This window comes from Bufo gargarizans, chromosome 1, assembly GCF_014858855.1.
Source record: "Bufo gargarizans isolate SCDJY-AF-19 chromosome 1, ASM1485885v1, whole genome shotgun sequence".
NCBI lineage: Eukaryota > Metazoa > Chordata > Amphibia > Anura > Bufonidae > Bufo > Bufo gargarizans.
In genome coordinates, this window is record NC_058080.1 from 378,759,381 (window position 1) to 379,006,713 (window position 247,333).

At 44.5% G+C, this 247,333-nt stretch overlaps 2 protein-coding genes across 3 annotated transcripts in view; one reads left to right on the forward strand and one right to left on the reverse strand.

The window, feature by feature from the left end:
• The first annotated feature begins 75,872 nt into the window (after positions 1–75,872).
• INSR (insulin receptor) lies at positions 75,873–216,461 on the forward strand. Its single transcript, XM_044270099.1, has 21 exons — positions 75,873–76,675; positions 120,059–120,610; positions 145,213–145,534; positions 146,696–146,844; positions 147,995–148,139; positions 149,479–149,693; positions 162,794–162,920; positions 174,588–174,841; positions 176,232–176,399; positions 178,526–178,727; positions 179,594–179,871; positions 183,171–183,310; positions 183,395–183,554; positions 186,514–186,610; positions 198,223–198,290; positions 201,341–201,570; positions 201,987–202,097; positions 213,044–213,203; positions 213,991–214,120; positions 214,380–214,514; positions 214,962–216,461. The coding sequence occupies exons 1-21, from the start codon at positions 76,549–76,551 to the stop codon at positions 215,287–215,289; spliced, it is 4,098 nt and encodes a 1,365-aa protein (XP_044126034.1). The 5' UTR covers positions 75,873–76,548; the 3' UTR covers positions 215,290–216,461.
• A 28,918-nt stretch (positions 216,462–245,379) lies between these two features.
• BABAM1 (BRISC and BRCA1 A complex member 1) overlaps positions 245,380–247,333 on the reverse strand; it is a 19,095-nt gene continuing 17,141 nt past the window's right edge. For both annotated transcript variants that reach the window (XM_044270113.1, XM_044270122.1), the window contains exons 7-9: positions 247,193–247,322; positions 247,019–247,099; positions 245,380–245,667 (exon numbers count right to left, since the gene is read on the reverse strand). In XM_044270113.1, the coding sequence (XP_044126048.1) occupies positions 245,464–245,667; positions 247,019–247,099; positions 247,193–247,322 (415 nt within the window). In that variant the 3' untranslated portion in view covers positions 245,380–245,463. The remainder of the gene's footprint in view (positions 245,668–247,018; positions 247,100–247,192; positions 247,323–247,333) is intronic.

Sequence of the window (247,333 nt, forward strand, 5' to 3'; positions counted from 1 at the left end):
CCGCGACTGAAAATGCCTATACTATTAAAATAGTTTTTAAAAATCCAATACGGCAAATGGCGTAACGGAAAAAAGGGTCAAAATGGCTGATTTGCCACTTTTTTTCATTGCTTCTCTTACCCAAAAAAATGTAATAAAATAATCATAATAAATAAAAGTCACGCATAGACAAAAATGGTATCAATTAAAAGTACAGATTGTTCCGTAAAAAATTAGCCCCTAAGCAGCTCAGTAGACATAAGTATAAAAAAAAGTTATGGGGGTCAGAATATGGTGATATAAAAATAAAATAAAAAATTCTTAATGTTTAAATTAATTTTTACACTATTTAGACATAAATAACCTATACACATGGGGTATCGTTGTAATTGTACTGACCCAGAGAATGAAGGGCATGGGTAATTTTTTCCGTAAACAAAACGCTGTGGGAACAAAACCCATAAAATAGTGGAGGGATTGCGTTTTTTTTCCAATTCCACCCCATTTGGAATTGTTTTACCGCTTCCCACAACATTTTATGCCATTTAATGGTGGCATTAGAAAGTACAACTTGTCCCACAAAAAATAAGCCCCTCATATAGCTATGTGACCGGAAAAAAAAAAAAGTTATGGCTCACGGAAAATAGGGAAGAAAAATGAAAACGAAAAAACCTCCGATAGCCAAAGGGGTTAAAGGGAACCTGTCAGCTGCACTGTTAATGTAATTTTAGATTTTCATGCCGCAATGCTAATAAATTCTATGAAATACATGTGGGGCCAAAAGGCTCATTACACCCCTATATTAATTCCTTGAGAAGCGTAGTTTTAAAAATGGGGCCTTTTGGGGGGTGTTTCTGGAGGACCTCAACCTGAAATGGTATCTGAAAAACTTACAAAAAAATTCGGTACCGAAAATCCACAAGGTGATCCTTCAATTCTGAGGCTGATATTTTAGTCCAGTATCTACTCTAGGGTAACATATGGAATTTTTATAAAAAGTGTGGAATCAGAGTAATATATTTGGAGTATTAGTTCTATCTTAACACCTGCTGTGTTAAAAAAAAAAAAAGATTAAAGGGGTTCTCCAGGCTTTTTCTATTGATGACCTATCCTTCGGATAGGTCATCAATATCAGATCGGCAGGGGTCCGACATCTGGCACCCCCACTGATCAGCTGTATGAAGAGTCAGCGCACTCAGTGTGCACGTGCTGTCTTCCATCTCTCTTCCTGTCCGCCGCTGTATATCTTTGGAACAGCAGCAGGAAGAGAGATTAGAGATGGCACTGCATCTCCTTATACAGCTGATCGGCGGGCATGCCGGGTGTTGGCCCCCCACCATCTGATATTGATGATCCATCCTGAGGATGGGTCATCAATAGAAAAAGTCTGGACAACTCCTTTAAAATCAAAATCCTGAAGAAGAATAAAAAATGTAATTTCACCTTCATTTTGCTTGAAAGGGGTTGTCTCACTTAAGCAGATGATATTTATCATGTAGTTAAAGTTAATACAAGCCACTTACTAACGTATTGTTTTTGTCCATATTGTTTCCTTTGCTGGCTGGATTCATTTTTCCATCATATTATACATTGCTCATTTCCAGAGGTTACCACCACCCTCTTATCCTGCAGCTGTGGCTTGGCATACTATAGGAAAAAGCGCCCTCTGGTGGCAGGGACAGTGGGAGCGTACATAGTTACTCATGCCTAACAGGTCCCATCCTGGCCACCTTGTATATGCTCTACAGCAGTGCATGTAACCCCTAGATACGAGCAGTGTAATGTGATGCAAAAAGAATGAAGCCAGCAAAGGAGGCAATATGGACAATCACAATACATTAGTAAGTGCCTTGTATTAACGTTCTCTACATGATAACTATACCATTTGCTGAAGTGAGACAACCACTTTAATCCCTGAGAAACACAAAGGGTTAACAAGCTTCCTAAATGCTATTTTGAAACTTTGAGGGGGGCAGTTTTTAAAATGGGGTGATTTATGGAGGTTGTCGATGATGCTGAACCTGGTTACTTAACCCCTCAGATGCAACTGTCTGTAGCCACCATGGCATCTGTGGTGTCAGGCAAAGTCAACCCCTGTAGTGAAATCGGACTCCAATCGTTGCCTTGATAGCCTAGGGCCTGGTGGAGTTACCCAGGCCTGGCATGAACTTCCCGGAAAGCTGTGCGCAAGGCACAGCTTCTCGGACAGTCTCTTAGGATTCCAAAGACTGCAATAGTATTCTATTGCAGTCTGTGGGACTAGCAATCAGAATATCACATGTTCAAGTCACCTAAGGGTTTTTAAAAAATATGAAAAATTCTAATCACCCCCTTTTACCCAATTTTTTTAAACTCGTTTTATTGAAAAATAACAAGAAATGGTACATAATCACGTATCAAGACATCACAATGTACATATAGTCAGTTGTGAAAAGGTTGATAGCTGAGAAATCAACAATTGCACAAGGTCAAGTCATCATTTAAATGCAATTGTCCTGGCATGATATTAGTTATAACGACATAGCTTAAGCAATAAACTGATCTATGCTTACACTTTGTCTTCATCAATATACAGACAGGATCATGTAGTAGTATGCATGTGAGATGACATCACTGTTAAAGGAGATAAACACCATGAACACCACATTTTTTAGGGCATTTCTTGTGACTAAACATTTTTTCCAAAGGTATGATTTGATTCACCAAGGCTTTCCATTGGCCCAACGTGGGTGGTCTATCAGCCATCCACAATAGAGCGCATGCTTTCCTGTCTAGGAATAAAGTTTTGTTTAAAAAGGTACATAAGTAATGTGTACGGGTATCATCTTCAACGATACCTAAGAGGCAGACCTTGGGGCATAATGACAGGGTATCAGGAATCAGGTTAGACAGAGTATCCACTACTGCCCTCAAGAAGGATTGGATATATCTACAATCCCACATCAGATGCCAAAAACCCACGTTTAATTGAGCGCATCTGTGGCATCTGGTGGGACTAATCCTACCCATTTTATACAATCTGGTCGGGGTCAAGTAACTCCTGTGAAGTATAAATAGTTGTATTAGTCTGTTATTAAGAGAAGGTGAAACACTCACAGGACCACTTAATGTCTCGGTCCACTCTATAGTGGTGAGAAGAGGTACACATTCTTTCCATCTATTCTCCGCTAGCAGAGGTTTGGAAAGCATTTTAATGTCTAACAGGTGAGTGTATAAAGTTGAGATCATACCTTTCGGACCTTGTGTCTTAAGTATGCCAATCAACGGGTAATTGGAAATAGCGCTTTTATTGTTTTGAAATTGCATGTGAAGAGCATGTCGTAACTGTAAATATCTGAAAAAGTGATGTATGACACCTATCTTTTCTTGTAAATGAATGAGAATAAGATTCCATTATCATATAGGTCTCGTAAAGTAAATATACCATATTCTTTCCAAATACTCTTCCCTTCACATTGTATCAAATGTGGGAACATCGGATTATCCCATAGTGTGATGGCATCAGGTAGGTTGTGATATTGTTGAAGCTTTGCAGCCTTCTAGACCTGGTGTGCCAGTCTATGAACTGGTAAGGCTTGTCCTGAAACTAATGGAAAGTTTTCTAAAACAGGCCATAGAGTGGAAAGCTGCAAGTAATGTTGTAAATAATATTCAGAGTTCGGAAGGGTGGAGCTTGAGACCCATGAAATCAAGAACTTCAATTGACCTACTAGGAAATATAGATATGTCAGGCAAGGCCCCCCCTCCTTTTTGCCAGCTTCTCTGCAAAGTAGTCAATGCTAACTTCCTCCTTTCTTTACCCCACACAAAGGTGGTCATGATAGCATGTAAACTATTTAAAAAAAAACTTGATATTGGGGTACAGGCATGTTCTAGTAGGTATAATGCTTTGGGTGATAGGATCAATTTAATCAGGTTTAATCTTCCCATAATGGATAAAGGGAGGGTTCTCCAGGACCTGAATTTGTCCAAGACATATGCTTCTATGGAAGCTATATTCAACCTGTAGGATAGAGGAGGATCCTTTTTAATAATGATTCCTAAGTACTTAAATTGATCTACAACCGTTAGATTGTGGTATATGGAAGGCCAGTCTGGGGACCATAAGGGCATGAGGGCAGACTTAGTCCAATTGATACGTAGACCAGAATAATATCCAAATAGATCTATAATATCCATCGCTCTCAGTAATTATATCTCTACCTCAATCATATATAATATTTAGTCATCCGCATACAGTCCCAGCCTGTCTTCTCTATTACCCATGGAGATTCCCATAAATATTGAGTCTTGACAGATTCTAATGGTGCGGTGTTCTATAGCCACCGCAAATAAAAGGGGTGATAGAGGGCATCCCTGTCTAGTTCCCCGGTGTAATTGGAAGGTGAGTAACAAGGAGCCATTAATTAGTATGTTAGCCGTAGGCTTTTGGTACAATATTTGGATCCAGTTAATGAAAACTGGGCCAAAACCGAAACTTTTTAAAAGTTGCAGAAAAAAGGGCCATTCTACGGAATCAAACGCCTTGGCTGTATCTAACGCAGCCAAGGCCCACTGTTTAATTGCTGCACAGCCTAATTGCGAGATGAGTTGAGCTCTTCTTATATTACTGGAGGTGGACCTACCCGGAATGAAACCTGTCTGCTCCTCATGTATTATGGAGGTTATTGCTTTAACTAATCTGTTTGCCAATATCTTAGTTAATATTTTGTAGTCTAAGTTTAACAAAGATATTGGCCGATAAGATCCACAATCTAGAGTTTTTTTTGTCAGGTTTCAACAGAATTGCTATGGAAGCTTCATATAGTGATTCAGGAAGGGATCCCTGTTCTAGGGATGCAGACTACACATTGTGCAATTGTGGTCCCAAAATCTCTAAGTACTTAGAATAAACCTCCAGCAGTATACCGTCAGGGCCTGGGGATTTCCCTACATTAAGTCCCTTAATTGCGACCTTTATCTCTTCAAGTGTGATTTCCTCATCAATAAGCCCCCTGTCTAGGGAAGACAGCTGTGGGTGAGACACTTCATGAAGGTATTCCGCCAGGTCAGATGCAGTATATTGGATCCTGGGGTCATAAAAGTCTCGGTAAAACTCTCCGAATCTATCTAATATTCCACTTGGCTCCTCCACAATAACACCATTTGCATCTTTAATGCATAATATCGGAGGACCTTTTTACCCAATTTTACATATAAAAATAGACAAAAAAATTAAACATAATAGGTATCGCTGCATCCCAAAATGCCCAATTAAAATATTTTTCCTGCACAGTGAATGCCGTAAATGGAAATAATAAAAATACACAATTTGCCATTTATTTGGTCACCTTGCCCCCCCCCCCTCCCCAAAACAAGTTGAATATAAAGTTATCAAAAAAAAGTTGCATGTACCCAAAAAAAGGTGTCAATAAAACTACAGTTTGCCCTGCAAAGAACAAGCATTCAAACAGCTCTGTAGATGAAATATAAAATAAGTTATGGGTGTCAGAAAATGGTGATGCAAAGAAAATGTATATATTTTCAAAGGTTTTACAATACATCCTAGGTGTGATACAACTCCTAATTTCCCCATTGCCCCAGCTTCAACCGGCCTAACTGACAGTGCTCAAGACAAAAAAAAAAAATACCTAGTAGCCATTGGCTCCTGAACTGAAAAATTTAGGAGCCAAATAAAATTTCTAGTCGCCAGATTTAAACCGAATCAAAATTTTGGTATTGTGACAATGCTACGCCAATCAGATCGGCGTAGGGTTGTTTCGATACCAAAATTTTGATTCGCTTTAGTCACCATAAAAAAGTATTGCGATACTCAATACCACGCAAAAAAAAAAAGCAGCGTGCATTTCGCATTTTATGAAATGTTCGGTCCATAATAGAACAGTCCTATCCTATATTTTGGGGTGATAAGGTGACAAAAAAATGGCTAATCGCATGGTTTTTATTTATTTATTTCTGTTACGGCGCTCACCACATAGGACAGGGCTGGCCAACCTGCAGCTCTCCAGCTGTTGTAAAACTACAACTCCCACCATTCCCTGCTGATAGCTGTAGGCAGACTGGGAATGCTGGGAGTTGTAGTTTTGCAACAGCTGGAGAGCCGCAGGTTGGCCAGCCCTGACATAGGAGATATTTTTTTAATAATTTTATAGTTTGGACTTTTCGGACGCAGCGCTATGTAATATGTTTATTTATTTATTGTTTATATATTTTATATTTAAAATTGGGAAAGGGGGGATTTAAACTTAATATTTTAGGGTACTTTCACACTAGCGTTTTTCATTTCCGGCATAGAGTTCTGCCACAGGGGCTCTATACCAGAAAAGAACTGATCAGTTTTATTCCCATGCATTCTGAATGGAGAGTAATCCGTTCAGGATGCATCAGGATGTCTTCAGTTCAGTCGATTTCACTGATCAGGCAAAAGATAAAACCATAGCATGCTATGGTTCTATCTCCGGCGAAAAAAATCTGAAGACTTGCCTGAATGCCGGATCTGGCATTTTTCCCCATAGGAATGTACTGGAGCCAGATCCGGCATTCAAAATACTGGAATGCCGGGTCCGTCCTTCTGGTCTGAGCATGCGCAGACTGGTAAAAATGTGGGCGAGATTTCTGCGCGGGTGCAATGCGTGAGGTGGACGCATTGCACCCGCACTGAATCTGGACCCATTCACTTCTATGGGGCTGTGCACATGAGCGGTGATTTTCACGCAACGCGGACCCCATAGAAGTTAATGGGGCTGCGTGAAAATCGCAAGCAGCCGCAAGCAAGTGCAGATGCGGTGTGATTTTCACGCATGGTTGCTAGGATGAAAGTCTATTCACTGTGTTATAACATGGTTATAAGGGAAAATAATAGCATTCTTTAATACAGAATGGTTAGTAGAAGGTCAATTGAGGGTTAAAAAATAAATAAAAAATGAACTCACCTCCTCCAATTGATCACGTAGCTGCCGGTCTCCTGTTCTTTCTTCAGGACCTGTGGTGACATTACTGTGCTCATCACATGGTACATCACATGATCCATCACCATGGTAATGGACCATGTGATGAGCTCAGTCACGTCACCATAGGTCCTTTGACAGGTCCTGAAGAAAGAACAGGAGACCGGCAGCTATGCGATCAATTGGAGGAGGTGAGTTAATTTTTATTTTATTTTTTAACCCTCATTGGCACTGCGCCACCAATGTTTATTATACTAGAGTGTTGTGGGGGGGCGCACTGCACCACCAATGTTTGTTATGCTGGTGTGTTGGGGGGGCGCACTGCTGTATTTGTATTAACAGGTCAGTTAACTTCATTGGTGGCGCAGTGGCCACAGCTCCTCCCCTCCTCCTCCTGTCTCTCTTCTTATTGGCGGCAGCAGCACAGGGGGGAGGAAGAGACTCCTTCTCCACTGCACTGCTGAGAAGAACATTGGCGGTGGGGAAGAGAATTATCAGCTCCTGTGCCCCACCGCTGTATTCAACTGCAGAGCTGCGGCGGCGGGTCTAGTCGCAAATGGCGACAAGACTAAAAAGTCTTGTCGCCATTTGTAAAATCTAAGTCGCATTGGCGAACATTTTGGTCGCCATCTGGATCTCTGACTGACCCTTAAGGTCTTCTTGTAAATACCATGCAGTCAGCTGGAAAGGTTCCATTATGGTAGCATACTCTGATTCCTGTATGTATTTTAGAATGAATTTTTTCCACGTCCTGTATAATTTTTTCCCCTAAAGTTTTATTTTTTAGTTAGTGTCAAGCCATTCTAAATGGAAAGTATGACGCAGTTGTCTCAGTAATACTTCTACAGTCAGAACGTCTGACTCTAACCACTTTGATAACAAACACTGTATAGTTCCCAGCACCACTTTGTGCCCTATGGCTGTGAGGCCCATCTCCTTCCCATTTCCTACGGTATCCCCTGTGTCTGCGTGGAAAATAACTATCGATGTTGACAGCTTTTTCTGGTAATTGCTGGCCCCTCAAGATTTGGTCTACCTGACGCCAATATTTCTCTAATCTTGGGCAATTCCACAGACCATGAAGAAGGTCAGTTTTTAGCATAGAACACTTAGGGCAGGCAGTAATTCTATCAGGTTTTGTCGCTGTTACAGGCAGATCGAATCCATATACCGCGTGATGGATGATCTTAAAATGTGCTCAGACAACAGGCTGAATGCCCTGAACGTTCAATTGAACGCCCCATCTCTTGAAAAGCCCTCTGAAAGTGGAGTAATCCCATATGTTCCTCAAAGTGCTATATAAGAGCGAAATGGAAGTTCTACTTTTAATAATCTTTATTTATATTGCACCAATATATTCAGCGACGCTTTACAGTTCAGGGGTTCATAGATAACATGGCAACAGACAAGTCAATAATTACAAGAGGAATGAGGACTCTGCTCGCAAGAGCTTACAATCTATGAGGAGATAGATGACCCAAAAGGAAACGGTGCTTGTTTTGTACAATGGTCCAGCCATCTTGGGAGAATAGGGGGAGCAGATATAAAGCCACATGAGCCGGTCACCAGCCAATATATGAAGTGCTTATGGGTGCAGTGGAGAATCAGGTTCAGGAAATGATAAATGGGCTATATGGAGAGGAGTTAGATCAGGGGATGTGACAGGCCACCCACCCTAAAAAGATGTGTTTTTAGGGAGCACTTAAAACTGTGTATGTTGAGATTTAACCTGATTTCTTGGGGTAGGGCATTGCAGAGAACTGGTGCAGCTCGGGAGAAGTCTTGGAGACAGGAGTGAGAGGTTCAGATTATGGTGGAAGTCAGTTGTAAGTCATTGGCTGAACGGAGAGCACGGGTAGGGTGGTAGGCAGAGATGAGGGAACAGATGTAAGAGAGGTGCAGCACTGTGGTGAGGTTTGTGGGTGAGGACAAGCAGTTTAACCCCTTCCCGACATATGACGTAATAGCACGTCATGGCGGCAAGTCACTTGCCGCATTTTGGCGTACTATTACGTCATGGTAATCGGGCGGGCACTGGAGCAGTGCGCACCCGATGACTGCAGGGGCCCGGAACTCCCTGTTAGCTGGACCCCTGCTGTATCTGCCGGCATCGCTGTAAAAGCCGATGCCGGTGGAATAACCCCTTCTATGCCGTGGTCAGCTCCGACTGCAGCATAGAAGGTGCATGCAGTGGGTGAGGGAGCCCATCGGGACACTGCGCTGCTGTGGCGGGGACCTGATGGGTGATAAGGCAGCCCGATGCCGTGCAGAGGCTGCCCAATGCCTTGCACGGCATCAGGATCTGCCTTCTACGGGGGCCGAGGAGATCCAGCCCCAGGCTGGGTCTCCTAGGCAACCTGTTAGTGTATTACTCAGTGTAATAAAATAACAGGCAATGCATTGCAGAGGGGATCAGACCCTCAAAAGTTGAAGTCCCAGAGTAGGACAGAAATAAAGTATATAAAAGAAAAATGCTCCTTTTCCCTGATTTTATAATGAAAAAGAAAAAGGAAAAAAAAACACACACATTAGCTATCACCGCATCTGTAACGACTGGCTCTATAAAAATATCACATGATCCAATAAACACCCCGTCCAATAAACATCATAAAAAAAAACTGCCAACATTTTTTTTCCCTCACCTTACATCACAAAAAGTGTAACACCAAGTGATCAAAAAGGCATCACACAAAATAGTACCAATAAGTCACCTCATCTCGCAAAAAATGAGCCCATACATAAGAAAATCGCTCAAAAAATAAAAAGAACTATAGCTCTCAGAACATGGAGACATTTTTGCTTCAAAACTGCTATTATTGTGTTAAAGTGAAATAAATAAGGTATCGCTACGCCTGTAACAACCTGCTCTATAAAAATCACATGACCTGACACCGTAAAAAATTTAAATAAAACCAGTGCCAAAAAAGCTATTTTTTTTGTCACCTAACATCACAAAGTGCAACACCAAGCGATCAAAAAGGCATATGCCCCCCAAAATAGTACCAATCAAACAGTCACCTCATCCTGCAAAAAATGAGACCCTATCTAAGATAATCGGTCAAAAAATAAGAAAGCTATGGCTCTCAGACTATGGAGACACTAAAACATTTTTCTTGTTTCAAAAATGCTATTACCGGTATTGTGTAAAATTTTAATAAATAAGAAAAAGTATACATATTAGGTATTGCCACGTCCGTAACCATCTACTCTATAAAAATGTCATATGACCTAACCCCTCAGGTGAATGCTGTAAAAATAAATTTAATAAAAACTGTGTCAAAACAACCAATTGTTTGGTCACCTTGCCCCATAAAGTGTAATAATGAATGATCAAAAAATCATATGTACCCAAAAATGGTACCAATAAAAACATCAACTCTTCCTGCAAAAAACTAGCCCCTGCACAAGATGATCGGCATAAAAAATTAATATGGTGTTGGAGACACAAAAACATATTTTTTTTTCTCAAAAATGCTTTATTATGTAAAACTGAAACAAAGTAGTAGACATATTTGATATCCTTGCATATCCATGCGTAACAACCTGCTCTATAAAAATAGCACATGATCTACCCGGTCAGATGAATGTTGTAAAAAATTAAAACTGTGCCAAACAAAAAAAACTTAATATAGAGCAATTAAAAATCATATGTACCCCGAAATAGTACCAATAAAACTGGCACCTTATCCCCTAGTTTCCAAAACGGGGTCACTTTTTGGGAGTTTGTACTGTAAGGATGCATCAGGGGGGCTTCTAATGGGACATGGCATCTAAGAACTAGTTCAGCAAAAACCATATGGCGTTCCTTTTCTTCTGCACCCTGCCGTGTGCCCTTACATCAGTTTTATTTGGCTGTTCAATGTGTTAAAAAAAAATTGGATCAAAATGGAAAATCGGCCAAAAAAGTGAAATTTAGAAATGTCATCTCCATTTTCCTTTAATTCTTGTTTAACGCCTAAAGGGTTAAACAAAGTTTGTAAAATCAGTTTTGAGTAACTTGAGGGGTGTATTTTCTACAATGGGGTCATTTATGGGGGGTTTCCACTGTGTAAGCCCTACAAAGTGACTTCAGACCTGAACTGGTCCTTAAAAAGTGGGTTTTGGATATTTTTGCTTCTAAAATTCTAAGCCTACTAACCTCCTAAAAAAAAAAAAAATGACATTTACAAAATGATGCCAACATAAAGTAGACATATGGGGAATGTTAAGTAATAAATATTTTTTGAGGTATCACTTTCTGTTTTAAAAGCAGAGAACTCTTTTTTTGTCAATTTGGGATTTTTTCATAAATAAAGGTGAAATATATTGACTCAAATTTATGAATCTCATGAAGTATAATGTGTCACGAGAAAATTATCTCAGAATGGCTTGGATAAGTAAAAGTGTTCCAAAGTTATTGCCACATAAAGCGACAGGTCAGATTTGCCAAAAAATGGCCTGGGCAAAAGGGCGAAAACTGGCCCGGGGTAGAAGGGGTTAAATTGGATTCTATACTGTATGGGCAACCAGTGCAACGACTGGCACAGATAAGCCTTCATATGACTATGTGAACAGAAAATGAAAAAGTTATAGCTCTTGGAATGTGGGGAATTAAAATTTTAAGTACAAAAAACGTAAATCTGTCCAGTCCTTAACCCCTTAAAGACTGGGCCTCTTTTCATTTTTCTGCTCACATAGCCATATGAGGGCTTATTTTTTACGGGTCAAGATGCATTTTTTATGCTGCCATTTAATTTACCATGTCTTGTATTGGAAAACAGGAAATAAATATCTTTGTGGGGTAAAATTGAAAACAAAACACAAATCCACCAAGGTTTTTGGGTTGTATGAAATCACTGCACTCTTTGTGTGCTAAACATGAGATGATTTCCTTAGGCCTCTTGCACACGGCTCGGAGGCGGAACTATTCACTTCAATGGGGGCCGCAAAAGATGCGGACAGCACTCTGTGTGCTGACCGCATCCGTTGCTCCGTTCCGTGGGCCGCAAAAAAATATAACCTGTCCTATTCTTGTCCACGTTTTGCGGACAAGAATAGGCAGTTATATTAATGGTTGTCCATGCCGCTCCGCAAATTGCAGAATGCATACGGACGCCATCAGTGTTTTGCGGATCCGCAATTTGCGGACTGCAAAACACACAACAGTCGTGTTATTCTGTGGCTCAATACGATGGCCGTGATACCAAACTTGTATAGTTTTTATTTTGTTTAATAACTTTAAAAAAATATATAATTTGAAAAAAAATATACAAATCTTTGCATCACCATATTTTGACAGACATAACTTACATTTTTAATATTTCAGTCTACAGAGCTGTATGAGGGCTTGTTTTTTGCGTAACAAACTGTAGTATATATTGGTACCATTTATGTGGTACAACTTTTACAACTTTTTGATCACTGTCAGGGCTCTTTCACATGATCTTATCCCGTGCGGGTAATTTGCTGCGTGAAAGAGAGCCAAGCTCCGCTCCAGACAGCAGAGACACGGAGCAGTAACATGACTGATAATGCTCTGTGCCTCTCTGTGATCTTTTTACTACAAAATCACAGTGAGATAAAGTTGTCACCGTGATCACAGAAAGTGCATTATCAATCATGTTACTGCTCCGTGCCTCTGCTGTCCAGAGCGGGGCTAGGCTCTCTTTCTTTCACGCAGTTAATTCCACGCACTGCATACGCTCGTGTGATAGAGCCCTTATTCAGTTTATTTTTTTGAAAGGGGGGGCACAAGATGGCAAAAAAATTGCGAATTGCGTGTTTTTCATTTTTATTCTGTTAGGTTGATCACCACACAGGAAGGAAATTTTTTTAAATATTTTAATAGTTCAGACATTTTTGGACTCGACAATACATAATGTTTTATTATTGTTTATATATTTTATATGTAAAATTGGAAAGGAGGGTGATTAAAACATGACTATTACTTGGGTGGGTTTTTACATTTATTTTAGAATTTTTTTTATTAACTATTAGCCCCATTAGGGGCTAGAACCTGGTATCTTTTGATCCCTTGTCCTATTCACCCTAATAGAGATCTATAAGGGTAAAACAGATTTTTACACTACCTCGTGCACAGAGCAGCAGGGAAGGCGTTCCATTGCAATAATAAGCCAGAGCCTGTGCTAGGCTTCTAGACTGATTACTTGTATATTACAGTTTAGGCCTGCAGGTGGCAGCAATGTAATATACTGATCTTTTGTATATGGCAATGGATAAAATTCCATTACTTTATACAAATTGCAATCTCATGATTGCATGTTGGGGTCCACTTGGGGGGCCTAAAAAGTGAAAAAAAATTTTTTTCAAATAACCCCCCCCCCTTTTCCCAAACCAAAACTATGTTTAATCATATTTTATTAATTTTCGGAAGATTAAGGTATACAATACAGCAAAGGAACACCTTTAAATTAGGCGCTCCATATTAAGTTATGATAATTCTGAACCATGAAAGTACAACATAAAGTACACGACGTGTATGACAAGATCTGTTTTAACATATGGTACAATCCATCAACCAGTTTGCCATCAAGTCATTGGTGTAAGTAAAAAAAAAAAAAAAATAGAAGAAAAAGTAGAGCGTGAGACAAGATAAAGAAGAAGAGCAAAGAAGAGAAAAAAGAGAGGGGGGAGGAAAGAGGAAGAGGAAGAGGGAGGGGGAACGAGAACACGTATATCTCCATTACAAGGGGAGGTTCACGCTATGGTGTTTTCAGCACAACTTGAAACATACTATACTGCTAGCAGAGAGAGGAAGTCAGGGGACTCCAATGCATTTATCCAGCATGCCCACATCTTGCAGTATTTAGTGGACAAATTAGATGCTTCTGCCGAAATCTCCTCCATCCTAGCTATCTGTTGCATTTCTTGTTCCCACTATGAGGGATTGATTCCATGTGTCGAACGCCAGTATCTAGGAATCACTGTTCTAGCGGCCGTAATAAAGAATCTTAGCAGGGACCCTTTTTGGGATGATACAGAGACCGGTAGGATGGAGGGGAGTGCTATTTGAGGAGAATTATCAACTTGTTTTAGTGAGATTTTATTAAAGGCTTTAAATACTGAGTCCCAAAGGGTTTATTTAAGTTGCAACCCCACCAAACATGAAGCATCGTACTTCTTTCCCTACAACAGCGCCAGCAAAGCTCCGACACTGAAGGGAAAATTCTATGAAGTCTCACTGGGTATCTGGAAATTTAGTGGAGATGGAAGAAAAAGATGGGAATGTATTCCCTAACGTCAAGTGGTGAAAGCGAGGGTCATCTGTGATCTTCATGCCGAGGAATGAGTCCCTTCCCATTCCAGCAGGAAATGCTGGATTTCGGAAAATAGGGATAAGCGGGCTAAGTCTTCTGATACCCACCCCCCTAAGAGTTAATGAATCCCATGTTTTGAGTGTATGCTGTGATAATGGGTGATTGCTAAGCATCCGAGGACGATCTACAGGTGAGAGCCATGGGATATGTTGAGAGGGAGGGAGCACAAAGTTTTCTCCAAACCTACCCATTGTTTTGTGCGTTCATTGTGTTGCCAGTCTAGTACTCTGGTGAGTATTGCGGCCGTATGGTATAACTTTAGATCCGGTAAGCCTACGCCCCCATGAGATTTAGATCTAACCAAAATGGAATGACCTATTCGCGGGCTACCCTGTCCCCATATGAAACGGGAAAATGCTGTTTTAGCTTTCTGAAAAAAGGAGGATGGTGGTGAAAGGGGAACTGCCTGAAATATATATAAAAATTTGGGCAGAGTGTCCATTTTCAAGGCATTAATTCACCCAAACCACGATAGCTCCTTTTTTATTAAAAGCCTCAAGGTCTTTCAACAACCTATCCAACAAGGGAAAATAGTTTAGCTTCAGCAGGTGTTTACTATCAGCTGGTATATAGACGCCTAAATATTTAATGGCAGAAGGTTGATATTTGAAAGATGACAAAAGACTAGCGAAATCGTTGTGGGAACGGTTACGTTGAGAATTTCAGATTTTGTGTAGTTGACTTTAAAGTTACTCAAGTGACCGAACTGTTCGAATTCTTTTAGTATCGAAGGGATGGAGATATGTGGCTGAGTGATATAAAGTAGAAGATCATCAGCATATAATGCCATCTTGTACTGTTTACTTTCGACTGTAAGGCCATGAATGGATGGATTCTTACGAAGGGCTGTGGCCAGATGTTCCATCACCAACATATAAAAGTGGAGAAAGGGGACAACCCTGTCTTATCTCCATCCATACCAATACGGAATGGGACTAAAGTCCAATTATTCTTACCTTGGCAGTGGGGTCTGAGTATAAGGCACGTATACCATTTAGAAATTTGGGACCAATCCCAATTTGTTGTAGCGTATGGTCAAGGAAAGACCAATGGATGCTATCAAAGGCCTTCTCCGCGTTAATTGAGAGCAGACAGAGGGGGGAGGCGCTATACCATGCTATATCTGTGAGGAGTAAAGTTTTGATTGTGTTGTCTCTCGCTTCTCTCACGCGGACAAACTTAACCTGGTCTGTATGCACGATGTTTGGGATAATAGGGGCTAGTCTATCTGCAAGTATTTTAGAGTACAATTTGATATCTATATTGATCAATGATATCGGACGGAAATTAGAGGAAAGGGAGTGATCTTTCCCCGGTTTGGGTAGTACGCTAATATGAGCTTCTAATGATTGTCTAGTGAATAGAGTTTCTGGACCAATGCTATTAAAAACCCTCGCGAGGAAAGGGGCCAAGAGGTCCTTGAATTGTTTATAAAAAAACGTTGTGAAGCCGTCAGGGCCTAGGCATTTCCCGGCAGGAGAATTTTCAATAACGTTCTTAACATCTCCTTCGGTGATGTCAGAATCCAGTCGTTCTTTATATGTCACGGATATTGTGGGCAAAGCTGTTTCAGAGATGTATTTTTCGATCCGCTTCTCTAATGAGGTTGGCGACATGTCAGAGAATTGGCCTTTAAGATTATATAACTTGAAATAATCTCTAAAAACCTCTAAAATGTCTGTTAGATTATGTGTATTAATGCCATTTTCATTTTTAATGTATGGTATGAAAGTTTGCGGGCCCCTGGGATGTAACAAGCGTGCTAGGGGCCTACCACATTTGTTTGAGAACTCATAAAAGTATTTTCCCACATTCACGATATTTCCTAAATTGCTGGTCTATTAGGGTTTTAATGGAGTTCCTAACCTTAAGCAATTCAACATGCGTAATTTTGGAAAGTGTCAGTTTATGCAAAGTTTCAAGATCATGAGCTTGGGCCAGTAACTTCGTAAGTGACAACGCTTTTTCTTTTTTATTAATCTGGAGCCATGCTTTATAAATGTGCCTCTAAGAACGCATTTCAATGCCTCCCATTGGATTGGAACAGGAGTGGGGTCGGAGGAGTGAATTTGTAGGAATTAATTGATGACATTTCGTACGTCCGCCATGCAAGCCACATCTCTCAGAAGATTATTATTCAATCTCCAGTTCCAAGGTTTAGCCAACGTATTGGGCAACTCAACCAAAAAATATAAGGTGCATGGTCTGATAATAAAATGTCCCCAATGGAGGCCTTAGGATCCCAAGCTAATATATGATGGCTAACAAGAAAGAGGTCAATACGGCTGTATGACTGATGGGAGGGTGAAAAGAAAGTGTAATCCCTACCTTGTGGATGTAAGATCCTCCAAACATCAGTGAGTTGGAGGGAGTGAAAGCGGGTGAGTAATGATCGTAATTGTCGACAGGGGGCAGTGTTCTGTCTTGCCGAAGAGTCCAATGCTGGATTCAGAGTGAAATTAAAATCTCCACCAATAATCACCTGACCCTCCATAAAGTCTTCTAGTTTGCTCAGGAAACATCTGCAAGTAGAAAGCTGTTTTACATTAGGTAAATACCAGTTGACTAACGTGAACAGTGATGAGTTGATCTTCAGTTTGATAAAGATATAACACCCCTCTCCATCCATACTGACATCAACAATGGTGCCCTGAAATGATCTATGTAGAGCCACAGAAACCCCTCTAGATCGTGAATCAGAACTAGGGCTATGATACCACTGAGAGAAATATCTATTCCTAAGCGCCAGCACATGTCCCGCTCCAAAGTGAGTCTCCTGCAATAGCAAAACGGTGACCTTTTGTTTGTGCATATGATAGAGGACCTGGCATCGTTTTTGTGGGGTACTGAACCCCCGGACATTCAAGGATGCAACCTTAAAAGTACTAATTCTTCAAGGGGAGTGGGTAGGTACAGGGAAATTAAATATGGAAGGGAAGACTAGAAAGGGAAAAAATAAAATAAAATAGAAGTGAGGGGAAATATATAATATCACCTATTGGAAAGACAATAGGTAATAGGAGCACCAAAACACTTTTGTGAGATGGTGTTCCGACTGAGGAGAGAATAGGAAAATTATTCTACACAATCAACAATTGTGTGAGTCCCTGTGGGAGACGAGTTTTCGACAGAAGAGCCGCTCCCGAATCCAACTCCACAGGAGACCTATGGAAGACTGATCATGTTTTGAACTAATCAATACAGAGATTAAAAATGAAGAACCAGGGGGGGCGTGGCTAACGGCCGACATGAGCGGTCGCACTTGATCTGAGCTCCGGCTCCCGTTTCCATCCTGAGCCATCCTGAGTGCTAAAGCAGCAACTTTCAGACTTACCCGAAGCAGCATACAGCTTGGATCCGACATACGGTCAAGGATGAGCCCCAGCAAAGCTCAGGCCGCGGCGGACCGGCTGAAAGAATTCGCGCGCCAGGAAACTCAACATGGCGCAGCTGCGAGTGGAACGCCCCGATCTCAGCACACCCGATTGCAGGCGGCTGCGGACGTGCCAGAGACGGTGGAACTTACCCCTAAAGAGGCACATGATCAGCTGATGGCCGCGATATTGGTGTGCCAGACCTCCCTCACGACTAAGATTGAGGAGGTACAGGTGGATGTGGGCCTCCTCAGGCATGATGTCCAGCAACTAAGGGACAGAGTGCGGGGGACGGAGGATAGAATCTCTGAGCTGGAGGACCTCACGCGCCCACTGCCCGCCAAGATACAAGCTCTGGAGGGTTCAGTTTCCTTATGGCAGCAAAAATGTGATGACCTGGAGAACAGGGCCAGGAGGAACAACGTGCGCATATTGGGCCTGCCTGAGAGGACAGAGGGGCAGGATCCGGCGGCATTCCTGGAGGCCTGGTTTAAATCAACCTTTCCTGAGGCGGCATTCTCTATGGCGTATGCAGTTGAGAGGGCCCACAGAGTATCGGCGCGTCCGCCGCCTCCGGGAGCTCCACCTAGACCGCTCCTAGCCCGCATGCTGAATTGGAAAGACCGGGATTTGATCCTTACCCACGCTAGGAAGAAGCAGACCATCATGCACGAGAATGCCAAGGTGTCTCTGTTCCCCGATTTTTCCGCTGACCTGCAGAAGAGGAGGGCGACCTTCGTTGCTGTGAAGAGGAGACTACGGGACATGAACTTGCCGTATTCTATGGCGTACCCCGCCAGGTTGCGGGTGGTGGATGGCGACAGATCAATCTTTTTTACGGATCCTAAAGAGGCGGACGACTGGGTCGCAAGGAAGAGGCGAAGATCACCACCACCACCATGATGCATGGCGACACATCAACAACCCGCCTTTGTTATACCCAAGGGACCTTGGGGGTCAGCCGGGACGTATTCTGCACTTACGGGTGGTGCTTAGCTGCCCGCACAAGACACCGGGCTGACATTATGATCTCGGCGTGAGTTATGCTGTTTCACTGTTTATGCGCATATAATAGCTGCAAGCACGACCTATATCGTGCTGAGGGAGTTGGTCAGATACCGGCATGTTCAGTTTTCCATCTCGTGACATGCTGGTCCCTGAATCTGTAGCCGCACAGGAGATATTACCTGTCTTTTGGCATTATACAATGTTTTTCATTGCTAGTTTATGGCATGGTTGGTTTACATTTATGTTGTTTTATTGTGTATGGGCACTTTATGGTATGACACTGTTTGTAGGCGGCAAAATCTATGTCTGTGGCATGGTGGGGAGGATTCTGCACAGGGGTCCCTGGGGGATAGGCAGCCTTGTATGTAGCTGGATGACACAGGAGAAATGGCTGCCATCTTGTTAATGTCGTGGAATGTGAGGGGTCTGGGAGCTCCGGGTAAGAGAATATCCGTGTTTGCGCATGTCCGTAGATATAACCCACATTTGCTCTGCTTACAAGAGACCCATCTCACGGCCGACACGGCATCTAGATTACAGAAACCCTGGGTCCAATGGTCTAGTCACTCTTTCGGTACGTCCCACTCAAGAGGAGTATCCCTACTTGTTAACCGTTCTATTAGGTGGGAGCCGCATACGGTTGAGTCTGATACAGAGAGCAGGTATATTTTTGTCCATGCGCATGTGAATAATATGCCGTTTGTGATTTTAAACATTTATTGCCCCCCACCTGCTAACATGTCACTTCTGCAGACCGCGGCTACTTTTTGCCGCTCAGTACCCGCATGCTGGGTTGCTGTGTGTGGGGGATTTGAACATGGTTATGGATATGCGGTTAGACCGATTCCATGCTAATCCGGCTTCCCCGCCGTCTGGTGCGCCGAGTTTATTGGCGTCCTGGATTGCGGAGATGGGATGGTTGGACCTGTGGAGGGAGAAACATCCGGACTCCATAGAGTATTCCTGTTTCACTCCCTCCTCCGGTGCAATGTCTAGGATTGACTACGTGTTTGGATCCCCTGGGGTATGCCTGGGATTGTCAGATATCTCTCATGGTCCCAGGAGTGTGTCAGATCATGCACCATTATTAGTAAGGCTGAATGATTCACGGGAGGGAGGGTCTGGGACTAAGTTGAGAATTCACCCCTTCTGGCTCACCCTCCTGAAAGATCAGGACAGGATTCCTGATCAGTTGCGAGTGTTTCTGGAAGTACAGGATGTGGATACGGATCCCTTATTATTATGGGACACCCTTAAAGCCTATCTTAGGGGGTGTCTTAAATCTTCTATATCTTATATCAAGAGGGAAACCAGGGAGAAGGAGGACTCCTTTAACACGTGCGTTAGGGAGGCTGAAGCGAGGTTTGCAGCGGATCCCTCTGAGGGGAATAGGCAGGACTGGTTGCAGAAGGGCAGGATGTATCTGGTACACTTGCATGAAAAGAGTAACCGGAAGATTTTTTTTATAAACAACAGGCTTTTGAGGTGGGAGATAGGGCTGGGAGAGTACTGGCGCAGATTGTCCATAGGAATTCGGCTGCTCCGCCGGTTCTGCGTATACAGGCCCCAGATGGCGAGGTGAGGGACTCTGTACCAGGCATCCTATCGAGTTTTGCCGACTTTTACCGCGATCTATACCGCTCACGAGCGGAGCACTCGGAGGTAGAACTGGAGAATTATATAGCTGAGATAGACCATCCCACTTTATCAGTGGAGGACAGTAATGTGTTGGAGGAGGACATAACTGTTGAGGAGATACAGGAGGCTATAGGAGACCTGGCAAATGGGAAGGCCCCTGGACCTGATGGTCTGCCGTTAGAGATATATTCTAAATATGCAGATATCCTTGGGCCTCAACTTAGGGCGATGTTCCAGGAGGCGTGGAGATTGGGTAGGTTGCCTGATTCGTTGTATGAAGCGACTATAGTAGTGCTTTTGAAGCCGGATAAGGATCCAGTGGACTGTGCCTCCTATCGGCCGATATCTTTGCTGAACCTTGACTATAAGATTCTGACAAAGATCTTCGCCAATAGGCTGAACAGGATGATAGTCAGTGTAATACATAGCGATCAGACTGGGTTTATACCTGGACGCTCGACCTCTAGCAATATCCGTAGGACTCAAGTCATAGCCCAAATTGGTACTCAGGATGACAGGCAGTGGGCCTTGGCTTCACTCGATACCGCGAAGGCATTCGATTCGCTAGAATGGGCCTATCTGCTGAAGGTAATGGGGAAGTTTGGCTTCGGTCCTAGGTTCCTGCAATGGATTCGGATATTGTATAAAAGTCCCAGAGCCAATGTCTTGGTGAATGGTACCACCTCAGCTTATTTTGATTTACAAAGAGGTACGAGGCAGGGTTGCCCTCTTTCCCCTCTCCTGTTTGCGATTGCCATTGAGCATCTGGCTCTTCGCATTCGACAGGATCCTCTTTATGCGGGTGTCGAGCTCGGGGGGGAGGGAGGATAGAGTGGGCCTGTACGCAGATGATCTCATATTGTTCATCAGTAGGTTGGAGATGTCTTTGCCACGAGCGATCAGTATTATAGAGACATTTGGTCAGTACTCAGGTTTACATATCAATTGGACCAAGTCGGCTCTCATGGCTTTATGGGACGCTGACTGGCCCAGTGAGTATCATAATCTGAAGATTGTGGATCATTTTAAATATTTGGGGATTTTCATTACCAGGGAGCCGAGAGAGGCGTACGCCAAAAATGTTGCCCCTTTGGAATCAGTTTTTTCTAGCAAGTTTGCTATCTGGAAAACACTGCCTATATCTATTATGGGACGGATTAACTTGATAAAGATGATCCTACTACCCAAGGGGCTATATTTGTTGGAACATGCCTGCACTCCAGTATCTAGGAATTTTTTTGGTCGGCTTCATTCCTTAATGGTGCAGTTTATCTGGGGCAAGGCCAGACATAAATTAGCCTTGCACACGTTACAGCGGTCCAGGATGTTGGGGGGCGCGGCTCTCCCGGATTTTCATTTGTACTTCCTAGCGGGTCAATTGAGATTTTTAGCTGGTTGGGTTAATGGGCAGCCTCTTGTGAATATGGAATATTACCTGCAGCAGTATTTGGGGTTGTCCAGTTTATGGCCAGTGTTAGAAGGGGCGGGATCGCTGTCAGGGAAATTATTGCAGATTCACAGGCTGGCACATCAAGTTTGGAGAGACTCCAAATTGAGGCGCTATCAGGATTGGGCGGATGATATACCCCTGTGGGATAATCCATTACTTCCACATTTGCAGTCTATAGAGGGAACTCAGGTTTGGGCATCTTTAGGGATACATGCGCTGCGTGACTTGTATCAGAATGGTATTCTTTGTTCCTTTTCTCAAGTTCAGGAGAAATTTGGCCTGGAGCGTACCCAATTTTTTAGATACTTGCAGATCAGACATGCGCTGCAGGAACAGTTTAGGGATCCAAGCAGGGCCATCTCTTCATATCCCTTAATCGGTGTGGTGAAATCACAAGGACCTAGGGGTCTAATTTCAGCCCTTTACACTTACCTGTTGGGGTTACGAATGTCTTCACAACCCATTCTAGCCGAAGCCAGGTGGAAGGGTAATATTCCCCATCTTACTGCAGAGGAATGGGCGGATGCGTTGGAGGCTGTCACCTCTGTGTCACCGTCGGTTAACAACAGACTGATACAGTTATATATGTTGCACCGTAGTTATTTGACTCCTACCAGGCTGCATAAGATGGGGAGGATGCCTCAGCCTGATTGCCTTAGATGCTTACAGACTGGTGCGGACTTCTGGCACATGATGTGGGAATGCTCCTATATTAGATCATACTGGCAGGATATCCTTAGAGTTTTGTCGTCATTGGGTATGAGCCCGATTCCGTTATGTCCCAAGGTATGTCTGTTGGGTGTATTAAACAATGACGGGTGGTCACATTACAATAAGATATTCCTCAGTGAATCCCTGTTTATGGCCCGCAAGGTGATAGCCCTAAAATGGATGGCGGAGGATCTTCCTACTGTGGGAATCTGGAAGAGGCTAGTGAACCAGATCATCCCATACGAAAAAGTATTATATGTGAATAGGAAGTGTCCTGACAAATTTCAGAAGGTTTGGGGTTTATGGTGCGACTCTACTCTAACCACATCGTCCAATTCTATAAGGTCAGACAACCCCTGAGAGGGGCAAAGAGCCTCTAAGTTTTCTCTATTTTGCTTCGATGCTTTGAATGTCCACACTGTGCTTGGGAGGGAGGGAAGTGATGACTTCTGTGCAACGGTGTACTCTTTCTTTATTGTGCTGTATTGTATGACATTTCGGTATGTTTTCATTGTACTTGCTGTAGCCTACTGTATGTGATTCTACGATATGCATATGTCTATGCCATGTATGTGCCTTGTTACTCTTTTTCAATAAAACGAGTTAAAAAAAAAAAATGAAGAACCAAAAGAACATACTGAACCATTATTAGATTCCTACAAACATATGGCCCAATCAAACTTCAAAGAGCCGCCTTCCCTTAACAGATCCCCCCTGAGTATCCCCACGCTGGGGGAGAACCATGCGAAAAGCACCATTGTAAATTGCTATGAACAAGCTCATGGCTCGCACAAATCCCCTCAAACCCCAACCAGGACACCCCCTCAGAGAGACAGAATCATGAGAGTTGTCGTGATTAGAGATGATGACCTGAAAGGCAAGGGGAGCTCCCCCAAGCGACATGTCATTATTACGAACAATACTGATTCTGCGATGACCCACCATCTCCAGAACGTGCCCAGAGGCCCATCCACAGAAGAAGGGCCAGCGCGGGATCTACGAATGTAGGAGCTGAAACAATTGCTACCTGTATACACAAACATTATATAGGTAAACACCATTTATGGCATAACGGCCATGAGTTGGAGAGCAATGCGTCAGCCTCCAATTTGAGCATGAAGGGCATACCAAAGGAATTACCCTATAGAGATCTTAATGGGCATCAAGCTCTGAACTTAATGGGCATCAAGCTCTGAACTGTTAAAGGGATTCTGTCACCTCCCCTAACCTAAAAAACGATTTTAAAGCAGCCATGAAGCACAGCTTACCTTGATTAGGCTGTGCTCTTTGATCTTGTAATCCGTCCAGCAGTTTCTGCAAAAAACGACTTTTATTGATATGTAAATGAGTCCTGAATGTGCCCAGAGGGGCGTTTTGTTCCTCTTAGAGAGCCCAGTACCGCCCCTCTTACAGTGCCCAGCCCGCCTTCCTTGCACTGTCTATCCGCCCCCAGCCTGCCACAGCCTCTCCTCCCTCTCCTCCCCCTCCCTCACGCCGAACGAACTTTCGCACAGGCGCAGTACCCACTGAGGGCTGCGCCTGTGCGATCAGCAGGAGACTGAGGGCAGGAGCTTCATCCTCGTCACTGGGCATGCGCCGAGCCCAGTGACGTCCGATGCTCGCTCTTCCCTCAGTCAGCAGGGAAGAGCGAGCATCGGACGTCACTGGGCTCGGCGCATGCCCAGTGACGAGGATGAAGCTCCTGCCCTCAGTCTCCTGCAGATCGCACAGGCGCAGCCCTCAGTGGGTACTGCGCCTGTGCGAAAGTTCGTTCGGCGTGAGGGAGGGGGAGGAGAGGGAGGAGAGGCTGTGGCAGGCTGGGGGCGGATAGACAGTGCAAGGAAGGCGGGCTGGGCACTGTAAGAGGGGAGGTACTGGGCTCTCTAAGAGGAACAAAACGACCCTCTGGGCACATTCAGGACTCATTTGCATATCAATAAAAGTCGTTTTTTGCAGAAACTGCTGGACGGATTACAAGATCAAAGAGCACAGCCTAATCAAGGTAAGCTGTGCTTCATGGCTGCTTTAAAATCGTTTTTTGGGTTAGGGGAGGTGACAGAATCCCTTTAAGCAATGTCCGCTCCATCTTGAGAGTCCCTTGGACCTTGGCTTCTGATGTTGCGATGGGGATTACGACGAGGAGTTTTGGGCTCCCACTGCGGTCTAGGTGGTAAGTCCATCCTGGCGTTGTCTGGCAAGGAAGGCCAGTCGGTGATCTTCACAGGTGGAATACCTACTGTAGCAGACAAAGACGGAACATCTCTAGGGTGGGAGAGAGATATCATTCGTCCATTAATTCGGACCTGAAGGCGGAAGGGGAATCCCCAGGTGTAAGCAATATTATGCTGTTGCAATATAGATAGCAAAGGACGCAATACCTTTCTTTTCAGCAAGATGCGGCGTGAGAGGTCCGATAAAATCTGTATCGGGGTACCTTTATATAGTACTTGACCTGCCTCTCTTGCCTTCTGCTTGATGTCCGCCTTTTGTTTGTAGTGATGTACGCGGCAGATAACATCCCTGATCCTCTCAGTCGGTAGGCCTAGGGCACGATGAGCTCTATCTAGCTCCAGTGGGGTGTCAGGAGAGGATCCTAGAATATCATTAAAGATGCATTGAAGCGTGGTGTCTAGGTGTCACTGCCTCAGGTAGGCCCCTTATTCTGATGTTATTTCGCCTACCCCTATTTTCTGCATCATCCACCACATCTGCCAGATATTGTAGTTGAAAGGAGTGGGATTCTAAGATGGCCTCCTGAGAGTCCTGCTTGGCACTGACAGTTACCACTGATTGCTCCACCTCTGTGACCCTCTCGCCTATTGAAAGCAGTTCGTGCTTAATGGTGTTCATTTCTGCCCTATAGACCCTTTCCAGCCTGACAATATAGAACTCCATGTCAGATTTAGTGGGCATCGATGAAATTTGTTTGCGGAGGTCTCTTATTTCAGAGGTAGATGCTGCCTCAGGTTGGGAAGAAATGTTACGTGGTGTCGCCGCAGAATGGCCTCTAACTGAGGTAGACGGAACGACGAGGGGTGAGGCAGAGGGTACTAGCGGTACATCTAGAAGGCCCAGTGGAGGTAACTCCCGCTCCCACTCACTCCATCCTCCGGAGATGGCATTTTCCCGCCCTTCTGTATTAGGGGGACTCGGAGGTGGTGAGTATGTCTCAGCCTGTGACTGTGACTCCCTCCCCGGTACCTCATTCACGGGTTTCCATCCCAACTGCTCCCGCCGTTTCAACTGGAGTGTCCATTCCAGACTGCTGAAGAGGCTCGTCGTATTCTTACATCTCCGGCGCTTGTGTCGGCCATTTTGGAGCCGCATGTGAGGAGCACTGATCTCCCGTGGAGAAGAACTTCTCTATGTTCTGGGAGGAGGGAACGTATTCCGGTTGGCTGAGGGTAGCCTGAGCTGGCTTCTTCTTCTTAATGACCATTTTGTGAGCGTTTTCGATCTCTGTATGATTGAATATGGTCTCCTAATAGAACGGAGTGCAGGAGCTGAAGCTAAGTGCGTCTCACTCCTCCATCGCCAAGCCACGCCCCCCCTCCCAAACCAAAATTAATATAATCACCAAAATAAACTTCATAGACAGTGCTGCTTCCAAAAACACCCCTACTATTAAAATATAAAAACTTTTATCCCATGCAGTGAATGGAACGGGAAAAAAAATTCAAAATGCACAATTCGCTGTTTTTTCATGACCATCTCGCAAAAGGTTGTCCCACAAAAAATGAGCCCTCACACAGCTCGGTAGACGTAACTACAAAAAACGATAAGGGGTTCAGAATATGGTGATTAAAAGAAAACTTTTTTTTACCAAAGTTTTAATTTTCTTCAATATTAAACCACAAGAAAAATTATACAAGTATGGCATCACCATAATCGCAATGAAGGGAACAGGTCAGTGAACGCCATAAAAACAAAACCCATAAAACGGTGGCAGAATTTTTATTTTTTTTCTAATTCCACCACATTTGGAACTTTTTTTTAGCTTCCCACTACATTTTATGCAATATTAAATAGTGAATTTTTTTTTATTCCTTCAGAAATGTCCTATTCTTGTCCCAAAAAAGGACAATAGGACATGTTCTATTTTTTTATTTCATTTTTTATTTTTTGCGGGGCTGCGGAACGGACTTACGAATGTGGTCCATTGAGATTAATAGGTGCACATATGATTTGCAAAAATCCATGGGCATGAGCCCGTACTGCAGTGGTGGCGAACCTATAGCATGGGTGCCAGAGGCAGCACTTAGATCCCTCTGTGTGGGCACCCACGCCTTGGAAAAAGTCTATGGTGTACCAATATGCCTGAACGGCACAGGCAGTGCACTGAATGTAGGCAGGCTACTATAGCTAAATGATAAAGTACATAGAAGTATTAAGGGTAAAGTAACGTTTTGGGTTGCAGTTTGTGCACTCTGCCTCTAAAAGGTTCACCATCATTGCCTTACTGCTATAAATCTGGGGGCAGAAGCCCTTTAAATATTTTACTGGGTTTAGCAGGTGACGTTTAATGGTTAATAAAAAATTTCCTGTGTAAATACACATTGGCTTTTTTTTTCATCATCCATTAAACCCAGATTATCTCTAAGGGGGCCTAAACTGTCAGATTAAATTTATTATTATTTATGTAATTGAATAATATTTTGGATTATTTGTACTTTCACTTAAAGTGCGTCTATCTCAATTTTTGCTGCCTTTGTCTTTTACACAAATTTATTTTTCTCAATAATTCTTCTAATGCCCTATCACTGCTTTCTTATTTTAGTAAACACTTTTTGGGTCATTTATCAAACTGGCATAAAGTAGAATTGACTTAGTTGCCCATAGCAACCAATCAGATTCCACCTTTCATTTTTGACAGCTCTTTTGGAAAATGAAAGGTGCAATCTGATTGGTTGCAGTGGGCACTAAGCCAGTTCTACTTGACACCAGTTTGATAAATGACCCCATACATCTTTATCATTTATTGCACCCCTTAGGGTCAGTAATGGGAAGCGGAAAAAATGCACCACTTGAAATGTGCACATACGCATGTTTTTTGGCACGTAAATGCAGGGGGAAAAAAGCGCTTGTGGAAAAAGTACTATAGAATTTAAAGGGGTTGTCTCATAATAGGCAATGGGGGCATATCGTTAGGATATGCCCCCATTGTCTTATAGGTGCGTGTCCCACCACTGGGACACGCACCTATATTGAGAACGGAGCCCCGCAAGGTGGTGGCTGGAGGACTCCGGTCCGGCCACTACCAAGCTAGCTCCTCATAGAAGTGAATAGGAGCGTACTGCGCATGCGCGGCCCCCCCGCTCCCATTCATTTCTATGGGGCTGGTACTGTATTATGCTGCTAAGCATTTTAGAAGCAATTTTTCAAATTTTCAAGAAAATTTCCAAAACTGACTTTTTGGAGGCCAATTCAGTTTTGAAGTGCCTTTGGAGGGCTTACATAATAAATAAAAAAAACACCCATAAACAACCCCATTTTATAAACTAGACCCCTCAAATTATTCTAAACTAATTTTAGAAACTTTGTTAACCTTTTAGGTGTTCCACGGGAATTAAAGCAAATTGAAGATGAAATTTAAATTATTTTTTTTTCAGATTTTAAAATTTTAGTCCATTTTTTTCCCTGTAACACAGCAAGGGTTAACACCAAAATTATTTATTACCCTGATTCTGCTGTCTACAATATGTTTTGCCCATCCTGTACCAGTGCAAAAAGCAAAATGAGAAAGAGAAAAAATCTGGCTCTCTTCAGATGAAGTATAATAACTTTATTCCAGCGAAGTAAAATCCGTACAGGTGTACATAAAAACAATCTACGCGTTTCAGACCTCTGAGGTATATGGGTCCTTCCTCGTGACAAACATGTATATGAAATGGGAGCTCCCTCTTAAGTATCCCAGACTAACCCCTGGTTAATGAGTATCACCTGGGAGGTTGGAGACCCAAGAGAGCGTTCCCATGCAAATGACAGAAACGGAAAAACCTTTTTAACCAAAAGCAAAACCAGCATGAGGAAAAGGGGACTTAAATCTAAATCATGTCACTAAAACAGCGATCATCAAAATGAATAAAAATACAAATACAAAGAGAACAAAAGTCATGATGGCAATGAGTATATATAGAAAGGAAACGCCATGGTCCCATATCAATATTGTAAAATGAGATCATGACGTTTATTCAGTCCAACGGCCTGGCGAGATTCTAATTGGAAAAAGCAAGCCCTCTTATTATTATGTTGTGTTTCCTGGTTTTATTGATACCCTACATGTGGCCCTAATATTTTGCCTACACAGATTTAAGCATCTTTTGCTGACAACTATAGAGACTCTAAATTTAAATAAGAAATGGAACTCCTGAGAAGTGATCCTATTTCGGAAACTCCACCACTGAAGTTATTAAGGCGTTCAGTGAGCATTTTAATGCCATAGGTATTTTGCAAAAATTAATGCAAGTTTTTCACATATATGGTATTTTAATGCCCAATATATTGTGGCCAGCTTGTGCCATCTGGGACTTTCACCATACTATTTGATAGGGGGGTTCTGCTGGGTGTGGAAATGTCATAAAGTGAGCTGCTGTATGCACACATGGCAGGGCTCAGAAGGGAAGGAGAGCCATTTGGCTTTTGGAGCACAGATTTTGCTGGAATGTTTATTTGGGTGCAACATCACATTTGCAGAGACCCTTTTCCAGTGGAAACCCCAATAAGTGACCCTATTTTGGAAACTACACCCCACAAATTATTTATAAGGGGCAGAGTGAGCATTTTCAAACCACAGGTATATTGTAGAAATTAATAAGCATAGTGATTTGCTAATTGCAAATTTTCCATAGATATGGCATTTCAGTGCCCAATATGCTATGCCCAGCTTGTGCCATCTAAGACACATTACACCCTTTGTTGTTAGGCATTTCCACTGAAATGCCATAAATGTGGACGTAAACTGCTGCTTGGGTATGCTGCAGGGTTCAAAAAGGAACGACCACTTTTTGTCTTTTGCAGTGCAGACTTTGATGGATTGGTGTATGGGCACCATGTTGCTTTTGAACAACCTCTGGGGGACCAATTCATCAATTTTAAAAAACTTAAAAAAAAGATTCTCTTGATGGAGCTGTGTGAGGGCTTATTTTTTGCAGGATTAAGTGTCACAGATGGTGTAACAGAAAACAAGAAGTTACAAATAAGGATCCGACTGGCTTGATCCAAAACTAAGGAACAAAAGGGTGACCCCTATTAAAGTCCTGAAGCTCTCCCTGTCTTCTCAGCCCATGCAAAGATCTCAGTGATAGAAGGTTGCATGTCCACGTACCTAGACTGAATGACCCCTGCAAACCCTATAATAGTGAGGGGACACGACCACCAGCTCCCTGCACTTAATACGGAGGGAGTCAGGGTCACCTAGAACCAAGCCAACAGGAAAACAACAAATACAGAAATAGACTTATCTGAAAAACCAGCTGTAGCAACTTCTAGCAGAGAACACAATCCAGAATGTAATATAAACCGCAAGGTGAGGCAGTATGGGGAGGAGATATATAGGGAGGCAATAATTGCTAATAGATGACAGCTGGGAGAGGGAGGAGAGAGGTCAAAACGAAAGCAAAACAAAAGAAGATCATGCAGGAGGTACTGAAGAATGTCTATCAGAACTTCTCAAAGATCTGGTGGTGACAGTACCCGTCCCTCTACGAGTGGACCCCGGACACTCAGAGCCCACCTTCTCAGGATGGGACCTATGGAATGCCCTGAGAAGACGAGTGGCCTTAATGTCCACCACTGGAACCCACATCCTCTCCTCAGGACCATAACCCTCCCAATGAACGAGGTACTGAAGAGAACCGCGGACAATAAGAGAGTCCACAATCCTAGAGACCTGAAATTCAAGATTACCATCAACCACAATCTGAGGAGGAGGCAAAGAGGAGGGTACAGTGGGTTGGACATAAGGTTTTAATAGGGACTTGTGAAAAACATTATGGATCTTCCAAGTCTGAGGAAGATCAAGACGGTAGGCAATGGGATTGATGACTGACAAGATTTTGTAAGGCCCAATAAACTTAGGACCCTACTTCCAGGAGGGAACGTTCAATTTGATATTCTTAGAAGACAACCATACCAGATCACCCACATTCAGGTCCGGACCAGGCACACGTCTCTTATCCGCCACATGCTTATACAAACCGGATTCCAAAAAAGTTGGGACACTAAACAAATTGTGAATAAAAACTGAATGCAATGATGTGGAGATGGCAAATGTCAATATTTTATTTGTAATAGAACGTAGATGACAGATCAAACGTTTAATCCGAGTAAATGTATCATTTTAAAGGAAAAATACGTTGATTCAAATTTTCACGGTGTCAACAAATCCCAAAAAAGTTGGGACAAGTACAAACCGGATTCCAAAAAAGTTGGGACACTGAACAAATTGTGACTAAAAACTGAATGCAATGATGTGGAGATGGCAAATGTCAATATTTTATTTGTAATAGAACGTAGATGACAGATCAAACGTTTAATCCGAGTAAATGTATCATTTTAAAGGAAAAATACATTGATTCAAATTTTCACGGTGTCAACAAATCCCCAAAAAGTTGGGACAAGTAGCAATAAGAGGCTGGAAAAAGTTAATTTGAGCATAACGAAGAGCTGGAAGACCAATTAACACTAATTAGGTCAATTGGCAACATGATTGGGTATAAAAAGAGCTTCTCAGAGTGGCAGTGTCTCTCAGAAGCCAAGATGGGTAGAGGATCACCAATTCCCATAATGTTGCGCAGAAAGATAGTGGAGCAATATCAGAAAGGTGTTACCCAGCGAAAAATTGCAAAGACTTTGCATCTATCATCATCAACTGTGCATAACATCATCCGAAGATTCAGAGAATCTGGAACAATCTCTGTGCGTAAGGGTCAAGGCCGTAAAACCATACTGGATGCCCGTGATCTCCGGGCCCTTAAACGACATTGCACCACAAACAGGAATGCTACTGTAAAGGAAATCACAGAATGGGCTCAGGAATACTTCCAGAAACCATTGTCAGTGAACACAATCCACTGTGCCATCCGCCGTTGCCAGCTGAAACTCTACAGTGCAAAGAAGAAGCCATTTCTAAGCAAGATCCACAAGCTCAGGCGTTTTCACTGGGTCAGGGATCATTTAAAATGGAGTGTGGCAAAATGGAAGACTGTTCTGTGGTCAGACGAGTCACGATTCAAAGTTCTTTTTGGAAATCTGGGACGCCATGTCATCCGGACCAAAGAGGACAAGGACAACCCAAGTTGTTATTAACGCTCAGTTCAGAAGCCTGCATCTCTGATGGTATGGGGTTGCATGAGTGCGTGTGGCATGGGCAGCTTGCATGTCTGGAAAGGCACCATCAATGCAGAAAAATATATTCAGCTTCTAGAACAACATATACTCCCATCCAGACGTCATCTCTTTCAGGGAAGATCCTGCATTTTCAACAAGATAATGCCAGACCACATTCTGCATCAATCACAACATCATGGCTGCGTAGGAGAAGGATCCGGGTACTGAAATGGCCAGTCTGCAGTCCAGATCTTTCACCTATAGAGAACATTTGGCGCATCATAAAGAGGAAGGTGCAACAAAGAAGGCCCAAGACTATTGAACAGTTAGAGGCCTGTATTAGACAAGAATGAGAGAGCATTCCTATTTCTAAACTTGAGAAACTGGTCTCCTCGGTCCCCAGACGTCTGTTGAGTGTTGTAAGAAGAAGGGGAGATGCCACACAGTGGTGAAAATGGCCTTGTCCCAACTTTTTGGGGATTTGTTGACACCATGAAATTCTGATTCAACATATTTTTCCCTTAAAATTGTACATTTTCTCAGTTTAAACTTTTGTTTCGTGATTTATGTTCTATTCTGAATAAAATATTAGAAGTTGGCACCTCCACATCATTGCATTCAGTTTATATTCACGATTTGTATAGTGTCCCAACTTTTCTGGAATCTGGTTTGTAGCAATAAGAGGCTGGAAAAAGTAAATTTGAGCATAACAAAGAGCTGGAAGACCAATTAACACTAATTAGGTCAATTGGCAACATGATTGGGTATAAAAAGAGCTTCTCAGAGTGGCAGTGTCTCTCAGAAGCCAAGATGGGTAGAGGATCACCAATTCCCACAATGTTGCGCAGAAAGATAGTGGAGCAATATCAGAAAGGTGTTACCCAGCGAAAAACTGCAAAGACTTTGCATATATCATCATCAACTGTGCATAACATCATCCGAAGATTCAAAGAATCTGGAACAATCTCTGTGCGTAAGGGTCAAGGCCGTAAAACCATACTGGATGCCCGTGATCTCCGGGCCCTTAAACGACACTGCACCACAAACAGGAATGCTACCGTAAAGGAAATCACAGAATGGGCTCAGGAATACTTCCAGAAACCATGGTCAGTGAACACAATCCACTGTGCCATCCGCCGTTGCCAGCTGAAACTCTACAGTGCAAAGAAGAAGCCATTTCTAAACAAGATCCACAAGCTCAGGCGTTTTCACTGGGCCAGGGATCATTTAAAATGGAGTGTGGCAAAATGGAAGACTGTTCTGTGGTCAGACGAGTCACGATTCAAAGTTCTTTTTGGAAATCTGGGACGCCATGTCATCCGGACCAAAGGGGACAAGGACAACCCAAGTTGTTATCAACGCTCAGTTCAGAAGCCTGCATCTCTGATGGTATGGGGTTGCATGAGTGCGTGTGGCATGGTCAGCTTGTATGCCTGGAAAGGCACCATCAATGCAGAAAAATATATTCAGCTTCTAGAACAACATATACTCCCATCCAGACGTCATCTCTTTCAGGGAAGACCCTACATTTTTCAACAAGATAATGCCAGACCACATTCTGCATCAATCACAACATCATGGCTGCGTAGGAGAAGGATCCGGGTACTGAAATGGCCAGTCTGCAGTCCAGATCTTTCACCTATAGAGAACATTTGGCGCATTATAAAGAGGAAGGTGCAACAAAGAAGGCCCAAGACGATTGAACAATTAGAGGCCTGTATTAGACAAGAATGGGAGAGCATTCCTATTTCTAAACTTGAGAAACTGGTCTCCTCGGTCCCCAGACGTCTGTTGAGTGTTGTAAGAAGAAGGGGAGATGCCACACAGTGGTGAAAATGGCCTTGTCCCAACTTTTTGGGGATTTGTTGACAGCATGAAATTCTGATTCAACATATTTTTCCCTTAAAATGGTAAATTTTTTCTGTCTAAATTTTTGTTCCGTGATTTATGTTCTATTCTGAATAAAATATTAGAAGTTGGCACCTCCACATCATTGCATTGAGTTTTTATTCACGATTTGTATAGTGTCCCAACTTTTTTGGAATCCGGTTTGTATCTCTCACTGATGCTCTTTAGATTATCCTGAATCTTTTGCCAAATAGATGACAAAGATGAGGAGAATCTCTCCTCATCAGGTAAACCAGAAGCCCCCTCTCCAGAGAATGTCCCAAACTGCGGATGAAACCCATATGCACCAAAAAATGGTGACTTATCAGAGGACTCCTGACGACGGTTATTTAAAGCAAACTCAGCAAGGGAGAGAAAAGAACACCAATCCTCCTGATTCTCCGTCACAAAACAACGCAGATATGTCTCCAGATTCTGATTGACACGCTCTGTTTGGCCATTCGACTGCGGGTGGAAAGCAGAAGAGAATGACAACCGAACCCCCAAGCGAGAACAGAAGGCCCTCCAGAATCTGGAAACAAACTGCGTGCCCCTATCAGAGACTATGTCTGAAGGGATACCATGCAGTTTGACAATGTGATCAATAAATGCCTGCGCCAGCGTTTTAGAATTGGGCAAGCCAGGAAAAGGAACAAAATGCGCCATTTTGCTAAAACGGTCCACAACCACCAGAATCACAGTCTCCCCCGAGGAACAAGGCAGGTCCGTAATGAAATCCATGGACAGATGTGTCCAAGGACAGGAAGGAATGGGTAACGGAAGGAGAGGACCCGATGGCCATGAATGAGGGACTTTGGCACGAGCGCAGGTCTCGCAGGCTTCCACAAAACCCTCAACCGACTTACGAAGAGCCGGCCACCAGAATCTCCGAGCAATGAGATCCACTGTGGCTCTACCCCCCGGGTGCCCAGCAAGGACAGTATCGTGGTGCTCCTTAAAAACCTTGTATCGTAAAGCGAGAGGCACAAACAACCTCCCAGGAGGACAAAGATCAGTAGCCTCTGCCTGGGCTGCCTGAACCTCTGCCTCCAATTCAGGATAAAGAGCAGACACAACCACCCCATCAGCCAAAATGGGACCCGGGTCTTCAAAGTTCCCCCCTCCCAGAAAACAACGTGACAGGGCATCCGCCTTCACATTCTTAACCCCAGGGCGGAACGTGACAACAAAATTATACCTTGAAAAGAACAAAGACCATCTGGCCTGTCTCGGGTTCAGATGCTTGGCTGACTCCAAGTAGGCCAGATTCTTATGGTCGGTAAACTCGGTAATAGGGTGTCTGGCTCCCTCTCGCCATTCCTCAAAAGCTAACTTGATGGCCAACAACTCCCTATCTCCCACATCGTAATTTCTCTCTGCGGAGGAGAGTTTCTTCGAGAAAAAGGGACACAGTTGCCATTTGGCAGGAGAGGGACCCTGAGACAAGACCGCACCCACACCCACCTCAGAAGCGTCCACCTCAACTATGAAGGGCAGAGAGATATCAGGTTGTACCAAGATGGGAGCGGAAGCAAAACTCTCCTTGATACTAGAAAAGGCCTTACCCACTTCTACCGACCAGGAGGAAAAATCTACCCCCTTTCTAGTAATATCAGTGAGTGGTTTAACAACAGAGGAATAATTCAAAATAAACTTCCTGTAATCATTGGCAAAACCCAAAAAACGCATCAGCGCCTTCTGATTCTCAGGAAGCTCCCACTCAAGCACAGCGCTGACCTTCTCGGGGTCCATGTGAAAACCAGAAGCGGAGAGTAGAAACCCCAGAAATTGAATTTCTGGAACCGCAAACACACATTTTTCCAGTTTAGCATACAATTTATTCTCCCGCAGAATGAGCAAGACCTGACGTAGGTGGTCCTTATGAGTTTTGAAATCAGGAGAAAAAAATCAAAATGTCATCTAGATACACTAGTACAAATTTCCCCATTAAATGATAAAAAATGCTGTTCACAAAATGCTGAAAGACGGCTGGAGCATTCATTAAATCAAAAGGCATAACCAAATTCTCAAAATGGCCCTCAGGGGTATTGAAGGCCGTCTTCCATTCGTCTCCTTCTCTGACCCTTTTAACGATTTTTGAGAAAGTTGAGCGGAATCAATAGCAAAAACAGGTATGTCCTTTCCCAAAGTGCATACCTGGAAACCATGTGTAATAGCAAATTGATTATCAATGAGATTGACAGCTGCTCCACTATCTACAAAAATCTCACAAAGAATGTTCTTGCTCTCTAGCGCCACCCTGGCAGGTAGGACAAAACAGGAACTACAAGCAAACGGAAAACCTTCAATCTCCGCATCAACCTTGCCAATAGTAACAGATGGAACGTTTTTAGAGGAATTTTTTCTTTTTGTTTCTTTATTACTCTCAAAAAACTGCCTGAATCTCCTAGAGGGACAAACATTTGCCAAATGATTTATACCTCCACAACAGAATGGACAATATTGGAAATAGTGGATTATAAAATGAGGGCAAACAGCTGAACAGCTCTACAAAAGGGGGCAAATGTGTATCAACCTTTAAGTCAGATCAGATATTGAGCTAGCAAATTTGCTTCCAGTCCACATAGCCCAATGAGCACATATTTTTGCCCTGGATTGCAAGTAATCAGCATAAATAACCTCATGTTGCATGTAATCATTTACCAAGGCCACAGGCTCCGAGAGTGTTGATGTACGGGCTAGCTTCCAGTGCCTTGCTATCAAAGTCCTAGCTGCAGTGAAAACATGGGCATGTACCCATCTATGAGACCCCGGGAGATCACTTGTCCCTAAACCCAAAAGCACCAGGAGACGGTTGAGTCCTCGAATCCTAAAGCTGGGATAGTAGTCTAAATACAATGTCCAAAAAAGGAAGAACTATTCGGCAATAATACCCGATGTGAGAGGCGGTACCTCTGAACACGCTGTTTCTCCAACATAGGTTACTATAGCCAGGGCTCATATGCGCAATCCTATGAGGTGTTAAATACCATCTAAGGCTCCTTTCACACTAGCGTTCGCTGGTCCGCTCGTGAGCTCCGTTTGAAGGAGCTCACGAGCGGACCCGAACGCAGCCGTCCAGCCCTGATGCAGTCTGAATGGAGCGGATCCGCTCAGACTGCATCAGTCTGGCGGCGTTCAGCCTCCGCTCCGCTTGCCTCCGCACGGACAGGCGGACAGCTGAACGCTGTTTGCAGCGTTCGGGTGTCCGCCTGGCCGTGCGGAGGCGTGCGGATCCGTCCAGACTTACAATGTAAGTCAATGGGGACGGATCCGTTTGAAGATGCCACAATGTGGCTCAATCTTTAAGCGGATCCGTCCCCCATTGACTTTACATTGAAAGTCTGGACGGATCCGTCCGAGGCTATTTTCACACTTAGCTTTTTTTTTGCAATTTTAATGCAGACGGATCCGTTCTGAACGGAGCCTCCGTCTGCATTATTATGGGCGGATCCGTTCAGAACGGATCCGCCCGAACGCTAGTGTGAAAGTAGCCTTAGTTGTACTTTCCTACACCATTCAGTGTGGTAAATACAGTGAGAAATTATAACTGTCCAATATAAAGCAAACTGCCATTCTTCTAACAAAAAAGTAGCATTCAACTCCTTTTCCCACTTAACCATAAAGTCAGATTTTACGAGGGCAAAGGCGTGAGTAAAGTCCTATACGCGATAGATAGTCCTTTTCTACAACACACTAGAAGACGAAAAATCTGGTAAGGGGAAACTGAGATGTTGCATTCTGAGGAACTTGTAAACTAGGGAGGAAATGTGTCATTTGTAAGCAAAGGTAAAATAAGGAGTTTGGTAGGGAGAATCTAGATCTTAAATCTTCAGGGCAGTAGGTCATAGTTTGAATAAAGATGTCCTATAGATTCAGCCCCTCCATCTATCCAAACATTAAAGGGTTTGTCTCATCTCAGACAATAGGGGCATATCGCGAGGATATGCCCCCACTGTCTTATAGGTATGGGTCCCACACCTATATCGGGAATGGAGCCCTGCTAAGTGGTGGCTGGAGGACTCTGGTCCAGCCACCACCAAGTGCTCTACCCATAAAAGTGAATGGGAGCGCTCCACGCATGACCGCCCACCTCTCCCATTTATTTCTATGGGCCAGATGGAAATAGCTGAGCCAGCGCCTGGCTATTTTCGGCACCCCCATAGAGGCTCCGATCTCGATACAGGTGAGGGTTCCGCCCCTATCATACAATGCGAGATGAGATAAACCCTTTAAGCCTGGAGTTAGAGATATGAGATAGTAATGCCAAAAGAGGAATATCCTGAAGGGACAAGTCTAGCAACATTTTGCGCAATACAATTCTTTTCCAAATATCTATCGCTATCTGCATGGAATCCAGTTGAACCTATGGTTTGAGAAACTGTGCTGCTAAGACCTTGCACAAAAAAACTTTCAATATGGAGCCATTACTTGGTATGCAGTTCCCTCCAACAATCTCCAAGTTGGTCTATAAGGCTAGCATGAAAATAATGAGTCAAATTAGTCACTCCCAAACCTCCCTCTTGAAGAGAAGGAAACAGAGCAGTGCTAGATATACAGGTGAAACTCGAAAAATTCGAATATCGTGCAATAGTCCATTTATTTCAGTAATGCAACTTAAAAGGAGTTGCATTAATGCAGCTTAACATTTGAATTTTGTGAAACGGTTCAATATTCTAGGCTCAAAGTGTCACACTCTAGTCAGCTAATTAATCCATACCCACTGAGCAAAGGGTACCTCAAAATTGTGACTTTGGGGTTTCATAAGCTATAAGCCATAATCATCCAAATTATAACAAATAAAGGATTAAAATATCTTGCTTTACATGTAATGAGTATCTCAGATATTAGTTTCATCTTTTAAGTTTCATTACTGAAATAAATTAACTTTTGCACGATATTAAAAATTTTTGAGTTTCATCTGTACTCTGGAATTCCCCCATATAAATGCAGAGAGATCAGACTGCAGTTGACTTAGATAGAGAGTAGGAACTGTAAGTGGCAGAGATATTATCAGAGATAGGTACAGTAAGTAAAATACCTAAATAGGGGGAATCTGACCAAACAAAATCATACTCTGATTGTAATGTGGTCTTCATGAACTGGAAGCAAATGTGACTTAGGCTACTTTCACACTCGCGTTTTGGTATTATCTGTAACATAGTCAAGATGGATCTGTCATGAACTCCATTGATAGTCAATGGAGAACGGATCCGTTTTCTATTGTGCCAGATTGTGTCAGAGAAAACGGATCCATCCCCATTGGCTTACATTGTGCGCCAGGACGGATCTGTTTGGCTCCGCTTCGTCAGGGGGACAGCAAAGCAAACTGATGCATTCTGAGCGGATCCTTTTCCATTCGGAATGCATTAGGACAAAACTGATCCGTTTTGGATCGCTTGTGAGAGCGGATCTCACAAACAGGAAGCCAAAATATCAGTGTGAAAGTAGCCTTAGATACATTCAGTTTGTAATAAGACACTTCAGGAAAAATCTTGTAAAATGGCTATAGTAGCAGATGAGTCTTCAGTAGATGTGAGGAAGAGGATGACATCATCCGCATATAACCCAATGATTATGTGACCAGCCACCCACCACCACCCACCTAACCGCTTCCGAACATCTACATTTTTCAGCCAAAGGCTCCATCACTAATGCGAAAATAAGGGGGGGATAGTGGGCATCCCATGCCCGTACCATTGGTTATAGAAAACTGTTCAGACATGAAGCCTGAAGGTAAAACCAAGGCGGTAAGTGTATACTATATGAAATAGAAAAGATACAGCGGCTCACCCCCTCTCTATATGGAAAAGGTGCTCACCCCCAGGACCAAATAAGAAAATGCGTCCAAACAACAGGTATGAGGGGGCACACTCCAAGAGGAAACACAAAGCGGTATAGTGATGATACACTTTAATATACTAAACTTTTTAAGAACATACCCCTAAAACATACATAAAATATGATTCATATACGAATATAGGTGAAAACCAGTGTAATCCACACTCAGTCGCAATAAATCACAATAGAACCGCAGTGGAACCGCGTAATGGCTAATAGTTCCAATCCTATGATGTTGTCCACAATCAATGACGCTGTCCACAATCAATTGTATCCAGCAAGTGTCCAGCAGATATTGTAATGCTGAGATCAATTGTATTAAGCAGGTGTTATAGTGCTGCAAAGTTCTCATCCAATAGCCCACCAAACAGTTCAATACACTGATGTAGTATCGGGGCCCAATTGAGTCCAGTGCACTTATAATATATTGCCCGCAATTGTGGGCTCAATCTCGCTTTCAAACACAATACCAATAGTAATCACGCTCCAAACCGAGCCCGGTCTTACCCGTCTTCACTGCTTCTCCTGCAGCGTGAGTCCAGGTGGCCGCACACCCGCGGCGTCCCACGTGGTGTGCTTCTGCCTGTACGTGGCGTCCCACGTGACCTGGTAACCAAGGGGACCGGATGCACGCTCGTATGACGTAGGTATTGTGCGACCGCTTTCCAGTCAGCGCTGCTTTGTTCGCTTTACTTTACTTCCTTGCCGGCTTTCCTTCTTTTCTTTAGGTGGATCAACGCTCACTCTAACAACCACCAGACGCGTTTCGGGGTCTCACGCCCCTTCCTCAGTGGCCTACTGAGTGAACGGATCCTCATTCTTTATAAATGGTTAACTCCACCCACCATCCTCCATATTCCTTATGCACTTTGTATTATATGGAGTGGATTTTCCCTTTATGGAGCGGGTTCCTATTCTTAATAGGATCATCATGTGTACCTTTTATTCATACATTCTAGCAATTCATTATAAAATCCAATAAAACAATAAATATACCCCTACACATCCGAACCTCCCCATTTAAGGGTACCTCTTCAGTTTAAAAATAGGTACCTCTACAGTTTAAAAATAGGTAATGGAGAAGGCTACAAGGTCACACACAAAATTTCAATAACCGCACAAAAAACGCATTGGAACCGCAAATATGTTCCCTGCGTCTTTTGTTGCGTTTTTTCATATTAGAGAAGAGATGTTCATCTCTCTACAAGAGACAAATGATATTATAATTAGGCCAGCCGACAAAGGTGGGGCGGTAGTGATACAGAATATGGCGGATTATTTGAAAGAGTGTCATAGACAACTAGAGTCAAAAAACACGTATCGGAAATTAAGAGGAGATCCAACAGAGGAGTACTATAAAACGCTAAAGGCGTACTGCGAAAAGGGATTGGAGATGGGCTTTCTTTCTGAGCAGGAAGCTAGGTTTATTTTGGACACCGAGAAAAGGATCCCGATGTTCTACTGCGTCAGGTCATACCAAGATCCATAAAAATCTACAATCACCCCCAGGTCGTCCGATAGTGTCAGGGATTGAATCCATATCATGTAATCTATCGAAATATATTGATCAATGGCTTCAACCCTACGTGAAACGGGTGCCGTCGTATATACGCGACACCACTGACATTATCAGAACCCTGGAGACTATCAGGTGGACAGACGGATGGATCTTGGGGACGCTGGACGTAGGATCCCTGTATACAATTATTGATCATACTCAGGGTGTACAGGCGTTACAGGAGCAAATGTCGGGAGATGCCGGTCTCTCTAGTGAACAGTTGGAGTTCCTACTGGGCGGGGTTAGATACATATTGGCCCACAATTATTTTTAATTTGATCAGGAGTTCTATGTACAGCGTACCGGCACCGCCATGGGCACCAGGTTCGCCCCCAGCTACTCCAATCTTTTTTTGGCCCAATGAGAAAAGGAGGTCATCATGCCCAGGCTGGGGACGGATCTGGTGCTATGGCGGCGCTACATAGACGATAGCTTGTTCATATGGCAGGATACGTCCGAATCTCTGGATTTATTCCTTCAGAATATCAATATGAATGATAGGAATTTGGTGTTCAGCCCCAATGTTAGCAAACTAAAAGTTGAATTTTTAGATCTTGAAATATGGGTGAAGGGGGACCAACTACATTGCAATACTTTTTTCAAACCAGTCGCTAAAAACAGCTTTATTAGATACGCTAGCTGTCACTTACCTCGATGGCTGATAATTGTGCCAACCAGTCAGTTCCGGAGACTTAGGCGGAACTGTACTGATGACATCAAATTCGAGGAGGAAGCGACTGAGTTGAAACAACAATTGCTAGAAAGAGATTACCCAGTTCAGGTGATTGATAGGTCACTGGAAAAAGTAAAGAAAATGGAAAGAAACGATTTCTTTTTGGCGAGTGATCCCCAACCACGTGATGAAATATTGAGGATTATCCTACCATTTAATCCTCAATACAAAACAATGAAAAGGTAGTTGGTCCCCTCTTAAGTGAAGTACCCAAAATTACTTACACTAGGGCAAACAACCTGGCCGGTAAAATAGCTCCAACGGTGAAGTTGAGGAAGGAAAGCCAGAAAAAAGAAAATTGGTTAGCAGTAAATGGGTTCTTTAAATGTGGCAGATGTGCCAACTGTAAAATCACAAGTTTCCCAAAAAAGACCACAAAAGTAGTGTCTACAGTGAATTCATTTAGCTTGGAAATACAGGAGTGCCTAACCTATGATTCTACAGATGTTATATATCTGCTACAATGTGGATGCAGGAAGCAATATATAGGCAGGACAAAAAGAACACTGAAAAAGAGAGTAGCGGAGCATGTGGCAAATATTAAGAAAGGCCTAGAGACGCACTCTCTATCCAAACATTTTAAAATAACACATAACTGTGACCCTACGGGTTTTGAAGTTTGTAGCTATTGAAAGAGTAAAAAAAGCATGGAGGGGGGGAACCATATTGCACATATGTCACGTCAAGAATCCCGGAGGATCTTTGAATATGACACTATTATTCCCAGGGGCCTCAATGCCGAGATGGAAGTTTTTGGGTTCCTGTGACGGTTGTCCAGTAGGGATGGGACATCGCAGTCTGGCCGTTTATCGACACTGATCTCCCCCTCCTTGCCGGACGGCTCCTCTTAGCCACAATAGCGAATGAATCTCCCATTTATGTTCGGATAGATGAACATCTCTTCTCTAATATGAAAAAACGCAACAAAAAATGCAGGGAACATATTTGCGGTTCCAATGCGTTTTTTGTGCAGTTATTGAAATTTTGTGTGTGACCTTGTAGCCTTCTCCATTACCTATTTTTAAACTGTAGAGGTACCTATTTTTAAACTGAAGAGGTACCCTTAAATGGGGGAGGTTCGGATGTGTAGGGGTATATTTATTGTTTTATTGGATTTTATAATGAATTGCTAGAATGTATGAATAAAGGTACACATGATGATCCTATTAGGAATAGGAACCCGCTCCATAAAGGGCAAATCCACTCCATATAATACAAAGTGCATAAGGAATATGGAGGATGGTGGGTGGAGTTAACCATTTATAAAGAATGAGGATCCGTTCACTCAGTAGGCCACTGAGGAAGGGGTGTGAGACCCCGAAACGCGTCTGGCGGTTGTTAGAGTGAGCGTTGATCCACCTAAAGCCAAAGAAAAGAAGGAAAGCCGGCAAGGAAGTAAAGTTGTAATGACCGGCGTCACGCACAGGGAGGGAAAAAAGAAAGCCCTGCCCAAGGGAGAGGGAAAGGTGGTGACCCCTGACTCACCTTGCGGCTGGCACCTGACTGCCCTGACGTCCCTAGACGGGTTCCTCACCCGTGCGGTGATCACGTGCCTAAACCCTGGCTTTCCCTAAAATGAACCCTAGATAGTGAACAGGCCGGTGGGATCGCTAGTCCGCACCACTGACACTAAGAGGGAAACACCAGGGAGAGGACAGACAATACAGACAAACACATAGACCCAGGTGGGACGACCACAGCAGACCACAAAGGTCCAACAGGGATCCGGAGGGAAACGTTCTGGACCAACAACCAGAGAACGCAGCAACACAGCTCCAGTGGGTCAGTATAGAAGTCCAGGCAGGAAGCTCTATATCTGGCAACCAGAGAAGTGTGAGAGGGGAATATAAGGAGGTTGGGAGTGCTGGACAAGGAACAGCTGAGGAGAAGGAGCTACGGATCCCTGAGTGAGCCAAAAAGGGTTGCAAAGCAAACCCAGAAAGCTACCATAAGGAAACAGCCCTATCTTACATAGAGCGCGCAGCCAACCGCTGCGACTTCCTGACCCCGGGTATAACGGAGTCAGGCGTGGTTCTTGACACCCTCGTGACAGTACCCCCCTCTCTACGAGGGGCCTCCGGACACTCAGGACCAGGTCTCTCAGGATGAGAGGCATGAAAAGCCCGAACTAGCCTGTCGGCGTTTACCTCAGACGCAGGAACCCACATTCTTTCCTCGGGACCGTAACCTCTCCAATGCACCAGATATTGAAGAGAGCGGCGGACCCGACGAGAATTAACAATTTTGGATATCTGAAACTCTAGATTACCATCCACAACAACAGGAGGGGGTGGCAGCGGTGACGGTTCTAGAGGTGGAACATATTTTTTGAGTAACGACTTATGAAAGACGTTATGGATTTTAAAAGTCTGAGGTAGCTCCAGGCGAAAAGCCACGGGGTTGATGATGGCTACAATTTTGTAAGGGCCAACGAACCTAGGACCCAGTTTCCAAGAGGGAACCTTTAATTTAATATTCCTAGTAGACAACCACACATAGTCATTCACTCCTAGGTCCGGACCTGGCGACCGTCTCTTATCAGCCATGCATTTGTATTTACCTCCAATATTTTTCAAGTTAGCTTGCACCTTCTGCCATACCGATGAAAGAGATGACGAAAACCGTTCCTCTTCGGGAACCCCAGAAGACCCCCCCTCTTTGAAAGTACAGAATTGGGGATGAAAACCATATGCACCAAGAAATGGTGACTTGCCAGTGGATTCCTGACAACGATTATTTATGGCAAACTCAGCTAACGGTAAATATGATGACCACAACTCTTGGTTTTCAGACACAAAACATCTTAGATATGTCTCAAGGTTTTGGTTGGTACGCTCAGTCTGTCCATTCGACTGAGGATGGAAAGCTGAGGAAAACGACAAGTGTACCCCCAAACGGGAACAAAAAGCTTTCCAAAATTTAGAAATAAACTGGGTACCCCGATCCGAAACAACATCGGAAGGGACCCCGTGAAGCTTCACGATTTCACTGATGAATACCTGAGCAAGAGTCTTAGCATTAGGTAGTGCGGGTAACGCAATGAAGTGTACCATTTTGCTAAACCTGTCCACTACTACCAAAATAACTGTTTTACCCGCAGACAAAGGTAAGTCAGTGATAAAATCCATTGACAGATGTGTCCATGGTCTATTGGGAATGACGAGTGGTAATAGAGACCCTGCAGGACGTGTATGCGAAACTTTTGCGCGCGCACAGGTAGAACAAGAAGACACAAAATCCAATACATCCTGACGCAACCTTGGCCACCAAAAACGACGAGACAATAGCTCCAAGGTTGCTTTACTACCCGGGTGCCCAGAAAGTGCCGAATTATGATGTTCCTTTAATAATTCGAAACACAGGTTCTTTGAAGAATGGGTACCGGATCACTCACATTACCCCCTCCAGGGAAACAACGAGAGTTGAACAAAGTTAAACCTGGTAAAAAATAGCGACCACCTGGCTTGTCTAGGAGTGAGACGCTTAGCTGATTCGAGGTACAGAAGATTTTTGTGGTCCGTAATCACAGTGACGGGGTGGACTGCCCCCTCTAAAAAGTGACGCCATTCTTCAAACGCTAGTTTAATAGCTAATAGTTCCCTATTGCCAATATCGTAGTTCTGGGGGGGCGGAGCCAGCAAGTCATGGTGTAGGACGTGTCTGCCGGAGCTCCTCACCGCTATCCCAGCTTCATTAGCTTTTAAATCGAGGGGACACGGATCCAACATGGGGAAAACCTCTAGAGACAAAGAAGGTGCATCAGGGACCACCCTGAAGACAAAAAAGACACAGGGGGACCTGACTAAATACCTCAACACGAGATCTTCCTCGCACCCTGAAGGAGGCAAGATGGCGCGGGAGGCGCGAATCAACTCCGAGAGAGAAGGAGCTGACTCAGAGGCCGACAGCTCAGACGCTGAAACCTACATTGGAGGTGAGGTTGATACCCTTCCTCTCACCCACGGCTTTCTGCAGCAGTCCCTGGCCCAAGCCCTCTCACCGGTCATGAAAGAACTCTCAGATATCAAGGCCGAGTTCCTACAGCTAGGTCACCGGGTTGAACGCCTGGAGGACAGCCACGATCTCCTTCTTCAGCACGAGAGGGACGTTCACTGCCACTTATCGGCCATGTCTAAAATGATAAATACAGCCTTCTTCAACCTGGAGACCAGGAAAACAGAGGCCGGAGGAAAAATGTCCGGCTGCGGGGTATACCCGAATCAATACAGGCTGAAGACCTGATGGACACAGTCCGCCGCCTATTTGCCACCTTAGTAGGCGAGGAACAGGCTGCCGCCATTACCATTGAAAGGGCTCACAGAGCTCTTAGGCCCAAACCTGCTGCGGGAGATCCACCTAGGGACGTGGTATGTGCCCTGATGAACTTTTTGGACACAGCGGCCGTCTTGAGAGCGGCCAGAGAAAAAGGAGACGCCACGCTAGATGGCCATAAGGTTCTTTTATTTCCGGATCTGGCGGCTAATACATTAGCCAAACGAAGGAACCTGCGCCCGCTAACTTCGTTATTGAGGGATAAGAAGCTGCCGGTCAGATGGCTCTTTCCATTCGGCTTATTTACTTCGATCGGAGGGAAGCAATTCACGGTGAGAACACTGGAGGACTTACCGTCTGTGTGGGAGGCCTTGGGAATCAAGGCCCTGGACATTCCGTCTTGGCTCCCCTGCAATCCATCCCCGGACCTTCCTGGCCTTCCGCAGCCGGAGGAATGTCGTCTGGCACAGAGGAAAAAAGAGCCTTTTGAAGTGCCTCTATCCGAAGATAAGTAAACAATCTTCGACATAAATAGAAACTCTGAGATCCAGCGTCATTGAGATCGTACGACCACACCGCCACCTGGCAGGACTCAGGTTCTATACAGCTCATTTAACCCTGCGCCTTATTATGGGGTTACCTTCTTTTAGATTCTCTGTTATTTACACTAGCCGCCCAGCTTGTGGCTTTTATTTTTTCTCTACTGCTTAGACACTCACCCATCTCTCCTTATTTGCTCTCCATTTGCCTTCCACCTCCCTCCCTCCCTCCCCCCTTATTTCCAGCATGCCTTTTTCCATGCCTTTTCCATCTCCTACTGCCCCCCCCCCCCTCCTTTATTCGCTCTACATTTCTTCTTTTTACTCATTTACACACTGGCAGCTGCTCACTAGATTTGCCCCATCCAGATGTGATTGGAGTAAAAGGAAAAAAAAAAAAAAAGGGCGATAATGCTTGATGGAATTGTAGAACACTCTTCTAATTAGGGGCCTCATGTTTAAGCTTCTTATTGCTTCGTACATGTCCACTCTATGCATTTGTCTTTACATGTTGGGTTTAGTGTGTGGGACCGGGTTATTTTGGTACGTTCACACTATTGGGGGCCCCCCCCCCCCCCCCCTACTGAGGTTTCTTTTTAACTTCATAGATAGACACTGCAGGATGACTTTCTACAGTGTACAATTTTTATATTTCTTTTTATGTATTTTTGTTAATATGTGTCACCTCCTGGCTAGTTCTTCAGAACAGTTCCACAAAATGTCACCATGTCTGATCTAAAGATCGTGTCATTTAATGTAAATGGCATGAACACACAGCAAAAGAGGAGTCAAATCTACCATTTGCTTCGCAAAGAAAGGGCTGACTTGGTTCTTTTACAAGAGACCCATTTCAGACATCTGCACGTCCCTAATGTTATCAGCAAAAACTTTCCTGTTTGGTATCATGCTGCATATACCTCGGCAGCTAGAGGAGTTTCAATAGGCATGGGGAAAAATTTCCCATTCACTTTAGTGTCCAAGCTGGTAGACCCGGAGGGCCGCTATTTATTCTTAAAAGGTAAGGTAGCGAACTCTATGTTTACTTTAGTCAACCTCTACGCCCCGAATAGTGGCCAATTCACATGGTTACTCCGCACTCTTAGAGTTCTAAAGACCTTTGGAGAAGGTCACCTTGTTCTAGGTGGAGACCTCAATCTTACTCTTGACCCCTCTAAGGACTCAACCTCTATAGGCCGCCCCCCCCCCCTCTAAAAAGCAAATGAGAAGGCTTCTTCTCGCACTCACGGATCTCAGGATCTCGGACGTTTGGCGCATCCTACATCCAGAAGATAAGGATTACACCTTCCACTCGCGGACGCATGATACATATCAACGCCTTGACTATCTTTTTATAACTAACCAATTATTGCCCTCGGTTTCTGAGGCCAGTATTGGAAACATAGTTGTCTCCGATCATGCGCCGGTGAGTGTGAAGGTGAGATTGCGTGACATCCCTCCGAGATCCTGGGTCTGGAGATTGAATGAGACGCTCCTGGAAGACGAGTCACACAAGAAGGAGATAGAACAATGTCTCAAAACTTACTTTTTGGAGAATGCTGGTGGTTTAACTAATGGGACGACCTTATGGGAAGCTCATAAGGTGGTAATTAGAGGGGAGCTCATTAGCTTGGGTTCTAGAGTTAAGAGAAATAGGCAGAAACAATTAGACTCCCTCCTTCAGCAGATTTCTACACTTGAAATCTTGCACAAGAAGGCGAGATCAGTTGAGGTCTTGGAATCTCTTAAACGATTAAGATACGAGGTCACTGACCTGCTGAATGTGCGAGCGGCTAGAGCACTGAAGACATTGCGCTTCAAGCAATATCTACATGGAAATAAGGGCTCCAAATTGGTTTCTAACCTTTTAAAAGGTCAAAGGAACAGATCCTTTATCTCAGCGATTAAATCAGCTACAGGCTCCCGACTCATCAACACTCCCGCGATAGCTCGAGAGTTTTGCTCCTTTTATTCAACTCTGTATAACCTCCCGGCACCCCTCAGAGGTCAGCAGTTGGCTGGACATATTACAGAATTGCTAAGCTCTATTGCCATCCCAAAAATTTCCGCAAACGACATATGGGGTCTGCTCCAGCCCTTTACGATGGCAGAAGTAGACCAAGTATTATCCTCTATTCCTTCGGGCAAGACTCCTGGCCCCGATGGGTTCCCCATCTATTATTACAAAAGGTTTAAAGAGACTCTCGTACCCCACTTTGTAGATGTTTATAATTCCCATCTGAAGGGTGGCTCTCTGACCCCACAGGCCCAGGAAGCACATATAACAATTATCCATAAAGAAGGAAAGGATAGAGAAGCTTGTGGCAACTATAGGCCAATTTTATTGCTAAACACTGATTTGAAATGGTGGGCCAAACTGCTTAACAACAGAATTTCGAAGTTGCTTCCTGGGCTTGTGGGTGAAGAACAGGTGGGCTTTGTGGCAGGTAGGGAGGGCAGATACAATATAAGTAGAGTAGTACATGTGATTACGCACGCTATCAAAACCAAGTCCCCCCTGGTGCTCCTAGGCACGGATGCTGAGAAGGCGTTCGATAGGGTCAGTTGGAGCTATATGGAAAGAACCTTAAATGCTTTCGGCTTTCCTGAAGATATTATTAGAACCATATTTACTTTATACTCGGCACCCTCTGCAAGAGTGATGGTGAATGGGACCCTATCGGACGCCTTCCAAATTAAAAATGGCACCCGCCAAGGTTGCCCGCTATCTCCCACCCTGTTTATTCTCGTCCTAGAGACATTGCTATTAAAATTCCGCCAATCCCCTGTGATTAAGGGTGTGAACTTGGGGAAGTTTAATCACAAAATGGCGGCCTTTGCGGACGACCTTCTGCTCTTTAAGTCTAACCCTGAGGAGGCTTTGCCGGAGGTTATGCAGATATTTGAATCCTTTGGTCAACTCTCGAACTTTAAGATAAACTTTGATAAGTCGGAAGCCTTGGGTATTTCTTTACCATCTGCCCTGCGTAGCAGAGTTAAGACCCTCACCCCATTTAAGTGGCCTCCACTGGCAATCAAATATCTGGGTGTCATGATCCCAAACTTTTATTTAAACTTAATTTTCCTCCTTTACTCTCAAAAGTGACTTCCATCCTCTCTAAAAGCTCCTCGCAGTTTCTCACTTGGCTAGGCAGAAAAAATGTCCTGACCACCTATATTCTCCCTTTGCTTATGTACACCCTTAGAGCCCTTCCCATATTGATTCCTGGCAACTATATAAATAAAGTTCAATGAATTATGAGTAAATACCTCTGGAATGGAGGTCACCCTAGAATGTCCTTCCGTTTGCTCTCTCGCAGGAAAAAACAAGGTGGCATCTCTCTCCCGGATCTTCCAACCTATATACAAGCCATTAACCTGGAAAGATGGCTTTCACTGGCTAGATGTGAATCTCAACATATGCACATTGACCTGGAGTTGTCCCTCTTAGGCAAAGACTTGTTTCACAGAATATGGCTACCTGGGGGATCCGGGGGAGAGACCAAAATTGATAGTGTACTCACCAGAGGAATGTTGCACACCTGCCATAGATCAAAGGAACTTAATTCAGGGCAAACTAAGATCTCCCCCCTAGCTCCTATCTCAGTTTTACCCACTCTTCTGTGCCCCCAAATTAAATATCCCTCTGATATATGGCTTTCACTGTAAAACCATAGATTGGGAGATTTGAGGAGACTTGAAACTACTGTTGATTACTTCAACACCTTTTCAGGCGATATAGACCTGGGGAAAAACTTTATTCAGAGAAATGATTTTGAGTCCATGTGTAGACAGTTCAAGTCTTCCGAGCTCGTCCCCTTAGTAGACCCAACGTGGCTGGAAAATTTTGTCTTACTCCCACGTTTGCCCTCATAAATGCACCACTCTCATTTACAGACAAATCCTCAATGCCAGAGACTCCAAGCCCCCGCCATGGTTAGCTGACTGGGAGAAGGAACTGCAACTCACCTTAAATGACGCTGATAGGAAATGGATCCAAAAGTGTTCACACAGCTTTTCTAAATGTATAAAAATACAAGAAAACTAAGTTAAGGTAGCATTCAGGTGGTATAGGACACCTGAATTTCTATATAAAATCCAGTTGCTCCCCACAGATTTGTGCTGGCGATGCAATATTGCCACCGGTTCCATTTCTCATTGTCATGGTCTTACCTTCTTGCTGTTCTCCTTCGTTTGACATGTGCTGGCGGCCATCTTGGTTTCTGGGTTTCTTGTAGCCTCCCACCCTGCGGCTTCTCCTTCCCACTGGGAGGAGCTGGATGCCTAGCTCATATATATAGGAGGTCTGTGGCTTCAGTTCCTTGCTTGGTCCTCCTGTGTTCACATGCTTCTAAGACTGCTGCTGCTTCTGGTTCCTGATCCTGGCCTCGTCTGACTACCCCGTTGGTTCCTGATCCTGGCTTCGTCTGACTACCCTGCTGGTTCCTGATCCAGGCTTCGTCTGACTACCCTTCTGGTTCCTGACCTCTGGCTACGCAAGACCCTGCTTCGGTTTAGCCATCCGTTTGGACTTTTGCTTACAGCTTGATTTTCAATAAAGCCTTCTTATTTCCACTTATCTCTTGTTGTACGTCTGGTTCATGGTTCCATGACATTAGGACCAAGCCATGAATTCTGACGGTACAGGGCCATCCTCGCTACCTACGCTGGTTGCCAGACTTGATCAGCAGGATCACCTGTTGGGTCGGTTCGCTGTGGCGTTGCAAACCCTGCTTGAACGCACGGCTCATTTCGCTTCCGTTGCCGATGGGTCGGTTGTCGCTCCTGGGCCCGCTCCTACTGCCGCTCCGGTTGTTGCGCCAGAGTCTACCCCGACACCTGTTGCTGCGCCTGCGGTGTCTCGGGGTATGACCGGTTCTGCCCCCCTTCCACAGCGCTTTGGGGGAGAGCCAACTCAGTGCCGAGGTTTCCTTAACCAGGTGGGCATTTATTTCGAGTTGCTGCCACATGCCTTTCCTACTGAGAGATCAAAGGTGGGCTTCTTGATCTCGCTGCTCTCGGACAAGGCCTTGGCCTGGGCCAGTCCTTTATGGGAGAACAACAATCCGGTGGTTGCCGAGTTTTCCGGTTTTGTTGCTTCTCTTCGGAAGGTATTCGATGTGCCGGCTCGTGCTGCCTCTGCTGCGAAGCTCCTTATGTCCATCAGACAGGGTTCACGATCCGTAGCTGAATACGCCATTGAGTTTCGTACCCTGGCAGCAGAGGTGGGCTGGAATAATGAGGCTCTGGTCGCTGCTTTCTCTCATGGTCTCTCGGATGCCTTGAAGGATGAGGTTGCAGCTAAGGACCTACCAGTGGAGCTCGAGTCTCTTATTTCTTTCCTGATTTTGATTGACACCAGACTCAGGGAGAGACCTTCCTTTAAGGAGAGCCTGCGGAGGTCTTCTAACAGATTGGCGCCTACGTTTGCTGTCCCACCCGTGCCTCCCTCTCCTCCCACGCCTCCTGGGGATGACTTGTCTGGGGGTGAACCCATGCAGCTGGGGTTTGCTCGCCTGTCCAAGGGGGAGAGGGTACTCCGGAGACGCGAGGGCCGATGCATGTACTGTGGTCTCGGTGGGCATTTTCGGTTGGCATGTCCGAACCGTCCGGGAAACGCTCGCACCTGAGATCCTGTCGGGGGCAGATCTTGGGTGGAGTCTCCTCGTCCCCGGTTTCCCGTGTTGACAAACCACTGATCACTGTTGTCCTCTCCTGGGTCGGGGGCTCGGTGACGACCCAGGCGTTGGTGGACTCTGGTGCTGGTGGTTTGTTCATTGATAGTGTGTTCGCTGCCGCCAATTCCATTCCTCTGCAGCCTCGAGGTTCCCCACTGGCTCTTGAGGCGATAGACGGCAGACCCCTTCTGCCGCCACACGTGACTCATGAGACCCTTCCAGTGGGGATAGCCATTGGTGCCGTTCACAGAGAGTCGGTCTGTCTCCAGGTGATTTTGTCTCCACAATACTCGGTGGTCTTGGGGTACCCCTGGCTCCAGAAGCATAATCCGACTTTCGATTGGAGATCGGCCGAGATCCTCTCGTGGTCACCGCAGTGTGGGGCTAGTTGCATCCATGGGCCTGTCAAGTTGCTGTGTACTTCCTCGGACTCTCTGTTGCCTCCTGAATACGAAGAGTACCGGGATGTATTCGATAAGGTGCGCGCGGTTGCCCTACCTCCGCACCGCCCATACGATTGTGCCATAGAGTTACAATCTGGTGCCGTTCCTCCTCGTGGCAAAGTCTATCCACTGTCGGTAGCGGAGAATGAGGCCATGGAGGAGTACGTGAGGGAGGCGCTTTCACGCGGACACATTCGCAAATCCTCGTCCCCGGCAGGGGCTGGATTTTTCTTTGTGAAAAAGAAGGGCGGTGAGTTGAGGCCTTGCATCGATTACAGGGGTCTCAATCGCATCACGATCAAGAACGCTTACCCGATACCCTTGATTTCCGAGCTGTTCGATCGCCTCAAAGGGGCCACGGTCTTTACCAAACTCGACCTGAGGGCGGCATATAACCTGGTAAGGATCAAGGCGGGCGATGAGTGGAAGACCGCGTTTAACACCAGGACCGGTCATTATGAATCCTTGGTTATGCCCTTTGGGTTGTGCAATGCGCCCGCAGTCTTCCAGGAATTCATCAACGATGTTTTCCGTGACCTGTTGCAGCAGTGTGTGGTGGTCTATTTGGATGACATCTTGGTATATTCTGAATCCATGGAGGCCCACATTATGGATGTCAGACGAGTGTTGCAACGGTTACGAGAGAACAGGCTGTTCGGTAAGCTTGAGAAATGCGAATTTCACCGATCCCAGGTAATCTTCTTAGGTTACATCATTTTCGCTGAGGGGTTCTCCATGGATCCTGAGAAGGTTTCGGCTGTCTTACAGTGGCCCCAGCCCAGTGGCCTCCGTGCCCTGCAGCGCTTTTTGGGCTTCGCCAATTATTATCGGAAGTTCATCAGGGACTTTTCTATGCTAGCCAAGCCTCTCACGGATCTGACCAGGAAGGGCAGTAATTTCCAGGTCTGGCCGCTCGAGGCCATCCGAGCTTTTGAGGCTCTAAAGTCCGCCTTTGTGTCGGCTCCGATTCTGTCGCATCCCAACCCTGGGTTGCCCTTTGTCCTCGAGGTGGACGCGTCTGAGACGGGAGTAGGCGCCCTTCTGTCTCAGCGTAGAACACCAGAGGGTCCTCTGCTTCCTTGTGCGTTTTACTCCCGGAAACTGTCTTCCGCGGAGTGCAACTATCAGATTGGTGACAGGGAGTTATTGGCCATCGTGCAGGCCCTTAAAGAATGGAGGCACTTGCTCGAGGGTTCGGTGGTTCCGGTTCTCATCCTGACGGACCACAAGAATCTGACCTACCTTTCTGAGGCCAAGAGATTGACACCACGTCAGGCCAGATGGGCTCTGTTCTTGTCACGTTTTAATTACGTGGTCTCCTACCTACCCGGTTCCAAGAACATCAGAGCGGATGCCTTATCACGGCAGTACTCCGAGCTGTCCGGGGAGGAGTCGATTCCGACTTCGGTCATACCTCCGAATCAGATCCTGGCCGCCATTCGCACCAGCCTGACCTCTCCCCTGGGTGAGCAGATTTTGGCGGCTCAATCTGGTGCTCCCTCTGGGAGACCCAACGGCAGGTGTTTTGTGCCTGAGGAGTTGCGCACTCGGTTGTTGCGAACCTACCATAACTCCAAGGCCGCGGGGCATCCTGGAAAGAATCAGCTGTCCTGGGCTGTTTCACGTCTGTTCTGGTGGCCTTCTCTACGTTCCGACATCGCCGCATATGTAGCGGCATGCTCCGTTTGTGCCCAGAGTAAGTCCCCTCGGCACCTTCCGTTGGGCCTTTTGCAACCCATAGCCACCGGGGAGCGCCCATGGTCACACCTGGGGATGGATTTCATTGTGGACCTCCCTGCATCCCGAGGCCATACGGTCATTCTCATGATTGTGGATCGGTTTTCCAAAATGTGCCACTGTGTTCCTCTCAAGAAGTTACCCTCTGCACAAGAGTTGGCCACGATTTTCGCCAGGGAGGTCTTCCGGTTGCACGGTTTGCCCAAGGAGATTGTGTCGGATCGGGGGAGTCAGTTTGTGTCCAGGTTCTGGCGCGCCTTTTGCTCCCAGTTGGGGATTCATCTCTCTTTCTCCTCGGCCTACCACCCTCAGTCCAATGGGGCCGCAGAACGATCCAATCAGGCCTTGGAGCAATTCCTTCGTTGCTATGTCTCCGATCACCAAGACAATTGGGTTGACCTCCTGCCTTGGGCTGAGTTTGCCAGGAACACGGCGGTGAACTCTTCCTCTGGGACGTCTCCCTTCATGGCCAATTATGGGTTCCAACCTGCCGTGTTACCGGAGGTATTCTCTCCCCAGGATATTCCGGCTGTGGAGGATCACCTTTCCGTCCTACGTGCTTCTTGGGTACAGATCCAGAGGTCCCTTGAGGTCTCTGCGCAGCGCCAGAGACTCCAGGCTGATCGCAGACGAGCGCCCGCTCCTTCCTACCTCAACCTTCGAGTGCCCACTCCCAAGCTGGCGCCTCGCTTTGTTGGTCCCTTCCGAGTGCTTCGCGGGGTAAACCCGGTAGCCTATGCCCTTGCGCTTCCTCCTGGCATGCGGATCTCCAACGTGTTTCATGTCTCCCTGTTGAAGCCATTGGTGTGTAATCGTTTCACTTCCTCGGTTCCTCGGCCCCGTCCGGTCCAAGTGGGCAATCGTGAGGAATATGAGGTGAGCAATATCCTGGACTCACGCCTGGTCCGCGGTCGGTTGCAGTTTTTGGTCCATTGGCGTGGTTATGGTCCAGAGGAGCGTTCCTGGGTTCCCTCCGCAGATGTCCATGCTCCTGCTTTGCTCCGAGCCTTCCACGCACGCTTCCCTCAGAAACCGTTCCTTACTCCGCGGAGGAGGGGCCCTTGAGGGGGAGGTACTGTCATGGTCTTACCTTCTTGCTGTTCTCCTTCGTTTGACATGTGCTGGCGGCCATCTTGGTTTATGGGTTTCTTGTAGCCTCCCACCCTGCGGCTTCTCCTTCCCACTGGGAGGAGCTGGATGCCTAGCTCATATATATAGGAGGTCTGTGGCTTCAGTTCCTTGCTTGGTCCTCCTGTGTTCACATGCTTCTAAGACTGCTGCTGCTTCTGGTTCCTGATCCTGGCCTCGTCTGACTACCCTGTTGGTTCCTGATCCTGGCTTCGTCTGACTACCCTGCTGGTTCCTGATCCAGGCTTCGTCTGACTACCCTTCTGGTTCCTGACCTCTGTCTACGCAAGACCCTGCTTCGGTTTAGCCATCCGTTTGGACTTTTGCTTACAGCTTGATTTTCAATAAAGCCTTCTTATTTCCACTTATCTCTTGTTGTACGTCTGGTTCATGGTTCCATGACACTTATATTTGGTGGTCGTGTACAGGCATCCATAATTTCTGGGCGGAAGTCGAGAGTACTATAAATTTGATTTGTAACTCATCCTTAAAGCTCACAGCCCAATTAATACTACTCTGGTTACCTACCCCAGTTTTTCGCCCTGGGAAACACAACCTGATCACACACTTGCTGATGGCTGCTAAACTCTTGATCCCTATAAAATGGAGGTCAGTAGACCCCCCTACCCTGGATATGTGGAGAGATAGGGTCCACCAGATATGCCAAATGAAGGAACTGATTGGATGGACATACCATAACAGAGACAGCTTTCTACAGATCTGGCAGCCTTGGCTGCACTATAGAGCGGAATACTTGAACTCATTGCAAGCCGGTACTACTTAACCTATGAAAGGCGAGATGTCCATTCTGTCCACTCTTTGAGATCCCCCCCCTCGCCCCCCCCCCCCCCCCTCTCCGGCATACCTGTTTACCTCCCACACTAATAGGATTTGACTAGAAATAATATATTTGAAAATTTAGTTGCTACATTAAGCTATATTTTCATTCTCAAACATTATGCGGACTGTAGCTTAATGCATGAGGTGACACAGTGTTAGAGCCGTTGCTCTGTTTACCTGTTTTGTACAACACTCTTATTTCTGTAAGATCATTTGTCTAATGAGACTGATGGTCTCAGATGAGTCGTCACCTCGTATTTACGTGTATTGTCTGGCTATGCCCTTGATGATGTATATCTGCTTCCATAACGATGTGACTCACTCAACTTTGAATTGATTTATTGAATTATGATCCTTGTTTGTCTAATAAAAAGAGATTTCAAACAATATCGTAGTTCTTTTCTGCTGCAGATAGTTTTTTAGAAAAGAAAGCACAAGGACGCCATTTGCCAGGAGACGGACCCTGAGACAGCACCGCCCCCACTCCTACCTCTGACGCATCGACTTCAACAATAAAAGGCTGAGAGACATCAGGTTGGACTAGTACAGGTGCCGAGGTAAACCTCTCTTTTAGAGAGGAAAAAGCAACTAATCTTTCATGGTTTGTTTCTCTGGACCCGAAAGATTATATAACCTGGTCTTGGGTAATTTTGCGCCGGGAATAAGGTTAACCGGGCAATCATAAGGACGGTGAGGTGGTAACTTCTGACAACCCTTTTCAGAAAAAACGTCCTCAAAATCCGAAATAAATGTAGGTAGGGTAGTTATGGAGGCGACTAAGCAATTGCTATTTAAGCAACTTTCTCTGCAATGCTCACTCCACTCCGATATCTCCCTGGCCTGCCAATCCACCACTGGATTGTGCGCTACCAACCAGGGAAGGCCCAGCACTACCGGAGTGGGAAGCCCCTCCAGAACATAACCTGAAAGCATCTCGTTATGGTGGTCCCCTACCCGAAGGTGTAAATTATGAACAATGTGGGTGAGGTTTCTCTGAGACAGAGGAGCAGAATCGATAGCGAATATGAGAATAGGTCTCTGTAGCGTACAGAGAGACAAACCCATAGTGCGGCATGGGCATCTATCAAATTTACCCCTGCTCCACTGTCTAGAAAGAAAGAAATAGTCTCCGTCTTAACACCAAAAACAATAACCGCTGGCAACACAAATTGCGATGTACGTATGGAGGAAACATATACTCCCGGCTGACATCCTCCACACAGCCTGGGGTTAGTAGTTTTCCGACAGTCTTTTGTTTCTGAGGAAAGAAGGACAGACATTAATGAAATGACCCCTCTCCCCACAAAAAAACAACAAAAAACACGCCTACGGCGAACCTCAGGAGGACAGACCTGACGAGTGGTTCCTCCTAGCTGCATAGGCTCGTTTAAGTCCGTACAGACTAACTGCTGCTTGGGAGGGGTTACCAATTGCTCCGTTTTTTTCAACCTGTCCCTAAGGCGTCTATCTATTAGGATAGAAAGGGACATAACCGCATCAAGGGAAAAGGGGGTCTCATATAATGCAAGCGCATCCTTAACCCTTTTGGATAACCCAGAGCAGAACTGACTCCTGAGAGCCGGGTCGTTCCATTGGGTATCCGTAGCCCACCTACAGAAGTCAGAGCAATACTCCTCTACCGGCCGCTCTCCTTGTAGGAGTCTCCGTAATCTTGATTCAGCCAGTGCGACTCGGTCAGGGTCGTCATATATGAGACCCAAGGCCCCGAAAAACTCATCCACTGACCGAAGAGCCTGGGAATCAGTGGGTAAAGAGAACGCCCAGGATTGCGGGTCCCCCTGCAGCAGGGAAATAACAACCCCCACCCGCTGTTCTTCATTACCAGAGGAGTAAGGGCGCAGTTTAAAATATAATTTACAGGCCTTACGGAATGTCAAAAACTTGTCCCTTCCCCCAGAAAATCTGGGCTTGCGGTCAGTTGTAATTGCTGCTGTTGCTGGAGGACCGACGCCTTCAATCCTGCCACCTCCAAAGACAGGCCATGAAATTGTTTGGACAGAGCAGCAATTGGATCCATACTGGATTCTAAGTAGGTAAAAAAATAAATAAATTTTTACCTACACAAAATAAGGGCCGTCCCTAGACGGGTTCCTCACCCGTGCGGCGATCACGTGCCTAAACTGGGCCCCGATACTACATCAGTGTATTGAACAGTTTGGTGGGCTATTGGATGAGAACTTTGCAGCACTATAACACCTGCTTAATACAATTGATCTCAGCATTACAATATCTGCTGGACACTTGCTGGATACAATTGATTGTGGACAGCATCATTGATTGTGGACAACATCATAGGATTGGAACTATTAGCCATTACGCGGTTCCACTGCGGTTCTATTGTGATTTATTGCGACTGAGTGTGGATTACACTGGTTTTCACCTATATTCGTATATGAATCATATTTTATGTATGTTTTAGGGGTATGTTCTTAAAAATATTAGTATATTAAAGTGTATCATCACTATACCGCTTTGTGTTTCCTCTTGGAGTGTGCCCCCTCATACCTGTTGTTTGGACGCAAGTGTATAATATAGACACTACAACCGTGAAAGCTAAATTTCTGCGGGTACCTGGAGGCTGTCCTGCAGTGGACCCTATCAAATGCTTTTTCAGCATCCATGGATAAAACCACTTTGTAATAGGTCTGTCATAAGACAAGTTCCATCTCTATATTGAAGTGAGAAAGCCACAGTACACAGTACTTTTTCATTTCTCAATATTAAGCCTCATTCACACGTCAGTGTTTCACGGACAGCACGCATCCCCATTCATTTTAATGTGTGTATTCAGATATCAGTGTTTTAGCACGGTCCGTGGATTCGTGTTTTTAGCACGGATGCATGCTCGATTTTGTCCGTGTTCCCGGATCCATCATGCCCATTATAGTCTATGGGTCCGTGACAAACCACAGATGCCATCCGTGTTTCATGGATCATTAAGAAGAAATTCATTGAAAATTATTTTTCAGCTGTTTAGTGTTATAGGATGCAACACGGACAGCAATAAATGAACACACGGATCCTTCACGGACAGCTTAACGGATGCATCACTGACCACCTGCTCAGGGATTTGAGAACAGACAGACGTGTGAATGAGGCTTTATGCTTTTTGTGAGGTGACCAAAAAATAGCCTTTATGGCATTGTTTTTACTTATTTTTATGGTGTTTACCTTACAGGATATCTGTCTATATATGTTTTTACATTCACATATGGCTTGCTGAGGAGAAGGGGGCACTTGAAACTTTAATTTTATAACACTTTTTTTTTAACTATGTATTTTAGTCCCACTATGAGGCTTCACCTTTTAAGGGTCAGATTGTTGTTTTAAAACAGTATAATATATGCTGCATTGTACTGCATTGATACTCTCAGTATTAGGCCTCTTGCACACGACTGTATGGCTTTTTCAGTATTTTGCGGTCCGCAAAAAATACTGATGTACGTGTGCATTCCGTTTTTTGTGGAACGGAACAGCTGGCCCCTGATAGAACAGTACTATCCTTGTCCTTTTTTTGGGGTCGTGTGCAAGAGGCTTTTTACTGATAGTTGCCCATGAGACTCAGTCTGGGTCTGGGCCCCATAGGCTTCTGTACATAGCAGGCCCAGAGGCCTTTGTAAGATCGCAGGGAGCTGATGGAGTTCGAGAGGGAGCTCTATATACCTCTTAGATTCTGTGGTTAGCATTGACCATGGCATATAGGGGGTTAATCTGCTGTCAATGGCGTTTTCAGCGGGGCCTGGCTGTCGGTAACAGCCAGGACCCTGTACTGATAGAGTGAACACAGCTTCTGTGCCCACCTAATTATTGAGTCATGCATGTACGGCAGATTGTACGCTGCATGTCAGGACCGGGTTTAATATGGATGTGCAGACAAAAGTGGGGTCATCCCGAGCAATACTACAACAATAAATACAATTCATTTAGCATAGGGCATCATTTAGTGTATGTGTGTTTGGTTGGTCTTGATCATCTGAGTGATGTCAGCCTACAAAATATGACAAGTTTCACTATTCATACACTTATCAGCCTTGTATGATCCCACACTGGATAAGAAAACTTTTTTAATCACTTCCTTAGGATCAATTCACACGTCCGCAAAATGGGTCTGCATCAATTTTGCGGAACGGATGCAGACCCATTCATTTTCAATGGGGCCGGAATGTGCTGTCCGCATCCGCGGATCCGCACTTCTGCATCCGTGCTTCAATTGTCTGCAATTGCGGACAAGATTAGTAATTTTCTATTATAGTCCGCAAATTGCGGAATGCACATTGCCAGTGTCTGTGTTTTGCGGATCCAAAAAACACTTACGGACGTGTGAATGGACTCTTACTGTGCAATTTTTGCAAAACAGTTTTTTTTACATTCCTGGGGCCAAAAATGTTTTTTGTTTTTTTTTAGTTTTCCAATTACATGGCCATATGAAGGCTTGTTTTTTGTGGGACAAATTGTACTTTCTAATGGCACCATTTAATATGTCATACAATATAGTGGGAATCTGGAAAAAATTCCAACTCGGGTGGAATTGGAAAACGATTCTGCCACAACTTGATGGGTTTTGGTTTTATGGCGTTGTGAGGTAAAACTGACCCATTAAACTATTGCAGGGATTCTCATCACAGGGTGGATCAAGAGAAGGTGAGGGTCCCTTCACATCTCTTAAGAACAAAAGCACTAAAACACCACCTGCATAGAGGTGATCCTCAATCGTGTTAGGGCTCTTTCACAACTGCGTTCTTTTCTTCCGGCATAGAGTTCCGTCGTCGGGGCTCTATGCTGGAAGAATCCTGATTAGTTTTATCCTAATGCATTCTGAATGGAGTGAAATCCGTTCAGGATGCATCAGGATGTCTTCAGTTCCGGAACGGAACGTTTTTTGGCCGGAAAAAATACCGCAGCATGCTGCTCTTTTTGCTCCGGCCAAAAATCCTGAAGACTTGCCACAAGGCCGGATCCGGAATTAATGCCCATTGAAAGGCATTGATCCGGATCCGGCCTTAAGCTAAACGTTGTTTCGGCGCATTGCCGGATACGACGTTTAGCTTTTTCTGAATGGTTACCATGGCTGCCAGGACGCTAAAGTCCTGGCAGCCATGGTAAAGTGTAGTGGGGAGCGGGGGAGCAGTATACTTACCGTCCGTGCGGCTCCCGGGGCGCTCCAGAGTGACGTCAGGGCGCCCCAAGCGCATGGATCACGTGATCGCATGGCACGTCATCCAAGCGCATGGGGCGCTCTGACGTCATTCTGGAGCGCCCCGGGAGCCGCACGAACTGTAAGTATACCGCTCCCCCGTTCCTACTATGGCAACCAGGACTTTAATAGTGTCCTGGCTGCCATAGTAACACTGAAAGCATTTTGAAGACGGATCCGTCTTCAAATGCTTTCAGTACACTTGCGTGTAATTCCGGCAAGTGGAGTACACGCCGGATCCGGACAACGCAAGTGTGAAAGAGGCCTTAGTGAGGAAGCAGCTTTAAGCGTCAGCATTTAAAAAGGAGCATGGAGATAGGGTGAGATTGGACTAGATGAGGACACCTCCTCACCGATCTTAGGTCCCCTATCTCAAAACGGGCAGATGGATGACAATGGTCTTTACCCTAGCACCATTGTCTTCTATGTGCCCTTTTTAAGATAGGTGACTGGAGCTTACAAAACAAGCACCTACTGCTCCATCTTGATAGTAAGGCTATCATTGGCTCATGACTTTTTAGCAATATTTTATTAGTAGTCATCCATAGCTGATAACAAGGGAGACCTAATCATTCTACTGCACTGAGCCAGATCATATCATTTTTGTACTTGTTATATATTTTCAAGGTTTTGTTTTTCCTCACTCATAGAATCCCCTGATGAGTTTGTTCTAAGGCGAAAAAGGTCATGTTGGGACAGTAGTGAGGGATACGTTTAGGGATATGGCCACCTCCAAGGACAGGTTCCTGACGGGGTCGCCCCTATCAAAGCAGGTGCTCCATATTTGATAGGCAGGGACTACTGGCCCCCATCTCCTACTTACTTAGGGTAATTTTTTTAGGGTAATTTCGTTTTTGTCCTGAAGAATACCTGTACATTCAAGGAGTTCCCGCTCCACCATTAAGATGTTATCAAGAAGGACAATGGTCCAGTAGATACATGGCATCTCCTATACAGTAAGAACGTTTCAATTTGCCATCTAGACGTTTGTATCCTTCTGGTATACTTATATTTTTTATGATTATTTTGCTTTATTTTCTCACCTTTTTTTTTTTTAGCACATTTAACCATTATTTACCTTTACTTATTTTAATTTAAGGGTAATAAAAGCTGCGTTTTAATGTAATAATTATTCCAATTCCTCTTGTGATTTAAGAGGATTTTAGTTGTGCCATACTCCTTCCATTTTCGGATGATGGATTGAACAGTTCTCCATGAAATGTTCAGAGCTTGGGATATTTTTTTATAACCTAACCCTGCTTTAGGCCTCTTTCACACAAATTATACGGATTGGCCCCGGATGCGTTCAGTGAAACTCACACCACTTTGGAAGCAAGTTCAGTCAGTTTTGTCTGCGATTGCGTTCAGTTGTTAATTTTTTTCCACGTGGGTGCAATGCGTTTTGATGCGTTTTTCACGCGCGTGATAAAAAACTGAAGGTTTACAAACTACATCTCTTAGCAACCATCAGTGAAAAATGCATTGCATCCAAACTTGCCCCATTCACGTCACGCATTGCACCCAGCGCGGAAAACTCGCTTGTGTGAAAGAGGCCTTAGGCCCCTTTCACACGGGCGAGTTTTCCGTGCGGGTGCGATGCGTGCGGTGAACGCATTGCACCCGCACTGAATCCTGACCCATTCATTTCTATGGGGCTGTGCACACGAGCGGTGATTTTCACGCATCACTTATGCGTTGCGTGAAAATCGCAGCATGCTCCTCTTTGTGCGTTTTTCACGTAACGCAGGCCCTATAGAAATGAATGGGGTTGCGTGAAAATCGCATGCATCCGCAAGCAAGTGCGGATGCGGTGCGATTTTCACGCATGGGTTCTAGGTGACAGTCTATTCACTGTATTATTTTCCCTTATAACATGGTTATAAGGGAAAATAATAGCATTCTGAATACAGAATGCTTAGTATAATAGTGCTGGAAGGGTTAAAAATAATAAAAAAGTTAACTCACCTTCTCCTCTTGTTCGCGTAGAGGCCGGTCTGTTCTTTAGCTGTGGGCTGAATGACCTGTGGTGATGTCAGATCACATGCTCCATCACCATGGTCCATCACAGCTAAAGAACAGACCGGCATCTACGCGAACAAGAGGAGAAGGTGAGTTAACTTTTTTATTATTTTTAACCCTTCCAGCACTATTATACTAAGCATTCTGTATTCAGAATGCTATTATTTTCCCTTATAACCATGTTATAAGGGAAAATAATACAATCTTCAGAACATCAATCCCAGACCCGAACTTCTGTGAAGAAGTTCGGGTCTGGATACCAAACATGCGTGATTTTTCTCACGCGAGTGCAAAACGCATGACAATGTTTTGCACTCGCGCGGAAAAATCGCGCATTTTCCCGCAACGCACCCGCCTCTTATCCGGGCAAAAAACATGACGCCCGTGTGAAAGAGGCCTTACACCTCTCCACAACTTTATCCCTGACTTATCTGGTGTGTTCCTTGGTTTTCATTATGCTATTTGATCACTAATGTTCCTTTAACAAACCTCTGAGGCTTCTTTCACACGAGCGAGTCTGATTCCTGACCCATTCATTTCAATGGGTCTATGTACATGAGCGTTTTGTTTTCACGCATCAGTTCTGCATTGCGTGATCATGTTCTATATTCTGCGTTTTTCACGCAGCTCTGGCCCCATAGAAGTGAATAGGGCTTCAGTGAAAAACATATTGTGTTTTTTTCTGAAGGTTGCTAAGAGACGTTATTTGTAAACCTTCCGTTTTTTATCACACGCGTCAAAAACGCATCAAAATGCAATCCCCCTGTGTGGAAAAAACTGAACGCAAATCGCAAACAAAACTGACTGAACTTGCTTGCAAAATGGTGCGAGTTTCACTGAACGCACCCTGAACGCATTCGGACCTAATCAGTCACTCTCATGTGAAAGAGGCCGAACCGTGCAGCTACTGAGCAGGGTGCCCCATAGGGCAGGGAGGGGTTTTCACCATCCCTGCCTTCCCTACCGCTCTATACACAGCGCATAACTAGTGTAAACAAAAAAGCTTCTTCCCCTCATCATGCCATTTATTATGGTAAAAATAGACATATTTTGTATTGCATCATCTGTAATGACCGGCTGCATAAAAATATCACATGATCTTCCCCGTCAGGTAAACGCCATAAAAAAACTATGCCAACAGCCATTGTTTAGTCACTTTACCTCCCAAAAAACATACATAATATCAAAAAGACGTATGTACACTACCCTAAAATGGTACCAATGGAAACGTGACGCCAAACCTATTTTTTGGTCACCCTGCCACCAAAAAAAACATATCAAGTGAGCAAAAATTTTCATGTATCATAAAGTGGTACCAATGAAAATGTTACCTCATCCTGCAAAAAAATGAGCCCTCACACAAGACCATCACCAGAAAAAAAAATACAGTTTGGACACCGACACACATTTTATTTTTTACCTGTTTACTAAACCATATTCAAGTTACAGTTATATAACGGACATAAAATCCAGACTTTTAGCTTTCATTTGAAGGTATCCACATTAAAATTGGATGAAGGGTTTAGGAGTTTCAGCATCTTTACATGTGGCACCCTGTTTTTAAAGGGACCACAAGTAATTTGACTCAAAGGCTGTTTCATGGGCAGGTGTGGGCAATTCCTTCATTATTTCATTCTCAATTAAGCACATAAAAGGCCTGGAGTTGATTTCAGATGTGGTGCTTGCATTTTGAAGATTTTGCTGAGAAGTAAACATGCGGTCAAAGGAGCTGTCCATGCAGGTGAAACAAGCCACCCTTCATCTGCGAAAACAGAAAAAAAACATCTGAGAAATTGCCACACTATTAGGAGTGGCAAAATCTACAGTTTGGTACATCCTGAGAAAGAAAGCACTGGACACCCACTGAAGACAATAGTGGTGGATGTTTGCAGAATAATTACCATGGTGAAGAGAAACCCCTTCACAACAGCCAACCAAGTGAACAACACTCTCCATGATATAGGAGTATCAATATCCAAATCTCCCGTAAAGAGAGGACTGCATGAAAGTAAATACAGAGGGTTCACTGCACGGTGAAAGCCACTCCTAAGCCTCAAGAATAAGAAGGCTTTGCTAAAAAACCAGCACACTTCTGGAAGAACATTCTTTGGACAGATGAAACCAAGATCAACCTCTACCAGAATGATGGAAAGAAAAAAATATGGCGAAGGCATGGTACAGCTCCTGATGCAAAGCATACCACATCACCTGTAAAACACGGCGGATGCAGTGTGATGGCTTGGGCATGCATGGCTGCCTGGGGCACTGGGTCCCTAGTGTTTATTGATGATGTGACACAGGACAGAAGCAGCCGGATAATTTCTGGGGTTTTCAGAGACATGCTGTGTGCTCAAATCCAGCCAAACTGATTGGTCAGCGTTTCATAATACAGATGGACTGCCGCGGAATGGACTTACAGATGTGGACAGCACACGGGTGTGCAGTCCGCATCTTTTGTGGTCCCAATGAGATTAATGGGTCTGCATTCGATCAGCTAAAACAGTGGAACGGCTGTGGACCGAAGTTATAGCTGTGTGCATGAGGGCTAATAATAAGAGGGCTGGCTTTTCACACTAGCACACGCTGGACACAATACAGTATATTGGGCACTGAAATGGTATAACTGTGTAAAAATTCCAACTTTCACTTTGTACAATCTACTGTGAACTCATTTTTGCTAAATACTGTAAGGGGTGTGGTTTCTAAAATGGGATCACTTCTTGTGGGGGTTCTTTTCTCATTTCATCGCAGAGCCTCTGCAGTTGTGTGCCCAAACAGACATTTATGACCATATATGGGGTGTTGCCATATTTAGGAGAAAATGGGTAACAAATTGTGGGGTGCTTTTTCTTCTGTCACCCCTTGGAAAAATGAAAAATCTGGGGCTAAAGCAACATTTTATTGTAAAAATTTTAAATTTTCTTTTTCATAGCCAAGTGTTACTAAATTCTATGAAACATCTGTGGAAAGCACTCAGTACACCCATCGACACCCAAATTCCTTGACGGGTATAGTTTCCAAAATGCGGTCACTTCTTGGGAGTTTCCACTGTAAGGGGGTGCCTTAAAATCTCTTTAAATGCAACACAGTGGCCAAAAAACATTTCAGAAAAATGTGTCCACCATAAACCATATGACGCTCCTTTCCTTCTGAGCCCTGCTGTGTGCACATATGGGGTGTTTCTGTAAACTGCAGGGTAATTATATACTGAGGTTCAGAAGACCGAATAAAATTGAAAAATATATATATAAGCAGCTCACCAGTACTGGGATGTGGGTGCGCAAGCTGACTGGAAAAGATAGACTAGCACTAAGAGAATGTATATAAAGGTGGCACTCTCACTAACTGGACAAAATTATGCAGGTACAAATGTACTGTAAATAATAATTATTGAGGAATATTAACCTATAAAGGCATATTTCATGAATATTAGCTTATTTATTGATCAAATGAAAAGAATATGAATTCAGAGCCTCCCTCTCCCCCGTCTTGTGTAGATTTGTTAACTTCTACAGTTTCTTTTCAGCATTGCTATACAGGTACAGTATACTTGTGTGTCACGTTATTTTGTCTTCTTAGGCCTTGTTCACACATTTGGTGTTTGGTGAATGTCTGATCAGTGATTTTAAATCAAGACCAGTTGCAGGTCAAAAAACACAGAATAGGTACAAATCTCCCCATTATACCTTATCTGTGTAGCCTCCACTCCTGGTTTTGGACACACTGCTGCTCTGAGACCTTTGCATGAAAAGTCAGGCGTACATAATCTGTCCAAAGCATTTTTTATGCAAAACATATTTGTGAATCCAGCCTAAGGCATCTTTCACACGGGCGTCTCATGTGAGGGCCGGATAAGATGCGCGATTTTCCTGCGCGAATGCAAAGCGTTTTAATGCGTTTTGCACGTGAGAAAAATTCAGCATGTTCGGTACCCAGACCCGAACCCGGACTTCTTCACAGAAGTTCGTGTTTGGGATCGTTGTTTTTTATTTTAACAGACCCTCTCCCCAAAAAAAAAAAACTTGCACTGTGTTAAATATTTCCCATAAGCTTCCATGCAGCCTAACAAAACGCTGTAAAAATCACTAGAAAAAATGCACCAAAAATCGCTAAATCCCTCAAAAATGCAAGAGAAAAAAAGGGAAAGCGACACCAGCTACTTTCACACATGCGTCAAAGAAATCTGATCAGAGAAGACCTGAACAGAGGCCTTCCCGCTGGAACACGTTGACTATAATGGGTTGCGGTGAGGATTCCACCAGACAAAAATCCAGGCTGGTGCGTGTATTGTGGCCTGCAAACAGGGTGTCCGCAGTATACGGGCCGTTTGTGCACGGTCGTGTGCATCAGGCCTAACATATATTTGGGGGGAGGGGAATGCAAAAGCATAGTACAAACCGGATTCCAAAAAAGTTGGGACACTATACAAATCGTGAATAAAAACTGAATGCAATGATGTGGAGGTGCCAACTTCTAATATTTTATTCAGAATAGAACATAAATCACGGAACAAAAGTTTAAACTGAGAAAATGTACCATTTTAAGGGAAAAATATGTTGAATCAGAATTTCATGGTGTCAACAAATCCCCAAAAAGTTGGGACAAGGCCATTTTCACCACTGTGTGGCATCTCCCCTTCTTCTTACAACACTCAACAGACGTCTGGGGACCGAGAAGACCAGTTTCTTAAGTTTAGAAATAGGAATGCTCTCCCATTCTTGTCTAATACAGGCCTCTAACTGTTCAATCGTCTTGGGCCTTCTTTGTTGCACCTTCCTCTTTATGGTGCGCCAAATGTTCTCTATAGGTGAAAGATCTGGACTGCAGACTGGCCATTTCAGTTCCCGGATCCTTCTCCTACGCAGCCATGATGTTGTGATTGATGCAGAATGTGATCTGGCATTATCTTGTTGAAAAATGCAGGGTCTTCCCTGAAAGAGATGACGTCTGGATGGGAGCATATGTTGTTCTAGAACCTGAATATATTTTTCTGCATTGATGGTGCCTTTCCAGACATGCAAGCTGCCCATGCCAAACGCACTCATGCAACCCCATACCATCAGAGATGCAGGCTTCTGAACTGAGCGTTGATAACAACTTGGGTTGTCCTTGTCCTCTTTGGTCCGGATGACATGGCGTCCCAGATTTCCAAAAAGAACTTCGAATTGTGACTCGTCTGACCACAGAACAGTCTTCCATTTTGCCACACTCCATTTTAAATGATCCCTGGCCCAGTGAAAACGGCTGAGCTTGTGGATCTTGCTTAGAAATGGCTTCTTCTTTGCACTGTAGTTTCAGCTGGCAACGGCAGATGGCACGGTGGATTGTGTTCACTGACAATGGTTTCTGGAAGTATTCCTGAGCCCATTCTGTGATTTCCTTTACAGTAGCATTCCTGTTTGTGGTGCAGTGTCGTTTAAGGGCCCGGAGATCACGGGCATCCAGTATGGTTTTACGGCCTTGACCCTTAGGCACAGAGATTGTTCCAGATTCTCTGAATCTTCGGATGATGTTATACACAGTTGATGATAATGATAGATGCAAATTCTTTGCAATTTTTCGCTGGTTAACACCTTTCTGATATTACTCCACTATCTTTCTGCGCAACATTGTGGGAATTGGTGATCATCTACCCATCTTGGCTTCTGAGAGACACTGCCACTCTGAGAAGCTCTTTTTATACCCAATCATGTTGCCAATTGACCTAATTAGTGTTAATTGGTCTTCCAGCTCTTCGTTATGCTCAAATTTACTTTTTCCGCTTCCTCCGGCTGTTTGATCCACTCTGGGAATCAAGTGTGTGCTAGTTTATAGCGTCATATGGGGGAGGGTCAGCTGACCCATCACTCAAACACCCTTGATGCTACACCCCCTGCACACTCCTGAAACACAGGTGCATTGATACATCAGTGCAAGTTTAAGTTTAAAAACAATACTGACACAAATGAAACAAGAGTTACAAAAAGTGACACATAGTCTGCGAATAGTATCTATACACATGGAGGGGTACATAAATATAAATGAAGGGGATGCAAAAGTTAATGCAATAGTCTATGGGGTTATTCACACGGCAGTTTTTTTAACGATCAGTGAAAAACGGACATAAAAAAAACAGAACATGTTCTATCTTGTCTGTTTTTCACTGACAGACAGCTCCCATACAATTGAATGGGCCCATTTTTAACATCCGTTTCTCAGAAAGGCATCAGTGAAAAAATGTCGTATGCATGTAGCCTAAGGGTCTGTTCACATCTCGTTTTTGCCGTATGTCAAGTGTATACATTTGAAAACCATAAAATCATAGTGAAACCTATTGCCTGATGTGCCCATAGACTATAATTGGACAACCCTTCCACACTTTTCAGTCCTGCAAAAAAAAAAAAAAAAAGCTAAAAAGTACAGAAACGTATATATTTCTATTTTTATTGCACTCAATGAGACATGGATGGAAACATGAGACATTACATTTCCATCCATTAAACATGGTTTTTTTTTCTCAGCTGATGCCTTCAAAACATTAAAAAAAAACACGGACCATACGTACCGAAACGTATGCACATCTATCAAATGTATATGTAAAAAAAGAGTGTAGATGACCATAACATTTCACATCTTTCTACGATTTTTCAAGTATGTCTAACCATACATGCTCGATGTAAGGCAAAAATGAGATGTGGGCAGCACCTATCATATACATACCGGGGCAGAGTTATCAAACTGGTATAAAGGATAACTGGCTTAGCTGCCCATAGCAACCAATCAGATTCCACCTTTTATTTTCCGAAGGAGCTGTTAAAAATTAAAGGTGGAATCTGATTGGTTGCTATAGGCAAAAAAAATCCAATTTTGATACATGTCCCCCTATGTGTATAAATTAAGCCCTTAACGACATCTGCCGTACATGTACGGCAGATGTCAGGTCTTTAAAGATGGCGTTTGCTCTGGAGCGGAGTAAGCGCCATAGCTAGCAGGTGCCTATGGTTTTATACAACAGACACCCGGAGGTAATCTCTGCGATCAGTGATAATACCAATCGCAGACATTTAGCACCGCAAATGTGACCATGGCATGTGAGAAGCTGGAAACCCGGACGCATGAGCTTCACGGACAGGAATGCCTCGCCTAAGGGAGATTGGGGACGACATTCATTCAAAGTAATGAGCCTGAGCCTGTATTAGGCTTCCAGCTAATTACTTGTATATTACAATTCAAGCCAGCAGGTGGCAGCACTGACTGAGATAATGGAAAAAATGCCATTACCCTATACAAATTGCAGTCTGATGATTGCATGTTGTGGTCCGCTTGGAGATATAAAAAAAAGTTAAAATAAATAAATAATATAAATATATACAGTACAGACCAAAAGTTTGGACACACCTTCTCATTCAAAGAGTTTTCTTTATTTTCAAGACTATGAAAATTGTAGATTCACACTGAAGGCATCAAAACTATGAATTAACACATGTGGAATTATATACATAACAAAAAAGTGTGAAACAACTGAAAATATGTCATATTCTAGGTTCTTCAAAGTAGCCACCTTTTGCTTTGATTACTGCTTTGCACACTCTTGGAGTGAAAACCATTTCACACCTGTGAAGTGAAAACCATTTCAGGTGATTACCTCTTGAAACTCATCAAGAGAATGCCAAGAGTGTGCAAAGCAGTAATCAAAGCAAAAGGTGGCTACTTTGAAGAACCTAGAATATGACATATTTTCAGTTGTTTCACACTTTTTTATGTATATAATTCCACGTGTTAATTCATAGTTTTGATGCCTTCAGTGTGAATCTACAATTTTCCTAGTCATGAAAATAAAGAAAACTCTTTGAATGAGGTGTGTCCAAACTTTTGGTCTGTACTGCATATACACTGACCAAAAATATAAATGCAACACTTTTGGTTTTGCTCCCATTTTGCATGAGCTGAACTCAAAGATCTGAAACATTTTCTACATACACAAAAGACCCATTACTCTCAAATATTGTTCACAAATCTGTGTTAGTGAGCACTTCTCCTTTGCCGAGATAATCCCTCCCACCTCACAGGTGTGGCATATCAAGGTGCTGATTAGACAGCATGATTATGGCACAGGTGCCTTAGACTCCCCACAATAAAAGGACACTCTGAAATGTGCAGTTTGATCACACAGCACAATGCCACAGATGTCGCAACGTTTGAGGGAGCATTCAATTGACATGCTGATTGCAGAAATGTCTACGAGAGCTGTTGCCTGTGCACTGAATGTTCATTTCTCTACCATAAGCCGTCTCCAAAGGTGTTTCAGAGAATTTGGCAGTACATCCAACCGGCCTCACAACCGCAGACCACGTGTAACCACACCAGCCCAGGACCTCCACATCCAGCATGTTCACCTCCATTATCGTCTGAGACCAGCCACCCGAAAAGCTGCAGCAACAATCCGTTTGCATAACCAAAGAATTTCTGCACAAACTGTCAGAAACCGTCTCAGGGAAGCTCAACTGCATGCTCCTCGTCGTCCTCATCGGGGTCTGGACTGACTTGAGTGGGCAAATGCTCACATTTGATGGCGTCTGGTACATTGGACAGCGGTCCCCAACCGCCGGGCCGCGGCCCAGGACCTGGAGGATGGTTTGCCGGGCCGCGGCGATCAGGGCAGTCTTTAACGCTGTGCTAATGAAGCGCTTCCATTATGGAAGCGCTTCATTAGTACAGAAGGACCAGGAAGTGGTGAAAGATCTGTACTCACCACTTCCTGGTCCTCGGCTATCGGCTGTGCAGGGCTGCGCACAGCGTGAGGTCGCTCTGTGACCTCACACCGTGCGCCGCGATACACAGCCGACAGCAGAATGAATTAAAAGGATCGCGATGGTGACTAGGAGCAGGAGAGGTAAGTGTTTTTTTTATTTCATTTGCACTGGGGGCTGATGGCTGACATTGGGCAGACCTGAGGGGCTAATGGGGGACATTGGGCAGACCTGAGGGGCTAATGGGGGACATTGGGCAGACATGAGGGGCTAATGGGGGACATTGGGCAGACCTGAGGGGCTAATGGGGGACATTGGGCAGACATGAGGGGCTAATGGGGGACATTGGGCAGACCTGAGGGGCTAATGGGGGACATTGGGCAGACCTGAGGGGCTAATGGAGACATTGGGCAGACATGAGGGGCTAATGGGGGACATTGGGCAGACCTGAGGGGCTAATGGGGGACATTGGGCAGCCATGAGGGGCTAATGGGGGACATTGGGCAGCCATGAGGGGCTAATGGGGGACATTGGGCAGCCATGAGGGGCTAATGGGGGACATTGGGCAGCCATGAGGGGCTAATGGGGGGCTTATGGCTGACATGAGGGGCTAATGGGGGGCTTATGGCTGACATGAGGGGCTAATGGGGGGCTTATGGCTGACATGAGGGGCTAATGGGGGCTTATGGCTGACATGAGGGGCTAATGGGGGCTTATGGCTGACATGAGGGGCTAATGGGTTTATGGCTGACATGGGGGGGTTTATGGCTGACATTGGGGGCTAATAGATGGCTAAAGGTTTGGGGGTCTGATCTGAGGTCTGATTAACATTGGGGGTCTGATTGCTGGTCTGACCTGAGGTGTAATGAAAAAAAAGTTTTTTTTATTGTTCTCCTCTAAAACTAGGTGCATCTTGTAGGGCGAAAAATACGGTACAGTGCAGCAGAGACCATAGTCAGTTTATATAGTCGTTATATAGTGTTATATATTTTAATATGCACCTTGTGTTTTGTTATGCGCGTGAATCGGTCAAACCCCCCCCCCCCCCCAACCCGGTCCCTGGGAAAATTGTCTTGCATGAAACCGGTCCTTGGTGCAAAAAAGGTTGGGGACCACTTGGAGATGCGTTCTGTTCACGGATGAGTCCTGGTTTTCACTGTTTAGGACGGATAGCAGACACCGTGTGTGGCGAGCGGTTTGCTGACGTCAACATTGTGGATCAAGTGGCCCATGGTGGCGGTGGGGTTATGGTATGGGCAGGCGTATGTTATAGACAATGAACACAGGTGCATTTTATTGATGGCATTTTGAATGCACAGAAATACCGTGACGAGATCTTGAGGCCCATTGTGTTGTGCCATTCATCCACGACCATCACCTCATGTTGCAGCATGATAATGCACGGCCCCATATTGCAAGGATCTGTACACAATTCTTGCATGGCCAGCATACTCACCGGACATGTCACCCATTGAGCATGTTTGGGATGCTCTGGATCGGCGTATACGACAGCGTGTTCCTGTTCCTGCCAATATTCTGCAACTTTGCACAGCTATTATAGAGGAGTGGACCAACATTCCACAGGCCACAATCAACAACCTGATCAACTCTATGCGACGGAGATGTGTTGCACTGCGTGAGGCAAATGGTGGCCACACCAGATACTGACACAGTAAGGCCTCTTTTGCCATGACGGATTGGCTCTGGATGTGTTCAGTTAAACTCGCACCATTTTGCAAGCAAGTTCAGTCAGTTTTGTCTGCGATGCGTTCAGTTGTTGTTTTTTCCACATGGGTGCAATGCGTTTTGATGTGTTTTTCACGTGCGTGATAAAAAAAACGTAAGTTTTACTAACAACATCTCTTAGCAACCATCAGTGAAAAACGCATTGCATCCGAACTTGCTTCTGGATGCAAATTATTTTTAACTGAAGCCCCATTCACTTCTATGGGGCCATGGCTGCGTCAAAAATGCAGAATATAGAACATACTGCGGTTTTCACGCAACGCAGACACGTTAAAATTAATGGGTCAGGATTCAGTGTGGGTGCTATGCGTTCATGTCACGCATTGCACCCGCACGGAAAACTTGCATGTGTGAAAGGGGCCTAAGGCAAAACTGTGCACATTTCAGAGTGGCCTTTTATTGTGGTCAATCTAAGGCACACCTGTGCAATAATCATGCTGTCTAATCAGCACCTTGATATGCCACACCTGTGAGGTGGGATGGATTATCTCGGCAAAGGAGAAGTGCTCACTAACACAGATTTAGACGGATTTGGGAACACTATCTGAGAGTAATGGGTCTTTTGTGTATGTAGAAAATGTTTCAGATCTTTGAGTTCAAAGAGCAAAACCGAAAGCGTTATGTTTATATTTTTGGTCAATATGTGTGTATATATATATATATATATATATTTTTTTTTTTTTTAAATCACTTCCCTTTCCTCAAAATAATAAAAAAAAAATCAACATCATGGACATCACCATGTGTGAAAACTCCCATACTATTAAAATAGTAAAAAAAAAAAAAACTTCCATACGGTGAATGGCGTAATGGAAAAAAAAAAAATGGACGATTTGACGTAAAAAGTCATACACACTGCAAAATGGTATTGTCAAAAACGACAGATCGTCTTGGGGGGTCAGAATATGGTGATGAAAAGAAAAAAACAATTTTTTTCAACTTTTTATATATTTTTACAGTATTAAAACGCAAGAAAAACTATACATATCGCCATCATTGTACTGACCTGGAGAATGAAGAGCACAAGTGAACACCGTAACCTGAGTAAAACTGAGGTGGAATGGCATTTTTTTTTTTTTTTTAATTGCTCCCTATTTGGAATGTTTTTTTTCTTGATTCCCACTACATCCTAGGCCATATTAAATGGTGGCATTAGAAAGTATAACTTGTACCGCGAAAAACAAACCCTCGTACAGCTATGTGAACGAAAATAAAAATAAAGTTATGGCTCCGGAAAGGCAGGCAGGTAGCGAAAAAACCCGCTAAATCACTGCGTCAGGAAGGGGTTCAACGTGAGACAAAAACATGTTTTAAATCACATTTATCAAACTGGTACAAAGTAGAACTGGCTTAGTTGCCCATAGCAACCAATCAGATTCCACCTTTCATTTTCCAAAGGAGCTATCCAAAATGAAAGGTGGAATCTGATTGGTTGCTATGGGCGACTATGCCAGTTCTACTGTACACCAGTTTGATAAAAGACCCTGTATTTTTATTTATTAAAAACTGAATTGGAGCTAAGGGTACTGAGGGGGCACCATAGCCGTCCTCTGTCATGTTTTGTCCTTCTAGGCGTCTCATGGCATCTCGCCACACAACTGTTGTCTCCACATTATCCGCCCGGGATAATCATTAGCCGCTTTGCTCTTCTGAAGCAATGTCTTCTCGCAGAGCAGCGCTGTGGAGAAGCTGAAGCCATTCCAGTGCTCCACGCCACATGTTCGGCCGGCTCCCCAGCTGACTAACAGCTCTTGTTTACTGGTTGGAAAGGAGGGGGGGCGAGAGACTTCGCAAGAACTAGTAATACATGTCTGGCTTCTGAGACTATTTGCTCGGCTCCAGCGCCTTTTTCTCCGGTTTTTGCCCGGTTCTGGGGCGAGGAGGGCAGTCAGAAGACTATCCACGCTGCCAGCCGCCCGGGAATTGGCATTTGTCGCCTGGAGACGCTTTAGGCCGCAGCTCCCCATTCACACAAGCCTTTTGCAGCGGATTGTTGACGTTCTGGGGAGCCCTGGTGACTTTTCTCACACCCTCAGCTAAGGAAGACGAATACGTCAGAAAACGCTTTATTTGTTTCCTGCTCCAGGAAGTTATTATTTTTCCGACGTATTCTGGATCTGTAGATTTTTTGGGGGGAGAAAAAATCTATTATCCGGGAAGGAAATAAGAAAAAAACAAAGTCACTCAGGAGGAACAGTCCTTTATAAACCGATCGGGGGGCTCCACAGGAACACTATAGAGCGGAAGACGCCTGCGGTACCGCTGTCACCGGAGACGGTATTTCCCTATCACTCGGGCGCCCAGACGGTCCATCATGCTGCCACAACATGTGAGCTGTCACATTATAAAATAGGGCAGATTACGGATCCGTTTCTTCGGGGGTCTATCATCGGACGAGAGGACAAGAATCTGCAGGACGCGGAGAGAAGGCTTGGCATGGGACAGGATGTGATGGGGGGTGTGGGGCACCCCAATAATAACCCCGCACGCAGATCCAGCTGCTCCGCTCTCTTGGCGGTGCTCGCCATCCTTGTGATTCTCTTCGGACAGAGCAATGGAAAAAGTGAGTACGGTGTGGAGGGGAGCGAGGTCATGGCGGAGTGTATGTAATGGCCGCTCGCTTTATCGTCTGCAGTGCGTTTTACGTCCCGGCCTAGCGGGTAACCGCAGACTGCCGCCTCGCATACGACGCTTGGCCGTAGTATAGGCGACAGCAGGCGGCGTGGCCAAACTCGAGGCTGCGTAGTGGCGCCCAGGGCTAGGCCGCGCTGCTGGTAAACAGCGGGGGAGGGGTCGGGGCCTGCTGCGGGGGACGCCGCCTCTTTCTACCCGACAGGCGGTTTACTAGAAGAAACGCAGACGCATCCACATGTTGACTCTGCAGGCCGCGTTAATGATTAGGTGGCAGTAATGTGTAAACCGGAGGCTGCCCAAGCCTTTACGCTTGTACATGAACCTTACACTAATTGTGACCACTGGTCTACGCTTGTACACGAACCTTACACTAATGGCGACCACTGGTCTACGCTTGTACACGAACCTTACACTAATGGCGACCACTGGTCTACGCTTGTACACGAACCTTACACTAATGGCGACCACTGGTCTACGCTTGTACACGAACCTTGCACTAATGGCCGACCACTGGTCTACGCTCGTACACGAACCTTACACTAATGGCCGACCACTGGTCTACGCTCGTACACGAACCTTGCACTAATGGCCGACCACTGGTCTACGCTCGTACACGAACCTTGCACTAATGGCCGACCACTGGTCTACGCTTGTACACGAACCTTGCACTAATGGCCGACCACTGGTCTGCGCTCGTACACGAACCTTGCACTAATGGCCGACCACTGGTCTGCGCTCGTACACGAACCTTGCACTAATGGCCGACCACTGGTCTGCGCTCGTACACGAACCTTGCACTAATGGCCGACCACTGGTCTGCGCTCGTACACGAACCTTGCACTAATGGCCGACCACTGGTCTGCGCTCGTACACGAACCTTGCACTAATGGCCGACCACTGGTCTGCGCTCGTACACGAACCTTGCACTAATGGCCGACCACTGGTCTGCGCTCGTACACGAACCTTGCACTAATGGCCGACCACTGGTCTGCGCTCGTACACGAACCTTGCACTAATGGCCGACCACTGGTCTGCGCTCGTACACGAACCTTGCACTAATGGCCGACCACTGGTCTGCGCTCGTACACGAACCTTGCACTAATGGCCGACCACTGGTCTGCGCTCGTACACGAACCTTGCACTAATGGCCGACCACTGGTCTGCGCTCGTACACGAACCTTGCACTAATGGCCGACCACTGGTCTGCGCTCGTACACGAACCTTGCACTAATGGCCGACCACTGGTCTGCGCTCGTACACGAACCTTGCACTAATGGCCGACCACTGGTCTGCGCTCGTACACGAACCTTGCACTAATGGCCGACCACTGGTCTGCGCTCGTACACGAACCTTGCACTAATGGCCGACCACTGGTCTGCGCTCGTACACGAACCTTGCACTAATGGCCGACCACTGGTCTGCGCTCGTACACGAACCTTGCACTAATGGCCGACCACTGGTCTGCGCTCGTACACGAACCTTGCACTAATGGCCGACCACTGGTCTGCGCTCGTACACGAACCTTGCACTAATGGCCGACCACTGGTCTGCGCTCGTACACGAACCTTGCACTAATGGCCGACCACTGGTCTGCGCTCGTACACGAACCTTGCACTAATGGCCGACCACTGGTCAGCTCTTGTGCCCCATAGGGCATACACTATAGAACTCTGACGGTGTGCGGCTCAGTAATACAGATGTTTGCCACGTGCATGAACCCTATAGGGTATTGTTTACATGGCATTTTTTTCCACACTGAAATCCGCTTTGTCTGGTTCAGTTGTGTTTTTTTTTTTTTTTTTTTTTTTTTTTTTTTTTTCAATGAGAAATCCACATTGTAATTTATATGTGGCAGATTTTTCTGTGCGCAAGGTGGATCATCCGTGTTCTTTCCGCATCAATAAATCAGTTGCTCATAAAGATAGAAATGGTCCGCAAAATGCAGACCATGGATCTGTTGAAGACAATAGGTCCTCAAACCAACTGCATCGGTGTCTTGTGGACCTCAAAATGGAGACTGTTGTGTGCATGAGGCCCGGCGCTGGATTTCTGGCGCAGATTCTGTCTGATTCTAGGTCTTAATGGTAGTCTATGGTGTCGCACTGCGACATTCCAGATGGATTTTTCTGCAACTGTCTCGTCACAGCATATCGCATTTTGCAGTGCGACACCATAGACTGCCATTATAAAAATTGGCGCGCGACAAATTTTATCGTGTTGCTGAGCAAGGAAATCTGTGTATGTGTTTATCATGAAGAAATGTGAGAAAAGGTGCGTTAATCACGTAATTTCACCACAGGAATTACCCCCTCCTTGTGTGTGACAATTTTTAAAACTGATGCCCCCTGGACTTCAGAAAATCCCACTGTGGTGACTGGTATTCCTGCCCAACATAAAGGCGGCAGATATCTGTGCAGATGATTTCCCAACATGGCGATAAGTTATTTCACCACATTGTCATATGAGACCCGTGTTACTGAGGCAATTGTTTCTTCATTGCCTTAAACCGTGGTGTAGCTAGTAAAAACTGAGGCTGCGGTGTGCCGGGGACAGGCTGAAGCCGGCCGTGCACATGACCCCGTCCCAGTACACATGCATGTTTGGCTCAGCTGGGCATGCACGTGCTCGCAGTGGGGAAAGGGGAGTGGGCAGCTGCCAGGCACCTCTGAGGGGGTTTGTGTTAACATCTAACATGCCTGATCCTCTGCCACCTCTCCCAACATCAAAATCTGCCGTCAAGAGTGTCTGGCAATCTTGGTTTAGGCTAGCACTCATCTGAAGGGTGCCTGCGTACGATGCAGTTTTGTGTGCAGAAAATGCACACATAAATCCACACTATTTATTACTATTTACAATTTTTATATTTCAATTTTTTATTTTTCCGTCCGTATCTGATGCAAATCTTCTGCCGATCTCACTTTTTTCCATTGAAAAGGGTGAAATCCGCACAAGGAAAAAAATGCAACAACAATTGACGCTGCGGATTCTAAAATCCTCACAGCAGCTTAATTCCTGCACCTAAGGCCTCATGCACACAAATATATTTTTTTCAGTGTCCGTTCCGTGTCCGAACCATTCACTTCAATAGGTCCACACACAAAAAATGTTCAGTTTCTGCATGTCCATTCTGCAAAATGGACATTGTGGACAAAGATAGGACTGCTCTATTAAAGGGGTGGTCTCATCACAGACAATGGGGGAATATCGCTAGGATATCCCCCCCCATTGTCTTATAGATGCAGGACCCACCGCTGGGACCCGCACCTATATAGAAAACGGAGCACCGAAAGTGAAGGAGGGCGCACTGCGCATTTTCTACGGAGCCATCGAAAATAGGCTCGGCTATTTCGGTCGGGCCCATAGAAGTGAATAGGAGCGGTGTCCAGTCATTCACGGTGCATCCCATTAGCTTCTATAGGGAGCTGGCTTGGTGGTGGCCGGACCGCAGTCCTCCAGCCACCACCGTGTGAGGCTCCGTTCTCGATATAGGTGCGGGTCCCAGCAGTGGGACCCGCTCCAATAAGACAATAGGGGGGATATCCTAGCTATATGCCCCCATTGTCTGTGATGAGACAACCCCTTTAAGGACCAACCGTTCCATTCCGCAAAATACGGAATGCACATGGACGTCATACATAATTTTTTGCAGACCGCAACATACATACGGTCGTGTGCATGAGCCCTAAGGGAAAAAAAGACATTTTAGTAAGCATATTGCAGTAGAATTATGGCATAAAATGTGCCCAAAAGAATGGTGTTTTGATGTGCACCAAATCTATCAACTGTTCTCCACAATTTTCACCATAAAGAATGCATCACGCCAGAAGTGAGTTATAAATGTAAAAGTGGGCGGGGCTATCAAATTGGCGCACATTATGCCTCATTTATTGTCCTCTTATTGGCAGAAATGGCTCCAATTTTTGCGGACAATTAAGCAGCTTATTTGGTATTGGTTTGTGCAAAAGGCAGTTATGGCAGAAAGATGGAACTTTTTTGTCATAAAGTCGTATTTATGAAAAAAATAAATTCCACATGGGAACAAGTGATAGGTAAGGCTACTTTCACACTTGTGGCAGTGTGATCCGGTGGGCAGTTCCGTAGTTGGAACTGGCCGCCGGATCCGCCGATCTGCCGCTGACTGAAAGCATTTTTTAGACGGATCCATCTCACAAATGCATTGCAAGGACGGATCCGTCTCTCCGCTTGTCATGCGGACAGACGGATCCGTCTTGTACATTTTTCACATTATTACCGATCTGCGCATCCCGGAACGACGGATCCGGCATTCCGGTATTCTGAATGCCGGATCCGGCGCTAATACATTCCTATGGGAAAAAATGCCGGATCTGGCGTTCAGGTAAGTCTTCAGTTTTTTTCGCCGGAGAGAAAACCGTAGCATGCTGTAGTATTTCCTCCGTCCAAAACGCTGTACACTGACTGAACTGAAGACATCCTGATGCATCCTGAACGGATTGCTCTCCATTCAGAATGTATGGGGATATGCCTGATCAGTTCTTTTCCGGTATAGAGCCCCTGTGACGGAACTCTATGCCGGAAAAGAAAAACGCAAGTGTGAAAGTACCCTAAGTAATAAAACTTACTAATAAAACAAGATATAAATGAGCTAAACAACTGGGTTTTGTCCGGAAATTTACATTCAACAGAAACAAAAACGTCCCGAGTCTGAGACAAAAGTTGCAATTTACTACAGGAAATGTCGTAAATATGCTTCAAAGGTCGCATCTATCGTTCAAAAGTCACAAGGGTGGTATGGCAGTTTTAAAAAGTCGCATTTTTAGTGCTATTGGTGTTAAAATGTTGCAAATTGAGAGAAATAGGCAGGTAATCAAGTTTATATTTTAAAAAGTCAAATTTTAAAAGTGGCGAGTGCCTTTTGATATGAAGGGAAACAAATCACCACTTTTGATTTGTAATGTTAGTGTTTTTTGGCACTAACCCTGGGTTCAGACCTGAGCGTTTTACAGCGCGTTCCTACGCGCTGTAAAACGCACAACAGGCAAGAACCAATGATTCCCTATGGGAATGGTTCTCACCTGGGCGTTTTACAGCGCGTACGATCGCGCTGTAAAACGCTCAAACAAGTGCTTGAGCTTTTTTTTGGGTGTTTGTTGCGCGTTCCCGCACATAGATATTCGGGAACGCGCGACAATGTGTGCACGGCTGTCTCTGTATGCGCGCTTGTAAACGCCCGTACAAGCGCGCATACAGAGCGCTCCTTTCGGAACGCTCAGGTGTGAAAGCAGGGTAAGGGTACTGTCACACTTGCGTTTTTCTTTTCCGGCATAGAGTTCCGTCCTAGGGGCTCTATACCAGAAAAGAACTGATCAGTTTCATCCCCATGCATTCTGAATAGAGAGAGCAATCCGTTCAGGATGTCTTAAGTTCAGTCACTGAATGGCGTTTTGGACGGAGGAAATACCGCAGCATGCGGATCAGTTGCCGGAATGCCGTATACGGCATTAATTTACATTGCAATGTATTAGTGCCGGCCGGATCCAGCATTAAAAATGCCAGATCCATCCTTCTGGTCTGCGCATAAAAAAATTATATGACGGATCCGTTCTTGCAATGCATTTGTAAGACTGTTCCGCATCAATCTACAAATGCTGTCCATTTGCATGCAGATTGCCGGAAGGAACGGAACTGCTTGCCAGATCACTCTGCCACAAGTGTGAAAGTAGCCTAAGCCATTATTGATAAATGCCCCCCAGAGAAATGTTATTGGGGCTGCCATTTGTGACAATAGGTGTAGTCTGTAGCGCTGCAGACTTTAGGGTAGTGCTACATGAGGACACTGGTCTAGGTCAGGATCGCAGGGGCATCACAGTGCATCGGTTGTTGCATAGAAATGAATGGGGTCACAGCACATCTGCAACCCCTGAATCACAAAAAAACACATCTGCTGGATTTTTAGCAATTCAGGGGGCGCGGGTAGTTGACTCTTGCTGCTACCCCAATTATTTCTATAGGATCACCAGTGTGAGCATGATCCTCCGTTTTGGACATGCTTTTCTTGCAGGATCTAATGATTTATAAGGCTGTGTGTCTCTGCATGACCTTGCTTCTAGGGATCATAGTGTCATAAAGCTGTCAGTTTGACTGTGTAGCAGTAAGGTCAAGCAGAGGCACACAGCCTTCTAGATCATTATATCCTGCAAGACAAGCCGTGTCCAAAATGGAGGATCATGCTCACACATGGAGCATGGTTCCCGCAAAGGACTCGCTCATGTGCAGCAGCTCTTAAAGGGGTTTTCTGGGATTTTAATATTGCTGACCTATCCTCAGGCTGGTTATCAATATCAGATCGGCGGGGACCTGTCAGAGCATGGCCTTCTTTTAAATCACCTGATCGGCAGTGGTGCCAGGTGTCGGACCCCCGCTGATCTGATATTGATGACTATCCTGAGGATAGGTCATCAATCTTAGGCTTTTCTTATCTGTAAATGCATGCGTGATGTTTCTTCTAGATCGACATACCAGGAGAACATTCAGTTGTTACTAGCTCAGTTCCTAATATAAGGGTAGGGCCGCTACATGTGATATTTGAAACATTGCTGTCACCTGACATATTGTCACTGTCAACTGCTGTGGTGACCTATCACTGGGCTACATGACAGCCTTTGCCATAGCACTGAGCAGAACTTTGAATAGGAACCCAGTAAGTAATGGGAGCCGACGACATTGCTGGTGTGATGCCATGTGTAGGGTTAAATGCACCACTAAGAAGAATGATTTATATGTACAGAGTCAATGGAACACAAAGCGGTCTACAGCGAATACGGAATATCTATGGGAACTACATCGTAAGCATATATGCTGTCATGTCATAGATACTGTTATTTCCTGATGGAACCAGACAAGCATTTAATTGAAAATGATACACAACCCATAACCAATTCTGAGGATAACAAAATGCATCTAGTTGAATTATGTGAAAAAAATATAAAGGTTATGTACACCTTGGGGGTAATTTTTAGCTCACAATCATTTTTATTTCAGTTGTTTTTTTTATTAAAATTGTCACCAGTTCTTCTGCAGCTTTCAGTTCCATTGTATTCACAGACTAGCTGGCAGCTCGATCTGTAGCCCTTACATGACATGTAGTAGCACCCTTATCTGTGCTTTCCCAACAGCTTCTAAACACCTGTAGCTAAAGTCTTAGGAGTTTGCTAAGAATTTAGCTTAACCTCTTGCCTATTGCTGCGTGACTTTATATGTCGTGACGGTAGGCTCTTATCTGTAACCCAACCTATAAAAGCGCCGGATTACATTGTGAGCTGCCAGCGCCCCGTGGACCTGCATATCGATGTGATCACGCTGTCATTAGACCAGCAGAAACTGTCTGGCTGCATGGCATCCTTGTAGCACTTTGCTACTAGGATCCATCTCCGTGTACAATGTAAGGCCGAGTTCACACGAACGCGTGTGGCCCGTGCTGCGGTTCATGATAATGCAAACGGATCCGTTTTGACTTACATTGAAAGTCAATGGGAGGCGGATCCATTTTCAATTGCACCATATATTGTGTCAGTAAAAACTGACTGTAAGCAGCGTTTTGGTGTCCGCCTCCAGAGCGGAATGGAGGCAAACTGATGCATTCTGAACAGATCCTTATCTATTCAGAATGCATTGGGGCTGAACTGATCCATTTTGGGCCGCTTGTGAGAGCCTTGAAACGGATCTGGCGGACCCAGAAACGACCGTGTGAAAGTAGCCTTAGGCGTCTTGCACACGACCGTATGTAATATGCGGTCTGCAAAAAATAGTGCATTCTGTATTTTGCGGAAGGGAAGATCTGGCCCCTAATAGACCAGTCCTATCCTTGTCTGTAATGCGGAACGGACATACGGAAACTGAACGCACAAGAGTAACTTCCGTTTTTTTTTTGTGGAACCATTGAAATGAATAGTTCCGCATACGGTCTGCAAAAAAAAAAAAACTGAACGGACACCAAAAGAAAATACATTCGTGTGCAAGAGGCCTATGGGGTCCATTAACACGTCCGCAAGTGTTTTGCGTACCGCACATGGCCGGAACTTTAAATAGAAATGCCTTTTCTTGTCCGTGTCTGCGGACAAGAATAGGACCTGTTCTATTTTTTTTGCAGATCGGAAGTGCGGATGCTGTCCGCATCTTTTGTGGCACCATTTTGCAGACTTGTGAATAGACCCTTAGAATCTATTGGCGCCGATGAGCCGAAGTTATTACTTGGCGTAGTCACGCAAGACTTTGTGTAATAACTTTGGGAATTAATTATTACTGTAAAAAAAAAAAACTTGGAACCGAACTCTGGTTTGGTTCCAAGGTACCACTAGGAACTGAATTCTAGTTCGGTACCAAGGTTTTTTTACAGTAATAATTCACAAAGTTATTACACGAAGTCTCACGCAACTTCACGAAGTAATAACTTCGATTCCTCTGAGTCAATACATTCTAATACTCTCTGGAGCGGGAACTCCATACAGTATAATGACATTTTTTGCTAAACAACTTCAGATGTACCATCCGAAGTTGATTTGCTCATCCCTATTGATGACCTATCAGTTTGGTGGAGGTCTGACAAACAGCACTCCTACTGATTAGCTGTTTCGGGCAGCCACCAGATACTATATGGTTGACAGAGCATTGCCAGGGTACTGCAGCTCAGCTTCCCATTCAAGTAAATGGGAGCGGATCTAGGCTATGCCTGAACGGCTCCCCCGAGCAGCGATCTGGGGAGCTGTTAGTTAAATGTTGTAGCCTCGATTCCTCTGAAGGATCCACGGGTTCCATGACAACAGTTCCAAAAAACATGATGAAACTTCTATAGGCTGCAATGGTAATTTCATGGGATATAAAAAAATAATGTTTTATATACCTTATATTTGCTGCATAGGAAACACTGTACATGGTCCCATTAGAAAGAGCCCTCTTACAGCTATGTGAACAGAAATGTTAAAATGTGATGGCCTCAGGAAGACAAGGAGTGAAAAACGAAAATCCTCTGGTCAGGGAAGGGTTCATTTAACAAGAGGAACATGCCCAAAAACAAGTAAAGTTCAACACCGTTTGAAGTCCAAAGTTCTTCTGCTCCCTGCTGTCAACAAACAGCAGGAAAATGCACATTCACTGTGCTGTTAAGAGGGAGGGGAAAAAAAACTTGGTAAAATATTAAAAAAAGAAAAAAGATTAACTTCTTCATATCTGCATTTGGGGTCATGCTGTTTTTGCATTAACAGATTAAGGCAAAGTATCAATTAATTCCCTTTGATTTATGACCCCATGTGGTTTAATGTTTTAGTTTGAGTTGTCCGAAAATTGGACTCCTGCAAAGGAGTTTGTGTGTGTGTCAACTTCCCCCTGGAGGAACGCAGCAGAAAAGCCTCTGGAGCGACTTGTATAGTGATAAGCTTTCTCACATTTTTGCCGTCAGCTGACTTGAGTCCTAGTGCGGAGTATGCTTTGGTTATAGGATGAATGACTTGCTGATATTTCAGTCCGCGCAGGATTGTCAGCAATAACCAGTCTAAGGGTCCATTCACACGTCCGTAAGCATTTTGCGGATCCGCAATTTGCAGATCCGCAAAACACGGACACCGGCAATGTGCGGTCCGCAAATTGCGGAATGCACATCGCCGGCACTATAATTGAAAATGCCTATAAGAATAGGACGTGTTCTATTTTTTGGCGGAAATGGAAGCACGGATGCTCGGATGTGGACAGCACATTCCGGCCCCATTGAAAATGAATGGCTCTGCACCCGTTCCGCAAAATTGCGGAGCAGACGTGTGAATGGACCCTATAGGTGGCCATAGGCATTAGATAGAAGTGGCATGCTGCTTGAACAATGTTCCTTTCACAGACACGACACATTCACATCTTAGTCCACATTGGCCGTACACATTCGGTGAAACCGGGCGATGGACGGGCAAGAGCTTTCTAGGAATGTTCTTTTAAAGAAAGGTCTTTCCTCCAGATGAAAACATTTAAACATGGCTTATTTTCAATGGTCTGTCATCTGTCGGCTAAAACAACATCTTCTCTTAAACTTCATCAGTTCTGATCAGCTTTGCGCTAATATGTAGGCCACCTTCACTGTAGGTAGAGCATTGCTATTTGATGTTGGACCAGCATGATTAGTAACTTTCAATCAATGATCAGTTAGTAAAAGGAACCAGGCACTGCTCCATACGCTGTAGTGGTCATGCCTGGTTACTCCTGCTCCATCCTATACATGTGAATTGGGTAGAGCTGCAGGATGTCATCCGTGTGCTGTCTGTGACCTTGCTGCAAATGATAAAATATTTCTTATTCTTGTCCTTTTTGCGAAGAATAGGTATTTTTACAGTGGGGCCTGCGAAAAGTGCATGAGGCACACGGACCGCATCCATTTATTATGAATATGCAATTTGTGCAACGGAACAGGCGCCCATAATAAAAAGGGTATTATTGTCCAAGAATTTTTTTTTGCGGGCCAACGTCTGCGGACATCTTTTGTGGCCCCATTGAAGTGAATGCATCCGCATCTGAGCTGCAAAAAATGTGGACCTAAACAACGTTCGTGTGCATGAGGCCTACTTCTGAAATAATGCTGTCTTGACATTCCCTTTTAAGACTTGCTATACATTTTTTGTCTGACTTTACATCACCTTTTGGTTAATTTACTTAGCACCAACATTTTAAGCCATGACCCTTTCTGCTAAACCTTGCTCTTTGTTGAGCAAGGCACAAAAAGTGCTTAAAACTCATTATACATTCGGGGCAAGTATACCAGTTTTTGCTATAAAATTTTGTCAGAATTCTGGCACATTTAGGGCTGTTTCACACAAGCGAGTCCATTGCGGGAATCACGCTCAGCAAGGTGGATTTGATTTAATTTAAATCACTAGTCAGTAAGTTTTGATTTAAATCATAGTTTTCTACATCAAGACTAATTGTTGCTGGTATAACTTATAATCTGCAAGTAGATGAAGAATTTTAGAATAAGGCTACTTTCGCATTGCCGTTTCTGGGTCCGCTTGTGAGATCCGTTCATGACTCTCACAAGCGGCCCAAAACAAATCAGTTTAGCCCCAATGCATTCTGAATGGATAAGGATCCGCTCAGAATGCATCAGTTTGCCTCCGTTCAGCCTCCATTCTGCTCTGAGGCGGACACCAAAACACTGCTTGCAGCGTATTGATGTCCGCCTGTCTATGTGGAGCCAAATGGATCCGTCCTGACTTACAATGTCAGTCAATGGGGACGGATCCGTTTTCACTGACACAATATGGTGCAATTGAAAACTGATCCACCTCCCATTGACTTTCAGTGAAAGTCAAAATGGATCAGTTTGCATTATCCTGAAGAAAAAAAAAAAAACGGATACAAGCGTTTGCATTATCGGTGCGGATCTGTCCGTGCAGATACAAGACGGATTCGCACCTAACGCAGGTGTGAAAGTAGCCCTAACAACTTTTCATATTAGTTTGATTAGGTTGATTCTGTATTCATAGGTTTGTAGAAGTTAGGATTAAGGTCTTTTTTTCTCAACTCTGTTCATGTTATAACATTTTTGCTGTGAAGAAGAGGCATGTTAAGTTTTGAGAACTGCAAAAGTAAACCAAGCATCTGTGATAATATCTTGTAGGCAGAGAAACTGCCCAATAATCTTACGAAAACCTCATGAAGAGCATGACATTGTGACCGGATTAATGGAATTTATTTACCCAAAAAATTAAACCTATACAGCCTTATTCTACATAATTAAAAAAAACTAATCTTTTATTTCATGATGGAATAACCATTGGATAGTAATATATTTTCCTCAAAAAGCATTTTATATAAAAAAAAATAAAAAAAAATCTGATTTAAATAATTAGATTTTTTTTTTTATCCACCCTGGCGCTCCATGTGTGAGTGTGATCCTCTGCTCTGGACTTGCAGGAGCGCACTGGCATTATCATGATTTATAATGCTATGTGTCTCTGCTTGGCCTTTTTTCTACAGAATCATAGTGACATAAAGCTGTCACTATGATTCTGTAGAAAAAAGGCCATGCAGAGACACATAGCATTATAAATCATGATAATGCCGTGCGCTCCTGCAAGTCCAGAGCAGAGGATCACACTCACACACGGAGCGTGATTCCCGCAATGGACTCGCTCGTGTGACACAGCCCTTTGGAGTTATGCACAAGTGATTGGCCCGGGAAACACGTTGTGTATATCGGCCACATCTCCCCAACCGACCATGGCTCACCTGACCTTAACTGACTGTATCATAGTAATTTATGATCTAGCCAGTCTATCTGATGGCAGCTCCACTGTACTGTGCTCACATCATCATGTGAGTACACTGCAATAGCCCTATGATCAGATACAAACTGACTATCATAAGTTACTATGAAACAGTTCACGTCAGGGCAGTGACGGTCGGCCTGGGGGATGTGGCTGATAAATGAAACATGTTTCTCCAGCCAATCACTGCTGTGTGACTCAGCTGTTAGTTCATTAAGGGGATATTCCCATCACAGATAATGGGGGAATATCGCTAGGACCCGCACCTACACCGAGAACAGAGTGGTGGCTAGAGGACGCTGGGTTTTTCGGGGTCCAGCCACCGCCAAATGCTTTCCTCATACAAGTAAATAGGAGCACACCACGCTTGTGCAGCCACAGCTCCAATTCATCTACTATGGGGCCGATGGAAATAGTGCTCAGCTATTTTTGGCAGCCCCATAGAAATGAATGGAGGGGGGCTTCTCATATGCCCCCATTGTCTGTGATGGGAATACCCCTGTAAGCATTCTTCATTGGAGTTTGTGGCCCCTTTTTGTGCGCTTAGCTCCTCTGGTGATTTTATTTTTTATTTTATTTTTTCAGTCGAAATTTGGTGGCATTTTTATTACCCAAAAATTAGGTGACCTGTATTTTAGGTTTTCAGAAGCATTTTTCTAGAATGCGAAAAGCAATAATAATATGTCCCATTCATGTAGGCTTCCTATAGACTAGAGTAGCAATATTGGCTTCTGGGATTTTGTCCAGTGACTAAACTAATGAGAAGATGAATGGCTACATTACAACGCCTGCTCATGCAGTAGATTTTGTTGCAGAAATTTCTGCAACCGAAAGTAATTTGCACAGAAATCCATGTGCTTGCTGCCAAAACCTCATTCAAATGAATGGAGCTGATTTTCAGTCGCAGAGATTTCTGCAGCATGGACCAAACACAGATTCTTCATGGACATCTTCACAGATGAAAAACAAACAGGTTGTCAAATGAACCCGGAAATGGGAACAATGCCTCGAGCAGTCTATTTCAAGACAGCTGACTTGAACTTGATGAGAATCATATGATTTTTGTAACCCACCGGATGACTACAATAACATCCCAGATGAGCCTGGAATTGCTCTGTAATGGCTCACGTGCTGCCTTGATGACCTCCCAACGTCATGAATTGGAGATTTGTATAATCCTTCAGTGATATCAATGTGTATGTAGAGGATTTAAAAAAAGCTCTACAAATATGGCCACACAGTCCTGTTGGAAGCCAAAATCAGGAGTGAATCATAAAAAGTATAAAGGAGAGATGCAAGTTATTTTTTTTATTCACTTCTGGTTTTGGCATCCAAAACTGCATCATAACACCAGAACATGTGGCCGCACACTTAAAGGGGTTGTGTACCCCCCCCCCCCTTCTCTTTGACAAAACTGAGAAGGGGAGCATACTTGCTTGCTTCCTGGCGCCAGCTCCTTTTCTTCCCAGCCTTGGCTTCTCGGCTCCAAGGATGTAAACTTCCATTTTAATGCTGCTGCCAGCGCTTGGCTGCAGCCACGTCAAGACACAGGTTTACATCCTATGGGCCATGCAGAGAAGCTGAAGCCGGGAAGTGGAGGGGCCTAGAGCAAGCACCTGGAAGACCGCAGGTCTGCCAGGTGCTCAACCCTTTTAAGTCTTAATTTCACATGACAGATCACATATTACCAACCTAGATGTCATTTTTTGGGGGGTTTGGTAGAAAACTATCCATATTTGGATTCAAAACGTAAACATTCTCATTTATGTAATGGCTCTTTAAAGTAGTATTCCAGTTTTATGGTATTGATGACCTATCCTCAAGTTTAGAGCTCAGCAAATCAATTTATTCATCAAATAGACTACTTAAGCAGCAAGAGACTGGTCCCGGTGCTGTTGCTCTGGCGGTGCGGTACAAGTGCAGAGGCTCTGCTGCTGCTAGCAGAGCAGTACAGATGCCGACTGTGCATGTGCTCCTACACTACCCGTAACCCATAAGCGCCGAGCCTGTGCGCTTGTACCCCTACTCCGAGTAACGACACAGGCACGAGATGTCCAGCCCTGTCCATCAATGGGAAGCCTCTTGAGCAGCAGGGCCAGCCCCATCTCTGCTCAAGAAGTTAGTTTGTTTGAATGAATCAGTTTGTACAAATCTGCAAATTTGCTCATCTGTACTCTGGATAGGTATATTTATGTGTAGTCTAGAACAGGGATGGCCAACCTGCGAATCTCCAGCTGTTGTGAAACTACAGTTCCCACCATGCCCTGCTGTAGCCGGTTAGCTGTAGTCAGTCTGGGCCTCCTGGGAGTTGTAGTTTTGCAACAACTTGACAGCCGCAGGTTGGCCATCCCAGGTCTAGGATAACAGTGGGTACATTATACCTCTCAAGTATCTGCTCTGTAAACTGTATTTCTCGTGCTTTTTTCCATTGGGGGACACAGACCATGGGTATAGCTTAGAGGTATTAGTAGGAGGGACACTATGCAAATGAAAGAGCTCCTCCTCCTCGGGCTATACCCCCAGACTCCACCAGGAGGAACTCAGTCTTTGCTTAGTGTCTGGTGAAGGAGGTTGACACTCTCTGATTCTACTCCTTTTTGTTATTTTTATTCTAGATGGGGACACAGGTCGGCATGGCGCCTTCCTGGTCCCCCGTGGAGTGCCCGCCGCCGTCTTTGGGACGTTGCCTGGCTGCCTCCATTTCCCCCCAAGAAGATAAGTGGATCCGGGCTCGACCTGTTAGCTCCGGCATCCCACCAGCTGCTGGGACGCCTGCTGCCTACCCTCCTCCAGAGCACTGTTCTCCTGGATTGGAGTCAGAAGTCTGAAGAGGCGCATCCCTGCTGGTCTGGACATCGAGGGAGCATGCTGAGCAGATAAGTGTTGCACAATCCCTCCCCCTCCCTCTGTGTCTATTTGTCTGTGGCTGCCTGGGTGAGCTTGAAGAAGGATCCTGATGGGGCACTTTCTTCATTTTGGCACTGGAGTACTGGCATCTCTTCCCCTTAAACTGTGGGCTTCAGCGCTTCTCTCGTCGGGCCTTGGCTGCTGCGCTCCCTCAGCGCCCGCCGGCAGGCCGCTCCTCCACGTGGTGCGCTTATTTTCGCGCATATTTTCGCGCGCGCCATATTTTCTTATTTTTCGTGCGCGCGCTTATTTTCGCGCGCTTTTTTCGCGCCATAATGACGCGTTAGGGGAGGCGGAGCCTCGGCATGCCGCTCTGACTCTCCTTACACCGGAGACTCTGTTTGCTCATGGCCGTGCAGCTCCTCATCACTCTACTCCGTTTTGTGCCAGGCAAGCTGGTAGCTCAGTGGTACTGCTGCTGTTGCCCCATGTCCAGGCTTTCTGAGTTCAAAGCCCCTTTCAGCCTTCAAAAATTGTTTATATTATTCTAGATGGGGACACAGGTCGGCATGGCGCCTTCCTGGTCCCCCGTGGAATGCCCGCTGCCGTCCTTGGATGCTGCCTGGCTGCCTCCATTGCCCCCCAAAGAAAAGTGGATCCGGGCTCGACCTGCAGCTCCGGTATCCCACCAGCTACTGGGTCTCCTGCTGCCACCCTCCACCAGAACACTGCACTCCTGGACAAGGAGTCAGAAGCCTGATGAGGTGCATCCCTGCTGGTCCTGGAGTCGAGGGAGAAGTTCTGCAGGAGCAGATAAGTATTGCCTGCATCCCTGCCTTACCCCCCTCCTCCACCCCTCCTCCACGTCCCTGGGGGCCTGCGGTCCCCGCTTGGGCATCTGCCATGTCCAGCGCGGCCGCTAAATTGGTCTTAGTCACCAAGGCAACCATGTCCTTTAATCCTGTGGCGCTAACGACTCCATCTCTCTCAGTGGTCCCCACAGTGGGTGACTGACTACGAAGAGGCAGCGTGAGCGGCAGCATCCCACCTCGGATGTCTCTGTCTCTCCACCCCCCTCACCTCGCCGGTGGCGCTTGCGGACTGCTCTTCCCCCTCCCTAGGGAGAGTACTCCGAAGGAGAATTATCCGGCTCGGACGAGCCACGTCCTTTTTGGACTATAGGGCATTTTCAAATCCTGTGACGCCAACCACCTCTCTAAGTGGTTTTCCACAGAAGACGCCCGAATACTAACAGGGAGCGTGAGCAGCAGCATCCCTCCTCGGATGGCTCTGGCTCTCCCCCCCCCCCCCCCCCTCGTCTAGAGGCGCGTTCGGGCGACTCTCCCCTCCCTTAGGGAGCGCAAGTCTGAAGGAGAATTTCCGGCTCTGATTAGGTCATGGAGCGGGACCCCTCGCCTAAGCTCTCCACCAGGGTGGCTGACTTAGTGGTGACTGTCCGAGACACCTTTATTCTCCAAGGGGATTCTCCTCCTTCCACTGGTCAGGAGTTCCCCCTTTTTCCGTCCAGGCAGTCGGAGACTACCATGTTCCCGGTCCATGAGGGATTTTTCCGCGGTCATGTCCAGGGCCTGGGGTGGTCTTAATAAGGTTCTCGACCACCCAGCGCATGAATATACTTTCCTTTCCCTGCTGACGGCGAGGAGAGGTGTCTCCTCCCCCTAAGGTGGATCCTCCGGTGGCCGGATTAGCCAATTATGTGGCCCTTCCTGTCTTAGTCAGTTCCTCTTTCCAGGATGCTGTAGACAGACGCATAGACTCTCTTCCAGGTCCTTTTTTCGCTGGCAGCGCGTCCCTGTGACCTACCTTTCACTCAGCAGGGGTAGCCAGTGCTCTCTCGGTGTGGTTACAACACCACCACCAGGAACTGGCGGTACGAGATGCGGCTACTAACACACTGGAGTTGGTTCTCCAGATGTCTCAGGCTTCTAACATTTTTTGCGAAGCTTCTAGGGACATTGTTTCCCTCTTTGCCCGCAGGTTGGCCATCTCTGTCACTCAGCGCGAAGAGATCTGATTGAGGGTGTGGGACGCTGACGCCTCCACCAAGCGTTCCCTTGCTAATCTCCCCTTTGGGGTTTCCAGGCCTTGTGGGGATCAGCTGGACGAGTTCGTCTCTGCATGCCTTTTGCCGTTTCTCATCTGGTAGGCCGTCGCCTGCTTCCTCCGCCGGGGGTCTCAGGTCGCCCGCAAAGAGGCCTTCCTTTGCACCAGCCTTCCCGGCACTAGAGGGCCCAGTCAGCCCGCCCTGCTGCTCCTAGGCCTGTCACATGTCCCGATTGCGGAATCCCACCATCGATTCCTGCGCTTCGCCATTATGGGTCGACACTGTCAGTTTGTCGCCCTTCCTTCGGGTTGGCGACCACCCCGCGGGTCCTTGCCACGGTCCTGGACCGCTCATGGCGCTTCTTCGTACCAGGGGCATTCCTTTGCTGCCCTGTCGGGACGATATCCGGATAGAGGCCCCCCTCTCTACCGCAGACCACGGACAGCGTCCGGATCACTGTTCAGACCCTGGAACGGTTCGGCTGCCTGGTAACTTTCCCAAACTCCTGCCTCTTCCCGTCCCAGAGGCTCTCCTTCCGGAGGGTGATTTTGGACACCTCGGCTGCCAAAGTATTCTACCAGCCTTCAAGTCCTCCCAGGTCCAGGGGGCAGTGTCGCATCTGCTGCGCTCCCCGTGCCTCTCCATTCGGGAATACTTGCAGGTCCTGGGTCTTATGGTAGCCTCTTTCGAGGCCTTTCCATATGCCCAGTTTCACACTCGCCTGGCGCAACAGGAGATCCTTTACCTTTCAGCGGGTTCGGGCAGTTCTCCCTTGGTGGCTGTTCCCAAAGAACCTGAGGTCGGGGAGTTCCTTTCTCGCATTCTCCTGGACGATCGCCGCCACCGATGCCAGCATCCTGGGTTGGGGGGGCGTTTTCCAGTCTCGCACGGTTCAAGGAATTTGGCCGGCGGCAGAGTCTCGCCTTCCAATCAACTTTCTGGAATTGAGGGCGATTTTTTCCGCTCTCTCTCTCCTATTGGACCTCTCTCCTTGCGGGCCTCCCAGTGCGGGTTCAAACGGGCAATGCCGCGGCCGTGGCCTATATCGACCATCAGGACGGGACCCGCAGCCGGATGGTGATGCAGGAGGTGAAGTGAATTCTGACGTGGGCGGAGACTCACGTTCCGGTGTTGTCAGCAGTTTGCATTCCAGGAATGGACAACTGGACAGCGGACTTTCTAAGCCACAACACGGTGGATCCAAGCGAGTGGTCTCTGCATCCAGAAGGGTTCGAAGAAATCTGCCACAGATGGGACCGTCCGGATGTGGACTTAATGGCGTCCGGGTTCAACAACAAGATCCCAGTGGTCCTGGCTCGCGCCCGTGATCCGGAGGCGTACGGATGGATGCGCAGGTGTCTCCGTGGCAGGACTTCAGCCTCCTCTGTTTTCCTCTCCTGCCAAAGGGTCTACGCCAGTTCGAGGCGGAAGGGACTCCGACCGTTCTCATCACCCCAGAGTGGCCTCGCCGCGCGTGGTTTTTCGGACGTGGCTCGGTTGCTGGCGGACGCCCCATGGCCTCTTCCCGACGGACAGGACTTACTGTCTCAGGGCCCGTTCTTCCGCCGGAATTTGCGGTCTCTTCGTTTACCGGCGTGACTGTTGAAACCGCCATCCTGATAAAGATGGGGTTCTCGGATTCAGTGGTTAGGACCATGATCAGTCCGGGGAAGTCTTCTTCCTCCCGGATTTACTATCGTACCTGGATGGCCTTCCTATCCTTTTTTGAGGGTTCGGGGTTCCCCCCCCTTCGGTTTTCCATCTTGATGGTACTGTCTTTTCTTCAGTCTGGGCTTGTGCAGGGACTGTCGCTTAGTTCCCTGTAAGGTCAGGTTTCGGCGCGGGCCGTCAGAGGTCCCTTGCTCTTAAGGGTCCGGTGGTGACCTTTCTTCGGGGGTGGCGCATTCGGTTCCCCGTATGTTCCCCCTTTGTCTCCTTGGGATCTCAATTTGGTTCTGCGCGCTCTGCAGTCGGCTCCCTTCGAGCCTTTGAGGAGGGTCTCTCTGACTGTTCTCATCTGGACTTCCTTGTGACCATAGCTTCTGATACAGCTACATAGCGTAGTGATTAAAGTTCTGGGCTATTATGCAGTGGCTGTGAGTTCACGTCCCATCACGAGCTTTTAGGTCAGACTGGTGTCGAAGCTGGCCGCTCTTTCCTGTCAGGAGCCTTAATGGTTTTCCTCCAGGATTAAGTTGTGCTCCGTCCAGTCCCCTTCTTTTTGCCCAGGGTGGTCTCTCCCTTCCGCCTTGATGAGGATCTTGTCCTGCCTTCCTTTTGTCCTTCTCCGGCTAACCCCAAGGAACGCACTCTGCATTCCCTGGATGTTGTACGGGTCCTGAAGGTGTGTCTCGCGGCTACTGCTTCCGTCCGCCGTTCTTGGCGCTCTGGATCTGCTTGGCTATTTCCGCGGCTTGTCACGCTTGTGGTGGAGTTCCCCCGGCTAGAATTGCCGCTCACTCCATTGGGGCGGAGGGGGCTTCCTGGGCAAGACGCAGTCGTGCCTCTGCGTCTCAGCTGTGTACGGCGGCCACCTGGTCGTCCTTGCATACCTTTGCAAATTTTTGTCAGTTGCATTCACTGGCTTCGGCTGATGCGGCTTTGGCCGCAGGGTTTTGCAGGCTGTGGTTCCTGTTTGACCGTTGGGGCGTTCCTCCTGGCGGTGCTGATATTTTTTCCCACCCCATGGACTGCTTTTGGACGTCCCATGGTCTGTGTCCCCCAATGGAAAAAAGCACGAGAAAAGGAGATTTTTGTGAAACTCACCTGTAAAATCTTTTTCTCGTCTTTTCCATTGGGGGACACAGCTCCCACCCATTATTCCTGTTGCAGGAGGGGTCTTTAGTTCAGTTTTTCTGTTTCTGGTTGGACCTTATGGCTTGGTCCGATGGTTTCCATGATTTTTTCTTGCTCCTTCTCCTACTGCTTGTGCAACGCCTGAGTTCCTCCTGGTGGAGTCTGGGGGTATAGCCCGAGGAGGAGGAGCTCTTTCATTTGCATAGTGTCCCTCCTACTAATACCTCTAAGCTATACCCATGGTCTGTGTCCCCCAATGGAAAAGACGAGAAAAAGATTTTACAGGTGAGTTTCACAAAAATCTCCTTTTATTGGAGCAGATTAATCAAAACCCGGCATGCTCAACCTGCGGCCCTCCAGCTGTTGCAAAACTACAACTACCATTGTTCCTGTCCAGCCTACAGCTATCAGCTGTCACGGTCTCTCCTGTGACAGGGATAAGAAGATCTAAGAGACTGGCTGCACGTGATGTGATCTGACAGCCTCTCTGGTTTCACTCTTCTGTGTTGTGTGGTCATACCCAGCAACCTCTGGTCTCAGGTGTAGCTTAAGTGGTCATTCCTACTCCTTTGTTTAGTCTGGCCTCACCCATCATGCTATGCGGTTTATAGCTCCTTTTTGTTGTGAAGATCTGGTGTCTGGTTCTCCTATGAGTTCCTGCTAGTCTGCATACTTCAGAGTTAAGTGTCTTTTCCCTATTTCTTGTTCGTGGTTTTCCCCTACCTTTTTGTATTGGACCTGAGGGAGTCTCCTGTTCCTTCACACTGGGAAGGAACAGGTCATCTCTTGTCCTGTCCTGACACTATTTCCAGGGCCCTTAGGGTCAGATAGGGTCCTAAGTTCCAGCGTATGAAAATTCCTACCATCAAGGTCTGTTCATACTTCTAGTAGTTAGGACTCGGGAAAGGGATTTACTAGGTGGTGACCTTTCCCTAGTTTCCAGGCCTAGTACCTTTTCCCTTCCTCCTTGTGGTCGGTGTGGAGTTCTACCCACACCGTGCTGTGACATTATCAACAGCATAGCATAGCAGCAACAGCATAGCATGTTGGGTGAGGCCAGACTAAATAGAGTAGGAATGATTACCTTTCATCGGTCCAAACATTGTGAACTAAGTATCATGATCTGTACAGCGGCAGGGATCTCACTGCACTTACTATTATCCTGGGCGCCGCTCCGTTCCGTTGTCCTGCTATGCCCTCCGGTATCTTCGGTCACTTGGTTATAGTAGGCGGAGACTGCTCTTGTTCTCCTTCTCCTAGGCTGTAGCGCAGAGCTCACAGCCTGGGAGTTTTTTTTTTTTTTTTTCTCCCAGGCTGTGAGCTCTGCGCTGCGATTGAGCCATTGCCCATATATAACACTGATTTGTAAATAATGCATGTTAGTAACAAAAAATACAAAACCATAAAAAAAGTATTCAAATATCAAAAGAAAGGCTCACGTTTTAAAGGCGGCACAACGTTAAATGCTCTTTAACCACGCTGGGATAGTCCACTACTCAATAACCTTCTTCCTCCACTACAGGAAGAAGTTTGAGTAGTGGACTCCAGCAATGTTGCACAGTAGTGGACGGGCCTGGCGTGGGTGAAAAGCGGGTTGCCTTGCACCTCCTTCTTTAAGAACTGAATCACAAGTTGGGAGGGGGCTATTGTTATCTGGAGGTTAGTGTATGGATTAATATATAATAGATATGGGGCAGCAAAAAATAAAATAAATAAAACCATAAAAAAAGTAAAGGCTACGTATAAAGCAGCACACAGAAGGGGCAAAATGTCTCCTGTCCTGAGAAGATTATCGAGTTTTCTGATGCCTATTGTATTTTGTTGCACAATGGTCATACAGATGGCATCCAGGTGGTGACATATTAGGGGCAGAGCTCATCAATTATTATATTTTTTTTTACGCAAGGGGCAGTAATGGCATATAAGAGAGATTGGTGGCAGAATGACTATCAAGCTTTCTAGCGGTCATTTTTTATTTTTTTGCACAAGGGACAGGTATGGGACAGAGTGGTGGCATCCAAGTGGCCTAGTGACAACATATTAAAGGGGCAGAGTTTTCTACTTTTACTTATTGCTACTTTTAGTATAAATGGCAAATCGGATGAAATGCAGAGGTATGTAAAAAAAATGCACTTTAAAGGAAACTGTCACCAGCATAGTATAGTGGATTTCAGTGGGCTGTCATTTCTGGGCTAGCATACAGTATGTTTACAGTACAGACATGGCAAGCCTCACAGCATGCACCAGCACAGAGAGAGAGAGATGAGACTCGTGACTATGCCCTCCCCGCCTCCCGACCTTGAATGTACATAGCATATGTGGCGAGAGAGGCGCTTATGGGGTAATAGTTTCTTGGTGGGTAGTTTAAAAGGAGGTAATGATTATGCTCACCTTTATGTGTTGTGCAAGCATAGGCCGCACAACACTAGTGTAGGCGTGTATTTAAGTGGTGGTCGGTGCTTCCGGTACCATTCGCTCCTCACTTGTGGAGTTGCCAGTCCTCCTGGAGGAGTGATGAGCGAGAATAGAGGGGTGTGGGCTATTGGTGGTCTGCTGGAAACTCTGTATGCATGTGGATTTACAGCCTCAGACTTGAAAAAGGAGTGTTATTCTACTCCGAAACACGTTGTCACATATATGCAAATAAAAATAATTGTCTCTAACCACTTGAGGTCGTGTTATTGCACCAGGAGGTATCGAAAACAGTGGACGACCAATACCCCACACCCATCTAATAGGAAAGAAACCTGCCAGTCATGGGCAGGAGGATGGGGTCACAAGCCTCATCGGACTCCTCTCAGAACGCTGGCCTGCGATGCTAGCTTCTCCATGTTTACGGAGTTCTAGTTATGATATGACAGCCCACTGAAATCAGCAGGTCTGTCACTATACTGCCCTCAGCAAGGGCAGCATAGCAGACATGACAGATTCCCTTTAACCTCTTTGTAATGGGTATATAACAAAGGTCGCTTATGCAACAGCTGAAAAAACTAGTATTCTACAAAAAGTCAGCACCCCGGGGGGATGTATCAAAAATATAGATAATCCTTATTAAAGTCACATACAATTCACAGAAGATTAAAGACATTAAAACGGGCATTAGCCCAGAAGCCTTTCACTGTTTTTAATCTTCTGTGACTTGTGTGCCTTTAATAAATATTTCCTGCTGGTGCACTGACATTTGCTGGAACATAAGTGGGTTAGGGTCTGTTTTTGCAGGTTGCAGAAATGGAAGCCATGACAGATCCTTTTTGTAACGGATCCTCACAGATCACAGCAGCATGAAATCTGCAGGTATCCAAATATAATGTTAGGTGACATGGACTTTATGAGGATGCCATAATTTATTTTTAAGGAGTTGTCCCATATGTTAAATTTATGGCATATTGCTAGGATAGGTGATAAATGTCATAGTTGTGGGACACACACCTATCTCCAGAACAGGGCTCTGTGCTCTCCATTTACTGCTATGGGACTTCCAGAAATAGAGCTCATGTGGATGATCAGGTGCATCTTGCACACCCTTTCTTTAGAGGGGGGTTGCCCCAGGCGCCAAACTGCCAGTGGGCACTCAGCTGCCTGATGTCACTGATTATGCAAACCCTGCATAATAAATGCACTTTGGAGCCCTAGAAAGCTGCCCTATATACAAGTAAAGGAACTACCCTGAGCGTGGTGTAGCTCTAAGGTTCAGAGGGTGCAACTGCAGGACCTTTACCATCATCAAAGGTCCTTCACCCCCTGAGTATGGAAGAAATACTGGGCGAAGACTACATGAAGTGGGTAAAAGGAGATCCTCCCTGTGGAATCAGTAAATAGAGTGGTTAATAGGTCCCTTCCTCTAAGGCCTCATGCACACGACCGTTGTGTGCATCCGTGGCCGTTGTGCCGTTTTCCGTTTTTTTTCACGGACCCATTGACTTTCAATGGGTCCGTGGAAAAATCGGAAAATGCACCGTTTGGCAGCCGCATCCGTGAGCTGTGTTTCCTGGCCGTGAAAAAAATATGACCTGTCCTATTTTTTTCACGGCCAACGGTTCACGGGCCCATTCAAGTCAATGGGTCCGTGAAAGAACACGGATGCACACAAGATTGGCATCCGTGTCCGTGATCCGTGGCCGTAGGTTTTAGTTTCATACAGACGGATCCGAAGATCCGTCTGCATAAAAGCTTTTTCAGAGCTGAGTTTTCACTTCGTGAAAACTCAGATCCGACAGTATATTCTAACACAGAAGCGTTCCCATGGTGATGGGACGCTTCTAGTTAGAATACACTACAAACTGTGTACAAGACTGCCCCCTGCTGCCTGGCAGCACCCGATCTCTTACAGGGGGATATGATAGTGCGGCACCTGAAGGGGTTAATTGTACTATCATATCCCCCTGTAAGAGATCAGGGCTGCCAGGCAGCAGGGGGCAGACCCCCCCCCCCCTCCCCAGTTTGAATATCATTGTGCGGCCCCCCCTCCCCTGTTGTTAACTCGTTGGTGGCCAGTGTGCGCACCCCCCTCCCTCCCTCCCTCTATTGTTTTAATACATTGGGGCCAGTGTGCGCGCGCCCCCCCAACCCCCCCCCTCCCTCTATTGTTTTAATACATTGGGGCCAGTGTGCGCACCCCCCCAACCCCCCCCCCCCCCCCCTCCCTCCCTCCCTCTATTGTAATAATAGCATTGGGGCCAGTGTGCTCACCCCCCCCCCCCCCCCCCCGGATCATCGGTGGCAGCGGAGTAGAAGATTTTCATACTTACCTGGCTGCTGGCTGCTGCGATGTCTGCGTCCGGCCGGGAGCTCCTCCTACTGGTAAGTGACAGCAATGCGCCGCACAGACCTGTCACTTACCAGTAGGAGGAGCTCCCGGCCGGACACAGAGATCGCAGCAGCCAGGTAAGTATGAATCTTCTACTCCGCTGCCACCGATGATCGGGGGGGGGGGGGGGGGGGCACACTGGCCCCAATGCTATTATTACAATAGAGGGAGGGAGGGGGGGGGGGGTTGGGGGGGCGCGCACACTGGCCCCAATGCTATTATTACAATAGAGGGAGGGAGGGGGTTGGGGGGGGCGCGCACACTGGCCCCAATGCTATTATTACAATAGAGGGAGGGAGGGAGGGGGGTGCGCACACTGGCCACCAACGAGTTAACAACAGGGGAGGGGGGGCCCACTGGCCACCAATGAGTTAAAAACAGGGGGGGGGGGGGGTCTGCCCCCTGCTGCCTGGCAGCACCTGCCAGGCAGCAGGGGACAGTCATGTACACAGTTTTTTTGTATATTCTAACCTGAAGCGTCTCCATCACCATGGGAACGCCTCTGTGTTAGAATATACTGTCGGAAATGAGTTTCACGATGTAGCTCATATCCGACAGTATATTCTAACATAGAGGCGTTCCCATGGTGATGGGGACGCTACAAGTTAAAATATACCATCGGATTGGAGAAAAATCCAATCCGATGGTATAACAGAACTCCAGACTTTACATTGAAAGTCAATGGGGACGGATCCGTTTGAAATGGCACCATATTGTGTCAACATCAAACGGATCCGTCCCCATTGACTTGCATTGTAATTCAGGACGGATCCGTTTGGCTCCGCACGGCCAGGCGGACACCAAAATGACTTTTTTTTCATGTCCGTGGATCCTCCAAAAATCAAGGAAGACCCACGGACGGAAAAACGGTCACGGATCACGGACCAACGGAACCCCGTTTTGCGGACCGTGAAAAAAAACGTCCGTGTGCATGAGGCCTAAATGTGCCTAAACGCTAATAGTAATCCTAACCCTAAGTCCTTATTCGCACACCTCCGTCTTAGATAAGTGATTGTAAGTTAAAACCAGGAGATGGTCTAAAACTCAGATACAATCGCTGATCAAACACTGATGTGTGAATAACACCTAACTTTAAGTACACCCCCAATACCTCACATACCTCATAAACTGACCTTAATGTATAACTGGCCACATATATCTGTGCACAGTGCATCTATTACACCTCGTACCTGACATATCGGTGCACTGCTGTATATACTATATATCTGTGCACACTGCGTCTATTACACCTTGTACCATAAATATCAGTACACTGCTGTATATACTATATATCTGTGCACACTGCGTCTATTACACTTCGTACCTGACATGTCAGTGCACTGCTGTGTATATACTGTATACCTGTACACACTGCATGTATTATATCTCGTACCTCACATATCGGTACACTGCTGTATATACTATATATCTTTACACACTGCATTAACTATATTGTATAATAGATGCAGTGTGTAAAGATATAAATTATATTCAGCAGTGTACTGATGTGAGGTATAATAGATACACTGTATATATATATATATATATAATCGGACTGCACTCCAGATGAATCTTCAGTAAAACGGTGTGTATTTATTCACCCATATGGTGGCAAAAGCAACGTTTTGGCTCGTACATGAGCCTTTCTCAAGATAGAGATATATATATATATATTAGTTGCCGTGTGTACAGATATATAGTATACAGCAGTGTACTGATTTGTGAGGTATAATAGATGCAGTGTGTACAGATATATATAGTGTGTGTGTGTGTGTGTATATATAGCAGTGTACTGATATGTGATGTATAATAGATGCAGTGTACACAGCAGTGTACTGATATGTAAGGTACAAGGTTTAAATCATACCTCGGCAATGACATGTCACAGGTTAGGGGGACACAATACTTTGCTTGCCCCAGGCGCTGGCAACCCACGCTGCTCCACTGACTACTGCAATTGTTCTTCCCCAGGAGTTTCATTGGTGGCAGGTACTTAATTACACAGGACAATGGGCTGGCTCAGTGGGTGAATTCAGTCCACACCTAAAATTGTTTCTGTACATCAGATCTGCTGCCTCCGTAATAATGATTATTTGTGGGGAGAAGCGACTAGGGTAAATGCTCATGTTCAGAATTTGTGAGGAAAATCTGCACGGAAATCCGTGGCCCAGCATACGCAACCTCAATGATGACGTTCTGAACATCCAGACACCGATTCTCCGAGAAGGGATGATGTGACAACGGATAGGACTCGGGAGAAGAGGACAGGAACTTTGGCGGTTTCGAAGGACCTGCAGGCAGTACTAGCAGCTTTCAGAAGATCATATCACACTAACTTTTACTATGTAATAAATGGTCATCTCAGAAAACCCCTTTATTGATCACACACTTTTCTTTCTCCAGGGACAAGTAGGAATAGGATAGCTGAACTTTCCTTCTGCTTCCCCCTCTCAAGCATGGGGACCAGTAAGATGATACATGTGCAGTTACGTGTGCAGGCATCTCGTGTTTGATGCTTGTGGGACTTGTGCAATGAGGTCATGACTTACTGCGACGTGGAATCCAGTATTCAGTGGCCAGATTAATATGAGGACCTTTCCTGAGAGCCGTATTAGGCTACAGTGTATGTGTGAAAGGTAGAAAAGGGACTACATGCGGTGCACAGTACTTTGAGTACTTGCGTGCATAGTGTGCACTGCATTGATTTGGCTTTTTCAGTAGCCAGCAACTAGAACTCCCATGAACAGGGGTTGCGGAGTTTATCCAGCTATTTAATAACCTCAGATTATTTTTTAGTCAGGTCTAGCGATCACACAAGAGCTGAAAGTCGCTAATGAGAAGAGATTACAGTCAACACAGTCTTAATATGCACAGTGTTTTAGGGTTATTATGTAAAGGAATGACAGTGCACATTCCCCTGAGCACCACGTGTATCATATATGGCAGCAAAAGCTTCCAGCATTAATGGAGAACATATGCTTAGGCCCCCATAAATGTGATGGAGTTCAGCTGCATTCACGTGCAGAAATCATACATCTCAATGGGGATGAATGATCGCTACCGCAATTGTTCATCCTATAGTGCTTCACGTCTGTGTTCAGGCCTGTTCAAAAGTTGGAACGCCGATTATCCAATGAGCGAAATGCTCGATCGTTTGTGTGCACACAATTTATCGTTTGCTGGAAGCAAGCAGCAGTAAACACAATCTGCTGCCGGCAAACAATGATTCAGTATGAAGATGAGCGATGGCCTACGGATCGTTCCTCCCCATACTGTGGAGGAGATCACTGCATGTATATGCAGTGCTCTCCTCCGCTTTCCTCCCGACTATCTGGAAGATCAGATCTTGAGCCACATGGATAGTCTATGCTGGAGCGGTACAGCAGGAAGACGTGTGAGGAAGAGCTAGTGTAGAGCAGCTGTAGACTTGGGCAGCAGAGCTGGAGAGCAGATGAAGCAGAGTTTATTAAAAGACTAAGGCCTCATGCACACGGCTGTTGTTTTGGTCCACATCCGAGCCGCAGTTTTTGCTGTTCGGATGAAGAGCCATTCACTTCAATGGGGCCAAAAAAGATGCGGCCAGAACTCCGTGTGCTGTCCCCATCCGTTGCTCTGTTCCGTGGTCCGCAAAAAAAATATAACCTGTCCTATTGTCTGTTTTGCAAACAAGATTAGGCAGTTATATCAATGGCTGTCCTGCCGTTCCGCAAATTGCGGAACACACACGGACGCTCTCCGTGTTTTGCGGATCTGCAATTTGCGGACCGCAAAACACACAACGGTCGTGTGCATGTAGCCTAAGGGAGAGATTTAATAAAACTGGTGTAAAGGTGAACTAACTTATTTGCCCATGGCAACCAGTCAGATTGGTTGCTATGGGCAACTTAGTCAGTTTTTCTTACACCAGTTTTAATAATTCTCTCCCTGAGGGCTGTTTCACACGAGCGGATGCCGTGCAGGTAATCTGCTGCGTGAAAGAGTGCCAAGCCCTGTTCCGGACAGCAGAGACACGGAGCAGTAACATGATTGATTATGCTCTGTGACCTTTTTACAGCAAAAACACAGTGACCACTTTATCTCACTGTATTTTTTTTATATATTTTATTTTAGTAAAAAGGTCACAGAGAGGCACAGAGCATTATCAATCATGTTAATGCTCCGTGTCTCTGCTGTCCAGAACGGGGCTTGGCTCTCTTTCATGCAGCAGATTACCCGCACAGGATCTGCTCGTGTGAAAGAGCCCATAAGGGTACGACCACACAGTCGTAGCTGCTTCTAATTACACTAATTAAGACCACGTTGTTCAGGCTTCAGTCACACGTCTGTGGAACACTGTCCATGAGATACCGGACTAGCATCCTGCTTAGTGCAGGAGCCTACAGTGTCATTGGTTGCTGTGACGCCGTGGCCTTTGTGCCGCCGCCGCAGTACAGTAATACACTTGTATAGACGTGTGAATGAAGCCTTAGTCAGTCTGCACTATCAATGGCCAATCGGTACCTGCAATACCATGTGATCATTAAAGATGCAGACCGATTAAACAGTTTAATTACGCTGTGGACGTGTCACAACCACGATATGACCGTGCCTTGTGTTCGTACCCTAATGTGGAAGAGTTGATATTGCATTGTTCAGTGAAGAGCAGAATAATGCAGCAGTGTCCTGATGACTGGAATCGCTGAGTGATGTAGTACAGTTGTGGCTGTGGACTGGTGACCAGAATAGCTAAATGACATAACAGGGTAACTGGATGCTGTAGTGGGCACGTCAGACACTGACATGAATACTTGGGTGGCCCCATGGTGCCTGAGCAAGATTTACTTAGCTCTTCAGAGTGACCTCATAGGTACGTGCCAGTTTGCAGCTTGTAGAAGAGATTGGACTGACTGGAGGAGAGGAGCGATGCAGCGCTCCGCACTGGTTCTGGGGCAGGTGAGCAACATGCACTGGATTATAGAAGCAATCCAAGGATCGAAGAGGCCAGATGAGAAAAAATAGTGTACAGAAAAATAGAAAGTATATGCAAAATTAAAATCTGTTTTTCCGTTAAAATTTTTATTAAAAAATAAATCCTATTAAGAAATTGCTGGTTTTTTCATCCCCTCGGAAAAAGGCATTAAAGGGGTTATCCAAGGCTGGAAATGGGCCCCCCCCCCCAGGCGCCTGGGCCCCTCACTGATTCTACTTACCTGGCTCGCCGCCCTGCTGCTTCTCCCTGTGCGTGGATGAAAACACCTGGTAACAATGACTCATCTGGCAAAAAACAAACCCCCATCTCGGCAGTTTCTGCCCCCTCCCCCTTTATTTATTTTTTTATGTTGCAGATCTGCTCACAGTTTAGTCTGATTGAATGGAGCTAAATTGTAAGTGGACACCACACAAAGGTAGAACATGTCCTTTCTTCACGCGGTCGCAGCTACAAACCACAGGCGCAAGAAGTGCATCATGGACTTCCATTGATGCTATAGGCTTGCCCCTTCAAACAGCTGATCAGCAAGGGTGTCAGGAGTCAGATCTGCACTGATCTGATATTGATGACCTAGCTTGAGAACAGGACATCAGTGCAAACTTTGTTGAATTCTATATAAGACCCCATTCACACGACCGATCTACATTTTTAGCGGATTGGATGCAGGCCTATTCATTTCAGTGGCTTGACAAACCAGAAGTAGGATTCAAGCATTGAAGGGATAAAGGAAAACGGCAAATGGTGTAAATTGGGGTTGTTGCGGGTATCTAAATATTGGTACCCAATCAATACTTTTGTCCTGGTATCAGTTTGGTACCAGGATTTGCCTTTTATCGATAAGCGCAGCCTAGTATCAGAGAACATGGAGGGCTGTTCCCTTAGCAGCACAGGGGAGAAGGAAGCAGTCTCTCCCCCCTGTGCCGCCACTGCCAATGAGGAGAGAGGGGCTGGTGCACTGCGCCACCAATGAAAATTAACGTCTAATACAGATACAGGAGGCGGGTGCGGCAGCAGAATCGCATAGCCTGCCCCTGACCTCTGTGACAGGGAGCTGGGTGCCGCACCAGAGGGGTTAACAGCTGCAGATCACAGCACCCTGTCATAGAGGTCGGGTGCAGGCTATGTGATTCTGCCGCCGCACCTGCCTTCTGTATTAGATGTTAATTATCATTGGTGGTGCAGTGTGCCCTCAACCCCCCCCCCCCCCCCCATATTAGAGTAATTGGTGGCAGTGGCCACAGGGTCCCCTCCCCTCCTTCTCATTAGTGGCAGTTGTGATCAGAGCCCCAGCGGTGTAATCGTGGTGCTCTGTTCGGTTACCATGTCAGCCAGGATGCTACTGAAGCCAGGGCAGCAGGGAGAGTGTGAGGTCCTATTCACCCTAATAGAGATCTATCGGGGTGAATAGAACAAGGGATGAAAAGATCCCAGGTTCTAGCCCTTAAGGGGGGAAATAGTTATTAAATAAAAAGTTAAAAAAAAATGATAAAAATAAATATTAAGTATAAATCACTCCCAATTTTACATATGTATAAACATATCGCCATGTCCGAATAGTCCAAACTACTAAAATATTAAAAAAATCTCCTATGCAGTGAAAACCGTAACAGAAAATAAATAAATAAAAACTGCGTGATTCCCCATTATTTATTTTTTTTAGTCACCTTGTCCCCCCTAAAATAGTATAGGATTGTTCGATTATGGGCCAGACGTTCCATAAAATGCGGGATGCACGTGGCTTTTTGTGGTATTTTATTATTTTCGCATGATATTGAGTATTGCAATACTTTTTTTATGGTATCGAAACCGAATCAAAATTTTGGTATCGCAACAACTCTAGTGGTAAGCCCCACAAAAAATAGAACATGTCCTAACCTTGTCCATTTTGCGGACAAGAATTGGCATTTCTATACTGGTCGCTCCGTTAATTGCGGAATGCACACTGGCGGCATCTGTGTTTTGCGGATCCTCAATTCAGAGTGAAAACTGTGTCGTAGAAAACTGTTAAGGACTCTTCCTGCTATCACAGCTAGCATATGTCATGCTGGGAATATATATATATATATATATATATGTATGTATGTATTCATGGCTATGTCTATGTAAATATTAATTAACCCTACGTATACCAAATTTATTAGAAATGTACAGATTCCTACTATGTCTTTTTCTGTATAGCCTTGATATCAGGATGGCTTCTCACTAGTGAGGCCTCTGAGGCATGCGCTCATCCTGCTGGAAAGTTCCACACACACTGCATATAGTGAGCGTTACATAGGATATATACTGAGGTACAGAGCTTCTCTGTATTCATAGCGTCCCGTTCTGCAAAAGCTGTATTTTTGGAATAGCTCTTTTCCCTCAAACTTCATACTTGCCAGCAGACAGGGTAACCTGGACTGAAGCTTTCCTAACTGGCACTGAAGTGTTATTATTGCATAAAATATGTCGCACTCAGGAGCCAGACAGATTTTTAATATGCAACTGCAGTTACTGAACTAATCTGGAACACTTGTGGGATATTACAGTTAAAGGGAACCTGTCACCCAAAAATCGCCTATTAAGCTGTTTACAGTACCTTTATAGTGCTGTATACTCGGTTCTTGATGCACTTTTTGTTCGTTTTCCCGCATGTCTGCTCATTCAGAAATCGTAGTTATATTCAGCTGCTGCCCCGTGCTGCAAGTCAGGCTTGAAGTCACGGGGGCAGCGGCCTCGGCGTCTTACATGGCCCTCTCCCCGCCCCCTGCCTCTGTGACTGACAGCCGAAATCCGATTCCGGGACCGCGCTCAACGGCCGCATGCGCAGTAAAGGGCGGCAGGAGCGCGGTCCCGGCTGCCGCGCGTACTACGCGCCGTCTTACTTTCGCCGCACTGCGCATGCGCCCGACATCCTGTATCAAACGCGCCCGCGCCCGGCATCTGGGCGCGGGCGCGTTTGATACAGGATGTCGGGCGCATGCGCAGTGCGGCGAAAGTAAGACGGCGCGTAGTACGCGCGGCAGCCGGGACCGCGCTCCTGCCGCCCTTTACTGCGCATGCGGCCGTTGAGCGCGGTCCCGGATTCGGAGTTCGGCTGTCAGTCACAGAGGCAGGGGGCGGGGAGAGGGCCATGTAAGACGCCGAGGCCGCTGCCCCCGTGACTTCAAGCCTGACTTGCAGCACGGGGCAGCAGCTGAATATAACTACGATTTCTGAATGAGCAGACATGCGGGAAAACGAACAAAAAGTGCATCAAGAACCGAGTATACAGCACTATAAGGTACTGTAAACAGCTTAATAGGCGATTTTTGGGTGACAGGTTCCCTTTAAAGGGATACTTCCATTTAAAAAAAAAATTTAAGCGTGTATTAACAACCTATAAGTGATTATTATGTAAAAAAAAAATATTTGGATGGTTTTCCGAATATAATTTTTAAACTTACTCCATATATGCTACTTTTGTATGCAGGGGAGAACCTTATCGGACCATCACTCTGACCAGAGAGTGTGGTGACAATTGGAGCACCCCACATTTCACAAATCAAAGCAGAGCTCTTTTGTGGTCATTTTTATTACGGCCTGTCAAGAGAGTAGAGCTGTCATATGCGTACCTGAAATCTACACTTACTAATATAATGAGGATTACCCTTGAGATAACATCTCCTTGTAGCAGTATTATGTATTTAATTTTCAGTGGCATAGTATTGCCCAAAAAAAAAAAAAAAATGTGTTTAATTTTTATAAATGTTGAGGATATTTTACTAATATAGGATATTAGTAATAGACTTTTTTGTTGCATGTAATGTTAGGGTACTTTCACACTTGCGTTGTTGGATTCCGGCAGGCAGTACCGTTGCCTGAATTGATCCTGATCAGTTTGAAAAATACCTGATCAGTCAGAAAAATGCATTGCAATACTGGATCCGTTTTTTCCAGTGTCATCAGGCAAAACGGATCCGGTATTTTTTTCCCCCTCATTTTTAAAGGTCTGCGCATGCGCAGACCGGAAGGACGGATCCGGCATTCTGGTATTTTGAATGCCAGATTCGGCACTAATACATTCCTATGGAAAAAATGCTGGATCCGGCATTCAGGCAAGTCTTCAGTTTCTTTCGCCGGAGATAAAACCGTAGCATGCTACAGTTTTCTCTGTTGCCTGATTAGTCAAAATGACTGAACTGAAGACATCCTTATGCATCCTGAACAGATTGCTCTCCATTCAGAATGCATGGGGATATGCCTGATCAGTTATTTTCCGGTATAGAGCCCCTGTGACGGAACTCTATGCTGGAAAAGAAAAACGCTAGTGTGAAAGTAGCCTAAACTCGCAACCAGTATTCTAGCAGAGCACTTTTTTTTTATCCCAGCTCGGTTGCATCCATACATTTTGAATCTTTTCGGTATGGGAGTGTGGTTTTAAGTTTTGCTACAAGCCCAGAGCTTATTTTCCAGTGTAGATGGTAGAGATTACTCTCCCAGTAGCCTCTTTCTGTGTGAACTAAAAGATGACATCATCACCTGTCAAATGCCTCCTGGCAGCTCTTGGGCTCCTCCTCCTTGTTCGTCAGTTTATGCCTGTGGGCATAGAATTCTGCTGAAGATATAATGTTTCCCCTAGCTAAAGGGCCAGGAGTGTAGGTATATAGTAGGTCAGTGTATATACAGTGATTTATTAGCTGCAGTTATATAAACCTCCTGACTCGCACTTCCTGCCTGTACTATCTGTGTGTACTGACTCTCCAGTGTATTTCTATAACGTGTAGCTTCACACTGCTCTCCCTGCCTCCTGCATCTCAGACATGGGATACGTTAGTTCTGTCTATCTGCACACATTCACTTAGTAGCGTACAGATACATGGTATGTATGTTATCATCTGTTCATTCACAATGTTCATATGCTCTGCTGTATGGAGATGGCTTTAAGCATACACTCCAGGATTACTGTTATTTTGATACAACGTAGGATTTGGGTTAAGACTAGGGCTATGTATTGTAGTCCCATTTTATATTATAAACAGCAGTGGGTGCTGATCTGATGGAAACGTGGTGATCATATGATACCGAAAACTGCGTCTGAAAGTATTGTTGTAGCCCATTGGCTCCTGCTAGTGAGTGAAGCATGGAACGATTTTCTCCTGCTTCTGGGGTGTGAAAATAAAATAGATGAATAGAAATGACGTATGGATATTATTCTAATTTTCAGGCTTCTTTTCCAAATAAATGACTGCCTAGCTAGGTCAACGGTTAGCCTTGCAGAACTTCACCACCCACCTCTTCCAGAAGGAAATGGGGTTAAATTTTACTTTATCATTCTGTGTAGCAAACCTGTTGTTGTGTGCTTCTCCAGTCCCATCCCCCCAACAACTCCTGCCATCCACCCACACATTCACTCCCTCCCTATTTACGTACAGTTCATGCTCCTTTTTCTTTTTTTCTTCTTTTATCTAGTTGCATCCTCTTTGCTCCCATTATTTATTTATATATATTTATTATTTGACATGTTTACATGCAGGTATTTTTTTTTAATTTGTACTTGGGAAGCCATAACTTTGTTTTTACATCAAGGAAAAATAGTATTTTAATTTTATTTTTATTTTTATAGCACAATGTACAAATAAAATACTGGGCAAGTGGTTAGACAAATCTCATGTACACTTTGTGTTTTGAGGGAATCTACTGGTGGTTATCCACATAGTGAATTCCGTTTTGTTCAACTGGTTGGGACTCTTTTTACAGAATTTCGATCAGCGGGCTCAACACATAATACATCGGCAGCATTCGAATGGTTACTGTTTCTTGCGATTAGCCTCATGTCATATGGAGACAATCTGCAGGGGAGAACGCTGACCGATTTCCAGTTTGGCACCCAGACTGTTGAGGATGCGGTGTGACAGCACAGTTCTGGTGCTGCAGATGTCGCCACCTGCAGTAGGAGAAACCTACATGCCAAGATGATCTGATTCATATTAAAGTTCCTGGATTAGTATTTTTCCAGAATAGACTATCCTAGTCCGCCTCTGGCCCCATTTGCTAGGTTGAAATGCAGGATGCAGTCACACGATTTGGAAATGCGGGGCTTTGTCTGGATTTAGCTGATATGAGAGTTGTAGGTTTTCTACAGTGTGAGGAACACAACAGATTGCTTGATATTAAAAGTGGCCGCCTGTGGATGTGAAATTACTGGCCACTTGACATTCTCTTACAAAGTGGTGAAAAAGGGTGTTAGGCCTTGTCCACTTTTTCCATTTTTCTACAGACCACACACGTACCCACTCATTTGAATGTGTGTTCACACATCAGTATTTACTGACCGTAAAGCAGTCAAAAAAAATAAAAAATCACGGAGACTTGCGCTACTTTGGTCCGGGATGACGACCAAACACACCCATTGAAGTCTATGGGTCCCTGAAAATCACGGACACAACGTGGATGGCATCCATGCTGTGTCCATTTTTCACTGTAGACAGAGGAGATGCTCTGGAAATTATTTTTCAGCAACGTCAGTGAATTCTGGATGACACACAGAGTAAAAACGGACACACGGACTAAACACTGATCCTTCACGGATGAAACAAGGATGCTTTTTTTTTTTTATACAGACTTGAAAATCACATGGAAATCTGGACTGAGGCCGAGTTCATATCACAGTTAGGCTACTTTCACACTGGCGTTTCTGGGTCCACTTGTGAGATCAGTTTCAGGGCTCTCACAAGCGGCCCAAAATGGATCAGCATTCTGAATACATAAGGATGCTTCAATTTGGCTGCGTTTGGTCTCCGTTGCGTATTTATAGACTGTCACTAAAACGCAGCTTGCAGTGTTTTGGTGACAGTCTGACTATGCGGAGCCAAACGGATGCAAGTCAATGGGAACAGATCAGTTTTTCACTGACACAATATGGTGCAATTAAAAACGGATCAGTTCCCCATTGACTTTCAATGTAAGTCACGACTGATCCGTTTTGACTTAGACTTTTTTATTTTTTTTTTAAGAATAATGCAAACAGATCCGTTATTAACGGACACAAGCGTTTGCATAATCGGTGCGGATCGGACCGCACCAAACGCGAGTGTGAAAGTAGCCTTAAGCTTTACATTCATGTAATCGGTCAGAAGAACAGGAAGAAAAACTAAACGGATCCGTTATTTTGAGCATCAGTTTGTGTCAGCTCTGTCAGGGATGAACTAATTTTGACGGCAGAAAGTCCTGCATGCAATACTTTTTGTCCCGTCAAAAATAATTGATCTATGACTGAAGTGACACAAAAGCTGATGCTCAAAATAACAGCCGTTTTTTTTTCTTACATTATTTGGTTCTTGTGACGGATAAGTCTACATTCACAAAAACGTATTTTGTATCCTTGTCCGTTCCGTTTTCTTTTTCTTTTTTCCGGGTTGATGCAGACCCATTCATTTCAAAGGGTCCGCAAAAAATACGGACAGCCCACCGTGTGCTACCCGAATCCGTATGTCTGATCTGTAGTCCTGCAAAAAACTAGAATGTGTCCTGTTCTTGTCCATTTTGTGGACAAGGATAGGCATGGTTACAATGGATGCACAAAAAAAAAAAAGAATGCCATACGGACGTCATCCGTTTTTTTTTTTTTTTTTTGTGGACCGCAAAACACATACGGTCGTGTGAATGAGGCCTAAGGCTTAACTGACCAAATACTGACTGTGTGAATGAGGCATTAGGGCTCATGCACATGAAAATATTTTTCTTCTGTTTCCGTTTCGTTCCTGCAGATGACTGTATGTATTTTGTGGTCTGCAAAACACAGCTCCATAAAAAAAAAAATGGATGACTGTGTGAGGTCTGTGTTGCGTCCCTTGTAACTAGTATTGAGCGAGTCGACTTCGGGTGAAACATCCAAAGTCGATTCGCATAAAACTTACTGTATGGAGTGGGAGCTGTATGGAAGGGCAAGGCTCGCTGGAACCCAATTGCATCTATTAAATGACAGTATGTGTACATTATAGATGGGGCTCCTCCACTCCATACACCTTTGATCCTTTGATAACGGGTGCAGGTCCTCCCAAACCCTCCATAAACATGCACATATAGCATGAGAGGGGAGCAAGCCGGTGTCCGACACCTTTGGTAGTTTGACTCCCAACTAGAGTTGAGCGAACGTGTGTTTTAGGTTCGGCGTCTAAAGTTCGGGTCATCAAAGTATTCCGTTATGGATTCCGCTACCACGGACCATAACTGAATTTAGAATCCATAACGGGATACTTTGATAACCTGAACCCGAACTTTAGACGCCAAACTTCAAACACAAGTTCGCTCAACACTACTCCCAACACAACAAAGGCTCATGTAATCCAACAAGCCCAATCCTTTCTCCCCATGGCAGTTTTCTAGGTGAGGTCCGGACACCTCTATACATTATTCTGGTCCTACTGAAATCATCTGGTTCAACCAACATGAATGCATCTTTAGCCAGAGCAGCCAGCCACTGCAGAGAACCGCTCCTGCTGTAGCAGACTTTCTTGTATATCCATTTGAATAGCGTCCAGCTGCCCTGAGCTTACAGAAGACCTCACAATAAATAAATAAAAAGTTGTCCATTTAGATTTTTAGGCATTCTGATATTGGCACATAAAGACAGAAAATGCACAAAAAAATGTCTAATTTCCTCACTTCATCTCCTACTTTACCTTGGCCCTATTCTGGAGTCTCGGCAACATCCTTCCTCCTCCTTAGTTCTGGCTGTAAGGCTTCATGCACACGACCGTTGTTTTGGTCCGCCTCCGAGCCGCAGTTTTTGCAGCTCGGATGCGGACCCATTCACTTCAATGGGGCTGCAAAAGATGCGGACAGCACCCCGTGTGCTGTCCGCATCCATTGCTCTGTTCCGAGGCCCGCCCAAAATGTCCTATTCGTGTCTGTTTTGCGGACAAGAATAAGCATTTCTACAATGCGCTGCCTGTTCCATTCCGCAAATTGCGGAAGGCACATGGGCGGCTTCTGTCTTTTACGAATCTGTGGTTTGCGGACCGAAAAAAACGGAACGGTCGTGTGCATGAGGCCTAAGGCAAATGGTTAGAACGGTACCCTGTCTACGGCAGGCTGTGCTATTTTGCGGACTGACATACAGACACATTAGTGCTCCTTTCTTTTTACCAGAAGAAGGCCGCTGTGAATCAGCCCTAAACACTCCATCTGTGTCTCCATCTTTCTCCCATCCAGTTCTATCATTCATGTATCATGATAAAGCACGGTTTATTCCGTTTTCACCATTGGTACTAGCATTGTGCTTCTGTGCTGCGGTGTCTGGTTTTGGTGGAACGCTGTGTACTTGTGCATTTTTCCCTTCTTAGAATAAACAAACCAGTAGTAATGTACACAGAAGCTCCGCATGTAGTGCCAGCCACATCTAAAGGACGGCCGTCTAGGCTTCTGAAACGACTTCACTATTCCCTTTACAGCGATTGCTGGGCTCGTGTATTACAGACCTGTAGGGTGCCATGGGGGAGTATGTGGTGGCATAAGGCGTACAGTGGGGTGTGCCACAACTTATTTATTTTTTTTCCCTCCTGGAACTCTTGAAGGGGGGGGGCTGCACCCCTGTATAATACTAGAGAGACACAGGCGTTGTAAGGGGCCTCCCTTATGTTACAGGGGTTCTGCAGAACTAAAGTACTGATGACCTATCTATAGGTCATCAATATCACATTGGTGAGGGTGTGACTTCTGGTACCCCTGCCGAGAAGATGCCTCTGATGGCTGCAAAATCAGTCACCCATAGTCTGCTTTAAAAAAAAAAAAAAAGTGAGAGATATATATACCATTTATTTTTATTTTTTTATAGCAGTGGTACACTGACATATTAGGGGAAGACTTTTACAGCAGTTTTTGGAGTAAAATAGTCACTTTTTTTTATTTTTTTTCCGCCTTTTTAAACTTCCGTTTTTACGCCATCCTCGCCAATGCGGTGGCGGGGGCTGGACACTGAGGTCCAAAGACAAATTTACTGGGGCCGGTGTAGTTTTCACTTCAGGTGCAAAGACTGCCAGAGGTGCACCTAATCTAGGATTAGGCTCACACCTCATTATAAATAAGGCGATTCCTTTGGCAGCACAGAGAAAAAAAAAAGACAGGCAGTGACCCCCCCCACCCCAATTGTACACAGATGGAGATGACAGGAACAGTTTTTTGAACACCCTTTCGTTTATTGATAATTTCATTTATTACTATTGTTATGTTTTAGTAGTGTATACATGGGCATGGTGATATGTGGAGGAATTGGCTTGGATTTGTGGATGGGATTCTGCACACCACAAACTAGTACAATACATTGGATGGCATTTTCCACAAATGCAGTCTACGGTATAGTCCTCCAGTAATGTTACTGTACGGTAAGAAGTTTCTTCTAGTGGAAGGTTAAGGCCGCTCGTGTCCTTGTTGCGGTAGCTGTGTAACCGTGCTCTGCAGGTGTGATGGAAATACAAAACCGTTGGAGGAGATGTGGTTTTGTTCCTTCAGTTTAACTTCTATGATCATGTATGTGCTGGGAACCTAGAGATTTGCTTGTTGCAGGCTTATTTTTGTCAAAGAGGACCTGTCACCACTCCTTTCATGTATGCCACATGAAATGATAAGCGTTTATTCTTAAACGCTGTGTCATTTCTCAATTATTCCTGCTAGAAGTTTGAGTAAAGGTCCAGCTGGGTGTTACAGGTTGGGGGGCGTGTCCCTGCACTGCGTGGCACTGTCCAGTCAGTGTGGCCAGGGACACACCCCAACTGGTAACGCCCAGCTGGACCTTTATTTATAAACTTTTACTAGGAAGCATAGAGGAATGGTACAACATAGAGGCATAAGAAGAGATGCTCCAGAACTGTTGTTACATGGGGGGTACAGGTAGTTATTAAACAGATGTGTCAGGAGAGGGGACAGGTCCTCTGTAATGTCAGCAGGTCTTAAAACGTATTCTCACTGCAGTGGGGAAGATGGGCACATTATACAGCCAGCTCAAAGGGTTTTACTACTACAAAAATACAAGACATTGACTGACTGTGTAATGAAGGTTTGATCTGTGGTGGTCAGTCACTGGGACCCCATTCCATACAGAAAAGACCAGTCTGAAAACCGTGCGCCTGTATCGCCCAGTAACCCTGAAGGAAAATCACAATGGTACTAATAGAGGCATCGAAAACATATCTAAATGATCTCTAATCAGTCAGAAATGGCAGCCATTATGTGGAAGCAGACAGGGGACATTCTCACGACCAGTCTGCAAACCGCGGATACCAGCTGCGTGCACACCTCATAATGGTGCTGGTCCGTAGGTTAACCATGTTGCTTCGACGTATAAGACATGTCCTATTTTCTGTGGAGCGGCTGCATGGATGTGGAAGCCCTTTCTTGTCCTTCTCCATCCACTATGTGCAAAATGTAGTAACCAGAAGTAAAAGCAAGCAGAAGGTCTTCTGAACAATGTCAGAGTTGGGGAGACATATGTATAATAAATGATGGCTGATTTTACCTGTACCCCCTGCAGCCTCCTGAAAAGAACAGAGAGGCTGTTTGCACATGCGAGTGGCTGCTCCATTAATTTCTATGGGAGTCCTGGAGATAGCGGAGTATAGCGCTCCGCTACCTCCGGAGATCCCATAGAAATGGACAGAGCAGCCACACGCATGTCCAACGGGCTGCGCTCCCTGTTCTCAGTGGGGGTCTTATTGCTGGGATAGGGGATAACGACTTGGGCAATTTGCGGTCCCCAATGCACGGGCCCCATCCGTGCGGCAGCCGCGACGGGTGCAGACCCATTCAACTTGAATGGGTCTGTGATCTGTCCGTACAGTAAAAAAAAAATAGAACAAGTTCTATATTTTATAAAAAATTTTTGCGCTGTGGAGGCACAGACAGAAACGCCACAGAAGCACACTGTAGTACTTCTGTGGTGTTCCGTGCCGCCGCTCCACACCGCAGCTCCGGATTACGGACCCATGGGTCCACATTTGTGGTGCGAGGTGCATGCGGCCGGACCCGCTGTATGCGAGATGCAATACGGCCGTGTGCATGAGGCCTTAGATAGTGAACCCCATTGGGGACAGAGTGATGCTAATGTCTGAAAAGCGCTGCACAATATAGTAGCGCTATATAAGTGCATAAAATAAATAATTCAACTTTAAAAATCAGTCTCTTCAACTTTTACATCGTTGACTTTCTGCTCCCTTTTACTTTGAAACGAATCCCATATGACTGCTCTAGTGTCCCCATTTTATTAGTCCCTCCAGAAAGGAATGGGACCCTATGTGCATCCCTGAAGGAGGTTAGGCTTTCCTGCAGATAGAACACATGCAGCAGAATCTGTATAGGTCTGCATCTAGCTAGGGACTTTGTCAAAAGCCCTTGTGAAATTCCATGACAAAAGTGACGACTCCGATAAACGTTAACATGGAGGGCGGTGTTTCTTTGAGAGTGTGACACAGGTTTGTGGACAATGTGGTAAGAAAACAAAAGGCTGATGAGAATACGTGGCAAATCTATGAAAAACAGACACCCTCTGCCCCCCTCATTTGTGGGAACGAAACCCAAGACTCTGTTTGGTTTGTTCCTTTATTCTTGGAACGAGACTCTTGTTCCTGAACTTCTTAGGTTAACCCTGACACTCCCAGTTTTCATATGCTTCACATTAATTGCATGCATTATAGCAGAAAAGTGTAAAAGGCCTCTATGCTTTCTGCCTGAGTAATCTGAATAAGGCTTCTCGCTGTATGTGTTCTGTGCGAGCATGACAGGCAATGGGCAGTGTTCACAGCACGTCAGTGATGTATATTTATATGCTGGGAAAGCTCCCAATGTACACGCAGAACGTGTCCATAGGGTTCCATTAGCCTGACGGAGGCCAAAAGTCTGTCCCTTTAATCGCCATCTGGCCTTTCTACAGCATTATAGCTTAAAAGAGAGATAAAAAACCGTATCGAAAAAGTGTAGGCTATGCTATTTCATACATCGGATTCTGGGGGAAAAAGTGTACGTTTTCATTTTACAGTGGGACCCTATGGGTGACGGTGCCACTCTATGGTATCTGCCGCAGGTTTAATTTATACGTCCTGGCATATACGTTAAATGGAGGCCGTAAATGTGATAAGGAAGTATTATAGTAGGTCATTTGAATTTTTGGGTATGTTTCAGGCCTGATGCTAAAGTAGTCATACCCTGCAGGTACACCAACATAGCTTGTTTAGGTGATATTTATTATAATATTTTTTTTTTCCCCAGTAACATTTCTGCTGGGTATTTCTTCAAGATTACATGCGCTTTGTCTTCGAGACGGCGCAGTGTAATTCCAACTGATCATCTCATTCAAGTGAATGGGGCGAGCAGTTGTAATTTCCATACACTGCCCCGCCGCTGCAAAGGAGGTAGCGCACAGGTAATTTTGAAGCGAAAGCCGCAACCGCCCGAGCACCCTGATTGGCAGGAGGTATATGCAGATGCTTAAATACCTCCAAAACATGTGTTGTATTGTTAGGTATTTCTCTTATTTTTGTATGTTGCGTCATTTGCATGTGTACGTTTTTTAACTTGTTCCCTTGTCTCCTGCTCCCCAGTTTGTCCCAGTATGGATATCCGGAATAACCTGACGAGATTTGATGAGCTGGAGGACTGCACTGTAATTGAAGGCCATCTGCAAATTTTGCTTATGTTCACCAGCCAACGCGAAAACTTTAAAGGGTTGAGTTTTCCCAAACTTACCATGATAACGGACTACCTCCTTCTCTTTCGCGTTTACGGCCTGGAAAGCCTCAAAGATCTTTTTCCAAATCTCACTGTCATCCGTGGAACGCGACTCTTTTTCAACTATGCCCTTGTTATTTTTGAGATGGTTCATCTGAAGGAGATCGGGCTGCCCAGCCTCATGCATATAAGCAGGGGCTCTGTCAGGATTGAAAAGAACAATGAACTCTGTTACCTCTCCACCATTGACTGGTCGAAGATTCTGGACTCTGTTGAGGACAACTACATCCATCTTAATAAAGATAACAAGGAGGAATGTGGGGATTCCTGTCCAGGTGTTTTAAAGGGAAAGAACAGCTGCCCGTCTACAGTCATAAATTCAGTCTTTGGTGCGCGGTGCTGGACGCAGGATCACTGTCAGAAAAGTAAGATCTTACTTCCTTTCTTAGCAGGACTGTTGGTGCGCTGATGTTGCTTTTCTGCTCCTTGTTTAGCTGTGTAGGCCGGTCCTTATGGCTAGTTGGCCCACAGCATGGGGAGCCTTCCAGTTTGCTTAGTAATAGAAATGCTAATCGAGAAACGGATACCTACAAAGATATATTTCTCAATGCATAAAGAATTTTACTAGTTATGGTTAAAGGGGGTATTCCGGTTTTAATGATTACGGTACATATTTTTTTTCTTTAGACAATAGGTTGTCTAACTATTTTCTAACTTGCATCTATTTTAAAATGTTGCTTGCAGACCTTTTATTATATCCATGCTTTTGCCTCTCCCTAAGGGGAAAAAAAAAAATGGTACAGCCCATTTAGTCCTGTAAAATGCATCCGTAGGAGAGCTAGATAGGACTAAACATGGTGTCAGTCATGTGAGTCATCCTGTGCCCTCAGGAGTATCATGTGACCTGGCTTACAGTTAAAGGGGTTGTCTCATTTCGCCTTTACAAAGCCGAGACAAGCCACCGCTCCAACCACCTCCCGGCCAGGAGACAGCAGACTTCTCCGGCACTCCGCTGTTTCAGTAGCTCTCATTGCCGTCCATGAGAGCTACAGAAACTGTGTATCACAGAAAGCTTTGCTGTCTACCTAACTCAGAAACAGCATAGCTTGTTGTGCTACACTGTTTGAGTAGCTCTAATGAAAGGCAATGGGAACTACTGAAACAGCAGAGCGCCGGATCACTCTGCTGTCTCCTGGTCAGGAGGCGGTCGGAACTGTGTCTCATCTCTCCTCAGTAACGGCGAGATGAGACAACCACTTTAACTGCCCAGGTATCTAACAGGTGAACAGTAGTGTATTGAGGAAGCAGAACATATACACTATATACAGTACTACTACCTGAAGCAGCACCTCATATCTGTCAGTGTAGAAGCAGATCTCTGTTTGCTGTTTGGTATACCAAACTTTATTAACAAAGTGATAACATCACTTAGAGACAGGCAGCCAGTTTAGAAATCGCTACATATAGGCACACAATAATGTAGTTAGTGCAATAACTACTATAAAAGTAATGATTCCACCACTAGTCCTATTTACTTATCACATGAGTGTGTCCCGTGTGTTGACCTAGCACATGTATGTCAGGGTGTAAAGTGTCACATGACTAATGTCATTTCAGTTTGACAATGGATGCATTACATAGTACTGATACATGGGCTGTACCATTCTTCTGCATGTAGGGGTCATCTACCTGATTTAAGAAAGGTATGTATGTAGAAATACATGTCTATTGGAAAATTGTATGATTTGAGTGTGCAAATATATCATAACACCCCTAACATGAGCCATAAGTATTCCTACCAGTAGAGCAGATTTGCATCAGCTGAAAATCATCAAATTTTTTTGTAACCAGTGTCTTGTTTAAAGGGAGCCTGTCACGTTGAACATGGTGTCTGAGCTGCAGGCAGTGTGTTATAGAGCAGGAGGAGCTGAGCAGGCTGATATATAGTTTTATGAGGGAAGATTCAGTAAAAAAAAAAATTGTACATTTAAAGGGAACCTGTCATCAACATTATGCCGACCTCACTGAGGGCAGTATAAAGTAGTGACAGAAATGCTTATGTCAGCGGTGTGTCACACATCAGCTAAAAGTAAGTGATCGCTGAGAACCAGCATCATAATCACTGCAGCCCAGGCCGTGAAAAGAGTCAAATCTACCTGAGAAGAGTCCTGGTTATTCATCATCTCCTGCTCTCCTGCCAATCTAGAAAACTAGGTATTAGACTGTCAGTCATCAGCAGGTGGGCAGGAGAGCAGGAGCTCATGGATAACCATGACTCTTCTCAGGTGGCCAGGACTCTTTTCCAGGCCTGGGCTGCAATGATTATGATGCTGGTTCTCAGCAACCACTTACTTTTAGCTGATGAGTGACACACCAATGACATCAGCATTTCTGTCACTACTTTATACTGCCCTCAGTACAATCAGAATAAAGTTGATGACCGATTCCCTTTAAATTCCTTTTCATTCTGGGCTTTGAAGCCATGTTGGTGGTCCTGTCAGTGATTGACAGCCCCATGACTGTGCATACAGAGATAGCTGTCAATCACTGATGGGACCACCTCCTTGACGTCAAAGTTTTAAACTTCTCTAGTTGGGCTCAATAGAGGGATTATTTTGGGCTTATTAGCCCTTTTGAGTCTTGTCATAAATTAGGCGCATCCTATGTCAGTAAGTGCACCTGGAGTAAAAATCTACTCCACTCCCGCCGGCCTATGAGGCCCAGCCCCCAGATGTAATGGTAACAGTCAAAATGCTTTATAGTACTCTATGGAGGACATTTAAACTGGTGTAAAGTTGAACTGGCTTAGTTGCCCATAGCAACCAGATTCCACCTTTCATTTCTCACAGCTCCATTTGAAAATGAAAGGTGGAATCTGAATGCTTTGGGCAACTAAGCCAGTTTTTTTCTTTACATCTCCCCCATGTATTATAATGCATTATAAAAGGGAGCAAATACCCAAAATTTGAAGTCTCCAAGCGGGACAAAAGTAAAGTGTTAAAAAATAAAACAAGTCAGGGGACTGTTCAATAGCATCATGACGCCTGTAAACCAATCCATCAAAATATGCACTGCAAGAGCCAAAGGGTGATCTTTCCCTTCTGAACTCTGCAGTACACCCAAGCAGCAGTTTATGTCCACATTTCTGACATTTCAGTGCCCAGTAGAACCCGCCTAACATTTTCTTAAAGGCATGGTGTGTCTCAGATTGCACAAGCTGGGCACAATATATTAAGGACTGAAATGCCATATCTGTAGAAAAATTGCAATATTCACTTTGCACCGTCTGTTGTGAATATTTGCAAAACATCTGTTGGGTCAAAATGCTACCTACACCCATTGATAAATCCTTTGAGGGGTGTGATTTCTAAAATGGTTCACTTCTTGGGGTCTGTACAGTTGCTAGCCACTGCTGTGTAAATCACCAAATGAGGCCTCAAATGCATATCCTGCTCTTTCTCTTCTGAACCTTGCAGTGTGCCCACATAGCAGTATACAAGCACATATGGGGTGTTGCTGTATTCAGGATAAAATGAGTAACAAATTGTGGGGCACATTTTTCTTGTGTTAGGCTACTTTCACACTTGCGTTCGGAGCGGATCCGTCTGGTATCTGCACAGACGGATCTGCTCCTATAATGCAAACGATGGGATCCGTCCAGACTTTACATTGAAAGTCAATGGGGGACGGATCCGTTTGAAATTGCGCCATATTGTGTCAACGTCAAACGGATCCGTCCCCATTGACTTACATTGTAAGTCTGGACGGATCAGTTTGGCTCCGCACGGCCAGGCGGACACGAAAACGCTGCAAGCAGCGTTCAGGTGTCCGCCTTCTGAGCGGAATGGAGGCCAAACAGAGCCATACTGATGCATTCTGAGCGGATCCGCATCCACTCAGAATGCATTGGGGCTGGACGGATCCGTTCGGGCCGCTTGTGAGAGCCTTCAAACGGAACTCACAAGCGGAACCCTGAATGCAAGTGTGAAAGTAGCTTAACCTCTTGTGAAAATGCTAAATCTAAGGCAACATTTTATTAGAATAAATGTGATTCTTCATTTTCACAGCTAAAATGGAGATCAAAGCACTTGCTACACCCCTCAATAAATTCTTTGAGAAGTGTATTTTCTGAAATGGGGTCACTTTTTGGTGGGTTTAAATCTAGTGAAAACTCAGGGTGTCTTTAAATGCGACATGGCACTCTAAAACCATTCCAGAAAAATCTGCTCTCCAAAAGCCATATGGGCGCTCCTTACCTTCTGAGTCCTGCGGTGTGCCCATAGAACAGTTTATGACCACATATGGGGTGTTGACGTATTCAGAAGAAAATGTGTAACAAATTGAGGTGCTCTTTTTCTCCTGTTACCCTTTTGTGAAAATGGAAAAATCTGGGGCTAAAGCAACATTTTACTGAAAAAATTGTCAATTTTAATTTTCAGTGCCAGTTTCGGTTTCTAAATTCTATGAAACACCTGCTGTGTCAAAATGCTTACTACACCCCTTAAAGTAGGGATCAGCAACCTCCAGCACTCCAGATGTTCTGAAACTACAACACCCAGAATCCTCCTTCCCCCCCCACTTTTTGGGGGTTTCCACTGTAGGGGTACTTTAGGGTCTCTTCAAATGAGACATGGCGCCGAAAAACCATTCCTGCTAAATCTTCCGAACCATTCCTGCTAAACCTTCTGAACCTTGCGGTGTGCCCATACAGCAGTTTACAACCAAATTTGAGGGGTTTCTTGAAAACCTGTAGAGTTAGATGGGTGTAGTTTCTAAAATGGGGTAATTTTTGGGGTGGTTGTTATTATTCAAGCCCCACAAAGTCACTTTAGAACAGAATTTTTTTTTTAAGTTCTTACGTCTTAAATTTTTTTAAATTTAATTAACAAAATTATGCCATCATAAATTAGACATGTGTTAATAACCATTTTGTGAGGTATCACTATTTGTCTTAAAAGCAGAGAAATTCATAATTATTTTATATTTTTTATAAATCATGTTGACCAAGATTTATCACTAAGGCTAGTTTCACACTAGCAGCAGCCTTCTCCGGCAGGCTGTTCCGGCGGAGAGCACATAGTGTGCTCCCCGCATCAATTCCTGCCCCATTGAGAATGAATGGGTCCGCACCCATTCCAGATATTGCGTAACGGATGTGGACCCATTCCACGGATGTGTGAATGGATAGGGTGTGGGATTTAGTTTGTATCCCACAGGAATGATAGCCTGTGGTGGATATTGTTCCTTTAGGACAGATGAACTTCTTCATATCTACGCCACTCTGCAGGAAACCGGAGCCTTTAAATATAGTAAAGTTCAGCTGTGTAGTGGGTGCCGTCTCCGCTTCCTGTTTGGGTTTTGTGATATCCTATTAATGACTTCCTATTTAAGCACTACACCTTTGGGAACAAAATGTTTTAACTAAGCAGGGGATATGCTTTCAATTTTTACTTTTTTTTTTTGTTTGTTAGGTGTTGGGGGGAGATATTACACAAAAAGCCATAATCAAAGTTCAACAGGAACTGCACTGACAATCTGCAATAAAGTATAATTGCCAGTGAATGGGGTTGTAAAAAAAAATAATAATAAAAAAATTGCACACTGCAGAAAAAATTCAGTCTAATTTGAGGGCATGCTGCAGATTTAAACAGACTGCATTGTAAGTCATTGGGGTCTGCTAGACACCGTCGATATTCGGGACATAAGGCATCCAGTACCACTTGCAAACACCCCATGTTATATATATATTTTTTTTCCTGCTTCAGTGAACGTCTGCAGCAGCGTGCATGATCCAAGTTCTATGTTTAAACATTTTTTATTTATTTTTTTTATTTCCCCCATATCGATACACACATATATATTTATTTTTTTTCTCAAAAATCCTGCAGTGTTCGCACTGGCTGCTAAGCCCAAGGTGTCACTTCTTGGTTTGTACATATCACTTTTCAAGAATCATCTCCTCATTACAGGCTGGATTAGAATGACAGATAACACAGGATCCACCATTCACAATAGGCGACAGGTGACAGCTTATCTCCTCCCTCCTGACCTCTGCACAGGTCACCTTGATAACTCTCCTATAGAAGTCAGTGGGGTCCGCTCCTGTCCATTGTGTCTATGGCCCATGTGGCTGCTCTCTAAATGCTGGTGACCAAATCTGCCGCATGTAGATGAGATTTGAAAAATTCTCATAGACTTCGCTCCTGCTGTAAATGCTGCAGTTTTTCCTCATGCAGTTCTGGGGAAAATCCACAGCATTTACGCTATGTCTGGCTGTACCCAAAGGCCTTTTTCACACCGCTAATATGATAAATGCTAAAAAAATAATACACAGCGGCTCTACACTTCTGAAATAAAAATAAAAAAAAGTTTTTTTTGTTGTTTCAGACAGGCAGAGAATTAAAAGTCCCTTTACCATGGGCGAGATTTCCGCGCGGGTGCAATGCGTGAGGTGAACGCATTGCACCCGCACTGAATCCGGACCCATTCATTTCTATGGGGCTGTGCACATGAGCTGTGATTTTCACGCATCACTTGTGTGTTGCGTGAAAATCGCAGCATGCTCTATATTGTACGTTTATCACGCAACGCAGGCCCCATAGATGTGAAAGGGGCTGCGTGAAAATTGCAAGCATCCGCAAGCAAGTGCGGATGTGGTGCAATTTTCACGCATGGTTGCTAAGATGACAGTCTAATCACTGTATTATTTTCCCTCATAACATAGTTATAAGGAAAAATGGTAGCATTCTTTAATACAGAATGCTTAGTTGTAGGTCAATTGAGGGTTAAAAAAAAAAAAAATTAAAATTAACTCCCCTCCTCCTCTTGATCACGTAGTTGCCGATCTGTTCTTATTTCTTTAATCATGAGCTGCCGGCTAAAGGACCTATGGTGATGTCACATCACATGGTCCATCACCGTGGTGATGGACCATGTGATTGGACTATCTGATGAGCTCATTGACGTCACCACAGGTCCTTTGACAGGTCCTGAAGAAAGAACAGGAGACCGGCAGTTACGCGATCAATTGGAGGAGGGGAGTTAATTTATTTATTTATTAACCCTCAATTGACCTTGTACTAATTATTCTGTATTAAAGAATGCTATTATTTTCTGTATTGAAGAATTGCACTCACGCGATAAACTGAACAACGGAATGCAATCACAGTCAAAACTAACTGCAATTGCATACTTACTTGCGCGGGTTTGCCGCAATGCATCCGGACCTAATCCGGACAGGCTCATTTGCAAGGGGCCTTAGTTGTTAAAAACTGGATGAAAGTGACTTGTGATTGACTTTTTAGACAAGGAGACCAGTGAGGACAATCATAGTCCCTTTTTATTTTAATATTGCAGCACATTACACTATTCTGTTGCAGGTGTGAACAGGCACTTCCATTACAGCCTGTTTGCCAGTACCTCTTTTAACAGAAAGAACAACCCCAGTGGCATAAGGGCTCATACCCACGAACGTAAGGGCTCCATGCGCCAGACTGCCAATAGCAGTCCGCAATACACAGGCAGTGGCCATGTGCACTCCATGCTGTAGATGCAGACTTATTGACCTGAAGGGGTCCACAAGATAAGGCCAAAGATAGGACATGTCCTGTCTTTTGCAGTGCGGAGGAACAGACCTGAAAGCCCACAGACGCCCTTCCGAGTGTTTCCGTAGGCTTCTGATCCCTGCCTTCGCTCCGCATATAGGTCTAGTCAGATTTTCCAGGTAATCTCAAAGATCCCCCCCATATGAATCTGCACTGAAAATCACCATTAATCCCACTAGAAATACAGATGGCTTAACTGTCCACTCCATTTTTACCTCCCCAGAAAAATCAGCGGCAACATATACATCAGCCGCTCATCTGTATCTGCGGAGTAGAAACATTCATGAAACACATGTGCACGTGAGTGGGGCACTTTTAGGACCCTTGCAGACATTTCAGATTTGATGAGGATTGTCGGCACAGATTCGGACGTCTGCATCCCATCCACTAACAATCCACATCCAGTGTAGAGTAAATTAAGGCTTTTGTACCTTATTCACTTTCTCTGGAAATCTTTATCTGCTGTAAGGGTAGGCGCACACTGAGTTGTTTTGGAAGAACTCAGAAGTGGATTCAAAAGGAATCGGAGATATAAAGAAGAGAACTTCTACTTGTTCTTGCTGGATCCACAAAAACCTGCCTCAGATCCTCCTCTGTGTGAAGCTACCCTTAAAGAAATCCTACAATCTGCAAGAAGTTGTCACTGTGATTTCGTAGTAAAGAGATCACAGAGGGGCACGGAGCATTATCAATCATGTTAATGCTCCGTGCTCCTGCAGTTCGTATTGAGTCTTGGCTGTCATTCACGGAGCGGATGTCACGCACGGCATCCGCTCGTGTGAAACAGCCCTTAATGCAACAAATCCACTGATTTGCTGCACATCAATGGCAGAAATCCAAATGTCGGGCTCTGATTTCTGCTTCGGATCCTCTTGTAAATACATTCCGGATATGCCATAGACGACAAACATTTGAACATACCCCATATGAAGGTTGCTGGGACTCTCAGAGCTGTGGATGAATTTGCGATCGTTCAGGATAACATTTTTCCTCCTCGTCTATAACGCCTTTAAACCCATAGGGACCCATGACGTACCGGTATGTCATCTATAGTTCCGATCACCGGCGATCGCCGCAAACCGCAGGTCAATTCAGACCTGCGGTTTGCGGATTTTTATTGTGCGGGCAGAGTGCCATCGGGTCCCCATGGGGCTGTGTGGGGGACCCGATGCCATGGAAGGCAGCGCAATGACTTCCTGAGGCATCTGTGCTTCCTTCCAGTGAAGAGCCTGTGAGATCCAGCCTCGGAAGCTGTATGAGTAATACACACAGTATTACTCATACAGCCAATGCGTTCTAATACAGAAGTATTGGAATGCATTGTAAAGGAATATACCCCCAAAAGTTCAAGCCCCAAAGTGAGACAAAAAGTATACATATTAGGTATTTCCATGTCCGTATCGACCGGCTCTATAAACATATCATATGACCTAACCCCTCAGATGAACATCGTAAAAAATAAAAACGGCTAAATAAACCATTTTTTTTGTCACCTTACATCACAAAAAGTACATCAGCAAGCGATCAAAAAGGCATTTGCCCACCAAAATAGTACCAATCTAACCGTCACCTCATCCTGCAAAAAATGAGCCCCTACTTAAGACAATCGCCCAAAAAAAAAAAAAATATGGCTCAAAATATGGAGACACTAAAACATAATTTTTTAATTTATTTTTTTAAACCTGTTATTGTGTAAAACTTTGTCACCTTACATCACAAAAAGTGTAATGGCAAGTGAGCAAAAAGTCATATGCACCCCAAAATAGTGCCAATAAAACCGTCATCTCATCCTGCAAAAAAGGAGACCCTACCTAAGATAATCGCCCAAAAACTGAAAAAACTATGGCTCTCAGAATATGGAGACACTAAAACATGTTTTTTTTTTTTTTGTTTCAAAAATGATATTATTGTGCAAAGCTTACATAAATAAAAAAATTTAAAAAAGTATGCATATTTGGTATCGCCGCGTTCGTATCGACCGGCTCTATAAAAATATCACATGACCTAACCCCTCAGATGAACACGATAAAAAATAAAAACTGTGCTAAATAAACCATTTTTTGTCACCTAAGGGCTCTTTCACACTTGCGTTGTCCGGATCCGTCGTGTACTCCATTTGCCGGAAGTGCCCGCCGGATCTGTAACACCGCGAGTGAACTGAAAGCATTTGAAGACTGATCCGTCTTTAAAATGCGTTCAGTGTTACTATGGCAGCCAGGACGCCATTAAAGTCCTGGTTGCCATAGTAGTAGTGGGGAGTGGGAGAGCAGTATACTTACCGCCCGTGCGGCTCCCGGGGCGCTCCAGAATGACGTCAGAGTGCCCCATGCGCATGGATGATGTGATCCATGCGACCACGTCATCCATGCGCGTGGGGCACCCTGACGTCACTCTGGAGCGCCCCGGGAGCCGCACGGACGGTAAGTATGCTGCTCCCCCGCTCCCCACTACACTTTACCATGGCAAACAGGACTTTTGCGTCCTGGCAGCCATGGTAACCATTCAGAAAAAGCGAAACGTCGGATCCGGTAATGCGCCGAACCGACGTTTAGCTTAAGGCCGGATCCGGATTAATGCTTTTCAATGGGCATTAATTCCGGATCCGGCCTTGCGGCAAGTGTTCGGGATTTTTGGCTGGAGCAAAAAGCGCAGCATGCTGCTGTATTTTCTCCGGCCAAAAAACGTTCCGGTCCTGAACTGAAGACATCCTGATGTATCCGGAACGGATTTCTCTCCATTCAGAATGCATGGGGATAATCCTGATCAGGATTCTTCCGGCATAGAGCCCCGACAACGGAACTCTATGCCGGAAGAAAAGAACGCAAGTGTGAAAGAGCCCTTACATCACAAAAAGTGTAATAGCAAGCGATCAAAAAGTCACGCACCCCAAAAAAGTGCCAATAAAACCGTCATCTCATCCCACAAAAATCATACCCTACCCAAGGTAATCGCCCAAAAACGGAAAATTATGGCTCTCAGACTATGGAAACACTAAAACATGATTTTTTCATAAAAATAAAGAAATCATTGTGCAAAACTTACATAAATAAAAATAAAAAAAGTGTACACATCCGTGAAAACCTGGTCTATAAAAATATCACATGATCTAACCTGTCAGATGAATGTTGTAAATAACAAAAAATAAAAACTGTGCCAAAACAGCTATTTCTTGTTATCTTGCCTCACAAAAAGTGTAATATAGAGCAACCAAAAATCATATGTACCCTAAACTAGTACCAACAATACTGCCACCCTATCCCGTAGTTTCTAAAATGGGGCCTTTTTTTTTTTTTTGGGAGTTTCTACTTTAGGGGTGCGTCAGGGGGGCTTCAAATGGGACATGGTGTCAAAAAAACAGTCCAGCAAAATCTGCCTTCCAAAAATCGAATGGCATTCTTTTCCTTCTGCGCCCTGCCGTGTGCCCGTACAGCAGTTTACGACCACATATGGGGTGTTTCTGTAAACTACAGAATCGGGGCCATAAATAATGAGTTTTGTTTGGCTGTTAACCCTTGCTTTGTAACTGGAAAAGAATTACTAAAATGGAAAAATCTGCCCAAAAAGTGAAATTTTGAAATTGTATCTCTATTTTCCATTAATTCTTGTGGAACACCTAAAGGGTTAACGACGTTTGTAAAATCAGTTTTGAATACTTTGAGGGGTGTAGTTTCTTAGATGGGGTCACTTTTATGGAGTTTCTAATCTATGGGTTCATCAGGGGGGCTTCAAATGGGACATGGTGTAAAAAAAAAAAAACAGTCCAGCAAAATCTGCCTTCCAAAAACCGTATGGCATTCCTTTCCTTCTGCGCCCTGCCATGTGCCCATACAGCAGTTTACGACCACGTATGGGGTGTTTCTGTAAACTACAGAATCGGGGCCATAAATATTGAGTTTTGTTTGGCTGTTAACCCTTCCTTTGTAAAAGTAAAAAAAATATTAAAATTGAAAATCTGCCAAAAAAAGTGAAATTTTGAAATTGGATCTCTATTTTCCATTAATTCTTGTGGAACACCTAAAGGGTTAACACAGTTTGTAAAATCAGCTTTGAATACCTTGAGGGGTGTAGTTTATAGAATAGGGTCATTTTTGGGTGGTTTCAATTATGTAAGCCTCACAAAGTGACTTCAGACCTGAACTGGTCCCTAAAAATAGTGTTTTTGAAAACTTCTAAGCCTTGTAACATCCCCCAAAAATAAAATATCATTCCCAAAATGATCCAAACATGAAGTAGACATATGGGGAATGTAAAGTAAAAAAACTATTTTTTGAGGTATTACTATGTATTATGGAAGTAGAGAAATTGAAACTTGGAAATTTGCAATTTTTTCAAAATTTTTGGTAAATTTGGTATTTTTTTATAAATAAAAATGATTTTTTTTTTTACTTCATTTTACCAGTGTCTTGAAGTACAATATGTGACTAAAAACAATCTCAGAATGGCCTGGATAAGTCAAAGCATTTTAAAGTTGTCAGCACTTAGGCCCCTTTCACACGGGCGAGTTTTCCGTGCGGGTGCGATCCGTGCGGCGAACGTATGGCACCCGCACTAAATCCTGACCCATTCATTTCTATGGGGCTGTGCACATGAGCGATGTTTTTAACGCATCACTTGTGCGTTCAGTTGAAATCGCAGCATGCTCTATATTTTCCGATTTTTGACGTGACGCAGGCCCCATAGAAGTGAATGGGGTGTGTGAAAATCGGATGGCATCCGCAAGCAAGTACGGATGCCGTGCGATTTGCACGCATGGTTGCTAGGAGACCATCGGGATGGAGACCCGATCATTATTATTTTCCCTTATAACATGGTTATAAGGGAAAATAATAGCATTCTGAATACAGAATGCATAGTAAACCAGCGCTAGAGGGGTTAAAAAATAAAAATAAAAATTTAACTCACCTTAGTCCACTTGCTCGCGAAGCCCGGCATCTCCTTGTGTCTCCTCTGCGCTGAAGTTGAACAGGACCTGGGGGTGAGCTGCTCCATTAAATAGAGCTTAAGGACCTTCGATGACGTCACTCCGGTCATCACATGGTCTTTTACCATGGTGAATCACCATGGTAAAAGATCATGTGACGTACCATGTGATGACCGGAGTGACGTCATCAAAGGTCCTTAACCGATATTTAATGGAGCAGCTCACCCCAGGTCCTGTTCAACTTCAGCGCAGAGGAGACACAAGGAGATGCCGGGCTTCGCGAGCAAGTGGACTAAGGTGAGTTAAAATATTATTATTATTTTTTTTAACCCCTCTAGCGCTGGTTTACTATGCATTCTGTATTCAGAATGCTATTATTTTCCCTTATAACCATGTTATAAGGGAAAATAATACAATCTTCAGAACATCAATCCCAAGCCCGAACTTCTATGAAGAAGTTCGGGTTTGGGTACCAAACATGCGCGATTTTTCTCACGCGAGCAACGCATGACAATGTTTTGCACTTGCGCAGAAAAAATCGCGCATTTTCCCGCAACGCACCCGGCTCTTATCCGGGCAAAAAAAATGACGCCCGTGTGAAAGAGGCCTTAAAGCGACACTGGTCAGATTTGCAAAAAATGGCCTGGTCCTTAAGGTGAAATAGGGCCGAGTCCTTAAGGGGTTAAAGAACACCACCTGTACCCTCTCCATAGTTTAACATGGCTGATGGCAGAGAATAGGTTCAGTAGAGCAGCAACAGGATGAACCCTGCAGACAGGGGGTGTAGTAGCATCTTCTGTATGAAAGCCGACCCAATGTGGAGTAGCTTTTTACCGTTGTCTTTGGTATATGTACCAAAGAGACTTGCCCTATATTTGTCCCTGAATAGACATGTGTGATACGAATGTATAAGACTGAGTGGAATTATGGTGACTGACATGAAACCTTAGTTAGCATAGCCGTGTATATAAGTGGAAAAGTACTGAGGGTACTGGAGTTCAGGAAAACAAAGAAGATTCTCGGGCATTGTCACAAGTCAGGAAAACAAGTTATTGTGCATGAACACATGAAGTGTTCATAATAATACTTTTCTCTCTGCGCATGATCAAGTAAATATGATCACGCGCTTACATGCCCAATCCCGAGATTATAAAAATCATATTTGCTTATAAAATTAGGGGGGTTTCCGCAGGGAATTTGGGATCCGTTGAAGACACAGCAGATGTGCCTTGCGCTGCTCCCAGATTCTTCCCTGTGCTGATTGTTGGAATCCCCCAATCTGTAGGCAAGGTGTGATGCTACAATATCTGGTGATGTATTGATGCTTTACTCTTACTTACTCATGATAGTCAAGATAACTGTAGTTTTATCATTTATGATAACTCTTATTGTCAACCATAATTCTATTATCATTAATCGTAAATAAAGTAATTGTTTTGCATTAACTCAAGGTCCTAGTCTGTATGCTACTGAGTGCTCCATCGTAGTGTTAGCAACACTTTTATCAGGCAAAACAACATGCCTCAATGAATACTTCTGTTCAGTTTTTACAAAGGAAAATTATGGAAAGGGACCTCAGTTAGGAAGGAAGACTAATGAATCTTTTGCATGTGTCTTTACAGAGGAAGAGGTTCTTAGTCAGCTGTCTAAAATTAATACAAATAAGTCACAGGGGCCTGATGGGATACACCCAAAGCTATTAAAAGAGCTTAGCGGTGAACTAGCAAAACCATTAACAGATTTATTTAACCAATCACTGGTAACGGGAGTCGTCCCAAAAGAAAAATTCACAAGAAAGGTAGTAGGAAGGAAACGGGCAACTATAAGCCTGTAAGCCTGACATCAATAGTGGGGAAATTAATGGAAACCCTACTTAAGGAGAGTTTTGTGGAACATCTAAAATCCCATGGATTGAAAGATGAAAAACAGCATGGGTTTACTTCAGGAAGATTATGTCAAACTAATATTATAGATTTTTTCGATTGGGTGACTAAAATAGATGGCGGAGGTGCAGTAGACATCGCTTATCTAGACTTTAGTAAGGCTTTTGATACTGTCCCACATAGAAGGCTTATCAATAAATTGCAGTCTTTGGGCTTGGACTCCCATATTGTTGAATGGATTAGGCAGTGGCTGAGGGACAGACAACAGAGGGTTGTAGTCAATAGAGTATATTCAGACCATGGTCTTGTTACCAGTGGGGATCTGTTCTGGGACCCATATTGTTTAATATCTTTATCAGCGAAATTGCAGAAGGCCTCGATGGTAAGGTGTGTCTTTTTGCTGATGACACAAAGATTTGTAACAGGGTTGATGTTCCTGGAGGCATACACCAAATGGAAAAGGATTTAAGAAAACTAGAGGAATGGTCAAATAATCTGGCAACTAATATTTAATGTTAAGTGCAAGATAATGCACCTGGGGTGTAAAAACCCAAGAGCAGAATATAAAATCAGTGATACAGTCCTAACCTCAGTATCTGAGGAAAGGGATTTAGGGGTCATTATTTCAGAAGACTTAAAGGTAGGCAGACAATGTCATAGAGCAGCAGGAAATGCTAGCAGAATGCTTGGATGTATAGCAAGAGGAATTACCAGTAGAAAGAGGGAGGTGCTCATGCCGCTCTACAGAGCACTAGTGAGACCTCATTTGGAGTATTGTGCGCAGTACTGGAGACCATATCTCCAGAAGGATATTGATACTTTGGAGAGAGTTCAGAGAAGAGCTACTAAACTAGTACATGGATTGCAGGATAAAACTTACCAGGAAAGATTAAAGGACCTTAACATGTATAGCTTGGAAGAAAGACGAGACAGAGGGGATATGAAAGAAACTTTTAAATACATAAAGGGAATCAACAAGGTAAAAGAGGAGAGAATATTTAAAAGAAGAAAATACATAGTTTTAAATTAGGCTACTTTTACACTTGCTTTCAGAGCGGATCCGCTCATATAATGCAGACGATGGGATTCGTTCAGAACGGATCCGTCTGCATTATATTTTAGAGAAAATTCTAAGTGTGAAAGTAGCCTCAGACGGATCCGTCCAGAGTTTACATTGAAAGTCAATGGGGGACGGATCCGTTTGAAAATTGAGCCATATTGTGTCAACTTCAAACGGATCCGTCCCCATTGACTTACATTTGCCTCCGCACGGCCAGGCGGACACCCGAACGCTGCAAGCAGCGTTCGGGTGTCCGTCTGCTGAGCGGAGCGGAGGCCAAACGGTGCCAGACTGATGCATTCTGAGCTGATCCGCATCCACTCAGAATGCATTGGGGCCGTACGGATGCATTCGGGGCCGCTTGTGAGAGCCTTCAAACGGAACTCGCAAGCGTAGCCCCGAACGTTAATGTGAAAGTAGCCTAAGGCTAGGTCTACACGACGACAGTTGTCGCGCGACATTTTGTTGCACCAATGTCGCGCGACAATTTTTATAATGGCAGTCTATGGTGTCGCACTGCAACATGCGACATGCTGCGACTGCGACGCGACAGTCGCAGAAAATCCATTCAAGATGGATTTTTCTGCGACTGTCGCGTCGCAGTCGCAAGCATGTCGCATGTTGCAGTGCGACACCATAGACTGCCATTATAAAAATTGTCGCGCGACATTGGTGCAACAAAATGTCGCGCGACAACTGTTGCGCCCTATCTGTCGCGCGACTTTTTGTCGCGCAACAAATGTCGTCGTGTAGACCTAGCCTAAGAGGGGCAAAGGTTTAAAAGTAATATCAGGAAGTATTACTTTACTGAGAGAGTAGTGGATGCATGGAATAGCCTTCCTGCAGAAGTGGTAGCTGCAAATACAGTGGAGGAGTTTAAGCATGCATGGGATAGGCATAAGGCTATCCTTCATATAAGATAGGGCCAGGGGCTATCCATAGTATTTAGTATATTGGGCAGACTAGATGGGCCAAATGGTTCTTATCTGCCGACACATTCTATGTTTCTATGACGTGGATGCATGAATGAGCCCTTAGGCTCCATTCACACGTCCGCAATTTCATTCCGCATTTTGCGGAACAGAATTGCAGACCCATTCATTCCTATGGGGCAGCACGATGTGCTGCCGGGACACGGAATTGCGGGTCCGCACTTCCGTTCTGCAAATAAATAGAACATGTCCTATTCTTGTCCGCAATTGCGGACAAGAACAGGCATATTCTATTAGTGCCGGCAATGTGCGGTCCGCAAAATGCGGAACGCACATTGCCGCTTTCCGTGTTTTGCGGGTCTGTGTATCCGCGAAACACGTTGCGGACGTGTGAATGGATCCTTGGGCTGAGACTGCACCTTTTAACTTTTTGGTCACATGACAAAACAATCGCTGTTCATAGGGAATGTATAGAGGAATTTGAAAACCTCTGCAGAGTTGCTGCGTCTAAGTGAGTATTGCAGGAGCAATTTGGTCGCTGTGAAATCATTGAAGACTTGAGTAGCTAACTTTTTTAATTTCTACATGTTGGGGTTTTAGGTTCACAGTGATTTCCTTTTTCCTCAACAGTTTCGGACAATTAGGCCTCATTCACATTTTCGTTTTTCACTGACTTGTGCACGTACCTATTGATTTAAATGTGCCGGTTCAAATTTCAGTATTTTTTTTACTGACAGTGGGTCAGTAAAAAAATCACGGAGACATGCACTACTTTGATCCGTGATGCGGACCAAGCACGCCCTTTGAAGTCTATAGGTCTGTGAAAATCCCAGATACACCATGGATAACATCTGTAGTGCATCCGTTTTTCACTGAAGACTGATAGGAGATTCTTTGGAAATTAGTTTTCAACTGAGCAACTTCAGTGAATTACGGATGACACACGGATGGTAAAAACAGAGACACGGGCCAACCACGGCTCCTTCATGGACATCTTCACGGATGAAACAGGTACCCTTTTTGTCGGACGTGACACTGATAGCCTTATAGGGAGTGAACCAAATGTTCCCAATAATTGCCTGATCATCAGTGGAGATGAGGACTGCATTTACATGTGCCAATCACCTCCGCTGTATGGGGACAAGCGGGATTGATACAGCAATTGATTGTCCCCATATAGAACCATTGTTCCTGGGCAGCAGACCCCTGTTTATACAGCATGATCTGTTGCACAGAAACCATGGGGGCATAGATTTCTGGCAGTCTTTATATCCCCTGCCCTGCCAGAGGATTCGCTTAATTTATGGTAAGGCGCACCCCTGCCAATCAGATGCTGATGACCTGTCCATAGATGATCATTAAGAAAAAAGTATAGAACCCCTTTAAGTGCTGGAATCTACTCGGTGCATTCCCTGTGGACAGTAATTTCACATTGATATTTTTTTTGTAGTGTGATTTAAAAAATGTCATTTCTGTGCGCAGAAAACTTTCAGGAACAATAGTGTCTAACTACAGAAGTCTACAAAATGGTTTTCTCCGCTTTTCTCTAAGCGCTGATGAACGTGTGAAGCCCGTGCTGTGGACTGCAAATTGCAATGCACGGGCACTGTCCGTAGGGCAGGCGCATTAGGATCGCAGACCCATTCACCTGATTGGGTCCGCGATCCTTCCGTTCCGCATAAAGATAGAGCAAGTTTTATCTTTTTGCTGTGCGGAAGCACGAAACGGAACACCAAAGAGTGCTTCCGTAGTGTTCCGTTCTGTTCTTCCGTTCCACATCTCCGGATTTGCGGACCAAATAAAATAAATGGGTCCGCATCCGTGATGTGGAATGGCCACGGAACGGTGCCCGTGCATTGCGGATCTGCAAATGCGGTCCGCAATACGGCAACGGGGCATCACACGTTTGTGTGAACGAGCCCTAAGGCTTTTGTGCATTGACTAGCATACATATGAGATAAACCTTTGTGTACACAGATTGCAATAAAATCATCAGATTGAATGTCTTCAAGGCATAGTCACACTGGCAGGTTTTATTTCAATGCAAATGGCGAATCTTGTGATATTCCCATATATAGTTTCTCCGTTGTGCTGGTACTTGAAGGGGTTAAGGGAGCAGGAACGCAAACATGACTCATACTTGTAAGGTACACTCTGTCTTGTTCAACCTTTTCCCACAGCTCACCTGCTGCCTGCCTCTTAAGGCGGGTTTACACACTGTGACATACAGCCGATTGTCAGGAAGGAAGCGTTCCTTCCCGTATGTAGACTGTTGTATTTACATGCAACAAGCTCCTCCACAGTATGGGGACGAGGGATCGCTATTGCGATTGCTCGTCTCCATACAGAATCATTGTTTCATGCGGTTTGCTGCCCAGAAACAATGATTGGTGGTGCCTGCACGAATGACAGGAACACTCGATGAATGAGCGTTTCGCTTGTTTATCTGGTGATCGGCACATTTAGAGGGGCAGCTTGTCTGGAGTAAGCATTCGTAGGAACGTTTGTTCCGGATAATCTGCCCGACAATCGGACAGTGTAAATCTGCCTTAAAGCTGGCTCATGCACATGACCGTAGTTTTAGTCCACATCCAATCTGCATTTACTTCAGTGGCATTGCACAAAATCCTGTGTAGCACACCGTGTGCTGTCCGCATCCGCACGTCCATTCCGCGACACCGCACTAAAATAGAAAATGTCAGGCAGCTCTTACAGAGTGCAGGCAGGACATACCATTCCACAAAATGCGGAACGCAGATGACTGGTATCCTTGTTTTGCGGATCCGCAAAAACACCAGTGGCCTTGTGTGTGATGCCTTAAGGTGATTCATGAGGAACCATGTAGAGAGCGGGAAGGGAATGGTCATTGACTAAAAGGAATTTCCTTGCTCCATAGAGCAAATGATTCCAGAGTTTATGGAGTTTCTCTGGACTGGAGAAAAAGTAGTGACAATGGTGGGGGTTAAAGACTTCTGACGCTACTTCCATTTTAAAGAGGACCTGTCGCCTCTCCTTACAATGCCTGTTTGTAGTAATAATTCTGGAGTATGTATTCCTATCATTGTTTTGTGACTCCGCTAGAATTCCTACTGTCTGTAATAAAGATCCACATAGCTGTTACAAGTCGGGGGGAGTTCGTGCTGCTGGTGTCAGACTGCGCAGGGACCCCCCCCCCCCCCCCCCCCCCCCTTCCCCAACTGGTAACACACAAATGGACCTTTATTGCAGACTGCTGGCAATTCATCCAGAACTTCTAGTAGGAATAATAGAGGGATGGCGCCAAATTGGGTCATAAGAATAGATGCTCCAAAATGTGTTTTTAAAAGGGGGATGCAAGTACTTACTAAATTAGAAATATCAGGAGAGGTGACAGATCCTCTACGTCTACTACAGTAAGCCGGCTAATAGAAGCAAATGATGGAATACATTGAAATGTACAGGTGTTATCACCTCTGCTTTACACTATGCTACCGCTACTGTTTAAGGCTCCGTTCACACCTTTGCTAATATTTCCATTGTATCAGAACAACAAAAATAACGAGCGTAAAATCTGTTGACTGATGGATATGAAGGACCCCATTACCTCTGACAAGGGCCTCAGGGAGCCATCCAAAATAGCTCAGCCTTTCTGCCACATGTGGTTGTATCCGGACACTGTCCGTGGCCTGCACGATGGTCACAGGGCAGTGCAGCCTGAGAACTGCAGGGAGTCCTGTGTTGCTCTGTGGGGGTCATTTATTAAGGGACTTGTAACTTTTCTTTACTAAAATAGTCACAAGTCCCTTTTTTAACCATCAATGCAACAGTACTTAGTCACATGGCTGGTTTCATGCCATGTTGTGTGTAGCGGCACCTGGAATCTGACCCTGGCAAATTTAGGGGTTTCTTTTTCGCCAGGCACAAGGACTGCCATCGATGCACCTAATTTATGACTATGCACACACCTTATCATAAATAGACAAATCTTATGGCAGTGCATAAGATTTATTTTATTTTTGCTCAATTTTAGGACATTTTATTTTTATTTTATTTATACTGTGTTACTGTGTTTTTTTTTGTGTTACTATACCTGCTTGCTACGTTGCTGGCTGCTGGTGAACATCAGCTTTCAGATGTACCATATGATCAGCTGATGGTGGCATGTATGAGGCTGGGGACCTGGTGGAAGGGAGGTACATAGGTTGGGGGTGGTATACCAGTAGCCTACAGTTTTTTTGGTGTGTGATGGGTGCCTGGTATCGATGCATGTATTTGGGAATACCCTCAGTGAATAATGCCAACTTGTCTGAAACACAAGACATGGATGGAGCCTAAGTAATTCATATGACAGTGGTGGCCAGGAAAACACGGTCCGTGTCGCCTACGGCTTCCCTGACCTGAACTAACTGCATCATGTCAGTACAGGACAATAGATCTGCAATCGGTATAGTGCAGTCACTTCAGGTCTGTGCTTTTCCACTCTTTCCTTTTTTTTTTGGCGTGTTTTTGCCGCAGATCTCGCCTATGCATTGAAAAGGGCGAAATAGTACGGATTTCAGCATCTGCAAAGCAAAGTGCACATGAGATTTGTCGGATCTCATACACTTTGCTTGTACTGTATTATGCTGTGGTTTTTCCACATGAGAATTGCGTAGAAAAAAAAACGCATTGTGTGCTAGTAGCTTAAGAGATCAGATAAAAATGAAGTACCAGTATATATTATATAATGTCGGCCTGTATACTGCTGTAGGACAAGAGTAGGAAACGGAGCGTCCCTTTATTCTGTGGAAATGTGACTTACGAAACGCCTAAAGCCAAGAAAACGCTAAAACGGCATTTGTATTTATTCGGGCTTGTCGTCTTTGTTTTTCAGCGTGGATTCCATTTTGTAGTTGACTGTCAGACACCCATGTCTTTGGTATGCAGTATGGCTGGAATTACCGGCCTTGTCAGAGGCCCCGGATCAGATTACTGGAGAAAAGAGGGTTTCTCTCTTCTTTTTCCTTTTGTACCAAGGCAGAGCAGATTAAGGCTACATTCACATGACGGTGAAACCGGATTACACTGACTATTTTTCATTGTCGTTTTGCATCAGTGTGTGCATCCATTTTCTGGCTGTTTATCCGTGGGGTTTTTTTGTTTTGTTTTTTAACAGCCATTAAAATCAGCTGGATTTAATCGGCTTTGTATACGTTAATGCACCTCTGTAGTGTCCCCTAGACATATAATGGCCCCCTTAGTGCCCCCAGTATCTATAACCGCTCAATAGTGCCCCCTGTGTGTGTGTATATCCATCCCCCATAGTGCCCCTGTATATATGTTCTCGTAGTTGCCATAATAATGTCCCCCATTAATGTCCAATAATGCCCACTGTCGTGTGAGTGTACCCTACAGCTGTAAGTGGGTGCGGTTACATTTAGGCCTCCTACACATGACTGTTTCCATCTTGAAGTCTGAAAATCACGGATTCTCAAAATACAGATGTGGTCAATTTGCATAATTTGTGGACAGCACACGGATGATAGGATGATATCTTTTTTTTGTTTTTTGTTTTTTTACCCATTAATTGATCGGACATGGACCAAAAATAGTCGTGTGCATAACACCTTATCTTTGTCCTCAGGCAGGACTTGTGCAATATAATGTCACTGTGTTACAGCACTTTGGTGATATGACTGCAGGGTGTGAATAAACCCTAATTTCACCAAACTTATAAATGTGTCCGTTCTGTGCTCCCGTACTGATATTGGCTGGCTTAGATTTCAGTGTTATTTCACGTCAGAAAACGGACATAAAATAGAATCCTCGCCTCGACCTCTCTTTGGAAAAGTGGCAAAATGAGCAGAGCAACAACACTTGCGCAAAATATTTGCGCAAGTGACATTTCAAAAGTCACAAACATGCAGTTTACAACTCTTTGCAATGATACCCAGAGATTGGTTTAGAGACCATGTGGGCAGCACCATGAAGAGGCCTTCACAAGGGAATGTAACATTGGTAAATGGCAGGAATACGGTGAATAACCTTGAGATTTTTTTTTTTTTGTGTTTTTATTTTTTTATTTTTTTAACTTGAAAACCATTTTAAATCTGGTAAACGAGGTACCAGTTGGTACAAAAGCCGACTTCGGATGCCTGTTTTAAAACGGTTTTCAAGTTTAATAATCAACATACAGCATCAAAACTAAGCTCTTTCCTCGTCTCTCAGTGCAGACAGTGTACATAATATACAAAAACAGCCAACATCCCCACAACCCCCCACCCACCTCCGCGCAGTGCCCACGATCTCTTCAATAGTATACCTTCTACTATCCTTCCAGATTCAATAGTATACCTTCTACGATCCTTCCAGATTGCCCCCACTTTGTTGCAATACATTGCTCCCACTCCGAGTAGAGCTAGTTATCCCCATGTTTGTTTTCTCGTCTCTACTAATGATGCCATCCTGCCTATGATATGCCGTCATGGCTGAGGAGCCTGACGGCAAAACTCAGCAATATGTAGTATATGCAAGTGCCAGTGTCACCCCCCTAGGCAGCTCTACAAGTGGATTCAAGCAGCCCTGCTCACATTCTACAGTAGGAAAGATTGCTGGCGCCATTTTAAATCATTCTTGGAGAACCCCTTTAATAACTTAATTGATAACATGCCAAGGCATGTCAGTGCATGTATTTCTACATGTGGAGCTCATACTTGATACTGAATAAATCAAATTTTTTTTTTTTGCATATCATTAACTTGTCTATTTACCCTGTTATTTTCATAATTCCATGACTTTTCCTTCTTGGGGATGGAATTTCAATGTTGACGTATGTGTGTGTATATATGTATATGTGTGTGTATGTGTGTGTGTATGTGTATGTGTATGTGTATGTGTGTGTGTATATATATATATATATATATATATATATATATATATATATATATATAATGTTTCTGTATAGATTGTAGCACTGCTTTGGACTGTAAAGTGAAGCGTGCGGGTGCCATGGATTGGTTGGTGTCGTCCCCCTGCCTCCAGCGTGCAGGCTTGGTAGGACACCTGTATAGATCTGTGTGTTGTGTAATGACACAGATCTCCCCTGTTGTGTAAGCCGAGGCGTCCGTTGCTTTATGTATGATCCAACCACTCATGATGACTGTGCCCCAGTTTTTCCTCCTCTGTACTACACTAATGTGACCCTGTGGCCAGCAGGTCATTGGGTAGCCTGGCTGCCCGTGCCATGTTGGTTTAGCTGTGATAAACATTACACTGAGCTGCAGCTCCTTTTCTTCTCTGCCGCCCTTCCTAATCCACGCTGCGGCTTTGCTGCTTAATCGCCCCGCAGCTACGTGCACAAACATTTGTGCTGTGTACTTCCCCATTCACTTATTAGCCACACCTAGCATTGAAAGGGTTATTCACGTAGTGCAGTTCCTTTTCACCCAAGCACATCAAGGGTTTGGTGGGTAGGGGGAAAGCTTTGGAGGAGAAGGGGGTGTTTCAAAAAACTAGGAGGGCAGATCCCAGGCTGGGCTGTTTCCAGCAGGCTCGTGATTGGTGAAGTGTAAGGGCGGCACTTTGGTAGCTGTGGAGTCCTGGAGTGGAGCGAGGCTGGAGCCGGAGCTGGTGGACTTAGTGCTGTGCTCAGTGTGACCTTATCTGCTTATGTTCTTGTTCAGATGTGCGGTGTCAGCACTGTCCTGTGTGAGGAGGCGTTCTCCAGAGTCGTGTAGTAAAGATCTATACCTTCTCCATGCCTGCTTCTGTAGTCTGATATCCTCTATACGTTTGTAGGTTATTTCACTGTTGGGCTGATGATGGAAGCAGCCTTGCAGCAGTCAGCATGGCAAAGGCACAGGGCACCTCTTTGCATCTGGTTGGCAAACAGTCCTGATTGTGACTCACATGTTAGGACGGTTATTAGGCACAGTACAGAAGTTTGCATTGCAAAAGTCAAAGTACCCCAATAGCGGAAAAAACACATACTGTAAGCAGCGCCAAAAGCGGCTAATATGCGTTCATAACTAACCAGGATGAAAGCTATATGCAAGGTAAACTAAGGGCTTCAGTGTGCGAATTGCGGATCCCAGCCGTGCTTATTCTGCGTTTTACGGATCGTCCTGCCCATCAAAGAACAGTCCTGTCTTTGTTTGTAATGCAGATATGTTCTATTTTTTGTGGATACCATGGAAATCGCAAACGGCTGCGGAGAGCACACAGTGTTCTGTCCGTATCTTTTGAATCCCGATTGAAGTGAATGGGTCCTCAACCGACCTGCAAGAAATGCAGTTCTGATGTGGACAAAAAATCCATACGGGCGCGTGAGCCCTAGGGCCGAAAATATGCAGATGAGCCCTAAATAGGGTGAACGAGCAATAATTATATAACGACCTATAATCGACCTACAGACAGTAACATTTTTAATGGCGCAGAATTTGTCGTACCTCTGCCTTATGAAAAGTTAATGAAGGTACTTCTCGCGGGCATCTTGGGCAGGAGCCAGCAGCTTTGTAAAACTACAGCTGCCAGCATGCACGCTGGATTGACTCTCCCATAGAAGTGAAAGGAGCATGCTTGGAGTTGTAGTGCCGGTGTAAGGTGTTTTGTGTGCTGCTGTATGTGTAGACCGGACTAAAGAACTATTCCTGTTTGTTTCTTATTCACAGTTTGTCCATCTTCATGTAAGTACCATGGCTGCACATCCGATGACCGATGTTGTCACAGTGAGTGCCTGGGGAACTGCCTGGAGCCCAACGACCCAACAAAGTGTGTGGCATGTCGCAATTTCCTCCACGAGGGCAGATGTGTTGAGTCTTGCCCACCGGGCTCGTACAGCCTGCTAGGATGGCGTTGCATCAGCTTCGATGAATGTCGGACGCTTCACAATAAGTGTCAGAACTCCACGGACAGCTCTTGTCCACGATATGTCATTCACAAGGGTGAGTGCATCCGGGAGTGCCCGTCTGGATATACAACTAACAGCACCATGTAAGTATCTACTTTTCTGTATATCTGCATGTATAAATGCTTAGTGCATGAGACAAGTATGCCACCTGAAGGGTGCCGATCAAAGTGCCCCTGCCGATCAAAGTGTTGCAGAACTTGAGTTCAAATTCTAGTCCATATGGCCGTTATTACATTTGAAACCATATGAGCGACACTTCTACAAGCCTTTTCTTATGATTACAGTTAAAGGGGTAGTCTGGTTATATCAACTTATCCCCAATCAACAGGATAGGGGATAACTATTAGATCATTGGGGGTCCGACCAGTGGGGTTTGGGGCCCCCATTCTCATTATTGGTGGATGTCCACTGATCTAATGATTATCCCCTATCCTGTCGAAATAATCGGAATACCCCTTTAAGGCTACTGTCACACTAGTGTATTTACTGGATCCGTCAGGGTTCAACAAAAACACATCCGTTACTGATATGACAACCATCTGCATCCATTATAAACCGGATCCGGTTTTATTATCTTTAACATACCCAAGACAGATCCGTCATGAACTCCATTGCAAATCAATGGGGGACGGATCCGTTTTCTATTGTGGCAGAGAAAACGGATCCGTCCCCATTGACTTGCATTGGGCGTCATGCTGGATCCGTCTTGCTCTGCATCCCTGGACGGAAAGCAAACTACAACAGGTTGCGGTTTGCTCTCCGGTCTGGAAACACAACTAAACGGAATGCATTTTGGAGCATTCCGTTCTGTTCAGTTTTGTCCCCATTGACAATGAATGGGGACAAAACTGAAGCGTTTTTTCCCCGGTATTATTAAGCCCCTATGACGGAACTCAATACCGGAAACTAAAACGCTAGTAGCCTTAGACTACATGCACAGGAACGTTGTTTTTCTTTTGCAGATAGGATGCGGACCCATTCATTTCAATGGGTCCGCAAAAAATTTGGACAGCACACTGTGTGCTGTCTGCATCAGTATGTTCGTTCCGTAGCCCCACAAAAAAAATTAAACATGTCCTATTCTTGTCCATTTTAGGCATTGTTACAATAGACCCGCAAAAAAACAAACAGATGGTATAAGGATGTCGTCCGTTTTTTTTTTGCGGACGGCAAAACACATACAGTCGTGTGCATGTAACCTAGTCAGAGTCTGAATCTGTTTTTCTTTCTTATTCTTCTTGCAGGCTGACTTGTGAACCATGTGAAGGCCTTTGTCCAAAGGTTTGTGTAGTGAAAGAAAAAGAGAAAGTTATAGATTCTGTCACTTCTGCTCAAGATCTGCGAGGATGCACAGTAATCAGTGGGAGTTTAGCCATCAATATCCGGGGAGGCAGTGAGTATTCATGTATTATGTTATACAGTGTAATGGGAATACCGGATCAGATATGGCTGAAGATAGCCGCATGAGTTATGGGAATCGGTGGACTACTGGAGGTGGTTGTCTATAAACTTGCATTTTATTTGTATTTTTTTTTTTCACACCATCTTTGTAGCAGATGAAATATTGTGGAATGGCTTTTTAAGCCATGCTTCGAATTTACCACCTGTTTTATCCACTATCATGGTTTCTTGTTTTGAATAAGTTGGAAAAATTTATTACAGCTGAAGAATTTGAAGACCATGTTCCCATTAGCAATCCCATCTCTACAGTATTTTATATGATAGGGACTTCCAGACAATCTGCACACCTAGCAAGCCTGGCGTGCCTGCTCCTCTAGTTAGTACACCGTAGCTTCTACTGGGCAACACCACGTGTGGTTGTGAATCTTTATCTGCAGGAGGGGAAACAATGGTATCCAGAGACAAAAAGAAATACAAGCTCACTCTGAAGGCTACTTTCACATCAGCGTTTCGGCCTTCTGGTTTTAAGACCCGGCAGAGGATCTCAAAACCGGGCAAATGTTTTATGAATGGGGTATGCTCTGTTCCGGTAGCATTCCGTTTTGTGACATGACACAAAACCGCTGCAAGCTGTGGGGGGGGGGGGGGGGGGGGAGGATCCTAAAAAAAAACGATCTATCACCCATTAACTTACATTGTTTTTACTGACAGGTCTGGTTTGTTCCATCTCAATTTAACACAACCGCATCCTAACAGAATGGATGCATCCTGATGTGTTAAATCAAACTGAACCGTTGTTGCCCGTTTTTTAAGATCCTCTGCCAGATGTTAAAACCGGAAACACAACTGTAAATAGTAGCCCAAAGCGGGTTTACACACTCCGATCTAACTGCCGATTGTCAGGAAGGAAGCATTCCTTCCCGACAGCCGGCTGCTCGTTCAGTGAAGGAGACTGCTGCATTTACATGTAGTGATCTCCTCCGCAGTATACTGCTGTACTGTTTCTGGGCAGCAGCCCCATACCCTAAACATGTCAGGTTCTGCAAGGTTCTTCTGAGCTACTTGATGTTTATGGAGGCATTTACTTTCTACACATGCCCTCTAGTAGTGGGTACCACCTATTGTTTGTTTTCTTCTTACAGATAATATTGCTGCTGAGCTAGAAGCAAACCTTGGTCTCATAGAAGAGATTACCGGATATCTTAAGATCAGGCGATCTTATGCTTTAGTGTCCCTGTCATTTTTCCGGAAGCTACGTTTAATTCGTGGAGAGGCCCTCGAAGGAAGGTGAGAGTGCCCTCAGCAGTGTCAGTAATGGGTAATATAAATTGACTCTCGTGCCAAGCGCTAGTGGTCATTTTCATTGCCACATGTCAATTGCACTATACTTAGCCTTAGAATCATCATTAGCACAAGGAGGTGTTCAGATCATGATTTTGTCCCACATTTACCATACCGTAAACATATAACGTTAAATGAATGCCTTCGACAGGTGCCATACAGGGGCATCCATCGTCATAGGGTCCCAGTGTAATAAAAAAATAAAAATAACCGTGAACGTACCCTCTTTTTTTTTTTTTTTGTTTTGTTGTTGTTGTTGTTGTTGTTGTTGTTGTTGTACTCTGCAGGATGGATAATTATGGTGCACTACACATTTTGCTTCCTATTTCCCCCGAAGTATTTGTTAACCCCTTCCCAACATTCGCTATACATGCTGCCATACAGTGGATGTCAGGACTTTAAAGATGGTGCCCACTCAGAAACTTACCAGGGGCCACAGTCTCCGAGTGCATGCTGTTTTATATAGGACACCTGTGATTGGCGATAATGCAGATTGCAGACTTTTACCCCTCAGATGCTGTGGTCAATTGCAGCCACAGCATCTGAGAGCTATTCTGGCTGCAATGTTAAATTATTGGAGGATATCATGTTCAAGTCCCCTGAACGCTTTAACGGGGAAAAAAATGAAAATGGGTGATTTCAGTTTTTTTTGTCACTTCACCTCTCTAAAAATTGAATAAAAACCGATCAAAAACTCATACGCATTCCAAAAAGGTACCAATAAAAAAAAAAAAAAAATCACAGTTCACCCTGCGAAAAATAAGCAGCCACACAGCTCCTTATGAAAAAGTTTAGGTGATTCGGAATATGTTGATGCAAAGAAAAAAGAATTTTTTTCCAAAGTTGAAGATGCAGGTAACCTGTCGGTTCTACTACATAGGGAACACTGGAAAAAAACAAAACCCATAAAACTCTGGTGGAATTACCTTCTCAAACCCCCCTCCCTTTTTAAAAAAAAACAAGCCCTCATACGGCTACGTGCATGGAAAATAAAATTATGCCTCAAGGAAGACAGGGGTTAAATGTGGGACAAAACCGTGATGTGAACAGACCCTACCTTTTGATTACTGGTGGTGTTGTTGGGACTGTGTATTCCCAGTGTGAATTATTCTATTACAACTACTGTGCCTATGTCAGTGATTCTGGTTTTGTTGCCTTCATTTCTCTCTTAAGACGTCTACGATGGACTCTTACATCTTTGTTTTATTGCCTTTTTGATATGCTTCTTCTTCACTTAGTCAATTGTAATTTGGGAATTTTGGCTAAATAATATTTTTATTTACAGTGACTATTCCTTCTATGCTTTGGATAATGCCAATTTGCGTCAATTGTGGGACTGGCAAAAGCACAACTTAACAATCCCGAAAGGAAGGCTTTTTTTTCATTACAACCCCCGGCTCTGCTTGAAAGAAATTGATGACATGGTGAAGATAGTGGGAGCAAAGAAGCGCCAGGACAAAAATGATGTTGCAACCAAGACTAATGGGGACCAGGCATCTTGTAAGTGTTTGTATATATAATTTTTATGTCAGGTCTTTTAAAGGTTTTTTGTTTTGTTTTTCTCGCCCATATTCATTGGGGGACACAGGAACTGTGGGTAACGCTATGTCCTCTAGGAGGCGTTGACACTAGTTAGAAGCTGTTAGCCCCTCCCCTGGCAGCTATACCCCCTCCAGCCTGGAGAGAGAGCTTCAGTTTTTTCTAATAGCTCCTTGAAGATTTTTAATTTTCCTTCTTTTTCAGGTGGGAAACAGTGGTCGCCTAGCCTCCCTGCTCTCCCGGGGTAGCATGCCAGCGTTGGCACGCCACACTTCCTCCTCCCTCACAAGAAGACAAGGTGGACCAGGGCAGCCTCGCTCCCCTGCATCCCGCCAGCGGAAGGCTCACCCATCCAAGTCCCTCTTCCAGTGTCCTGCCACTACGGTGCCAGTAACTGTAGGGGGTAACCCTGCTGGAGAAGAGGAAGGGTGAAGATGGCGGCAGGACATATAAGTAATGCCTGCTCCCGGCCTTTGCCGCCGCTCTGTCAGGCAAAATTCCCTTGCGGTCAACCAGATTCAGTCTACACTGCTTGTCAGGCCCCCAGGCAGGGGTCCCCCATTCAGCCCGTACTGCTCCCTTCCCGTCTGGCATCAGAGTTGCCGGATTGGGCCAGAACCCTCTCTCAGGTGGTAAAAAACATCTCTAAAATCTCCCAATCCACCCTATCTATAGTGGGTCGCTTGGTCTGCCATCTGTGACACCTTCCAGGTGCAGAATGACTCACTCCCCCCCCTTTCCCCTCACCGACCAACAGGGGGTATCCTTTTTCCATCCTAAACAGGCCTTGAAGGTGTTTCCTCGCCATAATGATTTTTTGGCGATGGTTTCTAAGACTTGGGACCATCCAGACATGCGTTTTTCCACCCCCAAAAAGCTGGATGTTCTATATCCATTCCCAGCGGATTGTGTGTCCACGTGGGCATTCCCTCCTAAGGCCGACCCACCAGTGGTATGACTAGCCAAAAAATCGGCTATTCCTGTAGCCGGTGGATCCTCCCTGAAGACCGTTGGATGGAATCCTTGACGAAGTCCCTCTTTGCAGCTACAGGGTCAACCCTTAGGCCCGTGTTTGCCTCCGCGTGGGTGGCAAAGGCAATCTCTGAGTGGGGCAGCCAGCTGGACCAGGATTTGCTATCTGAGGTCCCTGCTCAGGATCTCCGATCCTTGGCACAGCTGATCACCCAGGCGGGGAAGTTCCTCTGCGAAGAGCGTCCTCGGACGCAGGCGCCCTCATTGCGCGCTCTTCAGCGCTTGCTGTCACCTTACGCTGCGAGCTCTGGCTGAAGGTGTGGGCAGCGGACGCGACTTCCAAGCATTCTCTAACCGGACTTCCCTTCACCGGGGTCCGTCTCTTTAGTACCCGGCTGGCTGAAATTTTTTCTGAGGCCACGGGAGGCAAGAGCACCAATCTCCCACAACCTAGAGCAAAGCTTGCCTCTTACGCTAGGTCAGGTTCCTCACGTGGTAGGCCCTTTCGTCGATTTGCTAGTTCCTGCCCCGCGGCAAAGCTCTTCCGCCGGAGGGGGGCGGGTTTACTTCCTAGGATCGACGCAAAAAAAACGTCCTGGCTGAAGGTGCGCCCCCTCCTTATCCAGGACGTCTGGCGGACCCACGTCTCTGACGCTTGGGCACTCAAGATTGTATCCTCTGGATACGTGATCGAGTTCTCGTCCCTCCCCCCAGACAGGTTTTTTTCTATCTCTGCCTCCACGGGACCCCGAGCAGGCGGCCGCCTTCTCCCAGGCCATTCAGTCCTTCCTGGATCGAAGAGTCATCTCTCCTGTTCCCCCAGCAGAGAGGTTCAAGGGGTTCTACGCAAACCTTTTTGTGGTCCCCAAAAAGGAGGGCTCTGTGCGCCCAATCCTGGGCCTCAAACTGCTGAACAGGTTCCTCCGTCTCCAGCGCTTTCGATGGAATCCCTTCATTCCGTAATTGCTTCTCTAGAACGGGGGGAATTCCTTTCGGCCGTAGATATCCAGGACGCATACCTTCACGTCCCCATCGCACGGAGTCATCAGAGCTTCCTGAGGTTTGCAACTGGAGACTATCATTACCAGTTTGTCGCCCTCACGTTTAGGCTGGCGACTACACCTCGGGTCTTCACAAAAATTCTGGCCCCTCTTCTCGCCCTGCTCTGTTCCAGAGGCATCTTCCTTATGCCTTATCTCGACGACATCCTCATCCTCAGGCGTCGAGCAGCGTAAAGATCACGCTGGAAGCCTTTGCACGTTTCAGGTGGCTGGTCAATCTTCAGAAGTCCTCTCTGACTCCCTCCAGACAACTGGTCCTCCTGGGACAAATAGTCCGAGAGTCTGGACTATCCCATCCGCCTCTCTCCTCAAATGAGGTCGTCCCTCTGTTGGTGGCTGTCGGTTCCAGTTCTAGTAAGGTCCTTCCTTCCAATATCCTGGACGGTTGTTACCACCGACGCCAGTCTGCAAGGTTGGGGAGGAGTGTTCGCTCCCAGGACAGTCCAAGGCACATGGTCTCGGTCGGAGTCCAAGCTTCAGATCAATGTTCTGGAGCTCAGGGCGATTCTTTTATCCCTCCGACACTGGACCCACCTCCTGAGGGGTCGCCCGGTCAGAGTCCAGTCGGACAACGCCACGGCGTTGGCGTACATCAATCACCGGGGGGAACATGCAACTTCGCAGTGATGCAGGAATCTGCCAAAATCTTACGGTGGGCGGAGACCCATGTACCGGAAATTTCAGCAATCTACATACCAAGTGTGGAGAACTGGACTGCGGACTTCCTCAGCAGGACGACAATAGATGCGGGCGAGTGGTCCCTCCACCCGGAGGTGTTTGAGGCGATCTGTCTACGTTGGGGTCACCCGGACATGGACTTGATGGCCTCAAGACTCAATCGGAAACTTTCCACCTTCCTATCCCAAGCAAGAGATCCACAAGCTTGCAGCGTGGACGCCCTGATCTCCCCTTGGCAGGTGTTCTTCCTCCTTTGTGTTTTCCCCCCTTGCCCCTCCTACCCAGGGTTTTACGGAAAATCAGGATGGAGAGCATTCCGACGATCCTAGTCGCGCCAGATTGGCCCTGTCGAGCGTGGTACGCCGACCTCATTCAACTTCTAGGAGACGTCCCTTGGTCACGGTCACTCAGAGATGACCTCCTTTCGCAGGGACCGGACTTCCATCAGCATTGTCTTCGTTTGACGGTGTGGCTATTGAAACCACCATTCTGACGCGAAGAGGGTTTTCGGCGGATGTCATCCGCACTATGATTCAGGCCAGGAAGCCTGCATCGTCCAGGATCTATTACAGGACCTGGAGGTCCTTCCTGGGTTTCTGTGAAAGCCGGAACATTCCCCCACCTCGTTTTTCTCTCCCCACGGTCCTGTCCTTTCTACAATCCAGATTGGACCTTGGTCTGGCCCATAGTTCTTTGAAGGGTCAGGTGTCAGCGCTTTCTATCCTTTTCCAGCGCCCTCTGGCCCCCCTGGGGCCTGTGAGAACCTTCCTTCAGCGAGTGGCACATACGGTCCCATCGTACCGTCCTCCTTTACCGCCTTGGGATCAAAATGTATTCCTCTCAGCGCTCCAGGCTTCCCCCTTTGAGCCCTTGCAGGAGTTTTTCACTCTGACTCCTGTCCTGGAAGGTAGTTTTCCTTGTAGCTATCACATCCATCAAATGGGTGTCCGAGTTGGCGGCGCACTCTTGCAGGTTCTTCATAAGGATAAAGCGGTTCTCCGACCCGTTCCGTTCCTTCCCTTCTCCCGAAGGTGGTCACTGACTTCCATATCAACGAGGAAATTGTCCTTCCCTCACTGTGTCCCTCTCCTGCACACCCTAAGGAAAGGGAGTTACACCGTTTGGATGTTGTCAGTGCTTTGAGGATTTATTTAGCAGCCTCCGGTCCCTTCCGGCGTACAGACTCCCTTTTTGTCATTCCGGAGGGTCCTTGCAAGGGATTGGCGGCATCCAAGGTGGCAATCGCACGTTGGATTCGTGCTGCAATTGTGGAGGCAAACCGCGCCCGGGGCAGAGTTCCGCCCTTAGGTGTCACAGCTCACTCCACCAGAGCGGTGGGCGCATCTTAGGCTTGGAGGAATCGCGCTTCGGCTGCACAGTAGTGTAGGGCGGATATTTGGTCCTCCTTACGTACATTCACCAAATTTTACCAGGCGCATACTTATGCATTGGGGGACGCTGTCTTGGGCCACATGGTCTTGCAGGCGGCAGTTTCTTAGCTGCTTGCAGAGATGCTTGCTTCAATGGGTCTGTGTTTTTTTTCCCTCCCTGTGGACTGCTTTTGGTCCCACGGTTCCTGTGTCTCCCAATGAATATGGGCGAGAAACGAGAAAATTAGATTTTTGTAAAACTTATCAGTAAAATCTATTTTTTTCGCTCTTCATGGGACACAGCACCCACCCAGTATTGTAGTTCGGCCACAGTTGTGGCGGTTGCTGGTTAGAACCCCGTTGGCGCCTTGGCATGGTTGGTGTTCCATGTTTTGTTTTTGTTGGTTGGCTTGCTTCTCCTACTGCTTGTGCACAAACTGAAGCTCTCTCTCCAGGCTGGAGGGGGTATAGCTGCTAGGGGAGGGGATAACGGCTTCTACCTAGTGTCGACGCTTCCTAGAGGACATAGCTATACCCATGGTTCCTGTGTCCCCCAATGAAGAGCGAGAAAGAGATTTTACTGGTAAGTTTTACAAAAATCTCATTTTTTCAGGCTCCTGATATGGATAACCTGTCCTCAGGATAAGGGCTCATGCACACGAATGTAAGGGCTCAGTGGCCGTATTGTGGACCATAACCGGCTGGTCTGTAATTTACGGGCATTGGCTGTGTGACCCATTGACTTGAATAAGTGTGCAATCTGCAAGATACGACCGAAGATAGGACTTCACCTATCTTTTGCGGAGCAGAGGTACGGATCGGAAGCACTACGAATCGCTTCCATGGGCTTTCGGGTCTGTGCCTCCGCACCGCAAAAAGTTAGAACGTGTTCTATCTTTGGCCGTATCTTGTATATCGCTGACCCATTCAAGTCAGTGGGTCAGCACCGCAATACGGAGTGCACATGGTTGGTGCCTGTGCATTGCAGACTGCTATTTGTGGTCTGCAGCACGGTCACTGAGCCACAACGGAAGCGCTGATTTGGTATTCGCCCAATAAGACGCCTTGACATTTTCTCCCCGCTTTGGGGGGGGGGGGGGGAGGTGGGGAGGGCATCTTTATAGGTAGAAAAATAAGTACTTTTCAATACGATTTTACGTTATTTAAACATATACACTTAAGGCTACATGCACACGACCGTATGTGTTTTGCAGTATGCAAATTGCAGATCCGCAAAAAAACTTTCTTTATGGCATCCGTTGTTTTTGCGGATCCGTTGTAATAATGCGTATCCTTGTCCGCAAGCTAGGAAAAAATAGGACATGTGCTATTTTTTTTGCGGGGCTACGGAACGGACATACTGATGTGGATAGCACACAGTGTGCTGTCCGCGTTTTTTGCAGTCCCATTGAAACAAATTGGGTCCGCATCCTATCCGCAAACAAAACGGACACAGAAACAAAATACGTTCGTGTGCATGTAGCCTAACAGACAGCAAAAACTTTATGTGGACCGACCCGTAAGTGTTGTCTGTTTTATTTATATTGATGACCTATGCTCATATGAGTATAGCTCATAAATATCAGATGGGGGGGAGGCCAACTCCTGACAATCCTGCCGATCTGCTCTTTGAAGATAAAGCAGTGCTCGTACAAGCTCTGCCTTTTCCTCGCTGTTTACCTGCTCACCGTCACTACCGCAGCCATCATCCGGTGTAATTACAACTACGCCATCCCATTCACTTATTTGGTACGGCTTTGTAGTATTCTCTTGACTACCAAGGAGCCATCCCATTGAGGTGAATGGGGATGACATTGTGGTAATTACACCGGCTCACCGCTGTAGTTGCGAGCAGGTAAATAATGAAGAGAAGACATTGCTTGTATGAACCTCTGATCAGCTGTCGGACCCCCTGAGGATAGGTCATCAATATAAGTAAAAGTGGACAATCCCTTTGAAGTGGGGTTTCTATTTATCACGTATTCACACAATGAGTAAAATAGTATAATTACTGGGGGTCAAATCGCTCAGACCCTCACTGTTCACTAGAACTGTGTCCCAAGCTCTCCATTCCTCCTCACTGCATAACCACAATGAGGAGGAATATGAATAACTGCTCTATTCATTACTGTACAGTGTGTGTGTGTGTGTGTGTGTGTGTGTATATGTGTGTGTGTATATGTATGTGTTAATAATTGTTATAATATAATTATTTTTTTCCTATTTACTGTATAGTTTTGATTTCTGATACAGTATGTCAAAACTGGGAAAGCAACAAAAATGCAAAATAACTTTAAATACATACAATATTGAAGGTCTTTAGAGTAGTAACCAGCACCTGAATTCCAAGCGCACATAATACTCCAGGTGCAAGCTTATGGTTGTATCAAACTGGGTCAAAGTCAGGAAGTGGCAAGCAACGGATGGGAAAGAATACCTGCCTCCAGCGCAAAAGCCAAAATGTGTTCCACAGTTCTTGCTCTTACCATCACTGTATGTAAATCTGCATGGTCTGCAGGATTATTTTTCATTATCGTTGCAAGGCTGGGTTCACATCATGTTTTTGTCATACTTTTTAATGGATGCCTCAGACAGATGCCATACTATGGCATCCGTCACTATAGAGTTCAATTGTAAAAAAAAAAAAAAAGTATACAGTACATTAACGTACACGTCTCTTGCTGGACTTTGCAGCATGAAAAAGTGTGGCACACCATGCTTTTCTGTTCTGTTTATGTTAACTAGGGATGAGCGAATCGACTACAGATGAAACATCCGAAGTTGATTTGCATAATACTTTGTTTCAATACTGTACGGAGCAGGAGCTCCATACAGTACTAGAATGTATTGGCTCCGATGAGCCGAAGTTATTACTTTGCGGAGTCTCACGGCGCTTCGCATAATAACTTCAGAAATTGATTTATACTGTAAAATACAATTTCTCGCCCATATTCATTGGGGGACACAGAGACCGTGGGTATAGCTACGGTATGTCCTCTAGGAGGCGTTGACACTAGTAAAAGCTGTTAGCTCCTCCCCTGGCAGCTATACCCCCTCCAGCCTGGAGAGAGAGCTTCAGTTTTTTCTAATGTCAATAGGAGGCAATACCTGGGATCTCTTGAAGATTTATTATATTTTTTCCTTTTCTTTTTCAAATGAGACAACAGTGGACGCCTCGCCTCCCTGTTCTCCCGGGGTTGAGTTGCGCCAGTGCCGGTCACCCGCACTGCTGCCTCCCCCACATAAGACAAGGTGGACCAGGGCAGCCTCGCTCCCCTGCATCCCGCCAGCCAAGGGGTCACCTAGGTCCGCCAAAGAGAAGACCCTCCCTCCATACCAGACGCTTGCCACTCCGGTGCCAGCTGCTGAGGAGGTGATTCTGCTGGAGAAGGTGACCTTGAGGGTCCACTTAGGGAGGGTGAAGAGAAGAGGATGAGAGAGGTGAGTACACTGGACTAGGTAAGTATGTTAACCCTCTCCCTCTTTTCCTATTTCAAGGGTTCTACGGAAATAGCTCCCAACTTGGCCAGACACAGGCAAATATTTTTTTTTTTTTTTTACTATACTAAGCCCAGCTCCACAGGCTTCCCTAAGGGGTTAATGACATTAAATCACAGTGGGCTACCATGCGCACCGCTTTGGTGGGTTGTAGAGTAGATGCAGAGTGCCTGCGCATAACGCAGGGTTGGATATCTGTTCTCCCCCTTTTCTCCGCTCCCCAACGATAATCATCCCCTGGAAGTGGGCACCTAAGAGTGCCTCAGAGCTCTGGCCGCTCCGGCCGGCGCAACATGCTGCCTGTGCAGTCCAGCCCCGGCTTCCGGCCTCCCCAGCAGGCGTGCACAGCGGGCGCATTTCTCTGCGGTCCGACGCGACTTCACTTACAGCGACTCGCTATGTCTGGGGAGCGCGCTGCCCTTCGGCCGATCGCAGCATGTGGCGCTGTCTTCACAGCCGTCGGTGCTCCGGCCGTACAGACCCGCACTTCACCCGGGGAGGGGGGCGGTCTGGCGCAAATTCTTCCCGCCTTGCCTTCACCTCCCCTCCCACAGTAGCTCACAGAGCCCCGCCCTCGGTTCAGGCAGTTAACCCTCCTGGTCAGCCATTTATTGAGGCTGGTACAGGATTTCATGGGTTTATATCTGCGGAGCTTTTAATGTATCAGACTGGGCCCAGGTCCTATCACAGTCAGAGGAGGACCCTTGAGTTTTCCATTCACCCTCTGGGGTCAGTTTGTTTGATAAAGCCCTGCCTGCACAATCCTCTGGTACAGCTGGATACTTCCTTTCACCCTCTAGGGCCGCTTGGTTGCCAAGCGCTGCCTGCGCAATCCAATTGTGTACATCTGGATCTTCCCAACCACCCTCCGGGGTCGTTTGGTTGATAAGCACCACCTGCGCAATCCAGTTGTGTACATCCGGACCTTCCCAATCACCCTCCGGGGTCGTTTGGTTGATAAGCACCACCTGCGCAACCCGTTTGGGTACATCTGGATCGTCCCAATCACCCTCCTGGGTCGTTTGGTTGATAAAAACGCTGACTGCGCAATCCAGGTGGACATCCAGACCTTCCCAGTCTTCTGGGTCGTTTTGGTTAATAGAGTGCTGCTTGCGCAATCCCATGGTGGACATCCGGACCTTCCAAAGCACCCTCAGGGGTCGTTTGGTGGATTAGCACCACCTGCGCAAATCCAGTGGTGGACTTCTAGACCTTCCCACTCACCTCCGGGTCGTTTGGTTGATCTTCTCCACTGGCGCAGTCCAATGGTGGACCACTGGACCTTCCCAATCACCCTACGGGGTCGTTTTGGTTGATAAGCACCGCATACGCACTCCAATGGTGGATCGCCGGACTCCCCAAGCTCCCTCCGGGGGCGTTTGGTTAATAAAGCACCGTCTGCGCAATCCGGTGAGTAAACCTTTAGAAGTTCCTATTCCACCCCTGGGTAGTTTGGTTGATAACTCCCACTGGCTAGCCTGCATCTGCCATGGGCAAGATTCTGAGAGGTGAGACTGTACGCAGCAAGCCAGAGCAGGATATATTTCCTCCTCGGTCACCTCCACACCCCCACCTTTCCTCCCTAGGGTCACGCTCAGACGCACCCTCCCTCCCTGGAAAGGTTTGGTCTGGGGGAGGAGGGGGAGGGGAATCAGTATTTCGGTCTCTACCGTGTTTTCGGTGAGATCTTCCGAAGTACACAGCAGTACTTGTCGTATGCATTACCCCCTTCCTTAGGCGGAGTATTTGCACTACTACTGGATGCAGTACTCCCTTGGATATTACCTCCCTCTATTGGTGTCTAACGCACTAGCACTGTCAGTGCCGACAGTAGGTGTTCCTCCTTTTAGTAGGTGGCAGAACTGGATTCCCACTGGGGACAGCACTTACTGTAGGCATTAGCCTTCTTCCATAGGTGGCGCTATGGCATTATCCCTGGTTCACGGGACTCCTTATGCCTTGCCCTATTCTCTATACTTGGATATGACAACCTCTCTTCTCAGAGGGTTGCCCAGCGTCGGTCATGTGTCCTAGCGTCCCCTATCTCCATGGCCCTCCACTGTTCAATGTGTCTCAACAATATGTAGTGCTTACTCCATGGCACATAATATTGTGCTTACGTTCCAGCATGTCAAGTGTTTCACTGACTCTATATTCCCTATCTACCATTCCTGATGTTGGAAGTGATTGTGCTGGCACTCTGGTTTAGCTTTGCAGCACATTCTCCTCCGCGGGTGCAGATTTTACGCTGGTACTAGCGCTCGCAGTCGCTGCAGCGGGGCAATCCCTCAGTTCTACCCTGACGCTGGCTTGGCGGTTGTTCCTGTTCAACGCCCTTCCCAGGTGGAGTGTTTAAGGTTAGCTCTCCTTCCCTGGGCAGTATGAGACCATGGCTTCTACAGACTCTAGTCTGCCCCTCAGTTTATGCTGGCGGGGCACGCTTCGGCTCCTACGGTACGGGGGTCCTGGAGTAGCCATTACGTACTCTGGTTCCCCCCGCATGGCTCCTTCGTCAGGTGACTATTCTTCTAACGCCAAATTCGGTGGCGGACGCTGCATGACCTCCTTAGGCGGAGTATGGCACTGCCACTATCATCCGGTGGCTTATTCTGTGTAGTGTCAGTCTCAAATGGGGAATGTACTTCGCCCTGCCACTTTTTTTTCCTTCTGATTTTTCCTTATCTGGCTCAGGGTTCACGGCCACTCCGCAAACCTTGGTAGCTCCTATGTTACTACTTTCCCTCATCTACGTTGATGCAGAGTATTGGTTCTGTGTTTTTTTTTCTTCCAGTTTTGATCCGGAACAACTGTTTGGCTGTGACGTTTTCCATATTCCCCCTTCTACAGGTGATTCCTACCAGTTGGTTCTGGGTGTACTACCCGTATCCACAACTACCTCTTTGAAGACTTGACTAGTGACTGCCATGTCAGTCCGATGTAGTCATGCCTTTTCACTGCATTTTCCGTGGCTAGACTACGAGACTCGCCACGCCAGACTGAGCGGGGGTGCTGTCACGACTGTTGATGGATCTCCTCGAGGCAGGAATTTTGCTCCCATCTTGGTCTGATCTAAATTTCTGTCGTGCAGTGTTACTACACTGTCAGTACACGGTCGCTGACGGAACCCCTTATCGTCTCTACTTCTACCTATCCGACGTATTGATTCCTTGGATTGCGGTTGGTCATGCCTCATTCAGGCGTCTTTTTCTCGGTTATTTATCAGCCAGCTTCCCAGTCTCCCCACAAGGCTCGGGGGACATTAGTGGACCACTTACCGTTTACGTGGAGCGCTTCCCTTTAGCAGGGGTGGATCCTTCGGTTCCGGGTTTTTAGTTTACCCTCGGTTCCTTCATGGGCCAGGTTCAGCACTTGTACCCTTTCCAGTGTCCTCTGACCCACCCGGAGCCCATAATACCTCCCTTCAGGGAATGGCACATGCGGTTTCTCCATACCGTCCTCCTTTACCGCCTTGGGATCTGTACTTAGTCCTTTCAGCGCTCCGGAATTCTCCCTTTGAACTCTTGCGGGAGATGTCACTCCGACTCCTGTCCTGGACGGTAGTTTTTTCTTGTGACTATCACACCCATCAGACAGGTGTCCGGGTTGGGGTGCTGTCTTGCAGAAAGCCTCCTGGTTCTAACAGGGATAAGCGGTTACCCGGCCTGTTCATTTCTTTCTCCGACGGTGGTTTCTGATTTCCATTTCAATGAAGAAACTGTCCTTCCATCACTGTGTCCTTCCCCTTCACCCCCTAGGGAACGGGAGTTAGATCATTTGGATGTTGTCAGGGCTCTGACGATTCATTGCCAGCCTCCAGTCCCTTCCGGTGTACGGACTCTCCTTTTTGTCATCACTGAGGCATTGGCGGCCTCCAGGGTGGCAATTGCACATCTGCTTTTGCTTAAGCGTACCTTCGGTGTCACACCCACTCCACCAGAGTGGTGGCGCTCTTGGACTCGGAGGATTCAAAGTTCCGTTGTGCAGGGCGGCTACTGTCCTCCTTGCGCACATTCACAAAAGTTTGCCAGATGCATGCTTATGCTTCGGCGGGCGCCGTCTTTGGACCACTTGGTCTTGCAGGCGGCAGTTCCTAGTTACCTACAGGGGCGCTTGTTCCATGGGTCTGTGTTTTTCCCTCCCTGTGGACGCTCTAGGACATCCCACAGTCTCTGTGTCCCCCAATGAATATGGGCGAGGAAACGAGATTTTTGTAAAACTTACCTGTAAAATATCCACCCAGTATTGTTGTTCGGCCACAGTTGTGGCTGTTGCTGGTTAGAACCTGGTTCGGTTCTTGGCATTGCTGCTGTTCCACATTTTTTCGTTGGTTTACTTGCTTCTCCTACTGCCTCTCAAAAACTGAAGCTCTCTCTCCAAGCTGGAGGGGGTATAGCTGCCGGGGGAGGAGCTAACAGCTTTTACTAGTGTCAACGCCTCCTAGAGGACATAGCTATACCCACGGTCTCTGTGTCACCCAATGAAGAGCGACAAAGAGATTTTACAGGTAAGTTTTACAAAAATCTAATTTTTCCGAACTCTGGTTCGGTTCCAAGGTACCACTCATCCCTAATGTTAACGTATATATTTATTTTTACAATGGAACTCTATGGTGACTGATGCCACAGTATATATTAACGTATACTTTATTATTTTTTTGTGTACGTTAAACATATAAAAAAAAGTGATGTGAACCCAGCATCAGAAAGGCAGATTACAATGGAGACATTTGAAGTCATTTATCATAGTGGAAACATTCCACATATTTGCTTCACCTCCTGTCATATGTGTACATGTATTTTGCACTGAAACAGAGCAGGTCAGCAATTAAGTTTGCAGAACAAGATTGGAAAAGTCTCATAAATATGGCGCACATTTCTTAGTGCACGTTATGTCACCCTTCTTGATAAATGTGCCCCACAGATTTGTCAGTGTTAATTCTCCAGCTATTTGACAGCTTGTAACTATGTTCGTGGCGCCACCATGGTGAATGTCAGATATTTTGGAGTCAGGTAAAATAGAGGTTGTGTCAGTCCATATTCAGTTTATATATACACCAGTGCACATTTAAAAAAATATATATATATCCTGGGCAACCATTTTTAAAGGCTGTGTGCATTTTGCATCAGCAGCTTTGTATCCCCCGATTTTGCATGCGAATCACACCTTGGGGATCATTTATCAAACTGGTGTAAAGTAATACTGGCTTAGTTGCCCATAGCAACCAATCAGATTCCACCTTTCATTTTCCAAAGGAGCTGCTGAAAATGAAAGGTGGAATCTGATTGGTTGTTATGGGCAACTAAGCCAGTTCTACTTTACACCAGTTTGATAAATCTCCCCTGTTGTCTTTAGTGTGTATGTGTAAGCCTATGTTCACATTCCATTTTTGATCTCCATTTTACATACAAGTGTCGTAGTGTAAACCCATCTCAAATTTGTCAGATACCACTGATAATGGTTCATCATTGCTTATGCTTTACAGGTGAGACTGATGTTCTGCGCTTCAACTACATAAAATCAAGCTACAATAAGGTGCTGATAAGATGGGACCCCTACTGGCCGCCAGACTACAGAGATTTGTTGGGATTCATTTTTCATTATAAGGAAGCGTAAGTCTTAACTACTAGTCCTTGGCTCTTCTGATATTACCGGAGTACATTGTTATATTTCTGAAATCTTAACCCCTTAAAGGCCACCCACTGTCTTTTATCATCACTGTTGTAGAGGGAGCAAAGGGCTCTCTCTACAGTCTTCTCCTCTCCAATCCCAGCTGTTAACCCTTTGATGGCTGCAGTCTGTGACCACAGCATGATTGAAGGATATTTCCCCCTCTGATTGGGTCCCAGTGATCTGATAAAGGCTGGGTAAGCCATCTGCAGTCAGCCCTGGGGACCTAGAAAGGACCTCAGGACTGTAAGCTCTGTAATTCTGCTGTAAGGGTACTCAAGTGTTGCACTAACTACAGCCTGTATTAGTATACATAAGTTTTCTAATGCTTGATAAGTGTAAAATAATTTTGTTAGACAGTAATTCCTTAAAGGGAACCTGTCACCCCTACTATGCTGCCATCACCGAGGGCAGCATAATATAGTGACAGACGCTCTGAGGGAAATTAGACTTTTGAAACATCTCTTAACCATGACTGGCAGTTCTTATGTGTAACAGGGAAGAAACCTGACAGTCATGGGGGAGGTCAGAGCCCATGAGTCTCCATCAGCAGGTTCGACCGGTCAGTACTGTAAAAGTACTGCATATTAGCCCAGAAAGGACAGCCCACTGAAATCCATGGGTCTGTCACTATAATATGCTGCCCTCAGTGAGAGCAGCATAGTAGAGGTAACACATTAAAAAAAATAGGTGATTATTTAGCATAAAATTTTATTGTGCAGATATTACGTAAAAGCAAAAAAAAAAAACACTACACTAAGGTATCCACGCTAGTAGTATATGGAATAACCTGAACAACTCATTTAACCGGTTATGCAGTGTAATCAAAGTAAAAAAGGCAATGTCAAAAATGCTCTTTCTAGATTTGAAACTCTAAAAAAAAAATTGTATAAAAATGTATATAAAATTTTTATGTACTCTGACAGGAATATAAAAATGCAATTTATCCGACATAAAGCTTGCCGTTATACAGCCATGTCAATGAAAAAATAAAAAGTCCAAACTGCTTAAACATGGAGAGGCAAAAACGGAAAGGAAAGAAAAGTTGGTCATTAAGGAGTTAAATGCATAATCTGCATAAGATTAAAACTGCCTCCAACACCTCTCTGTATGTTTTTAAAACCAGAATAATTTTTATCCATGCACACATCTGGAAGGGTCCATTCAGACGTCCGTAGGGGTTTTCCGGTCCGCAAATTGCGGATCCGCAAAACACTGATACCAGCAATGTGTGTTCCGCATTTCGCGGGCCTATAATAAAGTTGACTTTTCTTGTCCGCAGTTGCAGACAAGAATAGGACATGTTCTATTTTTTTTTTCGGGAACGGAATTGCGGATCCAGACAGCACATAATGTGCTCTCCGCATCCATTCTAGCCCCATTGAAAATGAATGGGTCCGCACCCAAGTTGCGGACGTGTAAGTGGACCCCAAGGCACATTATGATGTGCCTTATCCTGATGGTTTCCTACTAGAAATTCGAATAAAGACAAAAGGAAAGGAATCTGAAAGACATTGCAATGTGCTTGCTCTTTACATAGCTTAAAAGGGAACCTGCCCTCCATAAATTCACCCCCTAACCAAATATATCATCCAACACTGCCTTCCAAATCGTGTCCCTCCAATGCCTGTAAGTTTTGCCACCGACCCCTCTTACCTTGGAGAATAATTCTGCAATGGTTTCCGGAGCCAGGTGCTAATGAGGGGAGATGCTCGCACTTCAGCGGAGATGAGTGCAGCCTATTCATATCCAGCCTGCCAGTCCAATGCCCTCAAATTCAATTGACAGGCTTCCTCATTCCCCAAGGCCAAATAAAATCCTGCACATGAACATTGACATTCTTATGTAGCGCAGGCACAATATAATTTCCTTCACTCTGCCTTGGCCTCCAAGTATTACTGCACATGCGCCAGGCTTTCATCAATGCTTCAGTGCTGTGAGGCAATTTGATGGAAGCCCTGAGAGGCCAGAACTACATGAGAATGGGATTCCATGGATGGGGAGGTGGACCAGCTAATTGGCATCCGGCCCTAAAAACATTACTACCTTATTACACACGTGCGCTGCCATCTTTAAAAACAAAACAAAAAAACAGCAGTTTAAGCCGGCGGTTGCTGAGGTTAATAGCGACTGCGGCAACTGAGCAGTTTGACAGTGATGGTGGCCCTCTGTCCTCCTATTGGCACCCCACGAGCGGTTGTTATGCTGCTGCCCCCATTACTCCTTAGCTCTGACAGCATGTAATAGAGTGCTGGTAAAAAATCCCTATACACTGGCTTGCAATGTATAGTACAAGCAATCATCGCAGGTGGGAGTGTCTATATAACTAGTAGGGTGGGAGGAGCTATAAACTAGCTGGGCGTTATTAGAGGCAGTGATAGGGGAGTGTCTATATAACTAACAGGGTGGGAGGAGCTATAAACTAGCTGGGTGTTGGGGACAGTGATAGGGGAGTGTCTATGTAACTAGCTGGGTGGGAAGAGCTATAAACTAGCTGGGTGTTGGGGACAGTGATAGGGGAGTGTCTATGTAACTAGCAGGGTGGGAGGAGCTATAAACTAGCTGGGCGTTATTAGAGGCAGTGATAGGGGAGTGTCTCTGTAACTAGCTGGGTGGGAAGAGCTATAAACTAGCTAGGTGTTGGGGACAATGATAGGGGAGTGTCTATGTAAGTAGCTGGGTGGGAGGAGCTATAAACTAGCTGGGTGTTATTAGAGGCAGTGATAGGGAGTGTCTATGTAACTAGCTGGGTGGGAACAGCTATAAACTAGCTAGGTGTTGGGGACAGTGATAGGGGAGTGTCTATGTAACTAGCAGGGTGGGAGGAGCTATAAACTAGCTGGGTGTTGGGGACAGTGATAGGGGAGTGTCAATGTAACTAGCTGGGTGGGAAGAGCTATAAACTAGCTGGGTGTTGGGGACAGTGATAGGGAAGTGTCTATATAACTAGCAGGGTGGGAGGAGCTATAAACTAGCTGGGCGTTATTAGAGGCAGTGATAGGGGAGTGTCTATGTAACTAGCCGGGTGGGAGGAGCTATTAACTAGCTGAGTGTTGGGGACAGTGATAGGAGAGTTTCTAGCTGGGTGGGAGGAGCTATAAACTAGCTGTGAGTTTAAGGCAGTGATAGGGGAGTGTCTATGTAACTAGCTGGGTGGGAAGAGCTATAAACTAGCTGGGTGTTGGGGACAGTGATAGGGAAGTGTCTATATAACTAGCAGGGTGGGAGGAGCTATTAACTAGCTGAGTGTTGGGGACAGTGATAGGAGAGTTTCTAGCTGGGTGGGAGGAGCTATAAACTAGCTGTGTGTTTAAGGCAGTGATAGGGGAGTGTCTATGTAGCTGGCTGGGAGGAGCTATAAACTAGCTGGGTGTTGGGGACAGTGATAGGGGAGTGTCTATGTAACTAGCTGGGTGGGAAGAGCTATAAACTAGCTGGGTGTTGGGGACAGTGATAGGAGAGTGTCTAGCTGGGTGGGAGGAGCTATAAACTAGCTGTGTGTTTAAGGCAGTGATAGGGGAGTGTCTATGTAACTAGCCGGGTGGGAGGAGCCATTAACTAGCTGGGCGTTATTAGAGGCAGTGATAGGGGAGTGACTATGTAACTAGCTGGGTGGGAATAGCTATAAACTAGCTGGGTGTTTAAGGCAGTGATAGGGGAGTGTCTATGTAACTAGCCGGGTGGGAGGAGCTATACATTTGCTGGTTGTTGTTGGAGGCGGTGATAGGGGAGTGTCTATATAACTAGCTGGATGGGAGGAGCTATAAACTAGCTGGGTGTTAGAGGCAGTGATAGGGGAGTGTCTATGTAACTAGCTGGGTGGGAGGAGATATATACTAGCTGGGTGTTAGGGGCAGTGATAGGGAGTGTCTATGTAACTAGCTGGGTGTTAGGGGCAGTGATAGGGAGTGTCTATGTAACTAGCTGGGTGGTGGTAGGGGCTTGCCTGGTTCAGTGGCAGAGAAAGGAGAAATGCATCATGGGTTTGGTTGGATACAGAAACAGAAAATACTACATACAGGATGGAAACAAACCAGAGTGAAAAAGGGTCAGGAGTCCAAATTGTAAAGAAAAAGCATAGGAAAGCAGTATATAACGTAAGCAACTACATGAGCATATGTGTGTTTAAAACCATAATAATCCTGGAAAGCCCCTTTAAGTACCAAGCTAGGTTGCGTTCTTGAGGGGTGCAGGTGACAGATTTCCTTTAACCACCTCCCGTCTGCCCATTGACTATAAACGTCCAGGAGGTGGATCTCTATTTCTGACAGCACGTTTTAAAACGTCCTGCAGCTTTCCCCCCTGTGCTCCGCCCCTGTACACAGAAACTCCGTGACTCAGCTGCCTCCTGACAGCCAAGAACATGGAGCTTTACCCTGAGACCTTTTTTCCTGGTCTCTGTTCTTTTGATCGCTCTGACAAGCAGTCAGAGCGATCACAAATGCATCTACCATCTCCCTCTCATTAGTGCTGGCAGGAGAGGGAGATCGGTACATTTACACTGCAGCAGCGATCCCCCCAGCAGCTGCTTTCACCTGGAGACCGATCAGTATGGTCTCCTGGGCATGTGAGCGCTGTAATTGCCAGTTACAGCACTCTGACATGCTTGTACTGTCTCCCTCTCATTAGTGCTGGCAGGAGAGGGAGATCGGTACACTTACACTGCAGCAGCGATCCCCCCAGCAGCTGATTTCACCTGGAGACCAATCAGCATGGTCTCCAGGACATGTGAGCTCGGTAGTATCCAGTTACAGCACTCAGCTGTTTGGGAGGGAGGGCTGAGGGAGATCGCAATAGCCCCATAGTACCTCTGTGACTCCTGCTGCCTCCAGAATCAGCATGGTCTCCAGGGCATGTGATTACTGTGACATCCAGTCACAGTAATTATGCAGAAGTTTGTGAGTAAACAATAACTTACTATCATCTCCCTCTCCTCACAGCCTGCTAGTGAGGGAGACTGGTATGTACAGAACACTTACTGTAAACACCTTCCTTTCTTTCTTTCATTTTTTTTTTTTTCAATAAATGGCAATCTATCTATCCCTTTTTTTCTTCTATGTATATATACATAAAATACAGTTTTAGGGTATGTGACTGAAATGCTGTGGATTTGCTGCCATGTATTTTCATGTGGCAAGTCCACAGTGTTGTACAGTATCCACACACTGCAGAAAAAAAGCTGCAGTATTGTAGATTTGAAATCTGCGGCATTTAAATTTATACAGTGGATTTCGCTTGCAGAATTCATCCTTCTCAATGAAGAGGATGAAATCTGCTGGCTTTTCCACAACCAAAAAGGTTTTTTTTTTTGTTTTTTTTTCGCTTGAACCCAGCCTAATGCCTTATTCACACAGTCTGCTTTCGGTCAGTGATTTTCATTAGTGCCGCCAGGTGCGGCTCTAAACACAGAACAGGCGCAGATATTTCCCTTAGGGCTCATTCACACGACCGTGGTTTTGGTCCCCATCCGAGCCGCATTTTTTGCGGCTCGGGTGTGGACCCATTCACTTCAATGGGGCCGCAAAAGATGCGGATAGCACTCTGTGTGCTGTCCGCATCCGTTGCTCTGTTCCATGGCTCAGCAAAAATTATAGATCATGTCCTATTCTTGTCCATTTTGCGGACAAGAATAAGCATTTCTTTATCCACCTCCCGACCGCCTAACGCGCCGATGCGTCCGGGAGGTGGTTGATTTGTTCCTCCTGGACGCATCAACGCGTCATATCGCACGCAGGCGCGTGCGCTCACAGGAACAGAAGGTAAACGAGTGGATCTCCAGCCTGCCAGCGGCGATTCGTTCGCTGGCAGGCTGGAGATGTGATTTTTTTTTAACCCCTAAAGGTATATTAGACGCTGTTTTGATAACAGCGTCTAATATACCTACTACCTGGTCCTCTGGTGGTCCCTTTTGTTAGGATCGACCACCAGAGGACACAGGTAGGTCAGTAAAGTCGCACCAAACACTACACTACACCCTCCCCCGTCACTTATTAACCCCTTATAAACCCCTGATCACCCCATATAAACTCCCTGATCACCCCCCCTGTCATTGATCACCCCCCTGTCAGGCTCCGTTCAGACGTCCGTATGATTTTTACGGATCCACAGATACATGGATCGGATCCGCAAAACACATACGGACGTCTGAATGGAGCCTTACAGGGGGGTGATCAATGACAGGCGGGTGATCACCCATATAGATTCTCTGATCACCCCCTGTCATTGATCACCCCCCCTGTAAGGCTCCATTCAGACGTCCGCATGTGTTTTGCGGATCCGATCCATTTATCCATGGATCCGTAAAAATCATACGGACGTCTGAATGGAGCCTTACAGGGGGGTGATCAATGATGGAGGTGATCAGGGAGTCTATATGGGTGATCACCCCCCTGTCATTGATCACCCCCCCCCCCCCCCCCCCTGTAAGGCTCCATTCAGACATTTTTTTGGCTCAAGTTAGCGAAAATATATATTTTTTTTGTTTGTTTTTTCTTACAAAGTCTCATAATGCACTAACTTGTGTCAAAAAATAAAATCTCACATGAACTCGCCATACCCCTCACGGAATCCAAATGCGTAAACATTTTTAGACATTTATATTCCAGACTTCTTCTCACGCTTTAGGGCCCCTAAAAAGCCAGGGCAGTATAAATACCCCACATGTGACCCCATTTCGGAAAGAAGACACCCCAAGGTATTCGCTGAGGGGCATATTGAGTCCATGAAAGATTGAAATTTTTGTCCTAAGTTAGCGGAAAGTGAGACTTTGTGAGAAAAAAACAAAAAAAAATCAATTTCCGCTAACTTATGCAAAAAAATAAAAATTCTATGAACTCGCCAGGCCCCTCATTGAATACCTTGGGGTGTCTTCTTTCCAAAGTGGGGTCACATGTGGGGTATTTATACTGCCCTGGCTTTTTAGGGGCCCTAAAGCGTGAGAAGAAGTCTGGGATCCAAATGTCTAAAAATGCCCTCCTAAAAGGAATTTGGGCTGCTTTGCGCATCTAGGCTGCAAAAAAGTGTCACACACCTGGTATCGCCGTACTCAGGAGAAGTTGGGGAATGTGTTTTGGGGTGTCATTTTACATATACCCATACTGAGTGAGAGAAATATCTTGGTCAAATGCCAACTTTGTATAAAAAAAATGGGAAAAGTTGTCTTTTGCCAAGATATTTCTCTCACCCAGCATGGGTATATGTAAAATGACACCCCAAAACACATTCCCCAACTTCTCCTGAGTACGGCGATACCAGATGTGTCACACTTTTTTGCAGCCTAGGTGGGCAAAGGGGCACATATTCCAAAGTGCACCTTTCGGATTTCGCAGGCCATTTTTTACACATTTTGATTGCAAGGTACTTCTCACACATTTGGGCCCCTAAATTGCCAGGGCAGTATAACTACGCCAAAAGTGACCCCATTTTGGAAAGAAGACACCCTAAGGTATTCCGTGAGGGGCATGGCGAGTTCCTAGAATTTTTTATTTTTTGTCGCAAGTTAGTGGAATATGAGACTTTGTAAGGAAAAAAGAGAAAAAAAAAAAATCATCATTTTCCGCTACCTTGTGACAAAAATAAATAAATTCTAGGAACTCGCAGTGCCCCTCACGGAATACCTTGGGGTGTCTTCTTTCCAAAATGGGGTCACTTGTGGGGTAGTTATACTGCCCTGGCAATTTAGGGGCCCAAATGTGTGAGAAGTACTTTGCAATCAAAATGTGTAAAAAATGACCGGCGAAACCCGAAAGGTGCACTTTGGAATATGTGCCCCTTTGCCCACCTTGGCAGCAAAAAAGTGTGACACATCTGGTATCGCCGTACTCAGGAGAAGTTGGGGAATGTGTTTTGGGGTGTCATTTTACATATACCCATGCTGGGTGAGAGAAATATCTTGGTCAAATGCCAACTTTGTATAAAAAAATGGGAAAAGTTGTCTTTTGCCAAGATATTTCTCTCACCCAGCATGGGTATATGTAAAATGACACCCCAAAACACATTCCCCAACTTCTCCTGAGTACGGCGATACCAGATGTGTGACACTTTTTTGATGCCAAGGTGGGCAAAGGGGCACATATTCCAAAGTGCACCTTTCGGGTTTCGCCGGTCATTTTTTTTTTACAGATTTTGATTGCAAAGTTCTTCTCACACATTTGGGCCCCTAAATTGCCAGGGCAGTATAACTACGCCACAAGTGACCCCATTTTGGAAAGAAGACACCCCAAGGTATTCCGTGAGGGGCATGGTGAGTTCCTAGAAGTTTTTTATTTTTTGTCGCAAGTTAGTGGAATATGAGACTTTGTAAGAAAAAAATATATATAATAAATCATCATCATTTTCCGCTAACTTGTGACAAAAAATAAAAAGTTCTATGAACTCACTATGCCCATCAGCGAATACCTTAGGGTGTCTACTTTCCGAAATGGGGTCATTTGTGGGGTTTTTCTACTGTTTGGGCATTGTAGAACCTCAGGAATCATGACAGGTGCTCAGAAAGTCAGAGCTGTTTCAAAAAGCGGAAATTCACATTTTTGTACCATAGTTTGTAAACGCTATAACTTTTACCCAAACCATTTTTTTTTTTTGCCCAAACATTTTTTTTTATCAAAGACATGTAGAACAATAAATTTGGCGAAAAATTTATATATGGATGTCGTTTTTTTTGCAAAATTTTACAGCTGAAAGTGAAAAATTTCTTTTTTTTGCAAAAAAATCGTTACATTTTGATTAATAACAAAAAAAGTAAAAATGTCAGCAGCAATAAAATACCACCAAATGAAAGCTCCATTAGTGAGAAGAAAAGGAGGTAAAATTCATTTGGGTGGTAAGTTGCATGACCGAGCGATAAACGGTGAAAGGAATGTAGTGCCAAAGTGTAAAAAGTGCTCTGGTCATGAAGGGGGTTTCAGCTAGCGGGGCTGAAGTGGTTAAGTAAATGTCAGTAATGATGAGCCAGCATTGCACACACTGGTCCTCTTTCTATCTGCCACCTGTTTGGGGGGGATCCGTTTGTAAACCTCCTTTGATGGTTAAAGGATTTGCATTGGGTAGATCTCACATTTGCATCTAGAGTGGTTTGAGGATTGAAGTACAGTAGATTTAGGATCTTGGATGGTGCTCCAACCATATAGTCCATAACTTGAGGCATTTATCAAGGTCAATGTAGCTATATAAAGCTTTGAAAGGGGAGTGTCATGTTCACTTTAGATGTTTTGTTGGCACTAAGCCATTGTTTCCCCTGAAAATTTTTGTACAAAAGTGTTGTTTTTTTTTTTTCTTTCTGTTGAACAATTTAAAATACCTTGTGGTTGTTTCTTTAACAAGCACAGTGGATTTCTGCAAGCCCTCATTGAATGAGACAATCAGCAATGTCTTCAGCAGATCTGCCGTTGTGCATTTCCAGTAAAGTTTCCTGGATGTAATTAGTTATAGGAGAGAGGGGTGTACTTGTCTGGGGTATCGGTATAGTATATTTTTCTAATGGTGTCCCAGGTTTTGCTTGCTGCTTTTGGTAAATTGCCATTTGTATACTATTAGATATACAGTAAGTTTCATAGCCAAAAGAATAGGTTTTTCTACTCCCCAATCCCTTATAGCGGAAGCAGAAGTTAAGAATTCCTTGTAAATGTGTGAATTTTATTTAGGTTAGTTTTCTTTAGGCCTCATACACTGCCTGGCCATGCCCGTATTGCGGCCCGCACTTGAATGGATCAGCAATCTGGAACGAGCATTGTGGAATGGCGGCACATGGTGTTTGTCTGTGCCTCCGTACTGCAAAAAATAGAACATGTTCTATTTTTTTTTGCGGTGTGGATGGATCACAGACCCATTCAAGTTCAATGGGTCTGGATCCATCTGCTGGTGCCCGTGCATTGGGGATTGCAAATTGCGTTCCCCAATACACGGATCAGCCGGCACACTGTTGTGACTTAGGCCGGGTTTACATGCTGTGGCTGCGGCTTTTAACTGCAGAAATGTTCTGGTAAAGCCAAAGTTTTGCCTACAAAATCATCTGGCCGTTGGGTGCTGTTGGAGGTCAGAGTTTCGTCCACATTCTTTGGCCAGAGCATGTAAACCCAGTCTAAATTGGTACCACCAGATCATCTACTATTGTATATGTTAATCAGCACCTAGGGTTGGGCGATAGAAAAAATATTCAGACGATAACGATATTAAAAAATGTATCGCGATAACGATATATATCGCGATAAATACCCATTTTAAAGAAAAAAACACAAGGAGACGTTGCACTGTATGGGGGCAGCCACAAGGAGAGGTTACACCGTATGGGGGCAGCCACAAGGAGAGGTTACACCGTATGGGGGCAGCCACAAGGAGACGTTACACTGTATGGGGGCAGCCACAAGGAGACGTTACACTGTATGGGGGCAGCCACAAGGAGACGTTGCACTGTATGGGGGCAGCCACAAGGAGACGTTGCACTGTATGGGGGCAGCCACAAGGAGACGTTACACTGTATGGGGGCAGCCACAAGGAGACGTTACACTGTATGGGGGCAGCCACAAGGAGACGTTACACTGTATGGGGGCAGCCACAAGGAGACGTTACACTGTATGGGGGCAGCCACAAGGAGACGTTACACTGTATGGGGGCAGCCACAAGGAGACGTTACACTGTATGGGGGCAGCCACAAGGAGACGTTACACTGTATGGGGGCAGCCACAAGGAGACGTTACACTGTATGGGGGCAGCCACAAGGAGACGTTACACTGTATGGGGGCAGCCACAAGGAGACGTTACACTGTATGGGGGCAGCCACAAGGAGACGTTACACTGTATGGGGGCAGCCACAAGGAGACGTTATACTGTATGGGGGCAGCCACAAGGAGACACAAAAGGAGACATTACTTAGAGTATGGAGCTGGGGGGCAGCAGCTGCCCCCCCATGTCTTATGGCCACCTGTGTGACTGTGACTTGTCACCTGCCTGCCAGGCTGCCACCACCATAATTCCTTCTTGTTGGTCATGCTTATGTCATAGGGGAGCCGGGAGGTACTGCAGGGAGTCGAGGGACGCATGATGAGTCACTGGCAGGCATGAAGAACTGAGTGGGCTGTGGGCCTAGACATATAACTGGGGTAATTGGCAGAGTGGACTGGAGTGACATTGCACCTTTTAATAGCTGCCCGTCCGGCAGCTGTGATATTTAGGGTCGACTCTCTTCTCTCCGCAGGGGGTGGGGGTCGGTCGGAGTCGGACGGAGTGTGGGTTCTTCTCTGACTGACTTTCCCGCCACTTGCTGCTGTAGTATGTATGTACTGCGCTGCTCTAGTGTCAGCCTGGTGGCGTCACCTGATTCCGACGTTAGATGTCGGTCGGTGGGCGGAGACAGTCACAGCACATTCTGATGAAGCAGGAGGAGCCGCTGGTAGATATAGATAATGATGGGGGAGGGCAGTGGCGCCGCGGACTCAGTTTTTAAAGCTATGATGTCACGAAATATACTGCGGTATTAGGAAACGGCGATATCGCCATATCGCCGTTTTTTTAATATCGCGGTATATCGAAAAACCGGTATATCGCCCAACCCTATCAGCACCAGCATTAATTGCTTGCATATCAATGTACTTTTTGCTTCTTCCATTTTCAAGACCCTATCAGAATGTTACAGAGTTTGATGGCCAGGATGCATGTGGATCCAATAGTTGGACAGTGGTTGATGTGGATCCTCCAGCACGTACTTCAGATGGCAAGACACCTAACCCTCCAGGACATCTTTTACTTAATCTAAAGCCTTGGACACAGTATGCAGTGTTTGTCAAGACTCTAGTGTCGTCTTCAGATGATAAAGAAAAACCCTATGGAGCAAAGAGTGAGATCATCTACATAAGGACAAACGAAACTAGTAAGTACCTGTGCATGGGATGTGGATTCTCTTACATTGTCTTGGAGGTGTTTTAAAACCTAGCCGTTATCAGTTTATGGGTCCTTACACACACAGATTTCCGTTGGTGTTTTTTGGGCTGTTTTTTTGCTGTTTTTTGCAGAATCTTTACGGCGATTTTTCAAACGTCTTTGCCCACCTGTGTTTTATTCATGTGTTTTTAAAAGAAGCTATAAAGACAAATCACGCCACCTAATTACAAATAACGAATTACACCCATTTGGAAAAACATAAATCTTAAGGAATTAGAAACGATTAAGAGCTATATAAACTGGGAAAAAAAAGGGATAAAATACCTTAGTCAGATATTGGAACAGGGTAAATTAAAAGATTTTAATACAATGGTTGGTGAGTTTGGGATTCCCCAAAAAGATATGTATAAATATATTCAGCTTAGTAATGCCCTGCGGATAGCCCTTCAGGAGGACAAATATAAAATAGAAAAATCTGATATAATACACAAATTTACTAAAGAGGGGGAAAGGGGTGGTATAACCGCAAGAAGATATAAGATATTGATGGAGATCAAAAAGAAACGGATTCTAATACTCGCTAGAAAAAAATGGGAGGACGAACTTCAATCTCTTACTGAAGATAAATGGGAAGATGCCCTCAGAAGTTACTCAATGGTTTCCAATAGGGGCTCACATAAGATCTCCCAGCTTTTTGTAGTGCATAGATTGCATCGATCCCCACGGTCATTGAAGATAATGGGTGTGAGAGTTTCGGATGCATGTTTAAAATGCGGGGGAGAGAATGCTGATTTAATACATTGTTTCTGGAGATGCCCAAGGTTGATTAGATATTGGAGGGAAATTCTGGAGACTGTACATTTAATTCTGAAGGTTTATATACCTGAAGACCCGGTGATTTGCATTTTAGGGGCAATTAAACATCTGAATCTAAATAGAGATATACGAGTGGTTCTCTGTAAAGTGCTATTTCAAGCTAGACTTCTTATACTTAAGAAATTAAGAAATGGGTGGGGGTAGACCCTCCGACGTTGAGACAGTGGAGGAAAGTGGTGGATAATTTGATTAAGGAAGAACGATTGATGGAGGGCCACAGAAAAAAAAGTATTGAGGATCTTTGGAAAAAATGGTTACTTTAGGGCAGGATTTATAAACTTTTTTATTTTTTTTGTATATACACGTAATTACAAATTACAATCTAAAGAAACCACTTATTTATTTTATGTTTCATATGACCCAAAGGCCTTCAGAGAATATCTGCAGCTGGCATTATTAACACAAAAAACGCTAAAGTGCAGAAATACACCAACAAAAACCCATGTGTGAGAGCACCCCCTCTGTGTGGATATAAGCATATCATGTGCTTTGTTTAATTTCAGCACCCTCTGTTCCACTCGACCCATTCTCAATATCCAACACATCATCTCAGATAATACTGAAATGGAAACCACCATCTGAACGGAATGGGAATGTCACTCACTACTTGGTGTACTGGCAGGAACAACCTGAGGATAGTGAGCTACTTGAACTAGATTACTGTATTAAGGGTAAGTGTTTTCGTTATGCTTACAATGATTCATCATCATTTTGTTTGGGTGAAGGTCCTATTTCAGTTAGTCATTGCAGTGGTTATTATTCTCAAGCTGAGAGGTTCACCAAATGTCTTCAGGACAGGGAATCTCCAGTCTGAAACCACAACCCATTATCCATACAGCTTGTCACCAGACTATGTCAGTCTTGTCACCCATGTTGACATCACTTCTACAGACCACATTTAGCCACTGTGTCATGATAATGTGAAATCAGTATGGATGGCACATCAGCATTGACCCAAAAACCATGAAGACCCAAACATTTCATGAACCTTCTCCTTTAACCCTTTTCTAGACTATGCACTCCATAATATCCCAAACTTGATGCTGGAGTCTAGACTCCAAAATTGTTTGAGTGCCCACAATGATTTTTGACCACCAGAACTCAAAAATTACATACAGACCCCATACTGCAGACATCAATGAGCAAAAATACCAACGCAATTAGAGATGAGCGAATTTCCGCTTAGGAAATTCGTTCACACTTCGTTTGGTGTTTAAAAGGTGAATTGCGTTATGGATTCCGTATCTTTGGACCATAACGCAATTCTATGACTGAATCCCTTTAGAGGCAGTCCATTATTCATTCCGTCATAATTGAAGTCTATGGGCTGCAAAACGTATCTGTCCTGTTTCCGTTATGTAGGGGAGGACTCCCCTGCATAACGGAAACAGGACAGATCCGTTTTGCAGCCCATAGACTTCAATTATGACGGAATGAATAACAGTGCCTCTAAAGGGATTCAGTCATAGAATTGCTTTACCACCAAACGTAATGTGAAATTCGCTCATTTCTAAACACAATGCACAAAGTGCAGTGGTCCCTCAAGTTACAATATTAATTGGTTCCAGTATGACCATTGTATGTTGAAACCATTGTAACCTGATTAATCTATTCCAAAGCAACAAGTCCTCAAATATAACAGTCAGGAATATCTGCTAACTAGCAACTGAGGCTGGATGCATGCAGTTGTATTATCTGAACGGATCCGTCTGTGCAGATCCATGACTGTTCCACACCAAACGCGAGTGTGAAAGTAGCCTAATCCAGCTTTTTTTTTTTACCAGAGAAGTGGCCATGATTGGTTGGATCTGAGTCTGAGACATTGTATGATGAGTTACAATTTACAATGCGTCAGTATGTTTAAAATATTGTAACCTGAGGCCATTGTATCTTGAGGGACCAATGTAATCTTAATGTCAAGTCACATCTCTATTATATAGTCTGAATAAAACCCTGCCAATGAGCTGTTTGAAGGGGTTGTGGCACTTTTGCAAGCCCTGCTTCCTCTTCACTATTTACTTGGCATGCCTTTTCTTTATAGTGGCAGTGCAGTGTAATTGCAACTGCTTGTCCCATTCAAGTGAACCACCGCTAAGAAGGACATGGCGTGCAGGTAAACTTTGAAGAGGAAGCAGTGCTTGCAACCCCTTCAGACTGCTGATTGGCAGAGATGCCAGAAATCTGAACCCCTCCGATCTGATACTGATGACCTGTCTTGAGGATAGGTCACCAACATTATGCCACTGTATTTCATTATATGGCGGTGGCTCAAAATCTGAGACCTCCATGATCCTGAGAATGCTGGGGCCTCAATGCTGATTCAGAGCTGCAACACAACACGTGCAAGTGAATGGAGGTGACTGCAGTGGTCTACTCAACCAGTCGACTGGGGTGGCACTGTGCAGGGTACTATTCCCTGAAAATATATAATGTTATATATACTTTATATGGTCTTTACATACTGAATCAATATCAGATCAGTGGGTGTCTAAGCTTCCGGAAGCCGTATGATCTGTCCACTGCCTTGCCGGCTTACTGTAGCTCACCTCCCATTCAGGTGACTGACTGCTGAGGATTTGACTTCTGGCTCGCCAGTCAGGAGACCAGAGGTCCTATTCCCATATCTGAATGGAATGCCAGGTCAAGCATGCACACTGTCACTCTAGCTGTGACATAGCTGTATGAAGCACGCTGCTATCTGGCAGTCTCGTAGAGAATAAATGGAGTGGCACTTTATGTGCTCGGCCTGCCATTCATTGTTACGTGACTGCTCCTAAACTAGTGCATACATTCACAGGGATAAAGTTGCCCTCCAGGACATGGTCACCTCCTCAAGACACAGAAGATGTTTCTAAACCCAATGGAACAAACACTGAGGATTCTAATGAGGCTTGCTGTTCCTGCCCAAAAAGTGAAGCTCAGATTATGAATGAGCAGATTGAGCAGGCTTTCCGGAATACCTTTGAGAATTATTTGCACAATGTGGTCTTTATTCCAAGGTAAGGTTGACGGTAAGAACTCTGGACCAGTTTATTGTCATTACAGAACAGTGAATGACCAAACATGGACAAATCTTAAGGCGGGTTTACTCAGGCCATGGAACAGCCGATTGTCGGAAAGGAAGCTTTTCTTCTCGACAGTTGTTTGCTCGCTCAGTGAAGGAGACTGCTACATTTACATGCAGTGGTCTCCTTCACAGTACACTATTGCGATCCCGTGTGCCCATACAGAATCCTTGTTTCTGGACAGCAGATCGCGGTTTAGACAGCACGATCTGCCGCCCAGAATCGGTGATTGGTGGTGCCTGCATGAAAGACCGGATCACCCAATGAACGAGCCTTTCACTCATTCATCGAGTGATCAGTGGCACATTTAGATGGCCAGACTGTCGGGAACGAGCGCTCACATGGTTTTTAAGGGTTTATTCACATGGGCAGGTAGTGTGCTATGTGGTCATAAACCATGCTGCAAATCAGCACATTTTACGTTGAAGTTTTTGGGCTCTGTGGTATACCACATGCTATTTTTGCTGCATGTTTTTTGCCCACCTGGCACACTAGCTGACCACGTGAATACACTAAAAAAAAAAAAAAAAAAGGTAGCTAACGCACAGCAACTTTTGGGAGCCTGACGGCCTTTTTTTAAGGTATTCCAGCTAAACTCCTTCTCACTGTGGTAGGAATTGGGGGAACCCGGAAACCAGTTCAAGTGATCAGTGGAGCCCCAACGATTATATATTCATCAGGTACCATGTGGATACATGGTAAATGCAGTTTTGTGGGAAAGACAAATAAAAAGGTCTGAAGGCTGCACGATTGAGAAGTAAAATTAATTTTAAGAACCTCTGTTTTACTTCATTCTACAGACCTTCTAGAAAACGCAGAGACACGTTTGGTGTTGCCAACGGTACAGTGTCAGATCAAGTGACACCCAACCCTTTATTTAATGCAACCTCAACTGGAGCACCTGATGACCTCGAGCCCAAGAAGTATTCTCAGAAGGTCTGGTTCAAGGAGTCTTTTGCCATTTCTGGCCTGAAGCATTTTACTGCATATCGAATTGAAATCCACGCCTGCAACCATGACGTTTCACTTTTTGGCTGTAGTGTAGCTGCTTATGTCAGTGCCAGAACCATGCCAGAAGGTGAGCCACCCATGCAGGATTAAGTTGCTGTTTGTCAGACTGTAATAAATCTGAAATTTTACTATTACTATTTTTATATCATAGATTACGTAGGCCATCTGCATTGTACTATGTACTAGTCTTTCAACCGTGTTAAAGGGAATGTGTCATCAGAAAATGACCTGCTGTCATTTTAAATATTTTTGATGATGTTATTTTTAATTTCCCATGTCACTTTTTATATTTAAACTATAACCAAAAATGCTGCAGTTTTTGCACTGGCCACTAATAATCGGCACCACTTCTTGGTCTGTACAGATCACTTTACTGCAGTTATCTGCTTATCTGTCATTCTGATCCTGCCTGTAATGATATCACCTCTGTGTATAGATAAGACAGGATCCACCATTCACTATAGGTGATATCACAGCTTATCTATTCTTTCCTTGTACAATGACGTCTGCAAAGGTCACAGAACATGCCTAGAAAACTATCCTATAGAAGTCAATGAGGTCCCCTCCTGTCCATTGTGTCTATGGCCCATGGAGCTGTCATAAAGCAATTTTGTTAATGCTTTCTAAATGCTGTTAAGAATAGCTCAGGCAAGATGGCCGCCACGATAATCCTGTTCAGGAAATAGATTTAAAAAAATGTACATAAAAAAAATAAATAAAAAAAAACAGATTAGAAAAATGGATGTTTGCTACTATCTAATTTTAACTGGCAGATACAATTTCTGGTGACACATTACCTTTAAATGGGTTTTCTGAGGAATTATGTTTATGGAATAGCTACTCGACTTGTCTTAACAGTCAGATTTTTGGGGCGGTTTGATTTGGAGAATGTGTTGCCTGGTCTCTGTTCTAGAAAAATAATTGTAGTGGAAAAGAGCTGCATTCAAGAGTGTTGTAGGGGGAAATTATCCACATCCAGTGTAGAACAAAGTACTGGAAGTTCCACTCTAAGCCTGGCGGCATCGGGCCATGGTGTCAGTGCATGACTGACATAGTATGTGCGCCCTGATATATTAAAGGGGTTGACCACTTTACAGTTGGCTACTGTTGATGAATGTGTTTGCAAGATGACTACCGTATATGGCACTTACTAATATAGCCTTTGTTTATATTCTGCACCATTATTCTCTCTTCTTGGCCAAGTCCTTTTGTGCTGTCCACACAGTAGTCCTGTCCATAAAATGGCCACTGATGGAGGGTCATATATGACCAGGCAAATCACTCAGTCTCCTCCATTAAAATACACTACACCTGCACTAAACTGTCCAATTTCAAGTGCAGAGGGCAGATGTGGTGTATTGAAGTGGAGAAGGCTGAGGGATGTGTCTGAAGTTATTTTTGCCTAGTCACATGACCCTTCATCAGCCACCATCTTATGGACAGATCTCCTGTGTGGACAGCACAGAAGATTTGCCCAACAAGGGGACACAACTTATGAAATAAATAATCATCTTACAGACAGATTGGTCAACAGTAGCCAAAAAGTGGCCATCCCCTTTAACCACAGAACTGTTTTGTCCGAATCCAGCTCGGGCAGTGGGCAAAGTAGCTAACTGGAGGGGGAGGGATGTTTTAGATGCTGCTATCACCTAATTGGTAGCAGCTAGAAACATACAATCGTCTTGTTTGAAAGCTGACATTTCAGTCCAAGCAACATAGGAAAAATCACTTTTAGAAATCGAGATGGGAATAATCGCAGGTAAAACCTACTTTTGCTTTCACTTTCAGCTGCATCCACAGCATCCAGATTTCTATCAGTGATATCTTCCCCTGTCCTGAACATATTGCTGTCATTCTGGTATTGTCTTATGTTTCTACCATTCAGGAGATAGCAGCATCTAAAGCAGCCCTCCTCTCTCCAGTTAGCTACTTTTCCCACGGCTGGAGCTGGACTCCGGCGAAACAGTTAGGTGGTTAAGGTGGAATGGGAGTGGATGCAGAGAGCTAGCCACCGAGGAGATGGCGGCACACATGAGGGCGAAGTGTTGTGTTGTCCCGATATGTCATGTAAGCCTGGGGCTATGTGTGAAAGCACTAGGGTTAAATAAGAAAATAAATTATAAATACAAATAAAGGAAAGGAAATAATAAACAGCCTGCTATTGAAAACTGAGGCAGATACTAAAGGCGTGTAAGGATCAACAGAAATTAGAAAGAGGAGGAGAAGGGGGAGAAAAACAAGAAGAATAGGGGAGTAAGGCCTCATGCACACGACCGTAGTTATGGTCCGTATCCGAGCCGCAGTTTTTTCACTTCAATGGGGCCGCAAAAGATGCGGAAAGGCACACGGGCGGCTTCTGTTTTTTGCGGATCAGCGGTTTGCGGACCGCAAAAAACGTCGCGGTCGTGTGCATGAGGCCTAAAAGAGTATTGGGGAGCACTGTTGGGACTGATGTGTGCAAAGAGAGGGGCCATATAAATATAGATAAATAGTGCTGGTGTTAGCATATGAAAAGAAAGGGAGAACTGGGCACACATACATGGTTTCTCTCCGACTCTGTGGCAGGGGTGTAAACAACTGAGCGACTGCCCTTCTTGGGATTGATATGTATCCAACCTAGGGTTGGACGATATCAAAAATATTCCCACGATAACGATATTAAGAAATGTATTGCGATAAGGGGGGAGGGGGGGGAGGGGGGGGCGCGCGCGCGCACTGCCACCAATGCAGAGACTGAAGAACATTTCCGGCACCTAACCTCTGAGAGGACGCTGTGATCCGCCCAATTTACCCCTCAGGTGCCACACCTGAGGGGTTAATTGCGCAGATCACAGCGTCCTCTCAGAGGTCGGGTGCCGGGAATGCGAGTCACAGAATTCCTTCCCCCACGCCGGCCAAACTGCTAAGAGCGCCACCGCAAGCGGCCAGCAGGTATAGGGGACATTTGCATGAGTACAAGTACTCTGCAAATGTCCAGTATCTGTTCATGCTGGGGCGGGCGGCCACGGGCACAGGCACAGATTTAGAAGCGGTCAGCGCACGTGACCGCTTCTATGATGTCACGAAATACTGCGGTATTTAGGAAACAGCGATATCGTCATATCGCCGTTTTTTTTATACCGCGGTATATCGTGAAACCGGTATATCGCCCAACCCTAATCCCACCTGCACAAATCCAACTTTTATTGGACATCTAGCAGATGGATAGTGTAGGAAAAGCTACTAAGGATATCTGCACATTGCTTTCTTCTATGCTGTGTGGTCTTAATATCTTACTGGCCTCTTTTTCCACGTTCTAACACAAAAAGTCTTTAATCCGTATCTGTAGACCCAACTGCTAAATTTACAATAATTGACTTTTCACAGCTAAAGCAGATAACATTGAAGAACCAGTGACTTACGAGTATAACGTCCCGTACCTCCACCTCTTTTGGAAGCAGCCAAAAGCACCCAATGGCTTGACCGTTCTGTACGAGGTACAATACTCCCGGCTTGGAGACACTCAGGTAATTGTTTGTTACATGTTTATATTAATTTCCTGATGTCATATTATATCTTGTATGGATTATATTATTATCATCACTTTGCAGGAAGAAACTGCCTGTGTTTCCCAGAAACAGTATCTCCAGGATAAGGGAGTTAGGCTGCGTTCACTTCATCCAGGAAACTACAGTGTGAGAGTTCGGGCCACGTCTTTGGCTGGAAATGGCTCTTGGACTCAGACTACTTATTTTTATGTACCAGATAATGGTGGGTGCTTTTTTATCTTTAGGTAAAAAGTGACTCTGCAGTAGTTGCACAACAGCATGTTGAACCCCTTCCCATCGCAAATAATGTTTTTTTTTTTCCATTTTCTACTCCCTGCCATCCAAAAGCCAAAACTCCAAATTTATTTTTTTTCCTCTTCACATAGCTGTTTGAGGGCTTGTTTTTTTTTTTTCCCTCCTAATAATTTGTTCCAGGAAATGCATTGGAAAGCTGGAAAAAATTATAAATGGGATGGAATTGCAAAAAAAAAAAGGCATTTGTGGTATTGTTTTATCGATTTCATATTTATGGTGTTAAATGGGTGATAAAAACATGACACATTTAATTTTATTCTGTCACTACAATTTCAGTGATTCCAAATTTAAATAATTATGTTATAATAAGTCTAAAAAATAAGAAGTTAAAAAAATAATTTATTTTTATCACCATCTTTTGACACCCATAACTTTTTATATTTCCATTTATGGAGCTGTGTAAGTTCTTATTTTTTTTTTACTGGACGAGCCGTAGTTTTTATTAGAACTTGATATTTTGGGAGTATGTGATTGCTTTTTATAAAAAAAAATTGTGGAGGCTTAGGCTAAAAAAAACCACAATTTTTATTATATTTTATTTGTTAGGGTACTTTCACACTAGCGTTTTTCTTTTCCGGCATAGAGTTCCGTCCTAGGGGCTCAAATCCGGAAAAGAACTGATCAGTTTTATCCCCATCTATTTTGAATGGAGAGTAATCCGTTCAGGATGCATCAGGATGTCTTCAGTTCAGTCTTTTTGACTGATCAGGCTTTTCAGAAAACCGTAGCATGTTGTATTTTTACCTTCAGCCAAAAATCCGGAACACTTTGACTGAACGCCGGATCCTTCCTTTTTCTCATTGACTTGCATTAACGCCGGATCCGGCGCCATGTGTTCCGTCAAACCGGATCCGGCTTTTGCATGTTAAACCTGAAAAATTTGAAAAAAAAGTTAGTCCATAAATAGCGGATCTGTTTTTTCCAATGCATTTTTTCATTGTGATCAAAATCCTGATCAGGATTCAAATGTAATCAGTTTTTCCAGATCCGGCGGGCAGTTCCGGTGACTGAATTGAACGCCGGATTCAAACAACGCTAGTTTAAAAGTACCCTAAGTGTTCATCATATGGGACAAATACTTTTATATTTTGATAGTTTTCAGACATGGCAATACCAATGATATTTTGTTTCTTCTTTAGTTTATTTTTATTTACACAATGGTGAAAGGGGGTGATCTGATTTTTCTTACAGGGGTATTCTGGTAGGTACAAGTTTTCCCCTATTCACAGGATAGGGGATAACTATCAGATTGATGGGGGTCCTACCACTGGGACCCCCACTGATCACGAGAATGGGTGCCCTGTATACCATGCAGGCCCCTTGCTGCTCCCCTGAAATGACCGGAGTGGTCTATTGCACATGCGCACGGACACTCCGTTAATTTCTGTGGGAGTTCCGGAGATAGCCGAGCGCTTTACTTTTTTAAATGTATATATTTTTTTATTATTATTTTTTAACTTTTAATCACCCTTTTGGAATTTGAACATGCAATCATCAGATGATAAACCATCGCAGTTTATGGGAAAATTGCTAGGTCCTTCCTTATTGAGCCCTTCCTGAGCCAGGGATCAGTAGGAACATTACTATGGCAAATCCTTGAGGCTCACGGCTGCCATACCAACTAAAAGGCCCCCACGTATAGCAGGTGAGCCTTTTGAGGATGAGAATCAGTACGCTTCCTGCAAATGACCCCTTAGATGCTGTGGTTGCAATTGACCACTAGATCTGAGGGGTTAAGTGTCCGTAATCTGAGTTGTCTCCAATCACTAACACTTCAAAGAGAATGTCTGGAGTTAATTCTGTGTAATTCTGTCAGCTATTTGTGTTTTTTAATGCAATATATAATTTCATGTATTGATGTCAACCCTGCTGGCCTAACGAGGAGGCACCTTGCTTCCTTGATGATATGGAGCTTGGCTGCCCAAATGCTGTCCTTTAGCATCTCAGGTCTCTAAACTAGAGGTAATTTAAAAGCAGACTATGAGAGGAAAGACTTCTGGAAGAATAGGTATTGCACAACATGGTACATGGATCTTGTAAAACTCAAATATGTGTTTTAAATGGCTCCAAGTGTAAACTTGGAAATGCCTTCCACACACTGCCGTATGACATACTGTATACATTGTGTAGTTCACACATTATGTTTGCAGTTACAGACTGACCCTAACATTCACACGACTGTATTTATATGAATGGAGCAGCAAAAAATGAGGACACCATGTGCTGTCCTCATCCCTATGTCAGTTTTGCAGACAAGAATAGGCATTGTTACAATGGATCAGCCAAAACCAGAAGTGGAACCTACAGAGAAGAGTATGATGGAAAGATTTTCCCCCTTGGAGTTTGGGACCCTTTCTGGGTTTTGGCTTACAAACACTGATGAACAATACTGACCACATACTGAGGTGTGCTGTCTGCATCAGTATGTCCATTCCACAGCCCCACAAAAGAAGACAACATGTCCTATTCTTGTCTGTTTTATGGACAAGGATAGGGCAGCGAGTTCTATTCTGCAAAATGCAGAACACTCCGCAGCCGGTATCAGTGTGTGCGTTTGGCAGATGAGCAACAGCCATGTGCATGAGCCCTGAGGAATACGGATACCGGCCATGTGTGTTCCGCATTTTTCGGAACTAAACATCCTGCCCTCTATAGATCTGTCCTATTCTTGTCCGTTTTACATGTTCTATCTTTTTTGCCAGGCCGCAGAACAGACATACAGATGCGGTCAGCACAAAATATGTTTGTGTGCATGAGCCCTGACTGTGTTTAGATGTCCACATATTTTTGCCCATATAGTTTACATTTCATGTTGCACTTTTCTGCTTTTTAACCACATGTGGATTTATTTTCATCTCTTTTCTCAGAGTACCCAAATCACGTCTTGAAGATTGTGATCGGTCCAGTCCTCTTACTGTTTTTTTCCCTTATCACTTTGATAGTCTGCATGGTCCAGAAAAAGAAGTGAGTGATTATTTCGCTTTGTATGTCTAAGTACAGCTAATAGTTAAAGCAGCTGAAAGTTATACAAACAATTTAAAAGTTTGCAATGTAAAAAGAGCAAGTCTGATGATAGGCACAAGTGGAATAACAGCAACTGATTTTCACTTTACGCTGACAAAATGGGTTCTGTACTGTTATTAACCACCTCAGCTCCCCTAGCTTAAACATCCTTAATGACCAGACCACTTTTTACACTTCTGCACTACACTAATTTCACTGTTTATTGCTCGGTCATGCAACTTACCACCCAAATGAATTTTACCTCCTTTTCTTCTCACTAATAGAGCTTTCATTTGGTGGTATTTCATTGCTGCTGACATTTTTACTTTTTTTGTTATTAATCGAAATTTACAAAAAAAATTGCAAAAAAATGTAATTTTTCACTTTCAGTTGCAATTTTTTTTTTTTAAAAACGACATCTATATAATACATTTTTCTCTAAATTTATTGTTCTACATGTCATTGATAAAAAAAATAAAAATGGTTTGGGTAAAAGTTATAGCGTTTACAAACTATGGTACAAAAATGTGAATTTCCGCTTTTTGAAGCAGCTCTGACTTTCTGAGCACCTGTCATGTTTCCTGAGGTTCTACAATGCCCAGACAGTAGAAAAACCCCACAAATGACCCCATTTCGGAAAGAAGACACCCTAAGGTATTCGCTGATGGGCATAGTGAGTTCATAGAACTTTTTATTTTTTGTCACAAGTTAGCGGAAAATGATGATGATTTTTTTTCTTACAAAGTCTCATATTCCACTAACTTGTGACAAAAAATAAAAACTTCCATGAACTCACTATGCCCATCACGAAATACCTTGGGGTGTCTTTCCAAAATGGGGTCACTTGTGGGGTAGTTATACTGCCCTGGCATTTTAGGGGCCCTAATCTGTGAGAAGTAGTTTGAAATCAAAATGTGTAAAAAATCCTAAAGGTGCTCTTTGGAATGTGGGCCCCTTTGCCCACCTGGGCTGCAAAAAAGTGTCACACATGTGGTATCACTGTACTCAGGAGAAGTTGGGCAATGTGTTTTGTGGTGTCATTTTACATATACCCATGTTTGGTGAGAGAAATGGCTCGGCAAAAGACAACTTTTCCCATTTTTTTAATACAAAGTTGGCATTTGACCAAGATATTTATCTCACCCAGCATAGGTATATGTAAAATGACACCCCAAAACACATTGCCCAACTTCTCCTGAGTACGGTGATACCACATGTGTGACACTTTTGCAGCCTAGATGCGCAAAGGGGCCCAAATTCCTTTTAGGAGGGCATTTTTAGACCTTTGGATCCCAGACTTCTTCTCACGCTTTAGGGCCCCTAAAATGCCAGGGCAGTATAAATACCCCACATGTGACCCCATTTTGGAAAGAAGACACCCCAAGGTAGTATTCAATGAGGGGCATGGCGAGTTCATAGAAAAAATGTTTTATTTTTTTTTCTCACAAAGTCTTCTCTCAAAGTTTCCGCTAACTTGGGACAAAAATTTCAATCTTTCATGGACTCAATATGCCCCTCAGCGAATACCTTGGGGTGTCTTCTTTCCAAAATGGGGTCATTTGTGGGGTGTTTGTACTGCCCTGGCATTTGAGGGTCTCCGCAATCATTACATGTATGGCCAGCATTAGGAGTTTCTGCTATTCTCCTTATATTGAGCTTACGGGTAATGAGATTTTTTTTTTCCGTTCAGCCTCTGGGCTGAAAGAAAAAATGAACGGCACCGATTTCTTCATTCGCATCGATCAATGTGGATGAAAAAATCTCTGCCTAAAAAAAAAAGGGAGGGGAAAGGCGTCTGACAGGACATAGGAGCTCCGCCCAACATCCAAACCCACTTAGCTCGTATGCCCTGGCAAACCCGATTTCTCCATTCACATCAATCGATGTGGGTGAATAAATCATTGCCGGGATTTTTTATTTTTTTTATATACAAAGTGTTTGCCAAAGCATATGAACACCGCCGCCCCCTCAGCTCATATGCCTCGGCAAACGTATCTTTTACTGCAGAGGAGAAATCTCATCTTGCAGCGCCGCATACACCGACTTTTGTGTAATCTGACAGCAGCGCAATGCTTCTGTCAGAATGCACATCAGTGCTGCAGCTAGTCGATCGGTTGGTCCACCTGGAAGGTAGAAAAAAAAAAGAGAAAAAACCAGGCCGCAACGCAATACATTTATTAACTTTATAATAACATTTGAACGGAAGATATAAACTTTATTTAACTTTTTGAACAGAACGTTAACTTTTTTGCTTACCGGTGATTTTTTTTTTACCTTTTTATAGGACAAACCTCTCCTTCCCCATGGGACAATGTGCAAAGCGCAAATCGCCCAAAGATGTGGCGAAGTACATTATGCACTTTGTCCCAGGTGAAAGGAGAGGTTTGCAGCAGCTGTGAGTGAAAGGGCCCTAAAAGCCCTGTGTGCCTGTCCTGTGAAACGCAATCCCTATGCTAAGTGTACCTGTGTGTGGTACTTCCGGAAACACTCCCCAAAGCATAGGGCAGGGTGGTCAGGACAGAAATAGCGGGTGTCATGCCTTATTCCACTCCTGCTACAGACACAACATCTTTTTCGGGGTGACGGTTGGGTTGAGGTACCAGCAACAACATTGGGGGAAATGTCGCTCACTACACTGGTGGTTGGGGCCACGGAACCTCCTGGATACAGGAGGTTCTCGATGATCTCTTCCTGAAATTTGAGGAAGGATCCTGTTCTCCCAGCCTTACTGTAGAGAACAAAACTATTATATACAGCCAATTGAATCAAATATACAGACACCCTCTTATACCAGCGTCGGGAAACTAAATAAGGAGCCAACAACCTGTCATTGAAGTCCACCCCTCCCATGAGCGAATTATAGTCGTGGACACAGAGTGGCTTTTCAATGACACTGGTTGCTCGTTCTATTTGTATTGTCGTGTCTGCGTGAATGGAGGAGAGCATGTAAACGTCACGCTTGTCTCTCCATTTCACTGCGAGCAGTTCTTCGTTACACAAGGCAGCCCTCCCCCCCTTGCAAGACGGGTGGTAACGAGCCGTTGGGGGAAGCCCCGGCGACTAGGTCGCGCGGTGCCACAGCAGCCAATCTGTTCTAGGAACAAATGCCTGAAGAGGGGCACACTTGTGTAGAAATTGTCCACATAAAGATGTCACCCTTTTTTGGCAAGGGATACCACCAAGTCCCCACTTCCCACTGCTCCCCAGGTAGTCAGGGCAACCGACCGGCTCCAGGGTCTGATCTTTACCCGAAATTTGTGGGTATAGCCTGTGGCCCTTTCACAGAGCTTATACAATTTGACCCCATACCGGTAAAATGTATAAGGGACTCGTCTACGCAGATGTAGGGGTATACAAATCTGCAAATTTGCTGTTGAAGTGGTCTATGAGGGGCCGAATTTTGTAGAGCCGATCAAAAGCTGGGTGGCCTCTGGGACGAGAGGTGCTGTTGTCGCTAAAGTGCAGGAAACGCAGGATGGCCTCAAATCGTGCCCTGGACATGGCAGCAGAGAACATGGGCATGGGATGAATTGGGTTTGTGGACCAATATGACCGCAATTCATGCTTTTTGGTTAGACCCATGTTGAGGAGAAGGCCCAGAAATTTTTTTAATTCGGAAACTTGGACGGGTTTCCACCGGAAAGGCTGGGCATAATAGCTTCCCGGGTTGGCGGCTAAAAATTGAGTGGCATACCGATTTGTTTCTGCCACGACTATGTCCAAGAGCTCCGCAGTCAAGAACAGTTAAAAAAACCCCAGTACCGAACCGATCTGAGCTGTCTCAACCCGAACTCCAGCACCTCAGGGACTCTAGGGGCTCTACGGGCCTGTCTGTGCGGTGGCTGTGACTGGGTAACTACTGCACGTGCCACCGTACCAGCTTCAACTGCCCTTCTGGTGCTCGCCACTTCACCATGTTGCACGGCAGTGCTGGTACTAGGTCCAGGGTGGGCTGCGCTGCTGGTGTATGCCTCACCACGTAATCCGACAGCGCCAGCCCCACTCTGCTGCCCTTGAAGCGGATCCTGCGTAAACTGTGGTGTAGCAACATGGGGCCGGGTACGCCTGGTGGTATCAGGGACCTCAACCTCCTCGGCCGAACTTTGGGACAGACTGCCACTGCTTTCTAAAGGTACATATTCTGACCGCTGGATTCGTCAGATGAGGGTTCCCATTCCTCATCCGACTGGGGTCAGAAGCCTGTAGGCCTCTTCAGAAGAATACCCCTTGTTTGCCCCTTTTGTCAACCAAATTTAGGGGGTATTCCCTGAGACTACCCAGGAAAAAAAGCAAGCCTGTCTTACAAATGGGAGGCTAGCGAAGTACCGGAAGCCGCTGCGATTGATATCAATATCAAAACAGATTTTTTTTTTTATCGCCGCAGCGCTTGTGAAGTGATTGTGCAGTGATAAAAAAATAAAAAAATTCTCACTGGGGCGGGCGTGGGTGAACGCCCGTGTGGGCGACCGATCAGGCCTGATCGAGCAAATACTGCGTTTTGGGTGGAGGGCGAACTAAGGTGACACTAATACTATTATAGATCTGACTGTGATCAGTTTTGATCACTTACAGATACTATAAAAGTACAAATGCTGATTATCGATACGCTAATCAGTGAGTGCGGTGGGCTGGGCGCTAAACAATCGCTAACTACCTAACCAAGGGGCCTAAACTATCCTAAAACCTAACTGTCAATACCAGTGAAAAAAAATAAGTGACAGTTTACACTGATCACTTTTTTCCCTTTCACTAGGTGATTGACAGGGCGATCAAGGGGTTAATTGGGGTGATGGGGGTGATCTGGGGCTGTGTGTGGTGTTTGGTGTGTACTCACTGTGATGTCTGCTCCTCTGCTGGAACCAACCGACGAAAAGGACCAGCAGAGAAGCCATTTAACACCTTATATTTATAAATATAAGGTGTTATATGGCTTCTGATTTGGTTTTTTGAAAATCATTAGCCTGCCAGCAACGATCATTGGCTGGCAGGCTGATGATGAAATACTCCTCTAACTTTTGCCGGCACGCGATGCGCATGCGTGGGCCGGCTGTGAGCGCTGTCTCGCGAGATGACGCATAGATGCTTGACTCTGCCTGAGACAGCCGCCTCCGGGCCGCGATCCTGCGTTTGGCGGTCCGGAGGCGGTTAATGGGGATGTCTCACTTCAGAAAATGGAATTTATTATGTAGATGAAGGTAATACAAGCCACTTACTAATGTATTGTTATTATCCATATTGCTTACTTTTCTGGCTGGATTCAGTTTTCCATCACATTATGCACTTCTGGTTTCCACTGCAATCCATCAGTGGTGGTCATCAGGGCCGCCATCAGGGGGGTACAGCCGATACCCCAGTAAGGGGCCCAGACCCTGGGGGGGGGGCCCGGCCAGTTCCAATGTAAAAAAAAATATATATATATATTTTTTTTGTTTTTGTTTTTTTTCTCCCCTCTCATTTGTCAGTGACTTGAGTTGAACTTTATTGCATCGCTAGAGGGGGGCAATTGATTATTCCTTGCTAGTGATGTCCAGTTCATGAACGAATCATTAATTTGAATCGATTCAGTTCACTGAACCGGAGGAGTCGATTCCTCTGACTGAGCCGATCTGAGTGAAACAGCTCAGTCTGACCTAGCACACAATAGCAGAGCCGCTGGCAGCAGGGAGGGACTCGGGAGGAGTGTAATCTGATCCTAGAGTGGAAGCTGCTTCTGCCAGCCCCTCCCCTCCCCGCCCATCAACCAATCAGAGCTGAGGCAAGGCAAGCACTAGCAGCTCTGAGTCTGAGTCACTGACACAAGTGCAGGGAGTCTAAGAAAGAATCGAATGAGTCACAGGTTAAAGGGTTTCTACCACATAGTTTTGACATAATTAGCTGTCAGACAGTAGCGATCCGCTAGTGTCTGCTCTACCAAACAATGCTATTATAATAGCTTTTTGTGCAGCCGTTTCCATAAAAAACTAACATTTATTGATATGCTAATGAGCCTCTAGGTGCTATGGGGGCGTCTTTTCAGCACCTAGAGGCTCGGTCTACCTTCACAAAATGCCGCCCAGCGCGTCCCTCCAGCCCGCCCATCTCCTCTGGAATGTGATCCTACCTCTGTCTTCGGTGCATCTGTCTTCGGCGCAGGCGCAGTGAATGTCTGACCGCTGCCTGCACAGACATCTCGGTCATCGGCGCAGGCGCAGTGGAGATGTCTGTGCAGGGAGCGGTCAGACATTCACTGCGCCTGCGCCGATGACCGAGATGTCTGTGCAGGCAGCGGTCAGACATTTACTGCGCCGAAGACAGACGCGCACGGTGCAGGCACGAGAATTCGTCCGCTGACTCAGAGGTAGGATCGCATTCCAGAGGAGATGGGCGTGCTGGAGGGACGCGCTGGGCGGCATTTTGTGAAGGTAGACCGAGCCTCTAGGTGCTGAAAAGACGCCCCCATAGCACCTAGAGGCTCATTAGCATATCGATAAAAGTTTGTTTTTTATGGAAACGGCTGCACAAAAAGCTATTATAATAGCATTGTTTGGTAGAGCAGACACTAGCGGATCGCTAGTGTCTGACAGCTAAATTTGTCAAAACGATGTGGTAGAAACCCTTTAAAAGAATCTAAAGATCTGACTTAGTTAGAGACTCATTCGATTCTTTGAGTTAAAAGAGCCGTGAGTCAGACTGGAGAACAGCTTACACTGAGGCTGATGCTTTTGCTGCAGCAGTGATAAGATTAAGGGACAGGAGCAGAGAGATAAGAGAAGTGACAGATGACTGTTGCTCAGAAGCCATGAGATTGTAAGGCTACTTTCACACTAGCGGCAGGACGGATCCGACAGGCTGTTCACCCTGTCAGATCCATCCTGCCGTTATTTCGCCGGACCACCACTCTGTCCCCATTGACTATAATGGGGACGGGGGTGGAGCTCCGGCGCAGCACGGCAGTGCATGGCGAAAGGCCGCCGGACTAAAAGTACTGCATGTCCAACTTGTTGTGTGGTCTTTGCTCGGGGGTAAAATGCAAAGCTGTTTTCTGGATTATCCCACAGGGCCATGATCCTCCATCATTGTTATTAACCCCTCCCTTGCCAGCCCACCCAGCCCTATTTAGCTTTGTGTTCAGCTTTGAAAAAAATGTTTAGGCCATGAAGGGGTTAATTAAGTGTTGGAGGGGGTGGGGGGTGTTATTGTGCATATTGTGTTTGGGATCCATTTAACAAGTTTGACCAGTTGGGTTTGAGAGTGGTTGAGTGTCATCCACAGATCCCTCATAACAGTGCGTCACCCACAGACCCCCCATAACAGTGTGTCACCCACAGATCCCCCATAACAGTGTGTCATTCACAGATCCCCCATAACAGTGTGTCATCCACAGATCCCCCATAACAGTGTGTCATTCACAGATCCCCCCATAACAGTGTGTCATCCACAGATCCCCCCATAACAGTGTGTCATCCACAGATCCCCCCATAACAGTGTGTCATCCACAGATCCCCCCATAACAGTGTGTCATCCACAGATCCCCCCATAACAGTGTGTCATCCACAGATCCCCCATAACAGTGTCATCCACAGATCCCCCATAACAGTGTCATCCACAGATCCCCATAACAGTGTCATCCACAGATCCCCATAACAGTGTCATCCACAGATTCCTCATAACAGTGTGTCATCCACAGATTCCCCCATAACAGTGTGTCACCCACAGATCCCCTATAACAGTGTGTCATCCACAAATCCCCCATAGCAGTGTCATCCACAGATCCTCCATAGCAGTGTCATCCACAGATCCTCCATAGCAGTATCATCCAGAGATTCCTCATAAGTGTGTTATCCACAGATTCCCCCATAACAGTGGTCATCCACAGATTCCCCCATAACAGTGTGTCATCCACAGATTCCCCCATAACAGTGTGTCATCCACAGATTCCCCCATAACAGTGTGTCATCCACAGATTCCCCCATAACAGTGTGTCATCCACAGATTCCCCCATAACAGTGTGTCATCCACAGATTCCCCCATAAGTGTCATCCACAGATCCCCCATAACAGTGTGTCATCCACAGATCCCCCCATAACAGTGTGTCATCCACAGATCCCCCCATAACAGTGTGTCATCCACAGATCCCCCCATAACAGTGTGTCATCCACAGATCCCCCATAACAGTGTGTCATCCACAGATCCCCCATAACAGTGTGTCATCCACAGATTCCTTCATAACAGTGTGTCATCCACAGATTCCCCCATAAGTGTCATCCACAGATCCCCCATAACAGTGTGTCATCCACAGATCCCCCATAACAGTGTGTCATCCACAGATCCCCCCATAACAGTGTGTCATCCACAGATCCCCCCATAACAGTGTGTCATCCACAGATCCCCCCATAACAGTGTGTCATCCACAGATCCCCCCATAACAGTGTGTCATCCACAGATCCCCCATAACAGTGTGTCATCCACAGATTCCTTCATAACAGTGTGTCATCCACAGATTCCTTCATAACAGTGTGTCATCCACAGATCCCCCATAACAGTGTGTCATCCACAGATCCCCCATAACAGTGTGTCATCCACAGATCCCCCATAACAGTGTGTCATCCACAGATCCCCCATAACAGTGTGTCATCCACAGATCCCCCATAACAGTGTGTCATCCACAGATCCCCCATAACAGTGTGTCATCCACAGATCCCCCATAACAGTGTGTCATCCACAGATCCCCCATAACAGTGTGTCATCCACAGATCCCCCATAACAGTGTGTCATCCACAGATCCCCCATAACAGTGTGTCATCCACAGATCCCCCATAACAGTGTGTCATCCACAGATCCCCCATAACAGTGTGTCATCCACAGATCCCCCATAACAGTGTGTCATCCACAGATCCCCCATAACAGTGTGTCATCCACAGATCCCCCATAACAGTGTGTCATCCACAGATCCCCCATAACAGTGTGTCATCCACAGATCCCCCATAACAGTGTGTCATCCACAGATCCCCCATAAGTGTGTCATCCACAGATCCCCCATAAGTGTGTCATCCACAGATCCCCCATAAGTGTGTCATCCACAGATTCCCCCATAACAGTGTGTCATCCACATATTCCCCCCATAAGAGTAAGTCCTCCACAGATTCCCCCCATAACATTACGTCATCCACAGATTCCCCCCATAACATTGTCATCCACAGATTCCCCCATAACACTAACAGTAAACCCTGTGCTTTTTTTTTTTTTTTTTTTTTTTTTTTTAATGTGCCAGGGGAAGATTGCTAGGGCAGATAAGAACAGGTAGTGTAGTTAGTGTTAGTGGAGGGTCCTGCTTAAGAGTCGACCTTGTCGTGGTAGCAGGCTTCATATTATTTGGTCAAAAATGAATTCCTTACTGAAATCACTGATTATCACTTTTTACTGTCTTTGTAGTTGTAAAAAAATTATGAAATTGGGGGTAGTCCTTGGGGGTGGAGGGGAGGTGGAGTCAGGACGGATTCTAAAGGGGCGGGGTAGGAGGGGGGGCCCAGGCCTTGAGCTGTGTAAGGGGCCCCAAAATGTCTGATGGCAGCCCTGGTGGTCATGCTTGTACACTATAGGAAAAAGTGATGGCCTCTCTGGTGGCTGGGACTGTGGGAGCTCACTTAGGCTGATGCTTTTTCTTATAGTGTTCCAGCACGACCACCGCTGATAGATTGCAGGGTGGTTGTAACCATGGAAATGAGCAGTGTATAAAGTGATGGAAAAATGGATAATAACAATACATTAGTAAGTGGCTTGTATTAATTTTCTCTACATGATAAATGCTATATGACGAAGAGACAGCCCCTTCAAGCAGTGCTCATATAGTGTGCCACTAATGGGGTAATTTATCCAACTGATGTAAAGTAGAACTGGCTTAGTTGCCATGGGTAACTAAGCCAGTACTGCTTTACTCCAGTTGGATAAATGACCACATAAATGTTTTGTCAGCTTGTGGGGAATGATTTAATAAATGTTAGGCTGATAAGAGAGAGAGAGTTGTATCTTCCCTGGTGTTTTCTGTGCTGTGCCGCACAGGGCAGCATTATCATTAACCTTCAGTGGGGAAACCAAAGGTGACAGATGATGTCCTATAATTTTAACCAACCTCCTCCTCTGAACAACCTTTTAATACTTTGTTTACAATTTGTGGGTGTAGCATCTGAGAGCCAAAAATCTGATGTGCGGCATTTGATATGAGTGAGATGTTGAGATTGAGTGTGATGTGAGAGTTCAAAACCTGGAACAGCCCTCTCTAGTGGCGATTGGGGGAGCCTTCATTCCCTGCGACAGCCACGGTTCCCCTGAAGGATCCGAAGCTGCTGCAGCTACTTTCCTTTATGATGCTCACTTCCTAAAGAAGGGCTCTCACTTTGGAATTATTAACGCTCTCACAAAAAAAAAACATGTTTTTTTTTTATTTATGGTATATCTCACAATTTTTGTATGGCATATAGTACAAATTTTAGTTTGCCTAATACTTCCCTGTTACTATCCACATCCTAAATACAAAAGGACCACATTCTATGTGCATTACTGACCACTCAGAACCATCCGGAAAAAGTGCTGTCATGCTGTTATTCTCTGACCTGTTAGAAAGGTACATGATGTAATCTGTAGTGAATATAATCTTCTTACCAGTGACTGTATTTGTGAATTATCCCCTCGCTTCTGATCCTCTGCTGTGTCATGTGACCAGCACTCTGATCTCCAACTGACACAGGACCAGAAAGTCAGTTACTTCTCTATTAATTCCTATCAGACTGACATTGAGGCTCCCATAGGAATACATAGAGAAACTGACTTCCTGTCCACACATAAGATACTGTGTTATTTGGAATGTCGAAGTGCTGGTCACATGACATAGCTCAGGAGCAGAAGGGAGGAGATAACTGACAACTTGCAGTCTCTGGTAAGACTACAGATTACATCATGTACCTTTCTAACAGGTCAGAGAATAAATAAATTAAATACATTTTTTGTGGGAGTACTTCTTTAAAGCACGATATCATGTCAATAGGAGGACTCCATCCTGTATAGGTTATTATATATAAAATCTGTATAAAACCATATTCTTATACAGTCTACATGTATATGTACAATATTTAGCGGTAGAGTGTTCTTTAAAAGCTGTTGGTAGTAATGATTGTCTACAAAATGCTTAGCTATTTCGTTCACTGAAAGATACTAACAGTATGGAGATGATTTGCGACTATACCAGGTAATACAGCTAGTAGACTAGCCATGACCCCAATATGGAGAGTTTGATTGCACCAGCCATCCTTACAAAGTGTATGATCTACACCACGCCTAGTGCTAAGCGTACATATTTATAGGGGGGTTGGGAGGAACAGCTGTCAGCTGGAGGAGTGTCCATTACATAGCTAGGAAATGGTGCCCATAAACCTTGAAGAGCTAGGATAGGAGTGAGCTGTGATATTAGGCAGACTATTGTTTTGATATAATTCCTCTTTTATTCCCTTAACCTATCATATCCTGGCAGGGTATAGTAATATTATTAGCAATAACGGTCTAAAATACTATATAATTAATGAATTGTTATTTTTACACAGAGCCGCAGAAGGCCCAACAGGACCATTGTATGCCTCATCAAATCCTGAATATCTAAGTGCTAGTGAAGGTGAGTTGTGCTAATTACATTCTTTTGCCTATAAGGAGCACAGTTTGCATGGTAAGAAAAGTTGCAGGAATTTTCATTAAAGGCGTTATTGTATGATTAAAGGTAATCTGTCAGCAGTTTTATGGTGTCCTAACTAAGGGGAACATAAACTAGTGACAGAACCCCTGGGTCACTTTCTTTAATTGACACAGCCGTTTGGCCAAAATCTTGTATTGAACAGCTACGGTGCATAATGACGAGTCCCGAATATTGATGAGCTCCTGGCTTTCTCTGCCCACGTGCTGCTAATTCAGTTGGGGGAAAAAACTGTCATTCAGAGGCAGGTGGGCGGAGAGAGCCATGAACTCATGAATATGGGGGACTCATTGGCATGTACTGGAGCTGCTAGGATTTAAAATTGAGGGCAGCAGAAAACTGGTGACAGATTCCCTTTAATGTAAAAAATTATGATCCTATAGAACATGACAGTCTCTTTCTAACAAACTTATAACAAGCACTGTACCTCACATGGATGCAGAAATATTTCCATTATTTGCTTCAATTGCTCTGCTAGATTTATTTTTCGCTAGGAAACTGTAGACCACCCCTTTAATTGTTTGAACCGTAGTAAGCAAGCACTTCCCAACAACAGCATTTAATTAACATCATCAGGCCTTCTGCAACACGATTGCAAGGTCCCAGTGGTAGCCATGCAAACTGGAGGTCATGGGTTGTCATGTACAGAAGTAGATTAGACCTTGTCAGAGGCATGATCTACATCAAAAATGATGTAAAAAAAATAATAATATGCTAATACTCATATGTAACCCAAAATGGTACCAATAAAACCAACACTACAGCTTGACCTACAAAAACAAGTCCTCTCACAGCTGCCTCGATGGAGAAAAAAAATATAACACTTAGAATATGGCAATGCAAATTTATTTTAATTAAAGTGATATTATGCAAAAGTAATAAAACATTTTAAAAAAAAAAGCAATATATATTTGGTATTGTAATCTCGTATCAACCACAGAATAAAGCTATCATGTTGTTTACCCACATGATAAATAAATATGCTTGCTTTCCAAAAATGTTTTAAAAAGTGATCAAAATGACATTTGTACCCCAAAATGGTATCAATGGAAACTGCAAATCATCCTGATAGAAACAAGAACCATACAGTTGTTAAAAAAATATTGAAAAAATTATGACTTATAGACTATCGCAGCACCAAATACAGTTTTTTAATGGTGTAAAAGTATTAGAACATACACAAAGTGTATAAAGTTGGTATTGTCATACTCCTAAATTAGCAGAAAGAAGTTTTTATTTACCCACATCGTGCGCCCAATAAAAAACTGACCTAATTGCCATTATTTGGCCACCCAGCATCTCAAAACATGAAGAAAAAAGTCATATGTACTACATAATTTTACCATTAAAAAACTACAAAAAAAACTTCACATAGCTGGTAATGGAAAAAAATGTTGTACTATATAAATTTGGAGTCGCCCTAATCATTTTAACCCACAGAAGAAAGTTATCATGTCATTTGTAACTCAGCAAACCCCATATAAAAAGGCAGTGCAATAACAAAAATGAAATAAAAAGTGCTCAAAAAGCCATATCTACCACAGATTGCTACCAATATAATTTCAAACTTGTTTCTCAATAAATGAGCACCCACACAGCTAAAAATAAATAAAAATTGTTCTTTTATTGCTCTTTTTAGCTAAACCAGTGTTCCAAAGCCCCCCCCCCCCCCCTCTTCCCTTTCTGAGCCCTGCTGTTTGGATGTAAAGCAACATAATATTTGAAAAAATAGAATTTTTTCATTTTCACAGGCCAGTATTTAAAAATTCTATAAAACAGCTGTAGGGCTAAAACCATCACTACTCCCCTAGCTGAATTTCTTGGGGGATTTCCACTGTACTGGTACCTTAAAGTTGTTGCAAATGTGGCATGGTGCCCAAACCCATTCCACCAAAATCTTTGCTTTAAAGGTGAAATGGTGTTCCTTCCCCTCTGAGCTCTGCTACGTGCCCGAACAACAGTTTGGAACCACATGTGGGGTATTGCCATGCTCACAAGAAATTATGTAACAATTTGTAGGGTGCCTTTTCTCCTGTTACATGTGTGAAAATTAAAAATTTGGGTCTAAAACTACATTTTATTGGGAAACGTTTCAGACCCCAGTTCTTATAAATTCCATGAAACTCTTGTGGGGTGAAAATGTTCACTTACCCTCTAGATGAATTTGTTGAGCGGTTTCCAAAATGGCATCTTTTGGGGAGTGTTTATGTTCTGGCACATCAAGGCCTCTAGAAACCTTAAGTGGCCCTGAAAAATACGATAAAAAATGGAGTCCCTAAATGGTATACCTCTATTTCTGCATTCTCACAATGACAGGTACCCTTTAAAGTGTATTTGAGTTTTCAACAAAAGTTTGCATAATGGCTGTACTTCTTTGTAGAGTCATAACTGTGAAGGAACTGGTGTTATTTGGGCTTCCCTAAAGTGTCTTTCAGCCATATAAGTCCCAGTTTGAGCTGCACAGCTAGATGCATTTCTCTCAGAAGCAGGGGGTGTCTCCCTTTGGCGGAATCTGCCAGCACAGTATTGCTGTGCCATCCTTTCCTTTACTTCCCACTATGTTTGTTTGGAGCTCCGGAGCTCACAGAACAGATATGGAGAGGGAAATCACACTTACAGATATGCAGGATGCTCCTGTGATGTTCAGAAGCTGTGTAGAAGCAGTTCTTTTATCGGGCTCAGGATCGAAGCTAGCTCAGACACACCCCCATGTCCTTTCAACCTTCCTCTGAGTCTCTGTTACCAGGGACAGATATTGTGTGATAACAAGCAGTGGACTGCAAGTTAGGTGGAAATGAGACCACTAGGGGGTCAAGACTTTGCAACTTTTTTCAGGTGGATGAAGGCATATTTTTTTTAAATAAACATATTTAGAAATTTGCTAATTACATCATTGTCTATTACATTAACTTGTGTGAAAGTACAGTTACTCTAAGGATTTGATACTCATGCTTTCTTTGTTTTTCATGATATAGTGTACATTCCAGATGAGTGGGAAGTACCAAGAGATAAGATCAACTTACTCCGAGAGCTGGGTCAGGGTTCCTTTGGAATGGTTTATGAAGGAATTGCCAAGGACATCATAAAAGGAGAGCCAGAGGTTCGAGTGGCTGTGAAAACGGTCAACGAGTCAGCAAGTCTGCGAGAAAGGATAGAGTTCCTGAACGAGGCTTCTGTCATGAAGGGATTCAGCTGCCACCATGTGGTAGGAATTTCAATTCAGACACCAAAATGTTACCGATTGCTGGATCTTAATATTCAACAGGATTACAATTTTAAAGAACCACAAAGACAATTTTTAAAGGGATGTCACAAGATTTATGTTAGAGATATAAGCTAGTAATTAGAAAAACTGTAACTTGCCAATATACAATCATTCCTAGTGAAGCCTCTCGTGAGGTAAAGCTAGCACAATTGACACTCACATGGCATACATTTTACATGGTGTTTCACTGTGCAGACATTGATCATTTTCTAATTATCCCCCACTTCATATATTTATTTTGCAAAAATATTTCCTTTTAAGCATTTGTGTGCAGTTTTTGGATCAAATGTATTTTTCCTTTATTTACCCTGTTTTGTTTTTTGATAAATAAAAAAATCTATTGTTGGCTGTTGCAGGTTCGTTTGCTTGGTGTTGTCTCCAAGGGGCAGCCTACATTGGTTGTTATGGAGCTGATGGGACATGGAGACCTTAAGAGCTACTTACGCTCCCTGCGACCTGATGCAGAGGTTAGATTTGTTTTATTTCTCTACTTTGCTCGTGAAATTACTGTAAAGAAGAAAAAAAATAGTTAAATCTCTTCTAGAAAAAGTAAACAGTAGCCCTCTGGGGGTGTGACTAACCACTGACATGAACACACGAGTTTGAGACCTGCTTCAGCTCCAGATTAGAATCCTTCATCATCCTGGCACATAATCAGCTGACATCATAGAGTGGACGGTGTACAAGAGACTGAGGAAGCCGATGAGGCACGACATAAGCTCAAGTAAAGCACAGGAGGCCGCAGAGCGGCTCAAAGAGCGTGCAAAGCAGGAGGCCCAACGTGGTGCCACGGCATCGCCACGAGCTCCTGCTACTCGTGGCCATAAAACACAACTTACTGGGGCTGAGAGCTCAGAAGAGCCTGAATTCACTAAAGGCTGCCCATGATCAGCTAATGTCCGCTATTTCATCATGTCAAACCTCTCTTACCAGTAAGATAAACAAGGTGAAAGTGGACCTGGGCTTGCTGAGGCACGATGTGCAACAATTGAGGGAGCGTGTACGCCATACTGAGGACAGAGTCTCTGCCCTGGAAGACCTCACACGGCCCCTGACAGTAAGGGTACAAGATATGGAGAGCTCCATTTTCTATGGAAACAGAAGTGTGATGATTTGGAGAACAAAGACAGAAGAAATAACGTCAGAATTCTGGGCATGCCTGAGAGGGCAGAAGACTTGGACCCAGCTTCATTTATTGAGCACTGGATTAAATCTACATTCCCTGATGCGACTTTTTCGGCGGCTTATGCTGTGGAGAGAGCACACAGAGTACCTGCCCGACCTGCACCACTGGGTGCTCCACCCAGACCTCCATTGGCGTGAATGCTGAACTGGAGGGACAGAGATCTTATACTTAGCCAGGCAAGAAACAAACAAGTTATCACATATGAAAACGCGAATATATCTCTGTTTCCTAATTTCTCAGCAGAGATTCAAAAGAAACGTGCTACCTTCACATCTGTAAATAGGCGCTTAAGAGAAGTGACTTTGCAATACTTAGTGGCATACACTGCGCGCCTGCGGGTGGTTGATGGCGGGAAATCAATCTTTTTCACAGACCCAAAAGAAGCAGAAGAGTGGGTGTCCAGGAGAACGGGTCATGCACCGCCTAAATGAAGATCTTTGGGACTCTGATGTTTCTTCTGTTTATGACTGATATTCTAGAGGGGTAGCTCTGATGGTATACCGATGCATTAGATGGGAAGAGCAGAAAACAGTGATATATCCAGATGAAAAATACATTCTTATTTATGCATACATTATTTGTATTCCTTATATAGTGATAATTGTATATAATCCTCCTCCCGCTACTACTTCTGTACTGCATGCAATGACTGGATTTGTGGCGCAATATCCCAATGTCAGAATGATCTGTATGGGAGACTTCAATATGGTGATGAATAACAGCCTGGGAAGGTTTCAAACTGAAACACATAGAGCAAACCCTCAATCCAGCACTACAGTACTTTCCAGATTGACTGTTGAGATGGGATGGGTGGATTTGTGGCGGGAAAGATATCCTCTACAAGAGACATACTCATGTTTTACCCCATCTAGAGGTGCATTATCAAGAATAGATTATATATTGGGTAATGCCAATGTATATATTGAGATGCAAGATATATGGTATGGCCCGCAGGGAACCTCAGATCGTGCAACTGTGATAGCTAGATTCCTATTGCCTGATACTACTAAAAAAACATGGAAATAAGATGCGCATACATCCATTCTGACTAACACTCATGTTCTGCTATTCTATCATTATGGATCAACTAAAAATGTTCTTTGAGATACATGATGGGATGATGGATGAGCTACTAATATGGGAAACTTTGAAAGAATATTTGCCAGTTAGCCTTAGGTCTTCCATATCATGTATTAAGAAGGATACACAGCTCAAGGAGGAAGAGTTGAGTCGCATATGTAAAGAGGCAGAGAGTAAATATATATCTAACCCTACTGAGAATAATAGGAAAGAGTGGATGCAAAGAGGACAGTACATGGTACACCTTAGGGAAACAAGCGAGCGCAAACAGTTTTTCCTCAAACCACAAACATTTGAAATGGGTAACCAGGCAGATAAATTACTGGCCCATGTGGTACGTGGTAATACCACGGCTTCACTCGTCCTATGTATAAAAAACCTGGAAGGAACAGTAGTGGAGTCGCTAGAAGAAATAGTCTCAAGATTTAGAGGCTTTTACCAAGACCTATATAACTCTGAGGCACATTATACCGATCATGATCTAGAGCAATACCTTCAGGAAGTGATATGCCCACAGTTAAAGGGGTTATCCCATCTTAGATAATGGGGGCATATCGCTGGACACAGCCAAAGCCTTCGATTCAGTGGAATGGCCATATCTATTAGGGGCACTAAAAAGCTTTGGATTCAGACCGAAGTTCATTAATTGGATTTGGATAATATATAGGAATCCTAAAGAAAATATATTAGTAAACGGAGCCCAGTCAGAACCATTTCATTTGGGTAGAGGCACGAGGTAGGGGTGTCCCCTCTCACCTCTCTTATTCGCAGTGACCATAGAACATCTTGGCCTCAGAGTACGACAGGATTCTGTGTTTAGGGGAATAGCATTGGGAGGAAAAGAGGACAGAATAGGTCTATATGCTGACGACTTGATCCTATTCATAGATAATGCAGATACCACACTCCCAAGAGCAATAGAGCTCATAGAACATTTCGGCTATTTCTCGGGGCTACATGTAAATTGGACTAAATCTGCACTCATGCCTCTCTGGGAAAATGATTGGCCTTTGACATACCATAACCTTCCTTTAGTAGATCACTTCAAATATTTGGGCATAGTCCTCACCAGAGACCCACTGCTGTCATTCACTAAAAATATTGCTCCTCTGGAGTCCATTTTTTGTTGACAAGTTTAAAACGTGGAAAACCATTCCTCTGTCAATCATGGGGCGACTGAATCTAATCAAAATTGATTCTACCACCTAAGGGCTTATACATATTGGAACATGCCAGTACCCCTGTTCCGCGTAGTTTGTTTTGTCCGCCTTCACGCCATGACGACGTCCTTTTGTGTGGGGAAAGGCAAGACGTAAACTTGCTATGAGCACACTACAGAGAACGAGACAGCAGGGAGGCGCGGCTCTGCCTGACTACTTTTTGTATTTTTTATCAGGTCAATTGAGATATATTTAGCAACCTGGATTTCACAGTCAGAACTACCCAATGCAGAGTACTATTTGCAGGATTACTTGCACTTAACTATGTGGCCAGTGTTGGAAAGTATACATTTATTTGCCAGACGCACCCTCCAATTACACAAGCTGGCACACCAGGTTTGGACAGCGACAAAGCTTCAAAATTATAAAGATGTACCGGATAGTATGCCATTATGGGATAACCACATGTTCTCACATCTAATGTCACATGAAGGGGCAGACACATGGAGGGAACACGGAATAATTACTTTGACAGATTTGTATGTTGGAGGTGTTTTCTGCTCATTCACTCAACTGCAAGAGAATTTCGGGATCCCAAGTACCCTGTTTTTCAGGTACCTGTAAGTGAGACATGCCCTCAGTGCACAGTTTTAGAACACTAAACGTGCTATTTCGACATGCCCAATAATAGGAATATTGAACACTCAGGGCTCCAAGGGCATTATCTCTGCTCTATACACGAATCTCCTTTGTAACAGAATGACTCTAAACCTGCTGATCATTGAAAGTAAGTTGAGGAATTCTATACCACAAATGACAGCAGAAGAATGGGAAGAAGCACTGGAGGCTCCCACGAGAGTCTCACCCTCAATAAATAATAGGTTAATGCAACTCTTTATACTACATAGAAGCTACTTCACGCCAACCAGATTATATAAAATGGGTAGAATTCCACATAACAGATGTCACAGGAGCTCACAGGTAACTGCAGATTTCTGGCACATGATATGGGAGTGTAGTTAACTGCACCACTTTTGGAGGGAGGTCCCAACGGTCCTTTCAACTATGGTCCCAACTCATGTACCAATGTGTCCTAAGATATACTGTATGTATTTTGGGGCTAATGGACGAGGAGCTATGGTCCCATCACAATAGAATATTTCTGGGAGAGTCTCTGTTTCTTGCTAGGAAAGCGATGGCAATCATATGGATGGCGGACAGACCACCTACTATGGGACAATGGAATTCCCTAGTGAATCAAAGTGTACCTATGGAAACTATAGTTTTTAAAAATACTGGGTGCCCACAAAAATTTCAGAAGGTGTGGGGGGAATGGTGGTCTTCTTTATTGACGTTGTCAGATAACCATATGCATTCCATTGGGACGATCGTGTAATATGATACAATATACTCATCGAGATACACTCTCACAACTCGAAGCCACGTCTTTCTTGCTAACAGTATATGTATATAAATGTCAGACATAAATATATAAGCCAATATGTGCAACAACTGTACTTTTACTTTGATATTTAACAAGTCACTTGATCATTATATGCTTTTGGATAAATGTCTGTGTGCCATACCTAAATTGTTATACTTCAGTAAAAAAAAACAGTAGCCTTCTACTGAAACTCCAAAAAAGACAGCTACCTTCTACTCCATTGAACTATATATATATATATATATATATATATATATATATATATATACACCGTATATATTTCTTGTACTTTTTTCCATTGGGGGACACAGACAATGGGTAAAGCTTAGAGGTATTAGTAGGAGGGACACTATGCAAACACAAAAGAGCTCCTCCCCCTCGGGCTATACCCCCCGACTCCACCAGGAGGAACTTAGTCGGGAACTCAGTCTTTGCTTAGTGTCTGGTGAAGGAGGATGACACTTAGTTTTTTCTACTCCCTTTTGTTATTTTCTTCTAGATGGGGACACAGGTCGGCATGGTGCCTTCCTGGTCCCCCATGGGGTGCCCGCCGTCACCTTTGGGACGTTGCCTGGCTGCCTCCATTTCCCCCAAAAAAGTCAAGTGGATCCGGGCTCGACTTGTTAGCTCCGGCATCCCACCAGCCCCTGGGTCACCTGCTGCTGCCCTCCTTCCAGAGCACTGAACTCAGGTGAGTCAGATGTCTGAAGAGGTGTGCCCTGCTGGTACAGGACAGAGGGAGAAGACTTCAGGAGCAGATAAGTATACAGCTGCAGCCTCTGTGTCCCCCCCCCCCCCCCCCCCTCCCTCCCTCCCTCCTCTGCACTGTGACCTATAGGCCGTCTGGGTGAATGGGGAATTGGGTGATTCATTCTGTCTGGGGCACTGGGGATCTGGAGGCATTTTATTAGGGCATGCACCATACTGGCTTTCTCTTATGCGACACGTCTGATCAGACCGGTGCCGGCGCCGCTCTCTATAATACTGCGGCACATCTATAATACTGCGGCACACACCAGAGGCGGATCCCCACTTCCGGCCTTCCCAGCTTTCCCCTACATGGAGCGGCCATACCTTTTATTAACCCCCGCCACGCCGTGTTGCCGGGGGCTGTTTTATCAGTAGCCCTGGGAGTGAAGCGCGTGCTTTTTCCGCGCCTCTGACGCGTCCGGGGGGGGGCGGAGCCTAGCGCTTCGCTCTGGCTCCCTCCTCCGGCTACTGTGAGCTCTCCTCGCGCAGAGTGGCTGCTCCCCTGCTCCTCTCTGGTATTATTCCTGTGCTGTTGCCTGGGTGGTAGGATTGATCCAGCTTCTGGCTGCAGCTATATATCTTTTGGGTTGCCATCATGCCAAAACCTAAGTCTGTTAAGACCTCTTCTCAGACCCCAATAGGGTCCTGTATAGAGTGTCTTCTTCCACTTTCGGTCACTGGTACCTGTGCCTCCTGCCCTGCCCCTGGACAGAGTCACCCTTCTCTTGTCCAGACCAGTCCCCCCCGGTCCCTGCGGAGTCTGCGGCTCCGCTTGGGCATCCGCCATGACCAGTGCGGCCGCTGATTTGGCCTTATTTGCCAAGGCAGCCATGTCCTTCATGGAACGTATGGCAGTTTCCATTCCTGCGGCGCCAACCACTCTGTCTCCTCACAGTGGTTCCCGCAGAGGACGCCTGACTACTGAGAGGCAGCGTGAGCGCCAGCATCCCTCCTCGGATGACTCCGCTTCTCCCCCTCGTCTAGAGGCATGTTCAGACGACTCTCTCTCTCTCTCGATCTCTCTCTCGATCTCTCTCGATCTCTCTCTCGATCTCTCTCTCTCTCTCTCTCTCTCTCTCTCGAATTTTCCACGGTCATATCCAGGGCCTGGGACCGTCCTAATCAGAAGTTTTCCGCCACCAAACGCATAGATACCCTTTATCCTTTCCCGACGGACTGCGTGGAGAAGTGGTCTTCTCCCCCTAAGGTGGATCCCCCAGTAGCCAAGTTAGCCAAAAACACAGCCCTCCCTGTCCTGGACGGCTCCTCTCTGCAGAACGCTGTGGACAGGCGCCTAGATTTTCTGGCCAAATCCATTTTCTCACTGGCGGGCACGTCCCTGCGACCTGCCTTTTGCCTCAGCATGGGTGGCTAGAGCTCTCTCGGTGTGGTTGCAGCGCCATCACCAGGACCTGGCGGAACATGATGCGTCTGCTGACACACTGGATTTGGTTCTCCAGATGTCTCAGGCTTCCAAATTCCTCTGCAAAGCTTCCATGGACATTGGTTCCCTCTTTGCCTGCATTTCAACCCTCTCGGTCATTCAACGCAGGGAGGTCTGGTTGAAGGTATGGGACGCCGATGCTTCCTCCATGCGCTCCCTTGCTAACCTCCCCTTTGAGGGTTCCAGACTTTTTGGGGCTCAACTTGATGAGTTCATCTCTGCCGCTACAGGGGGCAAGATCACTCATCTTCCCCAGCCTAGGTCTAAGCGCCCCTTTCGGGCTAGGACTTCCGGTTCTCGATATCAGTCCTTTCGCCGCTTTTCTTCTAACAGGACATCGCCTGCTTCCTCCGCAGGGGGGTCACAGGTCTCCCGAAAGAAGCCCTCCTTCAAGCCCCAGCCTTCCTGGCGCCCGAGGGCACAGTCGGCCCGCCCTGCGGCTCCCAAGCATTCTTCCGCATGATGGGGCGCCGCCTGCTCTTTTATCAGCAGTTTTGGAGGGCTCATGTTCAGGACGCATGGGCCCTAGAGATTGTAACGTCTGGTTACAAGATAGAGTTCGTGTCCAGATCGCCGGACCGTTTTTTCTCTTCTCGCGTTCCGGGGACTCCGGCCCGAGCTTCGGACCTCTTAAAGGCAGTTTCCTCCCTTCTGGACTGGGGGGTTATTACCCCAGTTCCCCCAGAAGAACAGGGCACAGTTTTCTATTCAAACCGGTTTGTGGTCCCAAAGAAGGAGGGGTCGGTGCGTCCGATCCTGGATCTAAAACTGCTCAACAAATTGCACTCAGACTCACAGATAACCCACCAACCAGGCTCAGGGCAAAAGACAGGGGAAGGGTCACCTCCTAGCTAATCCCTGACCTCTTTCCCTGCACTGCTCAGTCCACATGCAGACCTTAAAGGTCGGTGTGATGTGTCCCCGTGCCTGGGCTGAGAAAACCCTAACTTACCTGAGATGGTGAAGAGGGGAAATAGGAGCAGCCTGCTCGCACAGAACCTGGATGGGAGAGATGACACAAAACAACCAAACTTGAATCACACTTATCTTTCTGAGCTGGAACAGACAACCTTCCTTCCTAGCTTTCAAGACCACAATGATTAGTATAATCCACTCTGAACACTGGGCTGGTGTGCTATTTAAACTAATGACCCCACCCAGTGCACCTGATGAGAGGCGGATCCAGCACGGCTCCAAAACAAACACTAAACTTGTGCTGCTATCCTGGCCGACCTCCGCACATCGTCAGAGTGGGGCATGACAGTCGCCCTTCCTTTCGGGTTAGCCACCGCCCCTCGGGTCTTTACCAAGATCCTGGCACCGATCATGGCGCTTCTTCGTACCAGGGGCATTCCTTTGCTGCCCTATCTGGACGATATCCTGATAAAGGCCCCCTCGCTTCCCCAGGCCGAGGACAGCTTCAAAATCACTGTTCAGACTCTGGAACAGTTCGGCAGGATAATCAATTTCCCAAAGTCCTCTCTCCTCACGTCCCATAAGCTCGCCTTTCTGGGGATGATTCTGGACACCTCGACCGCCGGAGTATTCCTGCCAGTCTCCAAGTCCTCCCAGATCCAGGGGGCAGTGTCGCATCTGCTGCGCTCCCCGTGCCTCTCCATACGGGACAAATAAAGATTATCCACGGCACGTGCCGTGGATAATCTTTATTTATTACACGACTGAAGTCCTCTACGAGCACCCTCCATTTTTAAAGGTGTGCGGACTCCGCAATCTCTCTTAATCTCCATACGGGACTGCATGCGGGTCCTGGGTCTTATGGTAGCCCCTTTCGAGGCCGTTCCATATGCCCAGTTTCACACTCGCTTGTTGCAACAGGAGATCCTTTCCCTTTGGGACAAGACCTCTCGGGGGCTGGACGATCGCATCCGCTTGTCTCAGCGGGTTCGGGCAGCTCTCCCTTGGTGGCTGTCCCCAATGAACCTGACATCGGGGAGATCCTTTCTCCCGTTCTCCTGGACGATCGTCACCATCTATGCCAGCCTCCTGGGGTGGGGCGGTGTTCTCCAGTCTCGCACAGTTCAAGGGGTTTGGTCGGCGGTGGAATCTCGCCTTCCGATCAATATTCTGGAACTGAGGGCGATTTTCCGCTCCCTCTCCCATTGGACTCTCCTGGCGGGCCTCTCGGTGAGGATTCAATCGGACAATGCCACGGCTGTGGCCTACATCAACCATCAGGGCGGGACCCGCAGCCGGATGGTGATGCAGGAGGTGGCGAGAATTCTGACGTGGGCGGAGTCGCACGTTCCGGTGTTGTCAGCAGTCTACATTCCAGGAGTAGACAACTGGACAGCGGACTTTGTAAGCCGCACCAAGGTGGATCCAGGCGAGTGGTGTCTGCATCCAGATGTATTCTAAGAAATCTGCCGCAGATGAGGCCGTCCGGATGTGGACTTAATGGCGTCCAGGCTCAACAATAAGCTCCCGGTGTTTCTGGCTCGCGCCCGGGATCCGAAAGCGTACGGGGTGGACGCGCTGGTGTCTCCATGGCAGGACTTCAGTCTCCTCTATGTCTTCCCTCCGCTTCCTCTACTACCAAAGGTTCTACGGAAGATCAAGGCGGAAGGGATTCCGACGGTTCTCATCGCCCCAGAGTGGCCTCGCCGCGCGTGGTTCTCAGACGTGGCTCGGATGCTGGCGGACGCACCATGGCCTCTTCCCGACAGAGAGGATCTACTGTCTCAGGGCCTGCTCTTCCACCGGAATTTACGGTCTCTTCGTTTAACGGCGTGGCTGTTGAAACCGCCATCCTGAAGAAGAGGGGGTTCTCGGACTCGTTGATTAGAACCATGATCAGTGCGAGGAAACCGGCTTCCTCCAGGATTTGCTATCGTACCTGGAAGGCTTTCCTGACTTTTTGTGAGGACTCTGGTTTCCCTCCCCTTCGCTTTTCCATCCCAATGGTGCTGCCTTTTCTTCAGTCCGGGCTTGAGATGGGACTGTCGCTGAGTTCCCTGAAGGGTCAGGTTTCCGCGTTGGCCGTCTTTTTTTCAGAAGTCCCTTGCTCTTATGGGTCCTGTGAAGACTTTTCTTCAGGGGGTGGCACATTCTGTTCCCCCGTATGTTCCCCCTTTGCCTCCTTGGGATCTCAACTTGTTCCTGCGCGCTCTGCAGTCGGCCCACTTCGAGCCTCTGATTTTTCTCACTTGTAAAGTGGTCTTCCTTGTGGCCATAACTTCCATCAGACGGGTGTCGGAGCTGGCCGCTCTTTCCTGCCAAGAGCCTTTTCTGGTTTTTCACCAGGATAAGGTCGTGCTCCGTCCGGTTCCCTCCTTTTTGCCTAAGGTGGTCTCTCCCTTCCACCTTAACTAGGCTCTTGTCCTGCCCCCCTTTTGACCTTCTCCGGCAAACCCCAAGGAACGTGCTCTACATTCCCTGGATGTCGTACGGGCCCTGAAGTTGTATCTCGCGGCTACCGCTCCCGTCCGCCGTTCAGATTCCCTCTTTGTGATTCCTGAGGGACCTCGTAAGGGTCTGGCGGCCTCCAAGGTCACTGTGGCGCGATGGATCCACTCGCCCATTTCCGCGTCTTATTGCGCTCATGGTAGGGTTCCCCCGGCTCGGATTACTGCTCACTCCACTAGAGCGGTGGGGGCTTCCTGGGCAAGGCGCAATCGTGCCTCTGCATCTCGGCTATGTAAGGCGGCCACCTGGTCGTCCTTACATACCTTTACGAAGTTTTATCAGTTGCATTCTCTGGCTTCGGCTGATGCTGTCTTTGGCCGCAGGCTTTTGCAGGCTGTGGTTCCTGTTTGACCGTTGGACATTCCTCCTGGCGGTGCTGATATTTTTTCCCACCCCATGGACTGCTTTAGGACGTCCCATGGTCTGTGTCCCCCAATGGAAGAAAGTACGAGAAAAGGAGATTTTTTGTGAAACTCACCTGTAAAATCTTTTTCTCGTCTTTTCCATTGGGGGACACAGCTCCCACCCATTCTGCCTGTTGCAGGAGGGGTTTTCAATTCAGTTTCTGTTTGTGGTTGGACCTTACGGCTTGGTCCGATGGCTTCCATTATTTTTTCAAGTCTCCTTCTCCTACTGCTTTTGCAAGTGAGTTCTGAGTGAGCCTGAGTTCCTCCTGGTGGAGTCGGGGGGTATAGCCCGAGGAGGAGGAGCTCTTTTGTGTTTGCATAGTGTTCCTCCTACTAATACCTCTAAGCTATACCCATGGTCTGTGTCCCCCAATGGAAAAGACGAGAAAAAGATTTTACAGGTGAGTTTCATAAAAAATCTCCTTTTTTATTTTATTTTATTTTAATCCACAAGCTTTACCGATTCTTATAGATGTCTGTACTATATGACCGAATGTTCCACGTTTTTATTCTTTCTAGAATAATCCTGGTCGACCAGCCCCTACACTTCAGGAAATGATTCAGATGTCAGCTGAGATCTCTGATGGGATGGCTTACCTCAATGCCAAGAAATTTGTACACCGTGATTTAGCTGCTCGCAATTGCATGGTTGCTGAAGATTTCACAGTCAAAATTGGAGGTATATTATCTGTCACATTCTTTTCTATATTGTTTCCTCTCTGTGAGTGAATTGAGAAAGAGAGGATGCATTATTATGATATTATGATCACAGGATTTATGCCACTTGTTGATTTAATTAATATATGCCAAGTAAATGGTACCCCGAAGCCGAGTTCGGTTTCAAGTTTTATATCTATTACTGAAGTTATTCAACGAAGTCAAATGTGACTTCGCGAGTAACTGACTTTGGCTCATCTGAGCCGATTCATTTTAATACTGTAGAGACAGATCTCCGTACAGTATTAATCCAAAGTTTTGAACAAAGCGACTTCGGATGTAACATCCGAAGCTCACTTTGCTCATCTCTACCCCTCAGATGCCATAGTCAGTAGTAACCATGGCATCTGAGCAGTTGGACAAAGGGAGGAAGTTACCTCTGTCCACCTATCGACACCCCAGAAATGCAATTGCAGGGTGCTGAGTGGTTGTCATGGCATCTAGGGGCCTTCTGAAAGCCTCCAGGCCTGCCCTCTTCCTGCCTTTGGCAGAAATATTACAGTGATCAAACACCCAAAAAATTAAGGTTTTTAAAAAATATTAAGTTTTTATTTTTTTCATTTTAATATATTATGCCCAAACTATTAAAATGTCATTCCTTTGACTGTTATACATTTGACACCAACTTATCAATGTATCCTACTCGTTGAATCAATTACATCTTTTTCCCCTGCCTGCATGTTGGTATTGTAATTTTGTTCTCTAATTTTTCTGACTCGCTGTTGCCAATCATTGATTTTTCTTCTCAGATTTTGGGATGACTCGTGATATCTATGAAACTGATTATTACCGTAAAGGAGGAAAGGGGCTGCTACCTGTAAGGTGGATGTCCCCTGAATCTCTCAAAGATGGAGTATTCACTACATTTTCAGACGTCTGGTATGAACTTCTAGTGTTGAAAAAGCATGACAAAATAACATGTTTTTGGAGAAAAAAATGCCATAACATTACAATATTTATTTATTTTAAATCAAAACCTAATTTTTGAGGATAGTGGCAGAATATCTTTAGTGATTATCAAGCTCCTTTAGTATGAGAAGAAGATGGCATTCTCCATCATCCATTAAGTTCTTGTTTTCTTAATACTTAACTGCATATAGACATGATGGTGAATCATGACTGTTTTCCTTTCTTTTAGGTCCTTTGGTGTAGTGCTCTGGGAAATAACAAGTTTGGCTGAACAGCCATACCAGGGGTTATCCAATGAGCAAGTGCTCAAGTTTGTCATGGATGGAGGTTCTCTAGAACAGCCAGACAACTGTCACCCTAGACTGTAAGTTATGAAGACGAGCTGTTAAAGGGAAACTAAAACTAGCAGTGATAAAATTAAAAAGCTGATATTACCCCACACAAAACAATGTCATAGAAATCTCAGAGAGCACAATATTCTGATCTGTTCCAAATATGGTAGACTGTGTGTGTGTGTGTGTGTGTGTGTGTGTGTTGGGGGGTTCTTAACCAGGGGAGTCTGGGGCTAGGCCTGCTTTTGCCCTGCAGTCAATGAGGAGGAGGGTGGGGGTGGGGGGAAGTCTCCTACTGCCAGTTGTCTTACAGCCAGATACAGGACAGCGAGGAGGAGGAGGCTGATCTTCTCGGACAAACAGAGAAGAATTATTTCTCAATTTCTCAGCTATGTCTTTTTTTAAATAATCAGTGTATCTCTTTGGACAAGATTATGATGTGCTAGTTTTTCATTTTACATCTGACTCCTTTCTTTCAGTCACAGTCTAATGCAGATGTGCTGGCAGTATAATCCCAAGATGCGGCCCACGTTCTTGGAGATCATTGATATGCTAAAGGATGACCTCCATGATAGTTACCGAGAGCTGTCCTTCTACTACAGTGAAGAAAACAAACCACCTGAGACCGATGACCTTGAGATTGATTTTGAAAACATGGAAAGCACCCCTCTGGACCCATCTTCTTGTTCACTACGAGATGAGGGACAGCGAGGAAACCTCTATGAGGAACACATACCCTACACTCACATGAACGGGAGTAGGAAAAATGGACGCATTCTCTCCCTCCCTCGTTCCAGCCCATCCTAACACACAGAGCTCTGCCCTCTGAAAGTTAACTACCCTCCGTCAAATCTCAGGACAGAACTCTACCCATGGCTAGAACATCAAAACACCAACGCCCTCTTCAGGTTTTGAATGTTTCATCGTCCCATAGGGTTCTTGACTGAATGGTCTTGTGTGCTTTTTTTTTTTTTTGCTTTTTTTCTTTTTTTTTTTTTAATTCATTTGACAGGCTGACTATTGGGCGAAATCGAAACTGTGAACAGACATAACAGGAGGAAACTCCATTCTTTTCAGCTACACTTTATTGCCTATTTATTTCCAGTGGCTTCTCATACTAGAAAAGTAAATGTGTGCTATGCTTACAAGTGGAAGAGAAATAAATGCACTTGGATGACTTTAAAGCACACACCAGACATAATAAAACTGAAGCTCTAAAAGAAGGCAACATTTAAAGCTCTCTCTTTACTTGTTATGAATTAAGAATAATTTTCACCTCAGTGGAGCTATCTGAAACCAGGTCCAGCAAATTGGGAGTTTCTGATTTAGCTTTCCCATAGCTTCAATGGGAAATAACTTACAGAAAGAAGTGAAGATAGTGTGGCTAAAGTCCAGCCAGTTTTACCTCACATGGAACATCTGACATGGTGAAGTTCACGTACCTTACATGTTACCCCAGCTTCTTTTTCCTGACCTACTGAAATTTTACAACAGAAAACATATCACTTGTTGAGCTTGTACTTGTGGTGCATAAGCTGTGCACCCGTACCCATGTTCTTTCTGCTACAAATCTGTATAGTTTAATGTTGTTCACCTTGTAGTTAAGAATCTGGAAGGTGCTGATGGGGTGATAATTTATTTTTATCCCCCCCTTCCCCCTCGTATACCTTAAAGAAACCTTCAGGTTGGTTGATATTTGTATGTCGGATGTGTTCTTAATCAGACCAAAAAGGGAGGAATCACTTAACATCCCTTTTCCTCTACATCAAAACCATAATTGCTTAAAAACTGTATACAACCAATTGCGTTATCCTGCAAATTACAGTAGAATCTGTTTTATTCTGTAGCCATAAACTTGCAATGGTTTTATCTATACCAGTAAGAAAGGTAACTGGTTGTCAGCTTCTTTGGTTTGTGTAAAGGCCTCTAAAATCAGATTTTGCCTGTTGTGAACTACAAATAATGTATAGCAGTTGCTTCTTTTCATGTTATTTATATATATATATATATATATATATATATATATATATATATATATAAATCCCTAAAGGAAAAAATTCCTTATTAGGAGATCTATGTATTGGTTGAAATTATTTCAGAATCGAAAATTCTGAACAGAACACAGTATATATATATTTTTCTTTTTAAAAAAAAAAATTTTTCATACACAGTTGCTGGTTTTTTTAATTGTTTTTTTTAGGCATATTGGGAATCTGTTATTTACCACACAAAATTGCGCATAATTACAATAAGACACATATAGCAGATTTTTCATTACGCTCAATGTACTACTGCGAGATAAAAGGACAATGGTTTTAAATAACTTTCCATCTAATTTTCAGAACTATCCCGATTCCACTCTACATGAAATAATGGGACTGTAAAATAACCAGTATTAACAATATAGTTCACATTTTGCCTGTCTAGCAAAGCCGATTACAATGGGACTTCTCGTAGCATTTTGTATTGATCTAAAGTAGACGATTTTGTGCCCCTCAAGTCTCCCATCACTGTGTATAGTCTAGTAGTATTAATTGTGTTCCGACTTATGATGTACACCTACATTTCGTGTTGTCCTCTTAGTCATGTATGGCTTTTTGCTAACTTTTACCTTCTCTTCTGATTGAAGAGATTCTGCTCTTAAGTTCTACTACTCCAAAGTTTTTTCCCTTATAATATATATAAATATATATATATATATATATATATATATATATATATATATATTTTTTTTTTTTAGCACATTTGTGATATTCTCTGTATATTTCCATTTTACTACTAATGCTGGCGTTACATTCTATTGATGCTGACTACATAACCATGTTCAGGACTATGTAGGTCTATGAAACCCCCTCACACGTTTATAATGCTATGCTTTGTATAACCTTACCATTTATGTCATGACAGCCTTTTCTTATACTTCAGCCAAATGCTTGTACTTTAGCCTATACACAGTGTAGCTTTTCTTATAGAAATGACATGAGCAATTTGTAAGGTGAGTTAGACAGAACTTGTGGTTAAACTGGGTACCACCAATCATTACAAATGATTTTCTACTTTTAGTGTCCAATTACTACATGTTTGTACTGGTCTAACAATGGGAGAAAAATCTTTCTGTGAGTAGCAGAGGTATTCTGTTTTTTTTTTTTTTTTTTTTTTTTATAATGTGCCACACTTTTCCATTGTCTTGACTTTATATAAGGACTTTTACAATTTTATTAAGTAATAACGGTGTATTTTCCACTTTATAGGTTTTACTACAAAATAAGAAATCCTCAAACTGTTCCTTGTTAACACTGCCACACTTCCACTTGCTGCAGTTATACTTAACAGGTCCCTTACCAGACAATCTTACACCTAATGCTGAAGGAATAGTATTCAATGTTGCCAAAGCTGAGTTTTGGATTGTGGGCACCCTAATGCTAAGCTTCAGCTGTGGGCATCTTAAAGAGAACCTGTTGCCAAGAAATGCAGTACAATATGCAGGCGGCATGTTATAGAGCAGGAGGAGCTGGGCAGATTGATATATAGTTTTGTGGGAAAATATTCAGTAAAACTTGTATGTTATACATTTAATTACTTTCTCTGAGTTCAGTTGTACACAGGGGCCATTTTTAGCAATGACTGATAGCTGTCTCTGTATACACACTTAGGGCCCTATTAGTCCAAATAATTTTAGGGCCAACTATGAGGAACAAGCTAATTCCTGCTAATTGACCTATATAATTATGCTGCTAATCAGATAACTGAGCAAATGCTAGTTTGCTTGATTTGCATTTTTCTGTATAATCGGGGGGGAGGAGGAGGATTACCGCTAATCTGTAGAACTGAATGAGGGAAGAACCACTGTGGAATAGGCCGGTGTAAACAAGCGGCAATGAGGAAGGTGTTCATCCATTGGTACTCGTTCTGCCTGAACATCAGGCAGTCTGAAAAGGCCTTTACATAGAGAATACGATCTGTCACAGATGATAGCCAAATGGGCCATCTCAGTACCTTGTGCTTTATAGCTTGCTGTCTGCAGATTACACTGAACTTTGTGGTGGTAGGTTCATTTTAAATTCTACCTTCCTTTAAATTCATTTGTTTCCAAGTCTGCAAGTCCCAATATTGCTTTACAACATTCAGCCTCATTTACAGTGCCTATCAATTCTACATTAAACTCTAATTTATCTGAAAATTCATTCCCCTCCCCTTAGAAAATGAAACCTAAAAAAAACTTGTATTTAAAAAAAAAAAATATTAAAAAGTACAATAAAATGAAAAAAAAAAACACTACACATTTAGTGGAAATGGCAGAAATTATAGTTTATATTGTCAGGTTACTTTTTGTAATTCAACAGATTTTTCTTAAGAGAAAATTGTATTTATTTTAATATAATGAAGATCACTGTACAGAAAATTAATTAGCTTTGATAGTAAAAAAAAATCTCATTTTCTTTCTCTCTCTCTCTCTCTCTCTCTCTCTCTCTCTCTTATATATATATATATATATATATATATATATATATATATATATGAGTATATATAAGCGCATGTACATTTTTTTTATTAATGGATATGTGGGGCTGGAGGAGTGATTTAAATTTTATTTTTAATCTGTGTTTGTGTTAGCACACTATCTACCTCAATATATTATACATCGATAAAATTAACCCTGTTGTGCTGGAAGACTAGGGGATTTATTAAAGCACCTCAAGTTTTTATTTTTTTTCTTCATGTTAACAACCCTGTATTCAGAGGGAATAAAAATGGTTGAATCAGTCTAGGCTGTGAGCACTCCAGCATCCAACACCTTCTAAAATTTGGCAATCTTAAAGATGATGTCTCTTCTATGGATGAATAATTTAAGCTTTTCAATTATAAGTTTGTAAATTGCTGATTATTTGAAAAACTATATATTGATTTGGGTTGATGATAAAAATGTCAAGATGTTATCTATGTATATTGCAAATTCCCTCGGATAGGTTATATATTGTTTATAGCTTGTTGTTTCACATTTTTTGCCCAATGGAGATTACCGCGTTTTGAATCACCATTGTGAACCACCATACTTAGATTATAGCAGATATGTTCTATTATGAATATAGTAATTGGCCCCGGTTTTTCAGTACTTGAAAGCGTATTGGCGGTTGGTTAAATTAGTTTTCTCCGTGACTGAACTCGTTACCCCAGTTCCTCTTGCAGTTTTGATTTAAAATGTTAGAAATGTCATTCTTTTATTAAGAAAGGAGGGAAAGGGGACAAAGAACATTGGTCCTGCCTTACCTGCCTAGCCATTACCACACTAATTGTCAGCCAGTACAATGACTTAAAAGACTTAGCCCCTAATATAGAGGTACTGGGCAAAATCCAATTATTGAAAGATAGCCTTGTGCATTTGGAAATGGTTTCGAAATTTTAGGAAGACTAGTACCTAATAGTAATCATACGTTTGTAGAAGATTTATCTGAAGACTTAAAGGGCTTCTGTCACCCCACTAAACTCCTTTTTTTTTTTTTTTTTTTGAGGTACTTATAATCCCTATACTGCGATATATCTATACATTATGTTATTAATCATTTTCGTTCTGTAGATAAGGCAAAAAACGTACTTTTATAATATGCTAATTACCTGCCTACCAGCAAGTAGGGCGTCTACTTGCTGGTAGCAGCCGCAAAAAAACGCCCCCTCCTCCTGTTGATTGACAGGACCAGCCGCGATTTCCTCCTCCGGCTGGCCCTGTCTGCATTTCAAAAATCGCGCGCCTGTCTTGATTCCGCGCATGCGCTCTGAGAGAAGGAGGCTCGCCTCCTCAGCACTCCCTCAGTGCCTGCGCCAATGTCTTCTCTTTCGGTGACGTCATCTGCGTTTTTTTGCGGCTGCTACCAGCAAGTAGACACCCTACTTGCTGGTAGACAGGTAATTGGTATATTATAAAAGTACGTTTTTTGCCTTATCTACAGAACGAAAATGATTAATAACATAATGTATAGATATATCGCAGTATAGGGATTATAAGTACCAAAAAAAATAATATGAGTTTAGTGGGGTGACAGAAGCCCTTTAACATGACTTTAGACATGAAGATGTTTTAAATTAGGCTATACTTTGGAGCTGCTTAAGAAGGAAATTCCCCTAAAAAAAAAAAAAAAATTTCCAAATGGGTCTTTTTAGCTGCAAGAATAATCTGATAATTTGCACGTCAGCAGATATTTTTGTCACTAATTTCAGGTGTACCTGCCAATCCATTAATAGACACAGGTTATTGAAATAGAAAAGCTGTCCAAAAAGAGATATTCCAACATGTCTTAGATGACAGAAGATCACATTCTGGAATGGCATTGCTCTGAGACCTTGGCTACAACATTCTTACTATAGATTAGTTTAGATAAATTATGCTTTATTTAGAAGTGCCAGAATTTGGGTGCAATTTGCACCAAAAATGGCTTACATGCTTTGCACCACATTTATTGTTTTGGACACTTTTTCAACTCATTCGACATGGGGATGTGGCTTAAGATGTGATGGAGTGTCAAACTTCTGGCCTACAATAAATCCACGAAAAGGTGATATAAATGTAGACTATAAAGTTTAAAGTTGCACCAGATTCATCATCCAGCATTAGCTACTGGGATAAATGTGGCATGCCTTTGGTGTATAGTCTACGTTTACACTGTCTACATGTTCAGGATTAGGAAGCGTGTCCAAAAGTCCCTATAGTCTCCAGTTTTTGTAAGGGGGTGTTTCCGGGTGTTCAGTTGAAGTTTAGAAAGCACCTCCACCCATTCATTCTGGATAAAGATAAATTAGCCACTGTTTTAACCTTAAAGGGGTTTTCTGAGATTTTGATATTGATGACTTATCCTAAAGATACGTCATCAGTATAGAAATCTCAGAAAACACCTTTGTCAGTCACTATCAAGAAAATTGAAGTTTTTCTTTTATAGGGTAAAAAAACTTGTAGAGATGCAAATTTTAAGGGGTAGAAATGAACAAGAAGGCACTTCTATTGACTTTGTATTGTCCAAAAACACCTCACCCTTTTAGCGATAAAAGTACATTTTTACCCCTGTCCTCTCCGTCCCCCAATTTCAGTTTCCCAAAGCCTAGTTTCCCCTTTGTCTACTATATAAAAGTAAACCGGGAGAACTGCACTTATATCAGCATGGCCACTTTAATTTACTGGTGATCTTTTTGATCATGAATGCAAAATATGATTATCTATTAGGTTTTTTGCATGCCTAGCCACAGGTGGTTTTGGAAGACAAAGTACTTCCTTGGAACTACAATGGCGTTTGCATATTATGAGGAATACAGTCTTTGTATACGGTTTATGAAATATGTACACTTTAGGGCTAAGAATTGACCTTGCAGAAGAATATCCAAAGCTTTCTGTTAGGATGAGGTGACTTTAAATCAAAAGGCTAAAGTTGAGCAGTCCATTGCAGAGGTAAACAGTCAGCAGTCTCTTTATTATTGTGACTGAAGACCCAAGTGCAGGATAAAGCTGGGTATACACATAAGATTATTGAGAATATGGTAGATCAGTAGTCTGTAGGATTGTTTGTATAAAATCAACCAACCATTGGCATACCAGACTAATCTAGCCGATCAGGGAGAAAGCTTATAAAAACAAGAGTGGCAGAGATCAGAAAACTTAACCAGATCATGCCACACGCTGGTAGTTTCAGCCAAGAAAACCCAACTTGACAGATTGAAATTTTGGGAGACAATTCTTTGATAGCCATTGCGAACTGTCGTTAACCTATAATTCTCAAACAATGAGAGAGTCAAAATCGGCTACTTAGTTGACTATTATGTGTATGGGCAGCAACAGTGTAACTGTACTTCCAGAACAACATTTGATGTCATAGTAAAATATGAAAGGTTTCCGGTGGAGGTTTGTGTGCTGAGACCCCACCAAACCTTCCTGCTAAAGACTGGGTCAATAGACAGTCTATGAGCCTGTCTTCAGCATTGAGGAGAGAGAGCGCTCTGTGTGAGCGCTTCTGTCTTCTCATTTTAGAGATCGTGGAGGGTCTCAGACCCAGTCAAAGCTTTAAAGGGAAAGTAAAGTTTTTTTTGGGTTTATCAGTTCTGTCGTATTGTCACAAGTGGCACACTGAAACTGAAAATTTCAATCATTATTACTGGGAAAAGTATGAGACGTTTCTAAAGCACATAGGTATAATTAAATATGGCATGCACCGTCTACAATGAATCTTGGAAATTGATACTTTATGGAAGAGCAATTAAAATTAGATACACGTTACATTCCCTCTAAATGTTTGACGTACACAGTTACATAAGCTGTGTATCAGAAATTGGTTCCTCATTTTTAATATTTTATATTAAATATGGTATAGTCTTTATTCTTTTTTGTTTTATTTGTTTTCCATTATACAAGATCTCTATCTTTTTGAGCAGTTCTCCATAAATCTGTGCGCGCATCAGGGATTAATGGAGTTTTCTCAGGATACAGTCTGTATCTGACCATCAGGGATCCAACCCCACGCACGTTCAGTGATCAGCCTTTCCGCAGTAATGCGCAAAGTTGGCACTGTGGACACAGCTGGTTACTGCAGCTCTGTGCCCTTTCATAATTTTTTATTTTTTTTGGGGGGGGGGGGCAACAACGCTGTTCCCTACAAAATTGATGGAGCTACTGCAGAAGAGCTGACCAGTGGGGGTGTGGGGTTTTAAAACCCCATTTTAAATGCAAATAACCTATCCTGAGAATAGGCCATCATTATAAAAGTACCGTAAAATCCCTTAAAGGACAAGAACAGGAAGTAATTTAGCCATTGTTGAAGGCTAAAATCTTGTATTAATTGGAAGTTTTCTTTCCAAGCAGCAGTACTCACAGACTGTGACATGAATTTTCCATAGTGCAGATAAAGACTGATATCACTTCTTGTTTAGAAAAGGATACCACATGATGACATGACACCCTCATTTGCAGAAACTGATCATATCATTTTTTTATTAGTTTCTTTGCAAACCAACAGAGAAAAATTACAGCTAACCAGTGAGCACACTCTGAATTGGATTTTATTTTTTTGTACTTTTTAATGTATGTTCTAATCCACAACATTGTGGTAACGGGTGTAAGGAGTTTTTCCTTTACAGTACTGCTGCTTTAGAACTGATTGCATGTGGTACCCGGTAGCGTCTTTTATTTTTTGCAGAGTTAAGTGCTTGTGTTGTTGCAGTATAATTAATGTGAATGTAATTATAATTATTTTTAATGTTTGCGCCGGTTGATATTAGCTTATTAGAAAATAGGAAAAAAAAAACAGATGACCTCTTGGATCTATTAATTACATTTTCAGCAAGGTGTTTTTAATTGTGCATTTTCTCAAGTTTACCCCAAATCACCTTTACTTCCTGTATGCTGTTATGAAAGTGAGACATTTGGTTGATGTCACCCAATCACAACTTGCGTGACATATATGGCAAAGCACGTTAAAATAGCTTTGCCAGTGTGTCGCCTCCTGAAGTAGGCCTTAACTGTTGAACCGAGCCTTTTCTTTGCTAAGACTCCTAACATTATGGAAAGATGGCTGTTCTTTCTAAAGGAGTGTAATATATGTATATTTTTCTGTGCATTGTAATGTTAATGTTAGACCTTTTTCAACATAAAGTCCTTGTTAAAGAAAAAAAACGAGGCACAACTAATATACTCTGTTATTGCTAGTGCAGGGCCTGAGAGGGTAGTGCGTGACTCAGGGGTTCTCTGTTTTTGTGTCCTCCTGAATCCTCGTCATGGTCCACCCCCTCAGGCAATGAACAAGTCATTAATAGTGTATTGGCAATGGCTGGATTTTTTCTTTAAACATTATCCAGTGGAACACTGGGGGAGAGTTATCAAAATTGGCTTAGTTGTCCATAGCAACCTATCAGATTCCACCTTTCATTTTTCAGAGCTCCTTTGGAAAATGAAAGGTGGAATCTGATTGGTTGCTTTGAGCAACTAAGCCAATTTTCCTTTGCACCAGTTTTGATAAATCTCCCCCATTGTGTTTGAACTGTTTCCCCTTCCAGCTATGTTTTTTTTTTATATTTATAGATGCACCTTACTGCTTTTCCCTTCCACCAGGGATATAAAAATGAACTTCTTTTGACTATCTGTTACAGGAAGAGCGTAACATCATTTAAGGGGAGGTGCCACTAAGTCACAAGAATTTCACTTTTTGCTTGGTCTCAAGACTTGATCAGGGACATCTCCTGCACATTATTGGCAGATTGAACATAACCATGAACTGCTTGTAGAAGGGGTAGATGCATATTATCCTTACTGCATTTGCTGAATTGTTGTCATGCCCGCAGATGGGAAAACTACTGATCCCAACAGGAAAGTTAAGAAAAGTATTACAAGCAGTAGGGTGTGCCAACTGAAATCTAGCTGTTTGGCCAAGATGAACTTTTGATTTGTACATTTGGCCTTGTGATCATGTTTTCTGTGAAATGGGCAACTGAAGTTTGTCCCTTTTTAACATGTCGTTTTAAGCATATATTGTGAATTTCTGCTTTCCGGAATGGATATATACTACCTATCTAACAATCCCTTGTATCTCATGCAGACCAGATCACATTGGGTAAAGGTCTCTACAGGCATGTATTAAGTTTCTAAAACACAATTATCCCTTTTTGTCCCCCTCCCCTTCCCTCTAATGTTCCGGAACCTGAATAGATCTGCCAAGGGACCAAATGTGTGACCTTTTATTTGGATATTCTGTGTAAGGACACAAATTATGCTCCCCTTTGGCTATTCTGACATAATGTTCAGATCCCGAAGAGACTCTAGCATCCTATGATAATTGAAGATGGTAAGATATATTTTGATAGGGCAAACCCTTACTATTCTTGCAACAGTCCATAAAGCTGTATGTTCCCAGCATTAAAGTAGTTCTAGAATTTACATATTTCTTGTAATATTGAGCCAATTTTTGAGTGATATGTTAAAAACTAATGTCTGGGCTAACCCATAGGCTTCGTTCACCCTGTTCGACCATGGATATCTCTGTTCCCTGGCTTTATATAATGGTATATTGTTTGTTTTTTTATTTAGTGTCCGTGTTCTATGACGCTTTACTTTGTGGTACACCATAGGGTGAGAGCTTAAAGTACACATTAAATTCTAATAAAATATTTTTAAACATGAAACCATACAGTAGGGGAGGATCCTTATGGTATTAGTGGGCAAGCACAAGGCTCAATTAATTTTGTATTATTATTTTTTGTATAGTACATGATTCTTCCATATAAGTAAACTTAAAACAGCGGGGGGGAGGAGATGTGAGGTGGAATGACTTATTTTGGATGTAGCTCTGATCTCCCAAGTGAGTTTCATTTGGTTCAATTCACTGTGCTTCACTGAACCATCACTACTATTCATCTGTGTGCTGCTATCAGTCCAAGTACCCATAAACAATGGAGACTCTGGTTTAATTTATAATTATTCTTGGATGTTAACTAGGAATTTGTCTTGTGAATTATTGGCCTCATCTCACTCACTGCCTTTCTTAATTCTGCATCTTTAATGACTATTAATGTAATCTATGTAAATTTGTTTATTTTTATTTTTTTCTTTTAACTATTTTCATGCCAAAGGCCTAAAGCATTTGGACTTGGAATTGGTTATTCCTCTTGCACACGACCATATTTTTCTGCATCATTTGCAGTAAGCACACAGACCCATTAACTTCTATGGGACCATGCACACATCCATATTTTTTGGCGGATCCGTGTGACTGTTCCGCAAATTATAGAACATGTACTGTTCTGGTCTATATTGCAGATGAGAATAGCGATTTTCTATAGATGCAAGTGAGGAAAATGTGGAATGCACTTTGAAGGTATCCATATTTTGCACCCCCCTGGCTTGCAGTGCAAAATGAGTATAGTCGTATGCATGAAGCCTAAGATTGGTTTTACATAGCTGTAATGTGGCCGCATTTTAGCACGTATATTAAGGTTCTAACACTTGGACCTAACTGTTTCAAAATTATTTTCCATGAATCCTTAGTACAAGTGAATATAAGAAACTTTGTAATATATCTTATTACAGAAATATGCATCTTTTTCAACTTATCCAATTTACCACCTGTTTCACTAAACTTTTTGTTTGCTGCTCCATCCCTTTAATCAGAGTTCACAGAAGCCTCTGATTACATATAAGTCTATGAGGGCTGCTGGAAAGTGACAGACACAGAGAGACACATGCCATGCTACTGGCTAGTAAGTGGTTTACTGCTGGTTTCACATCTAAACTGCTTAGCTCTGTTTTATAATCTTTATTAGTACTGCTGCCTGTGAAGGTGTGCTACAGAGAGGCAGCAGAATTTCCTGTTTCTCCATGTGCACTTTATGGGAGGAATAGCTATTTTCCATCCAAACGCTCAGGGAAAACTGAGAATTGCATATGGAGCTTGCTGAGTGGAAAACTGCTAAAAAAAATACAGAGTACAAGTCCTATAATAGCCAGAAATAGTGCTACTCATACTTTACATTTACATACATGACGGCTTAATCTGAAAAGTCACATTGAAACATTTAGGGTCCATTCACACGTCCGCATCCGTTCTGCAATTTTGTGGAACAGGTGCAGACCCATTCATTTTCAATGGGGCTGGAATGTGCTGTCCGCATCCGCGGATCCGCAAAAAAATAGAACATTTCCTATTCTTGTCCGCAATAAGGCATTTTCTATGAGAGTGGGGCGATGTGCAGTCCGCAAAATGCAGAACGCACATTGCCGGTGTCCGTGTTTTGCAGAACTGCAAAACACATACGGACGTGTGAATGGACCCTTAAACTTTTATCACAATAAAACTATTTGTTGGATCCAACTGTTTAGCCTGTATTATGAACAGTAAAATACAGCCCTTTTACAGCTTTGTGAAAATTAGTCTAGCTCTGCAATGTATCTGCCAATCACACATATTGTCACTTTCTGTTTAACCTCTTCACTACTTATGTAGTAAATGGGTTTCTTTTGTTTGCTGCTTTTTTTTTTGTGCTTAAACTCTGAAAAATGCTATTTTTACCCTGTTTCCATCCCTACCCACCCTCCTCAAATACCTCATTTTAACTCTTCCTAAGCTACCAGAGGAGATTTGTCAGGTAAACCCTATCTGTCTCTGGTAGGGGAGTAGTTAAAATTCAATATAAGGATCAAAAAAAAAAAAAAAAAAAAGTATATCTATGTGCCATGGTTTATGAAAAGGAAATTGAAAAAAAAAAATCCTAGACATAAATAAGTATAACAAAAGCAAAAAAAAAAAAAAAAAGCGGTTTATTTTTTCAATGTTTTCATATTAGAGCTAAAACCGTCATGTACAGAAAGTATCTTTGACTATTAAAAGGAAAAGCGCGGAGTGTAAATTATTCAACAATTAACTGTTTATATAAAAATTATGAAATAAATTTATCCAAGAGTAGCCTTGTCTGATGTGATTATTTCTGTTAAGTTCTACTAAGCACATGTCTAAAATTCATGCCAAATCAGTCAACGCATTAAAGTCGGAGTCCACACTTTGCACCACAATGTGGTTTCTGAATTTTCGCAGTTGTGTTTTGACATGATAGTGGAAAACCACAAAACGAAAAAAAATTGTATCCAAAATGTGAACTTTCAAGGTTTAGGCTTTTTGATGCGGTTTCTGACGTGAAAGCCAGGACTGGATTTAAAAAGAGAGGAGGAAGATTACCAAGCCACCTATACCAGTATATTGGTGCAAAAAATTTGCTAACTTTGTGCAAGCCCTGTTTTACAAAAAAATTGCAAGGTGGGGCCTAGACGGCCTGACATACTTACTATAATGTACACCTGAAAACATCTCGTATCGATTCCAGTTGTGTCACACGCACCCAAGATGTGCTATAATTATTAAGAGGCATGCACCTCTTAATTATTGTGGTGCATCTGACTCAAGCAGACCTCAAATTAAGAATGCCTTAAAAAAATTATGTTCTTAAAGGGATTCTGTCACCTCGTTTTAGCTTATAGAGCTGCGGACATGCACGGCCAGATCTCCGCTAGCATGTCCGCAATATACCTGTCCCATAAAGCTGTGTTCTTTTATTGTTTAAAAAAATTATTTTATAGATATGTAAATGAGCCTGTTAAGGAGCCCAAGGGGCTGTATTAACCTTCTTGGAGCCCAGCCACGCCCCCCTGTGAAGGAGCCGAGCACCGCCTGCGTCCTCCGAATCTCCTTCTTGCTCACAGTTAGATTGCCGTAATCTTGCGATGCGCAATGCTGGTATAGTGTTCCTTCCCTGTGCTGGCACCAGCCTCAGGTAAGGAACTGCGCATGCGCGAGCTCGCTCATTGTGAGATTACGGCAATCTAACTGTGAGCAAGGAGGAGATTCTGAGGACGCAGGCGGTGCTGGGCTCCAAGAAGGTTAGTACAGCCCCTTGGGCTCCTAACCAGGGTCATTTACATATCTATAAAATAATTTTTTAAACAGAATAAAAGGACACAGCTTTATGGGACAGGTATATTGCGGACATGCTAGCGGCGATCTAGCTGTGCATGTCCACAGCTTTATAAGCTAAAACGAGGTGACAGAATCCCTTTAAAGGGAGTCTGTCACCAAATTTTCACACCATAAACTATTAGCAGAACATTGGCGAAGGATGCTAGAGATGCCGTTGTCATTTCTGTTTGTAGTGAATATCACTCTGATGCAGCGTTTCTCTGCTGCTTACTCCTCCTGTAAGCTGTGCCTGGCATCCTCCTCCTCTGCCGTCAGGAAGATGCCTTAAACAGCATGAAAGGTGGCCTCAAGTCCCAGCCTGGCTATAGGTCTAATGATCTGATCGAACCATTAGCATCATGATTGGTCTGGAAATTGTGGCTGTAATGGTGCATTTACACATCTGTGTAAAACACAGATACCGGTTTGTGCTCTGCATGTTTCTCTGCATGCAGAAACACTGAATGCTCCCGTGTGCTTTCGTATCCGTGTGGCCGTTCCTCAAATAATAGAATAATGTCCTATATTTAGCTGCAACATGCGGATGAAAGACCCATTGAAGTCAGTGGCTCCTCAACATGATGCGGCATGCACACGACTGCTATCTGTGCTTTACGGGCCGTAAAATAGTCATGTGAATGCCCCCTGATATGGGTGCAAAAAATATGAGATCAGTCTAAGGCTGCAGTAAACGATTATTTCATTAATCGAGTATTTATATAATTTTTTATGATTAATCGAGTAATCTAATAATAAAAAATTAATTAATAGACTGTTTTCCTTTATAAAAAAACTCATCAGACCCCCGGCCATCAGTCCCCAACACCCTTCGTTCCCCCCCCCCCGTGCGATCGGCCTAAGTGCATCAGTTCCGCCAGTGCCATCAGCTCCACTATCCCCCAGTGCCATCAGCTTTGTTCCCCCAGTGCCTTCAGCTCTCCCCCATCCCAGTGCCTTAAGCTCCACTCCCCCATTGCCATCAGATCAGCCCCTCCATGTCCCCCACTGCCATCAGTAAGCCTCTCCATGCCATCCATTATCCGCTGTCCCCCTTCAGTGCCATGTCCCCAGGGCCAGTGAAATAAAATACTTGCCTTTCCTGTAGGTGCGCAGCTCCACAGCTCCTTCCTCTTTTTCTCTGCGCGCTGCACTGGATCCTGACATCGCACAGCGCCGTGTTAGGATCCAGTACGAGCCGGAGGGTAAGTAATAGCAAGCGCTTCACTCCGGCTCCATGGTCATCATAGTTGAACTGGACACTGTGAAATTGCATGTTTTTCCCCCAAAACCTGTTGCAAAGCTTCTACAATTAATAAGCGGATTTTTCGAGCATCCCTGGTAGTATATATTTTAGCTGGATAAGTTGTGTGATTGTACTTTTTTTTTATCAAAAACCTGTTGCAAAGCCTCTACAATTAAGTGTACAATAAGGCTATTTTCTAGTGTCACCAGCACTGTATATTTTGGCCTCAGTTATTGTGCCTTTTTTTTTTTTTTTTTTTTTACCAAAAACCCATTGCAAAGCTTCTATAATAGAGATGAGCAAGTTGATTTTTATGAATCGATTAAACTCATTAACCAAAGTTATCCAGCTGCGAGGGGCTGTCCCCACAGCTAATAATTCTCAACCAGCCCTGGCAATCTCGAGCTTGTGCTGCTACACTTTACATGTGCAGTCACTGCTTCAGAAGCGGAAGCAAAGCCTCCACAATTGCAGCACAGGCTCAAGATTGTCAGTTGCAGGCTGAAATTTCAGGGGGAAAAGACTCTCAGGTGTAAAAATCTGGTTTATGAGACAAGTCTATTTGTACATCACTATTCTACAATTAATAAACGCACAATTGTGCCCCCCCCCCCCCCCCCAAAAAAAAAAAACCTGTTGCAAAGTTCTAAAATGACTATGTACTACAAGAACTATATTTTCCAGTGTACAACCAGCAGGGTATATTTTTACCTCAGACATTGTGCAACTGCACCCTTTTTCCCCAAAAAACCTGTTGCAAAGTTTCTACAGTTAAAGGGAACCTGTCACCGGGATTTTGGGTATAGAGCTGAGGACATGGGTTGCTAGATCGCTGCTAGCACATCCGCAATACCCAGTCCCCATAGCTCTGTGTGCTTTTATTGTGTTTGATACATATGCAAATTAGCATAAAAGAGTCATATCTTACTTGTGTGACCAGAGAAGAGTCATATTTTCAAGCTCTGACTCATCTCAGGTTAATTTGCATATGTATTAAATCGTTGTTTTTTTTACACACTAAAACCACACAGAGCTATGGGGACTGGGTATTGCGGATGTGCTAGCGGCCATCTAGCAACCCATGTCCTCAGCTCTATACACAAAATCCCGGTGACAGGTTCCCTTTAAGTGTACAATAGGCGTATTTTCTAGCATCACTGGCAGTGACCATGTCCAAATGGGAATAAAAATTTGAAACTTTAATTACAAAAATTCTATTCAGCACAGACTAGTGTAGCTAACCGGAAGTTTTGGTGTGTGTCATAGTTATCATATATCATGGTAGTGGACGCTGTTGGACCAGACTTAAAAGCTGTGGTAGGCTAGTTTCACACTAGAGTTCAGAGATCCGGCAGGGAACAACCTGTCTGAGCTCTCTGGATCCGGAATTGCGGGACACTGCCTGAATGCCTGCCAGTCCCATTAGCTATAATGGGGACCGGCGAGATCCATCTGCAACCCTGCAAATATACCAAGAATCACCAGACTAAAACCTCTGTATTAGGCCTCTTTCACACGACAGTATGTCCATTTCAGTGTTTTGCGGTCCGTTTTTCGCGGATCCGTTGTTCCGTTTTTTGTTTCCGTTGTGCTTCCGTTTCCGTTCCGTTGTTCCGTTCCGTTTTTCCGTATGGCAAATACAGTATACAGTAATTTCATATTAAAAATTGGGCTGGGCATAACATTTTCAATAGATGGTTCCGCAAAAAACGGAACGGATACGGAAGACATACGGATGCATTTCCGTATGCATTCCGTTTTTTTGCGGACCCATAGACTTTAATGGAGCCACGGAACGTGATTTGCGGCCAAATATAGGACATGTTCTATCTTTAAACGGAACGGAAAAACGGAAATACGGAAACGGAATGCACACGGAGTACATTCAGTTTTTTTTGCGGAACCATTGAAATGAATGGTACCGTATACGGACCGCAAAAAACGGCCCGCAAAACGGAAAAAAAAAACGGTCGTGTGAAAGAGGCGCTTTCACACGACTGACTGTTTTTTTTTTTTTTAGGATCTGCAACAAATGCCGGTTGTGTTGGCTGCTGATAAGGCCTTCCAAATGTGTGGAAATCTGCTGAAACCATATGCCAGCCACAGATTAAATAAAAATAAAAAACGCACATTCAACTACCACTTAACCAGGGCTCGAAGGATGGTGGAATGCACATTCCGGCTTTTGGTTGCCAAGTGGACGATTTTTACTAAACCCATTCATATGAAAGTTGAAACGGTCGATGAGGTGGTAAAGTCTGCTGTTGTGTTATACAATTACCTCCTTACAAAAGAACCCCTAAATGTGAAGCAGATACTGGAGGACAGCAAGATGGCCAGCATTCGAAATCTTGGACCGCGGTCAAGTGTAGCGATTGCAAGTATGAGAGACTCTTTTGCAGATTATTTCTGCTCTGATGCTGGAAGGGTGGACTGGCAGGACCGATTTGTATAAACGATTTGTGATAATTTTTTCAGGAAACGTTAATGTGATTTATGTTTGGTTGCCTGTTTATGTTGGTTACAGTGGGGTGTATTGATGTAGAATAGTTGTATATAAAATTTTATGTTCGTAAAATTTTGTTTAACACCATACATTGAGTCTTGTTTTGTATATTTATGTCCCCACGCTGGAGGAGCGACACATACTTGTGTCGCTCCACTGGCGCTGGGAGATTATGTCAGGCCTGTTGTACACACCAGTTGTCAGTCTAATCTCCCCATGCTGGAGGAGCGACACATACTTATGTCTCAACAGATGCTGGGAGATTGTCAGGCCTGTTGACAACCTTTAGGTTATCTCCCAGCGCTGTTTGAGCAACAGATAGTTGTGTTAATTATTAGATGTTAATTATTAATTTACACTTTAAATAAAACACAAAAACATAAAAAAAACATTTAATTGAAAATACAATTTTTGACAAAATAAATATATAAATAAAAAGAACCAAAAAAAAACTACAACTGCCTATAAGAAGGCCTAGATGGAGTAGAAGGTTGGGAGGTGGAGGGCAGATCACGGTTCGGTCCCGCTCTGTCCTATTCTTGTGCCACTTTGGACATATAACTGCGTGTTGGGGGAAGTGCAACAGACAGAGTGTGCAATCAGGAGGATGGGGCAGGATATGGAGTTTCCAGAGCAAGAGTTGACTGAGTGGTGAAAGTGGTTGGAGGAAAGTATTGAGGTGGAGAGAGAGAGAAAAGTGTTGAGTAAAGAGCTCGATGGTTTGGGACTGGGAAGGGGGATGGGGGTTGAGGAGGTTGGGATAGGGGATAGGGCATAAACGGGGGATGGGTCTGGGGCGGGGGAAGGGATGTGGGGCGGTGCTGCACTTGCCACAAGACGCTGTCCACCTGTCTTTTGGCCTCAAACAGTTGGTCGGGCGTAAACCGTTCCATCACTGGGAGCAACGATGACCAATAGTGATGCACCCGACCCATCTGCACGTCAGCACCACCCCCTCATGCAGACGTCGCACATTGTCCTCCAAAGCAGCAACTCTCTTGGTGAATCCCATCAAGGACTCGTAAACGAGCCTTGTGAGATCCTAGTAGTCCACCTGATGGCTCCTACCGGTCCTTTGGCGACGCATGAGGGTTCCAAAAGGAGGGCTAATGTAGCCATCGTTGCGTCGCCAGAGGGCACATGTAGGGGAACATTGAGGTCCTGACCAGCTGCTTGAGCAGGACGACGGGGATCCGCGGTGGCTGGCTCATCAGGGACCGCCTCCGGTAGGACTTCGCGATGAGCTTCGGGCGCCCGAGTACTGCTTGATGTGCTGTAAAGCAAAAATATTAAAGGGAGTCTGTCATCAACATTTCACCTTTGTAACCCTTCCCATAGCTTTCTAGCAGCCTTACAGTTAATAAAAACGTTACCTTTATGAGCAATCGTGGACTTATAAAACCGGCAAAAAACATCTTTGTAGCATATGCAAATGAGGGCTCGCAAGTGCCCAGGGGCGGCGTTACCCTCGTAGGTGCCCAGCTAGCTCAGCCTTATCGTCGCTTCCCCCCGACCCTTCCTTCCCTCTGCCCGCCCATCCACTAACTTGTTTCGCCGAGATCCTGCACCTGCACACTCAGTCCGTCAGCCGGCGCATGCGCACTGCGATGCCCATTCCTTGTACGGCATCACAGTAATTAATGCGCTAACGGCACGAAAACACAACAAAGGAGGCGGACTGAGAGCGCAGGCGCGGGATCTCGGCGAAACAAGAAGTTAGTAGATGGTGGGTCAGAGGGAAGGAAGGGGCGGGGGGAAGCGACGATACGGCTGAGCTAGCTGGGCACCTACGAGGGTAACGCCACCACTGGGTACTTCCGAGCCCTCATTTACATATGCTACAAAGATGTTTTTTGCCGGTTTTATAAGTCCAGGATTGCTCATAAAGGTAATGTTTTTATTAACTGTAAGGCTGCTAGAAAGCTATGGGAAGGGTTACAAAGGTGAAATGTTGATGACAGACTCCCTTTAATTTAGTAATTAGGGAAACTCTGGATAGAGGCGAAAAAGGGATGATACATGTAAAGTTACAAAAAATAAATAAAACATACTGTACAAAGATAGAGGCCATACATTCTTGTAGTGTACAGAAAAGAATGTACAGTCGTGGCCAAAGGTTTTGAGAATTACATAAATATTGGAAAAGTTGCTGCTTAAGTTTTTATAATAGCAATTTTCATATACTCCAGAATGTAATGAAGAGTGATCAGATGAATTGCATAGTCCTTCTTTGCCATGAAAATTTACTTAATCCCAATAAAAACATTCCACTGCATTTCATTGCTGTCATTAAAGGACCTGCTGAGATCATTTCAGTAATCGTCTTGTTAACTCAGGTGAGAATGTTGACGAGCACAAGGCTGGATTTTCATCATTATGTCAGGCTGATTGGGTTAAAATGGCAGACTTGACCTGTTAAAAGGAGGGTGATGCTGGAAATCATTGTTCTTCCATTGTTGACCATGGTGACCTGCAAAAAAAACACGTGCAGCCATCTGTCACAACCAGACAGCTGAGAAGCTCTGACAGAAGCCTTTCAGAACCTCCTCCTTGAGTTTTCTTTGTTGTGGTCTTCAGTTCCTCATCTCGTTAGCCTCTCTCAGCTGTCATGTAGTTGGACTGATTGCTTCCCTTTAAATTCCTCCCCATAATGCATTACTGAGCGGCTTATACTTCTTCCTGGAGTGTGTGTGTATGCTGATCCTATTTTCCAGTCTGCTACTAAGTTAAGTGCTGTACATTTATCTGTTATTTTCTGTTTGCTGGATCCCAGGTGACCCTGACTCCCTCTGTGTCTGGTGTAGGGAGCCGGTGGTCGTGTCCCCTCACTATTGTAGGGTGTTATATAGTCGAGGTACGTGGATATGCAACCATCCACCTCTGGGATTTTTGCATAGGCTGAGCAGCCAGGGAAAGTGCCAGGTTTTGTGCAGGGGTCTCCCTTTTGGTTCCTTAGCTTTGGATCCAGTGAGTCATATATGCATGTTGCATTGTCTTGTTTCCTGTACACCGTCCGTGACACCATCATTGCGTTGCATAAAAATGGCTTCACAGGCAAGGATATTGTGGCTACTAAGATTGCACCTCAATCAACAATTTATAGGATCTTCAAGGAAAGAGGTTAAATTCTTGTTAAGAAGGCTTCAGGGCATCCAAGAAAGTCCAGCAAACGCCAGGATCATCTCCTAAAGAGGATTCAGCTGCGGGATTGGAGTGCCACCAGTGCAGAGCTTGCTCAGGAATGGCAGCAGGCAGGTGTGAGCGCATCTGCACGCACAGTGACGACTTTTGGAAGATGGCCTGGTGTCAAGAAGGGCAGCAAAGAAGCCACTTCTCTCCAAAAAAACATCAGGGACAGATTGATCTTCTGCAGAAAATATGATGAATGGACTGCTGAGGACTGGGGCAAAGTCATATTCTCCGATGAAGCCTCTTTCCGATTGTTTGGGGCATCAGGAAAAAGGCTTGTCCGGAAAAGAAAAGGTGAGCGCTACCATCAGTCCCTTTGTCATGCCAACAGTAAAGCATCCTGAGACCATTCATCTGTGGGGTTGCTTCTCATCCAAGCAAGTGGGCTCACTCACAATTTTGCCCAAAAGCACAGCCATGAATAAAGAATGGTACCAAAACACCCTCCAACAGCAACTTATTCCAACAATCCAACAACAGTTTGGTGAAGAACAATGCATTCATGCATTTTCCAGCACGATGGAGCACCTTGCCATAAGGCAAAAGTGATAACTAAGTGGCTCGGGGACCAAAACGTTGACATTTTGGGTCCATGGCCTGGAAACTCCCCAGATCTTAATCCCATTGAGAACTTGTGGTCAATCCTCAAGAGGCGGGTGGACAAACAAAAACCCACTAATTCATACAAACTCCAAGAAGTGATTATGAAAGAATGGGTTGCTATCAGTCAGAAATTGGTCCAGAAGTTGATTGAGAGCATGCCCAGTCGAATTGCAGAGGTCCTGAAAAAGAAGGGCCAACACTGCAAATACTGACTCTTTGCATAAATGTCATGTAATTGTCGATAAAAGCCTTTGAAACGTAGTGCGTGTAATTATATTTCACTACATCACAGAAACAACTGAAACTGATCTAAAAGCAGTTTAGCAGCAAACTTTGTGAAAACGAATATTTGTGTCATTATCTAAACTTTTGGCCACGACTGTACAGTATGATTTTTTTTCTTTTTCTAAGCAACTTCAGATGTAGCATCTGAAGCACGTTTTGCTCATCTCTACTCCACCCAATACTATGACTATACAATGACAGTCTGCCTGGGCCACACACATACATTGGAGATCTAAATTCCTAATTAGTATAAACATTATATCTTACCTTCACAGCTGTAAGGTACGTCTTAGGAACACCAATGCGGCAGAATATCTGTAGGTCCGCCTGCGGGTTCTTCCAGACCCACTCGGGTGCCTAACCTCCTCGTTGAAGTCCTTCTTGAAGTGGTCCCTCATTGACTGCCATCGCACCGTGACTGTCATCCCTGGCACAAATAAAAATAAATTAGTCTTAAATAAAAGTTTTTGGGACATCAAAAAAGGTTTACAATTTGTTTGAACCTGCCACAACAACAATTGAAAAAAAAATTGTTGTTAACTATCAGTAGCAGTGACCTACTTCAAACAGAACGAAAACGAATTTTGACAAAAAAAAAGCAGACGTGTAAGCAGTATAGAAATTAATTACGATATACTTACGGCACTCATCCCGTTGACTGTCATTGAGGTCGTCCCAATTAGGCACAACAGCCTTACAAATCTGGAGCCAGAGGAGCCAGGTTGCGTGATGGTCTGCGTGGCGGTGGTCGGTTTGGTCCCACAATGGTGGTCGTTCCTCCACCATCTGGATGAGGAGGTCGTTGTCAATCCAAAAACTGCCGACGTCCTCCTCATCCGTTCTGGCGGAGGCTCGGGAACCCTAAAAAAATTATAATATTAACATAATGTTATAAACCTTTAGAAATAAAAAGACTTTGTTTGAAAATACTAACACGACCACGAACGCTGTGTGCTCCCCGACTTCCTCTGGCTGAGGCTCAACGACCTCTCTCTGAGTCAACGGGACGAGATAACTAATAAAACGCACACAATTATTTTTTTTAGAAACATACACAACATATTTATGACAGAAATTATTATTTTTTAAATAAAAAAACCTACTGCTTGCTGTCCTCCACCCCCGACTCTCCTGCGGTCTCTTGGCCGGAAAGCATCTCCTCCCTAGATGATGACTGTGGAAAATGTTTACAATAATGTCACAATATTACAATGCTTCCAAACTGGACATACAGTATCCTGTCGCATAGGAGGAGAGCTCCCAGCCTCACCTGAAGATGAAGTGCCTGTAGAAAAAAAAAAATTAAAACATTTTTATTTGAACTTTTCAGAATACAACAGACCCACAAAAAATTACTTACTGGACATTCTTTATTAATGTCACAAAAAGTGTCAGTCAATATGTCTGTAGTGGGAGGCAGGCTGTAGACAGGCTTGGATTTATTTATTTTTTTGTTTTGTTTTTTGTTGGACCTACATTTGAAAAAAATATTAGGATTGGTAGTACCCAGGACTACTACCCCTAGCATCCATTATGTACTTGATCCACCTGCAGTCCCTATACAAAAGTACATAGGGACCACAGGTGGAACAAGTAAACAGTGGATGCTAGGGGTAGCAGTACCCAGGACTACTACCCCTAGCATCCACTATGTACTTGATCCACCTGCAGTCCCTATGCAAAAGTACATAGGGACCACAGATGGAACAAGTACATAATGGATGCTAGGAGTAGTAGTCCTAGGTACTACTACTCCTAGCATCACCTATACAGCTCCTATGTATAAGTACATAGGAGCTGCTTATATTTTATTATTGTTGCCCAACATAAATAAATAAATAAACTTTGTACTCCTCTTCAATGGCGTCCTCCCTTCTCCCTTGCAGGCTGGAACGAAGAGACAAACAGAAAGCAGGCTGCGACCACAGCTCCTCCTATTTCATTGCGCAGGAGCAGAATGAAAATCCGGATCCGTCCATGCGGCAAACGACGGAACTCTTTTGAACGGATCAGGCATTATCACATTTCAATGGACATTAATGTCGGATCCGTCATTCTGGCAAGTCTTCAGGCATTTTTGCCGGAGAAAAATCCGCAGCATGCTGTAGTATTTCCTCTGTCCAAAACGCTGTACACTGTACATCCTGATGCATCCTTAACGGATTGCTCTCCATTAAGAATGCATGGGGATATACCTGATCAGTTATTTTCCGGTATAGAGCCCCTAGCACGGAACTCTTTGCCGGAAAAGAAAAACGCTAGTGTGAAAGTACCCTAAATAAGCACAAAGAGATACATTCTCTCCATCTGCAACCACAGGTATAAATGCAAATACCTCCTGGTGTACAGTTTGCAGCTAGTTGCCTGGCTGAAAAGAATATAAAACCATATTTACCTGCCAAACTAAATGCTATGTGTGTGTTTTAATTACACAGAGGGCTTTTCTAAATTTCCCTTTTCTTTATTTAATTTTTATAAAAGAGGAATAATAAAAGTTAGATTGTATATAAAAAAAAAAATAAGGACACAAACAGAATCAGTAAAGCATATGGCTATTGACTTTCTTTATAGGTATTATTCCTTACACTGTGCTCTATGGCTTTACTTAACTTACTTTCACTTTAATGGGTTCTGTCAGGTTTGCACTACAGACTGCATTGTTTTGGACATCAGAAATACCAGTAAGACTACTTTCAAACCTGCGTCAGGTGCGGATCCGTCTGGTATATAACTTAGTAAAAAAAAAAATCTAAGTGTAAGTCAAACGGATCCGTCCTGACTTACATTGAAAGTCAATGGGGGATGGAGCCGTTTACAATTGCACCATATTGTGTCAGTGAAAACTGATCGGTCCCCATTGACTTACATTGTAAGTCCAGGACGGATCCGTATGGCTCCGCACCGCCAGGCAGACACCAAAACGCTGCAAGCAGTGTTTTGGTGTCCGCCTCCAGATCGGAATGGAGGTGGAACGGAGCCAAGCTGATGCATTCTGAATGGATCCACATCCATTCAGAATGCATTGGGGCTAAACTGATCCGTTTGGGGCCGCTTGTGAGAGCCTTGAAACGGACCTCACAGGCGGACCCTGAAACAGCAGTGTGAAAGTAGCCTTAGCTTGACAGAAACCCACAGCACCAGTGTGAACTCCAGATTTATTGAAGAGAAGGAAATCTAATGTACTGCAGTTTCCCTAAAGTTTACAAAGTTTATCAAGACGACAGACTGCTTAAAGGGGTTGTGCATTTTATATATTTTTTTTTTCCATAAAGGACACAGTAAAATAATAGAATATCTGATACCCATTTAAGGCTACTTTCACACTTGCACTAGCATGGTCCGACAGGCTGTTCCCCTGCCGGATCCATACTAACGCTAGCCCATGTGTGCTGCTGGAAGTCCAGACCTAAGCTACCACCAGTTCAGCGCCACTGCTGCTGCGATCACTTCCTGAGTCCTGACTGGTGCATTATCTGTCTTTATGATGGTTTTATATGACTGATCCCATTATCTAATTGTATTCTCTTTAGTTTACACATTATGTAACTCAGACATTTGATTGTGCAAAGCTTCTCCCTTCACTCCTTTACAAGATGCAGGTAAGTGAGCATGTTCCTTAGGGCTCATGCACGCGAACATATTTTCTTTCTGCTTTCGTCCCTTTTTTTTTTTTTTATTTCCTGCGGACTGTATGCGGAACCATGCACTTCAATGGGTCCGCAAAATCAACGAAAGGTACTCCGTGTGCATACCGTTTCGGTATTTTCGTACCGCAAAAAAGTAGTGCATGTCCTATTATTGTCTGCAAATCACCGTCCGAGGCCCCATTCAAGTCAGAGTCCGCAAAAAATACGGAACGCACATGGAACACATCTGTATTTTGCGGATCCATACTGTAGAAATGCTATGCCCAGCCCATATTGCTCATGTGTTTGGTAATTAATAAGTTACTGTTTCCGATCCGCAAAACACGGATCGCATACGGATACCATACGGATATGTTTTGTGGAATAACGGAACGGAAGAGAACTTAAATCAGAGGAAAAAAAATAACAGACTGCAAAACAAAAACGGTCGTGTGTATGAGCCCTTATTCTGCTGTCTTTTTGAAAGATTTTTTTTTATGACATCCATAAAGGATTTATGGGGATGTAGGAATATAGTAGCAGTATAATAATAGCAGTAGGTACAACAGTAATAATAGTAGCTATTGTAGTAATAATAATAAAAAATTATAAAATAATCAAAAAACTGCAGTAACATTAGTAGTTATAATAACAGGTTTGATCTAGGGTTGCAAGGGTCCATTCATACATCCGTGTGTGTTTTGTGGATCCACAGATCCATGGATCCGCAAAACATGGACATCGGCGATGTGCGTTCCGCATTTTGCGTACCACACATTGGCGGTACTTAATAGAAAATGCCTATTCTGGTCCGGACAAGAATAGGACATGTTCTATTTTTTTCGGGATTTTGAAGTGCGTACTGGCATCCGTACCGAGTACTTTTTGGCATTCGTACTGAGTAAGATCAATGGGCTGGCTGTAAGTTTTGTGTGTATGATAAGTTGCGACACTCTGTAAATATTGTCTTTCCCCTCTCTGCCGGGTACAAAATCCACCTGATCTGGTGCTATAAGGGAGGGGAGTATATTTTGTAGTCTGTGAGCCAGTAGGTTTGCAAAAATCTTGAGATCCATTTAGCAAAGATATGGGGCGGTAGTTGCTGCATAAGTTTGGGTCTTTCCCATCTTTGTGAATAATGGTGATTTGGGCCATCAAGGTCGGTTTGTGGAAAGGGATACCTGATAGTGCTGCGTTATATAGCTTATTCAGATAAGGTAGTAATATATCTGAGCATGTATTGTAATAGAATGCTGACAGGCCATCTGGGCCAGGGCTCTTATTTTTCGGTGTTGAGGCTATTGTCTCTTTAACTTCTTGTAATGAGATAGGAGAGCAAAGGTTCTGGGTTTGTGCAGGGGTGATTTGAGGGAGGGCATGAAGTCCGAGATGAGTTCAGTTTTTTGATTACTGACACCAGGTGTCTGCGGACTCTGTAAATTATATAACTGTTTATAGAATTTACTGAATTCCCTTGCAATACCGTTTGTTTTTTATAATAATTTGTCTGAAGGGCCCTTAAGACTTGCAATAAAGGATTTATTTTTCCTTTGTTTAATCCGAGCTAGCATGAATCTGGTTGGTTTATCTCCATGGGCATAGTGTTTGAATTTTGCGAATAAGTAAGCTTTCGCTGAGCTAAGATTAAGGATGTTCTTAAGTTAGTCTCGGAGAGATGTTAATTCCTCGAGATGAGATGCCAATAGGGATCTGTTATGCAGACACTCTAATTTGGAAATTTTCTGCTGTAGTTCAGAAATCTTTTTGTTACTTTCCTTATACATATATGCAGAGAGAAATTAATTCCCCTCTAATATGTGATTTGTGTGCTTCCCAGAGTGTCTTCAGAGAGACTGACTTCACATTTACGTTCTTCTTGAATAATTCCTTCAGATGGCCCACAATTTTTTTTTTACGTTATGGGGGGGACTTCAAGAGTATGTCGTCTAGTCTCCAGCATTTAGGCGTTGCCTGTGGTATTGAGTATATCAATTCCGCTAGTGCAGGCATGGCCAACCTGTGGCTCTCCAGCTGTTGTAAAACTACAATTCCCACCATGCCCTGCTGTAGGCTGATAGCAGTTGGCAGTCTGGGAGTTGTAGTTTTGCAACATCTGGAGAGCCTCAGGTTGGCCATCCCTGCGCTAGTGAGGGGTCATTAAGGATCTGTGTTTTATTGGTAGCTGATTGGCAATGTTGAATATGAGTGATAGGAATGAAAATAGTCTATTCTTTGGTTTGAGTTATGTGGGGCAGAATAATGTGTAAAGTCTTTAACTGAAGGGTGTAAAGTTTGCCATACATCTGCCAATTGTAAGGAATGAAGTACACGTTTTAGTTTCGCTAAGGATTTATACCGGATGGCGGATTTGCCAGTAGAGCTGTCAATTAACGGGTTTAAAGCTACATTTAGGTCACCACCTAATATTAAAGTCCCTTCTAAGTAACGGGATAATTTCTTTAGTACCTTAATAAGCCAGGGTATTTGATCCTTGTTCGGGGCATATATGTTTCCAAAAGTAAACGGTGAGTTCCCTAGTTTCCCTTTAATGAAAATGTAGCGTCCCTCTGTGTCTGAACCCTTGTCTGTCAATGTAAAGGGGATATGTTTGCGTATTCCTATGCTGACTCCTTTTAGATGCACTAGTATCTGATCCAGAATGATACCAGGTACAGAAGTGCGTTCTATTCATATTGGGAATTTTGGTTTTCTTGAAATGTGTTTCCTGAAGAAGATGAATGTCTGCTTTTTCTTGAGGAAATAAATCACCTGTCCTCTTTTGGAAGGGGAATTCAGTCCTCTCACATTGTATGATGATATATTCAGACGAGACATGCCTCTGACTGGGTGAATAATCTATCATCTGTGCATCTGAGTTATCATCCAGATGCCAAGGTCTCGAAGGGGAGGAAGGGAAAGCTGGGGAAGAGGAGGTGGACGAGATAAAGGAGCAAAACAAAACAGTAAGTCAATGTAAGTAACAGTAATACTAAAGAAATAATGTGAACTGTCACAATATAACATAGTAAAGCTGAGACGTAACAGACGTCCTATAGTGAGATCCCAAGAATATCAACCAATGGTCCCATGGCTGTAGAGACCCAACTGGTAAACTAAGATGTATTAATTATGGGCAGAGAAGAAATTTGAGTTACAGGTAAGAAATGTCTAGAGGGTGAGAAGATAGAGGAAGGTTATCGTTGCCATCAAGAGGCGGCGCAGATGGAGAAAGGTCGAGAAGGTGAGTATTATGATACAGTGCGTCACTATTTAAAGGAGAACGATCAATAATGACTGCAGTAGAAGAACTGTCATTAGTATTAGGACCTAGGAAGGAGTGAGAGATATAAAGTGTGAAATCCATTCAAAGGACCGAAGTGTAGTACTTAGAACAGAATAATGGAGTTGTAAGAGATCAGTATAGAGTATGTTGAAATAGACAGAAAATGCCAATTGGCACTATTAATACTTTACTGCCTAACAATAAGGCGGGATAGCGATGGTGTACAGACTTCTGCTGCTATTTCGGATCAAATGTCGTCCGGGATGATGTTCTTCAGAGTTAGCTTCCCTATCTTCCTCCCGGACTTCGCATTGCGGCTGTATGAGACTTCCTCCCAGGGGGGTAGGTGGTTAAATCTGAGGTAAGTTGGCGAGGTCTTTTCACTACCGGGATCTGTAGGTCAGGTATCTCCAAAGTCTTGTATGCGCTTGGAAGGTCAGCGGCTGATTGGACCAGAATTCTCTTATTCCCGGATGAGAACACTAGTCCAAATGGGAACCTCCAATTGTACTGTATGCCTTTAGCTCTAAGAGCCTCTGTTAATGGTTTTAGGTTTCTTTTTTGTAGCGTTTTTGGGGATAGATCTTGATATATCTGTATGAGTGCCCTCAAAATCAATATGAGGAGTTGATCTTTTTAAGCACAGGAGCTCTTCTTTTACAGAGAAATTCAAAAGGTGATATATTACATTGTGTGGTGGTTTGGATTCTTTGGGTTTTTTGCGCAGAGCCCTGTAGATCCATTCAATTATTATGGAATATCCGCAAGGATAGAATGGAATATTTGTACAGTAGTTGGAGCAGTGCATATTCTTAAGTTATTTCGCCGCCCACGGTTTTCTTGCTCTTCAACAGCATCAAAAGCTGTGTTAAGGTAATTTTGGCATGATGAAATCCTGGCGGTAACAGAGGAGCTCCTCTCCTATCTGTTTCATTTCTTGTTTTATGTCTTGGAGATCTTTGGAGAGAGGATCTAAGGCCTTAGCTTAGGCTCCTGTGTTGTAACCCCGACCCCCCCCCCCCCCCAGCGATCATGTAAACAGTGGTCTTTAGTTCCCCCTGTGAATAGTGCAAATGCATTTACCCCCATGCACTCACCTCTATGGGACTGCTGGATATAGCAAAGTGCATTACTTAGAAGTCCCATAGAAGTAAAAGGAGTGTTGGTCATGCATGTTCACCCATTTTCCATTCACACAGGGAAAGGAGTTTTGCTCTTATGAATGCTAGGGGACCTAGTGCATAGACCCCCACCGATCATACACTGACCTGTATCCCCTATATTGTATATAGGGGATAAACATTTGTTGTAGGCAAACGTTTTTAAAATCAATGTACATAGTTTTATTATATAATTTTAATGTGAGCACCTGTGGGTGGAGTCTAACGGTACTGATATCCGTTTGTAAACTTGATGTTTGTGTGTTAATATATGTCTTACCAGAGGTCTTGAATGGTCCAAGTATTTCTTATATTATGTTTCGGTGCCTTTGGGAATAGAGCTATAATTTCAGGGTGAATTTGAGTCTGGTGCTTTGAACAACTGGTTCAAATACAACACATGGACATGCACGCTGGGAACTCACAAACAGATAGTCACGCCATTTCAGATAGTTGTATATCTTTCAAGCAAGTCATTATTTCTGTCAACTTCAAAATGCATCGATATGTTTGCAGAATAAACACACAACCCTATTCAAGGCTGATGCACCATGATATAAAATGGGTTACTTTATTAATTACACTAAAATGATAACTTATGATTCAAATCCGTTTGTTTTAGACAGTGACTTCACACTCTGCACTCTCCTCCTCTTCCTCTAGAAGACTGTATGAGGCATGACTCTGAAATGGGCGCTGAAGAGGGTGAGCGAGCAGTCTGGCCATACAATTGTGAAGCTCCAGAGCGGGTCCCGTTATCGACACCTCATATTTGTAACTTGTGCCTTTAGTATCCAAACTGCTGAAGAAGCCAAATACATCCTGCCAAAGAGACAGTCATATATGCAGTAAATTAACTGTGGAAAGACATACCCTTTAGAAGCACTACTGTGAACTCCCAATTTGAAATGTTTGGAAAAATAACACACTTGATGTTTTGCCGTATACACCAGTAGGTCAACCTCGTGCCACCAGAACTGTTCTGACCACTTTCACTCATGCACTCCGCAAGACCTCTGAAAGTGTCCAGTTGTATCTGGCAGCAAAACATTACCAGTAGACCCTTTAAGTCCTGTAGGTTGAGACCAAGTCAACACTTGGAACTCTCTCATGTTTCTAAAATTATTACTGAACATTTTGTGTGTGTGGCAGGGAGCATTATCCTGCCAAAAGAGACCATTACCATCATGGAGTGTACTTGGTCTGCAACAATGTTTAGGTAGGTGGTAAATGCCAAATCGGTAAATGAGGTCAATATGCAACATGCTGCGACTGCAAAGCAACAATTACAGAGAAACCAACACTGCTGGATTTTGGGCCACATGTGTGACTTTGCCATGTTTTTACAGCCAAATAACCGTTCTATAATAGTAGACATCAAGCTGCACACTTGCTGTTGTGCCACACATGTCTCAGTGTAGCCCCAGCCTACATGTCCGGATTCAAGCTTTCCCAGCATCACACGGCCTCTTTTGGCTTGCATTCTTCCTATGACATATCCTACACACATCCGGCCATCCAAAGGATGTAAAAGAAAATGTGGTTTATCAGACAAGTCTTCCATTGCGCCATGGTCCTATTCTGATGCTCACACGCCTATTGTAGGTGCTTTATAATGTGGGCAGAGGTAAACATGGACACCGTAAAAGGTCTGTGGACAGCCCCATATGCACCAAGGAGCCTCCCTAACCAGCACAATCAGAGGGGAGTGGAGGGTCATCTCCTATAGAAACTGATAAATGACAACTATAGGATAATCATGGTTTTAAAGAGTACACCTACAAAAGTAGCTAAATTAAAAGCCAGGTTACTGTGAAACTACAGAGCCAAGGCATGCCCTCATACGCTGTATGGTGCTGCCATAATACAGGGTTATTGCCCGATAGGAGCAGTACTTTTAGGGCAGAGAACCATGGTAAACAAGCATCAACAGAAGCATGCACATTTCCTTTTTCATCTTAACACAGAATCTGATCGAAGAAAACCCTCTGTATGAAAATCATATAGGAGCTCCACTCCGACCCCTACAACTTGGGAGTTTAATTGGAGCCATAATACAGCCACACAACAAGGCCTTACAATCACTTATGTTTTAAAAATCCCACTTTTAATTTGTGCAAAGATTCAGTTATACATAAATCAAAGCAATATGGATGATGGAGAATACACTTACTTTCCAGCTTATATCTTCCTCATCAGACCCATTATGGATGTACACGACATCAAAGAAAAAATATGGGCACTGCAGCATTTTCTGTAAGTGAAAAATCAAGATTATGACTGCAATGTATGGCACAAGGAGCACAAGCAGAAAACAGAAGAGCTTTCACAGAGCACAGATCTTTACCTTCATGGCTTCTGTCAGTGTGAGTGAAGGCTGTGAAGCTGGGCGGCTGTAGATCAAGATTATCCTCACTACATAAGGCGGGGGAATAGTTTGCACATTATCTGTAACTGGAAATTCTGTTCTGTGTTGTCTGCGTAAAAA

What these genes read in the sequence shown, in the direction of transcription:
- INSR (XM_044270099.1), top strand. Translation starts at nt 76,549, where the DNA reads ATGGGACAGGATGTGATGGGGGGTGTGGGGCACCCCAATAATAACCCC. An exon ending in CCCTGCGACCTGATGCAGAG is followed by an intron (nt 202,098 to 213,043) that starts GTTAGATTTGTT and finishes TATTCTTTCTAG; the next exon opens with AATAATCCTGGTCGACCAGC. An exon ending in ACTACATTTTCAGACGTCTG is followed by an intron (nt 214,121 to 214,379) that starts GTATGAACTTCT and finishes CCTTTCTTTTAG; the next exon opens with GTCCTTTGGTGTAGTGCTCT.